The sequence below is a fragment of the Tinamus guttatus genome, unplaced genomic scaffold (genome assembly GCF_059628265.1).
Source record: "Tinamus guttatus ecotype Peru unplaced genomic scaffold, ASM5962826v1 Tinamus_guttatus_pri_ptg000261l, whole genome shotgun sequence".
Classification (NCBI taxonomy): domain Eukaryota; kingdom Metazoa; phylum Chordata; class Aves; order Tinamiformes; family Tinamidae; genus Tinamus; species Tinamus guttatus.
In genome coordinates, this window is record NW_028288795.1 from 1 (window position 1) to 257124 (window position 257124).

Genomic DNA, 257124 nt, shown 5'->3' on the forward strand with positions numbered 1-257124 from the left:
CCCCGCCCCGGGACGGGCCCAAAACGGCGCCGGGGGGGCGGGGAGGGGGGATCGGTGTGTGCAATGTCGGGGGGGGGGGGTCAGTCCGTGCATGGGGGGTTGCAATGGGAAGGGGGGGTCTGTGCATGGGGGGTTGCAATGGGAAGGGGGGGGTCGGTCCGTGCATGGGGGGTTGCAGTGGGAAGGGGGGGTCTGTGCATGGGGGGTTGCAATGGGAAGGGGGGGGTCGGTCCGTGCACTGGGAGTTGCAATGGGAAGGGGGGGGGGTCCGTGCATGGGGGGTTGCAGTGGGAAGGGGGGGTCCGTGCATGGGGGGGTTGCAATGGGAAAGGGGGGGGGGTCCGTGCATGGGGGGTTGCAATGGGAAGGGGGGGTCGGTCCGTGCATTGGGGGTTGCAATGGGAAGGGGGGGGGGTCCGTGCATGGGGGGTTGCAGTGGGAAGGGGGGGTCCGTGCATGGGGGGGTTGCAATGGGAAAGGGGGGGGGGTCCGTGCATGGGAGGTTGCAATGGGAAGGGGGGGGGTCCGTGCATGGGGGGTTGCATTGGGAAGGGGGGGATCTCGGTCCTTGCACGGGGGGTTGCGATGGGAAGGGGGGGGGGGGTCCGTGCATTGGGGGTTGCAGTGGGGAAAGGGGGGGGGGTCCGTGCATGGGGGGTTGCAGTGCGAAGCGGGGGGTCTCGGTCCTTGCACGGGGGGTTGCGATGCGCGTAGGGGGGGGTCGTTCAACGCAACCGTGTCTGCAACGGGGAGTGGGGGGGTTGGTCTGTGCATTGGGGGCTGCAATGGGGGGGTGTCCACGCAGCGGGAACTGCCGTGGAGGATCAGCCCGTGCATTGGGGTTTGCAAAGCGGGAGAGGCGGGATCCGTGTTTCGGGATTGGGATCGGCCGGGGGGGGATCCCGGTCTCTGCAGTAGCGCCCCGGGGCGGGCGGGGGGTCGCTCCGTTCCCCGGCGCTGCGAGGGGCGGCGGCGGGAGGCGGCTGCCCCCTGGCGGACACGCACAGGCGCCGCTCCCCGCGCGCGGCCGGGCACGCGTGGGCGCCGCTTCCCACCCCGCGCGCCGCCCTTTCCTCGCCCGCTTGCGCACACCAGCTTGGCACGCGGCTGCCCGCATTGCCCCAGGCTGCTCCGAGCCTCCCTGCCCGCTCGCACACGCGTCCTTGCCCCTCGCTCCCCACGTGCCGTCCCGCTGGCTCCGTCTGGGTGCTCCGCTCGGGTTTCGCGCTCGGATTTCGCGCTCCAGTTTCACGCTTGGGTTTCATGCTCCGTGTCATTTCCCGGGCCAGGCTTCCTGCTCCCGCGGCCAGGCTGGCCCTGGGCATGTCTGGGCACGAGCAGGCTGCCTGCCTGGCCACACGCTGCCCTGCTGTGGCTGGATGGCATTCAGGCTGCCAGGGCCCTTGGGCCATCCCTGCATCCCAACCCTGCATCCCCTGTCCCCTCAGGGACATGCCAGGGGGGTCCCCACCTCTGTCCTACCTGCCGGGCACGTCCTGGCTGCTGGTGCCCCGGCACAGCAGGTGCCAGGGAGCCCCTAAACCATCTGTATTTCCTGCGGTTGCAGCTGCATGGAGGGTGCCCATGCCGTAGGTGAGCCATGCTCACATCGAGCTCTGCGCTTGCAAATTGCCATCAGGTAAATATTTACACCTGGCCGGCGGCGACGGGGAACCCCCGTCAGCAGCAACTTAATAATATTCCGCAGGGGAGCGGCCGAGCACCGACACAACTCGCGACACCGATGTCCGCGGCGCTTCGCGCTCCTCCCGGCGCGGGGCTCACCCCCGGCCGCCAGGTGGCGCGGGGAAAGAGCGGCCCCGACGCTCTGCCCGAGCAACTCGCTGGTAGCGCGGGCAATGCCCCCTGGGAAGTGTGGTCGCGGCGCCCCCCGCCCCCGGCCGCGCCGCCGCGCTGGGGACTACATTACCCAGGGGGCGCCGCGCGCGGGGGTCCACGTGCGGTTGCCGGTTCGGAGCCGCCTGCGCCGGGTCATGGCCGAGAGCGTCGCGGGACTGCGGGTAGGCGGGGGCGCGCGGGGATGGGGGACCCGACCCGGGACCGGACCGGACCGGACCGGACCTGGAGGATCTGAAGTAGCTTGGAGCGGGAGTACCGGGGTGGGGAAACCAGGACCGGGCCCGGGTGGGAGGGTCCGGGCTAGCCTGGACGGGGGATATCAGGCTGGGAGAACCGGGCTGCGAATGGAGGGTGTGGGTTAGTCTGGACCAGGGGTACCACGACTGAAGCAACCGGGACTGGATGGGATGGGAGAGCCTGGATTGACCTCGCCGGGGGTCCTGGGAAGCTGGAACCGGGCCCGGGCCGGGCAGCCCTGCACTGGGACTGACTGAGGCGGGACAGGAGCAGGACCCTGTTCTGCCCCCACAGCCCCATCGCAGCCTCCCCCAGGATGCTCCGGATCAGGAGTTGGAGCAGAGCCCGGAGTCCCCGACGTCGAGTGTGACCCCCAGTGAGGAGGAGAAGGAGAAGGAGGAAGCCACCCAGGTGAGTGGGCGACATAACAGCCTGTCCCCGCTGCGTCACCGATGCGAAGGGGGGGCTCAGGGCAGCCTGACCCCCGTCCCGTCCCCGCAGTGGGCGGTGGGAGCCGCCTGCCTGGCCGTGTGGTCGGGGGACGGGCTGCTGTACCCGGCCACGGTGCGGGCGCTGGACACCGCTGCCGGCACCTGCCTGCTGCGCTTCGACGGCTATGGCAACGAGGAGGAGCAGGCGCTGGCCGATCTCCTGCCCCCCACACACCTGGGGGCCCAGGGGGTGAGTGACGGCGCCGGGGGGTTTTGCGGTGGTTGGGAGTTTGGGGGGGCTACACTGACACCCACGTGTCCCTGCAAGGTGGAAGACGGTCCCTGTGGGGAGCCCCGGAGGCCAAGACCTGTCCCAGCGTGGGAGCTGCCCCCGGGCAGGAGGAGGAAGAGCAGCAAGGGCGAGCGGGTGCCCCGCTCCTCCCAGGACCCCCACGTGAGTGTCCTGCACCCCCAGCTCACTGTGGGGCCGGGGGCTGCCCCAGGGCCACGGCTGCCAATAGCCCAGGCACCCCCGGCAGGATCCCCGGTGCTGGGACTGTCCCTAACGGGGGCTCTGGGTGGCTGTTGTAGTTGGTGCCACCGCCGTGGCCCCCAGCCCCGCTGTGCATGCTGCAAGAGGAGGAGGACGAGGAGGAAGCCCTGGCCGCCATGCTGATGTCCTGGTACCTCAGCGGCTACCACACTGGCTTCTACATGGTACAGAGGGGCCATGGGGCAGAGGGGGCACCTGGGGTGAAGGAGTGACCCCCACCAGTGACCCCTTGCCTGCTCTGCACCCCCAGGGTGTCCGTGAGGGCCGGGCAGCGGCGGCTGCACTCCCGCCGGGAAGCGGCTACAGGCAGAAGATGTCGGCTCCGCGCAGCTAGGAGGGCAGGTGGGTGCGTGGGGACCCCCATCTGCTCGTGTAGATGGGCAGAGGACGCTGCTCTGACACCCTTGGCAAGGGGAGTCGGGGCCTGGGATGTCCCTGTGCCCCTTTCCTGTCACTCACCACTGTCTCTTTCCCCCTTTTCCAGCTGGATCCGTGTCCCTGTGCCTGGCAGGGGGAAGGCAGCACTCCCGGTCTCACTGTGCAGCTGGAGGGCCCAACTGCGAGTCCCCAGGAAAAGAGGGAGCTGCTGTCCCCCCACTGCGGGCTGGTGCTGCGTCAGTGCCCGGGCTTGGAGGGGCCACGGGCTCCCCTATGCCAGGGCTTTGGAATAAAGCTGGTTTGTGGGATGCCGGCTCTGTGTGCGCCTCTGGGAAGGGACCTGGCCTTGTGCCCGCTCCCGTCCTAGCCCGAATGGGCTTCAATGATCGCGCCGGCCTTGCCAGGGCTGTGTTTGCTCAGGGAAGTGGCTGCCTGGGCTCTGTCCTGCGGTGCTGGAGCCTGAGGCAGTTGCCCTGGCTGTGCGGGGAGGGGATGGCTGCGCTGCTGCGGGACCTGCCCGCCTGGCCACAGGTCCTGGATGCTGCACGGGATGTTCCAAGGGGAGACTGGGGACCTGCGGTGCAGCCTGCGCCCAAAGGCCTGGGGTGGCTGGAGCTGTTACTGAGCTGCACTGCACCGCGCTGCACTGCATGGCCCATCCTGGCCCTACCGTGCTGCACTGCACATTCCAGCCTTGCATTGGGCACCCCCAGCACTGCGCTGCATACCCTAGCAGTGCACTGCCTGCTCCCCATCACGGCAGTGCTCCATCCCCAGCACTGCACGCCTCAGCACTGTGCTGTATTGCACACTGCCAGCCCTGTGCTGCACACTCATAGCATTGCACTGTGTGCCTGCAGCACTGCACACCAGTAGCAGGTCACTGCAGCACTGCATTTAGCACCTGCTAGTTCACGCCCCACACTCCTGATGTTGCATCGTACAGCCCCAAACTGCATTGTACCCCTTTGCACTGCATTATAACCGCCTGCACTGCATCACAGACCCCTGCACTGCATTGCACCGACCCTGCGCTGTATCGCGCCCCTGCACTGCATTGCACTGCTCCACACTGCATTGCACAGCCCCTGCACTGCAGACCCCCCCCTACTGCATTGCACAGCCCTCCCACTGCATTGCATCGCCCCTGCATTGCACAGCCCCTGCACTGCAGACCCCCCCACTGCGTTGCACAGCCCCACCACTGCATTGCGTCGCCCCTGCACTGCAGACCCCCCCCCCCAGTGCATTGCACAGGCCCCGCACTGCATTGCATCGCCCCTGCACTGCAGACCCCCCCCACTGCATTGCACAGCCCCCCCCCCCACTGGAGACCCCCCCCACTGCATTGCGTCGCCCCTGCACTGCAGACCCCCGCACTGCATTGCACAGCCCCCCCACTGCATTGCACAGCCTCTGCACTGCAGACCCCCCCCCACTGCATTGCACAGCCCCCCCCACTGCATTGCATCGCCCCTGCACTGCAGATCCCCCCTGCACTGCATTGCACAGCCCCCCCACTGCATTGCGTCGCCCCCGCACTGCAGACCCCCGCACTGCATTACGGCGGCGCCTGCGGACCCCACCCCAGCGCGGCCCCACCCGGGCGTTTCCCTTTTAAGACCCCCCCCGCGCTGCCCGCTGCTCCCCCCTCCCTCCCGCCACCCGCCGCCGCCGCCCATTGGCCCGCGGTGACGTCAGTGGGCGTGGCCGGCGGCCGTGACGCGGGCGCGGCGGGGCGGGGCCGCCGGCGCGTCGTGGCTGCGGGGGGCCCGAAGATGGCGGCGGCGGCGGCGGCGGCTCGTGGCGGCCCCGCGCCCGCCGGGCCCCGCCGCTTCTCGCTCCTCGCCATCGTGGGCGGCGGCTGCCACCGCGCCGGCCTGCGGGGCTCCGCGCTGCGCGAGCTCGAGCGAGGTGAGAGCCGCGGCGGGGCCGCTCCGCTAACGGCCGCGCCGCCCCGCGGGGCGGGGGTGGGGGGCGGGGGGCGCCGTGCTCCCCGCACGGGGCTGAGCCTCCCCCCGCCGCCGTAACGGGGTCCCGGATCCTCCCCGGATCCCCGGGATCTGCCCTCCTCCCCCCCCCGTCCCGGATCTACGGGGTCTGCCCCCCTGCATTCCCGGGATCCGCCCGCCTGCGTTCCCGGGATCTGCTTGCAGGGAGGCTGGGGGGCTGCACCCCCGGATCGCCGCGGTCTGCCCCCTTTCCTGCTCTGGATCCCCGGGATTGGCCTCATGGGACCCATGGGATTTGTTGCTTGGATACTCAGGATCGGCCTCCCTTTCTTCATTTGGATCCCTGGGATCAGTCCCATGGAGCGTTTGGGATCTGCCCCCTTAAATCCCTGGGATCTGACTGTTTTTGTCTTCTAGATCCCTGGGATTGCCCTGCTGGGACCCCCAGGATCTGCCCTCCTAGATCCCTGGGTCTGCTCTGCAGGTACCCATGGGATCTATTGCCTGGATTCCTGGGGTCTGCCCCCTTTCTTGCTCTGGATCCCCAGGATCAGCCTGCTGGGATTCTTGGGATCTGCTCCTGCAGTATCCCCAGGATCTGTCCCCTCTCCTGCTCTGCATCCCTGGGAGCTGCCCACTGGATTCCTGAGATCTGCCCCCCGCCGGTATCACTCCCTCTCAGTGCACTGGATCCCCATTAGCCCCCGCTGGGAGCCCCGGGCTCTGCCCCCTTCTGCTCTGGATGCCCAGGATCTGCCTCCCTGGGATCTGCACCCTCTCCTGCCTCGGATCCCTGGGATCTGGCTCCTTTCCTGCCTTGCGGCCTCAAGATCGGCCTCCCCTGGATCCGTCCAGAGGGGGCAGATGGGGGCTGTGCGGGAGGCCCCTGTCCCCCAGCTCCCCCTTGGTTCAAGCTGCCGTTTCCCCAGACCTGTGTCCCTGGGGCAGATCCATTCCCTATGGGATCCCTCGGGCTGGGGATCCCGTGAGGACCTGGGGACATCCCGAAGCCCTGGAGGAGGCAGCTGGAAAACGCCCGCCCGGACCCCAGCGCCGGCCTTGCGCAAAGCCCCGCGTCCTGCCGCCTCTTTCGCCATCGCGGGACCGTTAACGGCTCCGCGGGCTGCCGAGGAGGGCGGGCAGCGCCCGGCCCCGCCGCAGCACCGGGATCCCTGCGCGTCCGCATCCGCGCGGGGCTCCGGGGGGCTGGCGAGGGCTTCCCGGAGCGGCCGCTCGGGATGCAGGGAGAGCCGCCCGCGCGCAGCGGGAGCGGAGGGCGCCCGAGGGGTGCGGAGCCGCGTGCCAGCTCCTCGGCACCGCTCCTTCCTGGAATTGCCGCCTTCAAAGCGGTGCCGGAGAGGAGCCGCCGTGGCCCCGGGGCCGGGGTTTTGCTCTGCCGTGCTGGGCCGTGACTCACGCCGAGGTGCTGCCCCCGGCGCCGCTCCGACGAGGAGCCGCCGCGTCGCCGTCCCGGCTGCTCCCGCGGGGCGTCGGGATGGGGACGGGGCATCGGCCTCGCGCCGGGGGTTCTCCCTGCTCCGCTGCAGGGATGGCAGCGCCGTTGGGATCCCGTGTCCGTGTGGTGGGAACGAGGGCCGGGAGCCCCTGGACTGACCCCTGTCCTGGCGAGCGGGTGCCTGGGGGGATCCCTGCACTCCGGCCAGAGCAGCCGGGGCTCCATGAGGAGCAGGATGGGCCGGGATGGGGCCGTATCCGTAGCTACGTGGAGGTGGGAACCGTGCAGAGCTGGGGGCCGCTCGGCAGCGCCGGCTCAGCCGGCTCGGGGACATAATCCAGGGCCACAGCAGGGATTAGGGAGGCCCCCCCCGCCGGCTCCGCGGCTCATCCCGCCCTGTCCCGCAGGCATCCGCTCGTGGGACATCGACCTGGCCGCCTGCAACCTGGACGAGCAGCTCAAGCTCTTCGTGTCCCGCCACTCGGCCACCTTCTCCAGCATCGTGAAGGGTGAGTCCCGCAGCGCGCGGATCACGCGGCTCCCCGCGGGCGCCCGCTCGCGCCGGGGCCGTCGCCGGGTCCCCGCCTGACCCCGCCGCCGTGTTTCAATCCCGGGCGCCGCGGCCGCCCCGGCGGCGCTTGCTTTGCTGCGCAAACATTTGGTCATGGCTGTGAAACAGCTTTTTGTGCTGAGCTGGCTGCGCGTCCTGCCGGCCCCGGGGCAGCTCCCGGCGCGTTCCCGGCGCAGAGGGGCTGGCATGGGGGGATGGAGCCTCCCAGCCGCTTCCCGGGGGCTGCAGCAGCTCCGGGGGTGTCGTGGAGAAGGCAGCTGGTTCCGCAGGCTGGGAACACGCGGAGGGAGCCGGCGGCAGCTGCAGCCCGTGCCCGGGTGGGCGCCATTCCCGCCGGGAACAGGCTCCACTTTGTGCCGAGCAGCTGCCGGGGCTGGTGCGTGGCGGCTCCGGGGGGCCCTTCCCGCGCTCCGCTGCGGAGCGGCACATCCAGGGCTCCGCACACATCGTCTCCGCCGGGATCCGCTGGATTCCGCCAGTGGAATAACCACAGCGGATGCGGTGCCCATGATCCTGGCTCTTGAGCTGGGAAAAGGGGGTTGAAGGAGCTCCCGGCTCCCCCTTCTTTTGAGGAGAGTTTGGTTGGGGGGCACTCAGTGAGATGGGGGTTCTGCAGCAGGAACTGCCGTGCTCTCCTCCTCCTTCCCGTCACCCTGTCACCGTCCGTCGTGGGGAGGTGCTCAGCTGAAGCAGGACCCGTCGGCCGAGCCCTCGGGCCCTGTCCGGGCTGTGGCCAGCCAGGCTGGCGGCTGTGGGATGAGTCCCGTGGTCCCCACGTGCCTGTGGCAAAACCGCTTCCTTCACCCTCCATGGGGCAACGTCCCCAGGCAACCCGGCCCAGCCCGAGACGGGACCTCGGCGTCGCCTCTGGGGACACGATGCTCTTTGGGGTCTGGCTGTGCCCTGCGCTGAGGTTTCCTTGGGAAAAGTAGCCAGGAAGCCCGTGTCCGAGGCCACGCGGCTCCGCAAAACATCTTCCTGCCGCATCCCCTTGTCCTGCCGGTGCCGGGACATGGTGACCCCAGGGCAGGACACAGGTTGGGCAGGTGACACGTTGGCTGTGCAGCCCCGCTCGCAGAGGAGAGCATGGGATGGCCCCGGCCTGGCCAGCCCCGTCTTCCTCCCTTCCCTGCAGCAGGAAGGGCGCAAGGAAACGCGGATCCGCCGGCCCCGCGGCGTTCGGCTCACGGCCAGCGCCGGCCTCGTGGTGTCCCTCTTGCGCTGTGGGAACGGGCAGGCTCTGTCCCCGCTGCTGCGGGGTGTCCCCCGGGGTCCCCGGGTGCTGGGCCGGGCGTCAGCGCTCGCTCCCCGCAGGTCAGCGGACCCTCCACCACCGGGGCGACGTGCTGGAGACCCTGGTGCTGCTCAACCCTTCGGACAAGTCCCTGTGCGACGAGGTGAGCGGCGGGGCCGTGGGACGCGGCCGGGTCCCCTTCCACCCCATCCCGCAGGACAGGGTCCAGGCGGGGACGCCGCGTCCTCACGGCCGTCCCCCTCCCGTCCCCAGCTGCGAAACCTCGTCACGGACGTGTCCCAGCACAAGCTGCTGGTGTTCGCGGGGCCCTGCGTGGAGGAGACGGGCGAGCTGATGCTGCAGACGGGCTGCTTCTCGCTGCGGGACTTCATCCAGATCTTCACGGACAAGGAGGTGCGGGGCCGGGGGGGTCTGCTCCCGTCCGCGGCGTCTCCGCGTGGAGCCTGGCAGAGCCCGGAGGGGCGATGCCCTGCGGGCACCGAGCGCTGGGCAGGGGAAGGGGCTCCCTGTGCTCACTGGGGAGGGAGCACAGAGCTGCCCGAGGGGCTGCCCCGTGTGGGCGAGCAAGGCCTGAACCCTGGCTGTCCCCGTGTCCTCGCAGGTGGGAGAGATGCTGAGCTCCGCTGACCCCTCTGCCAAGGCCCGGCTGACCATCAGCTGCCCTGACTTCGGAGAGTGGAAGGACTCGGCTCTGGACCATCACAACCTCCAGGACTTCATCGAGCTGCGCTACAACCCGGGCCGCATCCTGCCGGAGATGGAGGGGCTGGAGGAGTTCCTGGAGTACCTCTCGGAGTCCCTGGAGCCCCAGTCCCCGTTCGAGCTCCTCGAGCCTCCCACCATGGTCGGCTTCCTCAAGCTCTCCAAGCCCTGCTGCTATATCTTCCCGGGCGGGAGGGGGGACTCGGCCTTCTTTGCGGTCAACGGCTTCAACGTGCTGGTGAACGGCGGCTCCAACCCCAAGTCGTCCTTCTGGAAGCTGGTCCGGCACCTGGACCGCGTCGACTCCATCCTGGTGACCCACGTGGGCACCGACAGCCTGCCCGGCGTCAACAGCCTCCTGCAGAGGAAGCTGGCGGAGCTGGAGGAGGACCCGTCGCAGGGCTCGCAGGGCAACGGCGACTGGGCCAAGAACCTCATCTCCCCGGAGCTGGGCGTCGTGTTCCTCAACGCCTCCGAGAAGCTGAAGGACATCGAGGGCAACTCGCAGGTGCTGAAGAGCTGCGACGAGGCCGCCCTCACCCTGCACTACCTGGACAAGCTGGGCATCCGCCCCAACCCGCTGGCCCGGGATAGCTCCCCCCGCGTGGAGCCCACTGTCCTCTTCCAGAAAATGGGAGTCGGCCGGTTGGACATGTACGTCCTGAACCCCGTGAAGGGCACCAAGGAGCTGGAGTTCCTCATGCAGCACTGGTCGGGCAACAGCTACCCCAGGGAGCAGGACTTGCCCTTGCAGTGTCTCACCTCCATCTGCGCCCTGCTCGTGTGGCACCCCGTGAGCCCCTCCGAGAAGATCATCCGGGTGCTCTTCCCCGGCTGCACCCCGCAGGCCCGCATCCTGGAGGGGCTGGAGAAGGTCAAGCACCTGGAGTTCCTCAAGCACCCCGTGGTCACCAAGAACGACTTGAAGGGGCTGTCTGCACCCCAGCCCGAGAAGCAGCTCAAGCAGAAGAGGGCAGAGAGCAGGGAGAGCCTGAAATCTGCTTCCAAGCTGAGTCTGGTGGACGCCGGGACACCAGCGCCAAAGGAAAAGGCTCTAAAGACAGAGAGGAAGGAGGTGAAGTCGGGGAGCAAGGAGAAACCGAAATCTCTGGGGGAGGCAACTAGAACAGGGTCGGAAGAGGAGAGAGCCAAGGATGCTCGAGCCAAGCTGGACTCCTCGATGGAAAAGCTCAAAGTGGATGCGAAACTGAAGGTGAGTAAAGAGAAAACGTTGCCCAAGAAGGAGCCTCTTCCCCGAAAAGAAGAGAAGAAGCCGGTGAAGAAGGAAGATGGGACTGAGGTGAAGGGTGAAACCAGGAAGGAGGTGAAGACAGTGAAGAAGGAAGTGAAGGCTGATACGCTGCGAAAGGATGTGAAGGACAGCAAGGCCGAGAGCAAAACTGCTGCAAAACCCCCAGCCCGGAAAACGCCCGTCCCAGACACCCGCAAACCCTTGGCCAAAACCGGGAGCATGAAGAAATCCACCCTCAAGAAGGAGCCAGAGAAGCCCAAGGCCAAAGTGCCCAAGGAGCCGGGTGGCAAGAAGGAGCCGGGGGCCTCGGACGGCTCCAAGCCGTCCTCCCCCGAGGACCTGCTGCCGGAGTCCGAGCAGGGCCGGGGGGCCGCGTCGCCCGGGGCGGAGGGGAGGAGGAAGGAGGACTCGACGGATGAAGGCATCACCACGGCGGAGAGCGAGCTGGAGCCGTCCCCGCCGGAGAGCGGGGCGCGCGCGGAGCTGGGCTGCGTGGAGAACGGCCTGGAGGAGCCCGACAGCCCCCAGCGCTTCCGCTACCTCGAGAGCAGCCCCTTGAAGGCCCTGGGGCCCCCGTCGCCCCTGGCCAAGACGCCCAGGAGCGAACGCAGCGTCAACTTCGACCTGACGCCCACCGGGCTGCTCAACCACTGCCCCGAGGGCGGCGAGGACCCTTGCGGCAGCTCCGAGGAGAAGACCCTGGAGATGATGTCCCCGGCCAGCTCGGGGCCCGCCAGCGCCGGCCACACTCCCTTCCACCAGTCGCCGGTGGAGGAGACCGGAGAGGAGCCGGGGGCCAACGCCAACCAGCAGCCCAACTGCTGGGCCGCGGGCAAGGCCGCGCACGACGGCGCCGGCCCCGCGCACGACAAGCAGGCGGGCGGCCTCTCGCTGAGCCCCTTCAAGGACGACGTCCCCGACGTGTCCCCCACCATCACCACGCCGTCGCTGCCGGCCGAGGTGGGCTCCCCGCACTCCACCGAGGTGGACGAGTCGCTCTCCGTCTCCTTCGAGCAGGTGCTGCCCCCCGTGAGTGAGTCCCCCCAGGAGGACGGGGCGAACCGGCCCCGCGGGACCGGCCTGACGCCGGAGCCGGAGCCGGCGGCCGCCAAGGGCGGGTTGTCGCTGCCCCTGCGGCCCTGCCACCACGCGGGGCGGGCGGACGGGGACGGGCCGCCGCGCCAGCCCGGCCGCCGCTCCGACTCGCCGCACGACGTGGACCTGTGCCTGGTGTCGCCCTGCGAGTTCGAGCACCCCAAGTCGGAGCGGTCGCCCTCGGCCAACGTCAGCCCCCGGGACTTGTCGGACAGCGACCTGTCGCAGGAGATGGCGCAGCCGCTCGCGCAGCGCCGCAAGCCGGCGGCCGAGACGCCCCCCACCTCCGTGAGCGAGTCGCTGCCCACCCTGTCCGACTCCGACGTCCCTCCCGCCACCGAGGACTGCCCCTCCATCCTGGCCGACGGGCTGGAGTCGGACGAGGACTCGGAGCAGCCGGGCCGGGGCCTGGCGAGGGCCCGCGACCCGCTGCCCGCCCCCATGAAGGACCCCTGCCCCATCCCTGCCCAGCCTGGCATCTGCATGGTGGACCCCGAGGCGCTGCCGGGCGAGCAGCCGCGCGCGGCCAAGAAGGAGCCACCGGGCAAGGTGAAGAGGACCCCGTCCCGCGTGGGCTCGGCGCCCGCCGCCCCCAGGCCCGACCCCCCCAAGCACTCCAGCCTGGCCCCCAAGGCCCGCGTTGGCGGCAGCTCAGCCCGTGATGCTGGGGACAAGGCCAGGCTGCCTTTCGGGGACAAGAAAGGCCCCTATGGCGGGGCGGCTGGGGACGCCCGCACCGCCGGGACCGCCCGGAGCGCCGGAGCCAGGACGCCGGCCGGAGCCGGCCGGGCGTCTCCAGCAGGTAAGGCCGGGGGTCCCTGTGGGGCGGCAGGGAGGGAAGGGGCTCCGAGGGGGAATGGGGAACAGCGGGAGATGCTCCGGGTCTGCCTCGGTGCCGGAGCTTCCTGGCAGCTCCGCTTTTCCCACACCGGAGCCGCTGCCGGGACGGTGCCGTCCGCGGGTCTGGGGTGGGACCCGCGTGGTTCCCCAGGGCAAAGGGGGCTGCCCGCCTTGGTGCCACCCTGTGTCCCCGTCCCCGCAGGCTCGCGGGCGGCCGCCCCGCCGGGCCCCCCCGTCTACGTGGACCTGGCCTACGTGCCCGGCTCGTGGAGCGCGCGCACGGTGGACGAGGAATTCTTCCGGCGCGTGCGCTCCCTCTGCTACGTGGTGAGCGGCGACGACCACCTCAAGGAGGGCGTCATGAGGAGCATCCTGGACGCCCTGCTCGCCGGCAAGCACCAGTGGGGCACCGACATCCAGGTGAGCGCGCGGGACCCGCGGACGCGGCGCCCGCGGGACCGGCCGCACGGCGCTCCCAGGCTCCGCTCCTCGAGCGGGGCGTCCTCGTGGCCCCTTGTGCCTCAGTTTCCCTGCAAGGTGCTGGGGTGGGGAGGAATTAACGGGAGGAGATGGAGACAGGAGCCCTGAGGCTCCTGCGGGGAGCATTTCCAGCTCTTTCCCATTGGGACAAGGCCTGGAGCTGTGGCCGTAAGCTCTGGGCCCTGGTGCCTGGGAGTCCCCGGGCCTGCTGGGCCGGGGCGCTGAGCCGGTGCCATCGGTGCCTCCGCAGGTGACGCTGATCCCCACCTTCGACTCGCTGGTGATGCACGAGTGGTACCAGGAGACCCACGAGCGGCAGCAGGAGCTGGGCATCACGGTGCTGGGCAGCAACAGCACCGTGGCCATGCAGGACGAGACCTTCCCCGCCTGCAAGGTGGAGTTCTGAGGAGGGCCCGGGCCCCCCGGGCAGCGGGGAGAACGGGTGGCCTTCATCCCCCACCTTCCTCCTCCTCCTCCGCCTGCCCCCACGGCTCGGAGGGGCTGGAGGGGAAGGGGAGGATGCAGGGGGGGGTGCCCCCTCCCTGGGGGCTGGCGTGGGCTCCCGGGGGTCACACGGGGTCCCCGTGGGACCCGCGTTGTCACCGTGTCCCCCCGCAGGGCGGTTAGCCCACGCCGGAGCCAGGCGCCCCTCGCTCCGCACTGCCACAGCCCCGCACGGGCAGGGGGACGGGGTGGCCCTGCCGTGGGGGAAACGGGGTGGCCCTGCCATGGTGGGGGACGGGGTGGCCCTGCTATGGGGGGGGACGGGGTGGCCCTGCCATGGCGGGGGACAGAGCCGCCCCTTCCTGCACCCTGCGCTGCGGAGCCCCTTCCTGGGGTCACCGCGCGAGCCCAGCTCGACTTAACAGGGTAACTTTTAGTCGTTTGCTGTTTTTCCCCCCCACCATCAGCCACTACTGCCCCCCGCCCCGTCGCAGGGGGAGCCGAGCCCCCTTCCCGGGGAGCCGGAGCAGGAATCCCCCCTTGTCCGGCTCCGCCACGGCCACATCCCGCTCGTCCCCGTCCCGCATGGCCGGCACCGCGCACCAGCCACGGCGGGGGGGCTTCGCTGTCACCGTCTGTCTCACTGCCCGCGTGTCCCCAGGGGTGACAGGAGCCCCCCAGGCGCTGCCAAGAGCAGTCGTGTCCCTCCTCCTGGCTCCAAGCCCTTGTCCTTGTGAGGAAGCAGCGGGAGGCTTCACTCTGCACCAAGCTGAGACCTGCCCACTTATTGCACCCATGGGTCCCCTGCGGGGGCTCTTGGCCGGGCTGGGCGCCGGGGCTGCCTCTCCCTTCTCCTCCCTTGGTCCCTGCAGGAGCTGGATGGGGATGTCCCAGATTTGGGGCTTTGGGGAAGTTGGGACCAGCGGGGCTCAGGGCTCGTCCCCTCTGCGCACGGGCCCCTCGGCAAGGACAAACACTAAGCGGTTTCCTAGGGGCTCCTCGCTGGCTCTTTTTGTAGTGATTTTTTTTTAAGAGAAAAAAAAAGCAGAAAACACAAGAAACTGAACAAACCAAAACTGTTCCTGCGGGAGGTTCTTATTTATCTGTGGTTGCCACTGTGAGGCTGCGGCCCCCCAGCCCCGGGGAGCGGCTTGCGGGGCCTTTTTACTTTTGATTGTATCGTCCTATGTGTTCGGGGAGGGGATGGGGAGGGAGTGAATGTTTCACCTTTAGTGCTTTATCTATTTTTCTTAGCTGGGAGCCGTTTTTAATGTCGGCGGGGCCGCGGGGGCCGCGTTCCCCCCGCGGCGCTCGTCCTCGCGCGCTCTCCGGGCCCCGGCACGCGCCCCGTGTTGCACACGCCGTTACGGTTTGGCCGATGTATTTGGAAACAAGCATTAAAGAGATCCAAGCTCACGGCGCCGTCCGCCTGCGCGTGGGGCCGTGGGGTGGGGAACCGGGGCCGGGCCCGGCTGCTGCGGCAGAGGATGGAGCGGTTTCCATGGCAACCGCCTGCATCCCTGCCGGAGCCGCCACGGCTGCGCCGAGGAGGGGAGCGGGGACCCGGCCCCCGGGGAGGGGACGTGACCGGGAGGAGCCGTCGGGGCCCCCCTCGTCCCACCCGCAGCCCTGGCGCTGCCATCGGAGCAGGTGATGGGGACGGTGTCCCCAGGGCTGCCCGGTGCTCCCTGCCTGGCTCCGGGCTGTGTGAGCCAACAGGGAGCATTATCCAAGGGCTGGGAATGCTTCCCCGCCTCGGTTTTGCTGGGGGCTGCTGGGAGTGGGGCTGCAATTGCAAGCGCAGCGCCCAGGTGGGAGGATGCACAGGCTGCACCAAGAGCACCCGGCCTTGGGCACCCCAGGGTGCTGTGGGGCTGCAGGGGCCTCCATCCAGCCCCACAGATGGCAACCCCTGCCCCATGGCATGCCCGCTGCAAGGGGCTGGGGCCTGGGTAGGGCTGTGGAGAGCGGGAAAGGCAGGAGGTGTCTCGCAGTGAGCTCTAACAAAGAGCACTGGCAGCACGGCACGCGCAGGGCTTGGAGCGCGCGCAGGAACGCGCAGCGTGCACAGCTTGGTGCATGCACAGCGCCGCTCAGCGAGCGCACAGCTTGGCACGTGCCTGGCAACACTCTGCGTGCACACAGCTTGCTGCGTGCACAGCAACGCTCAGCGTGCACGGCTTGCTGCACGCACAACACTGCTCAGCACATGCACAGCTTGCTGCGTGCACAGCAACGCTCAGCGCGTGCACGGCTTAGTGCATACACAGCACTGCTCAGCACATGCACAGCTTGGTGCATACACGGCAATGCTCAGCGTACACGGCTTGCTGTATGCACGGCAGCGCTCAGCGTGCACATCTTGGTGCACACACGGCAACACTGTGCACAGCTTGGTGCGTACACAGCAATGCTCAGAGTGCTTACGGCTTGGTGCATACACAGCAATGCTCAGAGTGCACGGCTTGGTGCATGCACGGCAATGCTCAGCACATGCACAGGTTGGTGCCTGTATGGCAATGCTCAGCGCGCTTACAGCTTGGTGCATGCACAGCAGTGCTCAGTGCGCTCATGGCTTGGTGCATACATGGCAACACTCAGCACGTGCACGGCTTGGTGCATGCACAGCACTGCTCAGCACATGCACAGCTTGGTGCATGCATGGCAATGCTCAGCACGTGCACAGCTTGGTGCATGCACAGCATTCTCAGTGCACACAGCTTGGTGCATGGACAGCATGATCAGTGCACATGGCTTGGTGCATGCACAGCAATACTCAGCACGCACAGCTTGGTGCATGCACAGCAATACTCAGTGCACACACCTTGGTGCATGCACAGCAATACTAAGTGCACACGGCTTGGTGCATGCACAGCAATACTCAGTGCACACACCTTGGTGCATGCACAGCGATGCTCCGTGCGCACACGGCGAGGCTCGCTGTGCGCCCAGCTCTGCCCGTGCACATCCAGGCACCCCAACCCCACGTTGGGCCGGTGGCAGCCGCCGCTGGGGACCTGGGTGGCCGGCAGAGCGAGGCCGCGGTGCGGGCCGTGCCGCGCGGTGCAGCCGGAGGCCGGGCATCGCTCACGGCGCTGCCAAGCGGTCGCATCCCGAGGGAGCAGCAGATGCTGGCAGAGCTCGATGGGACAAAAGGGACCCGAGCGAAGCCCGGGGTGCTGCAGCGCCCTGGCCGCGCTGGGGGCTCCCGGGAGCAGCCCCCGTCCCGCGGGTCGCATCCCGCCTGAGCCTCGGCTCCTGCCGCAGCGTCCCCGGTGCCCCCCCCGCTTCCCGTCCCGCAGCTGCGGAGCGGCCGCCCCGGTGTCAGCCGGTGCCGGGACATGAGCTCAGCGCGGGACTCCCCCCTCGCGGGATGAGGTTCATTAGCAATTAGCACCGCGAGCTAATGGCGGGGGGGAAGGAGGGGGAACGGGGGGACTGCAGCAGCCCGGCGGCTTCACGGGCAGGTTGGATGGGGGTTCCCTGCAGCCCCCCGCCCCGTACGAGCCCCGCGCAGCTCCCGGTGCTCCCGGTGGGATACGGGCTGGGAGGGGGTTGCACCTGCTCGTGCCCCCCCGCGCCCGCCTCGTCGCCTCCGCTCCGCCCTATACGGGGGGAAGTCGAGGGCCCAGGCGGCGGCCGCTTTAAATATGCAAATCACCCCCTCCCGCAGGGCAGCATCGCCAGCGGGCGAGCCAATGGGAGGCGGCGGCCCCGCCCACTGCCGGGCGCGGCGGCCAATGGGCGCGCGGGCGCTGCCCCCTCGCGGCGGCGGCGGGGGGGCGTGGGCGGGGCCGCCGCGCTCCCGCGCCGGCTCGCGCGCGCCCGCGGCCCCGGAGCGCGCGCAGCCCGGAGCGCGCGCGGGGCGGCGGCGGCGCCGGGACCCCCAGGTGAGTGCGGCGGGGCCCCCCCCGCCTCCCGCGCTGCCCCCCCCCGCCAGACGCCCCCCCCCCATGCAGGTGCCCCCCTCCTTTCCACGAGCCCCGCGCCGTGTCGGGGGGCAGCGCCCCCAAACTCCCCCCTTCCACCCGTGCAGGGGGCACGCCCCCCCCCCCCCACGCAAAATGCCAACCCGGTGCTGGCGGGGGGGGGGGCAGCCCCCCCGTGTCTCGGGGGTGGGTGCAGCCCCGCAGCCCCCCCCGCGCCGCTGCTGCCATCGCGCTCCTACGGCCCCCGCAGCCGCCCCCCCCCCCCCGCGCAGGTGCCGGGACACGACCCCCCCCCCCCGCAAAGCGCTGCTGCAGCCGCCCCCCCACCCGTGCAGAGCCACGCGTGGGGGGCAGCTCCGCGCAACCCCCTCCGCTGCAACAGCCCCCCCGGCGGCATCGCCTCCACGCGGCGCTACGGGAGCCCCCCCCGCCCGCTGCCCCCGCTGCACGGGGATGCGCAGGGCCCATCCGGGCTGCCGGGACCCACCCGAGCCCCCCGGAGCCTCCCGCTCCTGCCGAGCGCCGGCCTCCCCCGCGGCAAGGGCAGGTGCGGGAGGCCCCGGGGCCGAGTCCCCCCTCGCTGCGGCCGGGGACGGGGCAGCCCCCCCGGCCTCCCCTCCGCGGCCCCGGGTGAGGCGGGAGGCTCCGTCCCGTCCCCGCGCCCGTCTCGCCGCCGCCGTGTCCGTCCCGGCACGTTCGGGAGCGCCGGCCGAGCCGCTGAAGGTCACGTCTTCCCCGTGGGGCCCCCGCGGGACGTGATCCCCCCGCGAGGACGGCCCCGATGCTGCGGGGACATCCCCGCTCCGCCGCCACCTGCTGCCTGTGTCACCCCCGCGCCCTCCCGACCCTGCCCGGGATCCGGCTGTTCGGCCGCTCCCCGTCTTGCTCGGGGACATCGTTGGCCCTCGGTGGCTTTTGCCATCTCAAGGCTTTGGCTGGGACTTTGGCCCCGCACGCTCCGTGCGGTGGGTGCGACGAGTTCGAGGCGCCTCAGCGCCCTCGCGGCTCCACGAGCATCCCGGGATGGTCCGTCCCACGCTGCCGCTCCCGTGGTCAGGATGGGCAGGATGAGTGGGAAGGGGCCACGAGCCCCCTTGGAGCTGCTGCAGGCTGGACTCTGGGGTCTCGCTGCCGCCGCCACCCCTGTGGCTCCCCGGACGCCTGGGCCCGCTCCCCACAGGGCCCCGGAGTGCCTGTGTTAGGGGAAGTGGCGCTGGGGCCCTCGGCTGAGCCCGCCCCGCTCGTGACACAGGTGGCTCCGCCGGGCCCCTGCCCCAGCGCTTCCTGCTCCGCGGCCGAGCTCGGAGCCGGGGGGCAGCCGGAGCTGGGGGGTATCGGGGGGCCAAGGGGGGGTGCGCGGTGACCCCCACCTCTCCCCACAGAGCCTGCGGCGGCAGCCGGCGTGCCGAGGATGCGTGGGGGGACCCGCGGGGCCCCCCAGCAGCACAGGGTGAGTCCGGGGAGCCAGGAGCCCCCCAGCCCCATGCCCTGACCCCCTGCACCCCAACATCCCCCCTCGTGACGGGTAAAAAGAACAACTCCCCCTCACCACCCCCCCGCGATGCCAGAGCTCTCTGGTTTCCTGTTTTGCTCCCGCGGCTCAACAGGCCCCGGGGCGCCCGGCCCCGCGCGGATACCGGAGCCGCCAGCGCTAGAGCTCCTGCCTGTGCCGGGTTCTGCTCCCCGGGACCGGACCCCCATGGTGGGCAGGGAGGAGCCGGACTCCTGGGCCCCGGCGGCCGGGGTGGCGCGGCCGGGAGGAGGGACCGCGCGCGGCTGCCGCTCGTTTATTATTTAGCTGCGTATCTGGTGTCGGGCCAGCCCCGGGGTGCCTGGCACCCGCCGCGCCGGGGCGCGGAGCTGCGTGGCACGGGGACGCCGTGCCGGTGCAGGGCCCGGGCGCTTGGCATGGGTGCGCGGTGCACGGTGCTGGTGCTTGGCACGGGTGCAGAGCACGGGTGCACGGCGCTGGTACGCAGCATGGCACGGGTGCGTGGCGCGTGGTTTCCGTGGACACTGCAGCTCAGCATCTGCGAGCTGAATTCCCGTGAAAATCCATCAAAAACGTGGAGGGCCCTGCTGGGACCGCCCTCCCGCTCCAGCGTCCCGGCTAGTGATGCTCGGTGTCCCCCAGAACTCCTGGGACGTGCTGCTGCCACCAAGGAAATCCCAGAGGATGGAGGAGGGTCTGGGATGCTCTATCCGTGCTGGCCCCCTGGCAGGAGGGCCCAGGCGTCCGGGCGGCCCTGCTGGGCCGGGGGTTGGTACCAGGGCTCTGTCCGCAGGGTGCCGGGAGCTGAGCACAGGGGCAAGCAGCCCCTGCCCCGTGTGGTGCCACCATGTCCTACTTCGCCGAGCACTTCTGGGTAGGTCCTGGGTGTCCGTCCATGGGGGGGTGGCACGTGAGACCCTTTGCAGCACCTGGGACTCGAGCGGGGAGGTTGGGCGCCCACGGGGCCAAAAGGGGAACCGGCCCTGGTCCGCGGTGATCCCCGGGCTGGGAAGTTGCGGCACACGGAGCCATCGGGGCTTCCCGATGCTGCTCCAGGGCAGGACTTGGCTAATGGCACCGGCTCCAGGTCCCCTTGTTCCTACAGGGCCCAGGAGCCGCTTCCTGGGGCTGCCTCAGTTTCCCCAGGGGCAACCGGGCGCCCACGAAGGGGAAGAGCCGCCTCGGCGGTGCCTGAAATAGAGCCCAGGAGCCCGGGCTCTGCCCACCCCTTCCTGCCGTGATCAGGGGTGGGTGGTGGGGCCCAGGCGTCCTGCAGGCCATGCTGGGGGTGGGCGGCTGCACCCACACCCGGTCCCCTCTCCCCCGTCACCGCGTTGTCCCCTCCAGGGCGAGAAGAACCACGGCTTCGACGTGCTCTACCACAACATGAAGCACGGGCAGATCTCCACCAAGGAGCTGGCCGACTTTGTCCGTGAGAGGTACCGGGTGGCACGGGGGGGGGCCCAGGCTGCGTCCCCCCGCGCCGGGGTGGCCGCTCACCTGTCCCCGTGCCATCCCCAGGGCCGCCGTGGAGGAGAACTACGCCAAGGCCATGGTGAAGCTGTCGAAAATGGCCACCAACGGCACCCAGCTGGGGTAAGCGGGGCTGGCGGTGGCCAGCGGGGATGCGCGGGTGCCCGGGGCCGGTGGCAGGAGCCGGGGCCGCCGCAGCGCGGCTCAGGCCCCGCGGCGCCGCCAGGACGTTCGCGCCGCTCTGGGAGGTTTTCCGCATCTCCTCGGACAAGCTGGCCCTGTGCCACCTGGAGCTCATGAAGAAGCTGCACGAGCTCATCAAGGAGATCTCGCGCTACGGCGAGGAGCAGGGCCGCGTGCACAAGAAGGTACCGTGGGGACCGTCCCCCGGGCTGTCCCCGTCCCCCGGCCGCCCGTGCCCACCGCGGTGTCCCTGGCAGTCCAAGGAGGAGGTCGCGGGCACGCTGGAGGCCGTGCAGCTGCTGCACGGGGTCGCCCAGCTGCTGCCCAAGTCCAAGGAGAGCTACCACAGCAAGTGCCAGGAGTACGAGCGGCTGCGCAAGGAGGGCACCAGCCAGAAGGAGATCGACAAGGTGAGACCCCCGCGGGGTCCCCGCCGCGCCGGGGGTGTCCCCGCGCCGGAGGTGGCCCCAGCGCCCGCCCTGCGCCCGCAGGCGGAGCTCAAGTCCAAGAAGGCGGGCGAAGCGCTGCGCCGCACCGTGGACAAGTACAACGCGGCCCGGGCCGACTTCGAGCAGCGGATGCTGGACTCGGCCATGGTGGGTGCCAGGGCCTGGGGGGGGACACACGCGCGCTGAGGTGTCCCCCTGATGTCCCCCGGGCCCACAGCGCTTCCAGGAGGTGGAGGAAGCCCATCTGCGGCACATGAAGGGGCTCATCGGCTCCTACTCGCACTCGGTGGAGGACACGCATGTGCAGATCGGGCAGGTGGGTGCGGGGACGCGGGGGACAGCGAGGGTGTCCCCGCGCTGTCCCCACCACAGCGGCCCCGTCCCCAATGTGCCCTGCAGGTGCACGAGGAGTTCAAGCAGAACGTGGAGAACATTGGCCCCGAGCTGCTGCTGCGCCGCTTTGCCGAGAGCAAGGGCACGGGGCGCGAGCGGCCAGGTGAGCGGGACCGCCAGCCCTGCCGGGCGCTGCCGCGGGCGCTCGGCGTGCTCGGTGCGCTTGGTGCGCTCGGCCTGCTTGGTGCACTCGGTGCGTTTGGTGCATTGGTGTGCTCGGCATGCTCGGTGTGCTCTGTGTGCTTGGTGTGTTCGGCTTGGTGCACTCGGTGTGTTTGGTGTGCTTGTGTGCTCAGTGTACTTGCTGTGTTTGGTGTGCTTGGCACGCTCGGCGCACTCGCTGTGTTTGGTGCATTGGTGTGCTTGGCATGCTCGGTGCACTCTGTGCACTTGGTGTGCTCGGCTCGGTGCACCCAGTGTGTTTGGTGTGCTTGGTGTGCTTGCTGTGTTTAGTGTGCTTGCTGTGTTTAGTGTGCTCAGTGCACTCGATGTGTTTGGTGTGCTTGGCACGCTTGGCACACTTGCTGTGTTTGGTGTGCTTGGTGTGCATGGTGTGTTTGGTGCATTGGTGTGCTCTGCATACTCGGTGCGCTCGGTGCGCTCAGCTCGGCACACTCGCTGTGTTTGGTGTGCTTGGCACGCTCAGTGCACTCAGTGTGTTTGGTGCATTGGTGTGCTTGGCATGCTCGGTGCGCTCTGTGTGCTTGCTGTGCTCGGCTCGGCGCGCTCGGTGCGCTTGGTGCGCTTGGCTTGGCGTTCTCGGCACGCTCGGTCCCGGCGCGCTCGGTGCGCGCAGCAGCGTCCCCGCTGACGCTGCTTGCCGCCGCAGGCGCGCTGGACTTCGACGAGTACCGGCTGGCGCCCGCGCAGGAAGGCAAGTAGGTGCGTGCAGCCGGCACCGCCGCGGCCGCGCGCGCCCCGCGCTCACCCCCGCGCCCCCGCAGGGCCCAAGCGCGGCCGCAGCAAGGCCTTCCGCATCCCCGGGCTGAGCCGCAAGGACCGGGACCGCGAGGCCGGGTAAGACCCCTCCGCCGCGCGCCCCGCGCACCCGCTGCTGCCCCGGGCCCTAACCCTGCCCCTGTCCCCCGCAGGGAGTCCCCGGACACCGACATGGTGAGTAGCACCCGTGGCCAAGTGTCCCCAGTGCCCAAGTGTCCCTGGGAGGGGACGAGCGTCTCCCCGAGCGTCTCCTGCAGGTCTGCCCGGAGGTGGACGAGGACGGGTTCACCGTGCGCCCCGATGTCACCCACAATATCCTTGCCTGGCATGGCAGGGGGAGGGGGGTGCTGGGCGGGGGGGGTGGCTCGGACGCCTGGGCCCCGGACGTGGCCTTGACAGCGGCGCAGGCGAGGCCGGTCCCCGCACCTGCTCCTCCAGCGACTCGGACTACGACGAGGACGAGCCGCGGCGCTTCCGCGTGCACATCAAGCCCGTGGCCGCGCGTGACGCGGGCGGCAGCGCCGAGGCCGCCATGGAGCAGCTCAAGGCCACCGTGGGCAACCTCATCCTGCCGCCCGGCCTGGGGGTGAGGCGCGGGGACGGGACGGGACGGGACGGGCCTCTTCCCCCATGCTGACCCTGTCCTCGCCCCACTTCTCTTGCAGGGCACCGTGAAGCGCCAGTCGTCCCGTAAGTGTCCCCTGGGGTGTCTCCGTCTCCCTCCCCAGCCAGCTGAGCCGGGGGCTCCGGTCCCTGTTCCCTAATGTCACCTGTCCCCCTCCTTCACCCCCAGGCCACGTGGCCGCTCTGGCCCCTGCCCTGCCCGAGACAGATCCGCAGGAGACCCTGGTGGCAGGTGAGGTGGCACCGGGGGGTCCTCTGGGACGTGGGGCAGCGGTGGCTCTGCAGTGTCCCCAATGTCTCCACTCCCTCAAGGTGATGGCGCTGGGAAGGGGTATCCGGAGGCACCAGGGAACAGGTATGGGGTGAAGCGCTGAGCTCCCCACGGGGCTCTGCAGGGCTGGATGTCTGTGCTGGTGTCCAGCTCGGGCAGGAGACATGGGCACTGATGAGTCCCCTCGCTGGCAGCGTCGCCGGGCAGGTGCCACCAGCCGCGGTGCCCAACGCGGTGCCCGCCGCGCTGCCCGCCGCGGCTCTCTTCGGGCCCCCGCTGGAGTCCTTCGAGGCGGAGGATTTCTCGGGTGAGCAGTCGCTCCGGAGGGTCAAAGGATGGCGTCGAGGGACCCAGGTGTCCGGCGCGCTGGCGTCCCCGGCCGCGCTCCCCATCCCCGGTGTCCCTGCAGCCTCCCGCACCTACGCTCTCACGTCGTCCTCGTCGCCCTTCTCGTCCTCGTCGCCGGAGAACGTGGAGGACTCGGGCTTGGACTCTCCGTCGCACCCCGCGCCCGGCCCGTCGCCGGACTCGCGCCCGTGGTCGCCGCAGCCGGGCACCCCGCAGAGCCCCGGGCCGCAGCGCGGCGGCTCGCGGCCCCGCAGCCCCGTGGGCCGCCTGCCCGAGCCGCCCGCCTTCGCCGTGTTCAGCGGCCCCGGCGCCCGCGAGGACGTGGGGACGGCGCCGCGGGGCCGGTCCCGCTGCCCCGCTGTCCCCGCGGCCCGCGGAGCCCCCTCGCCCGACCCCTTCGGGGAGCCCCTGCCGTGGGGCCGGCCCCGCAGCCCCGCCACGGAGCGGCCCCCGCAGCCCCGGCCCTCCTCCAACTCGGCCTCCTCGTCCTCATCCTCGCCGGCCCCCGGGGGCGAGTCCTGCAGCCCCTGGCCCTGGGCGGGCGCCGGGGCCGGGACGCGGCTCTGCGACGGTGGCACCGTGGCGGCGGCCCCCGGTGAGTCCCCCTGCGAGGGGGGGGTTCGCCCTAACTGCCCCCAAGCCGTGCGGAGCTGGGCTGAGACCTGCCCAACTCACTGCAGCAGAGACACTCGTTGAGCGCCGCCGCGGGGCTCCCGTGTGGCTCCGCACGGAGCCACCGCTGTCCCCTCCAGTCACCCCCACTCGTGTCCCCTCTCCCCCAGATGTCCCCCCGGCCCGGGCCAGCGCGGCCCCCCGCGAGGTGCCGCTCGTGGCTCCCCCGCGCCGCTCCCGCACGAAGAGACCCGCGGCCGGCGCGGCCGCCGGCAGCAACTCCGACCTGGTGCGTGGGGCTGGGGTTTGGGGGGGCTGTCGGGTGGGTGCCCCCCGCCCCGGGCACCCCCTGAGCTGCCCTGGCCCCGCAGTCGCGCTCGCTGAGCCCGTCGCCCTCGTGGAGCTGCGGCCCGTCGCACTCGGCGCCCGCCAGCCTGGGCGAGCGCAGCTTCTTCGGCGTCTCGCAGCCGCCGCTCGGTGCGTCCCGCAAACCCGGGGGGTCTGCAGGAGGTTTGGGGGGGTCTCTCTGACCCCTCCATCCCACCCCACACCAGGGCTGTCACGGGGCCCCAGCCCCGTGGTGCTGGGCTCGCAGGACGCGCTGCCCGTGGCCACGGCTTTCACCGAGTACGTCCATGCCTACTTCAAGGGCCGCGATGCCGACAGGTGGGGACGCGATGGGGACACGGCGGGGCCTGGCCGCGCGGTGGCCCCCGGGCCGTGCTGAGCCGTCCCCGTCCCCGCAGCTGCCTGGTGAAGGTCACGGGGGAGCTCACCATGTCCTTCCCCGCCGGCATCGTGCGCGTGTTCGGCGCCAGCGCGGCCCCGCCAGTGCTCAGCTTCCGCCTGCTCAACGCGGGCGCCATCGAGCAGTTCGTGCCCAACGCGGAGCTGCTCTACAGGTGCGGGGGGGACAGAGGGGCCCCGTCCTCGGAGCCGCTGCCTGGCTCCAAAGGGGCCTGGGCATCCCACCGAGGGACCTACTGGGAGCCGGGACGGGCTTGCACGGAGAGGGGGAGCTGGGAATGGGGTGCACGGGAGTGGGTGAAGGTGCTGGGGTTGGGGTGCGTGGGGTGCTCAGGGTACTTGGGAGTGAGTGAAGGTGGTTGTGGAGAGCTGGGGACAGGGTGCGTGGGGTGCACGGGAGCAGGTAGAGGTATTAGTGAGGAGCTGAGATTGGGGTGTATGGAGAGAGCAGGTGAAGATGGGACAGGGAGAAGGTGAAGGTGCTGGGGAGAGGATGCACGGGGTGCTCAGGGTGCACAGGAGTGGTTAAAGGCATCAGGGAGACACTGAGGATGGGATGCACGGGAGTGGGCAAAGGTGCTGGGGATGGGGTGCTCGGGAGGAGGTGAAGGCGCTGGGGACGAGCTGGGCATGGGGTTCACGGGGTGCACAGCAGCGGGTGAAGGGGGCGGTGGTGGCATCTCCACTCTGAGCCCTGTCCTGCAGCGACCCGTCGCAGAGCGACCCCAGCACCAAGGACTTCTGGCTGAACATGGCAGCGCTCACGGGGCAGCTGCAGAGACAGGCGGAGCAGAGCCCAGCGTCCTCCTACTACAACGTGGCGCTGCTCAAGTACCAGGTGGGCCCCGGCGCGGCCGCGGTGACAGCAGCATCGGTGGCGCCGCGTCCCCGCTGAGCCGCCGTCCCCGCAGTTCTCCAAGCTGGGCGCGGGCTCGGCGCCGCTGCAGCTCTGCGTGCGCTGGGACTGCGCGCCGGGCGCCACGCGGGTCACCGTGGAGTACGGCTACAACGCGGGCGCCCTGGCCGTGCCCGTGCCCCTGGCCAACGTGCAGGTGCTGCTGCCCGTGGAGGAGCCCGTCACCAACGTGCGGCTGCAGCCCGCGGCCAGCTGGTGAGCAACGGCGGGGGGACAGGGCTCCCCGGACCCCCAAAACCCCCCTGTACCAGAGAGGGTCCTGGACTGGTGGAAGGCAGGGATGTCCAGGGCATGGGAAATGTGGGGATGGGACAGGGATAGGGCTCTGGGGCTGTCTGGGGTTTTGGATAGAAGTAGAGCCAGGACTGGAGTTGCCCAGGGGTTCAGGTTGGAGCCGGGGGCTTCAGGATTGTCTGGAGACACTGGGACGGAGCTGGGGGTGGATCTGAGGTTGCCTGGGGGTCTGAGGGCACTTGGGGCTTACTGAGAGTCTCAGGATGGATCTGAGGGGACTTGGGCTTACTGGGGTTCTTAGGTTGGAGTTTGAGAGGGGCTGGGGTGCCTGGGGGTCTCAGGAGGGGTCTGGGGTGATTTGGAGGTCTCAGCCCGGCCCCCTGCTCACATCCTGCAGGAACCTGGAGGAGAAGCGGCTGCTGTGGCGGCTGCTGGACATCCCCGGAGCACCGGGCCAGGGAGGTGAGGCTGGGGGGACCAACGGGGAGGCTGCCCCCGCCGCGGGGTCCCGCCGTCCCCTGCAGCCCCGCGCTCGCCCCCAGGCTGCGGCCGCCTCTCGGCCAGCTGGGAGCCCCTGTGCGGGCCCAGCAAGCCGAGCCCGGTGGCGGCCCAGTTCAGCAGCGAGGGCAGCACCGTGTCGGGCGTCGAGGTGGAGCTCGCGGGCGCCGGCTACCGCATGTCGCTGGTCAAGAAGAGGTTCGCCACAGGTAGCGTGGTGGGCAGGGTGCTGCGGCCTGGGGGGCGCCGGGTCCCTTCCCTGGGTGCGCAGGGTCCCTTCCCATAGCCCTGGGGTGCACAAGGTCCCTTTTCAGAGCCCTGATGTGCACAGAGTCCTTTTCCATAGCCCTGGGTGCCCAGGTCCCTTTCCATAGCCCTGGGTGCATGAGATCCCCTTCCTGGGTCCATAGGGTCCCTTCCCATGGTCCTGGGGTGCACAAGGTCCCTTCCCATAGCCCTAGGTGCATGAGATCCCCTTCCTGGGTCCATAGGGTCCCTTTCCATAGTCCTGGGGTGCACAAGGACCCTTCCCTGGGATGCACAAGGTCCGTTCCTGTAGTCCTGGGGTGCACAGGGTCCCTTCCCATAGCCCTGGGTACACAGGGTCCCTTTCCTGGGTGCGCAGGGTCCCTTCCCATAGCCCCGGGTGCAGAAGGACCTTTCCCTGGGTGCACAGGGTCCGTTCCTATAGCCCTGGGGTGCACAAAGTCCCTTTTCAGAGCCCTGATGTGCACAGAGTCTTTTTCCATAGCCCTGGGTGCCCAGGCCCCTTCCCATAGCCCTAGGGTGTACAAGGTCCCTTCCCATAGCCCTGGGTGCACAGGGTCCCTTCCCATAGTCCAAGTGCACAAGGACCCTTCCCTGGGATGCACAAGGTCTGTTCCCGCAGTCCTGGGGTGCACAGGGTCCCTTCCCATAGCCCTGGGTGCACGAGATCCCCTTCCTGGGTGCACAGGGTCCCTTCCCATAGCCCTGGGTACACAGGGTCCATTTCCTGGGTGCACAGGGTCCCTTCCCATAGCCCCGGGTGCAGAAGGACCCTTCCCTGGGTGCACAGGGTCCCTTCCCATAGCCCTGGGGTGCACAAAGTCCAGCCTGGCACCAGGGCCACCCGCGCTGGGCGCCAGCCCCCTCCTCATCCCTTTCTTTTCATATCCACAGGGATTTACCTGGCCGGCTCCTGAGCGCCGCCTGTCCCGGCCTGTGCAGGGCTCCCCCGCGCTCCCTCCGCGGTTTTCGGAAGGCGACGCAGGGGCCGGAGGCTGCTCGGGAAGGGGGTGCTGCCACCCCGGCAATGTGCTGGCCGGGTAGAGGCCGTCCTCCCCATCCTCCTCATCCTCGTGTGCTCACTGTGCCCGTAGCCGTCGTCTCCTGCTGGCTGGAGGATGGTCCCCTCGTCCTCCCTCGTGCTGTGAAGGGCGCAGGAGCTGCTGTTTTATTAAACACTTTATTTTCTAGTAACCCTCCCCGCCGCCGCCTCCTGCCTGTGTCACTCGCGGCCCCGGGAGCGTCAGGGCCAGTGCCACCTCTCCAGGCCCCTCCTTGGCAACGTGGCTCGGCTGGCGGCTCCCATGGGTGCCACGCTTCCCGGTGACACAGGGACACAGAGGGGAGGGGACTGGGACCTGTTGGTGGCCCTGAGCCGCCGTTGATGCTCGTCGGTGACGCCCTCCACCCTCGGTGGCACCTGCCCCGGGGGAGGATCGCGGTGAGCGCGCAGCCGCGGCATTCCCGGCGCAGGGAGAGGCCGGCGTGCCGCGGCGATGGCCCAGCACCGCGCCAAGGTACCGGGGCCCGCGGGACGGGGGGCTGCAGCCCGGGGAGGCTCTGGGCACCCAGGGGGGCGAACGGATCCTGGCGCGACCGGGCAGGCCCTGCCCGTGGGGCGATGGGTGCCCAGCAGGCAGGATGCAACCCGCGGTGCCTCTGTCCTGGTGGTTTTTCCCCGTGGGCTGAAGCTGACACCTCCTAGGATATCTCTGTGCAGGTTTTCGTTGCCTTGGTTGCATCAGGAGCTGCCCTTAATGCAACCTGCGTGGTCCCTGGGGCGCCCATGTCCCTCGTAGCGCAGCTGTGCCGCGGGTGCCCGCGCTTTTTCCTCTTCCATATCCGGGTGCATAGGGCTGGGCTGTGAGTTACGAGACCTCTGTCCCAGTGCAATCAGCACCATCCCGGAGCTTCCCGGGGTTTATAGTTTGCCCGGGGTGTTTCCTGCTTGCACCCATGGGTGCTTGGCCGCGCCTGGGCCTCGGGGTGTTGGAACAAAGAGCCCTGTGGGTTTCTGTGCCACGCGGGAGCGGGAAGTGCTGGAGAAGCCTGGAGCGGCTGCCGGTCCAGGGTGGTGGTGCCAGGAGCCCCGACGTGGCGATGGGCTGCAATGGCCGTGCCGGGGGGCTCCAGGCCATGGGGAGGTGGGAGAAGGGCAGGATGGCCCCGGGTTGGCACCCTGGGTGTTGCCCAGAGGCCACCGTGGCATCTTGTGTTGCAGTCCCAGCCGCGACGGGGCCGTCTCCAGCACCGGGTTTGCAGCAGGGACTCCAGGCCTGGGACCCTCCGTGGCAGCCGCGTCCTTGGGAGCCGCCGCGGGTGCCGGGACCGCAGGGCACCCTGTGGCACGGAGGGAGCCTTCAGCCCCGCGCGCTGAGCCCCGCTCCCCCTCTCTTGCAGAAAGCGTCGCCACGCTGCCCACGGCTCGAGCTCTGCGCCCTGGGCGCCGCGGGGCTGCTGGGGCTCTGCTACCTGCTAGCCGGGGGCAAGCGCTCGGGGCCACCCCCGCTCACCGACCCCGAGCCCAGCCCCAGCGCCGCCCCGGGGCTGCCGGCGCCCCCGGCCGAGCCCCCTGCACCCTGCGCCCCCAACGCCTCCATGCACAACGTGTCCGGCTTCGGCGCGCTGCCCGCGCACGTGCAGGGCTTCCTGCTCTACCGGCACTGCCGGCGCTTCGCGCAGCTGCTCGACGTGCCGGGCAAGTGCGGCGGCCCCGCGCGCTCGGCCGGCGTCTTCCTGCTGCTCGCCATCAAGTCGGCGCCGGGGAACTACGTGCGGCGCGAGGCCATCCGCAAGACGTGGGGCCGGGAGCGCAGCGTGGCGGGCGCCCGCGTGCGCCGCGTCTTCCTCTGCGGCGTGGCCCCCGGCGCCGGCGCCGCCGTGCCCAGGCTCAACCGGCTGCTGCAGCTCGAGCACCGTGAGCACGGGGACATCCTGCAGTGGAACTTCTGGGACACCTTCTTCAACCTGACGCTCAAGCAGGTGCTTTTCCACGGCTGGCTGGCGGCCAGCTGCCCCGGCGCCCGCTTCGTCCTCAACGGCGACGACGACGTCTTCGTCAACACCGACAACGTTGTCCGCTTTGCCCAGAGCGCCCCGGGCAGCCACCTCTTTGTGGGCCAGCTCATTGCCAACGTGGGCCCCATCCGGCACTCGGGCAGCAAGTACTACGTGCCACAGCAGGTGACGGCCTCGGAGCGCTACCCGCCCTACTGCGGTGGCGGTGGCATCCTCATGTCCGGCTTCACCGCTCGCACCATCCACCGCGAGTCGCGGCACCTCGAGCTCTTCCCCATCGACGACGTCTACCTGGGCATGTGCTTGGAGCGAGCCGGGCTGGCGCCGGCGTCGCACGGCGCCATCCGCACGGTGGGCGTCCGGGTGCCTGGCACGGCCGAGCCCTTCGACCCCTGCTACTACCGCGAGCTGCTGCTCGTGCACCGCTTCGCGCCCTACGAGATGGCCCTGATGTGGCAGGCGCTGCAGCAGCCCGGCCTGCGCTGCGGCCGCGCCATGGGCATCTACCCACGCGTGTGAGCGCGCGCCGGCCCCGCGCCCACGGGGTGCCCGATGCCCCTTCCCGACGGCTCCGTCTCTGTCTGGTGGCTGCATGGACACGCTGGGACCAATGGGGGAATAAAGCGTGCGCGTTGTGAGCTGGAGCGTGCGTATTGCGGCCCCGTGCTGTCCTGGGGGCTCCCGTGCACTTGTAAACACTCATGTTTCTGCTCCAGGGCCGCCCCAGAGGGGTTTCCCTCCATGCAGCTCCGCTCCGGCTCCGCGCAGCCTCGGGCCGCCCGGCACGCTGTGCACAGCCCCGCCGGCGCTGCAAGGTCACTGATAGCGCTCGGCGGCGGCCCTGGGACCAGCTGCGGGTGGCTCCGTGCCCTGGGGTGCTCAGGGTCCCCCCTCCCCACGACCGTGCCCCCCGCTGCCCTCCTGCAGCCCAGGGGCTCGTACTGCACCGAAGGGAATCACCTGGGCTCAACAGGAGGGTCGAGCCCTTGTGGCAGCATTTCCCTCCCTGGGGAGCTGCCTGCCCATGAGGTCCTGTCCTTCCTCCTCTCTGTCTTGTTCCGTGGAAAAATTCTACGACAATTTATTAGGAATCGGCCACGTGCAGTGGTGAGGGCAGTGGTATTGGGGGCAAAGGAGACGAAACAGGGGAAGCCCTGGGGGTGTCGCGGTCCAGGGGGCCGCACCGTGGTCCCCAGCTCTTCCTTTGCCCCAGGCCGGGGGGCTGCAGTATGGGGGGAACTGGGGGGGTTATGGGGACAATCCTGGTCCTTAGAGGTGGCTGAGTGGCTAGGCCGGGCCAGGTCAACATCGGTGCAGGATCTGTGTGTCTGTGGCTCCGCACTCCCCTTTCCTCCATCCCGTAGAGCGTGCGGGAGCGTCGCTGCATCCATGCGTCGCTACATCCGCGCGTCCCTGCGGCGCGCCGGGAGGGAGCCGCTCGCGGCGCTACCCGCGCCCCTTGCTGCGCCCGTCGCGCAGCGCCTCGATGCGGGGCGCCAGCTCTCCGAACGTGGGCCTGGCGCCGGGTGCCAGGGCCCAGCAGCTCTGCATGAGCGCGTAGACCTGCGGGCGAGGGCGGTGAGTGCCGGCGGCGCCGCGTGCGCCCGCCCGCGCGCCCGGGCGCCGCTCACCTCCGCGGGGCAGCCCGCCGGCGCCGGCAGCCGCCGGTTCTCCTTGAGCAGCTCCAGCAAGGCGCAGATGATCTGCGCTGCCTTGTTGGTGCCCATCATGCGCAGGAATTCCTGTGGGCACCCGCGATGGCTGTGGGTGCGGGCCGGGGGGTGCCAGCATCCCCCCAGTTAGGGCTGTGTGTCCCCCCCGACTCAGTGGTGATGGACGGATGGAGCCAGGAGCACCAACCCCCGGGGTTGGACCCGGCGCAGGAGAGTGAAGCCTCCTGCACTGGTGCCCATGGGGTCAGTGGGGACCCCGGGGCGGTCTCACCTCGGAGGGGCTCTTGCTCTTGTTGCTGTAGGTGAAGAGCTCGTAGAGGAGGACGCCGAAGCTCCAGATGTCGGACGCCCGGGAGAAGACGTTGTCCGCGAGGGACTCGGGCGCGTACCTGCCGGCGCAGGGTGCTGAGCACCAAGCCCGGCCGAGCCGCGCGGCATCCCCAGCGCCACGCGTGCCCTCACCAGAAGATGGGGCTCTGGCCGGGCTCCTGCACCATGTAATAGTCCTTGCCCTGCGGCAGCAGCTTGGCCAGGCCGAAGTCGCCGATCTTCACGTGGCTCTCGCTCTCCACCAGGATGTTCCTGTTGGCCAGGTCGCGGTGCACGCAGCGCTGCGCCCCCAGGTACTCCATGCCCTGCGCAGGGGCACAGGGCTCACCGTGACCCATAGCCAGGGCCACGCGCTGCCCACACGGATGTTCCCAGTGCATTGGGGCGGCCAGCGCAGCGCGGGTGGCCCGTGTCCCCGCGCGCCCACCTTGCAGATCTGCCAGGCGTAGAGCAGCAGGGTCCGGTGCTCCAGGCGGTGCTGGTTCTTCTGCAGGTAGTCCCGCAGGCACCCGTTGGGCAGGTACTCCATGACGAGCCGCAGGCCGCGGCGCCCTGGGGACAGGCACAGATGTCACCGATGTCCCCGTGCACTGGGGACAGCACTGCAGCTCCAGAACCAGCTGTGCCATGGGAACGGGCTCTCCCTGGAGGATCCCAATGCAAGTGCTGAGCACTGGGGCCGTGCGGCCCCACGGCGCCGCGCTCACCGCGGCTGTAGCAGACACCGCGGTACTTGACGATGAAGTCGTGCTGCAGCGAGTGCAGGATGTGGATCTCCCTCTCGAAGTCCCGCAGCTCCTTGGCCGAGTCCTGCTGCAGCTTCTTCACGGCCACCAGCTCGCCAGTGCTGTCACCCAGCGGGTCGTAGCGGCACAGCTCCACGCTGCCAAAGTTGCCCTGGCCGGGCAGAGACGGGTGGCATTTGGGGACGCAGGCTGCAGGGAGTCCGCTGGCGTGTCCCCATGCACGGGGTGCCTCTGCCACCCACCCCGCAAGGTGCGTTCAGCCCCCGGACACATTGGGGATGCCAGGGAGAACCGCAGGGCTGTGCAGCAGCTTCCAAAGCACCGGGACCCCCGGGACCCCCGCGTGCTCCGAGCCCTCACCTTGCCCAGCAGCGAGATGTACTTGAGGTGCCGCTCCTCGAACAGCGTGGGGTCGTGCTGCATGGCCACGTGCTCGTACCCCCAGAAGCTGTCGCGCGGTGCCGCGTCCCCCGGGGACAGGTCCGAGAGCAGCTCATAATCTGAGGGAAGCGAGGGGTGAGGCGGTGAGGATGGCGCGGAGCCGCATCCCCGCCGCGGCCGCCCCGGGCTCACCGGAGGTGATGAGGCTGTTGAGGTCGCGGATGACGGCGCGGAAGCAGGGCCGGTGCCGCGGCTCGTAGTCCATGCACTGCGCGATGAGCGTGGCCAGCTCGGTCCACTTCGGCGCGGGCAGCTGGTGGCAGCTCTCATAGAAACGCAGCTTCTGCGGGTGCAGGAGGGACCGCTCGAGATGTGCTGTGGGTACCTGGCCCTGAGCATCACCCATGCCCCAAGTGTCACCCATGCCCCAAGCATCACCCCAAGCATCACCCAGCACCTCCTGGGCTGCCAGGTTGAGGCATCAGCTGCGCCATGTCCCCCTGCGCCCAGGCGAGTGTGACAGGACAGGGTGGCAGGTGACACGGGGTGGTGGGTGACACGTGGTGGCTGGTGACACAGGGTGGCTGGTGACGTTACCTCCTGCGGCTCCAGCAGGCTCATGGGCATGTTGCCACCGCTGAAGATCTCCCAGAGGGTGGCCCCGAAGCTCCACTTGTCGGCCGGCAGCGCCAGGCTCTGGGGGTTGCTGACGCACTCGGGGGCCACCCAGGGGATGCGCTGGGCGAGCGCTGCGGAGAGCGGCACGAACCCGTCAGCGCCCGGCCAGGAGCCCCGGGACCCCCTGTGCCACCGTTCCCCGCACTCACTGTCCTTGGCCAGGACGGTGACGCTCACTCCGGGGTCGTTGAGCTTGATGAAGGGTGGGCTCCCACTGGCCGTGTCCCCCTCCCGCGTCAGCAGCACCTTCTTAGCGGAGACGTTGCCGTGCGTGATTTTTTTGTCCTCCTGGTCACGGGAGAGAGATGCTGGGATCAGGGCTGGAGATTCCACAGGACACGGATGCATGGGAGCCGTGGGATGGGTGTACTCAGAATCTGCAGGATGAGACTGCGGGATGCCACCACCGCGGCACTGGTGGTGGCTCACCAGGTAGTTGAGGGCGTGCGCCAGCTGCTTGGCCACCTGCAGCTTCCAGCTCGTGGTCACCTTGCCCTCGCCGTGGTTCTTCTTCAGATAGAGGTCCAGGGGCCCGTACCGGACGTATTCCTGCACCATGATACCTGCGGGCGGCCGGGGCGGTTGGCGTGCGGGGAGCGAGCGGCGGCCTCGCGGCGCCCGGGGACGCTACTCACTGTCCTTGCCCAGGCTGACGCCGTGCAGCAGCACGAGGTGCTTGTGCGAGAGCTGGCTCATGACGCTGGCAGCCTCCAGGAAGGACTGGGAGGCAGGGAGGCTGTGTCAGGGGCTGCAGGGGACCCCGGAGCGGGACACATGGGGACATGGCTGGGGGGGGTCGCCCTCACCTCGGAGCAGTTGTGGTGGCTGCTGTCCATGACCTTGAGCACCACCTCCGTCTGGTAGTACTCGTCCTCCTTCTGCTCCCGCTTGACGCCCTTGTAGATGTGGGTGAAGGAGCCCTGGCCCAGGCTCTCGCCCTGCCACGGCAGCGGGGACGCTGGGGACGGGGTCCCTGCCCGCCGTGCCCGTCCCGCCGGCGCCCTGGTGCCCCCCTACCCGCGCGAGGCTCTCGGGGCTGATCTTGTGGAACGTCATGTGCGGGAGGCCGCGGCGCGGGGCCGGCGGGGAGCCGGGCAGCCGGGGGCAGCCGCTGCGCACGATGAGCAGGTTGGAGCGCTCTGGGGCGGGAGAGCAGCAGCGTGACGTCACACGGCCCGCCATGATGTCACACGGCCGGCCGTGACGTCACACAGGCCACTGTGACGTCGCACAGGCTGCTCTGTGACGTCACACAGGCCACTGTGACATCACACAGGCTGCTCCATGACATCCTGCAGCCTGCTGTGGTGTCGCACAGCACTGTGACGCCACACAGGCTGCTCTGTGACGTCACACAGCCCACTGTGATGTCACACAGGCTGCTCCATGACATCACGCAGCTTGCTGTAGTGTCACACAGCCCACTGTGATGTCACACAGACCAACATGATGTCACACAGGCTGCTCTGTGACGTCACACAGCCCACTGTGACATCACACAGACTGCTCCATGACATCACACAGCGCATTGTGACATCACACAGCCCACTGTGACGTCACACAGGCTGCTCCATGACATCACACAGCCTGCTGTGGTGCCACGCAGCCCACTGTGACATAACACAGGCTGCTCTGTGACATCACACAGCCCATTGTGACATCACACAGGCTGCTCCATGACATCACAAAGCCTGCTTGTGGTGTCACACAGCCCACTGTGATGTCACACAGGCTGTTCGACGGCGTCACCCAGCCCAGCGCGTCGTCACCCGTCCCGCGGCGCCCAGCCCTCCCGTCCGTCCCGGCGGTGCCACCTTTGGGCTGGGGCGGGCAGCGGGCGGCCAGGCGCAGGCGGGCGCCCTCGGCCTGCAGCCCGCAGCGCCCGTAGGTGCCCAGCAGCTCGCGCAGGCTGCAGAAGCGCCGCGGCACCCCCGCCAGCACGAAGCGGCCGTCCTCGTCCCGCCGGATCAGGCAGCGCTTGTAGTCCGGGCCGGAGCGGGTCTGCGGGGCCGAGCGGCGGCTGAGCGCGGGGCTGTCCCCTGCGCGGGGCGCGCGCGGGCGCCGCGCGGCGCTCACCTCGGTGCACACCGTGAGCAGGTAGCTGTCGAAGTCCTGCGGGCTGCGGCGCAGCAGGTAGAGCCCCGCGCGGCTCCCGGCCGCCTTCAGCTTGCTCACGGCAAACTCGGAGCTGCGGGCGGCGGGGACGGCGTCGGCGCCCACGGAGGGTCCCGTGGGCCCGTCCGGTGCCCCCTGCCCAGCAGAGCCCCGGCGCGGAGACGCTGCTGAGGGAATGACCCCAGTATTTGCACGCCGGGTGCCAGCACCCACCTGATGGGCCCGTGGCAGCCGTTCTCCAGGTCCTCCAGGAGCCGAGGAGGGGCCACCTCCTTGCAGAAGTAGTGCTGGGCGTCCGCGGTCAGGCGGTAGTAGCCGTCAACGAGGGCCACGAAGGAGAGGGCTTCCCGCAGCGACGGGAACTCCACCTCCTGCGGCGAGCGCGGGCTGAGCGGGGCCGGCCCCGCCGCCCTGGCCCCCCAGAGCCCCTCCGCGCGCTCACCAGCACCCGGGTGTCCGTCTTGGTGACGGTGACGACGCGGTTCTCGGCGGGGCTGCCGTCCCGGCTCGCCTGCTTGATGCTGATGTCGGCGATGTCGGGGAAGTCGCAGAAGTGCTGGCGGCTCTGGGCAGGGAACGAGGCTGGTGTCCACGTCACCCCCAAACGTCCCCCCGCTCCTCACCGCCGAAGTCCCTCGTGGTCCCCCCGCACCTCGGCCCCGCTGCAGCTCCAGGAGACGCCGCTCCCGCCGGCCACGTGGATGGTGACGGCGGCGGCGGGCGAGCGCGCGGGGAAGCTCTCCTCGGCCCAGCGCGCCTGCAGCCGCTCCAGGTCCAGCAGGTACTTGAGCTTGAGGAAGCGGCCGTCGGGCCGGCAGCCGCCGATCTTGCGCAGGGACTTGCCGAAGCGGCGGCGGATGCGCTTGCGCGTGAGGAAGCTGTGCTGCTGGATCTGGCAGCGCAGCCGCTCGGGCAGGCACGACTTGTAGCTGCGGGGCAGCGGGCGCGTGAGCGGGCGGCGGGGCCGCGGGGGGACCCCCCGTGCTGCCCCCCACGCACCTGATGCAGCTGAAGGTCTCCTGCGGGCTCTGCTGCTTCTCCTTGGCGATGCGCAGCATGTCGAGCAGCGCCAGGCTCAGGCACTCCTCCTGCGTCTGCAGGCTCAGCGCCACCTCCGTGCGCCCACCCACGAAGTCGCTGCGGGACTGGGGACGGGGTGGCTCAGCCCGGACCCCCTTATGGACCCCAGTCCCTGCTTGTTGCACCCTGAGCACGTGCAAACCTCGGTGCATGCATGGGCAAGTGCAACCCTCGGTGCATGCACGGGCAAGTGCAACCCTCGGTGCATATAGGAGCATGTACGACCCTCAGTGCAGGCATGAGCATGTGCAACTCTCGGTGCATGCATGGGCAAGTGCAACCCTCGGTGCATTTAGGCACATCCACAACCCTTGGTGCATGCACAAGGCCATGGCTAACAGGAGTATCCAGGACAGATCCTGCTGATCCCACTGTGGCCCTGGGGCTGCCGATGCCAATATTGACCCGGCCAGGCCCTGTGCCCAGCACGGTGCCCTGGCACCTGAGTCGCATCCTCCCTCTGATTTCCTGCTGGTGCCCAGGTAAGAGCAAAGACGGCACCGTCCCTGGGCCTGGCAGCTCCCAAACCCATGGGCAACTTCAGCTGAGCCACCATCCTGCGGGCATCACAGTCCCGGGGGGCGCAGGGACAGGCAGCAGCACAGGGACCAGCAAGGACAGCGGCACAGGGTGGCATGGCACTGAGGTTAACACGTACAACACACCCGAGAAGCCACAGGAGCCTTTAGCCTGCAGACCTGGGTGCCCCAGGACACCAGCCCCGCAGGGCTCACCTGGGCAAAGAGGTAATCAATGACGGGGTAGTCCAGGACTGCGCTGGCCCGGTCATTCATCAGCTGGAACCGGTGCGACTGTCCCAGCCCGCACCAGTTGGGGAAGAAGAACCTGCCAGGGAGCACAGACAGGGCTCGGCTCTGCCCTGAGGAGCTGCGACGTGCACAGCCCTTATCAGCCATCAGAGAGTCCCCGGGTGGCCGCGCGGCGCTACCTGATGCGATAGACCACGACCTGGCTGCACGAGTCGTCCACGGTGAAGACGTGGTTGGGGGGGAACCAGCACGTGAGATCCTCGGTGGCCAGGGCGAAGAGGGAGTGACAGACGGGCAGCACGCCTGGGGACACAGCGAGGGACGTGCCACCGCAGCGCCGGGGCAGGATGCACGGCCGGGCAACGCGTCCGTCTCCCCCAGCGCCTCCGGTGCCCGGGATGGCACCGGCCATGGGGTCCCCCCATGGACAGGGGGGTCCCTCCGCGGCTGTGCCGACGCTCACCGCAGGCCTTGGCCGCGCGGACGCAGAGCTCCTCGGCCGTGTACTCGCCGAAGGTGAAGGTGAGGACGCCGGCGGAGTCCGGGCCGGCGGGGCCGGCGCGGGGCGCTCGGTGGTACAGGAAGACCTGCAGCGTCCCCGTCTCCGTGGACGAGAGGCTGCACGAGCGCTCCCCGATCAGCGGCGTCTCCTCGCCCAGCGGCGCCATGGCCGGCGCTGCCACGACAGCGACGGTGCTCAGGGCGGCCCCGTCCGTCCATCCCAGAGCTCGCAGGGAGGATCCCGGCTGCGCCGCCGGGAAGGGACCCCCCACTCCGAGCGTAGGGACCTGCCCGGGCTGCGGAGCCACCCCAGAGAGCAGCGCTGGCCCCGGGCGGCAGCGGGGACGGGCGCAGGAGCCGGGGCGCTCGCCTTGCCCGCGCGCCCTTCCCGTGGGCTCTCCCGTGCCGTGGGGTGGGAACCCCACGGAGGATCCTTGGGAGCGGGAGCAGCCGCCTGGGCCGCCCGGTGCTTCCATTACAGAAGGGGCAACCAAGGTACCCGTCCCGCTGCCCCCGGGCGCCGTCCCGCTGCCCCCAGCCCTCGCTATCGCCGCTGTGCCCCCCTGTACCTGCTGTGTCCCCAAGGCCGCGCTGGCACCCACCGCTCCGGCCCCGGCAGTGGCTCCCGGCGGGGCTGGAGCACCCGGGCTGCGTAGGAGGGAGATGGGGAGAGCAAAAAACCCCCCTTGGGCGACTTCCTTCCTGCCTGCGGCATCGTCGAGCGCCGGGGAACTTCCTGGCAAGGGAGGGGGGTGACAGGGCCCCGGGGCGCAGAGGGGCCGCAGAGGGTGATAAGGGACATGGGCCCGCCCGGAGCTGGCACGGCTTCCTTGTGCCACCCCCTCCTTTTGCCTCGGGAAGCGCCAGGGTGGCCCCTGGCCAGCGCATCCCTGTCCCCTGCTCATTCCCTGCGTGGAGGAGGATGCACTCGGGTCCCCCCAGCAGGAATGGGATGGGGATGGGGCTGGGGACAGGGATGGGGCCAGGCCCATCGATGGCGCTGCGTGTGCCCCGGGACAGCGCAGTGCTGCGCATCCAGGCTGGGCATCTCCGCGCGGTGCCCGAGGGATGTGCAGGGCCCAGCCGCACGCTGGTCTCCCCTTCCTGCTGCTCCATGTTGCCAGTTCTTGGAAGCGGTGCCAGACAGGGGGAGCGGGGCCATGCTCCGCTGTGGGCCCCAATGGGCGCTCTCCATCCCTGCAGGTGCCATAGGATGAAGGATGGGTCAGCCCCAGAGCTGCTCTTCCCGTGTGTGCAGGGATCAGAGAAGGAGACTGGGAGCTGAACGGACCTTGGCCACAGCAGCATCAGGCCAGCACTGGAGTCCCTTGGGATGCTGGACACAGTCCCCACAGCACCTGCCATCCCTTCCCAGTGCCCTAAACCAGCTCCGGCACCCAGAGCGGCTCCTGCCCCGCGTCACCGAGCGGCTCCCATCGCCCCAGGGCCCTGGCCACCCCCATCCCGGCCCCACTCCCCTCGGTGCCGGCCCTGCCGCTGCCGCAGGGAATGCGCTCCCTCCGGCACAGCTGGGGCTTGTTTTGCTTCATCCCTTCCCAAAGCCGCGTTTTGCTCGGCCGGTTTTTCCCCCCCGCCAGCCTGCGCCTCCCGCTTGAGCCGGGCGGGATGGGGGCCCCTCTGCGCATGGGGCTGGGCCGGGCCTCGCGCGGCCCCCGCGGCGCGGGGCGGCCGGGGCCGCGTCCGGCCGCGATGCTCCCGACCGCGCACAAGGTCACCTGATAACCGCGCTCGCTCCAGTCTCGCCGCTGCCGAGCGTCCGGCGGCGCCGTCCGTCCGTCCGTCCCTCCATCCGTCCGCGGGATCCGCGGGGTCTGCGCCGCCACGCTGGCTGCGGCGGGGAGCCCGGCGGCGCGCACCTTTGGCCTCGCCGACTATGCCGTCTTCGCGCTCATGCTGCTCGTGTCCACGGGCATCGGGCTCTTCCACGCGCTGTCGCGCGGCGGCCAGAAGACCTCGGAGGATTTCTTCATGGGCGGCCGGCGCATGGCGGCGGTGCCCGTGGGGCTCTCGCTCGCCGCCAGCTTCATGTCGGCCGTGCAGGTGCTGGGGGTGCCGGCCGAGGCGCACCGCTACGGCGCCAAGTTCCTCTGCATGTGCCTGGGCCAGCTGCTCAGCACCCTGCTCACCGCGCTGCTCTTCCTGCCCGTCTTCCACCGCCTGGGGCTCACCAGCACCTACGAGGTGGGTGTCGGGGCCGGGGGGACCCTTCTTCTTCCCCCGCAATTAACAGCAACTTTCTCCTCTGTCCAGTACCTGGAGCGGCGCTTCAGCCGGAGCGTGCGGCTCTGCGGCACCGCGCAGTACGTGGTGGCCACGGTGCGTAGACAGGGTGGCCGCTGTGGATAGGGGGGCTCGATTTGCCCTTGGTCCCCACTCGGGCTCGCTTGCTGGGCAAACAAGCAGCGGGGCGGCTCTTTGCGACGGCTCCCGGGGTGCAGCGTGCGCTCGCACGGGGCGCCACGCGGCCGCCCCAGCCCTGAGCCTCCCGCACCCGCAGATGCTCTACACCGGGATCGTCATCTACGCCCCTGCGCTGATCCTCAACCAGGGTACGGGCGCCCGCGCGCTCCCCACGCGCTCCTGTCCCCACGCGCAGCTCACGCCTCGCGCTCCCCCGCAGTGACCGGCCTGGATATCTGGGCATCGCTGCTGTCCACGGGCGCCGTCTGCACCTTCTACACCACCCTGGTGAGCCGGGACGGGCACCGCGGGCGCGCGCGGGGCCAGCGCCGCGCTCACGCCGCGATGCTCCGCCGCAGGGCGGGATGAAGGCCGTCGTCTGGACCGACGTCTTCCAGGTCTTCGTGATGCTCGCGGGCTTCGTCGCCGTCATCACGCGGGGGGTGCTGCTGGCCGGGGGCCCCGCCAGCGTCCTGGCCGCGGCTGCCAACGGCTCCCGGCTGAACTTGCTCGAGTGAGTGGGGTGGCGAGGGGGGACGTCTCTGCTGGTGGGGACGCTGGGGCTCAGCCCGTGCTCGTGTGCCAGCCTCGACCCCGACCCGCGGAGCCGCTACACGCTCTGGACGTTCGTGCTGGGCGGCACGCTGCTCTGGCTCTCCATGTACGGCGTGAACCAGGCGCAGGTGCAGCGCTACGTGGCCTGCCGCAGCGAGAGGGAGGCCCGCGTGTGAGTGGGGGGGCACCGGGGGGGCCTGACCCCGTGTGGGACCCTGATCCCGGCCCCATGGAGCCTCCCCTGTAAGTGCTGCAGGGACCCTCTGCCCCGTGCATGGCCCCAGCACCCTCTGCATGAACCCAGCTCTCCCTGCACGGATCCTGCACCCTCTGCATGGATTCTGGACCCCCTGCATGAACCCAGCTCTCCCTGCATGGAACCTGCACTCTCCTGCATGGATCCTGTACCCCCTGCATGGAACCTGCAGCCTCTGCATGGATCCTGCATCCCCTGCATGAATCCAGCTCTCCCTGCACGGATCCTGCACCCCCTGCATGGATTCTGTACCCCCTGCATGAACCCAGCTCTCCCTGCATGGATCCTGCACTCTCCTGCATGGATCCTGTACCCCCTGCATGGATCCTGCACCCCCTGCATGGATCCTGCACCCCCTGCATGAATCCAGCTCTCCCTGCATGGAACCTGCATCTGTCCTGCATGGATCCTGCACCCCCTGCATGAATCCAGCTCTCCCTGTACGGATCCTGTGTCCCCTGCATGGAACCTGTAGCCTCTCCATGGATCCTGCACCCCCTGCATGAACCCAGCTCTCCCTGCATGGATCCTGCACCCGCCTCGCATGGATCCTGTGCCCCCTGCATGGAACCTGCAGCCTCTGCATGGATTCTGCACCTTCTCCATGGATCCTGCACCCCCTGCATGAACGCAGCTCTCCCTGCATGGATCCTGCACCCCCCTGCATGGAACCTGCACCCCCCTGCATGGACCCTGCACCGCTGCATGAGATCTGTACCCCCGCACAGCCCCTGCAATCCTGGCATGGACCCAGCCTCCTGCATGGACCCAGCACTCCCGCATGGACCCTGCAGCCACAACGTGTCCCCCTGGCACCCTGCCATGCTGGTCAGGGCCCAGGGAAGGGACAAGATCCCCCGAGGCCCCTGGACTGGGATGTCTCCGTGCCCCGTGCCGGGCTCTGGGCGGGCTGCACCGGGCTGGCTCTCACTGTGCTTGCAGAGCGCTGCTGGTCAATCAAGTGGGGCTCTCCGTCATCGTCTCCAGCGCGGTGGCCTGTGGCCTTGTGATGTTTGCGCTGTACAAGGACTGCGACCCCTTGCTCGCTGGCTACATCTCAGCCCCGGACCAGGTACCACCAGCAGCCTCTAGCTGCCCTCTCGAGCGCCCAATCGAGGGCAGCGGGGCAGGACGGGGAACGGAGAGGCAGGACACCTGGGCCCTCGTCTCAGCCGTGACGCAGGAGGGGCCAAGCTCTGCCGGGGAGCCCTGGGGGCCCCGAGCCAGGGCAGGGACCCTGCTGTCACCCTGATGCAGCCCTCTCCCCGCTCAGTACATGCCCTACCTGGTCCTGGACATCTTCGAGTCGTACCCGGGGGTGCCAGGGCTCTTCCTGGCCTGCGCCTACAGCGGGACCCTCAGGTGAGGGGGGCTCTGGCCACGGGGAAGGGGCGCGCGGTGCCGCCGCGGGGCTGAGCGCGGCCCTGTGCCCTTGTCCCAGCACGGCCTCCACCAGCATCAACGCCATGGCGGCCGTCACCGTGGAGGACCTCATCAAGCCGCGGATGCCTGCGCTGCCGCCGCGGAGGCTGTCCCAGGTCTCCAAGGGCTTGTGTGAGTGGGGACGGGGACGAGCGCGTGCCCAGGCTGCCCTGCCGCGTTGTGCCGCGCTGATGTCACCGTGCCATGCTGATGCCACCGTGCCATGCTGATGTCACCGTGCCGTGACATCCCGTGCCCTGGCGCTGCAGCCACCCTGCCTGAGCTCTCCCGTCTCCTCTGCAGCGCTCATCTACGGCACTGCATGCATCACGGTGGCGGCGCTGGCCTCGCTGCTCGGCGGCGGCGTGCTGCAGGTGAGCCCTGACGCGCTCCGGCCAAGCACGGATCCCGCCACGTGCCACCGCCTGCCCCCTGGAGCGTGCTGGAGCCGCAGGGCTGCCGTGTGGAGATCCAGCTCCGAGGAGCCCTCGGGCGCTGCTGGATGTGTCCCCTGTCCCCATGGGGCAGAGCTCTCCGTGCACCTTCCAGGGCTCCTTCACCGTCATGGGGGCGATAAGCGGCCCGCTGCTGGGAGCCTTCGTCCTGGGCATGTTCGTGCCGGTGTGCAACACGGCTGTGAGTGCGGGACGGGCCGGGGTGGTGCGGCTGGATGCTCCGGAACGAGTGCCGGATCCGGCCGGAGGCTCCGCGGGCACCGCGCGACCCTTTTCCTCCGCCGCAGGGAGCGTTCGCGGGGCTGAGCGCCGGCTTGGCCCTCTCCATGTGGGTGGCCGTGGGGGGCACGGTGCACCCGCCGGGCACCGCCGTCACCGGTGTGCTGCCGGCCTCCGCCGCCCTCTGCCCGCCACGCAACCGCAGCGCCAACGGCACCGTCCTGCTGGACCCGCTGCTGCCGCGGGAGCCCCCGCCGGCCCCGGCACGGTGAGCAGTGCAGGGACGATGCACGTGCATGTACTGCTGCTCCCTTGCTGTCCCCACGCTGCCTGCTCTGCTGCTGGTGACAATGCAGCTGCTGCGTGATGTGGCGGTGCATCCCTGCTCGCATGCGATGCTGCATCTCTGAAATGGTGCGACCATGCTTGGCTGCGATGGCGCATCACTGCAATATTGCAGCCGTGCTTGGTTGCAACGGTGCATACATGTGGCAGTGCATTCATGCATGCCAGTGATAGCAAATCCCTGCTTGATCACACTGGCGCATCCCTGCTTGCAGGTGACGGTGCAGTTCTGCACCTGTGCATCCGTGCTTGGCTGCACCAGTGCAAGCCTGCTCCGCAGCAGTAGCCCCCCCCGCTTTGGTGCCTCTTTGCATCCCTGCATTGTTGCAGCTCTGCTTTGCTGCAGCGATGCCGTCCCACTTTGCTGCACCAATGCATCTGGCATGGGTGCAATGCTGCTTTCTGCGCAGGCCGGCGATCCTAGGGGAATTCTACGCTGTGTCCTACCTGTACTACGGGGCGCTGGGCACGCTGGGCACCGTGGCCGTCGGGGTGCTGGCCAGCTACCTGGCAGGTGAGTCCCGCAGGGACGTCCCCGCTGGGGACGACGCAGCCCATCGGAGCGGGGAGCGGGTGCTGGCAGCCCCTTCCCGCAGCTCCGGCTCTCCGGCAGGCCCCGCGAAGCGGCCGCCTGCGGATGTGCTGTGGTGGGATGTGGCCTTGCGGGCGTCCTCGGCAGCTCCGGCCGAGGGGACACCCAAGGTAGGTGACAGCAGAGCCAGCGGGGTGAGCCCAGGGTCGGCGGCAGCGCTCCCAGCCCAACCGCTCTCCGCAGGGTCCGGAGCTCCCCGATGCTGCCGACCGGCTGCTGCAGGAGACCCACGTGTAGGGTCCTGCGCGTGGACACTGGGATGTGGGGACATGGGGACGCTTCTCCATGGAAACATCCCCCGTTCCCGGCCTCCAGTGGCAATAAAAGCAATGAAATGGGAGCGCTCAGCAGTAGCACATCCAGGCGCATCCGGGACAGGGCTCCCTGAGAGAACTGGAGTGGGAGACGGGATGTGTGTGGGGACATGCGAGAAGGAGCTTGGGAGACCCATAGGAACGGGGTACCATAGGAATGGGGATACCATGGGATACACATGGGAATGGAACATATATGGGCATGGGATACATGGGAGTGGAACACACCTGGGAAGGGGATTCACATGGGCGTGGGACGTGTGCGGATACATGACAGAAGGGAACGGGAAACATCCAGGAATGGGACATGGCTGGGAATGGGACATGGCTGGGAATGGGATGTGTATGGTTCACGTGGGGAAATGAGATGCACGTGCAGACCGGAGCACGCGTGGGAATGAGACAATAAGACACACGTGGGAAAGGGGGGAACAGCGGAACAGCTCCATCCCGCTGCCCATCACCTCACACCGCCATCTTGCCGGCGGCCCGCCCTCCGCCATCTTGGGGCACCGCCATGGGGAGGGGCGGCGGCGCCATCTTTGTGTCGGGCCGGGGCGAGCTGGGCCAGCGGGAGCCATGCGGCTGCCGCCGTGCCCGTCCTGTCCCGGCCCGCTCTGGGTGCGCCGGTGCCTCCGCGCGCCTCGCTGATCCTCCCCACCCCACTGCGCTCCGCTCCGCCGCGGAGCCCGGCGCCGTGACCGCGGCGAGGCGGGTCATGCCCTCAACAAAGATGGCGGCGGCGCCACGCGGGCCGTGAAAAGCCGGCGGCGGGCGCGGCCGCTCCCCTTTCTCGGCGACGGCGCGGAGCGGTGACGTGAAACGAGCGCGACGGCCGGCGCGGCGGGGACCGGGTAGGAGCGGGGCCGGGGCGGCGGCAGGGGAAGGACAAGGGCGGGCGGCAGAGGGAGGGTCACGGGGGGGGGCTGAGCCGCCATGGCGGGAGGACAGGGCGAGCGGGGGAGCGCGGGAGCGGGAGGAGCTGGGGGGATGTCGTGGGGGGGACAAGGAAAGGCCGGGGGACGGGGGGGACAGGGGAAGGTCTGGAGGGTCCAATGGGGGCTCTGGGAGTGGGGGGCGGGGAGCCGGGTGAGGCCTGGGGACAGGGGCGACACTGGGGGGGGGGGGGCAGCGCCAGGGCAGAAGCCCCAGGGGGGACGCGGCCGTTACGGCCCCCCGGGTCCTGCCGCCCGAGCAGGGGCTTCGGCCTCTGCCGCGGAGCCCCAGACCAGCCCGGGCCTCAAAAATCTCGAGATTCGGGTAACAAACCCCGAATAAACCTAAGGAATTCGCCCCGAATAAACCCTTTCTTTTGTTGCTTTTCGTGTCGTGTGTCAAACGCTTATCTGCCGTTCACAGTGACGGCTCCAGAGCCGTCCGCGGTGTCCCCATGGGCCCCTCAGAGCGCCCAGCTGACTTTCTTTGCTGGGCTCCTGTTTCACATGTTTTTTAGATTTCTATTTTTTTTTCCTTTTTTTTTTTTTTTTTCCTGCCTTGATGACATAAGCGGAACTCAAAGCGTCTCCCTGTGGTCGCTTATCCCAGTTAAGCGTGACCCCGTGGGTGTGTGTGCGTTACCGGAGGCCTGGATGGGGGGTTTGCGCTGCGTTACCCTCACTGTGGGTGGCAGTCGCTTCTCCAAACCTGCCCTGGGCCCCGCTGGTCCAAACACGCAGCTTTATTTTATCTCAGCAGCACGGCTCTGTGCAGAATGTTTTGGTTCATGCGCCCGGGGTGCTTTCGACCCAGAACCAGGACCCCAGCCGCTCCATTTGTTGTGTTGCCACAGCGAGGTGGAAGGGATTGTCGCCAATTCCCTTAAAATCCAGGGTGGAGCGAGCAGAGCCCTTCCCGAGCGAGCTGTGACTGCCAGATCTGTTCTTTCCAGGGTTTTGAAACACTTTGGGGCAAAAATGAAAGGGAATTTTCATGCTCTGGGCTTAAGGTCCTGCTTGTCGAGGGGTTGTGGTAAACCCGAGGTCAGGCTCTTAGGCTGTGTGTTTGGTTTCCTCCTCCTCTGCAGAGCACCTTGAGTGATGCCCAAGAAGTTCCAAGGTGAAAACACCAAGTCGGCTGCTGCCCGCGCAAGGAAAGCTGAGGCAAAGGCAGCAGCCGATGCCAAGCGGCAGCAGGAGCTGGAAGATGCCTACTGGAAGGATGAAGACAAACACGTGATGAGGAAGGAGCAAAGGAAGGTGAATTGCTAGACAGGGAGAACGGGAACTTTCTAGCTGAGCTTATGCTAAGCCCTGGAAATTCAAGTCTACTTAGAGTATTGCTTCTGTTCCCCTGTCCCAAAGCTGCAACTGTATCTCAGACCGTTGTCCTGCACTTAGTTTTCCTGCAAAAAAAAAGCTGGAGCTGGTGTCTTCTCTGGGAGCTAAAAGAAGCAGAGTGTGGGAGTAAGTGTAAGCTTTGATGCGTAATTCAAAAATCCTGTCGATCTTAGAGCTGTGTTCCCAAGGGAGACAGAAAAAGCCTTAGTGTCGGAATCACTTAAAATTGAATTAAGTGATCAAAACCGTACCTTATAGGGCTTGATTGTTTGACTTGGCAGGTCTTCATCTTTTTTTTCTTTCTGAGTTTGTCAGTGTCATAAATGGAATTTATGGGGTTACTGTTCTGTGCTGCTCGCTGTGTGTGTAAGCTCTTTGGTGCTTAGTGAACTTTGTTGCTACTTGAGCTCAGCAACCAAGCAGCGGGCAGGAAGCCAGCGTGTCCCTGTGACCTTGATAGCTTTGTGCTCTGCGTGTTTGTTTGAATTCACCCCCCAATACGCGTCTTGACACTTGGAATTCGGAGCCCTGCGTGCTGTTCCCAAACGTGGTCTCGTAACGCTGCCTAATTATTTCCTGGAACAAGGTCTTATTACTGTTCTACTTAAGGTCTTGCCAACGCTGACCTATTTTAATGGTTTTCCAAAACAGCCTCTTGTGAGCGAGGGGCTTTGGAGCTTTGCATGGGCAAAGTGTCTCGTGAGCCGGATTGTTGGCCGCAAACCTTAAGTTCCACAGGAACTTAAGGAAAAATTTCTTCCCAGTGAGGGTGCCAGAGCACTGGAACAGGCTGCCCAGAGAGGTTGTGGAGTCTCCTTCTCTGGAGATCTTCAAACCTGCTTGGACGCAGCCCTGTGCCACGTGCTCTAGGTGACCCTGCGTGTGCAGGGGGTTGGACTAGGTGACCTCGAGAGGTCCCTTCCAACCTTGAGCATTCTGTGATTCTATGATTCTAACCTGGCGGAGCCTCGGGCTGCAGTGGGGAGAAGCCAGCGGTCGGCACCGCTGCTCCGTGCTTCGCTGCTTGTCCCGCAGGGTTTCTGGCTCTTCCCAAAAGCAGGAAGGGCCTGAGAGGAGGGATGGGAGCGGCGCCGGGGACGCGCCGTGCTCGGCAGGGCGGTGCGCGCCCGGCCCCGCTGCGCCCTCCTCGCGGCTCTTGCAGCACGTCGCCGCGCGTTGAGCAACTGCTCCCTGCCCGCCCTGTCCTGACGTCCCCTGGGTGTGCGGGGCGGCTCTCCAGGCCTGGAGCAGCTCCGTGGCGCGCGGGAGCCGTCCCAGCGGGGAAGGGATGCGGGTGTCCTGCCCTCCTCATCCAAGTCAAAGCACTGAGCGGATTCCAAGTCTGGAATACGGAGCTGTTTGGCGGTGGTGCTGGCATGGGGGGAGCCACGTGCTGCAGGGGGGCCCCGTGGTGACAGCGCGGAGGAGGATGTGACAGCAGGAGCAGGAGGGTGTTCTCGGGTGTTCTTGGCCTCGCGGGGTCGGCGCTGGAGCGGCTCTTCCCCGGCTCCCCAGGCGATGGCAGTAACACATTAACTGCTCTGGAAAAGCACCAGCGCCTCCGAATTCCTGCGTGAGGAGGAGGAGGGAGTGAGCAAGCGCTCTGGGGACATTACCCAGCGGGATGTGTGTTGAAAGCAGAACATGCGGGTCCCCTTTAATCCCCTTGCTCCCCGCAGGTGCCCAGCAGCTCCTCGGTGAAATCCATGGGAATGTAACCCGCGATTGCCGCCGCCGCCACCGTTCTGGGCTTCGGTGGCCCCGCGTGTGGCAGTCCGGTCTGGCTGAGCGCCGGTGACACGCGTCGCATGGCGCAACGTGAACGTTTGGGTGTGGGGAAGCTCAAACTGCAGCGCTTTGCTCATGGCATCTTCATCATCATCGCGTGGTGACTGGCCTGTTCCTTGAGCTGGGTTTCCACTTATTGGTTTTTAGTGTCTTTTAACGTCCCCCTGGCAGGGGCTGAGATGGTTTTGGCTAACAGAGGGTGACTTGGTGGCTCTGTGATGCAGAAAGGAGCAGCTGGGCTCGTGTCGCCAGCCTGCAGTATGTGCATCCCTGCTCCAGCACAAGTCAGCTTGTTACCTTCCCGGGAGAGCTGAGGCTGGAAAGAACAAAATGTGCTTTGTTTTGTCGAAATGCTCAGGGTTTTACGCAGATAATGCTTTTCTCTTAACGCCCAGGTATCTCCCGCCATCCTTCCTTCCCGCTCCGCTCTTCCTGTGCAGAGTTGGAGGGTGACGCTCCTGGCTGGGTGTTTGTGTCTGTGCAATCAGCTCAAGTGGCTCCGGTGCTGGAATCGCCACGGTGAGGGTCCCAGCCCGGTCAACGGGCTGGGACGACCCGAGGAGCCTCCACGCGGCACCCAGGCCTGGCTGTGGCCGCAGCCCCGTGCCCAAAACCACCTCGCGCGGGGTGAAACGTCGCTGTTGCGAGGACGCGGGCTCATTCCCCATCTCATTCCCAGACAGGGGACGTCCGGGCCGAGGGCGGAGCGGCCCTTTCACCCATTCCCGCTGCAGCTTCCCGGGCTCCTTGCCGAGTGCCCTGGCTTGGGAGACTCCAGGAAAACGGTTTCTTGCAGCTGCCCGAATCCCCTCGCCCCTTTGCCCAGCCCCGCGGCGCTGGCCGGGCCGTGTTGCTGCCCTGCTCTGGAGGGCTCTGCTCCATGGCAATGGCCAAGAGCAGCCAAAGGGAGCCCACGGGAGCAAGGAGGCTTCCCATGCTCCTGTCTGAAAATTCCAGGCTAAATGCAGGCTAAATTCAGGCTAAATGCAAAGGACTCGGCCCGCAGGACAGCAGCCTGCTTTGTGCTGGAGTTTTGTGTCTTTCTCGTTCCTGCTAAGCCCTGTTTTGGGCTATGGGGTGCCAGGCTCTGCGTGCTGGCAGGGCCCAACCGCAGTGGTGTCACAGGCTGGTGAAGGGCGATATTTTTTTTTTTTTCTCTTTCCTTCTCCTCTGATTCAGTTCGGAATTACTCAGCTGTGAGCACCAGCTCTTACTCAGATGAAATGTTAAGCAGATCAAATGACTCTCCTCTCCTCTTTAGAGGACGTTCCTGTAGTACGGGCTTCCCAGCACTGAGATCCAGTGGCTTGGAGGAGAAACACCAGGAACGGAGTGATGCAGCACCCGATAACACAAGGCCGAGCCCCACAACAAACCTCCCTGGCCCTGCTGTGGCATTGCCCAGGTTTCCTGTGGGCACAAGAAGGGTGTTTGCTCCTCGCCGAGAGCCCCACGGGTGCTTGGACAGGCTCCACATCCCTTGGGGACCTCTCTCCTGCCAACTGCATCACATTCTGCATCGCTCAACCCTCGGGCTCCCTGCCCAGAGGTTGACTGGGGGCTCTGCTGCTTCTGACCACTCGCCCTCGCCTGCTCTCCTTCCCTCTAGCAGGCAGGAGGCTGTTCTGAAAGCCAACAAATTGTTCCGTGCTGGGGCTGTCCTCCGCAAGCTAGAAACGAGCATGTTAAAATACAGCTCCTCATGAACAGGAATGTCACAGAATCATAGAATCATAGAATGCTTAGGGTTGGAAGGGACCTCTAGAGATCATCTAGTCCAACCCCCTGCACACACAGGGTCACCCAGAGCACGTGGCACAGGGCTGCGTCCAAGTGGGTTTGAAGATCTCCAGAGAAGGAGACTCCACAACCTCTCTGGGCAGCCTGTTCCAGTGCTCTGGCACCCTCACTGGGAAGAAATTTTTCCTTAAGTTCCTATGGAATTTTTGATGTTTCAGTCCAGCTAAAGAAATCGCATCCCCTGCTTCTTCTAGTGTAGCGAAGTCGAGTGAGAAAATTCCTTGTTTCCCTTCCAGCTTTCTAATAGCTCAGGTACGTTTCATGTAGAGAACCCCAGGCCTCACTTTCATCGGGACACTTAAGCTGATTGATTGCGCTGGCACAAAGGGTGAGTTTGGTTTGCCCCAACCTGAGAAAAGTTTTCCAAAATGACTGTTTTGGAGTCAGAGAGAGAAATTACGCGTGTGCTGCAAGAGAAATCCATGTGGAGCCGAGACCTCGCGGCCAGGACCTGCACGGAGGCACCTCGTATCCGCAACCTCGGCTCCGACGGGGCTGGAGAGGCTTCCCCAAAGGACACAGTTTGACCTCCGTGTTACAGCAGCCTGTTGGAAAAGCCACCCGGAGCGGCCTTGGGACGCTGACGTTTTCAGGGTTTTGTGCTCAAAACCCTGTTTTTTTGCCCCATGGCTCCGTTTGTGCTTTTGAACACAAGGGCCGGCGCAGAGCAGGCTGGAAAGCGAGGGCTGTGGGGCAAACCCGAGCGTGCAGGTCTTGTGACAAATTAGTAGTGGTGCCGGCTTATTTATTTTCCGTAAATAGAAACTCAATTATAAATGCCAGAGAGTAGCATAGTCCAGTGGCTAGAGAAGGGAGCTGGAGGAGTAACCAGAGGTGCTCTGCAGCATCAGGTGCAGGAAGGCAGCTCTGCACCCTGCTTGCATCTCCGTTTCCTCCCCGCTAAGTGGATATATCCTATCGGGAGATTTTTAGTTGAAAAGAGCTAAAAGCAGCAGAGCAGTATCCTTGAATTTCTGCACTGTCAGATCATCATCCCAGATGGGGCTTTGTAGAGGGAAACAGACTGCTGAGCTGGCTGCCGTGTAGGACAGTTCTCCTGTAATAAGCAGGGGTAAAAGATAAGCTCCTCTAACTATAAATAACATTTCTGGGCTGGCGTGTCCTGCTCTCCTCCCTCATTAGGTCATTAGGACGTGTGTTTCCACCCTCCATCGCTCTCCCGGATTACGCAAACCGCATCCCAGCACCTTGCGACCGTGCTCCTTGTGCCAGCAGTTTCCTCACGTTGCCTCATTCGGGCGGGAAGGGGCCGGTTTCTTTTAGCATTAATCCATGTTCCGGCCACGGCAGCCGTATCCCGCTGTATCCATGGCTGCTCCCGCGCTTGCTCATCCCCCTGTTAACATCCTGCTCGTCGGCGTCCCGGGTTTTATTGCAGGAGCTCTTGCAAATCGCACTGGGACGGGGTTTTTGGGATGGGATGGAGTTGCAGTCCCCACGGCGGGTCTCGGGGTGCAGAGGGGAGTGCGCATGGTGCAATCCAGGCTGGCTGCTTCCCTGCCTTCCTGGAGCTGCCGGGCGTCGGAGCGGGTTTTGGGGGCGTCGGAGCGGGTTTTGGGGGCGTCGGAGCAGGTTTTGGGAGCATTGCAGCAGGTTTTGGGAGCATTGCAGCGGGTTTTGGGAGCATTGCAGCAGGTTTTGGAAGCGGCACTTGGAGCGGGAGGCAGGGAAAGCACCCGGGGCTGCCCTTACCCCCTGTATCCTTGTGGCAGTGAGGGCAGTCCCTGTTAATCTGAGTCCGTTTGTTTACTCTTCACTAAAAGAGGGAGAGGCCCAACAGGAAGGCAGTGGGCAAGGAAAAAGGCTGCGTCTTAAGTAAATGAGTTGGCCCTTTGATGTAATTCACAGTCCAATTACCCTGGCCTTACATCTCAAGGCAGAGCACTAAGCACTTAATGACCAAGAATTTGGAGCCTGCCAATGGTATTAATAAAAACTTCCTCCCTGTAATGGCTTTTATTTTCCCCATCCTTGATGGCAGCTGCTCGGAAGCAGAGGCAGGAGAATCTTCCCCTTCTTAATGTGGACTGAAAGCCAGGCCTAGCCCTTCCCGTGGATGGGAGCCACAGCCCTAGGGCTTGTTCAATTCCACCTTCGTGGGCTTAGATGCTCTGTTTTGATGAGTTCTCCTTGCAAATGGAGCGACTTGCATTTTTTAATTACATCTCAAGCCCTGCCTTATTTAGAGCCTCTGCAGCGGCCGTGCCCTGGCCTCCTTGCTGGCCGCAGCGCTCGCGGTCCTGCCGCCCTTGTTTTGCTGCACGGCTGCTCTCGAGCTGACCCCGTCCTGTCCCAGCCCTGTGGGTTAGTTGTGCCAACCTTGTGAATAATAGAAGAGACCCATAATTAAGTGTGCCCGTGTAACTAACCTAAATATGAGGCGCTCTGTGGCCTGTGACACTGACCTAGACAAAAAGATGCTTATCTGGAGTTCCTGCTTCTATTTGTTATTCTTTTTCTAGAGCTTAGGAACTTTAGGAAAGGAGGGGAAATAAATCTTGAAGCCAAAGTGCTGAAAGCCCCTAAGAGCCTGTTTCCTGGTGGCCTCTGGCCAAGGCATAGAGGACAAAGTGGCTCTCAAACCCCTGTGTTAGATTGAAAGTGCTCCGGGAGGTGCTTCAGTTCAGCAAGACCTGGGAAACGGGTTCAGCTTCTAGACTGGTTTGTCTCAAACAGCTGCTGAACTTTTAACCTGCAGCCACTCACTGGAATCAAAGTGGAAAACTCGCCCTGGTTGTCAGCAGTCCCGGCTGCTCCTTGGACAGCGGGTTGTGTTTCGCAGCGACCTTGCGGGGAGCCAGCGAGGTTGCAGATGGGACAAGGAATGGAGAATTATTTCTGAAGAGCCAGGACAATTTATCATTGCTGAACATCTAGGGAGGAACTGGCCAAACTAACATCCAGGGAGGAACTGGCCAAACTTTCTTTCGTGTAAGACAAGGTCCATGCTCCGTTAGCCATGGGAATGAAGCAGTTGTTTCTCCTCAAGCATCTCTTTCCTGCCCTTGTAGGGGATAGTTTGATCCCTGTGCTGCAGCAGGCTGGAGGTGACTTGGTTCTTCCACCCTTCTAGGAGGAAAGGGAGAAGCGGCGGCTGGAGCAGCTGGAGCGCAAGAAGGAGCTGCAGCGTCTGCTGGAGGAGGAGGACTCCAAGCTGAAGGGGAAGTCACCCAAGCAGGTCACTCCGGGCAAAGTCACCAGGGCCCAGATCGAGGAGACCATCAGGAAAGACCAGCAGCAGAAGGAGAATGCAGACACAGGTTTGGTGCAGCCCTTCCTTTGCGCTGTGCAAGAGGGGCTGGGGAAAGGAAGAGGGGACTGATCCTTCCCGATGTGCAGTCACTGAAAGCCACGTGCTTTGCTGTGTCTGTGTCTAACCCCCCACATCGAAATGAGGAAAAAGAAACCTGCCACCTTTGGGGGGGTTGCAAAACAGGTGCTTTAATTTCCAAAACTGTAGCTAAGTGGGGCTGTAGATTGAGTCTTGCCAATGCTTTCTCCAAAGTGCTTGTCAGCCAGAGGTTAGGCAAAGGCTGCCTTTTCTGAGGGGTTTTCTTTTTTTGTGCAGTGGAAAAGGAGAAGACCCACTTGGAGGTTCCCTTGGAAGAGAACATCAACAGAAGGGTGTTGGAGGAAGGAACAGTGGAGGCCAGGACGATTGAAGATGCCATTGCTGTCCTCAGGTACGTGGCTGTGTCACTTTGGTGCTCCCCTTTGAAGGGCTGGTTTTCCTTGTGAGAAGTTCTGCAGCTGTTCCCCAAAACTGGAATCCTTTCCCAGCTGGCCAAACTTCTGTTTTGCCCTTTGACTGCAAATTTCCATCTCAGCAGCAAGAACAAGACGTCTCTGCTGCCTTCTGCCCTTGAGATAAGCTCTGATCTTCTGTAGTGGGTATTGGAAGTGGTCAGGAAAGTTTTGTGGGGCTTTCTGCTCACAAGCGAGTTGTTCTGCCTTCACTCTGCGGCGCTGACAGGGGATCAGAGCTGGGCGAGGGGCTGGTGCTGCAGGGAGGTGCCTGATGCGTGTCCGTTTTCCGACAGCGTTGCCAATGACCTGGACCGGCACCCGGAGCGCCGGATGAAAGCTGCCTTCACCGCCTTTGAAGAGGTCAATCTGCCCCGCCTGAAGCAAGAGAACCCCAACATGCGCCTGTCCCAGCTCAAACAGCTCCTCAAGAAGGAGTGGATGAAGTCCCCAGAGAACCCCATGAACCAGAGGCACAAGGCTTACAACAGCCACAAGTAGAACTAGAGCCCGTCACCCGCCACAGACAGTGGGCTGGAGCCCCAGGGCTTTGCTCCAGTGAAACGGGAGGCCCACGGAGCCTCCTCTCCTTCCTTCCCTGCCCTCCCTTTCTGTCTTTTCCTTGGATTTAAGCGTGGGGCTGCAGCTCGCCCTGGGACCCTGCAGCCTCCCGCTCTCCTCCCTGCCGTCCTGGCCGCTCCGCCGGCAGCCGGTGCGGTGTGACCTGGATGGACCGACACTACCTTTCCGCTTTCGAACCCGGTTGTTGCGTTACAGAAAAGCTGCTGACCCGCGTGCAGATCTGCAGCATGGGCAGTGCTCACCCAGTGCCCATCCGCGCTGCTGCCCGCCGAGGTAGGACCCCCATCCTGCTGCCTGGCACCCTGCATTTAACCCCCAGCCCCTGCATTCACCCCATCTCCGCCACGGCTGCACCGCGCCGTCGCCTGCAGTTATTTAACAGCACGAGGGAGGCACCTGTTTTCTGTTGCTCGTGGCACGTTTGGCACTGGGATGTTCTGAAGAGATTCCAGGCTCGGATTGGTGCTGACCCTGCGTCTCGCCAGCCTCGTCTTTGAGCTTTGACTGGCAGAGTGTCAGCTGGGGAGGAGGAGCCGCGATGGGAGTAGAAGCCCTCGGTGCAGTGTTGCATGGAAGAGAAATCTCCTGCTGCCCCTGGAAGACGGGAGGCTGGAATAACTCCGCAGCCCGTCCCCTGCAGAGCACGAGGTGCCAGACTTCTCTGCAGCTTCCGTGGTGGCTTCACAACGCGCGTGGCGAGTCCCGAGCTCCACGTGTCACTCACGGGACCGTCAGGTTCCTCGGGAGGCTGCGACCAGCCCTGTGCAAGACCGGTGCAGAAAGAGGAGCTGCTGCTTCTCCCGTCACATCTGCCCCTGCTCGGGCAAGGAGGGGAGCCTGGGGAGGGGGATTGAGCCCCCTCGAGGTGCCCGGTGTCCCCTGCCCTGTCCAGGATGGGGCTGTGCCTGCCTGGGGGCCTCGCCGGGAGCAGGGACACGGTGGCCGCTCGGCTCCGTCCCTTGCGCGTGTCTAGACCCAGGGCTGCCAGGCCAAGCCCCTTTGCTGGGGACGACGAACTCATCACAGCAGTGACGTCGTGAGCTGCCTGCGGCTCCTTCCCGTGGTGCTAAACAGGGTTTACCGGGAGCCGGTACCGGGGCGCCGAGAGCAGAGCCCCGGGAGGGCGGCAGGAGCATCTCCGAAGGCCACAGAGGCGTTTGCACTTTGCAAGAGATGGAAACGGCGAAAACCCCCACTGAAACCGAGCTCCTCCTCCCGCTCTCCGCTCCCGCTCCTGGTTTTCCCGGCTCTCCCAAGCCCTCTTTGTACCCTGCTCACGTCCATGGCAGCAACAGAGGGAAGAAAGCCGGGCCTGCCCCTGCGCGTGTCCCCCCTGCCCCTGCTCGAGCAAGTCCAGCTGGTAAAGGAGGAGGAATGCACACGGTGTCCCCCTTCTTGTGACAAGGTTGTTGTGTTTGAATTCATTTAAAAATAGAAAAAAAAATCTGTTAACCTCTTGAAGGAATAAAGTGTTGGAAAAAGGCTGGAAAAAAATCCCTCTCCTTGGGCATTTGGCTTTGCTCCAAGGGGAGAGCAGCTCCAGCGGGGCCACGCGGGCCGCATCCAGCGGGATGCTGTTCCCGGATGCAAGGGGTGGCGGGGAAGGATGGGGCCCCTTTTCCGGGCTGCTTCCCGGTGGGAATGGGCGCTGGCTCTGCTGGTGCGGCGGAGCCTCGGAGCGGATCCGCTCCGGCGGGAGGCACCGGCTGAAGGTTGGAGCATCCTGTGGGATTCCCCAAGGGCAGGAAGGGGGTAACGGGGATGGGTGCCCACGGGGGGGCCCCGGTGGTACCGGGATCCCCGGGGGTTGGTGGGGGGGGCATCACCCAGTGCGGGAGGGGGTCGAGCAGCGAGGCCTGGGGGGGGCTCCCTCATGGGGAAATGGGGCTAATGGGGGGGCGGGGGAGCCCCCCGGGTGCACGGGGGGGGGTTAATGGGGTCTCCCCCCCGCATGCAGGGAGGTCCCTGCGCAGGGAGGGGGTGGGGGGACCCTGCGGGGGGGGATTCCCCGCCCCTCCCCCCCGCTGCGGGGATTCCCCTCCCCCCGCTCGGCGGGGGGGGGAGGGGCTGGCGCCGCGCGCAGCCCGGGGGGGGGGCGTTGCCGTGGAAACGGGCAGCTCCGTGCGGGGGCGGCGCGCGGGGGCGGGGGAACCCGCGGCGGGGGGGGGAGGAGGGGGGCGGTCACGCGGCGCCGGGATCCACGGGCTTCCCCCGCGCGCAGCCGCGTCCGCGCCAGGAGCCCTGTGTGCCCCCCCGCGGCATTGCACCCACCGCAGTGCAACCCCTGCAACCCCCCCGCTCCGTGCACCCACCGCAATGCAACCCCCCGCGCCCCCCCCGCTCCGTGCATCCACTGCAATGCAACCCCCTGCGCCTCCCCGCTCCGTGCACCCACTGCAATGCAACCGCCTGCACCCCCCCGCTCCGTGCATCCACTGCAATGCAACCCCTGCAACCCCCCCGCTCTGTGCACCCACTGCAATGCAACCCCCTGCACCCCGCCGCTCCGTGCACCCACTGCAATGCAACCCCCCGTGCCCCCCCGCTCCGTGCATCCACTGCAATGCAACCCCCTGCACCCCCCCCCGCTCCATGCACCCACTGCACCGCCCAGGCATTGCACCCCCTGCAATGCAACTCCGTGCACCCACTGCACTGCACCCTTGCACTGCCCGGGCATTGCACCCCCTGCAATGCACCCTCCTGAGCAATGCACCCCCGGCAACCCACTGCAGAATGCACCTCCTGCGATACATCCTCCCGTGCAATGCACCCCCTGCAACGCACTGCATGATGCACCTCCTGCAATGCACCCCCACGCACCTCGCTGTGCAATGCACCTCCTGCAGTGCACCCACTGCGGTGTACCTCCTGCACCTCCCGTGCATGCATCCGCTGCAATGCACCCACACCTGCCTGCAATGCACCCCCTGCACAACACACACCCTGCAATCCTGCACAATGACCCCCTGTAATGCATGCCTCGCATCTCCCTCTGCAATGCAATCCTGTGCAACGTGCTGTTTGCACCATGGAGCCCACCCTGCACCAGGCCCCTCTTCCTTTCTGCACCCCCTGCTTTCTGCTGCACCTCCAGTGCATGAAGGGCTTGCCCACCTCGCTCTGCACCAACTCCCTCCTACAAACAGCACGCAGCCTTGCAAAATGCACGCACCCCTGTGCACGCTGAGCTGCAGCGCACACACCCTCACACAGACCTGTGCCTGCACTCCTGAGCATGCTGCACCGCAGTGCACACGCATGCAAGGCCCTTGTACACGCACACTTTGCACGTGTCCACCTGTGGAGGCTCTGCATGCACCCTCCCACACACACGCATGTGCCTGCCTTGCACATACGTGCAGGGAACTGTGCGTTTACCCCTGCTCGCTAACCCTGTGCACAGGAACACGGCAGTTCATGCACCGCATGCAGCACGCCTGCACACTTGTGCATGCTGCAAACCCTATGCTGCAAACCCTCTCCATGTTCCCTTGCATGTCCCCGCACCACTACATGCCCCGTGCACCTGGGTGCACACCCTGGATTTTTTGCACACTCTTGCTCTCCGTGCACAATTGCACTTGCAGCACACTCCTCCAAGCGCATCCGCAGCCCCTGTGCATGGAGCTGTCCTGCATGCCCACACATGCCTACAGCCCTGCAACTCTCCCCTGCACAGGCAGCCCCCCTGCTCGACGAGGCAGCGTTTGGGGAGGGCTGCGGGTGGGCGTGCAGCTGGCACACACGTCCACCCACGCCACGCTCTGTTCACCCTGCGCTCCCTCCCAACGTGCTCACTGCACCATGCAGCACATGGGCACGCTGCACGCACCCAAAATTCCCAAATCTGCACGTGCATCCCGGGCAGGGGGCTGGGGGCCCTGTGCTGCTCATACACCAGGGCCGAGGCCTCCCCGGCTCCGCACCCACCACCCCTGGGTGCGATGGGCGCTGGGGAGGGAAAAGCAGGCAGGAAAGTTGGAAGAAGCAGAGCGGGAGCAGCGTGCCGGGTTGGTGCTCGCCCCGGCCCCGCAGCTGCGGCAACGATCGCGGGGGAGGCGGTGGCGGCAGCTAAATTTAGCTGCAGACAAAAGCTGCGGTGCCGGGGAGGGGGGACCCAGGGTGGCGACAACAACAGCGGCGAGTGAGCGGAATAGCAACAACCGCTGCAGCCCCCGCGCTCGCCCGCCCTGGGGACCCCAGCGAGGAGCGGGGCCGGCGGGGACCCCTCGCGTGGCGCCCTGTCCCGCGGCGCGGGCCGGGGATGCCCCGGGATGCGGGGGAGTGGCGGGGAAGGGTGGGGGGGAGTGCCGGGCATTCCCGCGCCCCCGCAGCGGATGCGCCGGGAATGACTCTTCCCGACTAAAAATAACATCACCCCCCCCCGTTCCCCCCCCGCCCCTCCCGGCCGCCGCCGCCGCCGCCGCCGCCGCGGGGGCTCAAGGTCACCAGGCGCGGAGCGGCGGCCGGGGGGGCGCGGCGGGGGCGGGGAGCAGGGAAGCCCGCGGCCCCCCCGGCCGCCGCGCCGAGGCTGCCGGAGCCTCCGCCGCCGCCAAGGGCCCCGCCGGCCGCCGCCGTGGCAGGTGAGCGCGCGCGGGGCGGGGGGTCCGGGCGCCCGCGGCCGGTACCGGCAGCCGAGGGGGTGTGGGCAGTTATCGGTGTCCCGGTTCCCGGGGATGTCCCCCCCGCCTCGCCCCGAGCAGCTGAGGCTGCAGTTGCCGCGGGGCTGCCGGGCTGCTCTGCGCTCCCTGGAGCAAGGATCCCCCCCGCCCCGGGCGGCAGCGCGGGCCGGGGGCTGTCGGGCAGCGACACCGAGGTCCCCGCGCCGACCTTCCTCGCGACCTTGGGGGGGCTGGATCGGTGCTGGGGGGCACCCAGGGGTGTCCACGGTTGCGGCTCCGCGGCGGCGGGGCCGGGCGGCCGGTGCAGCCGCTTTGTCCTTCGGCGGAGCCGCCGCCGCTGCTTTGTCTGGGGACGGAGGCGGCGACGGTGGCGGCCGCGGGGACCCCCCTCCCCGGCGGGCAGGGGCTGGCGCGGGGATGCGGGGGATGGTCCCCCCCGCCGCGGGGGAGGCCCGGGTTGCCTCTCGGCTCGGGGAGACCCGGGGATTCCCCTGCGCGGAGGCTCCATCCCGGGAGGCTCCGGTGCCCGCTCTGCACCCTGGGGCTCCGCAGGCGCCTGGATGGGGCTGTGGGGAGGATGCGCTGGGGCAGGGGGGGCAAAGCAGCTCAGCTCCGGTCTCTGCCCGCTGGCTGTGGTGCCCGGAGAGCCATGGGGTGAACATGGTGTTCCCTGGGATGGGGGATTCCCATGGGATGCCAGGTTCCTGCTGGATGCAGGTTCCCGTGGGATGTGGCATTCCCATGGGATGTGGGATTCCCACGGGAGGCAGGTTTAAGCAGGTTGCAGGGTTCCCGTGGGATGCTGGATTCCTGCAGGATGCAGGTTCCCCTGGGATGTGGGATTCCTGTAGGATGCAGGGTTCCTGTGGGATGGGGTTCTAGTTACACGGCACAGCTGGAGCGATCCCATTGTGGCAGGGCTTGGAGGAGCCATCCTGGCTCCAGGAGGGTGCTGAAGCTCCAGGCGGTTCCATGTGCCAGCAACACCACAGCTGAAGGGCACCTGGCTGGGGCTGCGAGGCGCAGGATGCCACCATGAGCAGCAAGGCTGGAGGGTCCCAAGGCCACTGGCAGCGTCCCGTGTCCCCAGGCTCAGCCCATGGCAGTGGCACCCGGCCAGGGCGGCGGTGGCATTTGTGGGACCGGGGGATCCTGCTGGCACGGGCAGCTGCTGTCCGGCCTCTGCCATATGGCCAAGGCTGGCGGTGGGGAGTGCAGCGGGGCCCTGCGGGGACCGGGTCGGGATGTGACGCACTTGTGCACAGGCAGCCCTGAGCCCCGACGGCCGGGCCCCCCGCAGCGCAAACCCATGAGGGGCTGGACCCATGGGCCAGGGGTGCTCGTCCACGAATCCTCCGGCACCCCAGCTCAGATCCCGGCTGCCCCCCATTCCTGCCCCGTGGATCCCAGGCAGGAATTAGCGTGCGGGTGATAAATAAATCACCAGCCGGGAGCTTTTTGGCCGCCCGCCTCTATTTTTAGCTGCACCCTCCTCCTCTGCAGTTGCTCCCAGGCAGCAGCGCTGATCGGGGCAGGGGGGTCCTGCAGCCCCCCGCGCCCGCTGGCCGTCGTGGGGATGGTGCCGGGTATCAGCACAGGGACCCCGCACATCTGTGCCCGTCCTGGCCAGGTTGGGGCCCACGGCCGCGCTGCCTGGTGCAGGGGCAGGATATGATGCAGCCCCAGCGTGTCCCTTCCACCGTCCTGCAGCTCCTCCCTGTCCCCCTGGCTGCATCCCTGGCGCTCCCACACAGCCACCACGTGCAGACCTGTGTCCCCCTGCCCGCAGGGACCCTGGGTGCTGGAGCCCATCGTCATGGCCCCTGTGGCACAGGCTCCGTTACATGATCAGGGTGCTGAATCCCCAGGGTCCTGTGGGGGTTTTTTCTCTACTGGGGGGAGTTGAGACGTTTGCTGAACTGCTGGTAGTGCCATCCTGACGGGCCAGCCCTGCCTGCTCCATCCCACCCCAGACAGGCATTAAAAAGCAATCGGAGCCCATTTTCCTGCAATCGGTTTGGCAGGATGGAGAGGGAATGAGCAGCCCTGGAGAGGCTCCAGCGGTCCTGTGTATACCCGGGCACAGGGATGCAAGTGGGGGGCAGCCACCTCGGCCCCAGGTCCTGCCAGCTCCGTGTGCGCTGAGGCAGGACGGGATGTGTTTGCAGTGTCCGGGTGCCCAGGTTGGCACTGCAGCGTGTGAAGCCAGGCTGAAGGACCCGGGCGCAGTGGGGAAGTGCCTGGGGTTGCAGGGTCCTCGCTGGGGCCGCCCGTGCCGTGGGGTTCTGTGGGGATGTGCGTGTGATGGGCCTGTGACGGCTCCGCAGGGACATCCGTGTGATTGAGGCTGTGCCGGCTGCAGTGGGGCCCTCGGTGCCGCCAGGCCCAGGCTGCTCGGCTCGTGCAACGCGGCTCCTCACCCCAGGGCACCGCGCTGGGCGCAGCGGGGCCTGCGTGGGCAGCTGGGGGGGTTCTATCCAAGATGCCCGTTGGGCTGGGGGGTGGGTTCAGCGCTGGCTGCCAGGGCCAGAGCGCGGCTGCCGGCCTGGGCACTGCCACCCGTGCTGATGTCCCCGCTCCCCTCGGCCCAGGCGTGGAGGGAAGCCCATGGCCCCCAGCGCCCCGGCCTCCCGCGGAGCCCCCGCCGAGCCCCAGCGCTCCTGAGGCCCCCGGCTGCCAGCACCAGCAGGTACCGGAGAGGGGGTGCGTGTGCCGGGGGGGGGTGCACGGGCATGTGCGTGGCGGGGTAAGGGTGCGCATGGGGGAGCGACAGAGTGGGGTGCATCGGGATGCGCTGCGGGGGGTGCAGGTTTGCAATGCGAGAGGATGACGGGGATGTCCGGGGCAGGGATGGAGGGGGCTGAGCAGGGCTCGGATGGAGCCTTGGGGGGGCAGCGGTGTTGGGGGGTGCCTGGGGGGATGGAGGGGATGCAGGGGATGCAAGGAGGGTGCGGAGGGGATGGGGTGCAGGGGACACCTGGGAACCGAGAAGTGGCGGGTGCGACAGAAGCGGGGGGGGGGGGGGGTGTGATGGGGTGGGGGAATGCGGGGGGGGGGGGCGATGGGGGTGCGCCGGGGGGCGTGGCGAGGGGCGGAACCAGTTACGTCACGGGGGCGGGGCCAGGCTCCGCCAATGAGGCGCGCCCGGCCCGCCCCGCCGCGCTCCGTTCCCGCGGCCCCGGGGCTGGAGGCGAGTCCGGTCGCAGCGCGGTCCCGTTGCGGGTCCCGGTCCCGGTCCTGGTGCGGGTCCCCGTGCGCCGCCTCCACTGGCAGCCTGGCAGGTACCGAGGCCCGGGCAGGACCGTCCCCGCCGCCGGTGCCGCTGCGGGCGGGCTGCTGCCGGGGCCGGCCCCGCGCCCCGTCGGGGCTCGGGCGATGCCGCCGTGCGCACCGGGGCCGGGAGTTCAGTTGCCCCCTCCCCGTGGAGCGCGGGACGGGTCCGGGAGCGGCGGCGGGGGGGTCCGTGGGTGCCGGTGCTCGCGGGGAGGCCACGTCTCCCCGTGCCCGCGATGTCCCCGCGCCGCGTCCGGGCCCCGACAGCAGCTCCTGTCGCGCAGGTCGCTGCCGCCGCGGTGCCGCCGAGCCATGCGGCATCACCCGGCGCCCTCGTCCCCGGAGCCATGAGCGCCTGCAAGTCCAACGGCGGCGTGGGGCGGCCCCGGGGCGCCCGCGGCTCCCCGCATGAGCCCGAGGCGCAGCCGCTGCGGCCCCCATGCCCCGCCGGCCTCGAGGTGGTCGTGTCGGGTGCGGAGCAGCCCGCGGGCAGCCACGAGGAGCGGGCACGGGGCACCCGCCGCAACCAGAACATCGGCTACAAGCTGGGCCACCGGCGGGCCCTCTTTGAGAAGCGCAAGCGCCTCAGCGACTATGCCCTCATTTTCGGCATGTTCGGCATCGTGGTCATGGTCACAGAGACGGAGCTGTCCTGGGGCGTCTATACCAAGGTAGGGGCCAGGCCATGCGGGGCTGTGGGCAAGGGGCCACGGGCCTGGGGTCACTGTGCTTCCCCGCAGGAGTCCTCGTACTCGTTTGCACTGAAATGCCTTATCAGCCTCTCCACTGTCATCCTCCTGGGGCTCATCGTCATGTACCACGCCAGGGAGATCCAGGTGAGCCCCAGCCGTGTCCCCTGCAGTGTCCTGGTCACCGGCCCTGCGCGCATGGAGCCTCCATGCCCGGCTCGCTGCAGGATGTCCCCTCAGCCACCGCTCACTGTCCCACCCCCAGCTCTTCATGGTGGATAACGGTGCGGACGACTGGCGCATTGCCATGACCTACGAGCGCATCTTCTTCATCGCCCTGGAGCTGGTGGTCTGCGCCATCCACCCCATCCCAGGCCAGTACCTTTTCACCTGGACGGCCCGCCTGGCCTTCACCTACGCTGCCTCGGTGGCCGATGCCGACGTGGACATCATCCTCTCCATCCCCATGTTCCTGCGGCTCTACCTGATCGGGCGCGTGATGCTGCTGCACAGCAAGCTCTTCACCGACGCCTCGTCGCGCAGCATCGGTGCCCTCAACAAGATCAACTTCAACACGCGCTTCGTCATGAAGACGCTCATGACGATCTGCCCTGGCACCGTGCTGCTCGTGTTCAGCATCTCCTCCTGGATCATCGCTGCCTGGACGGTCCGCGTGTGCGAGAGGTGCCTGCACCGGGGCTCGCGGGGGGGCTGCACGCGACGATGCACCGGGCAAAGCCCCGCGGGGTGAGGCTCACTCCAAAGCGGCCTCTGGCCCTGGCACGTTGTCCTGGAATAGCGGAACCTGCGCTGGGGCAGCGGCCACTGCAGGGTTTTGCAGAGGTGCCACCCGGCCGGAGGGGCGAGCACTGAGGGGTGTTGGGGGGCCTTGGGGACCAGGCGTGGTGCAGAGGGTGCGGGTCTGGGCTCCCCTCGCTGTGCTCGTCCCTCTCGCCGCTGCCCTCGCCCTGGGCTGCTCATTAACTGCTCTTGTTTTCCCTCTCTGACCGCTCTGCTGCTCGCAGGGACAAACTGTGAGTCACCGCAGGAACCGAGAGCCGTGTCCTGCACGGGACGTCCCTCCCACCCCAGGCTTGTGCTCCCGGGAATTTAGGATTAGCTGCAGCTGGCCAGGGGATGTAGGGGGTGTGTGGGGGTCCTGGAAAGGGGCCGCAGCCCATTCCCCTTGGAACCTCAGCCTTGCTTTGTGCCGTGATGGCCCCTTCACCGTGAGGCAGAGGTGACAGGCCAGCCCTGGCTGCAGGCGGTTTTGATGTGACACGGGTACCGGTGCAGGGGACCCATGGCAGCATGTGCTGGGGCACAGGTCCTTCCCCGTGGGCTCTGCCCCGTGCTGCAGCAGTCACCCCCGTCACTGGGGGCCCTGTGCCCGAGGCAGGGGCTCTTAGTGCCCTTCTGTGCTCCCAGCTTCACCTCCGAAGCCACAAACCCCAGCAGAGAGCAGGGACCATCTGAGGTGGCCAGGAAGGAGCTGCTCATCTCGAAAGAGCTTTTGCGCCGGGAGTTTCTCTTGCTCCAGGTTTTTCCTCTCTGATGGGGCAGTCCGGGTGCTTGGGAAGTCCAGGGAGAACTGGGATGAGGAGGGGAGGGCAGAGACGAGGAAGGGCAGGGATGAGGAAGGCTGAGGAGGGTGCAGGCGCTGCAGCCCGTGGTGGCCGCGGGGCTGGTGCTCCCGCTCGGTGCTCTCCAGGGCCAGCTGAGGTTCCAAGCCACGATTGCAGCAGGCAGGAGGACGGCAGGGATGGGGTCTGCGGGGCTGGGCGGAGGGATGCAGCAATCCTAAATTCCTCGCCTCACGCTTAGTCTGACCCGGCTTGTCCGCCTTGGTGCCCTTCCCTTTGCTTTCCTCTCTCACTGTTTTCCACCCTCTATCTTGCTCCCTGCATGCCCCTGATCCCACTGCGCGCTCCGGCCGCCCGGCCCCGTCGCACCGCGGCCCCGGGAGCAGGGAGCGAAGCCGCCGTGTTCGTGGCTCCGGCGCTGGCCACGACATCTCAAAGCACAGCGAGCCGGCGCCGTGCTGCGCGCTGCGGGGACAGAGCGCATCCTCGAGGACCGGGGCGCTCTGGGGGCTGGGAATCACGCTCTGTGCTTTGAGATCCTTGGGAAATGCTTGGAGATCCTCGGGACAAGCTTCAGGAGGGCTGAGGTTTGCTGTGGCACCCCCAGGTCGGGGGGCTCCGTCCCCAATGGGGGCTCAGCTCAAGCTGCAGCAGCTCCCAGTGTCCTGGGATGCCGATGCCCGAGGCGGGTCCGAGAGCTCCGCATTGCCCTTGCCTTGCAAAGCCGGTGGGGGCCGGGGCTGATGGCGCTGCCCGCATCCCTGGCAGGTACCACGACAAGCAGGAGGTGACCAGCAACTTCCTGGGCGCCATGTGGCTCATCTCCATCACCTTCCTCTCCATCGGCTACGGCGACATGGTGCCGCACACGTACTGCGGCAAGGGCGTCTGCCTCCTCACCGGCATCATGGTGAGCACCGGGGCGGCCGTGGCGCGAAGAGCGGGGGGGTCCCGCTGCCTGTTCCTGCCCCGGCACAGGGGAAACGTCCCGTGCGGTTCTCGCCCCGCGCGCAGGGTGCCGGCTGCACGGCCCTTGTTGTTGCCGTCGTTGCCCGCAAGCTGGAGCTCACCAAAGCCGAGAAGCACGTGCACAACTTCATGATGGACACGCAGCTCACCAAGCGGGTGAGCGTCCCCCACGACGAGGGGCCGCGCGTGGGACCCCAGCTGCCCGCAGCCCCTGAGCGGCCGCGTCTGTCCCTGCAGGTGAAAAACGCGGCCGCCAACGTACTCAGGGAAACGTGGCTCATCTACAAACACACCAAGCTGGTGAAGAAGATCGACCATGCCAAAGTTCGGAAACACCAGCGTAAGTTCCTCCAAGCCATCCATCAGTAAGTGCCAAACCTTTACCTGCTTCGTACGCGGCGCCCGCCCGCCACGGCGCAGGGACAGCCCCGCGTGTCGCCCTGCCGCCCCTCACCCTGGCCTCGAGCCCCTGCCTCCCCTTCCGCCGGCTTCAAGGCTGCGCCCGTTGCCCAAGTGCCCCCAACGCGCTGCTCCCTCCCGAGCTCTCCGAACCCCCGGGACTTGGAGCAAGCCCAAGCCATGCGAGTGCCACCAGCTCCCTCCTGTTTTAGCACTTTTTGCATTTGGATAACCACCAAAAAAAATCCAAATTTGGGAGAAGGGGATTTTTTTTTCTCTCATCCTGTCAATGCCAGCTCTGCTGGTGGCACCACATCCCCTGCTCCAGGTCCCTGCGGCAGCCCCCGCTCCAGTGCGGCCTGGGGCATCTCTGGTGTGGGGGAAAGGCCGAGAGGCGCTGGGGGTGGCACAGGGGCGGGCGGCCGGTGGCTCTGTGCGCTCTCTGTGCTGTTATTAAACCTGCTGTTGTGTTTTGTCTCTGTTCCGCCCCGTCCCTGCAGAGCCCAGAAGTAAGTCCCCCTGCGTGCTGGCCGCGCGTGCATGCTCACGGCGGCGGCACCGGGACGCGCGCGGGCCGCTGTGCCGGCCCGTGCTCATCCCGCTCCCCCCTGGGCATTTCCCTCTGCAGGCTGCGGAGCGTGAAGATGGAGCAGCGGAAACTGCACGACCAGGCCAACACGCTGGTGGACCTGGCCAAGGTGAGTTGTGCCCACGGGGCAACTGTTCCCCGTGGCACCGTCCCTGTGCGTTCCCCGGTGGGCCCTACAAGCTCCCGCTCCCGTAGACCCAGAGCATCATGTACGAGCTGGTGTCGGAGCTGCAGGAGCGCAACGAGGACCTGGAGAAGCGACTGCGGGCGCTGGAGAGCAAGATCGAGGCGCTGGGGCTGAGCCTGCGGGCGCTGCCCCAGCTCGTGGGCCAGGCGCTGGGGCAGCCCCCCGTCCGCCGGCCCGCCGCGCGCCGCCGCCGCCGCTCGCCCTCGGACGGCCCCGCCGCCTCCTCGGACAGCGGGTGACGGACACGGGACCCGCTTCACGTCTGGCCATCGTGTGGCTGATTCAGTAGCTTTGTTCTGTAAAGCTCCGTACGCTTCAACGTCCTCGGGTCACTGTGCTGGCACCGGGCCCGCGTCCCCGTGCCAGGCCCGGGGGGTGCCGCAGCCTCCGGGGGGCCAAGATGCTGTGCAGGGCCGGGATAGCGGATCCAGCCCTGGGCTGGGGGGGGGTGGATGATGCATCTTGGTGTCACGATCCAGACGGGACCAGGCAGCGGAGGCAGCCCTGGCTTGAGGGGGCGGATGGGAGGGGTCCCAGCCCGGCACGTGGGGGACATAGAGGGGTCGGGAGAGGCTGGTTTGGGGGCAGGCAGGGGGGCTGGGGGCTCTTCCCCCTGGGAAAGGATGGGGGAGGGGCAGAGGTGGGGGCCGAGGGGAGGAGGAGCGGGAATGCCGGGGCTGGGGGGGGTGGGAGCAGGGCTGAGCCCCCCGGGATCAAGGGTTTGGGGCTCCCTCCCTGACTCTGCCACGAAGTGACCTTGGCAAAGTCACGTCACCTCTCTGTGCCTCAGTTTTTCCCCCATCTGTAAAATGGGGGGGGTGGGTAGGGGTGGGAGGGTGGGAGGGCAGCGACAAGAGCAGGGGCTGAGAGGGGCCTGGCTGCAGCGTGGGCCCGACCCACGGCGGCGGGGCGGGCACAGCGGCTCCGTGGGGGGGGGCCGGGCACGGAGGTGGGGGGACAAGGCGACCATTAAAGGACTCTGAACTGGCGGTGTCGCTCTGTGGTCGTGACCGGGACCGTTCCCCGCGCCGGGGGGATGCGCGTGGGAGCTGCCGCCCGTGTCCTCATAGCGCGGGGCAGCCGCAAACCGGGGAGCTGCGGGGGGGCGCGGAGCAGTTCGCCCCCGCGGGACGCGCCGGGTCCCGGTGCCGCTCGTTTGGTGCCCCCTGCCGTCCCCCGGAGCGCGGGAACGGGGACCCGATGCTGCCCGCCCTCCCGTTAATGTTTAACTGGCCGCCGAGGGCTGATAGCGGCGGGGGTGGCTCCGGTGCCGCGGTCCCGCCCGGCCGAGTGCAGGTACCGACACCGACCCGGGGGGCTCGGTGGGGAGCGGGAGCCCCAGGGCAGCGCCAGGGCCCACGGGCTGGGGAAGGGGCGGCACGGGGGTACCTAGACCACGAGGGGAGCCCCGGCCCTGCAGGGATCGGGACTGGGAAGCGCCTCTGTGCTGAGGGATCCCGGCCTGTGTCCCCCCAGCTCAGCCTGGTGTGTGGGGACATCGGGGGGATACCGGCCAGTGCCCCCCGAGCTAAGCCCAGTGCTGGAGCTGCTTGGGGTTCGCGGGTGCCTCCGGCTCCGCGCTGCCCTCCCAGCCTCCCTTCCCCGAGCATCCCAGGCTGGACGAGCACGGGGGGCAGGACATGGACCCGGAGCGGCCGGTGGCCCCCCACGCTCGCTTGGCCCCCATGAAGTCATGGCCGGGGCTGCTGCAGGTGCTGCGGGGGCTGCAGCTGCTCTTCGGCGGCACCGTTTTCGCCTGCGTCTGCGCCTACGTGCAGCGCGACGCCGCGTGGGTTGCTGGTGAGCTGCCAGCCTGGGGGGGCGGCTCCAGGGCCCCGCTGACGCCCTTCGTGCTCGTGGTGGCCAGCGTGGCCTGGCTGCTCAGTGCCATCCTGCTGGGACTCAGCGCCACCTCCTACTACCGGGGCGTCCTGCTCGAGGCGCCCTGGTGGCCCCCCACCGAGGCGGCCCTCAATGCCCTCCTCTTCCTCCTGTACGTGGCGGCGGCGGGGGCCTACGTGGACGTCGTCACCCTCGGGGGACTCTGCTCCTCGCCGCTGGCTGGCGGCCCCCTCCTCAGCGCTCTGTGTCGCCTGGCCGGGGGGCAGGCAGCCGCTCTCGTCTTCCTCTTCCTCACCGCGCTGCTCTACCTGGCCAGCAGCGTCGTTTGCATCAGGATGTGGCGGCACGAGGCAGGCCAGCAGCACCGGGGCACCCACGTGAGTGCGCCTGGTGCGGGGAACATGGGCCCGGGGTCCGAATGGGGCCATAAGCAGCGGCCAAGGGGATTTGGGGCCACCTGGCCTCGTGCTGCCCCTGATGCGTCTTGCAGGTGGTACTGCCAGTGCCTCCAGGTGCCCGGGCCCGGCACGTTGTCTTTGAGGACGAGACAGGCCCCCTCGGTGGGGAGAATGGGGCATCTGCCCGTGGGGAGAAGCTGGAGGCTCCGCGATGCTCCACGTCCCCAGCACGTGCTGTCCCGGACTATGTGCTGTAAGCAACGGCTGCCTGCGCCGTGCACAGGGAATGCAGGAGAACGAGGGGATGGGGTCCCCTCACCCGCCATCCGGGGTCCCTCAAGGGCCGGTCCCAGCTCCCTGCACTGACTCCTGTGTTGCAGAAAGTACCCGGCGATCCGGAGCGCGTGGCAGAGGGAGCAGTACAAGGGGGTGTTCTGCGACCGGCACGCTGAGTACCGGGAGCTGCGGGGCCAGCTCCGCGCCACGCTGCGCGCGCTCCACGAGCTGGACACGGCGATGAGCCGGCTGCCCTGGCGCGAGCCAAGCCGGGAGGTGAGTCCGGGCTGTGCTCGAGTTAGGTGCAACAAGGGGGCACGGGGTTGCAAGCTCTGCCTATGCTGGCCGGCCCATCCAAGGGCTCCAAGCAGGAACAAGGCCCAGAGCCGCGACTATCCTGCCAGGAAGCCTGTCCCGGCGGGAGCTGCCGCATGGCCTTTGAGTTCCTGCCAGGCGGAAATGTCCCCTGAGGTCCCCCCTGGCCCCGCGCTGAGCAGGGACGCTCGGCCTGGGGGAGGCAGCGCGGGCTGGGAATGGGGTGAGCGGGCAGAGCAGGGAGCGGGGATGCACGGAGACCCCACGCTCTGTGCCCGGATTTTGCTCGAGGGGCTCTGCACACCCAGGATGGGTGCAGCCCACCCCCAGTGAAGCGCCCCAGCCCCTCAGTGCTGCTTCGTGCCTGCAGGAGCAGCACGGGGCGGCCCACGTCTGGCGCGACTACACCAGGGTGAAGAGGGTGAGTAAGGGCAGGGGGACCTGCAGCGGGAGACCCGGCCTCGCTGCCCTCCTCCCTGGAGCCCCCAGAACTCTGGTACCGCTGCCCATGGCCCCTCGCTCCTTCAGGCCCAGAATTTAGCCCTCCTGGAGAAGCAGGAGCGCTGCGACTACCTGCGGAAGAAGCTGCTGCACATCAAGTCCCAGATCCGGGAATACGACCGCGCTGCTGCCGAGGGCTCCGTCTGCTTCTGAACCTGGAGGGGGCTGTCCCCATCGCTGTCACACTCTGGCCTCATCCCCAGGGACTCTCATTTGGCTCAGCTGGTGCTCCCACCCTAGTTTGGGAGCAACCCATGGGTTTGTGCACTGGAGAACAGAGTCTGGGGTGCTAATCTGGGGGTTCCTGCCCCTTGGGGAAGCCCAGGGCGGTTGCCCTCGCACATGTGCTGGCTGCATGGGCCCCATGGCCATGGGGCAGGCACTGCTTGGCCTTGCACCTGCCTCGGGGCTGCAGCTGCAGCTATAGACCAAGCCAAAACTGTTTTAAATAAAACAGGGTGTGTTTTTAGGGGTGGTTAATGTCAATAATGTGGTTAATGTGGGGAATACACCTGTTTCCCTCTCTGTACCTGGTCGCCACTCGGGAAAAGGACTGAAGCTGCGATGGGGACAGATTCGCAGTTTCTTCCCCGGGGTCCCTCCCCTCCCCTATTCCTTGTACTCACAGGAGCCCCTGCACCACTGCTCTGGGGGCAAGAAAGCAGAACCGGGGTCCCTGTGGGCCAGGGGGGACCCTGGGAAGCTTTGGGGACCGCAAAGGTGGCAGGGGGGGACCCCCAAGTCCCCTCTTTTTTAAGACAAGAAACCCAAGTTTAGTCCTCGGGCAGCACCGGGGTGGGGGTGGCAGGGGCAGCCCACGCACCGACCCCCCTTCCCCGCTTGAATTAACTGCGCGGGGCCGGCAGCTGAGAACCCACAAACTCATCGCACGCGAGGGCCGGGCGGCGGCGGCCCCCCCCGGAGGCGGAAGCCGGGGCCGGGCCGGGGCCGGGCTCCGCGCAGCGCCCGGCGCGGCCGTGTCGCTCAGCCCGGCTGCCATTTTAAGGTGAACAAAGCGGCGGAGGCGCCGGCAGGTACGTGGCTCCGGGACCGACTCGGTGAGGGCAGCGCGAGCTCGGGCCACCCCCGCTCCGGGAGCCGTTGCCGACACGGGGGGGACCCTCCGGCACCGGGTTTCCCGCTGCCCTTAGGCGCAGGAGCGGGGGCGCTCCCGGGGTTCCCCAGGAGGTGCGCACCGGCCCCGGTACGCGGACCGGGCGCCTCGCGATCCCCGTCGGCCCCGGGGTCCCCGCTGACTCCGTGTTCCCCACCTGCTTCCCACGGTACCGGGCGCCCTGGGGTCCCCGCGGCTCCAGGCTCCCCGGAGCCGCCCCCGGCCCCGGGAGCGGCAGGTGGAGGCGGCGCCGGGGCCGGGAGCGGGGCCGCCCCGCGCTGCCGCCGGACTTTGCTCCGGAGCGGCGGGAGCGGCGGCTCGGCCGGGCCAGGTGAGCGGCGCTGGGTCGGGCTCCCCGGGGCCCTGCGGGCGGTGCCGCGCTGGGGACGGCGACGTCGGGAGGCGCGAACGGGGGTCTCGGGCCGGCCGGGAGCTCCGGGGGTCCCAGGGTGACACCTGCAACTCAGAACCCGGTGCGGGAATGGGAAGAGCGGCTGGGGAAGGAGTTGGGAGCCAGGGTCGGTTCCCGGTCCCTGTGGCCGCCATCCCTGCGGTGGCCGAGGGCAGCCTGGGCAGTGGGTCGGTGCAGGGCACAGGGAGGTGGCCACAGGCTGTGACCGTAGCGGCTTTGGCTGCGGTTCCCCGGGGTTTTAATTGCTTTGGAGCAGTGGTTTGGCAGCAGCTCTGGAGGGGGTGCTGCGGTTTGGGAAGGCATTTGGGATTTGCTGAGCAAGTCTGGGATCGGATCAGTGCTGGGAAGCAGAGGGATTTCTGCAGCCCCAAAGCAGCAGGGCTTGGCCCTACATCCAGGGAACTGTGAGTCCCCTCTCCCCCTCTCCTAGATCACAGAGCTCGGGTTGCTCTGAGGCCTCGTCCTCCTTAGCCTTTTCTGAAACCCCTTGGAGGTGCCTCTTGGATCAGGCTGGAATCTCCCAGCTTGGGGACCTGTCTCAGCCGCAGCTTAGGGAATAACAATCAACCTCCCCAATGGGGGACCTTGCAGGGCCGGGGGTGCGACACAGCCAGCGGCATCACCCAGCTCTGCTGGGCTCCGGTGCCGTCCCTGGAGCTGCGGGACGGATAGGTTTTCCCATGGGGAGGTTCAGGTTTCCGCCACACTCAGCCCTCACCTGCTCCCTGCTCTTGGTTGGGGCCATTTCTCCTGATTTAGGTCAAAGCCTCTGTGAGAGCAGCTGGGGGCCCTGGGAGGGACAGCGAGCAGGAGGGGGGCTTGGCCTGGGGTCTGTGGCAAGTCCCTGCTTAGGTGGCTGCACCTGGCGCTAGCAGGTGCTATGGGAGCTGCTGGGACGAGTCCCAAATTGCTGCGGTTTTGCCTTTGTTTGGGTGGAAACGGAGCAGGCGGCTTCGTGCCGGCCTGGGAGGAGGAAGAGGAGGAGGAGCAGGGCCAAGGAGGGGAGCGCTGGCACCTGACAGGGCACCCGCCTGCGGCGGGCAGCTCTGCGCTTTCCGTGAGCTGCTTGTCCTGCAGCTTCTCCTGGGCTCTGCAAACCTTCGCAGCAGCCCTCGGTTGGAGCAGAACTCAAAAAACAGCCCCTAATTTGTGTGGCTTTTGTGCAAGTGGTTCCAGCCAGCAGCGTGGCAGCCACTGGGGTGCCGGGAGTGGTTCAGAGCCGCTCTCTGAAGGTACCAGCAAGGAAATACCTCACCCCCTTTCTGCCTGCCTGGCTTTGCTGCGTCTCCCTGCGGTGCTGACACCCCTGGTGCCGCTGCCATCGCAGATGGGCTCGTGGTGCGGGATGTTGTCTAGCAGCATGGGGCTCTGGGTGCCACCATGGGGACCAAAGTCCCCCCTGGGGTTGAGGGAGCTACCACTGGTCCCCACTCTCTGTCCCTCTCTCCCCCAGGCTCCCTGCAGCCACTGGACCCTCCCAGCACCATGTTCAGTAAGAAGCCCTACGACAGCCCCCCTACGGGCTACGGTCCCCCTACGGGCTACGGCCCCGGCACGGGCGACTATGGCTACGGCTACAGCGTGCGCTCACCCCCGCCGGGCTCCTACTACATCGAGGATGTGCCCCAGCACTTCTACAAGTGGAGCTCGCCGCCCGGTGTCATCAGGATCCTGGAGGCCATCATCATCCTGCTCTGCATTGCCATCTTCGCCTGTGTGGCGTCCACACTGGCCTGGGAATACGGCTACGGCACTTATGGCAGTGGCCTGAGTGGCTACTTGGGCGGCACCGGCTACTACGGCAGTGGGCTGAGCTATGGTTATGGCTATGGGAGCTACTACAGCGGTGTCACCAACCCGCGGGCGGCCAACGGCTTCATGATCGCCATGTCCGTGCTCTGCTTCCTGGCCCAGCTGGGCTTCTTCGTGGCCAGCGTGAGCAAGACGAGCGGCTCGCGCTCCCGCCGCTTCTACCTGGTGGTCATTGTGGTCTGTGCCATACTGGCCTTCATCATGCTCATTGCCTCCATCGTCTACATCATGGGTGTGAACCCCCAGGCGCAGATGACGAGCAGCTACTACTACAGCCCCTTGCTGGCCCTGTGCAACCAGGTGTACAGCAGTGGCACCTACCTCAACCAGTACCTGTACCACTACTGCACCGTGGACCCCCAGGAGGTGGGTGCTGGGGGTGTCCGTGTGATGCACAGAGAGTGGGACCAGCACCAGGGCGGGCAGAGGAGCCGGGAGATTCCGGGAGGGATGAGGGAGGGATGAGCAGGTGCCTGGTGGGACCCGGTGCTTTGATCCCTCTGGCTGTAGAAGAGTTTGAATCCTCCTAGGAGAGGATGGGGATGGAGACGGGATGCGCTCAGCTCGGTGCTGCCTTGGGGCTGAATCGTGGGGGTCCCAGTGGCTCTCCCGGAGTGCCCGCTCAGTGGGGAAGGAGCCAGGACCTGCTGCAGAGCGAGGTCCAACAGCGCCGATTTCAGCCGGGATGGTGCGCGGCGCCTGGGTGGAACCGGTGCGGCCGGTTCCCGGCTGGCTGGGCCGGCCGCGCCGCATTCCTGCGCCCGGGAGCAGTGCGAAGGGGAGGCCACGGTCACCGCCTGCTGCCACCGCGCGCCAGGGCCGAGCACTGTCCTTGCCTGTCCCAAATTAGCACTGGAACAGGCTGCCCAGAGAGGTTGTGGAGTCTCCTTCTCTGGAGATCTTCAAACCTGCTTGGACGCAGTCCTGTGCCACGTGCTCTAGGTGACCCTGTGTATGCAGGAGGTTGGACTAGATGATCTCTAGAGGTCCCTTCCAACCCTAAGCATTCTGTGATTCTATGAAATTGTGGTGGGGCCGGGGGGAACTGGCTCTTGGGAACCCAGCCCTGTTGCACGGCTTTTCCCAAGTCCAGGCTGCCGGGAAGACACCAGAGCCCTGTGCTACCAGGCTCTGCGATGCAAGTGCTGTCCCCAAATCCTTATTGTCCCTGAATCTGCAATGAGCTTTGTGCTCCCCGTGGCTTCCCCATGCAGGGAGCCTTGCACTGGTTCTGCTGCCTTGCTTGGGGCTCTGGGACTGGAACCATTCCCACCTTTTCCAGCTCTGGGCTTAAGTGTGGGATATCTGGGTGGCCCGTGGTGCTGCAGGACCCCCATGTCTCAGTCCCTGCTTCTCCTGCAGGCTGTGGCCATCGTCTGTGGCTTCCTCATCGTCATCTTGCTTTGCCTCATCTGCTTCTTCGCCCACAAGACGCGGAGCAAGATCTGGAAGTACGGGAAGCCGAACATCTACTGGGACAAGATCCCGGTGGTGCAGGAGGGCCCCAACGTGGAGGAGTGGGTGAGTGGGAGCGTGGTACGGACCGGGATCCTGAGCATCCCACCGGGAGCCGGAGGGAGCATCCTGGGGCTCTTCCCAGGGCTGGATGGGGCTGAGAGGGTTTGGAGCAGGTCCCAGTGCTGTGTTATTGCCGTCGGGACAAGCCGGTGCGCGGGACCGGCAGGTACCAGGGCTGGGGCTGTGCTTGCTTTTTCCACCCGACACTTGTCCTGGCTGGACCGCGATTGTGCGGGCGTGGGGCTGGCCCGGCCCGGCACAAACTCCCCGAAAGACAAACAGGGTCGGGGCCGCATCAGATGGGCCAGGAGCCAGGGCCAGGCGGCTCCCCGGGCTGCGCCTGCCTCGCGGCACCGTTTGCTGGAGATACCGCTCGGTTTCGGTCTCGTCAATGATTAACGCGGGACGCGACACGGGCACCTGCCGCCCCGGCGCGGGCTTCTCCTGTCAGAATAATTCCCCAGTTGGAATAACAGAGATTTGCCCTAAATATTTGCTGCAAGCCTGGGGCTGGGCCGCGTGTTTGGGGTTCACCCCTGCAGTACGTGCGTGCCCGCGCGTACCCCGCGCTGCAGTGTTTATTTTTCATTTTGCAAAAATACCTTTTGTTCTGCTGTATTTATTTGTGCTAAAACGTCCCTCCCTTGCAAAGCATTTCCCGGCCCCGGCCTGGGCCGCTGTGACCGCGGGGCAGCCGCGACCCCGTGCGCTGCTCCCCCGTGGGTGCCGCCGCGTGCGAATCCGCCCCGGGATGTCACATTCCTGGTTTATGGCATGGAGCGAGATAAGGAAGTGACCTTCGAGAGGGCGTCAGCCACGGCCCGTGGGCCTCTCCCTCCATCCGTGCCTCGCTCGTGGCATCTTCGCTCGTGGGAGGAGGCGACCCCGGCGCTCGCAGCTGCCGTCCCCAAGGCTGTGGCTCTGTCCCGGTCCAGGACCGGCTTCCGGCACAAACAAGCAGGAGGCCAGGAAGGAAGGGGAGGGCGGGAGGCCGGCTCCATGCCTGGCTGCCGGGAGCAGCCCCGGCACGGTGGGGGACAGCGGATGCTCCGAGCGGGTGGCTGGGGGATGAGGATGCTCCACGCAGGGCTGCTGGGTCCTTCATTCTTTCTCTGCGGTGCATCATCCCCCAGCCTTCCTCCTCCTCGTGAACATCCCGTATCCCACAGTCTCCCCAGCTCTTGGAGTCCCCGCTGAGGCGCCCGGTGCTGCTGACCGTGACCCTCGCGCTCTCTCGCAGGTGAAGAACGTGACGGATGGGGCCAGCGTGCAGGACGAGACGGCCACGCTGGCCTATTCGGAGAAGGCGGTGAGCCCCGTCCAGGCACCCCCCTACAGCGCCCCGTCCTACAGCTACGCGCCGCCACCGTCACACAACGGCTACGGCCTCCCCGAGAGCCGCGCTGGCCTCAGGTGAGTCGCGGAGGAGGAGGAGGGTCCCGGCGGGATGAAGGTTGGGATGGCGCCGATGTCACCGCCGTTGTCCCCATGCAGCTCCCCGGGCGCCGTGGACCAGCCCGACCGGGCGCTGAGCACCAGCCCCGTGGCCGAGAAGGGCCGGGAGCAGCCGAGCAGACCCTCCGCTCGCCGCGGCCGCCGCCGCCGCCGCAACCCCGAGCTGGACGAGTCGCAGTACGAGACCGACTACACCACGGCCGTGGAGTCGGGCGACGAGCGCGACCAGGACCGCTGGGCCAGGTGGTGCCGCGGGGCCGGGGGGAAGCCGGGGGGCTCCCGGGGGCAGCTCGGGCTCACGGTGCTCTCTGCCCCGCAGCCTCTACCCGCCCATTGCCTCGGATGGCACCCGCCAGAAGTACAAGCAGGAGTTTGACAGCGACCTGCGGCGTTACAAGCGGCTCTGCGCCGAGATGGACGGTGTCAATGACCGCCTGGCCCAGCTCAGCAAGCAGCTGGACACGCTGGCCGAGGAGAGCTCCCAGTACCAGGTGGGACGCGGCCCCCAGCCCTGCCCAGGCGCTGCCAGCGGCGCGTGGCGTTCCCTGACCCTGCTCTTTTGCAGGACGTGGCCGAGGAGTACAACCGCCTCAAGGACTCCAAGCGGGTGAGCGTGCGGTGCCGGGATGCTCCGGGGTTTGCATCGTGTGCCAAATGGGGCTCTGCTTTTGCGCGGTGATGGGGGCAGCACCCTGGGGTGTGATCTCCTGCCCTGGGCACTATTGCAGCGAGCGCTGCCTGCTGCAAGGGTGCTCACCTGTGCCTGCATGCTTTCCCATTCCCATCCCGGTTGCTCCTGGCCTGGATTGCACCCAGGCCCTCATAGGCCACTTGTGCCTGGGCTCTCCCATCCCTGCTGTCCCATTCGCGCTGTCACGTCCCTGTCCCTGCGCTTACGGGCACCCATCGCTGCCTTGCAGAGCGCTGAGTACCAGGCGAAGAAGGCAGAGAGCAAAGCGCTGCGCAACAAGCTCTTCCACATCAAGCGCATGGTGAGCGACTACGACAAGACACGGGGGTAGCGCCCGCGCCCCCCGCCCCGGGCACCTCCACAGACTCGGGTGCACTTTGCACCTTCTTTTTGTAAGAAGAAAAACACACCCAAAAGCAGCCCCTGTGCTCTTGGTGCCAACCCCTCGGCAGGGCGCGGGGGCTGCGGGGCGCCCTGCTCCCCGTTCTCACTGTGAATATTCACCACGTGCCTTGGCCCTTTGCAAACCCCGTGTCCCCCCTGTCCCGGGCTGCGGCAGGGGATGGGGATCCCTGTGCCAGCTGCACCGGTGCCGGGGGGGAACCGCAGGCGCAGGGATGCGGCGAGACCTGGGGCCGGCACCGAGGCAGGTCCCGTGGCCGCTGTCCCGGGCCGGGATGCGGGAGCTGCGTCGTGGTCCTTTTTGTAAAGAATAAAGTGTATCTATTGATTTTAGCCAGGTGCTGCTGGGCAGGGTGAATCCAGGGGCGCCGACCCTTTGTGGGACCCAGCTCCCGGTGCTGTGGGAAGCATTGGGATTCCTCGGATGTGCCTCTGTGTGCACCGACCTGCCCCTCTGCCTTGGCCTCAGGGCCCTGCTGCATTCCTGGGGCTGGGAGCAGCGGGAGCTGGGAATGCTGCGGGGCCTGGGGCTGCCCTGGACCCCAGGGCCGGGCAGGAGCCGGCAGCGCCCGTGGCAGCTCCTGGAATGCAGGTCCCCTCCCGCCTGCCCCTGAGGGGAGCGGGGCTGGAACCAGGGCAAGGTTTAATCATCAACCTTGGAGCTTTCGCCAAGGGAAGGGGAGCAGGGCTGCCTGCGGGGTCCTGCTGTACACCCGGCTCTGAGGCCCTCCTTGTCCCGGGCTCTCGGGTGCCGGGAGGGTGAGCGGGAGGCAATGGGTGCTCCAGGGCTCCTGCCGTGGGTGCAGGATTGCTCCGAGGATCCTGCACTGTGGCCCTGCATGCAATGGGTGCAGGATTGCCCTGAGGATCCTACACCCCAATCTGTGTGCAATGAGTGCAGGATTGTACCAGGGATGCCGCAGTGCACCCGGGATCTGCATGCAGCGGGTGCAGGGTTGCGCTGGGGCTGCTGCAGCCGGTGCAGGGCTGCTCTGGCTGCAGTGGTGGTTGTGTCCACCAGAGGGATGTGTATCCATGCTCCGGCTCCGTGTGCATCCGTGCTCCATGTGCATCCGCCTGGCCGCAGCTGCGGCCATTTACCATAGGGACCCTGGGATGGTTGTTGCTTTCTGAGGGTCCTTCTCAGGGTTGGCTCATCAGGGCCCTCCCGCTTCACACCAGAGCCCCGGCATTGTAAGAAACATCTTTATTGACTTCAGTTAATTTGTTTAGTATCATTGAACAAGGATTATATTTGCAGTGAATCAATCTAAATGACAAATCCCCGCCTAATCCTGCCTTCGCCTGTTTGCACAGTATCGCCCTGAGAAGCAGCGCCCGGGGCGCTCGGGGGGGCTCTGCTGTCCCCCGGGCCCATCCTTCCCCCCTCCCAGCCCCACTTTGGTCCTTGGAGCCCCCTGGCCCAGGCCGGTGCCCAGGGAGGGCCCTGCTCATGCACCGAGCGAGTGAGCAGCAATCTGGAGCTAGCAAAGCCACAGGCGCCAGGGGCACGGGGAGGGGAAACTGGGGGTAAAACCCCAATATTTGTCCCTGGTGTCACGCAGGGCTGGGTGCTCCCGGCTCCCTGGCACCCGCTCCGGCCTTGGAGATGCTTCAGCAAAAGTGCGGGGCCGGGGCTGGGCGCAGAGCTTCAGTCCTGGGGGCCAGGCTGGGCACAAGGAGGGCTCAACCACCCCCTGCCTGTGCCGGATCCCGCGTTGGATCCGGCGCTCCGAGCCTCATCCCCGCGCCTCCATCCCAACATCCACCCTCGAGATGGAGGCAGCGAGCGAGGGGCTGGCTCCAACACCGGGAATAACCCCTGGGCCTGGTCCAAAGTCCCTCTGCCCTGATCTGAGCCCTGGGGCCCAGGCGTCCGAGGAAACGTTCAGCGTCCGAAGGCAGCACAGCGGGCGGCAGCGCGCGCTCGGCCCTGCCGCGAGCTCGCCGGTGGCACGGGGCTAGTGCAGCCCTACTGCCCCGTGCCGTAGGGCCAGTTGAAGGTGCTCCCGGAGAGCAGCATGTCCCTGATTAGTGTTTCGATGGGCGTCTTGCCCACGAGGCGCATGAAGAAGAGCTGGGAGATGAGGGCGGCGGGCACGGCGCGCAGCGCGGGCAATCGCAGCAGCAGCCGCCCGAAGCGCTGCGGCTGCGACGGGTACTGCGAGCGCACGTACTCGGTGAGGGCCACCTGCGCCTTCTCCTGCAGGCTCTCCACGTGGGCCGGGTCCGAGAGGCCACAGGCGTCTGCAAGGGGACAGGGTGGTCAGAGGGGTACCCAAGGCCGGGCACAGCTGCATCCCCCCAGCTAGGGTCATTAAGGGCTGTCACCTCCGGGCAGCTCCCAACCGGGCTCTGGGAAGCAGCTGCGGCCCTGGGGATCACTCAGATGCTGCAAACGGGAGCAGGAGTCACCTACAAACCCCTCCTGGATGAGCCCTGACTGATCCCCTTCCCCTGCGGGAAGCGGATGCTCCCCCAGTCCCCTCTCCAAGCCCATGGCTTCTGGAGACGGAATGGGCTCAACCACGGTGCTGGCGGCAACCTACCCGGTGTGAAGAGCGCGATGGCTTTGAGGCAGCTGTACTCGGCCGAATCCACCTGCAGCCGGTTGAGCTTCTCCACCTGATCCTGGAAGATGCGGATCTGGTCCATGAAGGAGACGACGCGGTCGGCCGACATGGGCGACGCGTGGAAGCCGGCGGCCGCCAGCAGCGGGGCCATGTGCAGCGGCAGCGCCGACTGCGCCGCGTTGAGCACGAAGAGTTCGCTCCAGCTGAGGCGCAGCAGGGCCACCTGGTCCGAGACGGGCAGCTCCGGGAAGAAGGGGATGTTGCGGGCCCACTCCACCGTGCTGAAGAGCAGGCGCGCGGCCAGCTCGCAGATGTTGTCGATGCCCATGACGCTGCCCTGCTGCGCGTACTGCGAGCCGTAGCGAGCCGCCGGGTAGGGCTCAGCCCGCAGCAGCTGCGAGATGAGCTCGGACACGGGCTGCCCGTTGAAGTACTCGCTGCTGGGCAGGGTGTTGGGGCTGGTGCTGGAGTGGCTGGGGGGGATCCGGCCCCGCTGCACGGCTGTTGAGAGGGGAGAGGGTTGGGGTGAGCTGGGGATGGCATCCTGCATCCCAGTCCTCCCACACACCACATCCCAGCCCTCCTGCATCCCAGTCCCCCCACACACCACATCCCATCCCTCCGGCATCCCGCATCCTGCATCCCAGTCCTCCCACACACCACATCCCAGCCCTCCTGCATCCTGCATCCCAGATTTCCTGCTCAGCGGCTCCGGGAGCAAAAGTTGGCATCTTGGCACGAGCTGCAGGACCCGCTCTGATCCTGCAGCTCTAGGGCCACCCGCACAGCCCATGGCCCGCAGGGCTAGGATGTGGTCGCAGGAGCCCTGTGGCTACGGCCATGCCAGGCCATACTGGCATCGGAGCAGGGCGTTTGCTGGCACCTGCACTGGCTGCCCAAGGTCATTCCGTGGCAACAATCATTTATTTGCAAATAAAATGTCCATCTTGGAACAGTCATTAACCCCAGGGCGCTCCCCCGTCCTAATTGTGTTCACCCAGAGCCGTTTTTCAGCTCCCCCCTCTCCCATTAGCGCCCACTATTTGCTCAGTCCCTGGTAATTAATTTATGGGCTGTTCATGAGCCACTTAAATGAGAGCTATAAATCATGCTAAGTGGCAATAACGCCATGCCGGCTCCTCGGGAAAGGAGGGAATTACTGTCCTGCTTCTTGTATCCTTCCCCTGCTCCTTGCATTAATGGAGCATCCCGGGGTTGCGGCAGAGCCGTGGAGGTGGCCGGTGCCCAGCTCTGCTCCGAAGCAGCCCCTTGTCCACCAGAGCCCTGTTTTCCATCATGGCACCCAAACGCAGCCCTGTCCGCAGCCACCCAGGCAGCGTTTTGGCGTTCAGAGGGTGACGGGGAGCAGAGGGCGAGCGGCAGCGTTGCCAGGCCGGGCGGCGCGGCTGGGCACGGCACGGCACGGCACGGCACGGCACAGCGTGTCCGGGGATCTGCTCGCTCCGGCAGCGCTCCCGGCTGACCTCCTGCACACCCAGGGCCGCGGCTCCAGGTGTGTCCCCTTATCAGCTCCGGGCTCCGGCTTTCCAAACAAACAGCAGCTGCCCTGGCAGCACCAGCGCCCAAGCTTGCAAGGAGGAGCCCACGGCTGCGCTGCGAGCCTGGGCACGGCCGGAGCATCCCCGGGACGCGGCGCAAAGCGAGAGGCAGCGACAGCGTTTCCCGCGCGTCCCGGCGCTGCCGGTACCTTCCTTCCTCATGCCCACGCGGAAGCACTTCTTCAGGCGGCAGTACTGGCATTGGTTGCGGTGGTGCTGGTCGATCTGGCAGTCGCGGTTGGACCTGCAGGAGAGAAGCGGGTGTGAGAGCCGGGCCCCGTCCGTGACCCGGCTTCGGCCTCCCCAGCAGGCGCCTGAGGAATTCCAACTATTTCCTACGGGAGCGCCAGGCTGTCCTGCTGCCCGTGGAGGGAAAGGGCCAAGCAAAGCCCTGTCCGACGGGCTCGTGCGCTTCCAGCTGCTCCGGGAAGGCAGGGCTGAGTGCAGCCCCAGCACAGACACGTGTCACCTCCCAGCACATCCATCGCTGCCCTGCGGAGCTTCACATAGGAACCGGCCTGGTTTCCCCGCTGCTCCATGCATGTTCCAGGTGAGGATGCGCTCCAGAGACCTCACGCACGCTCCAAGGGCCCGCGCACGCTCCGGTGATCCGGGATGCGGGATGCAAGTTCAGCATTTCTTGCAGGCAGGGGTGTCCCCGCGTGGACATTTCTGCACAGATAACCCCAGTGCCTACGAAGTGGCTCTGCAGGGATCACTACCAGGAATGCCCAGCTCCGGACTGGGGAAATCCAGTGAGGAGCAACAAAACAGGACGCTGGGGAGGAAGAGAGCGACGGGCTGGGAGGCTGGGGGTTATCAGTGAAAGAGCAATAAAATGAAGCCCCATAACGGCAACGGCTTCCCCGCAGGCAGGGCCAGGGCCGTGCGGCAGCATCGCCAGGAGCGGCCGCGCTCCTACATAGCTCCGGAGCGGAGCTGCAGCAGCATTCCCGCGAGCCCGAGTTAATTCGCCCGAACATCACCGCTGTGCTTGGGAACTGCGACACGGAGCAGCTCTCGGAGGGGGGACGCGGGAGCTCACGGCAGCGCCGCGTTACGTCTCCATCAGCCTGGCGGATCCGTGCCAAGAAGCGGCCGCGGGGCCTGGGCCGAGGTGCCCGTAACGCCCCGCGTGCCCACAGCTCCTGACCGTGCGCGACTCAGCTCGAGCGGCCTGGGAAAGTGCGGGAACACAAAAGGCATACGGGGAGCTAATTATGTAATTAGAATGGGTAATTATTTAGTGCCAGAGCGGCACTGAACCTGGCTCACTTTTAGTAGGCAAATGAGAGCAGCTCAGCTGGCAGCTGCCACGATGAGGCGGGAGCCTCGATCTTTGGCCCCCTGGCATGTGGAAAGCCGTTTTCCAGCGGTGCCCCAAATTGCTCACAAGCACAAAGAGGGCAAAAAATACCTACAGCTCCTTAAAGAGGTGCCCGAACAGCAGCGTGGCCTGCACAGGGCAAGGCCTTTGGCCACGCAAGAGGGCACGGTGCCACGCTGGGGCTCCCGTCTCCTTCGTTCCTTCTGCAATTTCGAGCTGCTGGTGGCATCCGCATGTCCCGACTGTGGATAAGGCTCCTTGCACGGTGCCCAGGGGCACCTCCACTGCTGCTGCTTGGTGGGGAAACCAAGGGCTGACACGGGACTCCGAGCGCCGGGGGATATTGTGGGAGCAGCCGCAGAGCCCACGGGATTTGGGACCAAGCGCTGGATGCCCCTGCCTGACGCCAGCCCCGAGCTGGCACCGGAGCCACCGCAGCCGGGGGAGGACGGCGAGCGCGAATCTAGGCCGCCCCAATCGGGAGCAGCGCGGCTAGAGCCAGAGGCGGCCGGAGCTCGGCTCCGCTTCCCAGCTGGATCTCCCCACCGGGCGACGAAGGTCAAAGCCGCCGGGCGCCTCTACGGCGCCGCACCAGCTGCTCCCGGCACCGCGGTGGGATTTGGGGTGCTGTGGGATTCAGGGTGCTGCAGTCACCAGGCTGGCTGAGCGGGTGCCCTCAGCGCTCGCTGCCCCCGGCCTGGGAGCGAGTCCCAGTTTCCACCGAAATGTGCCACGATGGGAAGCGGGGGAGCAGCCCAGTGCTGGAGGGGGTGTGGGACCCCGGCCTCCTTGATGGACTTGGGGATTTCACAACAGGCAAACGACGGCCGGTGACACCTCCGGGTATAGTCACCCTCGCCGTCGCACCGGTGCTTTTCCCAGGGCAGCGGGACTGCGGCCCAGCTCGCTCCCAGGCCCGGTGCATGCAGGCCGCAGCCTGGGGGGTGATTAATAGTGGGTCAGAGGAGCCTCCCGGGCCGTGCTTGGTGCCCCTTGTCCCCCCTCAGGGCTAGGGATGCACAGGCAGAGGGGCCACTTCTACAAAGCCTGGATGGATCCGGTGCTGCAGCGGGGCCGCAGGGGGAAATGCACTGGGGCCACCACGGAACTGCACCGGGGCGATGCCGGGGGCCTTGGTGCAGCAGCCCTGGGGCCACCGCCGAGCTGCAGCAGGGCCGGGGCCACCAAGCAACGACGCTGGGGAGCCACAGCAACGCCAACGCACAGTCACGCCGGGGCCACCGTTGGACTTGCACCAGGGCAACCGTGCTGCAAAGCCACACCAAGGCCATCACGCGCTGCACGGAGGCCACCATCAGCGGTCACCACCGCCGGGTGCCACGCCGCCCCGCGCGGGGCCCCATCCCCTACCTGCAGGTGTAGCTGAGGTTCCTGCGGATGCTGCGCTTGAAGAAGCTCTTGCAGCCCTCGCACGTGAAGACGCCGTAGTGCTTCCCGCTCGACTTGTCGCCGCACACGACGCAGTCCACGGGCGCCCCGGCGCGCTCCTCCTCGCCGTGCTCCGCGTCGCTGCCGCCGCCCGCCGGCGACGCCGCCTCCTCGCCGCCGCCGCCGCCGTTGGGCTCGCCCCAGCCGCCGGCCACCATGGCCATGGCTCCCGCTCAGCGCATGGAGCGGCGTCCGCGGCGCGGCCGGCGCCTCCCGCCGCGACTTGAGCAAGTTTTTTTTTTGGCGAGGAGCAGCGGGAGGCGGGGTGCGGGGGGGGGAAATATATTTTTTTTCCTCTTTTTTTTTTTTTCTATTTTTTTTCTCTATTCTCCGCTCTTTGCCCCTTCCGTCGCTAGCGCGGCCGCGGGGGCCGGCCGGGCCCCGCGCGAACTTGGCGGCAGCGGCGCATCCCCCAACCCGCGCGGGCGCGGGGCTCCGGCCGGGCCGCGCCGGCCCCTCCGCTCCGCAGCCCCGCGAGCAGCAGGAAGCGGCGGCGGCGGCGGCGCTGCCCCGGGGCGGGCCGGGCCGCTACGGGCCCCGCCGCGGCTGCATGCAGCCCGCTCCGGCGGGACCCGCTCCGCCGAGCGCCGGGCTCTGCCCGCCTCCCTCCCGCGAAAGAGCAAAGTTCAGCGGCTGCCGCGGTGGCCGCCCTGGATGCTCCTCCCCGTCCTCCTCCCCTTCCGCTCGCCGACCGGCGAGTCCTGCCCTGCTCGCCGTGCCCGCGGCCCCCCCGGTTGCCCCCGCGGCGGGGACATCGTCGCCGGGCCCGCGCGCGACCGGGATGGAGGCGGCGCGGGCCCGGCGAGGGCAGCCCCGCGAGCCGCGGGAACCGGACACGGCGCGGGGACGCCGGGGCTGGACGCGCTCCCGGCGGAGCAGCCGCCGGGCCGGGATAGAGCAAAACGGCGGGTCCTGGGAAAGCGCTGGGGTGAACGGGCCGCCCGGCGCCGGCCGGTGCTCCGTGCCGTTCCCGGGGAGCAGAGCAGCTGCTGGGGCGGCCACCGGGGCTGCCTTTGTGGTCACGGCGCTGTGGGGAACAGTGTTGGTGCCCGCGGGATGCTCCTGGCCTGGTGGGGTGAAGCTGCAGCAGGGCCCGTGGTTCCCGCAGCCCCCGCGTCCCTCCTGCCGGGTCCCCCGGGGCTGCTGCTGGCCGTGGTGCTGCTTTCCCTGGGCATGGGGCAACCAGGCCGTGTACTGGGACCAGCTGATGCCACCGGGACCACAGGGGCTCCGGGCAAACCGGGCAATCCTGCCTGGAAGGGGCCCTGGGACCCCTGCAGGGTCTTTAATTACTGCAGACGGTGCGAGGCCTTGGTGGCAGTGGCTCCTTGTGGGAATCGTGGCCCGTTTCTATGCAGTGTCTTGAGCCGCCACCAGTATTTGCTGTGGCCATGGGAAGTGTCGAGGCCTGTGGGCCTGGGCGCTCGTGTGCAGCCGCCCCGTTAATAATTAACGAAGGGCTCCGAGGCGCAGGAAGGGGGATGACCCCGGAGCCGCGCGGTGCCGGCGCCGTGCGGAGCCTTTCACCTCCAGGCCAAACTCTCTCCCCGGCGCTGGCCCCACAGCCGCGGCCTCTCCCCCGGCGCGGAGTCCGGTGTGGGGCCGGTGCACCCGGTAGGGCCACGCACCCACGGCCACCACGTGCTGGCAGCGGGGACAGCCTTGCGGCACTGCGAGAACGGCGGGGACTTGGCGTTCCCGCTCACCGGGCCCATCCCGCAGTGGCTGCTTGCCCTTTCCCTGCTGTCGGCCGGTGATTTATGGCCCTTTCGCTGCTCCCTCCCACCCCCTGTGCCCCCTGCAAAAAAAAATAATAATCCGGGAACAAAGGAGGAAATCGGATCCGGCCCCTGGCGGCTCGCGGCCCGGCCGCGCGGCCGTGCGTGTGCGGTGGCCGGTTGGCGACGGCGTTTGATCTCTGGAGGAATTCCTGCCTCCTCGCGCTGCTCCGCTGCCCCAGCGGCATGAGGGGCCCCGCAGCCACGGGGATCCCCGTGGGCCCCGCGCTGGGCAGGATGCGGCCCCGCTGCTCCCGCGGCGCCCGGCGCTCCGCAGCCATCCTGCCCTGCGTGCGGTGCTGAGCGCCGTTTCCCAGCGCTCACATTCCTGAGGCCGGAGCTGCTGCTCTCTTCCTGCTCAGCTCCTGCCCGGGCGCCGCAGCGAGGGCTGCTCCCTGCCCTACATTCCCAGGATATCAGATCCTGCGCACCCGGCACCCACCCGGCATCGCCTGGGAACAGGTCAGACGCTCCCTCCCCGGTGGGGGCATGAATCACGCCGTCGCTCCGCCCCAGCGCCAGATGTGCCGCTACCTGCCGCCGGCGCCGTGGATTTTTCCTGCCCGGGCTCCCAGCTTCTCCCCATTGCGCTCGGCCGCTCCCGTCTGGAGCAGCCCCTGGGAGCAGTTTGCAAGCCCACGTTAGCTCTCCCGCCGGCGGCTTGGCCCATGGCCCCGGCTGCAGGAGATGCTGCTCTGTGACTGGGGAAACTGAGGCAGCGAGCAGGCTGGCAAGGCAGCGTCTGCAAATCGGCGGGGAGAGCCCTCCTGGCCTCGCTGCAGGGAGCTGCACCGTGCCGTGCTGCACTGAGCCATGCGATGCTGCAAAGCGTCATGTTGTGTTGCACTGTGCCGTGCTGTGCCATGCCATGCAATACTGCCAAGCACCATGCCGTGTTGCACTGAGCCATGCGATGCTGCAAAGCGTCGTGTTGTGTTGCACTGTGCCGTGCTGCGCCGTGCCGTGCTGCACCGTGCTGTGCTGCGCCGTGCCGTGCTGCACCGTGCCGTGCAATACTGCCAAGCACCATGCCGTGTTGCACTGAGCCATGCGATGCTGCAAAGCGTCATGTTGTGTTGCACTGTGCCGTGCTGCGCCGTGCCGTGCTGCACCGTGCTGTGCTGCGCCGTGCCGTGCTGCACCGTGCCGTGCAATACTGCCAAGCACCATGCCGTGTTGCACTGAGCCATGCGATGCTGCAAAGCGTCGTGTTGTGTTGCACTGTGCCGTGCTGCGCCGTGCTGTGCTGTGCCATGCCATGCAATACTGCCAAGCACCATGCCGTGCTGCACTCTGCCGTGCCGTGCTGCAAAGCATTGTGGTGTGCTGCACTGTGCCGTGTTGCACCGTGCCATGCTGCACCATGCCATGCAAGACTGCCAAGCACCATGCCGTGCTGCAAAGCATTGTGCTGTGCTGCACTGAGCCGTGTTGCACCATGCCATGCTGCACCATGCCATGCAAGACTGCCAAGCACCATGCCGTGCTGCACTCTGCCATGCCGTGCTGCAAAGCACTGTGCCGTGCTGCACTGAGCCGTGCTGCACCGTGCCATGTTGCACCGTGCCGTGCTGCACCGTGCCGTGCCGCGCCATGCCATGCAATACTGCCAAGCACCATGCCGTGCTGCACTCTGCCATGCCGTGCTGCAAAGCACTGTGCTGTGCTGCACCGTGCCGTGCTGCACCGTGCTATATTGCACCATGCCGTGCTGCGCCGTGCCGTGCTGCGCGGGGCCACTGCAGTGACGCCTGGCCCTGCTCCCCAAGCCCATGCAACGCTCTGCCTTTGGCAGAGGCTCAGGGCGCACGGCAGCTGGCACCGCGGCGGGGCCCGTGGGTGATGAGGAGCCCCCAGGCCCCTGCCTGGTGCGGAGAGGGGCCTTGAAAGCGGCCCCATGGCCCCGTCCCTTTCATGCGGCTCCCGCTGGAGCCTGACCCTGTGCACAAAGCGCCCGGGAGCCATTTGAATGTGAAAAGGGGTCTGAGCGCCAGGCCCTGACCTTCAACCCGCGGGTCAGGCCGGCCCTGCCGGGACCCCCCGCCCCGCCGCGCTGTGCCGAGGGGGCCGCTGCGGGCCCGGCGCTGCCGTCCACGTGACCGGCGCTCCCATTTTGTGCCGCCGCTGTTCCCTGGGGCCCTGGGAAGTCGTCCTGCGATCCAGGTCGTGGTGTGAGCAGGGACGTGGGGCTGCCCCCGTTTCCGAGGGCTCTGGGCACAGGGAGGTCTGAGTGCTGAGCTGCATCCCGGCCCCCTCCCTGACTCCCTGCGCTACAGCCCTGCATCCCTGTCCATATCCCTGTCCTGCATCCTGGTCTCCCTGCACCTCATCCCTGCCCCACTTCCCTGCATCCCTGCCCTGAATCCCTGCTCTGCATCCTGCCTTCCTCCCTGCCTCCCAGCCCCGCACCCCTCCATCCACGCCTGCATCCCTGCGCTCTCCACAGCCGCAGCCCGGGATATCGATCCGCTGAGCCTTGAACTCTGCTCTGCATCATCCCCGGGGACACGCCGGCTGCTGAGGCCACCTGCTCCGTGCCCGGGCTCGCCGAGGGCGACGTGGCGATGGCTGCGCTGGCTCCGGAGCGCTGGAGGGAGCCCAGGCCACCCCGGTGTGGGGTCACCGCTCCCCTCCTGCGCATGCATCAGGGCCCCATTGCCACGGCCACTGCTGTCACCTTTGATCCCGTATCGGGGACAACGCGACAGCGTCACTGGCGGCCAGGAGTGGCTTTGTTCCCATCCGGCCGCTCCTCACCGGCACCTCCAGCCGTTCCCCCTCGCTGCCGAGTCCCGGCTCCGCTGTCCCCCATCCCAGCGCTGGGGCCATGTGAGCCTCATCCCAGGGCAAAGCGCTTTATTCCCCCTGCCCCTGCGGATTCCGGGGGCTCTGCTCCTAGATGCAGGTCTCGCTGGTGGTGCCGGTGCCGGTGGTGGCAGCGGTGCCGCGGAGCTGCTCCAGGAGCTGCAGCCGTCGCGCCAGCTCCTGCTCCCGCTGCTCCTGCTGCGCGCCCAGCGCGGCCGCCTGCGCCTGCCGCCGCCGCAGCTGGGCCTCCTGGCGCCGGCGCGCGCCGCGGTACGCCAGGGCCAGCGCGCTGCGGGAGGGGACACTGAGGGCGCGAGGGGACAGGGGTGCGCACGGGGAGCACCTTGGGGGGATAGCTGGGACCCTGGGCATGCAGGAGGGGGTGGCACATCCAGGGGACATGGAGGGATGCACAGGAAGGACCATGCGCTCCAGGACATGCAGGAGGGGGTGGCACATCCAGGGGACATGGAGGGATGCACAGGAGGGACCATGCGCTCCAGGACATGCAGGAGGGGGTGGCACAACCAGGGGACATGCAGGGATGCACAGGAGGGACCATGCGCCCCAGGACATGCAGGAGGGGATGGCACATCCAGGGGACGTGGAAGGATGCACAGGAGGGACCATGCACTCCAGGACATGCAGGAGGGGGTGGCACATCCAGGGGACGTGGAGGGATGCACAGGAGGGACCATGTGCCCCAGGACATGCAGGAGGGGGTGGCACAACCAGGGGACATGGAGGGATGCACAGGAGGGACCATGCGCTCCAGGACATGCAGGAGGGGGTGGCACAACCAGGGGACATGCAGGGATGCACAGGAGGGACCATGCGCTCCAGGACATGCAGGAGGGGGTGGCACAACCAGGGGACATGGAGGGATGCACAGGAGGGACCATGCGCCCCAGGACATGCAGGAGGGGATGGCACATCCAGGGGACATGGAGGGGTGCAGGGATGCACAGGAGGGACCATGCGCTCCAGGACATGCAGGAGGGGATGGCACATCCAGGGGACATGGAGGGGTGCAGGGATGCACAGGAGGGACCATGTGCCCCAGGACATGCAGGAGGGGATGGCACATCCAGGGGACATGGAGGGATGCACAGGAGGGACCATGTGCCCCAGGACATGCAGGAGGGGGTGGCACAACCAGGGGACATGCAGGGATGCACAGGAGGGACCATGCGCTCCAGGACATGCAGGAGGGGATGGCACATCCAGGGGACATGGCTGGGTGGCTCCCTGCCAGCGATGCAGAAGAGGGTGGCACGTCCAGGGCTGCTCCCTGCCAGGGTGTGCAGGAGGGCACTGCATGCACAGTGAGTGCAGCGGGGGTCCGCGTGCCCGGCGCCCACCTGTGCACGTGGCAGAAGTCGCGGGCCAGGGCGCTGCAGTGCACGTGCTGCGTGCGGCTCTCGGCGCTCGCCTGCTCCAGGGCGCGCAGCAGGGCCCGGGTGCGCGCACGCAGCTCCTCGCTCCTGGGAGCGACACACGTGGCACCACGATGGGCAGTGCCCCCCTCCCTGGCGCCACACGGCGCCGTCCCGCGTCCCTCACCGAGCCAGCGCCTCCAGCAGCTCCTGCGCCGTCCCCACCGGCTCTGCGGGAGCTGCTGCTCCCATGCAGCTGCGCTCAGCACCCTGCTGTGTCCAGGCGCATGTGAGCACTGGGGCAGGGCCAGGACGCCCTCCCTGGGCATGAACCTCCTCCCTTCCACGACCCGCTGCCCCACAGCCCCTTCCGTGAGGTCTACCTGGGGCTGGGTGTCTGATTCCACCTCCTCGCTGCTGCTGCTGGTGGCATCCCCATCCTGCTGCCGCTGCAGGTGCAGGAGCAGCAGGCGCAGGGCATCCTCGCGCGGCCCCTGCGCCGCTGCCAGCACCTCCAGCCCCCGCTTCTGCATCTCCTCCAGCTGCAGCTGCGTCTGCAGGTCGGCCATGGCCTCCTGGGGGGGGACATGGCCCTGGGGTGTCACCTCCCAGTCGGGCAGCACTTTGCAGGGGGCCGCGGAGGTGCCCGGGTGTCCGTCCCCAAGCGCCCCGCGCACCTTGAGCACCGCCAGCTCCTGCAGCAGCTCTGCCTTGTCCGGCTCCGGCCGGGGCGCAGGGGCGGCCGGGGGGGCCCGCGCGTCCCGCAGCGCCCGCTCGGCCCGAGCACGGACGTCCTCGCTGTGACGGGCCACGGTGCCCGCGGGCACGGGGGCGGCGCGCAGCGAGGCCTGCACGGCCGCTTGCTCCGCGCGCAGCCGCCGGATGAGCTCGCGCAGAGCCCCCTCGTCTGCGCCAGCATCTGGGGATGCCCTGCGGTCCCGCGAAGCGCCGGCAGCCCCGTGCAGGGCACCGGCGTCCTCCCCACATCCCGCATCCTGCATCCCACAACCCGCAGCCCGCAGCCTGCCGGGATGCGACTCACCGCCGCAGCTTCCCGGGCGCAGCTTGGCGCACGCCAGCGCGAGCAGCGCTCCGTACGCGTCCGCGCAGCGCTCGCTGCAGCGAGACGGGGCTCAGCACCGCTGCGGGAGCCCAGGCAGTCCCGGGCTCCACGGCTGCGTCCCTACCTGCAGTGCAGCGCCAGGCGCAGCGCGGTGCCGTGCGCCTCGTGCTGGCCCAGCACCATGCTGAGCCGCTCCGAGTGGCTCTTGCAGTCGTGCAGCGCCACCGACAGCAGCCGGTTGGCAGCCCGGAGCCGCTCCCAGCGCCTGGCGGAGCCGCAGGGCAGCGTCAGCGCCGTCACTGCTGTCCCCGCGGCCACCCCCACGGCCACTCACCCCTGCAGCTGCTGCAGCCGCTGCTCCGGCTCGGTGGGCAGCGCGGCAGGGGGGTTCCTGCGGGATATCGCGCCGTGGTAGCTCCGCGCGCGCCTCAGCGGGTCGCGGGCAGCGCTGGACGGAGAGCGGGACACGTCGAGCACCGGGGAGCCTCTGCACGGGACCTCGATGCTGCTCAGCGCGTCCTGCAGCTCCTGCGCCTGCGGGGACAGCAGCGCTCAGCAGGGGCAGCTTGGGCCCACGGGCTGAGCAGGGGGCAGCGCTATCAGAACGGCACGGCAGGGCACGGCACGGCACGGCACGGCACGGCGAGGCGTCCCGCGCTCACCCTGCGCTGCAGCCGGTCCCGCTCGTCGCGCAGCGCGGCCAGCGCCGCTCTCGCCCGGCTCAGCTCCTCGTCGCGGCGCCCCAGGGCCGCCCGCAGCGCGGCCCGTCCCGCCGCCGCCGCCGCCGCCTCCTCCTGCAGCCTGGCTGCATCCCCGCTCCCGGCGCCCCGGTGCTCGGCCCCGCACCCGGCCAGCTCCTCCAGGCTCTGGCAGGGAAGCAGAGGGCTCCTGCTGCGGCGGTGCCCCTCACCGCGGCGTTGGGGCGGCCCCGTGCGCTGCCGCTCACCTTGGCCGCCCGTGCCCACTCATGGCCGGGTGCTGGTGGCCACCCGTGCCGGGAGAAGACGGCGCGTTCCAGGGAGCTCACGGCCTGCTGCAGGGCTGCAAAGAGGTCAGGACCACGGGGCGGCCCCTCCTCCCCTTCCTCCTCCTCATCTTCCTCCTCCTCATCGTCCTCCTCCCTGGGGGCAGCAAGGGGGAGATGCAGAGGGGCTGCACGTGCCCCCGTACGTGTGACGTGTCCCCGTCTGCTGGGGCTGTCACCAGCGGTACCTGCCACTCCGGCGCTGCAGCGGCCCGGCCGTGGTGGCCAGCAGCCCGGTGACGTCCTCCTCGCAGGGCAGGGTGTCCCCGTCATCCCCTGATGCCACCTCGGTCCCATCCCCTGTCTCAGGTGCCGGGGGCTGCGGGGAACACGCACTCGTCTGCCCACGGTGCCCAGCACGGGCGTCCGGCCGCGCCGGGGACAAAGCAGCGGGTGCAGCCAGCTGGGGTGCAACTGGGGTGCATTTGGGAGCATTTAGGTGCATTTGGGTGCAGAGCTACAACGTGACGCCCTGCTGCAACGCAGTGTCCTGTTTGTCACAACCCCATATAGGGGCTGGCACAGCTGGGTGACACGTCCCATCCAGCACACGTGGACTGGTGCAGCTGGGTGCAGCCCGTGTCACCACACTGCACACAGGACCCGGTCCCCCGCATCGTGCCGGTCCCCCCAGGGCCTGGCTGCGGCGGCACGGCGGGCGCTGGGCGCTCCGTCCTCCGTCCCCGGCGGGCGGCCGTGCCGGAAGCAGGAGCGGTTTCCTGTTTGCAGCGGGAACAATGAGCGCGAGGACGCGGCCGCCCCGCGCGTCGCTCCCGGCCCCACGCGGCCAGCGGGGCCGGCGGCTGCAGCGCCCGGTCGGGGATGGCCCCTGGATGGGGCTGCGGGACCTGGAGCAGCCCCAGGAGCCAGAGCGGATCCTGGGCAGGCACCGAGGACGTGGCCAGGGGGTGCCCATGGCTGGTGGATGCCCGTGGCTAGGAGAAATGGCCAGGCCTGGGGGACGCTCCAGGCGGGGGATGCGTCATGGCCGGGGGATGCTTGTGGCTGGGGGATGCACCCTGCCCCGCAATGGTCCTCGGTGCATCTCCCCCAGTACCGGGTGCTCCCGGGACAGGGTTTCTCCCGCGGGCTCCCCAGTGCTCCAGCAGTGCCGGTCCCACGGGACGCCCCACTTGCCTTCTCCATCCCAGCCAGTGCCCGGCCCTGGGGGCTGCTTCCTGCAGGGATGGGTGTCCCGATGCCCTGTCCCGGCAGGGACCTTGTGTCCTAGGCTTGCTGTGGGGCTGTGCCGCTTCCAGCCCCCCCCAGCTTTTCCCATTCCTTGTTCCTGCGGAGATTTCCTCTTCCTCCACAAGCCCAGTGCAGCCTCCCGCACTTAACCATTGCGCTGCCCATGTCCCCGTGTCCCCGCTGCCTGCCGGGTGCCCCATGTGTCCCCTCCCTCTTTGCACAACCCACCGCAGCAGCCCCACGGCGTTTTGGGCACCCGGCCGGGCGCTGTGCACCCCGTGCGAGGTTTGCGGGCAGCGCTCGTGTGCGGGGGTGCTCGGGACACGGGTGGGTGCACGAGCATTTGGGTGCCAGTAGGGTGGGCATGGAGGGGATGGAGGGCAGCGTTAGGGTAGGTGGGTATTCAGAGTGCATGGGGGGCAGTGCATGGGCAATTAGGGTGCAGGGGGATGATGCAGGGGTGCTGGAGGGTGGTTCATGGGCAATTAGGGGGCAGAGCGTGGGTGCTGGAAGGTGATATATGCGCAATTAGGATGCAGGGGGTGTTGCAATTACGGTACTGGAAGGTTGTGCATGGGCAGTTAGGGTGTAACCATGGTACATGGGTGCTGGAGGGTGCTGCAAGGATACTGAGGGTGCAGGGGGCTGTGCATGGATGATGCAGGGTGGCACGGGGGTATTTAGGGTGCATGGACAGCACAGGGGCGCAGTGGGTGGTCCATGGACAATGGGGGTGCAGGTCCCACGGGAGTTCGGGATGCAGCGGGTGGCGCGGGGGGTGCCTGGGTGTCGGCGTGGGGGGCGGGGGGCGAATTTCGGGCACCAACGTGGGGGGTGGGTAGCGAGGCCTGCGGGGCCCGCGGAACTACAAGTCCCAGCAGTCTCTGCGCGGCGCCATTTCCGGGCGGCCGCGGGCGGGGCTCGTGCGGGCGAGCGCGGGTGAGCGCGGGGCTGGGGGGGCCCGGGGTGCACGGGGCGGGGGGGGCACCGGGGAGGGGGGTGCACGGGACGGGACGGGGGCACCGGGTAGGGGTGCACGGGGCAGGGGTTGCACGGGGCACAAGGGGTGTACGGGGTAGGGGAGTTTACCGGCTCGGGGAGTGCGTGGGGGGCACCGGGGAGGGTGCACGGGACGGGACGGGACGGGGGCACGGGGCGGGAGGTGCACGGGACAGGGGGGTGCACGGGACAGGGGGGTGCACGGGGTAGGGGAATTTACCGGCTCGGGGGGTGCTGGGGTTGGGGGTTGCACCGAGTGGGGGGTGCACAGGGCGGGAGGGTGACCGGGGGACGGGGAAGGGGGGTGCGTGGGACGGGGGAGCACCGGCTGGCGGGTGCACCGGGCGGGAGGGGGCACCGGGGGGACCCGCGAGCAAGTGGGTGCGGGGGTGGGTGGTGGGAGCGGTGCAAGGGGGTGCGTGGGGCAGGGGGTCACACGGAGCAGGGGGGTTTGGGGCGAGAGGACGCAGCGGAGCAGGGCTCCCGTGCGGCGCAGCGCCGGATCCGCGCGGCGGCAGGATGGACACGTCGGAGCCGGGCAGCGCGGCCGAGGAGGAGGAGGAGAAGGCGGCCGAGCAGCGGCCCCGCACGCGCTCCAACCCCGAGGGCGCCGAGGACCGGGCGCTGAGCGCCCAGGCCAGCGTGGGCAACCGCAGCGAGGGCGAGGGCGAAGCGGCGAGCGCCGATGAGAGCCCCCCGGGCGCCGCGGCCCCTGACGGCCAGGCCTGGCCTGGCTCCGTGCACCCCGCCGAGGTGCAGGTGAAGACGCCGCGCGTCAACTGCCCCGAGAAGGTGGTGAGTGCCAGGCACGGGGACGGGGACGCGGCGGGCGCCTGCCGGCCGCACACTTAGCCTGCGCTTGCTTGCGCAGATCATCTGTCTGGACCTCTCGGAAGAGATGTCCCTGCCCAAGCTGGAGTCCTTCAACGGGTGAGCGGGGCTGCCCCAGAGCCCGCCAGGACTGCGGGTGCCATGGGGACCCCACTGATGACTCCCCCCGGGCAGCTCCAAGACCAACGCGCTCAACATCTCGCAGAAGATGATCGAGATGTTCGTGCGGACCAAGCACAAGATCGACAAGAGCCACGAGTTTGCGCTGCTTGTGGTCAACAACGACGCCACGTGGGTGAGCGGGGCTGGGGGTGGCGGCCGAGCCAGGGGGAGTCCGGTGGCTCCGCGGCCCCTCCGCTCATGCCAGCCCCTCGCAGCTCTCAGGCTTCACCTCGGACCCCCGTGAGGTCTGCAGCTGCCTCTACGACCTGGAGACCGTCGTGTGCAAGTCCTTCAGTATCCTGTGATGGGCGCCATGGCCGGTGCTCCGCGCCGGTTCCGTGGCCTCCTGGGCCTTTTGCCGGGAGATGGCAGCAAATCCCGCGGATGGTGGCTCTGCGCGGATGCTGCCACTGTGCGGGAGCGCGAGGGGCTGCTCCGGCTCCCTGATCCCGCGTTAGCCCTGGGAGCCTCCGGTGGGCTTTGGGCAGGGAGTGTCCCCGTGGCACAGGATGGGGTCTGTGTGCAGTGACCGTCCTTAGCTGCAGCTCCAGACCTGGAGGGGCTCTTCAACCTCATGTAAGTACAGCCGCTCGCCCTTGCTGCCCTGCGACCCTCTAGCCCAAGCGGCTCTTGGGTGGCTTCTCAGTCCAAGCCCAGCTCTGCCCCTGTTTCCCACATAACTGGTTAAGTCCTGGGGAGATGGGGACGGTCCTGGTTCTGTGGTGCAAGCCGGCCGGGTTCCCGTCCCCTCTGAGCTCCTGCTCCGGTGCAGCCAGCAGAAGATCGAGCTGCCAGTGACGGAGAACGTGCAGACCATCCCGCCGCCCTACGTGGTGCGAACCATCCTGGTGTTCAGCCGCCCTGCCTGCCCGCCCCAGTTCTCTGCCACCGAGCACATGAAGGTGGGTGCTGCGGTGCTGGGACGGGGATGAGCGCCCAGCGGGTCCTGCTCCGGTGACGCTCCCGGAGCCGGGCTGCGTCACAGCTCCGCTCACCCCTGCAGAAGATGCTCCAGTGCCCCTACTTCTTTTTCGACGTTGTTTACATCCATAACGGGGCTGAGGACAAGGAGGAGGAGACGAGCTGGAAGGTAAGCGCTGAGTGCCAGGTGCCTCCATGGCTGAGCCTGCCTCGATGTCACCCGTGTCCCCCCTGCTCCTCCCAGGAGATGTACGCCTTCTTCAGCAGCCTGGACACCAAGGGCACCAACTACAAGTACGAGGTGTCACTGACGGGGCCGGCTGTGGAGCTGCACAACTGCATGGCCAAGCTGCTGGCGCACCCGTTGCAGCGGCCGTTCCAGAGCCACGCGGCCTACAGCCTGCTCGAGGAGGACACGGTGGCCGAGAGCGAGGCCACCGTGTGAGCGCCACGGACGTGGGCACAGCGGCTCTTGGGGTGGCCATCCGGGGTGGCCTTCTGTGCCACTACCCACACAAAGTGCCTGGTGTGGAGGACACAGGGGCTGACAGTAAAGGATGGAGGTGGCACCAGGGTTCTGGCTGGTCACTGTCATTGGGGCAGGGTGGGCTCTGGGGAAGAGGGAAGGGGGTTAGTGGGGTCAGCTCGGGCGCTCTGCGATGGGTGCCCCATTATAGGGTGCTGGAAGTTGATAGGTGCCCCAGGACAGGGCACTGGGTGTCCCAGTCCAGAGCAGCAGGAGGGTCTGGGTGCCCCAGTCCAGGGTGCTGGGAGGCACTGGGTGCCCCAGCCGGGGCACTGGGTGGTCCAGTCCAAGGCGTTAGCAGGTGCTGGGTGCCCCAGCCCAGGGTGCTGGGAGGTGCCAGTGCGCAGGGCACTGGGTGCCCCAGTACAAGGCACAGGGAGGTGCTGGGTTCCCAAGTACGGGACACGAGGAGATGCTGATGCAGGGAACTTGGGTCCCTGTTCCAGGGCGCTTGGGGGTCCTGGTTGCCCGAGACGCGGGATAAGCAGGGAGCGGGAACAGGAGCCAGCAGGTCAGTGCGGGCCTACAGGATTTCATGCGGCCCCCGGGGCCTCCATGCACACAGGGCTGGGGGGGCCCTACGGACCTTTGTGCAGCTCCCCAGCACGTCATGAAAGGCTGCACGAAAAGCCCCTCGGGACCCCCGGGAAAGGGCGCACAGAGGTCCCGTAAGGCCATGTGAAAGCCCGTAGGGCCCCCTCGTCCCAGTGCACACAGTAGAACGGGGCAGCTGCACGAAGGCCCATGGGGACCCCAGGCCCAGTGCACATGGAGGCCCTGGGAGGCTGCAGAAAATGCAGAAGGGCCTCCCTGCATACAGCGGTGCTTGGAGGCCGCACTAAAGCCCCTAGGGACCCCTGGACGAGTGTGCACGGAGCATGAGGGAGGCCACACAAAAGCCCATAGGGCCCCTCGGCTCTGTGCGCACCGTAAGCGCTAAATCCCTGTGAAGGGATTACAAATCCTCCAGGGTGTCAATAATCCCTGCGCTGTAACCCAGGAATGTTCATGGCCACGAGGGGCACAGGGAGATGGGACCCCCGCGCCAGCGCGACCTGCGGGGGTGACAGGACGGCGGGTCCCCTCGGTCCCGGCGCCGGGATGGGCCGGGCGGAACCGGGAGCGGCGCTGAGGGGCGGTACCGGGCGGGGCCGGAACACACAAAGGGAGCCGGGACCAGACGGGGAGGAGCAGCCGTAGGGGCCGGATCCGGGTGTTCGCGGGGCCGCGGTTCTGCCGGGAGAGCCGGGAGCCGCGGGACCGGCACGGGCGGACGCGCCGGGCGGAGCCGGAGCCGGAGCCGCGGGAGCCGCGTGGGCGCCGGGGCCGCTGCCCGGGCGGAGGCCCCGGGCCCCTTCCTGGGAGCAGCCGGTGCCCCCGGGTCCCGCGGGGTGGCCCGAGCCCCGCGCGGGGACGGCGAGTGCCGGGGCGGGCGGCGGAGCTGGGACCGGACCGGGCCTGGCCGGGGGCGTCGGGCCCGGCCGGGCAGCGCTCGCGGCTCCGGGCGGCGGCACCGAGCGCGGTCCCGGCCCGTGTGCGCTGGGGATGGGGCAGGAAGGGGGTCGGGGCGGGTCGTGCTTGGGACCTGGGTCGGGGCCCTCCGCTAGCCCCGGCCCGGCCCGGCCGCCGCCTCTTACCTGGGGGCCCTTGTGCGCACTGGGCCGGGGGGGCCCTACGTGCGCCCTGGGCCAGGAGGGTCCTATGGGCCTTTATACGGAGCCCTGGACCCTTCCATGCGCAGAGGACTAAGGACACCCTATGAGGCCTCGTGCTGCTCCTTGGGGCCTCTGTGCACACAAGATCAGGGGGCTCTACATGACTTTTTTCAGCCCCCTGAGGCTTTCAAGCACACAAGGCCCAGCGGGCCCTAAGGGTCTTCGTGCAGCCCCCCAGGGCCTCCCTGCATGGGGCTGAAGTTGCCCTAGGGCCTCAAGTTGCCCTAGGGCCTCTGTGGGCCTCCATGCACATGGGGCCGGGGGGCCCTATGGGCCTCCCTGCGGTTCCATGTGGGGCTCCATAGTGGCCAGGCAGGTCCTACAGGCAACGTGTGGGGGGCTGTACCGGGTCGGCAGGCCCTATGGGGAATACATACAGATGATGCAAACTTATTAAACTTCATTAATACACCAGTTATGCCAAGGTGCTCTTTAAAGAGGGGTTAGTTAATTCAGGCAGTATCTGCAGTAACAGGGAATGAAAAGGTCCCTTTAAGCCACTGTGCTTGCCAAGCCAGAACGTTATTAAGAGCCATGTGCCTTCTGCAAGCCAAAACCAGGAGAAGGCGCTTCTGGAGTGGCTAAAATTGGCTCAGCAAGTGGGTTTTAACAGAGGAGATCTCTGCAGAGGGAAGGAATGATGACTGTGGGAACTAAGGAATTCCTTAGATCCACAGGAACAGAGGGAGTGGAAATAGCAAAGAACTCCCAAAAAAAAAAAAAAAAAAAAAAAAAAAGTAGAAGCAGAAACCATTAGTTCAGAGGACCCTCACAGTACAACACAGCTAACGGTGAGTCTGTCATGCAAAATAATAAATAAATCACTGCCTGGGACTAGAAATGCCAAGGAGATAAAAGTATCCAAAGCCTTACAGTAACGTGGAGTTTTAGAGAAATGAGATGGGCAGCTGAAGCTCTGTGGGGTGACCAGCTGCAGTGAGAAGAGAGCCTTTAGGGGAAGGGGGAGACCGGAGCGAAGTCCTGAGGAGGAGGAAGGGGAATGTAAAGAAACTGAACACGCCGAGAAGGAAAAGTCTGCCCCGAAGGGAGGGAGGGTAGTGCAGAAGCTGCCGCCTTTCAGCAGGGCAATTATCACGAGAGGGAACAGAAGAGGGAGCGCGGGCAGCCCGGCCCCGCGCGGCGCCTCAGCAGCGCTCGCCCCGCCGCCATTTTCTCCACGCGAGGACGGCGCGGGAGCCGCCATGCCAGCGGCGCCCGGCAGCGGCGAGGCGGAGCCTCCGGGGGCGGGAGACGGCAGCGACAGCGGCGGGGGCTGCCGGTTCCCGCTGCCGCGCGGGCTCCGCCGCCATTTTAGCGACCGCAGCGAGGGGCGGGCGGAGGCGGCAACGGGCGCGCCCGGTACCGGCACCAAATGCCCGTTCGCCGCTTGTCGCCACATGGGTGTCCCCGGGCCGGCGCGGGGCCCTGGCCGAGCGGCGGCTCCTCACGGGCCTCTGCCTCTGTCATGAGGGCTCCCCTGCCTGGAAATGTGCGTCCGGATGGACCTAGAAATCTGGTATATACCTGTGTATGTATATATACGTGTGTGTATATATAAATATATATACACACATATATATGTATATGTAGGGCCTATTGTATAATAATCAGTGTAATATACCCCAAATAACCCCTCTTGCAGACAAGGAAAAGATGCAACAGATGTATAAGGTGTTATTGACGCATCGAAAAAATGTAGAGATATAAAGATAAGGAAGCTACTTAAAAGAGCAGGGTGTAAAGACCCATGAAGAAGTCTATCTGAAACAGCCCGCACCACTTCCCGAGTGGGGAAGTCCTGAAATGAGTCGCTAAAGGGCTACGGTTGAACTCGATGAACTTGAAAGCCTTTTCCAAACATCATAATTCCTTGCAAGCCCCTTTCTGTAGCTAATGTGACTTTTGGTTGAAGCAAGCAGAGCTGCATGTGAATCCTGCCTACAAAGTGCCATTACCCTCCTTGTTAAACTTCATCTTAAAACCGAGGAGTCATTTTGTCCCGGCTACGTCTCTTAGATGGCTCCGCAACAATCTTTTCCCCCCTATAACCCGCAGCTTCCAGCTGACACTTATTTCTAGCTGTTATAACTATTTTTTCTTGCAGTCACTGCTTTGGTGTTGTTCCAAGAACCGCATCGACAGGTGTCTTCCAGCATCGCCAAACATAACTTTGTTGGTGCTGAACTTTTCTTCATGTTTCAGTGTAAATCAACAACTAGCCGGAGTGTACATGTGAAGATGCAGCTGATGGTACATTCGTCATCGTTTCAATTCATTGCATTGCATTACATGAACTAAAACATGGCAACGGGGGATGAATATACTTCAGCAAAAGGAGATCAGTCCTTTAAAATAAATTACATGTGGGTTAGCAGGATAATTCCCTGCTTGTCATCACAATTTTACATAAACAGTGTTGATGATGCTAAATGAAATAATTATACTGAAAATGTGCAGTTATGAACAACAGTAGCAAAGCTCAGTGCAGTAGTTTCCCGCCTGTGGCCTCAATTTTGGAAATTTGTGGCCTATCTTGTGCCCCAAGAACAGAGTTGCTTTATTAAAAACTGAATAACACAAGAAAAACACAGGATACGCAGTAACGGAAAGCTGCCATTGGTGTGTGAGTGACAAATAGTGATATTGTGGCTGGCACACATAGCAGCACGAGCCAGTAACAGATGCACAAACATCTTTTAATATTTTATGGGGCCTTGAAGGTTATTTCCAGACCTGTCAGGCTTGGGATTTATATGTGAGGATTCCCCATCTGGCCCTGAAAGATATGGAAAAGACGAAAGAGAGAGTAATAACACTTAGCAGCACTTCTTCAATGAACTCTTGGTTTAATGATGCTTTCCATTACCTTCTCTTTGATACCTCTCCCTCCAGACCGCTACAGACATTGCCTTGTTCTTGGTCATACCGTATGGAAGATTGGAATCCCACAGATAACCGCCCAGTATAACGGAACCACATGATAGGGTTTCCAAAATGTATTTCTGGAAAGAAAACCAGGTAACATCAGTGCAGCAATCTTGGGGATTTACTATGCAAGGCTTTTGCCAGAGGCAAAACTGGAATGTCTTCCAAGTCAAGGGCGGTAAAGCAAAGATATTTACTATTTCAAGTATGTGCATTGCATGGGTTGCAGGGCAATTATTACGAGATAGAGAGTATTTCCATGTGCACGTAATGCAATGGTAAGGTGCACGTACCCCTATAGGGCTTTGCCACTATATCTCAAGTCAGGCTGGATCTTACTACTCTTCTAGACCACCAACAGGTCCATTAGTTTGATTTTAGCCTCATGTTACTCAACTAAGTAAAACTCAAGTTAATGAGTTGTCTTTGATAAGGAAAGTAGCATTGCACATTTTGGTGCAGGAATGCTTGGTTACTTTTTGGATTTTTCAGCAAAAGTTGAGTAGCAAAGTTAGACCTAGTCTTGCAAATTCACACGTGGGGCAGGTACAAAGCATATTGTGGGCATTACTGCACAATACTATATTAATGACAAAAAAGGAGCCTTCTTTCCTGCAGCATAGTGTAATTGCACATGAGGCCCCTGCGTGGGCAGCTCAGGCGGAGGGATCAAAACCTGCCAGTAAATGGCTTGCCCAAACGGCACCAACTCCGGGCGGAGGGACAAGAAGTGCCAAACCGGGCGCTGAAGGACGCCCTAGAAGCGCCGGGACGAGCGGGTCCCGATGGGGCCGCCCCGGACGCGGCTCCGGTTCCGCTCCGGTTCCGCTCCTCACGCGAGGCCCCGTGCGCGCGCGCGCACTCCCCCCCCCCCCCCCCGCGCGTGCGCGTCCCTCCGCTCCGTCCCGCGCTTGACGGACGTGGCGCGCAGCCAATGGGCGCGCGGGCACGTGCGCGCGGGGGCCAATGGGGCTCGGCGGGCGGGGCGCGGGCGTGCGCAGCGGCGCTGCGAGCGGCTTGTTGTGCGCGCTGCGGAGCCGTTAGCGTCGCGCTGCACGGGCCCTGCCGAGCCGCCCGCAGGTGAGGCCCGCCGGCCGCGGGGCGGCGCGGGGCCGCCGCGGAACCTCCCGCGGGGACGGCGGGCGCGGCAGCGGCGCGGGCGGGCCGCGTTGCGGGGCCGAGGCCTGCGCCTCTAGGCCCCGGCCTGCGGGGGGAGGGGGGAGCCGGGGCCTGCGGAGGAGGGGCCAGGCGCAGGGGGAGCGCGCGGGATGCGGCCTGCGGGGCCTGCGAGCGCGGAGCAGGCCCAGGCGGTGCCGGAGGAGCCCCCGGCCGCCGGGCCCGCCTTGCCGGCCCCGCGTGGGGGATGCGGATGTGCGGCCCGAGCCCGCCTCTCACCTTGGACCTTCTCTCCATTTTTTTTTTTTCTCACGCTCCTTGTTCTTTATATTTTATTCTATGCGCCTCTGCAGCGGGTCTTTTGAATCTCCCACCTTCCGTGAGACTGGTGCGTCTTTATTGACTGGCACTATCTGAGGGTGGGCTTCCTAATGCGAGCGGCGCCTGTTCGTACCTGCGCTAATTCAGGCCTGCAGCGTTAGGTAATGCTCCGTTAGCTGCCTTTGCTTGGGAGAAATCATGGCTGAAATAGTAGTCTGGTATTGCTAGTCCTGGCGGGAGGTTTTCCGAAGCAGGGCGCTTGCTCTTTAGGTAGTGATTGGAAGTGGCAAGAATGTGCTAGGGGAGCATTGGGTGGGAGGATGTGGGCTGTAAGGAATGTGTGTGGCCTGGAGAAAGGACCACTCGGGGGAGGGATAGTTCGTAGCGGAGCTTGCGGACGATCTGCAGTGTCGGGGAGCGGAGCAGTGTTGTCTGTGCAGCCGCGGCCTAGATCCGACGGTTGCTGAGAGGGGAGACGTTCCCTTTGACCAAGGGCCTCATGCCTGGATCCCGTGAGCCACACATTTCCAATGTGTTGACAATAAAAATGGGAATAAATAAGGATAAAGATTAATTTATGAATATCTCTTATTAGTACTTTACATTGTTGCTGGTTGCTGACATAACTGAGCACTTCTCTTGTTCTCTGTATTTCTTTTCTTTTTGTGTTTTCCTCTTTCGTTTTATGCCCAAACGTGGGTTTGCTTGATCGTGTTGTGCAACTCTTGCCCCCTTTGCACTCTGCTGACCCCCAATTCACACCTTTGAACCACACGTTTGAACCACATCTCAATTTACGTAAACAGACTTTTCACAGACCAGTGTGTCTCCCTTTAAAAGTAGGGTGACATCTAAATGTTCTGTCAAGCCTTATGATTTTCATGAACTGTTAGACTTCTACTAAATCCTGAGGGTGTCTGTGTCATGTCGTAGTACAGCCTGGCTCCCTGCACCTTCAAAATCCATACAGCAGCCTGCCTTACTCTGTGGCCTTCATAGATTTGCCTTTGAAACAGTATAACCATTTCTGTGATGCTGCAAACGAGCATGTGGCTTCACAATTAAAAATGTTCAGCAGTTCTGGCTCCTCTTGTCCTTGCAGTTCCTGCCCACTTGTCTTAGGCTGCTGCTGTGGCTAAGCTCCTTGTAGAATTGTGCATTTAGGGGCTTAGTTCTCTGACCCTGATGTGGGTGGTTCTGCAACACCAGGTGAATGTGATTATGCAGCTTTCCCACGTGCAGTGCCTTATGCAGTGCCAGACTTGTGGGAACGATAGTAAGAAGAGTCTAAGTGGAACTACCAATATTGTGTAAATGCCCTCCTCGATTTAATCACTTCTGCTGAATGTGGCTCATTCTAGTTGTTGACTTTCACTTACTGTGAAATGCGACCTGTGCTCCTAATTCGAGCACTCCATTCTTGCTGTTTCTTGCATATTCTGTCCCTTGCCTACTGAAAAATAATCTTCTCTTGACCTGCCGGTGGCATGTTGTTTTTCTTTTAAAATCGGTTTCTTTAAAGCCTTACATCAGCCTGATTTGTTCCTGAAGAGTTTGTCTTTAGTGTTTGTTGCTTGTTTGTTACGAGACGTTTGTGAAGTGATTACAAGAAGATGTTGTTAGATGTTGCTCTGAGTGCATGTCTTGTGGATTGGCTACTTGTGAAGATGGCAGAGTATTTTCTAATTAAAGAAAATTTAAGCTTGCTGCTCTTGCAAAGTTAAAGATATTTGGAAATGCGAAAAAAGGATATCCCAACTATCTCTAAGCACTATAGAAAAAGCATGGAAATGTGTTCTAGGAAATCAGGCCCATTCTAGTTTAAGCCCTTGGAAGCAGTGACGTGGTCCCAGAATAAGAGAGGTGTTAAATTTTGCCTTCTGCTTAAAAACTAGTTAGGGCATTCCTCCCATTTGAACTGCAGTCCTGTGATCAAGGCACTTGCAAGCTTCAAACTGCTGGCCTAAATGCTGCATTTGATTATACAACCTTATTATATGTAGGTGATGGCTGCAAAAATAGATTTTAAGCTTCTTTTGGTTTTTGTTTCTCCTTTTTGAGGGGGAGTAGGGTAGAAAGCTATGCTGAGAAAACAGAGGGTTCCCTTGTATATGTGTGTGCACATGCATTTTTTTTTTGCTTTATTTATATTGCTAATAGCAGTGGCAGAATGACTATAAATTATAATTTCCGTCTTGCTTGAGCACTTCTTTGACCTCCTTTTAGGGCAGCAGGAGCAAGTTTTGATCCCTCCTGAAGCCTTCAGACATGGGTTTCCAGCTATTTCTGTTGTGCTGGTGCTACCAGTTTGATGCTGTCTCCTGCTTCCATTGCTTTTCTTGCTTTCCTGTTTCATCCAAGTGGAAGTACCAGCTGCCCATCCAAGGATGGGTTGAATGGTAATGGGGAGGTGTCAGAATTTGTCAGGAAATCATAGTTCTTGTGCTGCCTTCTTATCTTCCACCTGTGCACCAGATATCCTGTGCACAGGGAAGCAGTTTTTCCCCAAATACTTTCTTTGCAGCACAGATCTTGGCCTCCAGATGTTTTGGAGGCAAAAGAGAGAGGCAGCTCTGCCTTGGGCATCTGCATGGATAGTTTTGGCTCTTCCCTTGATGTAGCAGTATCTTTTTTGTTCCATTTCAGGTATTATCTCCAAGAAATACTGCTCAGCAGCTTCAAAACATGAGTGGTAGACAACTGTCCAAGACAGCCAGATTTGTTGTTTGCTTCCGAGTCACTCGTGACTTGTGGGCAGGTATGTCAACAAATATCAGCCCTGCTTTGAAGAAACAAGAGGAGATCTCTTTGTAGGGGCCTGAAGTTCTCCTTGGAGTACCTCAGCAAGGTCCTTGAGGTCAGACAGGGTATTTAAAAATAAACTCTTGAAACTTAAGTATGAGTTGGTCAAGGCAGCTCATCAGAACTCACTTCTTGCGCTGGAGGATACCTTTCCACTCAGCAGTGTTAATTCTAACAGGCAACTTCATCAGTTTAGGGACTTTGCTAGATGCTCTCTTGAGTGCTGTAGGTCCTAAGTGATGCTAACCTCGTTGCAAAGACAAGCTGAGGCATTGGTCAGTAATATTTGTGTCTTTCAGCTGTGTTTTGGGAACCCCGCTGTGTTCCTTTTGGTCTGTTCCTGGTTTCCTGGTCATACTCTTGACTCTTGGCCAAGCGTCCAACGTTGGTGAAGTGTGTGGACTTCTGACATTGTGGCCAAGAACTATGTTCAAGGTGGCTCTGACCTTCTTGCGTTTGCAGAGTCAATGTTGCTTGTGCACTTGCAGTGCTGCACAGCCTTCCTCCAAGGCCAGGTTATCTACATTATGGTATATGTCTATGTAGTTGTCTAACTATATGGTATGAATGAGACTAGGCCAGTTGCTCGAGAGATTAAGAACTGGATTCTAATGAAGCTGATAACTACTGGCATGAAGGAACACTGACTTTTGAGAGAATTTCTGCTCCTCTTAGGCTATGCTGTAGGTGAAGTGCTTGTATTTTCATCTGTAATCTGATCAGGTGTCTGCGTTTTAGTTCATGTCGTGCCACAATTGGTCTAGTGCTTTTGGAGACCTGTGGAGAAGGTGCTTGGTCTTAAAGGAAGGCAGTTTTCTTTCTTGAGGATGCTACTACTTCAGGTTATCACCTCAGGTTCTTTAAGGAAGAAAATCTCTCACAATGGGCCTGGAACAAGGTAGTTTTGGGACGGCTATGAAGTGCTTATGTAACCTCTTTACAAGTAAGCTTTCTAAATGGAACCGTTAAACCTCTCCTTTCCAATTTAACTGAAAGAGGCGTGACTGATTGCATTCAACAAAGTTCCAGATGGAAACTAGTTTCAAGGCCCGATTCTGAGCTCTGACCCATTACAATCATTTGAGTATTCCTTCTTTGACAGATTAAGAAAGAACAGGAGATTCCCTATAATTCATTCTCTTAACATTTTATTGGGATCAGAATTAAAAAATTGAGATATCTAATGTCATTTTGCTTATTTTGGCCATCCTGACAATTTGATACTCCTTTTATTTATTTATTTTTCTGTTGGGAAATTTCTTTTAGTATGTAAGTGATAGAACAGTCCCTAAGGAAATACTATTCTCACTGGCACAAGGGCTGCTAGCCACCAGCAGAGGAAGTGGTGTCCCACTAACTTCCATGATGGCCAGAAAACTGTATCTGTGTTACCTTCTGCAAGGGTCTGGTGAAAGGTGAGGAAGGCAGGAGCATCTTCTCTTACTGTTCCTTTCCCTCTTCTCTACTACCCCTTTATCATTCCTGTGCTTTGTTACCGCTATCCCGCAAAAATGTTTGCTGGACCTTTGCGCCAGGGGTTCCCGTAATTTTTTCCTAATGTCTTAGGAAAAGTAGATGGAAGGTTTTCTTTGTGGTTTTAACTGCTTCTGAACCAACAGGCCCTCCTGCCTTAGGCACTCCTTGTTTATCCCAGGGAAATACAGATGGTAAGTATTGCAGGCGTCTGAGACAAGAAGCAGTGGTAAAATGATTGAAAGTGGATAGTGACTTGCCAAACTTCTGTTAATTTTATTTAATGCCAGATGCAGGTCTGGTAGCTTGCCATTATAGTTTGCTGAGGGATTTCTGTGCTCTATATCTGTGTTTGATGCCTCCCCTTTCAGGCAATTCTTGTGGATACCTTGTACTCAGAAGATAAGGAAAATAGATTTGGAAGTCTTTTGCTTTTGGAAGAAATTAATACATGCAGTAACTTTAAACTTGGCAGGAAGAATCTTAGCATCAGCAGGGATTTGTGTTGAATCTTAGGCAAACTTGGTTGAGCGTAAAAGAAATTTGAGACTTCGTTATGCCGAGTTAGGAAAAAAATGCTCCTCCTTTGCTTATTAACTATTCTAACTGTACTGTGCACTTTTCGGGCTCATCAGCCTATTGGTTTATTGCATGTACAGGGCTTGAGTTTTGCCCAGAACAAAGGCAAGCAAATTGCTTTCCATTAAAACATTTAGGTGCACTTAAGTTGTGTGGCTTTATACCTCAGGTATGTTGAACCAAAAAGGCTCAGCTGTTTGAGTGTCACTTAACAGAGGAGAGGAGGAGGGGACTTTTCTTTCTTTCTTTTCTTTTTTTCTTTCTTTTCTTTTTGGTTTTGTGCTCAGGCAGCTCTGACAGAGCTGGAAGGGAACCTGTATTTATTGGTGCAAGTTCGCAATATCACTTGAGTTAAGTTGACAGGTAGGAATTACCAAGACAGGGTATTACCAGGATGCTCGTGATTTTTGCAGTTTCTTCTCTTGCTCTGCTCTCCTCTGGCTTTAACTCTGAGGCCTTCCTTGCTACAAGGTAAGCAGATGAAAACTGCTGACCTGACAAAAATGCTTCCCTCCCAGGGTAGGTTTTCCTCTGCTTTTGTGGTTCAAATTGGGCATCCTGTGGGCAGAAGGACACAGGAGATGACACTCATCTCATGTTGACACTTGGAACAAAGAAATAGGGTGGGTAGAATGTAGGGAAACATACATGAATACTGATATTGTGGATATTGAAGCTGTTTGATTTTTTTTATAGATTAAAAATAATTTTTGTGACTTGAGTAATGCTCTGAGGAAAATATTACCGAAAGTTTAAAAAGTATGGAGTTGAATCCCTTTATGTATAATTTCATCTGAACTGTTCTGAATCATTACATTTGGGTTTTTGTTGCACTAAAAGGGACTCTTATGAGTATAGTCTGTATGGCTAGACCGTAAGTAAGCCTAAAAAACAGCAACTGAAGCCTTCTCTGCAGCTGACCGTTTTGGTTTTATAAACGGAGCTGAGACTGACTTGATTAAGCTGCTTGCATTCTTGCAGTTTATTAGATTGGAGGGGAAATTTATTTAGGTTATGTCTGAATTTTTTGTTGCAAGAGTGATTTACTTGTAGAGGTGGGATTGGGGCCTCAAAGTCCTGTCAAGTCTGCAGTCAAAACTGCATTCTTGTTCCAAGACAAAAATAAGAGTCTTCATAATGTGGATGTCGAAAAGACCAAATATTGAAGTATGTGTTAAATGACCATCAATAGGAAGCAGCTGTGCTGTGAGTTACACCCTAAGAGGAGGAATTCTGACCTGAGCACAAGGAGGCCATCAATTCACTTCAGCTTTTTTAGCAGCTTTTCTGTTGATTCTGTGCATTTAACATCTGTTCTCAATGTAGCTTGGTTTGATGAACCTTGTTTTGGAGCAGGAGATGTTTAACCCTCTCTTAAGTGAGAGAAGGAAGTGCTCCGAAAAGCTTGAGAGGCAGAGTCTGGGACAACACATTCCATTAGATTCCTAATAATGGTGGTTTCTATTAAGAAGATGCCAGTCTGGGCTTCCTGAATCTGCGAGACTTTGTTTTCCTTCTCCCTCAGGAATAAGGTTTAGTGATCCTGCTTTTCAATATTTCTAAGCAATTTTAAAGGCACCTGAACATCCTTAACATTCTGGCACACTATGAAGAAAGAGAACCTTGGGTCTGTCTGTAATGACTGAGGCGAAGCCATAAATATCCTGGGGATATGAAACTTCAGGATTCAGTCGCTGCTGATGCTTAATGGGAAGACTCTCTCCATGTGAAGAGCTTTCTGGATGTGCTTTTTTCCTTTTAAATGGTGCTAAAATAAAAGCTGCGAGAAATACTCTGTGAGCACCAATGTTAATATTCACTGCAGCTTCATCCATTTCATCTCTACAATTAAGTAGTCACTCAGAGACTACCCTTTAACAACAGTGCCTTTAGATGCAGAGTGAGTAATGTGGAAAAGGAGAAAACATTTGAAAAATAAATGGCCTGCAGCTGAGGTTCTGAACTGGGTTAAACAGATCTGGCTGCTGTTCTCCTTTCTGCTTTTTAAGAGTTATGAGCACAGGGAGGATTGGAATTAAGGTTGAAATGGCAATTTCAGTTCTGGCATTTGTCAGAAATTGGAAATCTGATTTTTAACTCTGCTCTTGTGAATATTTTGGTGCTTAGAGGAATGCATACAAACTCTGTCTTGATTCTTCCTATTTATGTTGAAAACTTGAGAGCTCTTTAACGGTACGTGATTTTGGAAAATACCATGCTCGTTAGCTTGAAAGAGTGAATTGTTCTGGGATTTGCACAAACAATGTTTTGTTTTACAAGTGGAAAAATACATACAGTTGAAATGCTTGTCCTCTGTTTTCAACAATAAACATTCAAACTTATTTCAGGTGGAGAAATTTTGGCTTACTGAAACAAAGATCTAGAACTTACTTGGGATTTTTCTCTTTGCAGATATAATATAAAATGTCTAATGGTTATGAAGATCACATGGCTGAAGATTGCAGGGATGATATTGGTAGAACAAATTTAATTGTGAACTACCTCCCTCAGAACATGACGCAAGATGAATTACGGAGTCTATTTAGCAGTATTGGCGAAGTCGAATCTGCAAAACTTATTCGGGACAAAGTTGCAGGTATAATCTAGTATATAACAACGTTTTTCCTGGTAGTAGACTGCTCAGCTAAACACTCGATTGTATACAATTTAATGCAAAATTATTCAATGTTTGTGTAAGTGTAATCCAATTACTGGTGACAATGCATGCAACTATAGTAATGCTAAGACTGGAAATTGAGTACCGTGAAGATAGGATGCATAGGGTTGTATTCATGACTGTTTTTGTCTGTGCTTGAGAAGTGTGTTAAGTAAATTCCTAAATTTGAACATTTGTATGCATATTTAAGCTAGTCTGAATTTGATCTGACTTATTCTTCCACCAGCTTTTTTTCAATTACTTAAACTCTGAATATTCAAAAAAAAATATTTTGATCAGTAAAATGAATGTGAGGCACATGTCTGAGATTGAAGAACCTACGAGTTAAATTCCTGGAGCGATAAGGCCTACAACAAACAGGGCTGTTAATAGCAGCATTAGAAATGAAGAATGAAGTCTTATGGTTTGTGAAACTTAATGTTGCCATGAAAACAAGGGCTGCTAGTGCAGCAGGTTTCATGACCTAAGTGTAAGATTTATTTGTACTGTAAAGCAGCGTTCTAGGCTAATGCAATGTTTGGCTTCTCCTAGGGGAAAAAATAGTCTTGCTGCAGTTCTGCTTTCCTCATGGCATCGATTTGCTTGATCCCACGGAGAGCTCTGACAGCCTAGCAGGAAACTAGAACAGCAAAAAAAATCTGTTTAGCTCCCTGACCTAGGTTTTGGGGGTTGTCAGGAAGGTGTCATGGTAGCACGTAGAGACAGTAGGACTGAGTGGCCTGGGCAGGAGGGCTGTAACCTCTCCTTTAGTTGGAGGCAAGTTTTTTAGAGCGGTTTAATTCTCAGACCTGCAGCCTTGGAACCACTGTGATGTTTTGGTAAATAAAAGTAGCCTGTCTTTAGAGTTGCCCTTTTTGACTGTATTTGTACAGATAAAGAATGCTATTTGGTAATTCTTTTCTATGCAACAATGACTTTTTTTTTAATTGCTTCTCTATTAGTGGGAAATGTAGAGCAGAGAATGTCTTCTGCCTGGATTAGAAATTTTAACTACTTACTGAACTGACCTCGCCTCTGTGGAGAGTGATCTCATAGCTTTCAAAATAGCTCTTGGATCGAAATTCTTCCTGGTGCAAAATATTTCACTTACAATAAAGATATTTACACAGGTTTTGTTTTGAGTACAGCAAGACTACTGAACAATTTTATTTCATGGTTGTCCTCATAAAATTCAGAGGAGGTATTTGAAAATGTTAGCTTCTGTATCCTTTACTATGGTGTTTTTAACAGTGGGATTTGGCACACACATCTCTCATAAAAGTTGCTATTTGCATAACATGGATTTGTCTCAGGTGGGCAGCCTATAGCCTTTTCCTCCCGTGCCAGTCCTGGGTTGCTGCATTTCCACACTGGCAGAGCTCCTCTTTGGGAATTTGATGCAGAACTGCTTGGATTTTTATTGGTGTCGGCATGTTTATGCATCCCCAGCTATACAGTAGCTCCACTGTCCTAAAGCAAGTTTCACACAATTCATGTCTGAGCACTTCCTATCTTTTCTTCCCCTTTGAAATTAAGTGCCCACTTAGAATTTTGCCTTTTCAGCAGATCCGTCTTTGGGATTTCTATGTGGTGCTCTGTGACACATTCGTGCACGTTTAAGCTCTTAGGTTATCATTCACGGCACGTTTTGCACGTGCACGCACACAAAAAAACCTTTCCTCAAGACACCCCATTCTCCCCAAGTGTCACTCAGGGGAGACTTATTCCATCTTTGTGTTATTTACTTGTTTGCCTATCTCTTCTCTATTTTTTTTCTCTCTTTTTTTAGTCTCAATACATTGCATCAGTTAGTTTAGAATTTCTTTTCTGAACTGGAAAACAACTACTAAAATATCTGTGTATCAAGGTACTCTAACATAACAGTAGCTTGTGAGTAGACAGTTTAGGTTTTATTCAAGGGATAGCATGGGGAAGGTCTGATTTAGCTGCTTTTAGAAGGGCAACTAGTCTATTATAGAGAAGAAAATAAGCACTAACTCTGTTCTCATACCAGCCTCTTCAGTGAAACCGGAGTTGTCAGTCAGTAGCAGGAGAGAAATAAAAAATGATTTACTGACTGAAGCAGTATGTCTAAGGAAACAGAGAAGGGAAGCAAGGGGACGGGGAGAAAACCAAGTGATGCCCAGAAAGAAAATGAGAGCCCTCTTTCATGAAAAGGCTTTTTATCGTGGAAACAAAACTAGATTCTTTCTGTCGAGGGAGTATAATAGTTTGTTTAAAACTACATTTCATGATCATTTTGTTAATTATTTACCCAGATAAAAGTCTACTTGTTTTTTTTTTTTCTCTTGAGTAGATTTGCATTTATATGTAAGCAAACTTTTTTTCCAAGCTTGTATTTCCTACTTAATTGCTATTCACTGAAAACTGCAGAATTAACAGTATTGCTTTTTTTTTGTCCTCTATAGGTTTTTTGATCTAACATCATGATAAAACAACTGATGTGTCTCCAACTTACTGCTTTTAGATAAGCATTTGATGTTATTCATAATATTTCATAATATCTAATCAGCACTTTGTGGAATTTGGACCAGAAAATTATTTATATTGTGTGCACACACAGCGTGTGGTTTCTCATTGATTTCTTTTTAATTGCACTTTCTATTTTGTTAGTTGATGTGATCTATAGACCTTAAAGGTGAAGCTGCAGAAACTCATGTCTTAAGATCTTATGATTAATGCATTTCTCTTTGCTAAATTCCGCTCGGCCACGAGTAAAGGTCTGTGCACTGCTAGTAGAGATGTTTATAACCGCCCAGCTCTAAGGACGCTGTTTGCTCCTCATACAGGACACGAATGGGAGTTGGCTCCATGAAGAGCTCCAGCAGACTGCAAAAATTAAATGAGACTGTTTATGCAGGGAGGGTGTTAGGAAAGATACAGTGACAGTGTTTGGATTTAGATGAGTTATTGACCTATTATGTTTTCACAACGTGGCAGATAATTCCCTAGCGCCTGTGTTTCTGCTGTTGCAGTTGTTCTGCAGTTGATCCGTGCCATGTATGCTATTAATAATACCAATTTGAGGAATATAGGTTAGTTGGAGCTTCCTTCTATCCTTGGTTGCATTTAATCTAGCAGGTCTCGACTCCCTCAGACTGGTGATTTTGTTTGTTTATTTATTCAGTGGAGGGAGTTATCTTCAGCATCTGATACAATTATTTCCTTTAGATTATCTGATACTTGATGCTAGGAAGTCAGCGTTGACTTTTTCAGGGTATTTAATTTTCTAAAATACAGGTAGCTATACAGGAGAGAATCCTTTTCTGAATATTTTAGTCATGTCTTCTAATGTCCTGAAGCCTAATAATGGAGCTTAATAACTACTTAACAATAGTGTCTTGTTCAAGTCAAACAGTATGTTCTCCTATACAAACATACAGTTTTCTTCTGAATATCCCATGGATCTGACTGCGAGACAAGAAGAAAGTCTGAAAAAAAGGAGCAGCTTTTATTGGGTGGGACTTGCTTTACTGCAGGCAGACAGTCTGAAAAGATTTGGGATATTTTTAGGTCTACAGAGATGAGAGCCTGTAATTATTAGGAAGTTGCCACCTGAAATGATCTTAGTATGCAGAGTTATAATTGATACTAGCGTATGGGGAGGGTGGAGATGGGAGCAGAACAAATAAATGTGTAGCCTTTGCCTTGCATGACTTAGCTATTACAAAAATAATTTTAGATTAATAATAACACAAATCTAAGGGTAAACTTGGAAGATGTATATCAATAGCTGAATATGGCTGCTGAGAAGCAGAGCTTTGCATAGGGTCTCGTTGTATACACTGAAGATGATTCTCCTCTCCTTAATTTCATCCTATATTTCAGACTCGTTACTCATTAGTCAGATGTCTGTATGAGGACTGAAGGCTTTTTTCCCCTCTGGCTCCAAGGAGTGAAATGATGGAATAACCACATAGAAGTGGTTAGCCAGTGGTTCACTGGCCAATGTTGTGTTTTTTTTTTTTTTTTTCTGCTCTTAATGTCTTTTGCCTGTTACATATCATTTTATTTTGAAGGTGATAAATTTTTTTTTGTTTGGATTAATTTAAAAAATGTCCTTCCTTGTAGGACACAGCTTAGGCTATGGCTTTGTAAACTATGTGACTGCAAAAGATGCTGAAAGAGCAATAAACACACTGAATGGTCTCAGACTCCAGTCAAAAACCATCAAGGTAGGATATACAGATTCTTCCATCTTCTCTGAAAATGGCATTATAATAAACCTGTAATGTATTTTGCATGCTAATTCATTCTGGTGGAAAGCTTTTTGCTGTTCACCTAGGAGAAAAGCGAAATGTGAAAGACAGTGAAATGAACCATTAAGGTGCTCAGGGTTTGTAACAGTTTTGTATTCAGTTTTTAGAGTGGTAGGTGAGATTATTCCATATTGTTGACCAGCTTTGGAACTCTTGTTAGTAATATGCATGCACTGTCTTTCCATGATTTAAAGCACAGAAATTGTCAAGGATCCAAGAAGCACATACCAGGGAGTACTGTGTGTCCTGAAGATCACATAATTAAATGTGATCACAAGTTAAGATAGAAAATTGCACTCTGGCTTGTAAATTCTCTTTAATGGACTTTTAAATATTTAAAATATACAAGCTGGTGCAACTTGTGGTCACTAATGGGCCTGGTATCGAATTCAGGACTTCAGACAGGTGGTTTTCGTCATATTTCTTTGATGGTAAGTTTGTTGGAAACACTGGTATTGTCTATTGCTGTCTCTTTATAGTGATACCCCTGTCTAACTATCTGCTAAGCCCAGAATGAATGAAATTATATAGATATGTTTACCAGAACAGGAAATGAGAATTTTCTGTGTCATTTACCCCTTCCCATCTCCTGAACACTAATAGGAGAATTACCTGTATTATTAGCAGGAGGTGAATGTGAGTCTTTTGTGACCAAATACATTATTTTTTAATAGGTTTCCTATGCTCGTCCGAGTTCTGAAGTTATCAAAGATGCTAACTTATACATTAGTGGACTGCCAAGGTCAATGACACAGAAAGATGTTGAAGATATGTTCTCCCGTTTTGGGCGCATCATCAACTCGCGTGTGCTTGTGGATCAAACTACAGGTAAGTGCATAGAAACATGCACGTGCTATAGTACAGACTTGGTTTTATTTCGCAGCCTGGTAATGTCCTAAATTAATTAAAGGCTTCTGCAAACTAATTATGACATCTGATATTAACCACTGAAATATTAATGCAATATTTTTGTTTTTAAGAGCCTCCTTAATCTGAAGTTTGTCAGGATAGTGACTAAGTGCTTGCCTCTGTAAAATCAGTTTATCGTTTGGAGGACTTAAGTTACCTTTACTATGAACAAATACAACCGTTACAGTCACACAATGTCTTGATTTTTTTGTTTTGTTTTGAATATTGGAAGAGTCTCGCAATGCTTTTTGGTTACTGCTAACCAAAAGAATGAAATTTGTACTCTGCAAGTGTATTTTTTTTTTTTTTTTTTAAACTGTGAGATGGTGGGAGAAGGGAAAAGTTCCTTAGTTAAGGACTCGGCTCAGGAGGGACCAAAGTTAATGATTTCATTTGTTATGTTCATTCTGACTCAGTGTTGCAATGCGTTTTCAGAGATTTAATTTCTTATCTCAAATGTAACTGAATACTATGGCTCATTCTGCAACCTGAGATGTTCTCCACATTCCCAAAGCCCGCAAGTCATGTATGGATTTGGAAAGGACTTTTATAAATACTTTTCCATGGTTAGCATGTGTTATATTAGAACAGATGATCATCCAGTTCTAAACATTTCACGCTACTCATACACAGTAGCATATACATTTATGTGTAGCATGCAGACAGCTGCCTTCATGCTTTTTACCCTGATGTAGAGCAGGCCATCAGCAACTCTTAGTGGGATTTATCTGACCTAAATATAAGGCCCACAACATTAAGGTTCTATCTCAGAGCTAGTCCCCTAGTGCAGGTATCTACTTGAGTGTTTTGGTTTGGTCGGATGGATTGGACTGTAAATGTCACTGCATGTAAAAGGAATCTGAGGTAACTAGACTGAATCTACATAGCAACATCTCACAGAGCCTAAAGCTGAGCGAAGCAGATCCTATCCTTTGCTTTCTGGAGGACGAGGAATTAATTTTGCCTGACTTAAGTATCCGTATTGCTCTAATCTGTTCCCTACTATGGTCAGAATCAAGAAAAAGTCCTAGAGCACAGTGAGGAGTTGCTAAAATACATGTCCAAAATACTTAACTAAAATAAGTGTCCACAGTAGTCTGTCTTTGGCTGTTAGTGGCATCTGGACAGCCAGCATCTGTCCCTATGACAGAGCTGTCAAACGAGATGGCAGAAGTCATGCAGTTAAAGTCTCTTCAGGAATAATTTAGTCTTCATTGAGTGCCCTGACACACAATGCGGTCTAATTCAGCATCAGCTGAGGAAAGGATGGCTGGGAAAATACAACTTGCTTTTGGTTAAACTTCATTATGTATTGTTTGATGAACATAACTTTGCTTACATTTGCAATCGTGCAAATATAGCTGAGCTTCCCTTCAAGTGTGTCTCTAGGCCTTTGCTCTACAATTTCAGATTATGACGGGACAAATTTTCGTTTGTACTTTTGGACATACCTTCTTGACAGGTTTTGGGTTTTTTTGAGAACTAGTCTGCAAAACAGACATGTTCTTCAATAGTCATATTTTAATGGAATTCTAGGGTAGGTCAAGTGAGAAGCAATACGTGTGTGAGGTGGAGAATTCACAGTACTCTGAGCTTCCTCCCTAGCAAAAAGTGGCTTAATTACACATAAAATTAGAGTGGATTGGGCTACCTGTGTACTAGGTAAAGAATCCACCTCAGCCCTGCTGTTTTTTTTCTTTAAAAATGATGTGTTTTGGGAAACGGACCGTTTCTGAATCCACATTCTTGACAACATGCGATAAGACAAATTGTCATTTGTGGAAGTTGCCCTAATGCCCCAAAAGAAAAATATATTTGCTCTAAGCAGTTTTAGAGGGCAGGATGCAAGTGGTATTCCCTTTTGGGATCTGGAAATAAAAACAAGATACATACTTTTTTTTCAGGTTTGTTTCAATACAGTTATCAAGGGAAGAGATAATGTCTAATGAGTACTTAAGGAATTAAAAGTAAGGTACAAGACAGCCAGAAATAATGGGCAATGAGCTGAAATTGGTATCTCTATTGCACAAGGTTAAATTATGTTGTGAGAATTACCCTTCATGTCTTAATCTATGAACCAATGTGCCATCTGAATCCATTTTACATTTGGAAAATTAATGCCAATTTTTTTAAAGATGTTTTGAGGCATAAAATAATCAAATCCAAGGGATTTTTTTTTTAACTGAGTAAAATTTGACAGAATTTTGAGGTTTTGTTTATAATGGCTTTTTTATTAATGCTCATGTTAATCATTGATGGTTTTCCTGGAATTCTGCTGCATTGGATTTTTTTTTATTTAACTACATTATAATAAGTGTGTTAGTTGCTGTGGTTGTAGCTGAAATCAATGTATTAATTTGACTTTCGTTTCTTAATTTTGTGCTTTATCCTCTAGCTACAGAAGAACCATTAGTAAATGTAGAGAACTTGAAAGCTGTGACCATAGATGTATTTAACTTTTGGAGGTCTTTTGCTTTCAAAATTACTTTGATTTTCATCCTGAACTTCATTTTTTATTTATTTATTTTTTTTATTGGTTTGGTTGAAAGGTTTGTCCAGAGGGGTCGCATTTATCCGGTTTGACAAAAGGTCAGAAGCAGAAGAGGCAATTACAAATTTCAATGGTCACAAACCCCCAGGTTCCTCCGAACCCATTACAGTGAAGTTTGCAGCCAATCCTAACCAGAACAAAAATGTGGCACTGTTATCGCAGCTGTGTCATTCACCAGCTAGACGATTTGGAGGGCCAGTTCATCACCAGGCGCAAAGATTCAGGTAGGTTAGGAAGAATAATCCGTTTAAGGCTGTCCTGCTATTCCCATGTCCGTGTGGGAAACTGTACTGTTGTAGCTGTTGTAGTAATATCTTCGTTGCAGCATGTGTGAATGAATACATAGTGCACTGTATGTGCTACAGTGTTATGTAAATAAATTGTTGAATTAAAGACAATTAAAGCAAAAATTTATTTGTAAAATTTATATTGAAGTTATCACCTAAAGGTACGCTACAGTCTCTATTTCTACAACTCAGTATGTTGTGAGATGACAGGAGCAGATTCCAGATGGGTATTCATAGATGCCTGTCTCAACAGATCCCCATTCTGTAGTCCATATATATAACTGAATGCAGATACTATTTGGCAACTTTAATTAAAATTCTGACCTATTGGTTCCAGCAGGCGGGTGTCCTAGTAAATTAGGAAAGCCGTATGTCTGATTAAGAGTTTTTATGGGATTTCTGTCTTCATCTTCAATTGTACAATGCTATTTTCTGGACTCCTCTAAGTTCAGTAAGTTTATGGGTAACTACATGTTTTTTTGCCTCCAGAGCTGTGAAATACATTGTGTGTCTTGCCTTTGAGAGTGGCTTTAGTTGCTCAGGGATGTTGAAGCTGGTTGAACGGTGCCTCTGAATGGTGCAGTGTGTTTAGTGTCCTGCAAATAGCAATTAGCTTTGCTAGGAGAGGTACCTAAGAGCTTCTGAGGGTAGTGAGACCTGCTTGAGAATTGACACTTATTTTGTGCTCCTCCTGAAGCACTTGGTGAGCTCAGCATAACCTGCCTAAACACCTAAGGTGGATGTTCAATCTCTTCAGTGCCACTGTTTTAGTATTGCTATGACTACACCATACTGCTTTGCTTTAGCATTTTAACAACAGATAGGTGTAACATCTCTTCATTTGTTTTACAGTAAGCATAAGGGGAAAAAAAAAAAAAAGACTTTAGAAGTGATGAGACACTGGAACATGTTGCCAGGAGAGGTTATGGAGTCTCCATCCTTGGACATAACCCGGCTGGACACATTTCTGAGCAAGCTGATGTAGCTGAATGTGCCCTGAGCAGGGGGCAGGGTTAGGTGGTCTCCTCTGCTCCCTGCCATCCTCAGCTGCTCGGTGTCTCCTGCTTTTCCAGCTGTGTTTAATGCAGCTCCTCAAACAAGATCTTGTTTCCTTGAAGCACTCGCCCAAATCTCTGTGCCCAATCTAAGGCATGGTAAGAAATGATCAGTTAGGGGAACTACTAAAATTTCATACCTTAATCACTTTATTGTCAGCTAGAGGCTTTTTCAATGTGTCCCAGTCCTAATAAATTATTGAGACTCGTGTCTCTCTTTTTAATTCCTAATGTAGCTGGATGTTGTCATTATCATTAAAATGGGCTTCCTAATTTTTAGCAGAATTAGGATTCATTATAATAAGCAGTACAAATAGTGTTCACATCCACACTTAAGATACCAAATAACTTTAATTCTGACCTCTAATGATTGCTCAGTTAAAGTGGAAATATGATTAATATTTCTAGACAGAATAAGCTACATTTTAGTGACATATTGGTTCATAGTTCTTCCCTTGTACCTCCGAGAGCAGGGTTAAGGTTATTTGTGTGCTTCTGGTGCATTTTTGTGGACATGAGTTTTCATAAGTAAGAATAGTAGAACTTATGTCTTTTTTGTGCGCTGTTCTCTTTTGTTTAGTAATGACGCCTGCTCAGAGTGTCTGATTCAGTGCTCATTTGCCAACACTTTCTGGCCAACTTCTCTTAAGAAGAGCAGAGTTGGGTGGGTGGTTTTGTTTTGGGTTTGTTTTTTTGCTAGTGGAGAAGGAGCTGAAGATTTTGGGGGTACTAGAGACTGATAGAGGTAGCAGCATTCAGGGTTACACCATGCTGTGGTGATTGTATTATGGAGATAGGGCTGGGCTGTAGCAATTGACCTGAAGATAAAATCAGGCCATCCCGCTTGGTGTCTGGTCAGGTTTGCAGTGATTTTAACCCATTTCAGGCCTTCTGCACACACTCCTGCATGCACACACACATGTATGCATGTTAGTTAGCATTTACATTGTGGTAAAGCTCGGGAACCTTGGCTTGGACCAGGTGTTATTTGTTCTGCATAGTGAACAAACCATAACGAAAGGATAAGCTGCTTCCAGAGAGCTCCCAGTCTGCTCAAATCACAGCTGTGGTCAGTGCTACGCTTAAACTGGCATTTTGATTGCTGTCCATTTAGCTCCATCATCTCCCTATAAGTCCAGGATTAAGCTTTTAGCATCTCTAATTTGTAACTACTAATTTCCCACAGTTATGACTCAAACCCTTTGTTCAATATTCCTTCAATCCTCTCCTGTTCCCATGTTATTTATGGGTTATGCTTCACATGGAGACTAACTCCTGCTGTCCTGTCCCACTGAAACGTGGAGCTGACCTGCTCATTCTCAGATGTGGCCTGAAAACTTCCCTGACCACTGAGAGCCAGCCAGTATTTACGTGTAAAAAGGTAGAGTCAGGTTAATTGACCAGTGTCAGGTTAATTGAACTCCTTTTCTTTGTGGAGTCATTTGAAAAGAAAAAAGATGCCAAGCTCATGCGAAATGGCAACATAGACTAATAGCGTTAGTGCTTATTAGCATTGCATAAGCTGTGGGATTGCTCCCACCTGTGATGCTTTATATAGTATGGAGATTTCTGAGGGGGGAAAAAAAAAAACTTGCAGGTCTTCCAAAGACCTAAATTGTTTTAGGAATGTTGCTTCTGAAATGATGTGCTCTGCTGTGTTAAAATAATCCCCGAATCTATTAAATGAAGCAATAATAGTCTGTCTGTAATGGGTAGTGCAAAAGGCGTTCATATAAATGAAAAGTTTAAAATAATTGACTGTATTGTCACCATCACAAGATGCTGGAGCTTTCAGACTAGTGTGACTTCGAAGAACCACCCACAAATAACATCATCTACAGATGCTTAGTGAGGATTGAAAAAGCAGGGGAGAGGGAAGTGGTAAAATATAATCACGCCAAAAATGAGGGCACCAGCAATGAGTGTGATGAGGCTGAGATTATCCCAATCACAATATTTATGGCATGTTTTCTTTTTCCTTCCTTCTCTCTGAAGGATCTTGTGTACGTGTAGATTTTAGTGCTGTTGGCCCAAGTCAAAAACAAATCTTTTAACCATCCTATATAAGCGCAGCTTTACAAAGGCCATCCTATATTTGCCTATTCAGAATAAATAACAATCTCTTGCTGGCAGGCAGGGGGGTCCTGTGCAGGCTGCTGCTCCAAGCTACCTGGGAGACCTTCTGTCCCTCCACGTGGGAAGCTGGCAGCACCGGATAAGCATAGAGGATACGGATCAGATCCGCATAGGAGGTTGCTGTGCTTGTCCTATGGGTGTTCTTGCTCATGCTGAGCACGTGTGCTAGAGGAATTGCATAAGGCAGCTATGGGGAACTCGGTGTATATGTGTCTTAATGTTGTTGAGCTTATTTTTCTATAGCAGTTCCTGTTTGCTTCTGTATATTTCACCTTTTTTCAAAATATTTTTTTCTAGCCTTTCTAGCAGGGTCTTTGTGCTGTGGTTTTTTGTCAGTCTTTTTCCCTGTTGGTTTGTGCAGAATATTAGTCAGTGTCGTGGTATAATTCTAAGCATGTTTAATCTGAGGAGCTCTGACATAGATGGGTAAGAGACAGAACAGGTGGCATGTTTTTTTATTATTTTTTTTTTAGAGAGGGCAAGCTGTTTGGAAATTTCTGTTTCCAGAGAACACAGTATTTGCTTTAAAACATTTGGGCTTCCATAGGATTTCTAAATGTGTTGCCCTTTGCTTTCAATCTCTCCAAGGGTAGAAGTCAGCCCTTGATAGCTGGGCTGGTGGGTAGAGCCTGAGGCTTTAATGCGAGCAGGTTCAGCACCACACTGACTGCTGGAACCAACCTCCTGCAATGCCGAGCTTAGCGACTGCTGCCCGTGTGTGCGAGCAGGAGCCAGGACTGGTGATCTGTTGAGATGAGCTGCAACAAACGGGTCTTATTAGATCGTTACTCAGAGAGGAGGAAATCAAAAAGCTGGCGTCTGTCAGAAAACAGCGAGCCCAAGAACGTCCCATCTAAATGCAAAATGAATAATAAATAAGACATCGCGTAATCATCAGATCACATGGGTCAGTGCGTTTCATTGCCATTCCGATACTCTCCACCGCTTTATCAGCTTTGCTTTAGGAAAGGCTTCCCGAACTTGGGATGCCCGGGGCTGCCCGGCAGCAGCAGCGGGTCCGGCAGTGTGAGCTCAGGCGCCCGCGCTCGCCCCAGTGCCACGGAGGGGCCGGTGCCTGCGCCACCAGCTGCCCCTGCCCCAGGTCCAGGAGGGTTTCTCAGCTCCGGGATCCAGGGAATTGAGCTCTCCTGGAGCCCCGGAGAGCCGGGCATGGGGGGCACGAGGGCCGCGGGGGTCTCTGCTGTGAGTGCATTTACCCGAGTGCCCTCCGCGTGCGCGGGCCCTGCCGCAGCCCCGCTCCTTCCCTCCCGCTCCTTCCCTCTCCGCACCCAGAGCAGCTCCCGGCTTCAGGCAGGGCAGGAAAAAGGCTCAGTGGGAAGAGGTTGATGCTAACGCAGTGCTCACTGCCTGGACATCCATTCCCTGTTTGCTCCAGGTCAGCAGAGAATCAGGAACTGCCATCGCCGTTTCTTGGCACAGAGCAGCACATGTCCCGCTTTTAAGTGGTTTCCATATCCCCAGTGGTACACCACAGTTTGGGAACCCCTGGTATAGTGTAATTATATTTCTACAATCATGCAACCTCCCTTTTTTTTTTTTTAAATAATACATAAGCGCAGAGGATCAAATCGAATTTATTTTAGCTTTCCCATTTCCTGATCTCTAAGTGCTCAGCTTGTGCCACCATAAATATTGCATTAAAATATTCTAAAGCGTTGAATTTCCGGAACAGAGCCCAGAAATAAAAGAGTAAAAAGGAACTAGAAATGTAGGTTACTGAGGGGGAAACAAAACAAATAATACAAAGCCATACATAAAAAGAACTTTGGGATTTGTTATTCAGAAATATTCCTGGGGTGTTGCTGGCAGCTGACTGGGAAGAATGAGTAGGTGATTTAAAAATAAATTAAAAAAAAGCCTAGTTCAGTAAAGTCAGATCCTTTATCCTAATATAAAGCTGGTCTAAGAAGGATAAAAAGAACACTGCATGTCTTATAATTTAAAGACTTACTTAAATGCATTTTGCAATTTTTATATTTGAAGGTTACTGTGGTTAGAATATCCACATAAGGGGTATTTTAGGTCAAATAAGCCAAAATTTAAAGTTTGTAGGTAGAGGTATGGGAAATCCCAGCCCTGGAGTTTTTACTGAGGAAGTGCTAGTGTTTGTGGAGCTCCCTAATAACGGGAGGGTACCGGGGGTGTTCACCTGCACCCGCTGCCCTACGGTAGAGAAAGGGGTCCCACCCCCCAAAAAAGGGGAAAAAAAAGGGGGAAAAAAAAAGGGAAAAAACAAACAAAAGAACTTTGGCTTGAGGCCTCAGTGCAGGTTGAGGAGGATATTGGATGGGAACCCCTGGGAGCAGCAAGTGGGAGGTGCTGGAGGTTGGACCAGCTCAGGGCTCTGCTGCCTGTTCCTCTGCACTCGAGCGGCTCCGTGTTGGGGCCAGGGAGCTCTTAGCAGCGTAGCCCAATCTCACACATCGGGCCGGGTCCCGTGTCGTGGTGGTTACATAATGTTGCCTTGCAAATGTTCTGTTGCCTGCCTATTTCTAATTAAAGTTCCCTATTGATAAATAAAAGTACTTGGAATATTTAACCTTTTTCTTTTCCTGGCAGCTGTCAATTTGATTGTCAATTTGAATGGGGAAACGTTTCTTTCTGGCGGTTTTGATGTCCATGTAGAAAATATTCATTCTCAGTTGCTTCCCATTCAAGTGATTTTGTTTAACTGAATTGAACTTTTACATGAAATATTGTGCTTTTTATTTGCTAGGTTCTCTCCTATGGGTGTAGATCACATGAGTGGGCTTTCTGGTGTAAATGTTCCAGGAAACGCATCTTCTGGCTGGTGTATCTTCATCTACAACCTTGGTCAAGATGCTGATGAGGGAATCCTCTGGCAGATGTTTGGCCCCTTTGGTGCGGTTACCAATGTGAAAGTTATTCGAGATTTCAACACCAACAAGTGCAAAGGTTTTGGTTTTGTGACCATGACAAACTATGAAGAAGCTGCAATGGCCATAGCAAGTCTTAATGGCTACCGCCTGGGGGACAAAATCTTACAGGTTTCCTTCAAAACCAACAAGTCCCACAAATAACTTGCTCGTGCTTTTTGTATGGAATAGATAATTGAGTGACAGAAGTTGAAACATTTTTGTTAGTGTAAAACTCATTTTGCGCCAATTTTCACAAGTGTTTGTCTTAGTCTAAATGAGAAGTGAAAAAGGTTTTATATTCTGGGATGCAACTGACATGTTCAAATGTTTGAAATCCCACAATGTTAGACCAATTTTAAGTTCCTTTAAGTTATTTCATTTAAAACATATTAAAAATCCCCTGAAATCTTACGTAGATTGCATTAACTAGACCCTCTGGATGGTGGTAAAATTGAAGCATGCTTTCACTTATGAGACTAACATTTGTTCCATTGAATGTTGTCTGCAAAAACTGGAATTTTTTTAAAAAACTTATCAGGCTGAATCCATTAGTTTTCTTGTTTTTTTTTTTTTTTAATGTTGTTGTTTTTGCTCCATGTTCCCTTGATCTTCTCCTCTCCCCCAGACTCAGTAGTATGGAAGAAAAGTTGAGAAATACTAATGTTTTGGTTGACAGTAAAATGCTTTATCAATTAATATTCATTGCTACATATAGTTGAGGATTAGGCTTTATAAAGTCAAGGTCTTGTAAGTAGTAGCATGCCAGCATAACTTTTAACACCATTGATGAGGTAAGTTGCACACTGAACAGTGGCCAAGTTGTCAAATTCAAAGGTTTTAGAAATAAGACTTTTAAAGCCCACTTTGTAATAGGGATGGACCAAAGAGTTTCAAAGAAACTCCGGGAAGATTTCAGAGTCAAAATGAAACTCCAAAAAAGTGTGAATATATGTTGCTACTTTATCAAACTGAATCTCTTCTGTCCAAATATGTAATGCATGGTGCACTACTTACTGGCACATTATAATGCAGCAAGATACTTACTCATTCTCAAAGATCATTATAGTTTGAATTCCTTTGGTAGTTCTATTTTGTAAAGAAAAAAAACAGTTATAAACATTTGAGCATTGTATTTCTCGCATCCCTTCTAATGAGTGCTAGATTTTTCTATTTTAATAGGATTTTGTTTTGACGACTAGCTTATTGAACACTCAGCAGAAAAGTACTTACTTCTTGCAAGTTAGATATTAACAAAAAAAAAACTTTGATTTGTAGATTTAAAGATTAATCCCCCAAGTTTTCTGCAGACTGCCTTGAAACTTTGAGTTGTTCTGTTTCTGTTAATTTTCTTTTGCTTTTTTGTGTTTTTTGTTTGTTTTTACTTTTGCATTTAAGAACATTAAATTTGATTTTGTTTTGCTCAAATTTTGTTTTGTTTTTTATTTTCTGTTATTTTTTTGCTAAGTATTGCACAAAGTGTCCAGCTTTCCATGAGTGTTGTTTTAAAGAACCATAGGTCCTCTTTAAGAGTTCTAAGTTACTGCTTTGACAGATGAATAGAAGAAAAAGGTTTGTGAAACAAGGGGTCTACCACAAATCTGTCGCACAGAAACCAAGTGCCACAGACCGATTCAACCCTACAAGTATCCCTAGGTAGGAGGCCTGGAAAGGATTACGTGGAGGTGAAGGCTGTGCAAGGATGCCCTGCTTGACCGGAGCCTTGGCCTGGCCAACTTTGATGTCTCTAATTCATGCCCAGTCTCCAGAAGTCAGAGCACATGCACGAACGGGGTCGGTAACTGCAGTGTTTCATTTTCGAGTGAACCTCTGCTAGTCCCAAAGAGCCAGGGAGCCCCTAAGTCTCAATTTCCTATTTCCAGAGGCTTTTCCGCACGGAGCGTTTGCATCCCCTTCATCCCGAGGTGACCTTGTGTCACCATCGTTTCGCCTCTTTCTACAATAGAGGAGAATTCCTATGTCCTGTCCCATTGCTGCTTCCTTAAACTCAACGCTTGACCATTCCACTGGAATAAACTTGCAGAAAATTTCCATTTCCCATAACTGTGTCTCTTGCCTTGTATCACAAGAGCAGCATTTATCTGCCCCTGAAATCAAGAAAAAATCAGGTACATTTTAATGGTACCTTTGTTACTAAACAATAGTTTACCCATCCTGCTAAGAAAGACCAAAAGGTTGAGGGTGGAAAGTGAGCTCTAATCAGAAATTCCATCAGTGCTTTCTCTGCTTGAAAGACATGAATCATCTCTATGTCCTTAGCAAGCCATGCCACTTTGAAGCTCTACCTTCAACTTAGGTCTTTCCAAAGTTATTTTGGCCTCTCTAAGCCCCCTGAGGACTGAGAAAAGCAGAATAATTCACTGATTTCATCCTTTTAATTTCACAGTGAAATACATTCCTTCCAGGTGCTACTTCTATCTTAGTCTTTGCTTATACCCTCGAGCTTTTTCTCATACAAAAGGCCTCTTTCAAACCATTTGGTTCTTGCTTTTTTCCTTAGACATAGGAATGCTCGAAAGTCTTGACAGCTCCATGAGGACATGGACCAGATTTTAAAGGACTCGATTTGATGGTCTGTTCTGGAGATGCTCTACAGAGAGCAGCTCTTGCAAAAATGTTTTAGGGTCCTTTTGAATAATTTGGCAGTGTGGCAGGACAGGAGTTTGGGGTGAAAATGCATAGCTGTGGCCAAGCTATGGTTTGAGCTGCCAAAGAAAATTATGGTGTCTCAGAGGACTGTGCTTTTACCCCCTGTCTGAGTGTCTGAAGGGGTTGATCTTCATGGACCTGCAATATGAGGACACCAGTTCCTTGTGTGCTCCCTGATCAGGCTGAGTATGGTGGTAAAATGAGTTTTTGTGTATCTGAAAGGGGATTTTTTTTTTCATTTTCCTTCTTATGGTCAAGATCACCTGAACACAAAAGGCCCGTTGAGATCCGAAGGGGAGCATCGGTGATGCTCCCATCCCGCTCCAGCCGGGAGGTCTCTTTTCCTGGGCACCAGTTCATTTTGTGTTCCAAATTCCGTCCTTCCCACACTGCTCGTAGCCGAAAGAGCTCAATTTCAGTGTGCGTGCTGATCACTTCTGCCAAAACTTGCCTTTGCTCTCCAAACTCTTATATTTGCTACACTTGAGTGCTGATTTTTCCCTCTGCTGGAAGCGAGCCTGGATTGTAAAGTTCTCCCAGCTCTGTCACCTTTGAGCCTTGGCATTTGCAGCAGGATCAAGGCTTGTACATCTGAACCTGTCAGGACTTTGGTACAAGCACAATTATCTCTTTGGAGACCTCTGGAAACTTTACCAGCTGTTGAATGACTGGTATTGTTTTAATTATCGCTTTGTTACCTTTAATTTTAGAGTCCCTTTCTTCTACCTTGTCCCATATCCACTTCTAAAGTTCTACTCTGTGTCTCTTTTTCCAGCTATACTTGCTGTACTCCAAGAAGGCTCTTACCAGAGTGTGGCTGTTAAACCTGGGTTTTATGGTACTGCTTCCAAGTGCCCCATGAGCCGTTTTCCCGTTTTCATGTTTTTTTTGCAAAGCTGTGGAGTTTCACTCTAAAATGAGACAATGTGCAGTTAAGAGCAAAAGTGGCCTAACCATGGTTGAAGACCCCTCCTCCAAACTTCTGTGCAGGTGCTCTGGGCTTTATTTCTATTGTACAAAATTAAAAGGGAGTTTTATATGGTAAAAAATCGAGTGTTGTCAAAATGCAAATTCCTCGAAGGCTTTATTCAGAATTGGTCTTTTCCAGTCGCAGCTTTTTCCTATGAACGGAGCTGACCCCTGTTCAGAAAGCTCTCCACAAACCTCCTCACCATTTAAGCCTCCTGTTACCCACCTGCACATAGGGACATTTCACAAAGACTAGAGAAACTAGAGAAAAATCCTCCTCTTGCTTTATGCTTTATCCGAGCTGACAAACGCAATTCCCTCACTCGAGGAGCCAGCAACATGGGAAAAGCCGACTCAAAGCAGCCTAGTGTTTTTAGTTCTCTTAATTCTCATTTAGATGGTGCCTCCACACTAAAGCGTTGAATTTATTTTGTTCTTCGAGCTACTTTGCCATGAAATTTGATGGACTTAGAGCCGGGGCTCTCCCCTCGTGCGCGGAGGGAGAGGCCCGGAGCTCCCGCAGTTGTTCTGTGTCCTGCTGTGGTTGTGACAACCCATCGCTGCGGCTCTAGGGTTGGGACCATGAAGGGTTTGAGCCACCTTTTAGGGTGGAAGGAGACGGCAGAGAAGGCTCCGTGCTGAGCAGTGTCCCCATAGCAATGTACGTCCGCACGTTCCTTTCCTTCCCTTTGGTTGGTCACGTTTTTTCAGTACATCCGTATCATGATAGCATGAAAACCACTGAAAACTCAGAGGTATCCAAGTCACAAAATAAAAATATATATATAGAAATTTGTCACTGCAGCAAATAGCAGTCGGTCCGTTTATGGTCGTTTATGTCATTGCAGATGACCAAAGAATTTCAGTGTCTTTTGCTCCGAAAAACTCGGAGAGACCATCTATATTTCTAGGGGTATTGAACATTGCAGTAATGTTGTTTATACAAAGCACTTAAAAAAAAATGAAATAAATTGGCATAGCCGCATCTATAGAAAGCACATGCAGCAGTTTAAAATGACTAAAAAATTGGAAAGGTTGTTCAATATTAATGTTAAGCTTTGCAAATGAAGAGTCCTGAGGTCTTTCAACAATTATCGTAATTTTGTGTTGGTTAATGTTCTGGAGAAGGACAGTATTTCAGATATTTCGGGAGAGATTTTTTTTCAGTATTCTAAACTGGAATAACTAGAAGTTACTTTTTGGATAGTTTATAGTCACATACGTGCTTAAAAAAAGAGAAACTTTTGAGAATATCCCCAAATATACTTTTCTAACAAAAATAAACAGGTCTAACACTAAAATCAGCTGTTTATTGAAATTAGCTCTTCTCATATTCACCTGCAAAATGCTAGGATTTGTGGGAACTTTTTTTATTATTATTATTTTTAAACATAGAGCTTGTTGTGAAGCTGCTGGTGGTGATCTCATGGTTTAATCACAAAAGTCCAGTCCGGAGCTGTTTGTCCTCCTGCTACCTCTATGATCAGGTTACCTTGCTTTGACTTCCAGCCTGGGGAAGGGTGTTCTTTGCAACACTGTCCATGAAGCACCTTATTGTAACATTTCTACTTTTAGGCTCCTAAGAATAGCTTTAGAGCAAAGGGACCAAATTCACCGTTAGTGTAAGTAAACTCAGCTCCCTTTTAGCACCCTTGTCGGAGCTGCATTTATATATATATATATATATATTCCCCCTCTAGAAATGAATTCGTCACCCTAAATACTTTAATTTCTGTATTTGGGAGCAGAAGCATCTTCTTCTGTGCAAGTTCCTCCAACATAGCTCTGCACTTGTCAATGTTGGATTCTCCACACCATAGCACTGATGTATAAATACATTGATCAAAAGCCTAGGCTTTATTTGATATGCTTATTACACCCTCCTGGATTTCTGCTTCATAATAATAACAAAAAAAGTGGATTTCATAAAGAAGGGACACTGTTGCCTCGCTCTTGCAAGTAAGAGTTGGTAGCATGGAATACACATCTCCATGGCACATCCAGCGCAGAACTCCAAATTGCCGTTCATTTCGTGTATACTCTTAGTTTAATCAGGTACAGCTTAATTTTTCTGTATGCTTTTTTTGTAGTAATCCTAAGTAGTAGAGCTAAACAAACCCGTAGGCGTTGCTTTCTCTTTCTGCATGATTTAAAGAAAAAAACAAAGTTAAAGCCTTTATAATTGCTAAAGCAAAATAAAACACCCAGTGCAGTGAGTGGCTTTGACTTTAAAACCTGTTATTGTTTTCATCAGTCTTGCTGCAGTTATTTGTTATATATCACACTTGGTAAAAGACTGACAAAGTTTTAACTAGAGATATTTTTCTGTTGAGTGGAATTTTCAGCACTATATTCTTTTGTTGATAATGATGGAAATTCAGTAAAAATAGAATTTGCCACCAGAAACCTTGAAAACTTTGCTACTGTGTTCACATTTTAGAACCTTTATTCTCATAGTAATTACTGTTCGTTACTTTTAAACATTTTAAATGACTTTTCAGTGATACAGCTGAACTTTTTCACTTGGTCATTGAGAAGAAAATTACTTGAGATATTTGCAACATAAGTTGGGATAAACCTTTATTTGACCAGTAGCTTTGAATAATACTGTACTTTTAGTCTTTTTATTGATTTCATTTCCCTTAACTTATGTAATCTTTTGTTTATAAATTAATCTGTTTGTGGGACGGAAGGTTTTATCAATTGTTTTCCATACTGTACAGTATATGGTTAAACGTTTTGTATATTTAGTGTGTTTTTAAGTTATTGATTTGTTTTATATCAAATAATTTATTTTTCAGGTACCATTTTCATTTAAACTTTGTTTTTACATGGGTTTATTTTAAATAAAGTATGACACTGCTTTCCAAATGTCTAAAATGAAGTTGAATCCCATTGTGTTATTTTGAGAGTACTTATGTAAATTAGCTTATTTTAGAAATAATTGCAAAAAAAAAAATGTACCAAGTCCGTATTTTGGTTGTATTGCAATTCAAATGCTTGGAAATTCTCTGCAATGATTTTTAAGCAAATTGAAAAATCGGATTTGATATTGAAGCAGTTCAAAGATTTGATGAATGAAGCAGCAGCTTTGTAGAATCCTGTGGATGAAATTATGAGCATTGTTTTCTATGTTATTGTCAAATTAAATGAAACAAAGTTGAGATACTTTACACTAGTTTGAATACTTAAAGAAAATATATGGATAGTGCAAAGGATTTTTGTTATTTTTGCTACATGCTCATTACTGTTTTTGTTAAGTACTTGTTTGAAGTATATTCATAGTGTTTCTAAATGATTCATGATGGGAGTTGATGTAATTCAAAATAGAATCAGGCTTTTACTTAAATATTCATATTTTCTTTTTTCCTACAGGACTTGGATTATTATTGTGCAATTTGGGATTTGACTTTTTTTCAGAAGAATCTGGACTGTATTCATGAATAGGCTAATCAAGTTTACCCCACTAAAGATTATAATATTTGTAACGTTATTAGAAAGATGGAATTAAAATAAGGCACTTTTTTCAGGAAAAGTTTTTTTTTTCTCTCTCTCCCATCTCATGATAATATTTATTCCAATTTAAGAAAGAAAACAAAACAAATACGTGTACACTTCTCATAAAGCTGTTTAGAAACTTTTGAAGAGAGTTGCTGAAAACAAGGAATCCTGCACAGACACAGCAGGTTATTTGGGTGCCTCCGTTCCCAGTTCAGCTCTGATGAGTTGAGTCAAGACAGACCCCGTGTTTTGACTCAGAAAAGGTTGTATAAGTGACTTGTTAGAGAAATGCTTGTGAAATTACATCCTTTTAGTCAAAAGAAAGCCATTTGGATCCTTCTAAACTATTGCTGTCTGTATACAGGTCGCATTGAGGTGTCGCAGCAAAACTCCCTTGTTATTTCCCCAACACATTTTACTATATTTTGCTGAAATGGCCTCCTCTTGTGTTCTTTAGCCACAAAAATCATCCTTCTGGCTCTGAGCTGTGATAATTATCCTGCCTTTGGGGATCTTAGCTCTGATTTTTTGCTGAACTCCTAGTGATTTTAGCTGAGAAAAGGAATGGGGGGAGAATATAGAGTGAATCATGTGTGATAACATTGGATACCCGGCAAAGCCAAGCCAGATCAGGTATGTTGATACTGTGGAAAGCCAGTTTTCCAAATAAGTTATTTTTCATCTTAGGAAAATTGCTCAGTACAGCACTATTCACAGAATTGGAGCTGAACTGAAGAGCAGATATTGGCATTTCCTCTTCCTACCACTATAAAAACACCTGGAGTGAGCAGAGCCGCTATAACCACAAGTGTTTAATGAGCAGCGTAGAGCTCGAGATCTCTCATGGTTTCTTTTCTTGGGTGCACCTGGACCACATTCTTCCTCCCATAGGATGTTAGTCCTGTGCTTTATTCCTTTTCCCATAGGTTTATTCAGACTTCGTATTTTTCTGCTCTTTTGATACAAAAAAATCACAGAGATGAGACAGCCAGAAAGCTTAATAGCAAAATATGCCCAAGTGAAGCATGTCCCCCCTCTTAGAAAGGGCAGGTTTGTTCAAAAGAAAAAGAAGTTTAGGCACATTAAGCCCTGAATGGATATTCTGGTTTTGCAGGACTCCGCAGGGACTTTGTCCTTAGACTCTTTTACAAAACACTTGCTCTAATGGGGGTTCTGTGGGAGGTTCCTACTATTAATTTGTACATACTTAATTTTCAGAATATTCTCAAATAAAGAAGTTAAACTCTATTCAAATCCAACTCTCAGGTACTTCAGGAAACAAACTGGAAAAAAAAGAAGTGCTTTTTTGTGATTTTGTTTTTATTTTCTCTGTACCCGGGTGTAAAATGTGATGTTTCCTTCTTGTAAAGAGAAACACAGCTGCCTTCCCCCATGTCTTGCTTTGATTCCCAGTCTTTTAATTATATTTATAAACTCCATACACATCCTTGAACAATATTAACGTGTGGAAGTGTCCTCCTAGGTCCTATTCATGGTGCTTCCAGCTCAGCATTCTGTCTCTATCCGTGGCCTTGGGAAAAGCTATTTAAGGAAAGCAGATGAGTCTGGACACCTTCCCATCTCCATTCCTCCGGTGCCTCCCCAGCATGCACAGCCTTGGATGTCACATGGGACCTGCCTATCCCCGTATTATTCCCCCTCCTTTTACTTTTTTAATTATTATTATCTATTTTTGAGGCTACCTTTTGTGGCTTTAACTTGCCTTCTGCTTTCATCGCTTGCAGCTAGCAGGAGGCTGAAGGAAAAAGCAGAGGTTACGTTTTACACATTCATCATGAAAAAGTGAATGAAGAACAGTTTGTTTCTCTCTTTGCTCTTGACATACTGTTTTTCTTCTGTATTTAAAAGCAGTGAATTTAGCACAGTGGGAATCTGAATCTATCTTGTCAAAACATAGTTCTACTAACATCTCATTAGCAGATAATTTTCTTTGTAATAAAACTGATGTAAATTTGACACATTTCAAATACAGGGGTTTTTGTTTGTTTGGATAGCACATATGGTATATAATGGTGTGAATGCAAAACTCCTCGGAGCTGCGTTTTCCTCTGCAGACGCATAGCTGGAATGGTGATTAAAGAGGGAGCCCTCAACTTAAGCTAGGACTTACAGACTTCACTCACTGCGTTTAATAAAAATGCCTCTGAGGCTTACTCAATTCTTTGACTAGCTATCAGTGGACTTTAAAAATATATTTTAATGATATTCTGTTTGAATGTGTTGGAACAGATTCTGTCCCAAGTCCAGCCTGTGCATGCAGCAAAGAAAGATCATAAAGGAGAGCAAAGCAGAAATTTTTTGGCATAGGAGCACTCTTGATTTGGTATAAACAGTGCTGAGCTGCTTCATTTTCCTAGACTTCTGTAGGCTCCAGCTCAGGTCTCGCGGAAGGAGCGTGCACTCACCCTTAGGCTTAGCCTACCTGGTAAGTAAGCCTGGATACGGCTGCGCTTTTCTGGAGTCACATTGCAAATGGTTTTGGTCTCTTGTCAAGCCAGACTTGCAAAATCTGGCCAAAAAATCCTTTTTTTTTTTTTTTTTTTTTTTGTGAGGCTCTATAGCCTTCTTCACCTACTTGTGCCAATTCATTCTTTGCATCTTTCAAGAGACACGCTATACACATACACTTTTATATATGTATTTATTAAAATGTGTTTAGACTCTGTGTATGTATATACTAAATTATGTGTACTGAATAGCATGTGTATATATTATATATGCACATACCTTATTCATGTACAAATGCAGTACAGAAGTATTTTGTACAAAGGTTGTCTTTAAACATCCAAAATTTACTTTGTAATATAACGCTCTTTTTTATTTTTGACTGTAATACAGTAATGCAATGTGCGAAATATAGAAGATTTTAAAAAATCTATCTCCAGTTAGATAAAAATCTCGCTCTCAAATTTCTTCCAAACGTTTCTTGAAATAGTTTCTGGAAACTGCCCATTCTTTACATTTCCATGGCTTAGTATTTCAGCACCAGTCCTGCAATGCACAACATTGCTGCTTTGCAGGGAGCATCTCTAATTCGCTTCTCCCTATGAGGCAAAATCTTTGAGAATCAGCAATTTAAAAAGCTACTTTTATTTCCTTTTTGGGTCTTTTTTAACCCTTTCTGGTTTTCCCATACTTCATAGGCCTTAATGTTTCAATCCTTTCTTACTGCAGGAATGGAGGAAGACAACTGAGCTCCAAGACTGGCTGTGACTAATGAGATGGCCGTGGTTGACCTCGTATTCCATGGCCCACGTCCCGATTGCCTGGGCGCACCGTCCACCCCCTCCCTCCCTACCCCAGCACTGGATCCAGAGCAGAATTCCTGGCTTCTTGTGCCTGATAAAATGTTGAGGCTTGGCCCGAGTGTCCTAAGTGCTTCCTTCCTGCACGAGGCCAGGTGAAGGTTTACAGCGAGGTGCCGCTGTGCTGCGGCCTCGATGTCTTTGTGTCTTCTGTCGCTCGGGTGCCCTCCGATCGGCGTGCTTTGGTGCTCGAGCACTTCTCTGGAGCACTGCTGGGCCCCACAGGACAAGAGGGATGTGGAGCTGCTGGAGAGAGGCCAGCGCAGGGCTACGAGGATGATCAGGGGCCTGGAACATCTGCCCTGTGAGGAGAGGCTGAGGGAGCTGGGCCTGTTCAGCTGGAGAAGAGAAGGCTGAGAGGGACCTGAGCAGTGTCTAGAAGTACCTCAAGGGAGGGAGTGAGGAGGATGGGGCGGCCTCTTTTCAGTGGTGGCCACCGACAGAACTAGAGGTAATGGCCACAAACTGAAGCGCCAAAAGTTCCACAGGAACTTAAGGAAAAATTTCTTGACAGTGAGGGTGCCAGAGCACTGGAACAGGCTGCCCAGAGAGGTTGTGGAGTCTCCTTCTCTGGAGATCTTCAAACCCGCTTGGACGCAGCCCTGTGCCACGTGCTCTAGGTGACCCTGCGTGTGCAGGGGTTGGACTAGATGACCTCTAGAGGTCCCTTCCAACCCTAAGCATTCTATGATTCTATGATTTGATGATTCTCAGGGTGCTGCAGGAGATGCTCTGTCTTGCTGGAGTGCTGCTTCGAGGCTCTCTGCTTTCTTCCCACTCAGCTGTGCTGCCAGCGGCCTTGAGGAAGGAATGTTTGACCCGAATCCCGCCTCTCTGTGTCACAAACACTGACCAGGGCAGGATAACGCTGTTATCCGCGGCAGCGGGATCGTGTTGCCTCGTCCCTGTGCTATGCGCATTCTCATTTGGGGTGAGGCAATAACCAAGCTAAGGCCATATCCAACAAGGATGAAAAAGGGGAAAAGGCAGACATTTTCCTTGGATTTGTTGAACTAAGGGAGCCTGATGTAGGGATACAGCTGCAAAAAATAACTTGGGGATGCCGGGGTGCTCAGTGCAACCAGCAGAACTTGTGTCTGCGCAGGGGCATTCGCAGCTCTGTGTCAGGTCCTGGAGTCTAGATCAAGTGGGAAATCTGACCCATTGGATCCCTTTGCTCAGTGGGGAGGCTCCGTGTCATCCGAGGTGACGGTGCCACTACCAGCGTCCCAGGCTTCAGCTCCTTGTACCAGCCCTCAACTGTCACAGTCTTTGTGTAGGTATAACTGTTGGGATAGGGGCATAAAGAACAGATCAGTTAATCCATTTTTAAAACCCCTGTGACAACAAGTTCTTTTAACGCAGTTCTGTTCTTGCATGTATTTGCCATTTAGTCCCATAGATACTTATTCCAGTGCTGTTGAAGGGGAGGTTCAAAGATGGGCTCAAACAGCTGAGCCTGGGGCTGCTGAGGGTGCCCTCCAAACACACACACATATTTCGAGTGCTTTGTGTCAGCTGAGTGCCTTGATTAAACCCAAGGAACTATTAAGAGAAACCAGCTGCACCCGAAGGCTCTTCATACAGATGTGCAGGACAGTTGGGTTGCTTCTGAGTTGGAAGCACCAGGACTATCCCAAGTCCTTATTCCTGGAAAAGCAAAAGGCTGCATTGAAAAAAAATGAGACAAAAACCCCAAAACATAATGAGATTTAAGAAAAGGGAGAGCCAGTGCTCTATTCTTGATCTTTGCCCTGCACGTGGCTTTAAAACTGTGTTTCTGGGTGAGCAAGGTGCTTACCCTTGAAAAAACATTCTGAAGTCTTCAAATTCTGTATGAGGGATATAAAGATACCACTGAAGTGGTTCAAGCACAGCTTGGGTTCATCACAGGTAGTGTTATTAATTTGATGGGTTTCCTTGACAAAAAGAAATTACTTGGAGAAATTCAGCGTTGTAGTTCCATTTGCCCTAGACTTTTGCAAAGTGCTTGATATGATATGGCATAAAGCATTAAACAAACCTGAGTAATTATTATAAATACAGGAAATTTAGGGTGGGACTGGCTTTAAAAGAGGCAGCAGAGAACGTTGAGTGGGAGATAGGCAGCTGGGAGGATGCTATTACTTTCTTAGCTTTCTGTGAAGTATTTTTACCATTTGTTTATGTTGAAATATCACTTGCTGTGAAATTTTGTGACATCAGCTGAGAAGATTACATTTATAGGGGAAAAAACCTCTCTTAGTTGGCTCAAGGGTATCTCCTTTTGGAGGAAGCTGGGGGGAATTTAAGCTACATCCAGATGTTTTGCACAGTGGCGTAGGGGAAAGGAGATGAGATCACTTGTGTAAAAGGCCTTTGTGGAGAAGATTGTGTTTGGAAGCCTGTATTTTAAGGCTATAATTGGAGTTGAAACGTAGGGACAGCTCCTTAGCTGAGAAAGTCATCACACTTGCAGTATCATTGAGAGCATCAATGACTATCATTAAGAGAAACATTTCAACCAACTGTCCTTCTATTTTTGTGCAATGGCTAGAAAATCCAATTGTGTCCAAATTTAATTTTGAACTATAGACCCAAAATATACGTGGGATTTTAGTTTTTAGGTGGCGTCCCACTATAAAAAAGCAATGGCTTTAAAAAAGCTACGTATTAAAGAAAATAAAGTATCCCAGAATGCAGTCCAGACAGCAGACCATAAGGTGTCAGTTTTTTGTCTCATCTCCACTACTACTTAATCTTGTGCAGTTCAGATTTTCTGTTAGCTGATTTTTCTGCCCTTAAAAAGGGCTATGCTTGAAAAACGAGTGGCATAAAACCTTCAAATCCCGCTGCTGCAGGCAGGGCACCAAGTTCCAGCTGTATCCGGAGTTTACAACAAGCAGTTGGCTCCGTTTTCCCCCTTTTGAACAACCAAGCAGCAGAGTCTTGCTGTCCGTATGCTCTTTGGAGCATCCTGGTCTTCAAAGGATAGGATTTTTCTGTTTTTTTTTTTTATTCGTTTGTTTTGTATGTGTGCACAGGCCAAGTAATGCTTTCCTCTTGCAGAGCATCCATAGATGACATTCAGAACGTCAGTGTTTTAGCACCAAGATCCCTTTTCCCAGGAATGAGGCGGCTGCCACCTACACCTGGCAGATGTTGTAGTGAATTCCTGTCTGTTCAGCCAAGGTTTCTTCAATCATCTCAATCACGTTGTCTTTGGGCTGCAGAAGTGAGATCTCCACAGAAGGAAACTTGTCTGCGTTGCTTGCTGGGTCTTGCTATAAAAAGAAAAAAAGCAATTTTAATTTCTTTAGTGAGCCTATGCTTTGCTTCTGTTTATAATCTTAATATCTTCTCTATTGCATTCTCCCAGACAAGCTGCACCTACTTTTGCAGGTTTGGGGGCAAAGTCTTTCTCACAGACGTGTGCTATGATGCCAGCAGCCAGTGCATCACCAAGGACATTGGTCATGGTTCGAAATCGGTCCCTAGAAGAAAGAGCCATGAGATGGAGGCAGCCGGGATCCTTGGGAGCTTTGGAACCTTTGTCCCCAGCGTCCCCGTCACCGTTTTAGCTAACAACAGGCCAAGTACAGCCCTGTGCGAGCGCAGGCAGATGGTTGAGTGTCTGAACCCGGTATTAAGCAATGCACGCTCATCTTTTTAGTGCCTTTTGGGGAAGTCTTGCTCCTTTAAGAAAAGGAACAGGAAATCAAAATCCATAAGCACTAATAGCCGTCACTTAGCGCTTAGCAGTGTGTATGGTAGATACTTACAGAGCCCAGTCTACAGCGACGATGAGCGTGATGTCCTCGGTCGGCAGCCCCACAGACGTGAGCACGATGACCATCGTCACGAGCCCCGACTGGGGGATCCCGGCGGCACCGATGCTGGCTGCGGTCGCTGTGATGCTGCAGGGATAGGAATTATTGTCACCACATTGTCACCGAGTTGTTCGGGGGGTTGTTTGCATGACAAGAGAGAAGCTTGTGAATAAAGTCCATTAGGTTGATCTAATATCCAGTAATTGGGTGACCTGGGGTGTTTTGCTGAGCTGGAAGGGTTTCTCCGCTCGTGCAAGCACTGCTCGGGGGCAGAGCAAAAGCCAGAATTATGGTATAAAAAACCTCCTATTACACTGCTGCTTCCCTATTCTTCAGCTTTCCAGCAAGGATAACTTGGAATATGCTGCCAAAAGATCTCTGCTAACTGGGAAATTTGTGCGATGCCGTAAAAATGTCTATTCACGTGAACAGGGAAAAGCAGTACAGATGCAGAAAAAAATATATAATTACCTTATGGTTATAATTTGTCCCAAATCCAAATCATATTCGTTAACCTGAGCAATAAAAATAGCAGCGACGGCTTCGTAGAGCGCAGTGCCGTCCATGTTGATGGTCGCGCCGACGGGGAGGACGAATCGTGCCACTCGTCTGTCTATGCCGTTGTTTTCCAGAAGACACTTCAGAGTGATGGGCAAGGTTGCTGAGCTGCGGGACAAGACATGGTGAGTCTTTCCCTTGGGTATCTTTTGTGTGGAGCAGCTCTAAGCCGTGTTAGGAGACATCAACCTAACGGTACGGAAATGCGGGTTCCCTTGGGATCGAATGCGGCAGCGATGTTGTGCAAGTTGCTATAGCAAAGGAAGGAAGGAGGTTTCCTCACCTGATGCTACCTGGGAACACATGTAATTATTCAAGCGATGCCTCGTTGGGAGCTCGGTGCAACGAAACTGCTTGTGTCCATCGTATTTATAAGAGAAATGCCCAGGATGCCACGTTGGCATTCAAGGAAATGGCTATATGGAGAAGTTCATGTGCCGGTTACAGCTGCTGGTCGCACATCCCTGTTCCCCAAGGGATGTTCCAATCCAGCAACCTCCTGACCATTGGCACAGGCAGAATTTGCCCGTGTTGGGAATGCTGGTGTTCCAGCCAGACTCCTGCATTTCTGCTTTGTCTCCTGCATGGTACCAGCAGGTCGTAGTAGCTGCCCCAGGTCTGGTTCCCCACTGACCTTCTTCCTTCTTTCTTTCTAGCAAGAAGATACATGGGAGCGAACACAGAATTCAGGAGAAGAAAACAGAAGGGCCAAGACGGAAGGGAAGAAGAGAGCTCAGAAAAGAAGTTGATGGGATTATGAGCACTTGGGCTGTAAACTCTTTGACGGAGGAACCCTCTCCCCGTATTACTGCATGCACTGAGGGAATCAGCAGCTCATGGTCCCTGAGTGGGGCCTGTCCACAGACCCAGGACCACAGCGAGGTGATGGGTTTTCCCACTCGTTTTTTCCCCACGAGCAGCTCTCCAGCTCGCGCAGCCGGCTCCAAGGCCACAGCTGTCCCAGGGACAGCCCGTTGGAGCAGGGAAGCCGCCTGCCACCGCGGTGGTGGCCCTGTGCTGGCCTCTGCGCTTGGCTGGGAGGCCCGGGAGCTCCGTGCTTTGTAGAGCAGCCCTTTGGAAAAGGTGGTTCCTGGGGAAACGGCAGCGAGCTGTTTTTTCAGCAAGCTGTCTTTTCAGTGATGGCCACCAACAGAACTAGAGGTAATGGCCACAAACTGAAGCACCAAAAGTTCCACAGGAACTTAAGGAAGAATTTCTTCCCAGTGAGGGTGCCAGAGCACTGGAACAGGCTGCCCAGAGAGGTTGTGGAGTCTCCTTCTCTGGAGATCTTCAAACCCGCTTGGACGCAGCCCTGTGCCACGTGCTCTAGGTGACCCTGCGTGTGCAGGGGGTTGGACTAGATGATCTCTAGAGGTCCCTTCCAACCTTCAGCATTCTGTGATTCTATGATTCTAAGCTGGGCCTGCTCTTCCATAAGAGCAGAGAAGAACGAGGTCTCCAAGGCTGACAGGGAGCTGATAGGGTTCGATGGCAGAGGAGAAGACGAGTCTGGTTTTGTGAGAGGCAGAGGGAGGGCAGAAGATGAGCCGCGTGGTCCCTCTTTGGGGGCAATCCGAAGAGCAGCGGGCTCGTCGGATAAATCCGACTGGAAAACTGCGAAAGTGCCGGTTTGCCCTGATACTTGGGTGTCTCTGGTGTCTCTGCAAGGCCGAGGATGGAGCCGGAGCCCCAGGTCTGGGACCAGATCGCACGGTGACCCTGACAGGAGGAGACACAGGCTGGGAAAACTGCTTTGCCCGGGGTTGGGTAGAGGGAAAGCGTCGCTTCCCGAGGCCAGGAGTCCTGTTCCCTAAGGAAAACTGTTCTAACTTGTCGCAAAGAGTGATAGTTTCTACAGTAAAGTTTCCTCGTTGTTTAAAGAAATGTCTGTCAGTAAAACTGTATACGGGGGGGGGGAAACACATTATCAAATATTATCAAAATGTTTATGGTTAGAAAAAAAAAAGGTAAAACTGCATTGGGAGAGCTTGGGATGCACTGAGCTAAACCGGATATTCTCAGATGTATCAGTATATTTAATAAATAGAGACCACTTTATATTCTTACCTGGAAGATGTAGCTAAGGCAATCAGCAAGGCTTGCAGTATCCCCCGAATGAAAGCAAAGGGATTTTTCTTGGTGATGAGGGTGAAAAGCAAAGGTAGGAGAATAAGTCCATGGAAGGCCAGGCCGGACACGACGGTAATGGCATACAGGCCCAGCTTCTTTCCTGTGACAGATGGATCTTCCATATCCAAGATCTTCCCAGCTATGAGAAACACGATGCCAAAAGGAAAGTACCTGCAAGAAAAAGTCATTTGTGAGGATGCTAAAATCATTTAATCACTTGATGCAGTGTGATGCAATTACTCTAAAATAAATCCAAAATAGATGCTCTAAAGATGCACGCCTTAAAACTCCCCCCAGTCAAAATACACTCTTTTAAAAGAACACACAAATCGCAAAGTCAAGTCCTCAAAGGTTAGGAATTCTGGCATGAGTTTGAATTTGCCAAGGCTTCTTTTTAATGGCAGTGCTGTTAATTAGCGGGTAGGGTTGCGTTTACCAGACTGCCATGGACACGATCTTCATGACGGCTTCGTTGAGGCACTGGCACACGTTCACCAGCGGAGCTCCCCGCTCGCCCATTTTTCCCAAGAGAAGCCCTGCAAACAAACGCATGGATTCGTGTTAGGAAATAGTAGGAAATTACAGGGCTAAGCCTTGCAAACTCCAGCTTGATACAATTTTTGTAAGGCATTTGTGGAAATACCTTATGAATTACAGCAGTGTGAAGGCAGCAGCCAGCCCAGCTGCTGCAGTGCTCTACAAACACAGAGGGGAAGGACGGGCCCTTGTCTGGGCTCAAGATTTTGGTGCATCAAAGCTGGTGCCAGGACAACATTGCAGGTTTGTGAGTTGTGTTAACCCCAGTGAAGACAACCAGCAAAGAATAAGAACAGAAAGAGGAATCCAGTGAAATCTGGGAGAGCTCCAAATGCTGTGGCCATCTCTGCTCCACATCGGGGTTTTTCTCCCAAACCCTTTGGACGGGTGACCGGTAAAGTGGCTGCTGCTGAATGTGGACACAGTCGCTCGTAGGAGCGGCCAAGGTGTCTTTTTGCTGTGCTTTGTTAATGCCAGACTAACCTGCTCCGCCGCACGTGGATGTTCTCCGAACACTCCTGCTGCTCCGGCGGTCCCACCCGCCCAGAACCTCCCTGATCCCTTTGGAGCAGACGCAGCAGCGAGTTCCCCGGGGTGGCCTGGGCCACCTCGGGGGGTTTCCTGCTAAGTCAGGGAGCCCTGAGCTCCACGGCGGCACCGTCGAGGTGGTGATCGCGGCAGAGCAGAGCAGCTTCCCACGTGTCCTGCACCCGGGAGGCTCCTGCGGTCCCTGCGCGGAGGCAGCGGGCGATGCTCGTCGTGGGGACCCGGACAACCCGTCTGGCTGCTCTGCCCTTGGCTTCGCTTGGTCTCCTCATCACAGCCTCTAAACCCGCCCGCCTCCCCTGTGCCCCATGGCAAGCCCACGTGTCCCATGGGTTTTCTCCCTTGCTCTTCAAACTCCACTACCTGCTGAATCCTCTGATTAGCTTTTTTGGCCTCACACACTAAGTTCAAGATCCTTGCCCTCACCCCCTAATCACATAATCCCAACTCCGCTGTAATCTGATTTCCTCCTACTCTTTTCTCTCCTCTGTTCCCCTCGGACTCACTCAGCTCTGCACTCGCTGTATTTGAAGCATCAAAAGCTCCACAGGAACTTAAGGAAAATTTTTTTAACAGTGAGGGTGCCAGAGCACTGGAACAGGCTGCCCAGAGAGGTTGTGGAGTCTCCTTCTCTGGAGATCTTCAAACCCGCTTGGACGCAGCCCTGTGCCACGTGCTCTAGGTGACCCTGCGTGTGCAGGGGTTGGACTAGATGATCTCTAGAGGTCCCTTCCAACCTTGAGCATTCTGTGATTCTATGATTCTATGATTCTATTTTTACCCTGTGCTCTGGGTCACCTCCAAGTTCTTGCCTGCAGTAATTCTGTCCTTTAGCCTCTTTCAGCCCGGTACCTTTCACTTGATCTCTCCACCCGATCTCTTCTTCCTTCCCTAAATTGCTGCCCAGCACCTTGTCCAAGCTGTCTGGTGCAGGGAGCTTTTCTTCTGCATTAAGAACTGATGCAAATGTCTGAGGATTTATAACATTTTAAACTCTCAGGAAACAGGCCCAGGCTATGAAGGCTCATAGGGAACATCTGGAGAGGAAACCACCTTCTCCGTGCATGAAGATCCACAGCAACCACCATTAAATATCCCTGCAAGTTTGGACATGGAGCAGCATGAAGAGTCTCTACTTAGCAAGTACCTATCGTTGCTGAGAAGATAACGATCCCCAAGACGTTCATTTCGTTGCTGGTCCCGGGCAAGGTTCTGTAGGTCATTTCGGGAGACGGCGTAATCTCCAGGAACACAGGCCGATGGATCTCTGGGTTTGCATCATCGGGTGCAAAGTAAATAAAATTGATGGATTTCCCAGGAATCTTTGGAAGCCCTGGAGCCTTCACCACTGGCACGAGGACCGTTCGGTACTGGAACAAGAAGAAATACGTGAAGTGGATGTCCTGCTGGCAACAGGCTCCGTCAGTGTCAAAGCTCCCACGAGGTATCCGATGGCCGTGGAGGTTCAACACTTGCTTTTCAGGGATAAACCAGCGGCTTTCCCAGATGGAGGCGGACAGGGACCTGTGCCTCGGTGTCCCCCTGTGATGCTACGTGGCCAACAACCCTCCACCTGCCTGTCCTTGGTGTCCGCCAGCCCTGGGAGCAGCCGGACAGCAGGGCTGGAATGGGGACAGAAAGGGGCTCGTGTGTGGGGCACAGCCTGGTCCAGAGCCAAGACCCATCCCAGCATCTCCTGAGCTCATGGAGCCCTGGAGCTCGTGACTCACCTGCTGAAATGAAGCTTCGATGAGGTTAGAAGGAAACATGTTCCTGTAAGAGAGTAATTGTGCAGAGTTAAAGCACCTGGGAAGCTCCTGGGCTGGCTGAGGGGCCAGGAGGACCCTGGCGGTGCCGCTCGATGTCCTCGGTGCAAGGCAGGGCCATGCAAGGCAATGTTATTGTCAATATGTGCATTGAATTCCCCAAAAGGCAGAGGCTGGGAAGGACGTCTGGCATCTCCAGCCAGCTGCAGAGCTAGTGCAGGTTGCTCAAAGCCTTGTCTGGAATCCAAACATGTCCAGAAACGGAGATCCCCCCTACCCCAGGGCTGCCCCACGGTTACCAGTTAACATCAATTCATTTCTAGTGCTTTATTCCAGGCCAACTCCACTCATTTTCACCTCACAAAGCTCAAGGAACCCTCGGGATTCAGGGAAGCTCCTCACTCCATGCAGCCAACATTTCCCACATTTCCCTTGAGATATCAATAGCCCCGGGGAACAGGCTGCCTCGTGAGCAGATCTTGGCTGTGAAACTCAACCAGCCTTTAGCATCCAGGCTCCTCCCTGAGTTCTGCAAGGTACCTGATTAGATCCAGGAGAGCATCGGCAGAGCTCAGCACCACTTTCCCCACGGAATATTCCTCCTTCTGGGCCGCGGCGCCAGGGTGGATGCTGACCACGAGGATGATCCCGACGGTCACAGCCATGAAGGTCGTCCAGAGGTAGTAGGTGATTGTGATCACTCCCATCTTCCCACAAGCCTTGGAGTCCATGGTGGCCAACCCAGACATGAGGCTGGAAAGGAAAACATCGTGGTTGGCATCTGCTCCCGGGATGCACCTGATGGACCAGATCTCCAACGCGCAACCAGTTTCCAAGCTCCTTTTGCTGATGCTCACAGGTGTTCCCAAGCTCTGGAGCGTTTGTGTGCCTGAGTGGCAGCTCCGTGTGGGACCTGCCTGGCTGCCCCTGCACTCCTGGACAGGCAGGGATGCGTGGGGATGTCTGCATGTCCCTTCACACAAGGTCCGGTCATTTTCCTTCTTTTCCGAGGGATAACAAGTAAATACTTTTATCATACTCTGATAGCCAATAACTAATACTCTTCTTGTTCTGGGTGACGTTATCTGTTTAAACCTCTGACGCGCCAAAGCTCCAACCACGCGTCTCTATTGCCCCAACTTCCCCATGGTGAGAGTGAGCCGCTGGTTTGGACTTCGTGTACTTGTAAGCTCCCCTAAGAACCAGCCCGTAAGCTACTTTTAAACAAAACTGGGCTAAAAATAGAGAGGGAATTACAGGCCATGAGCCCGTAGTGACAGCAGGATGGCTGCGTGCTGGCGGGGCCAGCGCTCACAGCAAACGGGAGCTTTGGGTGGCCGCAGTGTGGGGCCATAGAGGTGGTGGGACCACTGTGATGGTGGTGGGACCATGGTGGTGGGACTCCTATGGAGGTGATGGGACTGTGGTGGTGATGGGACCATGGTGGTGATGGGACCGTGGTGGTGATGGGACCATGGTGGTGGGACTCCTATGATGGTGATGGGACCATGGTGGTGATGGGACCGTGGTGGTGATGGGACTGTGGTAGTGGGACTCCTACGGAGGTGATGGGACCGTGGTGGTGATGGGACCGTGGTAGTGGGACTCCTATGGTGGTGATGGGACCATGGTGGTGATGGCACCGTGGTGGTGATGGGTGGGACCACAGTGGTGGGCCCTTGGGAAGCAGAAGAGCACGTCTTACCTTGAGGTGATGAGGGGCAGGATCAGCATCTTCAGCATCCTCATGAGGAGCTCTCCTGGGAAGGAAAAATACTGCCTCTCCTGTGCACAAAACAGCAGTTGCATCAGGCAGCAGCTGCAAATGACCCTGCTCTGGGGCTGAGGGCTCAAAGGTGACAAATCGGCCTTTCTCGGAACACACTCCGGTCCCGACGATGTCAAACCCGAGGCTTGGCCAGGGCCTGGGGAATGTCCCAGCCTGGACTGTCCCATCCCAGTGCAGCCGGAGGAGACGCTGGAAGAGGTGTTTGGACAGGGGTTGGGAAGCAGTTGAGGTCGGGAGCTCGGTGCATGCAAGGAACAGGCTGCAGGGCCTGGTTGGGGACATGGGGCAGGTGACGGCAGGAGCCCCAGGGTGCTCCCAGCTCGGTCGCCTGGTCCAGGAGCAGCGCAGGAGGCTGCCCCAGCTCACGTGGGCACAGGCACCAGCAGCCACGGAGGTCACATCCCGCTTCGCTTAAATAACAGAATCGTCTCTCCTCCGCACACTGATGCCCCAAACTCTTAATTGAAGTGACAAGACCTTGCTAAATCCTCCCGGTTAAACCGGGATGTTCCAGCGCTCGCCAAGCTCGCGATGCAACAGGGAGCGCGGCGAGGAGCATCCTGCCTCCCACGGCCACAGCCAACTGCTTGGGGCCATTAAAGCCATCTGGATTTCGTGCTGTGACATAGAGCAGGGCAACGCTCCCGGGAAGCGTTTTTGGCAGACCATTCCTTTTTCTCCAGTGAATTAGTCTCCAAGGGCCTGGGAGACCTGCAGTCTGTCAAACTCTCAGCCCCATCTGTATTTTCTGCTTCTTTTCTAGGGGTTTTTGTTGTGTGCGTTGCTTTATCCCGTGCCCAGCGCTTGGACAGCTCATGCTGGGGACGCTGCTCAGCCCGGGGGCAGTTTGCTGTGACCCCCCCCTTTCCCATCGCTGTCCCTCCCTAGAGGCTCTTCCAGCCCCCGGGATCCAGCGGGCACCATTCCCTCTTCGCCCACGGGTCGGCAGCAGGACGTGCTCCGGATTTCCCGGGAACACCCGTCCCCTCGCTCCCCACCCGTCCCCAGCCGCGTCCCCCTCACCAGCTCCGTCAGCTCCAGGTTCCGCAGCAGGAATCCCAGGAGGCACCCGGCGAGGACCGAGAGCATCGAGAGGGTCAAGAGGCCATTTTTGCGCCAGAAGGCCCGCGCGCCGGCGCAGGCGGCGAGGAGCCGCGCGGACAGCGAGCTCAGCAGGGCCGTCCTGAGGCGCTCCCACATGGTCCCGCTCAGCCGCGCGCGCCGGGCCCCGCGGTGCCGGTGCCGGTTCCGCCGGGCCGGCTCATCGCTGCGGGCGGCAGCTCCACGGGAGCTGCCCGGTGCGAGGGACCGCGCTGGAGCCCGGCACCTGGCGCCTAATCCCCGCGTTGTTGCTATTTGGGGACCTTTCTCCCTAATGGGCAGTGACGTCCTCGACTGTTTAATCTGGGCTTGGCTCTCTAGTGAGCTCCGTGAAAAGCTCCGGAGCCTTCGGGTTAACCCTCCTGCATCCCCAGCACCGCAGGCAGGAATCGGAGCCCAGAGATCCCGTTTCTTTGGGATTCCTCATCTGAGAGGCTCTGGATCCTGTCTCTGCCACTGGAGAGTTTATGTTCCCAGCAGTTTTAAAGCCCCCCTGTAATCTCCCGGTCAGCATAAGGGCTGAGCTTGGCCCTTCTAAGGAGACTTTGCAAAAGGAAAACTGCCTTTCGAAAGTGTCTTTCCTTCTAACCGCTTTCTTTTATTTATATCTTCTTGGTTATCACATTTCTAGTGCTGGCACTGAAACCCCATTGTGGTGATATCTGCCCTTTTCCAGCACAAGAAGCATTTTGAAACCAGAAAAAAAATAGTTCAAAAAATCCCCAGTTATTCCCGTGAAACCCTCTCACATCACTGCCATGTTTTACACGAAATAAAGCCACAGAGAAGACAGCTGGATTTAAATATCACTTTTAACCCTCTGGCTGCTCCCTGTGTTCGGGGGAGAAGATCCTTGAGGAATGATGAGTATTCGGCGCCTTGGCAAGGACACGGTCACGTTGGGGCTGTTGGAAAGGCAGCAGACGGCACTCAGGGCTTTCCATGTTTAGCCCTCACAGAAGTCTCTTGTGTTGCAGATGTCTCATGATTTTTGCTTTAGTATGGATTGTTCAACCTGCAACACAGAAATAGTTTAATATCTAGTTCATTAATACAATAGTTTGTTGTTACCATTCAAATACATCTATCTCCATCTTCAGAGCTGTTTGCATCCAAGGGAGGGAGCTCCCATCCCAGGAGTCAGCGGCTGCTCTGGGAAGGGCATCCCTGGGTCTCGGTGTGATCAGGGACATCCTGAAGGACATTGACGGGTCCCTATGGGCTGGGGAGCAAGTGGAGGGACCAGATGAGAAGGGAAATGGTCTGGGGAAGCCCTAGTTGTTGGGAAGGGAGGAAGTGAGAGCCTTTGGGGAACCAAGAGACAGAAAGGGATGTCCCAGAGAAAAGGGGAAACTGAGGAAATCACAGAAAACACAGAGAGGGGACCTGGGGATGTGGCAAGGGGGCAGGAAGAGGGCCTGGTGCTGCCTCCTGGCACAGGGTGCTTGCCTGGGGAAGGGGCCATGGCCTGTGTGATCCCCGCCTGCTCCGAGTAGGAAATACAGTGCCCGTTGGACCTGGGAAGGCCCCGGATGAGCTCGGAGCAGCTCTGCTGCCTTCCCTGTGCGGAGGGAGCAGCGCTCCGACCCCAGACAGGCCGCTCCAGCCTCCCAGTGAGGAGCTAAGGCAGCAACGCGCCGCTGAACCTACCATAGATCTCAACGTCGTCGTAGATGTCAGTGTCCCTGCGAGGAGAAAGAACAGGGCGTCACGCGGAGCCTGGACACCCTTGGGAATGCTGCCACCCCCTCCCGCCACCCAGGCAGGGGTCAGCTCATCTCCTACGGCTCCGTCGTGTCTTGGCCCTGTTGCTCATTGCTGTTTTTTATTGCTCCTCCTGTCCCCCCCACATCTGCTCAATGGGGAGGAACGGGCTGGGGAAGGGGATACTCACAGGCGCAGCATCACGGCCCGGGGCACGTAGCCATCTGGAAAAGAGCAAGGAAAAGGGTGTCAGGAAGCGCCAGAAGAAAGGGCACGAGGGGGATAAACAGTGAGTCCTAAGAGCAAGGCGATGTCCCCTCCTGTCCATCAGTGCCATCAAGAAAGACGTTTCTAACAGCAGCTGTTTGCTGGTAAAAGCTGAATGGTGCTGCCCAGCCTCGCCACAGCCCCAACCCCCCTGCACGTACATCTCCTCTGGCTGTTGCGGCACAGGATCTGCTCCTCGTTTGTAAACTGGATGACATCCAGAATTTCTCCTCGTCGGAGCGGGAGGTTCTTCCCTCCACCCCTCTTCTCCGTCGCTGCAGGGTCAACCATCATTTGTGTGAGGACGCGGATGTCTCCGTCGAACTGGAACATAGACAACGTTGCTACTACTCTGGTGACAACTTGGGCAGCTCCCATCACTCTCCCTGCTTGCAAAAAGCAGATTCCTCTTATGCAGAAGGTCCCGTGGGACCAGATTTATTTAGGGATGCTTCAGTGAGGAATGGGGCAAGTTTCCCCTCCCACTGGCAGGCTGCAGGGAAGAGGAGAGGCTGCTGTTGAGCTGGGAGCCCCGAAAACCCCATAGCACCAGGATGTTCAGGGCTTCTGGACATCATTGCAGGGAGCAGAATCCAGTAAGGAACCAGGAATTCCCTGTCTCCCTTTGCTGGTGCTCAGGGAAAGACCCAAGGGCTATTGTGGCCTCTTGGCAACCGAGGCACAGACCTTGTGTGCCGTGGACCCACCACTGGCCTTGCAATGGGGAATTTCACACCTGAAGTTGAAGGTGAGGGTGAGCTTAAAGGGATAAGAAACCATTCCTGCTCACCTTGAATTTCTTCTGAAACTCCCTGTCTGCCTTCTCTTCCTTCTTGCATTCTTTAAGGGTCATCATCTTCGTCCTCCGAAAGATCTGGGCGTCTCTGTGGAGTCGTTGAGAGTCACAGGGAAGTCCAGGTAACCCCAGCTCTCCCCTCCTTCCTCTCCCCTTCTTCCCAGGCTGTTGTCCTGTCCTGTTGTGCTTCTTTTGCACTGGGTCTCTCCCAGCACCCAAAGGTGCTCCCCCCTAGCGTGCTATGCTCTTGGTTCAGGTTTAATCCTGCCTATCCTGGGATGTTTCACAACTTTATAGCACCACAGGGTAAGTCCAGAAGGGACCACCGAACCTCCGACTTCGCCACAGCACAGCAAACTGGCAGTGAGTCCTGATTTCCTGGCAAATTTGGGCCCATAAACTCAACAAAAACCTCCGTTACCTCAGTGCCGTTGGCATCATGGCAATCCTGTTAGAGGCCAGACTGGCATCTCCACCTGCAAAATCAAATGCAGGGAGAGGAGCTGATGTGAGAACACGCCGGGAGCAGCTGGTTTGCAGCATCCTGGAGCCATCAGGGCTTGGGGCATTTGATTCCCAGCCCCTTCCGTACGTACCTCCTCCAGAGCGGGAATATGCCGGGGGCTGGGACACGGGGGGAAGCGGAAACCCTTGGTTTCTCCCAAGCAGTCCAACAGGCTCCACGTCGTCATATATCTCCTCTTCTTCCCTGGAGGATGGGAAGCTGCCATTAGGAAGCTGGACAGCAAGGAGCAGACCCAGAGTATGGGGCAGACCCAGATTATGGGGCAGTGCGGGAGGGCAGCTCCTCGCAAGGCTCCTCAATGGGACACAGTGCCCCAGGGTGATGGGGAGCGTCACCAGGATGTGACAGCCAAGGCCAGCGTGACAAATGTCATGCACCAACCCATGGGCATGATCCTGCCAGCCCGGTGCTCCGCCAAAGCTCGTCTGGAGAGCGGAGGATCACGGGTCTGGGCCCCAATTCTTGGCTCTATCTTGCCTGCTTGCGCAAATTTAAAGCACAGCCACATGGAATAAGAGCAGTCTGCACTGGTTGAGCTCGCTGGCTCAAGCTGGGCACTAAAAGGAAGCAGGAAAACCCAAGACAGCCCGGAGGGAGCACCTGAAATAAAAGTGCCAACTTGATACCTACCCCGTGAGCCCTGGAGCGCTCTGTGGTGGGAGCCGTGCTGCAGCTGATGCAGTTTTACCTGGTTTCGGGTAACCTACGGTAAAAAGAGAAACGGGAAGGAGCCACAAGAGATTATTTCAAGTCTTCTCCTCTGCTCTACAATTTGTTCTGAAATTCAGAGCCTCCCTGGGTTAGATTTTGCGCAGAGTGAGGCAGGTGATTAAACTACAGATCTGAATCCTGGGGGGATTTTCCTTCCATTTCTGTGCTCTGGAACATGGCTCATTGGGGAGCTCAGTGAGGAGCTTTAACAGCCACATCCCCGGGCACTTAATGCTCTTTTCTCCCTGGACCAGTGAGGAAGTGGGAGGGAAAGAGGCTCAGAGAGATAATTAGAATGTGGTGAACACCCCAAATCCAGAGCTGTGCCAGAATCAGTGCCATTCCAGGGCATTTTTGTGTATTTAGGGGTGCTACTGTTTTTCTTCCCCTGAACAAGCCAGCCTTGCTTTCTCTGCAGGGAGAGCAGCACCATTCTGCCTCGCACAGTCCCACGTGGTTCAATATGGGATGCTGAGATCCTACAGGAAGGGGAGTTGGTGAACTCAGCTCATGTCCTGCTTGGAGATGGACCCTACGGCTATGGCGAGGTCGGGAGGATCTCCCATTTGCCCTCGTTCCTCCCAGTTAAACAAACCCAGGTGTGTTTCCTGCTATGTGTATAAAAGCCCCTTGGCCATTATCACCCCTGAAACCTCCTCTCCTATTACTGTCTACCAGGAGACCCTAACGGGGCAGTTCTTCCTCCCCAGCTTTGCCTTTTCGGGGGGATTGGGGGTTCCTGGCCGTACCTGGCTTAGTGTTCCTCCCGGCTCCTGTGGCAGGATGGCCATTCCCAGGCCGGGCAGCTGCACGGAACCTCTCCAGCTCCACGCGAGGAGGGCGCCTGGGCTTGGCCGGCCTCGCTCCCAGCGCCTTGATGTCCGGCAGAGGCTTCCTCGGAGGCCCAGCGGGACGTGTGGCCTCGTGGATGCCTCCCGCGGCGTTCCGGGAAGCGGGAACGGCCGCTCCTTTGGCTGGAACCGTTGGAGCAACCTTGTCTTTGACCGGTGGCCATTTCTGCAGGGCCGGGCTTCTCTGGGGAGGATCCGAGGTGGCTCCAATGTCCTTGTCCAACGACTCCTTTCTTCCTGGCTTTGCAGTGGCTGGGTGGAAACCGGCCTCTTGAGCAATCCCCTTCTTCAGTTGTGTCACCCACGCTGGTTTCTCGCCCAAGGGAGGAGCAGGGAAGGCCTGGCCCTCGTTCTGGCCTTTACTGCGAGACGAAGGGGCTTTGGTGACATCCGCCCTCCTGCTCCAGGCGGGCTCGGGGGGTGACTCGGCGCTGGGAGCTGGGACCTGTCCCAGCTCCGCAGCACGAGGCGCCGCGGAGCGACTCTCCAGCCAGCTCCCTGCTTCCCGAGCGCCCTTCCTGTTCCCCTGGAATTTTGCTCGTAGGTGCCTCACGAGGGCCTCTTTCCCTTCCAGATGTGTCTGTGACTGTTGAGAAAAGCTCCGGTTAAAAGGCCACAAAGCAAAACGAACCCAAGCCCAAACCATTTGCCCTCGGAGACTGCATCATTTCAGCATGTCCTGATGCTGAAGCTCCTCCATGAAAAGAGGTCTTTGCTCATAAGGGTCCTGGAATGTGTCTGAGAAAATATCCCCCTGGGAAGGCTGCACAGGAGCAGGTCCCACCACCATGAGGGCATTCAGGAGGAATTTCATGGAGCCTTTTTTGTGATCCTCCCTCTGTTTGCTATGCGGGACCTTCAAAAGGGTGGAACAGGGCACAGGACTATGTCACTCTGGTAACAAAGCTGATGAGGACAGAAATTGAGACTTAGATATTGTACAAGGCTCAGACAGGAGCAACCCACCTTGTTCTGATCCTGGTTCCCATGAAGTCCATGGTAAGCCCAGGGCACTGGAGAGGTGGTTGTGCTTCCCATTGACTTTCCATCTCATGTATCTGGTCCTTGATCAGGGAGAAGGACCACCAGCAGTCCCATGTCACAGCTTATTTGACCGGTAAGAACAGCATGGTGCTGTTAGACGCACGGTTTGCAAGGGGAATGATTTCTGGCCAAAGAAATCATGTGTGTCACGGGGTTTGTTCCCGAAAGAGAGGAGCGCGGCCGCTCGCTCGCATCCTCTTTTGAAAGCACTGTGCCGGGCAGCCCCAAGCACCACTTCCCTCCTTAATACAGAAGCAACCGCACATCCGTGTGGGGATGTCCTGCTTTGTGACTGTCATCACCAGAAGAGGTGGCCCTGGCTCCTTGGGCACTGCAGGTTGAGGGATCTGGGTGGAAGGGACAGCCCAGAGCGGTCAGCACCCGTCATCAACATCACGGGAGGGCAACCTGGGCCCGCACCGCTGAGCTGCACCGAGCCGAGTCTATACAAGCAAGGGCAGATCTGCCCTACTTTTTGGGGTGTTTTTTGGGGTTTTTTTTTTTTGGCCAGTGCATTTCCTGTGCTGCTCGTGTGCACAGAGCTCACACAACAAACTAGGACACATCAATCTCTCAGACACGCTGCCCCCGAGCTTCCTGAGTGCCCTAAAAGCACCTTTCGGAAGTCTCCAAAGAAAGGCTGCCAGGAGGAGCATGGATCTGAGGAGAGGAATGCCAAGTTCAAGGTATGGCAGAGGCCTCAGGTGTGATGTGCTTGGATTTCTGCAAGCTTCTCAGGTGGACCAAACAGTTGTGGAGAGATCATTTTCCTTCTCACCAATCTCTCCACCACTCTATCATGCCAGGACCACCAGACCCTGTTGTATTGGAGCTAGATGGTCTGAAAGTTTGCTCTGCCATTGCTAGATCCTGAAGTTCTCCTCCCTCTGCGATTTCAATTTGAGTTTGTGGTTATGTTTTTTTTTTTTTTTCACCTAAATAAGTGCAATATTGTCTTGCATGCCTGGGGGAGGTATGTGGTAGCCACCTCAATTTTCCCCAGTAAAAGGCCATGAGCTGAGTACTCTAAACATAGTCCGTGTTAGAGCAGAGAGAGAATTTATTATTTCCTGTCTACCAGCCAGCGGAGCTTTCACACAAACCAGCAAGTAAAGCAACTTTTTCAATATTCCAGAACATGCATTTGGCTTCTAAATGATTCAAATGTCTGTAAACCATTCCCTGAGCAAAGGTTATCTATGTGATACGGCACTGCTTTTGCTGTATTCTGATAAATTCTAGCTTTTTCAAAAGCTTTTGCATGGATAGGTGGTCTTCTGGATTCAGTGGTACAATGTAATCGTCTCTTCCTTCTCTTTATATCTCTTTATATCCATTCACTTGCGCAATTCAGTGTCACCAGCACTTGCACTGAGACCAGTAATTTTCCAGAGATTTTGCAAGTTCTGACCAGGGCCACTGTGCACAAGGACTTTGCCTTTTGCCATCCATGTGCTGGCCCAGCCTGGCTGCATTTCAGAACAAGGCAAAGTCACAATTTTATAGTTTCCGTCTAACATTCAGTAACTTCTTCACATCAGCTGGGGCTTCAATAAGCAGCAGTGGGACAAAAGAGCTGCTGTGTGAAGAGGGAAGCTGGAGAGGTGCAGGGATCTAGCACCTTGTAATGACATAGCCAAATAAATCCTCCAGTTTTCCAAGTGTTACAGCGGGAGAAACCGCTCAAATCCCTGCGCCCAGAGCCCAGACACGACACAGCCCAAGAGCAAGTGGCCCAGCTACAGATACTACTCACCATTTTCCATCAGTGGACACTTTCTACATGCTCTTCTCTGTCCAGTTTCTACATGTCCTTCCCTGTCCACTGGAGTGTCTCTCGGCTGCAGCAGAATCCCCCTCCTCTGAAGCAAGAGGCTCTTTCCAAATGGTTGGCAAGAAGCTGAGTGTAACGTCAGGAAGTAGCTGAAGTCTCATGATGTAAAGCAAGGAGAGGAGGAGCAGCGGCAGCTTTCTTGCCTTGCTATCATCAATGCTAGGCTCTGACGCTGCCGAGAAGTTTGAGGTCCATCAAGCCCTGCTGTCCATAAAATGGCCTGGCAGGTAGCTGGGAAAGAGCTTTGGATTTGGGAAGTGATTCTGAGATGAGGTGGCTGGGTTCTTGCAAAGAGCAAGGCAGATTACGTCCTCATTTCAGCACAGCCACCATGGATGGGCTTCACATCGGGGCTCCAAAACGCCAAGGGACCTGCAGAGAATGGAGGACATCCATGGTCTGCTCCTTGGTGGCCTCTTTCTGCCATCCCCATCCCACTCTTTCTGAGTACAAGGCCAAAGACAAGGCCAATACAGCCAAATAACGACATGAGCTCAGCTCTGCGTGCAGGAACCTGCATCTCGGAGGAGGGTTATGAAAAAGTCTCCAGATTTCAGACCTAGGAGAGCTGGCGTTGATGGAATGAGCCTTGCAGTGTGGTGCTGAATTAGGCCACCAATGTGTCGAAATGTCCTGTTTTCATCATTTATTGCCTCAGAGACAGGAAAGGTCTAAGAGGTTGAGTCAGCTCTGGGGCAAAATATGGCTCTGCGGTGTGGAATTTCCTGCCCAGCCCCTGCTTCCAGAGCTCTGGATGGTCCATGGCCACCATCTGCTCTGTCCCTGCCACGAGGATGAATGTCCTCTTCGGGAAGACGCTGTTGAAAGGATCATTGTGAAGATCCTGCGGTGAGCAGAGACCTGGGGGACGGCTTTGGTGGGACTCCACAAGCCTTGGCAAAACGGTCCAAGCGGAGATCCCGAGGAGGGCAGCGGCTGCTGGAGAGTTTTGGGGAGAACGCGGAAAGCGGCAGCGCCGGGAGGTCCCGCACCAGCAGCACCGCCAGGACCCCGAGGAGTCCCCGAAGAGCCGCAGCCACCACACGCTGCGAAGACGGGTCTCCATCGCGGGGCTCCCACCACAGCCTGCCCTAACGCGTGGCCACGCTCGGGGTCTGGCCGGGCTCTGTGGCACTGGGGGGTGACACATGGCCATGCTCGGGGTCTGGTCGGGCTCTGTGGCACTTTGGGGTGACGCGTGGCCACGCTTGGGGTCTGTGGTATGGGGGGTGACACATGGCCATGCTTGGGGTCTGGCCGGGCTCTGTGGCACTGGGGGGTGACACATGGCCACGCTCGGGGTCCGGCCGGGCTCTGTGGCACTTCAGGGTGACATGTGGCCACGCTCGGGGGCTGTGGTACGGGGGGTGACACATGGCCACGCTCGGGGTCCAGGCCGGGCTGTGTGGCACTGGGGGGTGACGCGTGGCCACGCTCAGGGTCTGTGACACTGGGGGGTGACACATGGCCACGCTCGGGGGCTGGCCGGGCTCTGCGGTGCTGGGGGGTGACGCGTGGCCATGCTTGGGGTCCAGGCCGGGCTGTGTGGCACTGGGGGGTGACAGGGAGGCACAAGGACAGGTTGGTGGTGCCTGAGGGTGACGGGAAGACTCCTGGATCTGCTGCGGGGGGCGGGAGGGACACACAGCAGGACACGGGGCCGTGCTAGGGGTGACAGGGAGGTTGGTGGTGCTTGAGGGTGACGGGGAGACTCATGGCCGTGCTGAGGTGGGGGGGACACAGCAGGACACAGGGCCGTGCTAGGGGTGACAGGGAGGCTCCCGCCGGTACCGGGGGTGACAGGGAGGCTCCCGCCGGTACCGGGACCATGGGCGCACGGAGCGGCCCGCGGCTCCCGCCGCCGGCTCCGCCCGGCGCCGCCGCTGCGCAGGCGCGGCCGCCACGGCGCGGGATGGCGGCGGCCGCGGGAGCCGTCCCGGCAGCGGCAGCAGTAGCCGGAGCAGCGGCGGAGCCGGCGGCGGCGGCGCCGGGGGAGGAAGCGGCGGGCCCGGGCCCGCTGCGGCTGGCGCGGCTGCCGCTGGCGCGGGTGAAGGCGCTGGTGAAGGCGGACCCGGACGTGAGCCTGGCCAGCCACGAGGCCGTCTACGTCCTGGCGCGGGCCGCGGTGAGGGCCTGCCCGGGGCCGCTCCGGTGGGGAACCCCGAGCGAGGCCCCCGGGTCCCCCCGGTTTTCCTGGGATGCGGGAGCGGGACATGTGGGCGGCAGAGGGGACCGGGAGCGGAGGTGTCTGGAAGCGGCATCCAAAGGAGGAGCCCCGGGGGAAGAGGAGAGGGAGCGAAGCCGGTGGGAACCGACGGGATGATCCCGCTGCAGGCGAGCGCCGGCACCGCCAGTGCTGAGAGCGTCTCCTTGGCACCTGTGCTCGGAATATTGTTACTTGCATTTCTCATTTTGTTGCTGTCAGGCCTCTTTTTGGGGGGAAGAAGCCGTGTTCGAGCGGCAGAGCTATTTGGGGATCCTCCTGCCCCTTTGCCAGGCTCTGTCTTGAGTATGTGCGTTGGTGCCAGGTTTCTGAGGTGTTTTGTGGTGCTTTCCGTGTTTGGAGGACGCTGACCCGTTCGCTTGGGTTTTTCTTCTGGTATTTTCTGAGGATTTGAGGGGTTTGTGCTCCATGCTTCCCATGGCCTGTTCTGGCATTCCCTGAAATGGACGGAGCTGCCGCGGGAAGCCCTGGTAGATCATGGTCCTTGCTGAGGTCTCCTGGGATGGGAGATTTGAGCCACTCTCCTTTTGTGTTTCCTCTGGGTTGCATGGAAACTTTCCAAGGACTGCAACCACTTCGTTCTTGTTCAGCCCAAATTCAGAAATGCTGCTGACAGAAACCTGGAGAAGCGAAAGAAGGGCTGGCTGGGCTTGGAAACTCAAGCATCATGCCAATTATCCCCATGCAAAAGCATCCCTGTGCAAAGTCTTCTCTCTCCATTTCAGGATCCTCCTGCAGCAGCTTTCATATTTGCTCCTAGGTGGCTTCTTCCTCCAGCCAGGATGCCGCTGGGTGGCATGCGAGGACAGTGGCAGTTGCTTGATCCGCTTTATCCAACGAGCACAGGACGGGTTGTATCCTCATTCAAAAGTGCCCTGAACAGATGATGAGCAGCTGGTCTCCAGACACGTTCAGAGGAACCAGCTCTAATTGCCTAATTAACTCAGCCCGCTCTTCTCCCTTGTCCAGCAAGAACCGCATGACAATCCTTGCTGTTTTCAGAGCTAGGGGTTGGAAGGGGAAAGCTTAAATTCTGGTTTCTCCCTAAAATCTTGTAAGACCTTGCTTTTTAGCTCTTTGCCTGCAGAATGTTCTCTGCTTTCCCTCACGTTCTGTGTGTGAAATTGTCTTGTTTTTGCTTTGCAGGAGTTATTTGTGGAGACCATAGCTAAAGATGCTTACGTATACGCTCAGCAAGGAAAGAGGAAAACTCTACAGAGAAAAGACCTGGGTACGAGACCAGATTGTGTCTTGGCAGAGTGTTGTTACAAAGAAGGATCTGTCCCCCTGTGGTGAAGTACTCATAGGTGCTTCTCCTTTTTCCAAAGATGAGAGAGAGAATGTTCTCTTGTATCAAATATTATGCCAATAATTTCACATGCTACCTTCAGAACAAATAAACCTCTTTTAATTTGGTCACTATAGTGTAGTTTAAATTCAAGTACTGATATTTGTAGCAGATGCAAATACAAATGCAGGTTTATCTGTGTTAATTGTTGTCACTCTGCTTTGCAGATAATGCTATTGAAGCGATTGATGAATTTGCCTTTTTGGAAGGTGAGTTTCTGTTTGATTTAATTTGGTTTCAATATTTTGTGTAATCATCTCCCTCTTGGGAGAGGAAGAGCTTAATCATTTGTAGAATAGTGTTTTACACTTCTTTAATAGTTAATGGGTTATCTGGTCCTGTTGCTCTGCTCTCTGAGAGGTGGAACACATAAAAATGAAATGAAAGTCAAAATGTGCAATACTTTCCAGTTAGATTTGTTCTTTTTAATGATTTTTTAAAACTTTTATGAGTTACTGCATATTTATTTGGCAGCTTGTAAATGAGTTGTGGTTGTTCATGCACCTGGATTTCTGTTATCCATCTGATTTCCAAATCTACCTTTTGCATTTTTAGGTACTTTGGACTGAGCTGCTCAGAGAAGGAGGCCTCTGGAGAAACAGACAGCAGAGACAGACACAGCACGAGTGTCTGAATATAATTCCTAGGACTGAGACACTGAAATGGCAACCATAATGTTTTGTATAAAGTTTAAGTTGTTGTAAGTTCATTATTTAAAATACATATATATTTTTTCATGAATATTTTGTATGTCACTTAACTGTGCCCAGTAATCGTGGTGAAAAGAGCTCCCCAGCTCTCATCATGTAACGCAGCAGCTCCTCGGAGTGGCTCTCCCTGCCTCTCTCCAGGGATGCTGCAGCAGCCCAGAGCCCTCTGCAGGGAGCAGACTGCCCCAGATGTCCAAACACGTTCTTTTTTTCTTTTTGTTTTTTTACCAAATGTGTTTTTCTTTGTGTGTTTCTTAGCCAAACGCAATTAAATGTTTTTGTTGGGTAGCTGTGCTGCTTTCTCCTCTGTGTTGCGCGGATGGAGGGGATGCTGTTCCTGGATGCTAGAAAGGAAGATGCATCCTCTTGGCTCCAGGGTTCAGCAGCGCTGGAGGAAGGTAAAAACGGAGCCTTGGGCCTCTCCTTGGGGTTGTCCCCAGTGGGGGATGTGTTGTCATTACTGATGTGGCTCTCCACGTTGCAGCCTGTTATCAAAGAGACAATTTTGGTCTAAATACTGACGTGGGGGGACAAAGGAGAGTTTTCTCCTCATTAAAAAGCCCATTGAAAGCGATGCGTTAAGCAAATGTAGCGTATTGAGTAGGGAATTATATAGGGAATATATTGAGTAGGGAATATAAGCGAGGCTGAAGAATGCCCCCTCATTTCAAATGAGGGGACTTAAAAGCGACTACACGTTACTACAAACTCGATGAGCTCGAAAGCGCTGGGAAGAACCAAGACCCCCAGTGGAGCCACCCCGGGCTGGAGGCCCAAGAGGTCACTCTGGTGAAAGCCCTTGTGGTTTGCTGCAAGCCCGAGCCACGCAGACGCGTTGCAGGTGAGATGCCCTCGCCGCCGAGCTGGCCTGGGTGTTTGTGCGGATCCCAGACCGGGAGCAGCTCTGGAATGACGTGAACCCATCTGTATCTGAGCCCTTCACCCTCTCGCCTGCTGAGGGAGGCCCTGCTGCAAGTATCCGGCGCTCCCAGTGTTGGAATTGCTCAGGATGCAGGATGCAGGGCTCGCTAGCCGTGGCGTTTGGCTCTTGCACGGCTCTGTCCTTCCCGGTAAGCTCCTTTTTTCCCCTTTTTCTCATCATCTCGTGGCTCTGCACCCGTGCAAGGCTGTTTGCAAGCCCTGTTCATCTGCAGAGGTTCCTGCAGTGGGGAGATCGCGTGTGCTCCACAAACGATGCAGGGTTTGATGCTGAGGAGGTCACTGGGCGTTAATCTCGGTGGGAGTTTATAGCCCACGGGCCGCTTTGGGCCATAGCTGAAGCTTGAGTTTCTGGAACAGCTTTATTTTCCATCCTGGCTTGCATCGCCAGTAGAAGAGACCAGGGGGCTGATGTCACAGGGAAAAACAGAGCTAAACACAGCTTTTTCTTAGCCTAATTAATCAGACTGGATATTTAGCCTAACTGGCAGTTCTTAGAGGTCAAATGGGTGATGTCCTTTAGAAACTACTCCCAATCCCCTTCTGTTTGCTCAAGACAGCAGGTGTTTGGAGCAAGACAGGAGGTGTCTGTGCACAGAGCTCAGTGTCTCCTCCCAGCTGAAGCAGGAAAGTGACAGCCACTAGAGAGGGACAGAGTCCTGCCATTGTCATGGCAAGCAGGAAAGCAGCAGTGGGGGCTGCTTAGATGGGTGGCCTGGCTTGACCTAGATTCTTTTCTATTTTTTTCCCCAGAAGAAGGAGAATCAGTGGAGATGTTTCCCTCCCAGCTGTGTGGCTGGAAGGTGCGGATTGATGGCTGTGATCTGCAGAATGGTTGATGGAAGATGGCTCATTTGGTGGGAAATGCCAGCTTGCTCCCAGCTTTGCCTGGGGGAAACTGGGAGCTTTGGGAAAGTGGGGGTGGTTTGGGCACAGCCCAGCTCCATCTCTTTGTAACAGCTCCCTTGGGAAGCATTTCCTCCCCCATCATGCGTCTCCTTGTGAGATTATCCCAGCGCTGGCACGGGATTGCGCTCCCACAGGATGGAACATTCCTTGTGGCAATACAGGGAGCTGCTGTTGCAGTGGGGTGAAAGGATCGTGTGGAAGTGAGATGGGAAAACCCAGCTTGCATTGCAGGGTATTTGCAGGGGTTTATTGCAGCCCGTTTCAGTGCAGGATGGGTGCGTGTTTGCTCCCCATCACGAGTCGTAAAGGAGCGTGGATGGAGTCTGGCTGTCAGCAGGAGATGGGCTGACATGCAGCTATTTACTTCCCTAGGATTAAGAGGAATTTAAGACACCAAAGTCTCAAAGAGGACCTGAAGCTCTTGGAGGAGCTTCGCGCAAATCGCAGCTTTACCCAAATTTCATGCTAGGCATCATATGTACAGAAAGCTCCTTGCTTTGGTGACCAGCAGAGCGATGCACGCTGTGCTCTGCTTCCCCTGCTGCAGCCTCTCCTCTAAATCCCTGCTCTCCATTTCCAGCCTAGTCCATTAGGACAGCACAGAAATAACCCAATGAGGAAAACGAATCCTCTTCTGCGCATCCGTTTGGGACTTGCATCGGGCAGCAGAGCCAGGGCAAGGAAGGCGCTGGGGACCCACACGGGATGCGGGTGCCTGAACCGTGTCCACTCCACGTTGGACCCACGGGCGAGAGGCTGCGGCCGTGAGCTCTTATACATGGGCCCAAATTAAATTGCCTTCTCATTTCCTTTCAGATGGACTTTCCTACCTGCCCACAAAGTTCAGCACTGCTCTGGTCAGAAACCCGAGTGACAGAGAGGTGGTTCAGACGCTGGAGAACTGCGAGAGGAAGGGAAAATGCTACTGTGTTTCCTAAGTGGAATATTACTACAAAATTGTCTGCAGGACACAGAGAGGAATGACTCAAGGTTGGTGTCCTGCAGCTCAGCCTGCCCTCCCGGATGGCTGCATCCGCACCCTGGATCCAAGCGGTCCAGCAGATGCTCTGGCACAAGCGGCTTCACCTCAGGAGAGCCAAGTGCACCCTGGCCACAAACTATTGCTGCAAAAATCACGTGTGTAAATTATTATACTGGAGAATATGTATTTCACCGCCCCAAATTTGTTTACACGCTAGTGCCATGAAGTAACAAACTGTTAAGTTTTTTGCAGTGAGAACTTATTTTCAAAACAATTAAGGAAACAGATATTTATTTAAAATATGCCCTATGCTCCAATAGTAACATTTCATTTTGGCAGGGACAACTCCCTGCTTCAGGACGGGTTTTGTGCATGGGTAACTACATCTTGGAAAGCCCAGGGGGCTGCATGGGGGGCAAAATTCTTCTCCCTCCACACTTGCCCCTGTTACTCCAAGAGCCGCCTTGGGCTGTGTATTGGGGCCAGGGCTGCAGGTGGAGGGCGGCCGGCCCGGGTGCTGCAGGGGATTTTCATGCCTTTGTTTTGCAAATCTTTGCAGGAAATTGATGTGGGAAGGTGCTTGGGCAGCTGCTCCCGGGGGAGCCCTGCTTGCTTAGGTAAGCACAGCTGCCGGGATCGCCCCCCCGCCGGCCACGCGGGCTCTCGGATGCAGCCGGAGTCTCGTCCCAGCACGTCTCATTCCGGGATGTGTCCGCACGCAGTCAGGTCTGAGGGGCCTCTGGGAGCCTTCAAGCCTCTGTTTGTAGCATCTTTGTGGTTGTGGGGCAGGACTGGGAGGGGGAACACGGAATGATGCTCGGAGCAGCACCCGGCACTTGCCTGCTTGGGAATTTTTGGGAGCGCAGGGCCCGGCAGCGGTGCTGGGAGCAGCATCTCCATCACACCAAGGGGTAGAGCCCTCGGGGTCGCTGCAGGCTCGCTCAGTGCGTGCAGCTGGGAATGCTTTCGGAGCTGGGAATGCAGTAAATGGCAAGAAGGAGCAAATCCAACTGCAGGGAAATAAAGCAGCCCTGTTCTGCCTAGGCTGAGAGGGAGGAAGTGGTTTACAGAGCAGGGAGCAAGGCATAAAAACTCCCCTTTGGAATGTCCCCCGGCAGAGAGCTGCCTCTCTGCTTCCCCTCCCTTGCCCAGGGTGTCTGTCCTTTCTCCAGGTGGTGACAGGCAGTGTCCGGGTGTAGCGTCTGGGGGTACCAACAACCAGGGCAGGGGCTTTTTGATCCACGTTCATCCCCTGAAGCAGGCAGGGCCCCAGGGTGTCCAGAGAACCCGCATGAGCTCCTGGCACAGCCCGGAGAGCCCTGCCAGACTGTCTGTACTATATGTAAATGAGAGAGGGCTATTTTATGAATTAAAGGTAACTGAAACAGGGGGCATATAAATCAGCTGCCCGCAGAATATTTGGCAGCTTCTAAAATAAACAGCAGGGGCAATTTGCAGCTCCTTGGGGCTCTCTGATACCCAGGTCTGTGCGGGCATCCTGCAATGAGCCTGAGTCTGGCACGGCCCCTGGGCTGCTCCCATTTACAGAAGGGGAAAATGGGAGAAAAGAAGGGAAGGGGCAGCACGCTGCAGGCAGAGCTGGGGACAGAGGTGTCCCCTCTGCACGGCATCTGGCCCTGGGGTGACCAGCATTATCCAGTGGGATGTGCAGCGCTGGCTGGCACCGGGAACGTGCCCAGGGAAAGGATGCAAAGGCTTTGAACAGTTTCCTCTTCCGATTAATACCAGCCTGTGCCACATGCCTGCAATCACCTCCTTGTGTATTCGGGGTAATTAACAGCCCTTTCACCCTCCAAACATCAGGTTGGAATAAATTAAAGCTGCCAACGGGTGCTGCAGCCTGCAGTTTGTCTCCTAATCTCATTAGCCTGGAAGCGACTGGGCCTTGCAGCCGCAGGGATCCTGGCCGGCTTGGGATGGAGGGAGACGGCGCCTGCTTCCCGGTGCCTTCCCGATCCGCTGGGGAGGGCCGGTGTCTGAGGGCCTCAATCCCAGAGATTTCCCTATTCCCAGGTCAATTTAAGAGCTAACTGGCTTTTCGAATCCCGCTCCTTTTATCCGCTGTGCCAGCAGGAATATTTCTGCTAAGTTGTAGGGCATTGAAGCAAGTGCCAGGTGTGAAGAGGCCACGCGTACGGCAGCAACCCAGCTCCTCCGCTTGGGAAAGGGCGGCGAGGAAGCGGCTTTATCCCGACAGCCTGAGTCCACAGGATTCTCACTTCATTAGTATCCATCACTCAGAGGTTATCAGCAACTGCCCTTTAATCTTTAGGAAGCCACTTGCGTGGGTTTAATGATTTATTTTTAAGCTTCATTTCAGTTCTGCTCGCAGGCGTTTCCAGGGCAAGAGCTGCTGCCGCCCCGTCCTTCCTCTCCCTCTTTGCTGGCAGCTGCTGAATTCCTGGGCACAAACGTCCTCCTGTTTGCCCCATTAGCAGCGTCATTAAAACCCAGTTAGTCTCCCAGGGAGAGCAAACACGGCCTGGCCGCCCCGGTGCCCGTGGGCAGCCTGGCGCGCGGAGCCTTCCTCCCAGGCCCTTGTGTACTGGGGCTAATTGGCGCAGGGCACTGGGTAGCCCAGCTTGGCACCTTGTTAGCAGGGCAATCAGCTCTCTTTACCTTCCTGATGGCTCCGGTGCGTATTTGCCTGCGCTACCCTCTTGGGGCCGAGTTATAAATGCGGGGCGGGGGGAGCCGGCGGGACTCGAGCTGGGACCATGCTGGCCACCGCGCTGCTCCTGCTGGCGCTGGCCAGGCCGGCGAGCGCCGCCCCGGACGGCGCCAGCCGCAGGGCCGAGGCGCTCAAGAGGCTCCTGGAGGTCTTCGGCATCGAGGACCCGCCGGCGCCGCCGGCCCACGTCAAGCAGCCGCCCCAGTACATGGTGGATCTGTTCAACACCGTGGCCAACGCGGACGGCGTCACCAAGAACCCCGGCGTCCTGGCGGGCAACACGGTCCGCAGCTTCTTGGATAAAAGTAAGAGGGGACCGGGGGCTCCGTGTCCCTCTCGGCCCGGACGCGGGATGCAGCATGGGGTGAGCGACTGGTGGAGATCGCGCTCGGGCTCTGCTAACCCATCCCTCTCCTCAGCCCACAGCGAGAAGATGCATTTCCTCTTCGTGCTGTCCAGCGTAGCCAAGAACGAGAAGATCCTGACGGCCGAGCTGCATCTCTTCCGCCTCTGGCCCCGGGCCAGCGACGGGCCCAAGCGGCACCACTTCTGCCAGGTGAGCAGGGGGACGAGGACGCGGGGACGCGCCGGTGCCCGGGGACAGGCCCTGCCTGCAGGAGCACAACCCGACCCGGCTTCGCGGTCACGGCCCTTTGCCTCCGTCCGCAGGTGAGCGTCTACCAGGTCCTGGACAAGACGAGGCCGGAGGCTCCGGAGGGGCGGAAGCTGCTGGCGAGCCGGCTCCTGGCGCTGCAGGGCTCGGGCTGGGAGGTCTTTGCCATCACACAAGCTGTGAGTGCCCTAACCCCAGCCTGGGGGGTGCGGTGGCGGGGGGACACGCAGCACGGTGACCTGGATGCCGGCTCCGCTGTCCCAAGGGGTGGTGGCTCTGCTGGGAACCCTCGTCACCTGCCACGGGTACCTTGGTGACGCCCGTTCCCTTCCCCAGGTCCGCGACTGGACGGAGGACGAAAGCAGCAACCAAGGGCTGCTGGTCTCGGTGCAGAGCCTGGCCGGGGGCCCGCCGGACCCCCCTGGCGTGCGGTTCGCCTCCGGCCGGGACCACCACGAGAGCAAGAAGCCCATGCTGGTGCTCTTCACGGACGACGGGCGCCGCGGAGCTTCCCTGCCCACCGGCGCCTTCCCAGGTGTGTCCCGGGGGCTCCCAGTGCCCGCAGAGAGGGGGACAGGGCAGAGCCACCATCACCTCTGCTGTGGCGGCTGCTGGGTCCTGGCGCTTGTGGTTATTGCGGGTGTGACTGGGTCGGAGGAGACGGTGATGGGCGCTGTGCTGGCAGCTCCGACTGCATCCACAGAGAGCCCAGAATGTCCGTGGAAAACCTTCCCCCCCCACTTCTCCCCATGCATTGAGATGCAATTGTTTAAACCTTTGGGTTGAGATTCTCCTGAGAAATGGGAACAGGGAATTAGTGAGACCCGTAGCTGCTCAGGAAAATTTGTGCAGTCCCTAACTTACCGTTTCCTCATTTTGGGTAGATCTCCAGCCCCAGGCTCCCATTCTCCCTGCTAAGATGACGGCGCCCAAAGGGAGCGGGCCGCGGAGCGCGCGCTCGCTGGACCGCCTCCAGCCCTGCCAGCGGCATCCCCTGTCCGTGGACTTCGAGGAGATCGGCTGGTCCGGCTGGATCATCTCTCCGCGCGGCTACAACGCGTATCACTGCAAGGGCGCCTGCCCCTTCCCGCTGGGAGAGAACATGCGGCCCACGAACCACGCCACGGTGCAGTCCATCATCAACGCGCTCAAGCTGAGCGAGGGCGTGAGCAGCCCCTGCTGCGTCCCGGACAAGCTCTACTCCATCAACCTGCTCTACTTCGACGACGACGAGAACGTGGTGCTCAAGCAGTACGACGACATGGTGGCCGGGAGCTGCGGCTGCCACTGACGCGGGAGGAAGGAGCATCCCGCTGCCCGCGTCCCTCCGGCAGCCCCGGGAGGCTGCACGGAGATTTGGCCTCAATGCAAAACCGCCCTGCGAGAGCCTCCGTCCTGCAAAACCGGTACCAAAGAGGCTGGGGGGAGCAACGCGGGGACCTGGTCGGTTGTCCCCAGCGTGGCCACGGTGGCTTCATCCCCAACAGGGCCTGGGAAAGCTCGGGCTGAGCTCAGATTAGACTGACCCAAGCAAGAGATTTGGGAGAGGAGCTGGCTCCGTTTCAGGGTGCGAAGGGCGCGCAGGTTTCCTTGCCCACGCAAAGGCTTCCTGCAGGCTGTATATACTTGTATATGTATATAGCGAGAGCACTAATATATGACAGAAACCGCCTGTACAGTGTCCTGTGAATGTCTGTACGTTGCTGCACTTTTTTTGTGGCTTGTAAAATGAATTTGGAGAATTAAATCTACAGTTCTCAAGGGAGGGGTTCTTTTTTGACCACTGCGCAATGGGGCAGACGGGTACGAGGTTGGGTGTCCGGAGGTGACGGAGCTCTGGGATGTGAGTGCCGGAGGTGACGGAGCTCTGGGATGTGAGTGACGGAGGTGACGGAGCTCTGGGATGTGAGCGATGGAGCTCTGGAATGTGAGCGATGGAGGTGACAGAGCTCCGGGATGTGAGTGACGGAGGTGACGGAGCTCTGGGATGTGAGCGCTGGAGGTGACGGAGCTCTGGGATGTGAGTGCTGGAGATGACAGAGCTCTGGGATGTGAGCGATGGAGCTCTGGAATGTGAGCGATGGAGGTGACGGAGCTCCGGGATGTGAGTGACGGAGGTGACGGAGTTCTGGGATGTGAGCGATGGAGGTGACGGAGTTCTGGGATGTGAGCGATGGAGGTGACGGAGTTCTGGGATGTGAGCGATGAAGGTGACGGAGTTCTGGGATGTGAGCGATGAAGGTGATGGAGCTCTGGGATGTGAGCGATGGAGCTCTGGGATGTGAGCGATGGAGCTCTGGGATGTGAGCGATGGAGGTGACGGAGCTCTGGGATGTGAGCGATGGAGGTGACGGAGCTCTGGGATGTGAGCGCTGGAGGTGACGGAGCTCTGGGATGTGAGCGATGGAGGTGACGGAGTTCTGGGATGTGAGCGATGGAGGTGACGGAGCTCTGGGATGTGAGCGCTGGAGGTGACGGAGCTCTGGGATGTGAGCGATGGAGGTGACAGAGTTCTGGGATGTGAGTGACGGAGGTGACAGAGCTCTGGGATGTGAGTGACGGAGGTGACGGAGCTCTGGGATGAGTGCCTGGGGGTCCCGGGTGAGGTGAAGGGTCCCAGCTCGCACCCCCCGGCACAGCCCCTTGCCCCGTGCCCGCTGCCACTCCGTACTCCGGGATGCGGCGGTGTCTGAGCCGCGGGGCCGAGCAGGCGGCTGATCCGCTCCAAGCCTCTTTCCAACAGCTTTAAAATAGCAGCCGCTTATCAGCGACCACGAGCTGACACGGGGCTGACACCGGGGCCCCCGGAATCAGCACCAGTCCCTGCAGTCGGGTCCTGCCTGGCGTCCCTTCCCCACGGATCCCACCGATGGGCACAGCTCCCTGTGCACGGGCACCTCCCGCTGCCATTGCTTGCTGTCCCCATGTCCCAAAGCCGTCCTAGGGGACAGGACCCAAAACAGCAACTGCAGGAAGGGAGGGCCAGGACAGAGGGTCACCAAGGGGGACAAGCCGGCCTGGGGGGTTGTCCCCAGGGTCAGCGGTGGGAGCGAGGGTCGGCTCCGCAGCACAACGAGAGCTGCCGCAGGACTCGCTGCTTCAGGCGGATCCTCCTGGAGAGCTTGAGCGAGAGGCTTGTCTCGTTCTCGTGGGCCTTCAGCTTGGCATAGTAATCGGAAAACTTGTTGTAGAGGATGGAGATGGGCATTCCGTTCAGGATGATGCCGAAGGAGATGCAGCCGAACGCCACAATCCTGCCAACCACCGTCTCGGGCACGATGTCTCCGTAGCCCACGGTGGAGAGGCTGACCTGGGAGAGGACGGAGATACCCTCATGGATAGGATCAGCCATTCAGGAATTCTGATCCCTGCTCCTCTAAACACCGGGTTTTGCTAAGAGACACTTCCTCAGGGGGAGGCTAATGAGAAGCAGGCAGCTGGTGGTGGCGGAGGGCGATTAGAATAGCAGAAATGACTGAGAGGATCATTTTGTTCACGAATCAAAAGCCCCTCGGTAACCCCTGCCTCTCAGGTGCTTTAGTTGTTGGTCAGCTCAGAGCTAATCCCAGGTTTATTATAGCACTTGGCTCAGCAGAGCTGCTGGCTCTGGTGGTGCTAGCGGACGAGGGACATCCCAGGGCTCTGGCAGCCCCAGGGTTCCTGTCCTCACCAGCAGCCTGCTCGGCTCTGGGGTCTCCTTCCAGGCCTAGGTTGGAGCAAAGTGTCCCCGTATTTGCCCGGTTCAGTCCAAGCATCCATCCCTAGGGAATGTGCACCGTGCCGTGGCCACCAGGTGATCAGGCGCCATGGGTGTCCCCAGCATCCTGCCCCCACGCCTGGTTTAGAGCATCTGACCTCACTCCCACTCTCCGATTTCCTCCCTTCAAGCAGGTTCTGGGCTTCCCGCTGAACCGGAGCCAGAGGGAAAACTGGGCCCGTTTCTACCTCCCGGCCTCCCTGGCAGGTCCCCGCTCCTTACCGCTGCCCACCACCACGCGTAGGGGATGCTGGTGAAGTTGGTGCCCGGGACGTCGTGCTCCGCGGAGTGCATGAGAGCGGAGAAGGTGAAGATGCCCATGGCGATGAAGAGGAAGAGGCAGCAAACCTGCTGGTAACACTGGCGCATGGTGAAGCCGAAGGCCCGGAGGCCGGTGGAGTGACGCGCCAGCTTGAGGATGCGGAAAATCCTCATGAGCTTGATGAGCTTGAGGACTTTCCCCAGCTTGCCCACGTTCTCCATCTTGTGCAGTTCCTCGTGGTAAAGCGTGTCCGCTTCATCCAGGTTCTCAAAGAGAATCTGGATATAGAAAGGCAGGATGGCCACTAAGTCTACAGCGTTAAATGCTGCCCGCAAAAACTTCTGGAAGTTGGAGGAGGAGATGAGCCGCATGAGATACTCGGAAGTGAAGAAAATGGCACAGACCATCTCTACCTGTTCCATCCACTTCTTCCCAATCTTGTGCTTCATCTCCTCTACTGTGCTCAAAGTCATGCCCACGATGGAGATGAGCACGAAGAAGCTTGACATGACGGCAATGATCTTGGCTGGGATGGAGGAATAAGGATTTTCAATGAGGTCCCAGATTTTCTTCCGGAAATTCCCCAGGCATTTCCCTTCAAAGTGCTCTGCCGCGTCCAAGGGCTCCAGTTCCGCCTCCAGCTCCTTCTGTATTTTCAGGTACTCACTGAGCTCATCTTGCTTTTCCTCCAGGAGGATCCGGCAGCAGCGCTGGGAGTATTTCAGATGGAGACCCCAGTACTCGATTTCCTCCACAAAGTGACTGGGACAAACCTCGTCCCTTATCCACAGGACCCCGCTGCGGTAGAAGTGGAAGACGTAGTGGAAAATGGAAGGATCTCGGTCGAAGAAGTACTCGTTCCTCTGCACCGAGTAGTCATCGCAGAGCTTCAGCTTCTTCATCGGGTCTGTGTAGACGGCAAGCTTCCCGATCCTGGTGATGGGATAGCGGGCAGCTACCTTGCAAGCAATCTGGAATGATTTTCCTCCAACGTTTATGTTGAGGAAATACTTGTTCCTTAGGACGGGGGTTCCGCTCTGCTGCTGGTCGCAGTCCGCCACGTTGTGCATGGAGCTCCACGGCTTCACGAGGCTGTCCTGCGCGAACGGGATGTGGAGCTCCTCTTCCTCGGGGCTGCGGAGGAGGCCCCGGGGAGCCCCGATCTTCAGATTGGGGGACAGGCTTGCGCGCCGCCTCCCCGGCTGCCTCATGGTGCCGGCCCCGCCGCAGCAGCGACTTCTCTCACAGCAATTTTGGCTTCACAGGTCCCTTGTCCCCAGCCATGTGTGACAAGGGCAAGTGCTTGCATCTCCCACGAGCAGTGAAGAGTCACTGCTAAGGGACACTGCCCGTGTCCCGGTGCCACGTGGCACCTGCCGGCTTCCCAAAGCTGATTGCTGATCGGATTGGGCTTTGCATTGTAGGAGTTGGAAGAAGCTAAGTGTCCGCTCCTTAAGACAATAATGGGATTGAAGCCCTAACACTTTATATAAGGGGCTATTTCCAGCTCTGTGCTTCTCTTTTTCCTCATTCTGTTCTTCGCTGTTTGCATTTGTCACATACTACCCTATTTCCAAACAAGGCATCCCCTATAGCAAGCTGAAGGAGAGCATGGGCCTGTTTAACCCCTGAAGGCCTCTTTTGCCAAGGACATGCAGAGCTTGTATCTGCTTTAACCTTAACGTTTAACCTTTATTTCTGTGAAATGAATTAAGTAAATGCACAGGCCCAGAGCACAAGATTGATACCACGCTGAAAAGCGACGCAATCCCCACTCTAATGGAAGTGCCTGAGCCTGAGGGTTTAGGACAACAAAAATGCTTCTGGCTGGGCCCCATGGGCTGGACGGAGGGAAGTTACTGTCACAAACAAACACTGTCACAGACTGTCACAAACGCGGCTGCAAGTTTTGGCCATGGTTGCAGTGGCAGAGGTTCCTGCTCCCAAATCCAGGTCCCAGCCATGTGCACGAAGGAAAGGACTCAGCCTAACAGAGTCCCAGGCTCAACTCAGCTCAAGCTAAGAGGATGATCTGGGACAGCTCGTGACAGCTGAGCTCTGCCACGCACCCGGCAGCGCCGGGCAGCCCCATCCCACTGGGATTTCTGGGATTTGCTGCCCCACTCTTTCCTGGTGCTCTCAGACTGGTGACCAGCACTTCCCCCTCATAGTTCTTGCCCTTAAGGCACCAAATTCAGCAGCACTTGTCCATCTTTTGTGCATTTAGTGAACACTTGTGCAACACCAGCACCCAAGAGGCACTAGTGAAAGCAAGTAACCTCTGTAATTCAAATAAAACAAACAAAATGGGGGTATCGCGGCTTTAAGTATATTTATTAGTCACGTATGAGCAAAACCAGGATAAATTCAATACCTTTAGCGTCACGGCAGCTATCCCCAGTGGGGGTTTCCACATTAAGGTGCCACTTCTTAATGAGCTGTGCATCCAGCACCATTCAGTTCTCACAAATACGGCTGGTCTTTTGAAATCTCCCACTTCTTGAGTGGTGGCCCTGGTGTCACTGGCTTTTTTTCTGCTGTTGTCACCGCAGACCCTGAACTGGGAAAGAGGAAGAAAAAGAGACTCAAGTAGCTTTTAAGAGCAGTCAATAAAGAACTCTCCAATTTCATCAGAATGGGTTTTATTAGTGTGGGGAAGCTTAGGTAAGTCAACAGTCGAGCAATTTTTGTATTTATTCAAGAGGAAATACAGAATGGAAGTGTCAGGTCAGTGTTTTACTCCATGATCTGCGGAATACGACGTTAGTTTCTGGAAGAGCTGTGTGTTTTTAAGGCAGTTCAGCCCTGCTCAGGGCGCAGCAGCGGACGAGGCCAGACCTACCTGGCAGGCTGTGCCCCAGCAGGAAGGGTTTTCTGTGCCGAAACGATGATGACGGGGGGAAAAGCCTCCCTGCGCCCGTCACGGGTGCAGTAGTAGTTGTCTGCCAGTCTGTGGCTGGGACCCAACGGGAGCCGAGGCGGCGGCTGGGATCTGGATAGCAAAAGTTTCACAATTTCAGCGTGTTGTGGTAAATAAGGGCCCGTGTCGACGAGGGTCTGGAGGGGAGCATCGCTGCGCACTGCCCTGCCTGCAGCTGTAGAGGTTTTAAGGACAGTTGAAGGTGCCTGAGACAAATGCAACCCTGTTACAAGCACAGGCAGGGGCAGAGCAGCCCCCTTTGCCCGGGGCTCTGTGACAAGTGTCCCCTCGAGCCCAGGAGGTCACAGCCGCTCTCCAGAGAGCAGAAACATGAAACCCTGAAGGAAAAGGGGGTAGGAAACGGCGCGGGAGCAGCAGGTAGGGAGCAGCGCTGAGCTCCGGCCTCACGGCCAGGCCAGGGAGCAGCCGCCACCACCTTTTACCTCTTGGAGATCTCGGTGTAGCGCAGCGCCAGCTTGGCCTGGAGGTCGCGCTGCAAGGCAAGGCGAGAGCGGCTCAGCGCGGGGTTGCCCTCCCCTCCCCGGGGAGGGCGGCAGATCCCGGGGCCGCCTTGGCCCCTGGGGCCGCCCTTACCCCCGCTAGGAAGTTGCGCAGCCGCTGGATGAGGCGAGTGGCCGTCGCCATCTTGGCTTCTCCCCCAAGGGCGCGCGCCGGCCGGGGGCGGAGGAGGGGGGGGGGGGCGCAAATCTCGCGAGAGCCGCGGGGCTATAAAAGGGCGCGCGGGGGTGCGCGGCCCTCCCTTCGCTCCGCGCGCCGCCATGGACACCAGCCGCGTGCAGCCCATCAAGCTGGCCAGGGTGAGGCGGCCGCCGCGCCGGGGGCTGCCGGGGGGACCCGCGGCCGCCTCGCCGCGCTCACACGTGTCTTGTGCCCGCAGGTGACCAAGGTGCTGGGCCGGACCGGCTCGCAGGGGCAGTGCACGCAGGTGAGCGGGGCCGGGCCCGGGGTGTCGCCGCGCGCTGACGCGGTGTCGCCGCGCGCTGACGCGCTGTCTCCTCCCCAGGTGCGCGTGGAGTTCATGGACGACACGAGCCGCTCCATCATCCGCAACGTGAAGGGGCCCGTGCGCGAGGGCGACGTCCTGACGCTGCTCGAGTCGGAGCGCGAGGCCCGGCGGCTGCGCTAGGCTGGCGCCGAGGGAGCCCCAGGTAGCCCCAAACGCCCCTTCTCGCTTCTGCCATTTTCAGGCACTGCAGTTGGCAGCTCCCTCATCAAAACAGTCTCTGCTGTTGCCTTTCCAGGTGGTGGAAACCTTCCTGCATTCCCTCAGAGCCGCTCGCGGACACCTGCGCTGCCAGACATGGGTCACTGAAGATGAGGATGGCGCTTTGAGTTAATACAATAAAGTGTTTTCTTTTTTTTTCCCCCCCTTTCCTGTCCTGTTTTGTCTAGGTGTCACTGGGTGCGTGAATAGCCTAGCTTGTCTCGGTGCTTATGCAGTTGCCTCTAATAATTGCTTTCAGCAGAAGGACAGAAGCCCAATCTGCTTATTACAGGGTTTGTATTTAACCTTTCTGGATAAAATGCCCTTACCTTGGTGTTACTGTGGTTTTGCATTTTTATATTCATCTGTCTTTCACAGCAAACATAACTAGCTTTATCTTGAGTACACTGACCTTAGTAATGATCTTCCTGATAGATGCTTTCCTCTCTATAACCACTGAAGTGGCACTGTTAAATGTCATGGACCTTCTTGGGATTTCACTCTTTCTCAAGCCAAGCTTTGGCTGCTTCTGTTTTTCTGTGGTCAGCAAACTACTCTGTGTCTTGCTATAAATAAAACAACTCGTAGCCTCTCCTGGCGGTCACCCCTAAATAGGGAGTGTTTTCAGCCCTTGGAGGAGCTCGTAAATCCCTGTTCTTTATTATTGACCTTCCTTTCTGATCCAACAGCGGCTGGAAATGTTTGTTGTTTCAGGCTGTTTTGAAGGTAAAGATGAGACTGAAAACTGCCGGGCACAGAGAGGAGCTGCCTCTGTATTTGTCACTGTGGCAGAACTTGTGTTTCTGCCAGTTGGATGGTGCTGGTTTGTGATCCGGTGGGACTGAGCTAGGTCCGGGGCTCTTCATCCTGCACTCTTGGCCTGGTCTCTATTGACAGAGTGTTCCTCCTCCCTGAACAGGTTTTATTTAACTAAGACATTTTACCAGTGGCCGGAGTGACTGAAATATCTTAAAAGTTGCGAATGGTGCCTCTGGAAGAGGGGCTCAAATCGCCAAACTTAGGTGGTGCTCTGGGTGACCCTGCGTGTGCAGGGGGTTGGGCTAGGTGATCCCTGGAGGTCCCGTCCAGCCTAAAGAATTCTATGATAGCGATAATTGTTTTTCTTTAAGAGCATTTATGTTTCCTCCCTTTTTGATGGCATTTGTGCTGTGCAGTCTTAGATGGATTTTGTTGTCTGGAGGCAGCCCTTGTCTAGCGAGTGGTGCTGTCCCTTGACCCATTTTTGTTTCCTTTCTTTTCCCCCTTTGAGGGGGAATCTGTGTTCTTAGGGTTCCTCTGAAGCAGGGAATTATCTGCAGGTGTAGAGAGCACCAGGCCAGTGATTGATCCAAGCAGCTGAGTCAGTGTGTGCCAGGTGAGGACCTGGCAACATCCCTGCTCCCACTCGGACCATTGCAGTGGCACCTGCTCGCAGCAAAAGCCATGCCCAGGCTGTCCCGTTGCCCCAGCATGAGCGAGACGGGAGGCTCCTGCCCACCGCTGTGTTGTAACAGTTGGAAACTTTGCTTTAAATTTTATTTGGATCATAAAAATAAACATCAGTATTAAAATAATCAGTAAACGGGTGAAACCAAAGCAGTGAATATGGATTACCTACAGAGCAGTATACTAGGGAGCCGCTGTGAGCATCCTACACTAATTTCAGCGCAAAGCTGGAACTGGCCCATGGCAAGAACAGGGTGTTGCTCAGAAGGAGTTTGTTGAGGAGCATTTTCCAGCGGTGGCAGAGAGGAAGAGGAGCCAAGGAGCAGAAATAGGGGCTGGGAGCAGAAAAAATAGCTGGAAATCCATGTTCCTTTGCAAAGGGTTGAGAGCAGAGCTGGCTTCACATGCAAAAGCCTTTCCTTGGGCAGTCCTAGTCCTCACCCCGTGTTCCCACCCGCCTTGCTGCACACACATGCTCCTACCTACGCGTCCCTTTTCACTAGGCTTGGTCTGAACTCTCATAGCTCTTTCCCACCTTTATCCCAGAGCTGTCGTCAGCCCCTCTCCTCCCCTTTGAGCAGGACAGGGGACAAAAGGGGACTTGCTGGCTCTCGTCTTCACAGTAGTTAAGAGTTTAGAATAAGCAGTGTTGACAGGGCAACCTCTCTGCCTCCGAGCAGGTCCCTGCTCCCAGTGTTTGGGCTCCCCCCCCAGCAGCCAGGTTTGCTCCTGATGAGCAAAGCAAGACACCGATTTGATGCTGAGCTGTGTTTTTCACTTAGCAATATATATTTTGTGTGTGTGAACATGTTAGGGAAAATTCAGATGTCAGCTGGGGAAGGAAATGTCAGAGAAAAAGGCAGTATTTGAGGTTGGGAATGCTTGCAGCGTGTTCTAAGGCAGCGTTAGTCAGCGCTCGTGTTCCTTCTGCGGTCAATATGCTGGGCTTTGCCTTCCAGCACTGGGCAGCAGGTCCAGGAGCCAGCCAGGTTCCTTGCAAGCTGAAAATCCAGTGTGATCTTGCACTTTTCTTCCTTAGCAAAAATGCTTAGGTTGGCTTTTTCCTCCTGGCTTTAGCTGGGAGGTTCCAGGTTCCACCTCCCATTGTAAAACCGCTGAAACTTGTAAGTTTTCAATCTCTTTTGAGGGAAGAAAAGACCAAAGCGTGTTGTGGTCAGCCCGTGGTCCTGGTCCTTTCCTGGCTGCTGTGCCGGTGCCATCCCCCTTGCAGTCCTGCTGCCACCTTTGCTCTCTCTGTCTTTGGGAGTTCTAGTGGCTTTCAGAGGGCTCCGAGCTGGCACAGGGATTGTGACTGGATGATGGGGGACCAGGAGGGGACAGGGCTGGCTTCAGCTCGCTGCCTGTCCTCCCCCAAGCTCACTTGTCATTTGTCCTCTGTCGCTTTGCAGAAGGAGGTGGCCGAGTCCGGGCTGCTCCCTGCAAATTGAGTGAGCCCAAGGGGTGACGCCTGCTCTGACAGGAGAATAAAAACGTCTGCAGCCTCGGAGTGATGCAGCACGCAGGAGTGGGACATAAATTACAGCCCAGCGCTGGTGACAGCCCTCTGGGCACACAGCTGGATCTGCAGGTTGCTCTAATTGGGTTTCTTGGGGCTCCCAGGGCTCTTGGTGCTTGTCGGCGATGTCCCCTGCTGCAGAGAGAGGAGACGGTCACTCGGCATCCCTAGTGCTCCGTGGGCCAGGGCAGGGAAGCGGGGGCTCCGCGGTACTCACGGGGGGCTGCGTCTTGGCGCTGTTGAGGTGGGCGTACAAGAGCACGGCGATGTTGCTGTGCCCGGCCTCGAGCGCGATGGCCACGGCGTTGTTCCCGTCCTGGAAAGGGCAGAGGAGCGTGAAGGAGCGCGGGGCCCGAGCGGGACTAGCGTCCTCGAGCGGGACTTACGCTGTCCACGACGGAGACGTCGCAGGCGGGTTGAGCCAGGAGCAGCCTCACGGTCTCGACGCGGCCGTGCTCGCAGGCGCACATGAGCGCCGTGGAGCCCTCCTCGTCCTGCAGGTTCACGTCGGCCCCGCACGCGAGCAGGGCTGCCACCATCTCCTGCCGCCCGTGGCTCACGGCCAGCATGAGCGCCGTCTGGCCAGCCTGCAACGCGAGGGACGCTGCCAGGCTGCTCCTATTTGCTGTGGCAGTGCCAGACCCTCTTGTCCCACTGCCCTAGGGAGCTCTGCTGCTGTCCCCACATTCCCAAAGAAGCCATGAGCATCCTGCTTGGACACCAAGCGTGGGTGCAACCAGAGAGCCCTGATGTGATGCCCTCCCCATGTCCTGGCCCTTCCAGGTTTGCAAGCCACAGTCCTGCCTTCATTGTGGAGGCAGGAGGTGACCCTGTCACCGGGAGCTGCTGGGGACAGGGAGTCAAGTCACGGTATGAGTGAACGGAGCCCCTGGCCTGCACCAACCTGGCTCGCCTTGGCGTTGACGTTGCCCATGCTGAAGAGCCTCCTGACCACGTTCATGTCCTCCTCCTGCTCAACGGCCGCGAGCGCTGCCAGCATGAGGGCCGTGTAGCCGGCTTTGTTCTGGTGGTCCACGTTGCAGACCCCTGCAAAGGATGGGCAAAGTGGGTGACTTGGGACATCAGTGATGCCTTGTGCCCTCCTCCTGCACCCCAGTCACATCCCCTGATCCCACCCAGGCATCTTGAGGGCTAATTCCCATAGGAAAGCAGGGTTGTCCAAGCTCTGCTGTGGCTTCTCGTGGGGATGCGGAGCTGCAAGGAGACCTGGAGCAACGCGAGGTCCCTGGGGAGAGGAGTAAACAGCGGAGTCGGGGCCACCCACCAGTGTCCAGGAGCAGCCGCACGATGTGGAAGTTGGAGTGGGAGACGCTGTAGTGCAGAGCCGTGTTGCCGTTGCCATCTGCCAGGTTGACCATGTTGGCCAGGAGGGCTGGCGAGATCTCGGCGAAGGCCAGGAGGTGGTTGGCGACGGTGTCGGGGACGGACGACTTCTGGCTGGACACACGGAACCACTCCTGGAGCACCAGGCTGCTGCTGGCGAGCTGCACACAGTGAGCAGGGCTGAGATGGCTCCCGGGCACGTGGCCATGTCCCTCTAGCAGCCACATTACTCTGAGTGACCCTGCCACCTCCTCCAGCCCCAGTGTCCAAGCAGGAAGAGAGGACCTCAAAACACAGCCCCTTGCTGGGATGCCCCTAGAGGACATCCCTAGTTGAGTCCATGTGGCTTTTGGGCTACTGGGGGGCTGTTCAGACCATAGAACTGCTTCTCTGGCAGAAGGTTGTGCGCTTCAAGCTCTGGCTGGAGGCCACCAGACTTGGACCTCAAGCTGGAGCAGAGAACAGGGCCATGGTCTGGAGGCGGAGCGCACTTGGTCAAACTTTTCTGGAGGAGCTCTGGGGAGACCAAGCCCCAGCTGTGCCCATCAGCCGGGAGCATCAGCCTGTTTCCTCAGGGAGCTTCCAGGACCCAGGAGACTAATGGGTCAAGCTGTCCCCCCCCCGGCACCCCAACTCACCACCTCTTTGCTCTTGGTGGCGCCAGGGTGGCCCAGGTGGCTCTTGACGATGAGACAGGCCTCCCGCATCCTGGGGCTCAGCTCGAACCTGGGGACGTGGACAAGGGGGACAACCCTAGTCTGGGGCCCGTGCGCATCCGCGTGGGGCTGCAGGGTCTCCTCACCCCACCGAAACAGCCCTGGCAAGGAGCACCCTGTGTCCCCCCCATCCCGGCTGCTTTTCCATCTCTGCAAACACATCCTGGGCTCAAACACTTCCCACCGGAGCAGAAGCTGCTCCGTGTTCCTGCCCAGAGGGGCTGGGAGGAGCTGCTCTCCTGTCCCTGCTCGGGCAAGAGAGGGCCTGGCTGAAGAACTGAGCCTTATATGGCCCTGCTCGGAGGAGATTTGCCCATTTTTAGGTCGATTTTTTTCCGCCTTTTGTTGGAAAATGCCACGGAATTTATTTTTCAATCCAAATTATCTCCCCCAACAAAAAGGCAGCTGTTGCCTCAGCTCTGTGTTCTCCTTAGGAGCTCTAAAGCACAAGGATTTTTCTTTTCTTTTTTCCTTTTCTTTCTTTCTGACAAACAGTTTCTGCGGGAGGCCGATGTGTTTTTCCCAGCGTTCCCACCAAAACATGGTGGAATCTCTCCGCAGGGAGCCCAAACCTGCAGCCAGAGCCCTCCCCACGGCAGCCCCATCCTGCACTTACTTCTCCTTCACCTCAATGGGCTCCGTCCCGGCCGCGCCGTCGTCCCCAGCCATGGTCCCCGTGTCCGGGCCGCCCGGCTCGCTCTCGCCTCCCTCATCCGAGGTGTCCGTGTCTGCCCGCACGTCGCTGTCGGAGCTGTCGGCCGAAGCCTTCTCGGAGGAGCTGTCTCCTACCTCTTCCTCCTCCTCCTCCTCCTCGCTGGACGTGCTCTCGTACCTGTGTGCGGGAGGAGAGGGGCAGTGCGGGGAGGCCACGGGCGGCCGCCCGCCCCGCTTTGCTCTACGGCACCTACTCGCCGTTGAGCACCCCCACGAACTGCAGGCTCTTCTTGCTGCCTTCGGCCTCGCTCCTGCTCATGCCGTCCCGCTTCTTCATGATGGACTTCAGGGCGCCTGGAGGGACATGGAGGTGCCGGTGGGGCGAGCTCGGCCACCGGCGCTGAGGCCCGGTGCTCCTCGTGACGGGCAGCGCCGCCGTCGCGTTACCCTCCCCGATGCCAACTCACCGGCCACCGCGCTGGGTGCTGCTCTGCCATCCACCACGGGGTCCTCATGTCCCAGCTCTGCTGTGACCAGGCAGGCGTCCTCCTTCCTTGGGGACCTCTCTTCTCCCCCGAGGTCGGCCTGGGCGCCCTTCTCCTCCCACGACACCGGCATGTCGGGCCCCACGGCCGCGTCCTTCCCTTCGGGGCGGCAGCCGACGCCGACGGAGGCGGTGGATGGCGAACAACTCACGGAGCGCTCGAGCGTCTCCGGGCGCTCGCCGGCCGCCTTGCTCTGCGTGGCCACCGCCGCCTGCACCGTGGCGTCGGCCACGTGCGGCTTGGCCGTCACCTCCTTGTTGACGAGGCCGCGCGGCCGCCGGGCGCACACCTCCACGCGCAGCTCCTCCAGCTCCCGCGTGGCCTCGCGCAGGTGGCCCTCCATGAGGGCGATCACCTCCTTCTGGTGGCCCACCGTGTCCTGCAGCAGCGCCAGCTCCTGCTCCGCCTCGCTGCGCAGCCCCAGCGCTGACTCCAGCACCCACACGGCCGCGTCCCTGTGCTCCGGCTCGGCGCCATCCGCCCGCGGCGGGCGGCAGGAGGAGGCGCCAGCGTTCCCGGCGCGCTCCTCGGAGCCGCAGGGCCTCTGGGCGGGCCTGGCGGGCTGCGCGGAGCGGCCGCCTTTGCCGTTCCTCTCCGACGCGCAGAGCTTCTCCGTGAGCTTCCGCAGCTCCGCGATTTTGCTCGCCCGCCCCTTCGGCGGCTCCGCGTCGGCCTCCGAGCGGGGCTCCTTGGCGGGCGCCGCCGCGAGCTGCTCCAGCAGCGCCGCCTTCTCCCGCGTGAGCTCGCGGATGCGCGTCTCGAGCGCGGGGATGCTCTTCACCTGCTCCTCCAGCTCGCGGAGCTGCCGCAGCGCCGTCGCCATCTGCTCCCGCACGTGCTGCAGCTGCGCGGCCCCCGGCGCCGCGGCCGGCGTGCTGCGTCCCGAGGCGCTGGGGCTCATCCTGGCGGAGCCGGACGCCGAGGCGGCAGCCTGCGCGTCACCGGTGCCACCCGAGGGGACCCCCGCGGCCGCTCCAGGCGGGATGAAGGTCCCGCTCTCCAGCAAACGGCCCTGCTCCTCCTCCAGCCTCCTGCTCGTCTCCAGCAAGGTCTTCTCCACGCGGGGGTTTCTCAGTGCGCCCTTGCGGACGGGCGGCGGGAGCAGCCGCAGCGCCGGCAGCGGAGACGCGGGCTGGGAGGCCTGTTTGCCCGGAGGCTCCGAGGCCGCGCGGCCCTGGGGCGACAGCAGCCCCGTGGGCCTCCCCTCCTCGCTGGCCGTGGACGTGAGGGACTCGGTGGACGTCCAGCCGCTCGCGTGGCTGCTGGGGCTGCGCAGGGCGCCGGGCGCCTGCCGGGCCCCCTTGGCCCTCCGGGGCAGGGGCACCTTCTTGAGCGTTTGGCCGCTCTCGATGTCATCGACGTATTTTAGAAAATCCAGGTCCAAGAGGAAGCCGTAGGGCGTTTCTACCGAGTACGAGCTCTTCTCGCCATCGTCTTGGTCCCTGTACAAGAACGGGCCGCCGAGATCTGCAAGACAAGCACGGAGAAGCTGGGACTAACCGGGATGGGACAGTTTTCCAACTGGGTTGAGCTGGGATCTGCATCCCGTGGTGCAGCCGCGTGGTGACACAAGGGGTGGCTTGTTCCTGCCACCACGGCAGCTTCGCATCCAGCTCGAAGGCGGAGGTTTCACCTCGGTGCCATCTGGTGCTTCAAAGCACCTGCTCTACGGTGAGGAGGTTGGTCATGGGGTGAGGATGTGCGGGCAAACCCCAGTATTCAGCCCGTCGCGCTGTGGCCCTTCACTGTCCCCTGCCCAGTGACAGCCCCACCGTGTCCCCCGCGAGCCACCGCCTTTACCTGGGAGGTTCTGGTTCAGGTGTGCGGGCTGGGCCATCTTCTCTCCAGGGCCGCCACCAGCCGGGGCACCATCAACCTGAAACGAGAGGGGGTCCCGGTTCTGCAAAAGCCCCTAAATGGGACCGGTACCAACTGGCGAGCCCCATTGGAGCCCAAATCACGAGCACGGGGAGCGTCGCCGCGAGCTCCCCTCTCCCCGGCCATCAGCCAAGCCCTGGCTGCCTCGCCGCCTCCATCCCAAGCCTTCGGATCCGTGGCAGCTCCCGAGAGCCTCCCGTGCACCCGCTGCCGGGACGGGAGGGCTGGAGCGGCGCGGCCGGCTCTGCTTCCCGCGCGGGTTCTCCCGGAGCCGCCTGCGGAGCTGGGGATTGTTTGTACATTTAAGGAATGTTTCGCGGCCTGGCGGGGGCCGGCGCGGCCGCGCGGGCTCCGAGGAGGCGCCGGCAGCTCCGGGCGCGCCGAGCCGTGAGTCAGAGCCGGGGGAACGGGCGGCGAGGAGGGGGCAGCCGCTGCGGGCGCCACCTGAGCCTTTGGGGACACGATTGTGCCCGGAGAAGTTTGTGCTGGAAAAGAGAAGGGGAGCTCCGGCAAAGCCACGTCAGCGGAGGCGGGTCCCGGCGAGCTCCGTCCTCGCTCCATCAGCCACCCCGGGGGACACGGAGAGGGACCCGGCTCACTGCCGGGTGGCCTCACAGGCGGGCAGGGGGCCCAGGGATGAGGTGGCTCCATCCCCTTCCAGGTACAGCCTGAGTTTTTTGCTCTTGGGCAGCCCAGGGCAGCTCATCTCAGCCCCAGCAACACCCCGCGTGGCCGGGAGGCCTCCCGAGCGCCGGATCTGGCCCCGCTCCAGCTCGTCTCGTCCAAACTGCTGCGAATCTCTGCGCCGCGGCTCTCCCCCTGCTGCCTTCATCCCTGCGTTCCCCCAGCTCCGCAGAGACAACCGGCTCCCGGCAGGGAGCATCCCGCTCCCGTCCCGACGCCCTTGGGGCATCCCGAATTCCCAAGGAGGCTGCTGGGTCACACAGGGCCTGGCCTATCCCCTCCACTTGGCACTTGGCAGCTCCTGGTTTTCCGCAGCGAGGGCCCTCCCGGCACGGCCGCTGCATCCTCCCCATCACCTCTAAAATTAGCTCCCGCGGCCGCAGCGCTTCCATAGTAGGTGCCGAGCAGGGGGAATCTCTTCTGGTTGATAAGACCCACCGGGGAGAGGAAGAAATGCAAAGAAATGCTCAAAATAGAGCGAGGAAGCAGCAAGCTCGGAGGCAGCTGGGCTCGCTCCGGGCTGTGCTGCGTGTCCCAGGCTGCCGAGGATTTCCAGGGTGCCACGAAGGGAGCGCTGAGCCGGGAAAAGGGCTGTAAACCCGAGTGGATCTGCAGGAGCAGAGCTGGGATGGGAGCGCCGCGGCCGCGCGCCAAAGCGTGAGCTCAGCGCGCGGCGCCGGCAGATGTTCGGCTCAGACCTGCCGCAACATCTGTCTGCATCTGGGGCCGCAGCAGCGACGCTCCCCGCTCCATTCGGAGCGCAGGATCAACCCTGCGCATTTCCTTGGGGATAGCCACATCCCCTGCCTGCAGCATCCAAGCGGGTCCGGTTTTCCATCCCAGGGAAACCCTCAGTCCTGCGTTCTCCTTGTGGGAATTCCCGCTCTGGTGACAATCCGCTTCCTCGTATTTTCACACCACCCGTTTCAGGCTCGCTGGCACTGCCTGGGTACCTTGGAAGGTATTCGATCCCTCAAACCCATCCGAATGGCGATGTCCACTCGCTCTTCCGAGAGCTCCGGCAGAGCCCGCGGGCAGTGCAGCGCTTGGCTCCCGGTATTCCGGGCACCGTCAGGAAGAGGCTGACGGATGAAGCGCGTTGGCTGCAGGTCAGGGCCCAGCAGGGACAGGAAAGCTCAGGAGCCTCAATGCCCCCCCTGGAAAAGCCTCTCCAGGACAGTTTTAAGGGAAGCTGCTGGAGAAGGGAGCTGCTCGAGGGGAACCAGCCGCCCGGAAAGGCTCCTCTGCCGCCTCCTCCAACCCGTCCGGTTCTGGGAAAGGGCTGACTTCCTTCTCCGCACATCGCAGCGTTCCTTCCTCCAGGTAATTAAACAGCGCCTGGGCCAGGATAAACTTCCCGTGGGGCTTCGCACACGCTGTAAATCAAATGGGAGGAAGAGGGATGGCAGCAAAGCAGGGCCACGCGGCTCCGGCGCTCATCAGGACGAGCGGGGCCGCTTCCTCCGAGGAAACAGCTCCCTTCCGCCGCAGGACCGGGAATTGTCCTGCCTGGGGCTAGGCCAGGAAAAACCACCAGGCTCCATCCCCGGCTTCCCGCGGAGATGGTGCCTTCAAACAAGCCAGGATTGTTGCTCCATCTGCGCTGTCCCTCCTGCCTTGCCCAACTCCTTGCACAAGCCCTGGCTGCTGCTCCTGAGCCCTGTGCGGGGCTGTGCCCAGCGGGAGCCTCCGAGGACGCTGCTCTCCGCTCTGGTGACCCGGGGACATGGTGCTCCCTGGCCAGCCACGTGCCCAGCTCCCAAGCCAGCAAAGAGCCTCGCTCTCTTGCCCTGCACCGTTCAGCCCTGCAGGTTTTTGGCTGAGGAGCAGCCTCGGCTTTTGCTCAGCTATGAACCAGGCAAAACTGCTCCTGCCACCAGCAAGATGCAAAACGCCAGTGGCGCCAAAGCAGCGCGGAGCCCCGTTCCCACGGCGCTCCCAGCACGAGTCACGCTCCCGATCCATGCACAATGTCCGGAAACGGCCGCCCGTCAGCGCTCGGGAATGCACAAGGAGCGACGTGGCTGGGAGCAGGGTGAGCAGAGGGGGTCCCAGGGCAGAAACCCTCTAGGCTGGGGCTGTTCCTGGCAGCTATGGGGAGATGGGGTGCAAGCTCCGAGCTCCGACTCCATCCGCAGCGTGGATCCCTGGTGTGAATCCCTGATTGTGCTGCCCAATCTGCAGGGCCTGGCCAGGCCAGGCGTTGGGGGCCACCAGGGCAAGCAGGACTCAAAGCGCCCCAGGGCAAGCAGCAAGAGGGCACGGGGCTGGGAAGGGTGTTATTGCTACAGAAATGAGTGAATCCAGCACTCGCAAAGCCCTTTCCTTCCTCCTTCCCCGGTTCCCTCAATGGGTCCCAGGTCACTACCAGCCTCCTTTGATCTCCGGGGCCTCCCTCGCCTGGATGTCCCCAAGCTGCGACGTCCCCTGCGAGGCCGCGCCGGCGAGAGGGTTAAGCAGCTGCACCTGTGTCCCCACCGCGGCCACTGCCTGCACAAAGCCACCCTTGTCCTCGGCAGGGCCCGTGCCGGCGACGCCGCTTCAAAGGGAAGAACCGCGCGCCCGCTCGGCTTGGATGCAGCTGGGATAGCCCGTGATGGAAGGAGCCGAGCGGCTGCAGGGGCTGCCATTGCCCCACGCTGTCTCCACGCTGTCCCCCGCGGACGAGGGGACGAGGCCGTGCAGGGACCTCCTGGCGGCTCCGCGAGCCCAACTGCTTTGGTTTGTGCCCTCAGCCAGCGCTCGCGGTGGGTGAAGCCAGGACAATCTCAGCTTCCTTCTGCGAAGCGGGATTTCCCTCCCGCCGGCTGCTTCTGCGGATGCAAATAACCAAAGCTTTGGGCCCAAACTGGAGCCACCCAGCTCAAGGACACTTAAAAATAAAGCAAGTGCATTGAGAGCCATGAGGAGCAGCTGGCCGGGAAGCTGCTGCCCATACGTGTCCCACCACGCTGGAGTCACGAGTTCGTGGTGCCCACACGGAGCAGGGAGCAGCTGGGGCTGCGAGGCTGGAGCTCCATCCAGGAGAACCCAAAGGCACCAGCCGGTCCCTCCTAAGGACCCGGAGCTCTGCAGGGTGGACCGGATGCCGCAAGCCTGTGGGTTTTGGGAAGCTCCCGACCTGCATTCCTCCAGCAAGGGATTAAATAGAAACCCAGATGGGAAGGGCAGGGGACAGGGGGCTCTCCCATGCCCCAGGGCACGAGGCCAAGCCCAGGTCCTGCTGCCCAACAGCTCCACATGGGAGCTCCGCAGCTGCTCCCGGCTCCGGCGTGGCCTCTCCCAGGAATGCGCCTCGGTCCAGCCAAAGGTGCTCGAACACTGCGGAGCGACCGCAGGGCTGGACGCGCTGCCGGCGCTCACGCAGCATCCACCGGAGCCAGAACACTGAGGTCACGGGGAAGAGCGTCCAGAGCAGCCTGGCCAGTGCAACTTGATTTATCTCTGGAAGGCGTTTCCGAGCGTTTCCCTCGGAGCTGCGCCGGGCGATAAGCCCTGAGCCCCAGGCTGAGGCTGTTCCAAAGCTAAAGGGAAACCACTGAGCGAGCAGGCAGCTTCCTCTGCAGCCAGCGGCCAAACCCTGCCGGGATTTGGGCTCCTTGCATGATCCCCATGCGGGACCAGCCGCCTCTGCCCTGTCCCATTGCGGTGGTGCTTTGGGATGTCCCCAATGCCCCGTGTGACAACCTGGGCCCCCCGTCACACCGGCTGGGCAGGGGTGCTCGGCTCCAGCGCCGCCGGCCGGGTGTGCCTGCACTGACGCAGCCGGCAGGAAGGGGAAAAGATCCCATGTTCCCAACAGCCTAATGCGAGGGCTGCGCTGTTATTTATGGAGCCGCTGCTGTCATCGCCCAGCAGGACGGGTGGGTGGGAAGCGGCGGGTGCTGCTGGGGCTCTTGCAGCCTGCAGAGCTCGTGTCACCCGGATAACGAGGGACACACAGAGGGTCCGCTCGCTGCTCTGGAGATCACACCGGCCACTCGCCCTGTGCCCTCCCCGGCACCCGCGAATCCCTGCGGGGCTGGTGACACCCCGTGCATGGGATTTGCAACAAGCGCCAGCAGCCAGAGATGTCCCCTGGGGCCAGGAGCGAGCCGGGAGGGAGCGTCCCACGACAGGCTGTGGGGCTCGACGGGGCCGAGCAGGGTCAGGGTGCACAGGGTGCTCGTGCGCAGTGTGACCCCCGAGCGAGCTCCCCCCGCGCACCCATGGGTGCTGCCCGCTGCAGCCCCCCGAGCCCCGCAGCACCCCGGGGTGCCCCGCAGCATTCCGCAAGCCCCAGCCCGTCGGGGGAGCTTTGCTGCCCACCCCCGCGGCTCCCGGTATCACGCCGGGGCCGTGACGGGAGCCCCGTTCCCTTTCGTCCCGTCCTCACGCCGGAATGAGGCCGGGGATGACCCGCTCCGGTCCCGGCTCCGGAGGAGCGGGAGCGGCGGGGCGGGTTCCGTGCCGCGGTCCCGTCCCGTCCCGTCCCGTCCCGTCCCGTCCCGTTCCGTTCCGTTCCATCCCGTCCCTTCCCGTCTCACCTCGGCGCTCCCGGTGTCCCGGCTCCAGCCGCTGCCCCGGGCCCCGCGCTGCTCCGCGGCGCCGGGCAGCGCTGCCCGCCGCAGCCCCGGGCCGAGGGCGGGCGGCGGGGCCGGGCCAGGGCCGGGCCGGGCCGGGCCGGGCAGGGCAGCGCCCCCCGGGCCCGATTCGGAGCCGCCCCCGGCCGGCACCGCCCCCGGCCGCTCGCTCCGGCTTCGGGGGGGCCCCTCGCACCCTTGTGCCGGTGCCGCAAAGAAGGGGGATGTCCCCTCTGGTCCCCCCCTGCTACCCCTGCTACGGTCACCGAGGGCATGGGGTGTCCCCCGGCACCCCCAGCTGCGGGGAGGGAATGTCCCTTGGAAAGGGGACCCCCGAATGGGGGGGTGTTCCCTGCCATGACCACCTGAGGTCAGGGGGCTCCTCTGCCCTGCTCATCTTGGGGACGGGAGTGTCCTTTGTCCCAGCGTCCCCAGGAGGGGCAGCCCCCTACCCCAGTCACACCAGGTGTGACGTGTCCCTTGGCCTGCTGTCCCTTGGGGTGCCACCCTCCAGGTGCCACTGTCCCCAGGTGCAAGCAGAGGTGGCTCCTTCAGCACTGAATCTCTCAGTAACGATTTTGTTTCTTTTCCTTTTAGCTTCAGAGGGATCAATCCCCGTATTCCCTATGGGGCAGCGGGTCCCTCCGCCGGGCCCTGCTCTGCAGCCGCTGCTCATGGTGGGAGCACAAGCAACACAACGGGCTTCCCGGCAGCTCCATCCATAGGATTGGCATCCGGACACTCGCACCTCCATAGCCCTGACGGATTGACCTTCACGTAAAGCCCCGTGAGCCATTTACACGTTCAGCCTCTGAGACATCCTGTGCTAATGAACTGCATGATTTCATCCCTCGTTCTTTACCCAAAGCAAGTCTAGAAGAGCTCAGCTCTTGTTGATTCAGTGACTGCTTGGCAGAGAAAGCTATTGCTGATTTGTTTTATTGTATTTTTTCTTTTTGGGGCTGAATGTCGCATTTTCATGGCGCTTTTGCTCTAAGCCTGCCTGGTTCAGGTGGCTCTGCAGTGCGGTGGGGAAATACCAGACTTCCTCTGCCCGGGGCCCCCGCTGCGCCGGGCGAGGACCATCCCACACCAGGATGTCCTTGTTTCCTGCCGGCAAGTTCAGGAGGTGGCAGGAAGCCACTTTCCTCTCTTGGTCTCTCTGTTTAGATCCTTCTTCCCCAGCACGTTGCAGCAGGACAGAGCGGAGAGCCCCAGAATAGCACGGCAGGAGCCTCCCTTGATCACCCCATGTCCCCTGCCACCTGCACCCGTGCCAGGGTCACCCCCCTATATCACCCACCGCCCCTTCGTGATATCAGGTGGATCATGGCTGCAGTTTGGCCCAAATCCCTGTCACTTTGGTGACATTCGCAGCCTTGCCACCACTGTGCGCAGGTCTCCACCCCATCGGTCCCCATCCCCAGGCCTACAGCGAGTGTCTCTGCTCCTGGGGACGCAGGTGGGACCAGCTGCAGGGTGTCCTTGTCCCTCTGTCCCCTCCCGCGGGTCCCCTCTGATGTAGCTGCTGCAGGTGGCACTTCCCGGGCAGGCGGCACGTTGGGAAGGAGCTTTTATCTCGTTCCATGCACTGGGCTCGGCACCTGGGGGCCGTGGGACCAGGGGGGCCGGGCGGCTCTTTCTGTGGCTGCGCTTCCAGCCCGGCCTTATCAGGGCGGCTGCGGGATTTGCACGGCCCAGGATTTACATTGGCTGGATTCCAGCGCCGATGGACCCGCTCCGTCTGCCGGCAGCTTCCGCGGCCCTAAACGCTCCCCAACGGTCCTCAGGATCTTCCCAGACCTGGGAATTCCCCGTCTGGGTGCTCGGTGCAGCCGTTGGGTTCACCCAGTTCAGGCTGCTTGTGAGGGAGCCGTAGCCAGAGCAAGGATGACTGCGGAATGCGCCAGCTCCAGAACTTTGCTGGAGCTCCGCAGCCTTCAGCGCCCAGCCAAGTCCTTAAGGAAAAGGGAACAAGAGCCATAAGACACAGGATGTCCCTTCCTGGTGATTCTTGGCCACTGCCACCATCTCAATGTGCCCATTGACAGCGGGAGCGTCACCGCCCGCCGCTCGCTCCGTCGCCCTCTCATCCCGGTTCCGCCTCCCCTCCGGAGCCGAGCCGAGGTTCGGAGCCTGCGGCGTCCGATTCGCCTTGACATTTCGGACAAAGACGGGAAAGGCCGTGCGTGTCCCGGCACACAGAGGCCCCTTCTCCACGCGGCGCCCCGGAGCGGGCAGCGCCCCGGCCGCTGGGGACCTGGGTCAGGGAGCGGCAGCGGGAGCTTCCCGACGGGAACAGCTCTCCCATTGAATCCCGGCAGAAGGCCTCTCTGTGCGGCGCCTGGCAAGGGCACGGCTGTTCCCGGTGCACAATCGCTCCATTCAGGCCGTGCGGGGCCCACGGTTTGGAGTTTCCCTGCGGTGGCAGCAGGGCCCCGCATCCCCGCTCCCGGAGGGGCAGGCTGGTCCCATGGGATGAGGACAGGGCGGGAGGCAGGGGGGGGACACCCATGGCAGTGGCAGCAGCCGGGAGCTGCCAGGCAGAGCACCCATGGGTGGCACCCTGAGCTCTGGGGCGACTCTGCCAGCCCAAATCTGTAAACCAGGATGGGTTGGATGTTAATCCGGCTGCAGGAGGAACGGGAAGGCCGGATCCAGGAGAGGGGGGGAGGAAGAGCCCCACAGAGGACAGTGGGTCGGGATCCAGGGGTGTCCCCCGAGGAGACGGAGCCCCCACAGCCCCTGGAAACCCCCGGATTCCCCGGAGCCCCCCGGAGCCCCCGGCCGCGGCGCGAGGAGCCGCCCCAGGGACGCGGCTCCGTTCCCGGGAACAGCGGCCGCCGCGGCCGGGAGAGGGCGGTGGCGGCCCGGGAAGCGCCGGGAGCGGCGAGGAGGGAGCGGGACGAGCGCTGGGATGGGCGAGAGGGGTGGAACGGGCGCTGGGATGGATGAGCAGGGTGGGTGCCAAGGACGGGGACTGCGGGGCAGAGCAGGATGGTGCCAGGATGGGAGTTGGGGATGGATGAGCAGGGTGGGTGCTGGGATGGGAGTTGGGGCTGGATGAGCAGGGTGGGTGCCAGGATGGGAGTTGGGGATGGATGAGCAGGATGGGTGCTGGGATGGGAGTTGGGGATGGATGAGCAGGATGGTGCCAGGATGGGAGTTGGGGATGGATGAGCAGGGTGGGTGCCAGGATGGGAGTTGGGGATGGATGAGCAGGATGGTGCCAGGATGGGAGTTGGGGATGGATGAGCAGGGTGGGTGCTGGGATGGGAGTTGGGGATGGATGAGCAGGATGGGTGCCGGGATGGGAGTTGGGGATGGATGAGCAGGGTGGGTGCTGGGATGGGAGTTGGGGATGGATGAGCAGGATGGGTGCCGGGATGGGAGTTGGGGATGGATGAGCAGGATGGGTGCCGGGATGGGAGTTGGGGATGGATGAGCAGGATGGTGCCAGGATGGGAGTTGGGGATGGATGAGCAGGGTGGGTGCCGGGATGGGAGTTGGGGATGGATGAGCAGGGTGGGTGCCGGGATGGGAGTTGGGGATGGGTGCTGGGATGGGTGCTGGCGTGGAGGATCAAGGTGGGTGCCACGGTGGGTGCTGGGGCACTTGAGCAGGGTGGTTGCTGGCTATGGGTGCCCACATTTCCCACATAACGTTTGCAGGTGTTGCTTGAGTGGGAGGACGAGTTTTCCACACCAGGTTTCACCAGGGAATCCTTGGAGATGATCAGCCCTGGGAGCCCCTTGGATGAGGCCCAGCGCTGGAGGGGAGGGCTGGGGACAGGGACACGCACCAGGCCTCGGGGAAAGAAAACCCTGCGTGCTCGAGCGCAGGCACAGGGGCCACCTGCCATCAATCATTTAACACCATTAATTTTTAATGTGCAAAAAGAAAAAAATCTCGGGAAGCGAAGGGCCCAGCTCGGAGCAGTGCTGATGATTAATTCAGAGCATGACGCAGGAGCAAGGCGAGCGATGGGCACTGGTGGGTCCCCCAACCTGGGATGCCCCAGAGCAAGCACAGATGAGAGGGACCCACCACGGAGCCAGGAGAGAGGCTGGGATGGAGCAGGGAAGCTCGGAATGGAGCTGGTGTCAGGGAGAGCAGTGACAATAAACAGAGCAGCTGGGGGTAACGAGCAATGAAATGAGCAGAGGGAGCAGGGACCCATCCAGCCACAGGGACATGCAGGATGGCAGACGGTCCTGCCAGGTCCCATCAAGTTTCGGGATGCTTCCAATTCCTGACGGAGCCTCCCCAGGCTCAACAGGGAGACTTGATTGGATCTGGGCTAAAGGGACTGTCCTGTCCAAGTGGTGGCCCTGAGGAAGCCTGCAGAGCAGCTGAGGGGATCTTCATGTCCCCAGATTGCAGGGGCAGCTCCACAGGACGTGCGCTGATGGAAGGGCTCCGCTCCGGGAAGGGGGCTGTAAATAATTGAGGGAAACAGCGAGGTGGAAGTGAATGTGTGGAGGGTTTGGGGCTCCCCGGCAGGACGTGGAGATGAAAGGAGTGGCCTTGCTACAATATTCATAAAGCTCTAAGGCAGAAGTGCCTGGAAGACAGCGCATTGCGTGAGCCGCTCTCCTCCGGAGACCCTGCGCGGCTGCGGAAGGATGTGCTGCGATCCCGGGATCCGGGTCATTGCAGCCCCTGGGATCCGGCTCATTGCAGACCCTGGGATCTGCGTCATTGCAGCCCCCGGGATCCGGGTCATTGCAGCCCCTGGGATCCAGGTCATTGCAGCCCTCGGGATCTGGATCATTGCAGCCCCCGGGATCCAGGTCATTGCAGCCCCCGGGATCCAGGTCATTGCAGCCCCTGGGATCTGGATAATTGCAGCCCCTGGGATCCGGCTCATTGCAGCCCTTGGGATCTGGATCATTGCAGCCCCCGGGATCCAGGTCATTGCAGCCCCTGGGATCTGGATCATTGCAGCCCCCGGGATCCAGGTCATTGCAGCCCCTGGGATCCGGTTCATTGCAGCCCCTGGGATCTGGATAATTGCAGCCCTCGGGATCCGGCTCATTGCAGCCCCTGGGATCTGGATCATTGCAGCCCCCGGGATCCAGCTCATTGCAGCCCCTGGAATTCGGGTGATTGTAGCCCCCTTGATCCAGATTATTGCCACCCCAGGTAGCACACAGAGATCGTGAGGGCATTTCTGGGCAGATCTAGCTTCTTTTTAACATTCTCCACTTTGGACTTTCCATTAGTGGAATGCAAAAAATGGGCACTTTCCACCTCCAGCATGTCCCCAGGTGCTTGTAGCCAGTGCTAGTCTCGTGCTGGGTAGGAAAAGTGCCCGGCTCCCGAATATCCCAGGGAAGCTCTGCCAAACCTCCCACTGGTCAACCCAGCCTGGGAAGATCCCTTGGCAAGTCCCTACACAGGAAGCAGGTTCCGTGCCTCTGGAATTGCTCCTAGCACCCCCGCTGACCCCTGCAGTTTGCAAACCATGAGCAGCTGGGATCTCCAGCCCCCTTTTCCCCCCATATGCTCCCCATTTTGGGGTGGAATGCCCAGCAGAACCAGGGGCAGCTGAAGCATCGTGTGGAAAGAGAACCCTCTGCACCTTTGTCCCTCCTGCGGGCAGAGGAGGAGGAGGGCTCTGAACCGCAGACCTTCATCCCGTCCGATGGGACGTCTGGCCCGTGTCGCTGTGCCCGCCGGCCTGCCTGTCCCTCCTCTTCCTCCTCCTGCCCGCGCTCGTTCGCTGCAGCAGCCGCCGTCTCACCAGGCCCCTGGTACCCGTCGCGGTGCAGAAGTCCCATCCCGTTGCTCGGCCTTTGCTTCGGTTACAAAACCCGCAGGAAAGGGGCTTCGTGCAACCTTCACCCTCGCGTGCAAGCCTGGCCTTGGGGACTGCTCACTGCAGGAGCAGCTTTGCAATATGATTTTTTTTTTTAAATTTTATTTATTTATTATTTTTGTCTCCCCAGGTTGCCTTGCTCTGTCGCCATGGTTACTAACGGGGTCAGGCTGCTAACGAGGTTTTTGTTACCCTCCTCCCACGGTGAGAGGGCTCCGGGCAGGGGCTGCACAGCTGGGGCTGCCACCACCTCTCCCATCTGTCCCTGAGCCCCCAGGGGCCTGGAGCTACCTGGGGACAGTGGCAGGGCCACCTAGGGGACGAGGACACGCTGGGTTTGCAGCACCACGAGCGGATTCCTGGAGCAAGGGGGCTGCTCAGCTCTGGATGGGGGTCCCTGCAGGGAGGGAAGCTGGGGGTCGGGCTGCGAAAGCTGCTTAAAGGATTGGTTTTCTTAATCCCCATTAGAAATTAATGGCCAAATCCCTGGAGTGGTGGCAAATCCCTCTGCTGAACTTCGTTTTTCTTAAAACCAAACAGAAAAGAACAAAAGCGGCGAGCAGGCTGGGCTGGAGCTGGTGCCCAGAGCTGCCCAGCGGTGGGATCAGTCTCAGTTTCCCCTTGGACATCGACACCTACTCAAGCAGGTTGAGTATTTGGAGGCTTTTGGAGGGGAGAGAAGCATCTGGGCAGGCGGTGTGGCCAGGGGAGCAGATGGCATCACCAAGAGCTTGATTTGGTCCTTGTGGATGGATGAGGTGGGGGAACGAGGGCCACGCTGGATCCACGGCATCTCCCGAGCATCACCCAGGGCCTCCCGGACCAAAATCCCAGCTACTATCCCGCTGCTGCCGCTCGGGATCCACCTTTGCATCCTCCTGGCGCCTTGTCCCAGGTTTGTGAACCAGGGACCTCCGCTAACCCCCTTGGACCAGGGACAAATCTCACCCCTGTAGCATTTCTTTTGGGGATTTTTGAAGTCTTTTGCAAAAGAAGGTTTTAAAGTACCAGCTCCGGAGGCTCAGAGCGGCACGGCCCAAAACCACGGTAAATGTTTCCAATTCCCACGTAAAAGGGAAAGAAACCGAATGGTTTTGCTTTCTGGCAGATTTAGGCAAGGTTTCCTCACCACCCTAAGAGCCTCCCCTCACGTACAGACCAGGAGGAATTTCTAAACAGGAAATCATCTGGATTTGGCAAATTTAACAAATGCCAAAGGGGTTTTCAGACCTGAGGCTCCTGGGACACATGGGCCCCGACTTCAGAGCGAGCTGGGTGGCACCAGAGCACGTCCCTTTCGCCCTGCACTGGGTCCTTCCCGCAGCCCATCCCCGCGTCTTGGCAGCTCCGAGTGTTGCTCCAATTTCCGTGCACAGCTGCTAATTGCAATGAGCAGCAGCCGAGCAGGGGGAGTGAAACTCAGGTTAATTAATCCAGGCAGGAGCAAACAGGACGATGGTCTCCTTGAAGCCAACCCTGCACAGACTGAATCCCCAGTGACAACCGGCCTCGGTCACCCTGGGTATCGGTCCTGAGCCCCCAGGGTCCCTGCGGTCCTGCTGTCCCCAAAGCTCTGGTGACCTGGGACGTGGCCATGCAGGGAGTGGGGCCCGTTGCCTCTTTTCCCTGCCAAATCCGGCTCCGAAGGGCCACGCTCATGAAATATAAACGCTTGACCCGCTTAGCGTGGGCATCGCTGAGAGCGGCGGCGAAGGCACCGCGCGTGTTGCGCCTGCGATGAATTAAACATGGGTTTCAAAACAGGAGCTGCATCCGCAGCGCCGCAGGCAGCTGCAGCTTCCCAGATTTGGGGCAGGAAAGGAGGGAAGAGGGAGCAGAAGGCACCAGAGAGGGGGTAGATGTGGATAGAAACAGCTTCCTGGAGCTGTTCCTGGATGAAAAGTGACAAGCGGGAAGCCCGAGGGTGGCAGGATATGGGTGCAGATTCTAGAGTGGTGCCGCATAGGCAGCACGGCCTGACCCATAAATGGCAGGTTTTGCCTTAAAAACAAGCGTGTTGCAAGGAAAAGCTTTCAGCACTGGGAATGACAGGCAGCCCCGGCCAACGGAGCCACTCCCAGGGGAAGGAATAACCTTTTCTTGCGAGTTAATGGCTTGGAATAGCAGAGCACAGGGTCGGGAAGGCAGGAAAGGCCCCTGAGGGAGCCGGGCTGGGTGGGAGGCACGAGTTTCTAGCGCTGCTGGAAAACAAACCACCCGCCTTGTTGTTGTGTTGCTTTTTTTCCCCATTTCTTTCCCAAATTAGTCCCAAGGTCCTGCGGGCAGATAAAGGCAAGTCGACTCCCTCCGCGGTGTTTACGGCTCTGCTGGAACACGCTGCTCCGGCGAACGCCGCACCAAGGCTCCGCTTCCCAGCGCCGCTTAACTCTCACCTACATCTGCCGCCCCCGGGCAAACAGCGGAGCCGGGATCGTCTCCGGAGAGCTCCGGCTGCGTGTCCGGGCACGGCCGCGGCCGACCGGCATCTGTTGGAGCCGTCCCCGGGCTGTTTGCAGCTGCGGTGTCGGCACTGGTGTCTAAAATAACCGCGGGGAGCAGGGAGGGATTGCCCCGGTCTGGCCCTCAAAGCGGCTCCAGGTCTGGGCTAATCTGGGCCCTGGCCCCTGTTTTTTCCCGTAGGAGCATCTCTGGAATTGCATCCCTGGCCCCGCGTGCAGGGCTGGTCCCGCCGGAGCGGTGGCGATGGGAAGCGTGGGGGGAACACAAGTTCCTGCCATGGAACGGAATTCCCTTCTAGAATGGGAAGGAGCGTTGGTGGCCGAGGGACGTGGCCGGGATCAGCACCGGAGTGTGGAATGTGGCAGTTCAGGGTCACCGGCAGCTGTGGGGAGAAGGTCCAGCCGCTGAGTCCAGTGGGATATGGGCACCGGGGACCATTTCCTCTATTCCAGGCCTTAGAGACAGATGCTCCCACGCAAACCCTAGCGGTGCCAGGCGCTCTGCCCTGCCAGCGAGACGTGACTCAAACACAAATATCTGCCCATTGCCGGGACACGGGGGTTCGTCACCTCCGCGGGTCCGGCTGAGTCACCCGCCTGGCGCTGCCGCCTCCGGATCCGCCGTGGCCGGTCGGGTCTCCGCCCGGGAACAGGTTTCTACAGACAGGGAGGTGGGTGCTGGTGCCCGCGTCCGGCTTGGGATGCCCTGACAAGTCGGAGTAGCCCCAAGGGCATCCGTGCTCTGCTGCCCGTGCACCTGGGAGCTGCTTTTGCCTCGGCTCGGTGCAAGGAAAAGGCTGCCGGGATGTCCTGCCTGTGGCTCAGCGCTGCCTTGGGGACATCCGTGCTGCATGGGTGACAACGGGCACAGGCACAACCGGCAACTGGACCCGGGCAGTTCTGCTCCCACAGTGAGCCAGGCCACCAAGAGCTTCCCCGTGATGCCGGCTGGGCTCCCGCTGGAGCCGGGCGTTGCAACCGGGCTCCTTTTGGAGGCATGAGGAGAGGACGTCATGTTCCTCCAAAATCACGAGGAATAAGCTCATCCCGGAGTGGGTCAGGGACACCCTGAGCAGCACCAGGCCTTGAGCGAGAGGTAGGGTGAGGACAGGGAAGGGAATGGGAGATACGGGCAGGAAATAACAACCGTGAGTCAGCGGAGAGCCGCGCCGGCAAGGGCAGCGGGGGAGAACAGAGGAGATAACTTGCCCAGGATGGAGGAGCCTCAACATGATGTCCTAGGGGCTTGGGCCGTGCCTGGCGGCATCACCCATGGGTGCAGGAGCACCCTGTGTCCTGCTGCTCTGCAGGGCCCATGGCCTTGGCGCGGATTTAGTGGCATCCAAGCGCTTCCATAGCCCCCAAATCCACGCGCAGACGGCACGAGCGGTGGTGCCGCCAGCCGGCTTTTATCCCGGTGTGGATTAAGCTCCCCACGCTCTAATGGCAATTCTTTTGGCAACCGTTCAGCAGGCCTTAATCCATCTGATCTCCCCTCCAAAGGGATGAGTTCGGCGCGTCTCCGAGCGCTCCACGGGGAGCAGGAGCCGCGGGAGCTCCTGGGGATGCCCTACATAGAGCACAGAGCGCGCGGAGCCGCATTCCCACCGGGAAAGCAATTTGGAGGCTGGTCCCGTCAGCCAGGATGCTGGCATTTCCCACTGCACACCGGCACCTTCTCCTGCTCAGCATGGAGATGTTGGATGCTGCATTAGGGAGTACTTGGAAGCTAAATACTGGAGATCTCTGTTTCCTTCCCAAATGGAAGAGATTTCCTTCCAGCCATCCAAGCACAGATCCGTGTCTCCTTCTCCCTGGGGAGCAGGAGGAGACCAGCACTGCGGGGACAAGGTGGCCCTGCAGTGACACATCCAGCACCGATGGAGCCTTCCCAATCCTTCCAGCGCATCCAGCACCAGCGATGTCCCCGCTCCAGGAAATGTCCTCGCGTGGTTAATCGCGTGTCTCCGTCAGCTCCGCGCGATGCGTTTGGTCGTTGGCAGGGGGATGTTGTCACAGTGACACAAATGGAGGGTGGCACTTGTCCCCAGGAGCCGTCTGGAGCGCAGGGCCCCTGTCTGGGCCGGGGGCCCGGGGCGGGCGCCAGGTGACCTCATCCTTGCAGACACTGGCATCAAGGACACGGCGTAGCTCAGCCAGGGGAAGCAGAAAAATCTCCGCTGCAGTCACTGAGAGGCAGAAAAACCAGGTTCCAGCCCAAATTTCTGTCCCAAACTTCCAGCTATCACTGTCTTTTAGACAATTGCCCATCACAGGGGTATCTTGCCTTCTCGCAGCCCCTTCCCCGTGGTCCCTGATGATGGTGACATCTCCCTGGGATGCTGCAGAACCTGAAATGTCCTGTTTTTCCCAGTCTATACCCTGCTGGCGGTGGGTGCTGGGGGCTTAATGTCTTTTGGGGTACTTTGTTCCTCTCTTGACAGATGGCCGAGCCGGGGGACCGCGCTGCAGCAGGTGCCTGTATCCCCATCCCATCCCGCCTTGGGAAAAGGCTGGGAAAGGGCAACGGGGAAGAAGCTCAGGGCGATGGTGGTGGCACAAGCCCTGTGGCAGCAGGTGCCATCGCCGCAGCCATCGCTGCAGCGCCCCAAGGACGACGTCCTGATGAAGGATCCTTTGCTCCCGGCTCCGGCGTCGCTCCCGGCTCCGGCCTCGCTCCGGGCTCCCGGCCTCGCTCCGGCCGCCCGCGCTGTCCCCGGCTGTTTGCTCTGTGTCGCGCTGAGCTGGCTCCTGCCCCTCGCCCGGCCACTCATGAGTCAGCGTCTGCCGCAGGCCACCGAGGCCACCGAGGGCTCTCCGGGTGCCACCCGGCGCAGCCTCCGCGAAGGCCCCGGCCTCCCTCTTCCTCGCTCCGCATCCCGGGCGCTGCGGCAGCTCCCTGTGTCGGACAGGGACCCCGGTCCCTCCCATCCTCGTCTTCCCGATGACTCCCGGACGCTCCAGCTGTGAAATGTGAATGGCTCTTTCTGCCAGCGGAGCCTTTCCCGAGTCCCCGAAGCTCCTGTTCCCTCTGGAATAGGAAAATTTACTGTGGCACTCACAGCAACAGGTTAACTTGTCCTGCCTTTCCAGGTGCAAGAGCTCCCAAAATCGGAGACTTTGGCTCAAAAAGTCCAAGGATCAGCGTTGCCTTTGGGGAAATCCAAGAGGAAAAAAAAGCTTAAAAGCAGCAGTCCCGAAGGGAAACATTTTGACTTTTCACTATGAGCTTCAATTTGGATCCCAGCAAGGATAAACTGAAAAGTAGAGGTTGAAGCTGCCCATTTTTTTAGGTAGAAAGTCACGTATTGCAGGCCCCGTGTGTTGCTTCCTTCGGTAAACTTACACTTTAGCTCTAACCCGGGTTCACCTGGCCCAGGCTCCAGACGCGGGGTCTATTCCTGGCCCCGGGAGCCCTGCGCCAGCAGAAATCCCCGCTCGTCGTTGCATCACCGCGAGGGCCTGAACGCGGGTGCATGCCGTGGCCCGAGCAACAGCAGCTAAAATTGGTCGCAAGTTTGATCTGAACGCGGGCCAAGATTAATCTTTAATTGCTTCTAATTTCATCCTGCCCGGCCTGCAGAAAGGTCGCGGCAGCAGGTGCAGGGCTGAGCCCCACGTGCCCGGCGCTCCGGCCGGCGCTCCGGCCTCATGGCCTGCAGGGAATCCAAGGATTTCTGCTGGCAGCCTTCAGGCAGGGCTGGCCGTGACCCTTCCAAGGGCTTGGAATTGTTGGTGCCTAGAAAGATTCATGGGGGCTTTAGGGAATGACGTTGGCTTGGCTCCGTGAGGTTCTGCTTGTGCCGGGATGTGTGGTCCAGGGGGCTTGCACAGGATCCTGTGGGAGCACATGGAATCGGTCCCATGGGCAGGGATGCTCTATCACAGCTCCTGCATCCCCCTCCATGGCCACGTTGGGGCTTTTGTGTCCAAAGGAGGGTCTTGGCTCCCTCTGGAACCCTTTTCCAGCCTCATGCGGAAGAGATTTAGTATCTTATTTGAGCCCCTGGGCACTAAGTCAGGCCCACAGCTCCCAACCTGGATGCAATTGTCCAACTGTTGTTGTTGTTGTTGTTCTGCAAGCAAAACCTCCCTCATGGTGCAAGGATTTGCCTTAAAAACCAAAGCAGCCACACTCCTTCCCATGCCAGCCCTGCAGAATCCCGGCTTCCCATCCGCATCCCCATGTTGGGATCCTGTCAGGGACTGGGAGCCCATGGGCCACAAGATGCTCCAGACACGGGGACACATGAGGAAGCCGGGAGACTCTGCTGGCACCCACGGCAGAGCTGGGATGAGGAGGCCACTTTCCCGGGATATTTCATGGCTGCTGCTGGGAGAGAGTGAAAATCATCCAGTTCTGGCTCTGAGCCCCTGGAACCATCCTCAAAATCCCCCCAAACACGCCACGCTTATGCTGACCAAGCAAATATTTATTCAGTTGACAAAGGTCACTTCTTCCCTTTTTGACAGCTATTTTTGTACCACCTACTAAAGTCCAAGGACGGCAGAGCTGCAGAGGCGGTGAGACACGCTGAGGACGAGGCTCCATCCCTCACACCAGCTCAGGACATCGCAGGGACTGGAGAGAGAGGAAACTTAGCTAAGAAACTATCCCAGGGCAGGAATGTTGGGGACAGGGTCCCTCCAACCTGCAGTTTTCCTTTGGTCCAACAAGCTCCTGGCCATCAGGTAGTGCAGCCCTTGCCTGATGGAGATATCCAGAGTCCTGAGATATCCCAGCTCCAGTAAGGAGAGGACAAAACTGCCTGGATGGGCTGGATTCCCTCTGCCCAAAGCCCCGAGGCTGCTGCAGTGGCCCCAGAGCAGCCTCCCAAGCAGGTATTGCGTGGAGAGCAGCTCTGAGCATCTCCGTGACATCCAGCATCACCTTGAAAGTCAAAGTGGTGCCACCAGCATCACCGGTTCCCTGGATTCACTGACACTTAACATAACGATTTGTGGCACTGCAGAGATATTTAATGTTGATTTTCTGAGCAGCTCAGAAAGCTGGAAGATGCTTTTGACCTACAGATCTGCAAACCCCAAATGCTCTCTGTGGTCTCGTGCTCCTTTGTGCTGCCTCTGCAGGTGCTTTGGGTTACCCAAATCCCGAAATAAAGGACGGGGTCCCGGGCAGTGCAACAACCCTCCCTGCAGCTTTGCTCCAAGATTTGCTCTGAAGAGGTGGGAGAAAATAAACCCTGGGCGAGCAGAGCCTGATGTCGGTTTCCCTGCAATTCCCAGTCCGTGAATCCAGTGGACACGGATGAGCTCCGTGTTTCCTAGGCTTGAGTCATTGCTGAGTTACGGGAATGGGTCCGTCTTGCAAGGCTGCATTCCTGACGGCCGCTCCTGGCTCCGGGCCGGCTCCTGGGCAGCTCCCTGTGTGCTCACTTGGCCGCTGCTGCCGCCCATGACAGCACACATTCCTCGGCCAAGGAAACAGAATGTTTTTTTCCTGTAAGTACCATAAATACAGCTTTTTTGATATTGCAATAGCCCCTTCTTTGGGTATTTCACCTGACGTTCAGCTTGGGATCTGGTTGTGCTCCAGGCTGCCTGGGGAGCCACCCAGGAGGAAAACCAAGTGTGTGACCTTGCCATGATCCATGATGCAGGAAACCCACCCCAGAACATGGTGGTAGTTTATTGCAGCAAAATTTCTTCTGTTCTTGTTTTTTTTATTATTAATTTTCATCAGAAATCCTCTCCCTCTTACTGGGGACTGGGTGACGGACACACAGAGGGTGGTAAGACCTTTTCCCCCTTTGGAAAACACGATTTCTTCCAAAATGAAATATTACCTGGCCAAGGGCATTGATCTGGGTGGTTCCTGAGATGTTTCTCAGTTGGAAGTGAAGCACTGTGGGTTTAAAGCATCATTTCAAAATGCAAATGGCAGTTTTCAGTTTGATCTGCTGAATCCGGCGTGTCCCATGCAGTTGCAGCTATTTTGAATCCTGAGTCACTTTGATGGGAAATGCCCCATTTTGATTTTTTTTTAAGACTTCCTAGTTTCCTTTTTATCTGGGCTTTGATTTGTGCAATGAGGAAGCAATTTCCCAGCACCCTGAGAGTCCTGGGGAGTTTCTTGGAATCTGGCTGCTTTTCCACGGATATTTGTTTACCCTTCGTGTGACCAGGAGTATCACTAGGTGCCAAATTCATGCAGCAACAAGGGGCACATGCTCAGGGCCTGACAGGTGAGCTGGTTCAAAGAGAGCATCTTATCTGAAATCTCAGACCCAGACTTTGACCTGCTCCAGATTTGTTACCGTTGCAGAGCAAAGTCCCACAGATTGAAAAACTCATCTATCCTGGGGAAAGAAAAAATTATAATCCCACCACATTTGTTTTTCTAACCTGAGGTTGCTCTACGCCAGCCATACCCGAGCTGAACTGCCTTGTTGCCATATGCTCCTTCCCTTGGCGCTGCAAGAGAACATAAGGGAAAGCTGAAATTTCCAACCTGGAAATGTTCTTCTGGTGGGAGATATTTATAGGATGGCTCTGTGCAAAGGCATGGAGGGATGAAGGTTGCTGTGACACCGGTTTATCCCACTGCTTCTACAGGAGGGCCATGGTGACATCTAAGGACATGAAGGTCCCTCCAAGATGTATTGTCCCTGCACTGGTCCAGGCAGCAGGACTCAGCTGGCACCTGCATATGCCAAGTGTCCCCAGCTCCCCAAAACACCCTGAGTGTTGGGACCTGGACTCCGGGATGTCCCCAAGCCTCGTGTCCCCACGCCTGGTGCCTCCTGCTTGTGAAACCAAGCCCTGTGCCAGAGAGGAGGGCTGGGGAGAGCCCCGATCCGCCTGGCAGGCAGGGAAATGCTCAGTTTGCAGCTAAGGAACCGGAGAAACCGCTGAGATCACTGTCCAGGCTGGGGAAAGAGCCCAGGGCTGTAGATGGGGCCAATCCCCACCTCCCACCTCCCTGTCTCTGCAGATCTGCAGCCCTCCTGTAGCCTCCCGGGCTCTCAGACTTCAATGCTGTTTCACCAGCAAGGCTGCTGGGAAACTATCTGCTGGAAAATCTTCTGCTTTGGGGCTTTTAATCCTTTTTTAGGCTTTCAATGGGGAAAAAAAAAAAAGGAAGAAGAAAATATATTTTTTTTCATCATTTAACACCCACATGTCCTGTGGGGGTGGGAGGTCTAAGTGCGAAAATGCAGGAAATTTTTAGATAAAGCTTAAAACTCATTTATTTACCTGCTTAGAAGTTGTCCACAGGCAGAAAGTTTGTTCTCAGCTGCTCAGGATGGAGTGCGGAAGAGATGGGGACCTGCACTCTGAAGGAGGAACAACTTCACGAGTGAAATGTGTGATGGAAGGGCCACCTCTGATGTCCTGGGGCGGATAGGAACCTTTCTGGGCAGCAGAAGTGACCCTGAGGGTTACACCACAGCCCAGCCAAAAAAAAAGAGGAGCTTTGTGGCATGTCAGTAGAAGCTGCTCAGGAGGGTTTTTGGCAGCAGGATGATGGGGTCAAGGACACCAGCCGTGCCCACTGATAACTGGCAAGTGGGGCCAGAACCGCCCCGGTCCCTTGGCCCAGAGGAGGGTTCGAGGGACAGGGAGGGACCATTGGCATCACGGACTGTGTGAAAAGGTAAAGGAAACCAAAGGGCTTTCAGAAAACATCTAGGGAAATCTCATGCACCATGACACCCACTGAAGACTCTTCCAAAGCCCCTGTACCTGTTGCTGGGCAAATGTTACTAGTAGATGGGAAGGCACCGTGGTCACTTTGAGAAACAAGAAGCCCAGCCATGCCTGGCTTTGATTAAAAAGCTCTTTTTCCTGAGGAGGCTTATGGAAACGATGGCTTCACCGGGCTTCTCCCAAGCCTCTTTTTCCAGCCAGGCCAAAATAAGCTTGTTTCCAGCTTCCTCAAAAGAGGTAGACCCTACAGAAAAGGGTTTTCTTGCTCTGCAGTTATCCCGATGAGTCCTTCATGTCATCAGATGACCCGATAGAAAAGACACCAGGGTCCTGGACAGGACGACCATGCTCACCTGGACCAGTTTCACCAAGTACAACTGTTCCCTTCCAAAGACCAGCAAAATAAAAGGTCTCGTGCAGCGTAGAGCTCCGTCCTTTACGTGCAGCCTGGAGAGCAAACCAAGGGCAAGATGCTCTGATGTGGAACGTCCCTCTCGGGAGACCTGGAGCTCTCTGCATGAGTGAGCTGCGAGCGCGGCCGGCAAGAGCCGGTAATTCGAAACGCATGTTGTTTAAACTGGAAGACGACTGTAAAAATAAGGGTCTGATTTCTCCGTCTGCCAAGCCTCCCACGTTAACCAAAGACCTCTGATTTCCTGTCTTCTGGTGAGTGTGACCTTCTACACAGTAACCTTAGAGCTCCCCGAGGAGCCCTGGAGATGGCAGGAAGAATAAAGGGTAGCCCAGACTTGCATAACTTCCATTCAGCCCGCCAGGAAAACAAGGGGGATGGTGGAATGGGAGTGGAGTGTCAATGGCCTTTTATTCTGGCTCTTAACGTGACTATGTAAATTGGGCCTCCTTGCTCCTGACTAATGGTCCATGAGAACCTCCCGCGCGCAGCAGGACCCTACGTTGGAAACGGGTGAACGCAGCCGAGGCTGTAACCTCCACCCTGTCCCCTGGAGCCTGTAGGTGATGTTATGGGCTGGGCTTCTGTCTTCTGGCAGTTGTCACCCAGCAGACACGGGTCTTACTTGGCTGGGGATCTACGTGAGGTTCCTTTGGCTGCTGGCAGGGAAGGCTGGAAGAAGGAAGATAGAAATGGAACCCATGGGATATCATCGTACTCATGATGCATTTGGGCCTTGCTGGAGACGGAAGGAATTTTCCATGGGTCATTCATGACTCATTCTGCTTAGAAGTAAATCTGCACCAAGAAGAACCACCTTCAGGAGGAGGAGCCCTTCTGAAGTGGCCAAGGTGAATGGTGAGGTCTCTGGCTGTGGCTTTGCACATCTGGGTTCTGATCCAAGAGCTCAGCAGACTTCCAAGTGTCACTGGGTTAAACCCCGTTCAGCTGGCCATGGCACAGGTCCATCCAGGCCTGGGGCTGGTCCCTCACTCTGCCACACAGCCCCTCTCCGGAACAGGACATGGAGTTTTGTTTGGGAGTTCACACTCGGGAAGAGCGAGTGCTGCCCATATCCATCTCTTTCCCGCACCAGAAGCACATAGCCAGCATCGCCGTGTCCCGTGGACGTGTGACACATAAATCACCGCCACGGCTGGCTTTGATGGAGGTGCCGCGCTCCGGCCGGGCCTCCTGCCAGCGCGTGTCCGGGTGAGACGCGCCTGCCGCGCTCAGCCGGGAGCGACTCGGAGATTCCCGTTGGATGCGCCCCAGCCTCCAGTGGATCAAGCACAGCCGCTTCTCGGGATGACCTAAATTTCTCTCTGCGACGGCGCTGGGCTGATTCACTCCTGCCCTATTCCCCTTTGCTGGAGTCGCCCTCGGGTTTGCCGTTGCTAACAATAAAGTGACGGGCGGCGGGCTGAGCCTTCCCACGAAGCGGCAGCTCTCGCCTTCCTCCGGCTGACGTGAGCGCGGGGCTCGGCAGCTGCAGGAATTTCCTCGGGATCAGCTGGCCCTGAACTTTCGCCCAGTGACCTGCTGGCTCCGCGTGGGAAGGAGGGTGATGGAGAAAGGCTGAGAACAAAGACGCTCATCGCAGCCCGCCGCGGCTCACCGGGCGCTGCGAAACGTTTACGTGCCGTGAGAAGGGCACCCGGGAGAGCCATGCGGGAGAAATCTGGGGGGTGAAGGACCTCATAGCAAAGAAAACTCCTCGCTCTGCTCTCAGATGCCATGCAGGGGGTGGGGACCCTTCGTGGGGACCCTTCTGACCCCAGAATCCTTGTGGGAGCCTGCTGGGACAAGGTCTTTGTGGGGACCACCCTGGAGTCTGCACCCTTGTCCCTGCTGGGACAGGGTCTTTGTGGATCCCTTCTGGGGTCAGAATCCTTGTGGGGATCCTGCTGGGACAGGGTCCTTGTGGGGACCCGTCTGGGCTCAACATTCGTGTGGGTCCCTTTTGGGGACAGTAGTGCTGGCAGCTGCACCTTGCCCATATCTGGGTACTTTCCCGCTGTCACGCTCTCTTGCAGCTCCTTGTCTCAACAAGGACAGGGGACAGGGGACAGATCCCCAGACTGCGCACGGCCCCCCTGGCAGAGCGGGACAAGGAGCAGCTCTCGCCTTCCCCAGCTCCCAAACCAGCCTGGCAGGCAGGGACACGCAGGGATCTGCACTGAAGGCCACTGTGCAGGACACCCCTGGGCTCCCGCGCAACACGCAGAAATGCACCGCGAGACGAAACCGCTTTGGACAGTCCATTTTCAGCTCTATTTAAAGCTAAGCACAGCTGAGCGCCAACAACACCTTTCCATTAATCCGTGGTCATTCCCCACTCGGGGTAGCTCAGGGCCTTGGGGAGGTTTGCAGTTTTGTCTGTTAAAAATTCATATGACTCCGAGCAAATTGGACATGTCTCCATAGGCAAATCCATCCACAGGAAAATGCATAAATCATGCGGCTTCCGAACAGGCCCCTGCATCTTACATGAGCTCAGCAGGGCCGAGGCAGAAAATAACCAGTGGGAACATGTTGGCAGCGGTACCCGGTGTAACCCTGTTGTTTTCCAGGCCGCTTAGCGGGGCAGACTGATGTTGGGTAACTCCAGGGCAGGAGGCTGGTATACCATGGGATTCATTTCTCCTGATGTCGCTATCCTGGAGGAATAGTCGATGTTTGAAATCACATTTCCCTGTTTGTCCCAGTGACTCAAGCACTCAGCCGGGTTCGGATGGCTCCTGAGATGCTGTTATGAACCCAGCGTGTGGCCGCTCCAACCTCCTGCTCTCCTGGCACAGCTCCTGCCAGCTGCCGTTCTTTTGGGATGCCAAAAAATTGCAGCAAGAGGAGGAAAAGATAGAAGAATTTCTGCAATTTCTGCAGGGAAAACCCTCTCTGGGAGTTTGCAGCAGGGCCTGGTGCCATTGGCTGCCCCAGAAATGCTGCCTAGGGATGACCCCCAGCAGCAGCCCTCAGGATGCGCTCAAGGCTTTTCCATCCTTTTCTCTTTCTCTCATTTGGAAGGAAGGAAAAAAAAAAGTTTTGGTTGTGGAATAAAAGTGAAGGAAAGGCCACAGCAGGGGATGGGGGAAAAGAGGGCTCTGAAGGTGCCGGTTGGAAGGGCAGGGTATTCCCCAAATTCTTCTTTCCCCATCTCCTCTCTCCCTAATTTCTCCCAAGCTCCTTCCGCAAGAAGCAGCTTGTGAGCGCGGCCGGGGCCGGGCCCAGGGCCAGCAGAGCGGGAAACTGCTGGGATTTGTTCCTACAGGAACCTCATAGAGCATCGTGCATAATCACAACTGCAACGAGAGGTGCTCCACTCGCTCCAATGAGAGGTTTATCCCCACAAAGGAACAAAAAATGGGAAATCCCAAATATTAACCACCTGCTCCACTGCAGGAAAACCAGCGTGGCTGATGGCCATGGTGTGTAAATGTGTTGTGTGTGTAAACGTGTGTCAGGCCGGATGCCACCCGCGTGGCCGGGCTTACACATCAGCGGTGTAAAGCTGCAGCAAAGCAGCGCATCCCAAAACCATCCTGGGCAAAGCTCCGTTGCGACTTCCCCGTCAGCCAGATGTGCCGACCGGGAAGAGCACGGGTGGAAAACAGGGATGTAGCCCCAGAGGATGGGGCTCCCGCCGCAGGATGCGCTTTGGGAAGAAGGGGCTGCTGGAAAGAGCGGCGCGAGCACCGAGGGGGAGACGCTGGGCAGGGAGGGAGTGGGAAGCTCCATCTGCTCTTATCCGAGCAGAGCCGCCTGTGTGTGAATTCCTTCATGGGGAGAGGAAGCAGAAAGTGCAAAGCTCTTTAAGCCGGAGTAAGGAAAAAAAAAAAAAAAAGAAAAAGCAAGATGAGAAGGAAGCGCTGGTATGGAGGCAGCCATTCGCAGATGAAGAAGGTGCATTTTTTTGCACAGGGATGGTGGTTTAACCCTTTGATGGGGAAGGATTTTGCACTCGGGAAGGAGGGCAGCCCTAGAGGAGCAATTGCCCCCTATCCTGGGCTTGCAGCAGGGCAGAGGTGGGAATGACCATGCGCTGGCCGTGTTAGCCCATGCACTGGCCATGCTAGCCATGCACTGGCCATGTGACACCTTCCCTTCCAACGCAGGGGACCAGGGGGAAACCCCTCAGAGCTCCCTGCTCCTCCCGGTGTGCCCAGGGGAGCTCCAGGCTCTGCCGGACACTGGGGCAGAGCTGCGTGCCCTGCATCCACCCCGGGGCCAGCGGCACCCGGCAGGTCCCCGCGCCCCGGGGAGAGGGGACACCCACCCCAGTAGCCATCCTGGACCGAGGGCACCCGCGGGACACGGTGATGGAGCAGCCCCCACGCGGGGGGAGCAGCCGCGGGCGGCGGCGGGGCCGAACAAAGCGGCGGGGCCGGGCGGTTCGGGGCGGGGGGCGGCCCGGGGGGGCGGGCCGGGTCCCTCCCCGCCGCGCGCCTATAAAAGGGGCGGCGCGGCGGCCGGGCCCGCACTGGGCTCGCGGGCCACCATGCAGCTGGCCGGGGCCACGCTGGTGCTGTGCGCTGCCGCCGCCGCGGGCATGGCCGCGCCGCCACCGCTGCCACCGGCGGGGACAGCGGCCGGGGGGCCGGCGCGCGGCAAGGAGCGGCGGGCGCCGTTCGCCTCGTGGGACGAGGTGAACGTGCTCGCCCACGGGCTCCTGCAGCTCGGCCACGGCCTGAAGGAGCACGTGGACCGCACCAAGGGGCAGCTGCGGGAGCTGGGCGGCCGCCTGGGCGCCCATAACGCCTCGTTGGGGCGGCTGGTGCGGCAGGCGCGGGAGGCGCAGGAGCGCGGGGAGCTGCTCCGCGCCAGCGTGCGGGAGCTGGAGGGGCGCGGGCGGCAGCTCGCCGAGCTCGCCGAGGCGCTGCGGCAGCGCCTGGACGAGGTGGCCGCCGACAAGGCCACCATCCGCGGCCGCCTGGAGCTGCTGGAGGGCCGCGTGCGGCAGGTCCTGCAGGCGCGACCCGCCGGCAACCAGAGCGACAAGGACCTGGGAGCGCTGCAGGTGAGCGAGCGACCGCCGGGCGGAGCCGGGGGACACGAATCGAGGGGACCGACCTGCCCTGGGCACCCGACTGTCCTTGGGGCGCCGAGCAGCCCCCAGGCATCGGGAGCGGCTCTGCTGCGGGTGCCCGACCTGCCCATGGGCACCGGGAGCCGCTGGAAGGGAGCGGAACAGTCGGGATCCCCTGGCGTGTCCAGAGCATCCCCAAGGTACCTGGAGCATCCCCAGGCCACCTAGAACACCTGCCAGGGTCCAGGAGCATCCCCAGACGTGCGGGGCTGTGTGCGGTGCAGTTGGCTGCGCCCGCAGGGTTCCCCTCTCTCTCTCCCTCCCTGCAGTCCCTGATGGACGCGCAGAACTTGCGCATCGAGGAGCTCTTGCAGAAGATGAAGCAGCAGCAGTACAAGCTGGACAAGCAGAATCTGCAGATCAAAAGCTTGCAGAGCAAGGTGAGATGCTGCCTGGCTCTGCAGCTTGGTGACCGGGGGCTTGGGAGACAGCAGCTCTGTCCTGCACCCTGTGCAGGGCTTCAGGGATCTGGTTTCTGGTAGCCCAGCTGGCCCACGGGCTCTGGGAGAAGTAGCTGTTGTGCTGTTGGCCCCAGGGGCTCTACAAGATGCTTGGCCTCGGGGTCTGGTGCAGAGCCCTTGCTGCGGGGTTGATGCAAGAGCAGCAAAAGGCCAAAGCTTGGAGCTGCGTGGGGCTTTGGGCAGTGAAATGTGAGGAATTACCGTGGGTGCAATGTGAGCCTCTCAGGGCTGTTGCCTTATGGTTTATCTGCAGAATAAACCCAAATGTAAACACAAACATTTTCATGGGTGTAAAAAATCATGGTGGTTCCTGGATTTGCCAGTCTCAGATACCCAATTTCACAAGCTTTCAGGGCAATTTCAGCCTTAGATTTGCCCTGATCCCTGTAGCATCACCCTGTTCCTGGGGGAGTGGCTGATGCTTTGGTTTTTTAGCTCAGCAGCTGAGCTAAACCTGTTCTGACTTGTTGTCCTTCTGACTGCAGGTCAATCTGCTGATCCCTCTGCACCTGAAAGACAACAAAACTCAGTCTCCAAAGTGGAAAATCAACTTGAAGAAAAGCCTCAGCCACAGCAACCAAAGCCAGAATGCCAGCGCGGAGACTGCACTGCCCCAGAGTGAGTATCTGCGTGTGCTGCTTTTCCTTGCTGTGTCAAACCAGCAGCGATTCCAGCAGCTGCGAAACAAAAGATTTAGTTGTCCTGATCCAGGAGGTGAGGTTTGCTTGCAGGAATAGGGCTTGGGAGCCCGGCCAGAAGTGGGGAGAGCTGGAGCATGGGCAGGATCAAGCTTCTGGATCCGTATTAGCCCGGTGGGAGTTTGAGTATTTAAGAGGGATTATTTTTTTTCCGCCTGACACTAAGAATGCAGGCAAGAAATTCTGCTCAAAGGTGTTTGTCAAAGAGGACCTGGGCCTGGCAGGTGTGCAGGGGCTGAATGGTGAAAGGAGAGGAGAATTGCTGCTCTCTGGATAGGTCTTGTTCACTGCTCTTGCTTTTGTGAGGCACAAATTGCTCCTCCGTCTGTGTCCTGGAGGAGGGGAAGGGTGTGCAGAGAGCTGCATCCTCCGGCATCCATCTCCCTTGGTGCATGTCTGGGTCCTGTGCCTGTGGATACAAGTATTCCTGCTCTTCCTTTTCCTTGGAAAAGGATGCTTAGCTGCCGCAGGCACCTGCAGAGTGAAGGCATGGAGAGTTGTCCTAGGAGCAGGAAAGTGGATGTTTGTATCTGCAGCCCCCGGCGCTGACTGCAGCATCCTCCTTGCAGGAGCATCTCCATCCCATTTGCCAACAGCACCAGGGGGGAGTGGAGCAGCCTGGAGCGAGTGGCTCTGTGACTGTCCCCAGCTGTGCTACCCCCTGCGGCCTCTCTCCCAGACAGGAACTTGCATTCCTGCAGGGCTCATTCCCGCAGGGTTCACCGGCCCGGAGCAGCTGCTGTCATGTTATGTCAGCTAAATCACAGGGCTCCGGTGGCCAGGGAAGCGTCTGTGCAGCTGTCTGGGGATGTCCAGTTCAAGCCAAACAAACGGATGAGGGCGAGGATGTGTGGGGAAATCCTGCCCAGGGCTTAACTCGGGTATAGCTACAGGGAAACACATGCCCATTTATTTGTATGTGTTGCCCTGAGCTGTCATTGGGGTTTCTGAAAGCAGGATTGGTGGGACAGAGCCAGTGCAGATAAGTGGAACATCGTGCTCCCCAATCCTCCTGGTGCTCAGCATGCTTGGGCTGTGTGGAGGCTTCTTTAGGCAGCGTCTAGCAAGCTGCAGAAGTGTCTCAAAACTGCTTCTCCCCACTGTTTCCCTTGTGACTTGTCCTCGCAGGATCCCTGCTGCTCTGATATCAGATCTGGGCTGAGCTGAAAGTTCCCTGCTTGGCCAATGGGGTAGGATCTTGGCTATTTGGTGTCAACCCAAGCTGTGCTGGCTTATAGGGTGCTCAGTGTATGGCTCCCTGTATGGCTGCTTGCTGTGTCCAACTGTGCTTTACAAATTCTTGGTATCTTCTCATGCCATCAGGTCCTTTGCCCATCAGATGGGTCTGCATGGGACACCATGCACTTGCCAGCATGGTTGCCCATGCTGGGCCATGCTGGCTCCTTAGTATCAGTGCTTGGCTGAGGTGCGTTATAGATATCCCCAAATGAAAGCAAATTGGCTTCTCCTTTTTACCAAGTTCCTGGAAAGCCTTAAAGCACGAGGTAGCTGTCAGACCAGCCCCGTGCCCTCGGCCTGGGTGGCTCGTGGCCACATTCAGAGCTGGCAAGAGCAGGGCAGGCTCGTGGCTGCGGACCACGATGCTGGCCTGGCCCCGGGGAGCTGCAGCGAGCTCCACCAGCAGCCTTTTCAGAAAGACCCTTTTATTCGCATCCAGGGAACACGCGTTTTCAGGCTGGGGCTGGCACTGGGCCAAGCATGTGAAAGTTGAAGGCTCGGAGCAGCCTGGAGAGCGAAAGGTTTAATCACTTGCAGAAAGAGGATCATGTCTTTAGGCAGAGCCTGGGCCGTCTGGCAGGAGGCCGAGTAGGGGAAAGGCAAACGCTGCTCGCCCGGGGCGCTCCGAAATAACTGGGCTGGCGAGGGAGAGGAGGACAGTCCTGAGGGGAGGAAGTAAGGTGCAGCCAGGACTGCTCTGGGTTTATCTCGGGTTGGTGACCTTTGCGTCATGCCTGGAGATGCTGTTGGGTAGACAGGGTGCCATGCCCGGGGCGGCTCCAGCAAGCCTTGTTGATTCCCAGCTTTTGGCTAAATAAAGAGGGAGGGGATGGAAAACCTCCCCAGTGAGTCCTCGCTGTTTGGCTGGTGCCATATGGATGTGCAATGCAGGCAGGAGCAATGAGCGTGTTCCTCAAACAAAAAGGTCAAGCGGAGGCTGTTGGAGCAGCTGCATCCCACTCGGCTGCTTGGAAGGCCCCGCTCCACCAGGAAAACACAGATAAGAGCACCAGGGTTGGCCCAAGCCCAGAAAATCCTGAAAAAAAGCAAGGAATGGGGCTGAATCCTGCATGCTGAGGCCATATAGTTACCCATGCATGAGCAGGGGTACCCAGGCACCATCCCAACCACCTGGTGAGATAAAGTGGGAGCAGAGGGGAGGCTCCAGGAGCTCCTAGATGTCTGTACCTTGCTTTGGGAGCTGAGGTTTCCTCTAGCCATCACTGAGGTGTTTTTCCTTCCTGCCTGTGCTTGCCTAGGCAGTGAGGATGGTGCTGGTGACGAACTCGCTCTCCATGGCGGCTTTGTGCCTCTTGCACCGCCATGCAGGGTGCAAAATGACTCCTTGGTGCCTGCTGCCCTGCACTGAGGGTCCTGGAGCCCATGGGCAAGCAAAGGGGGAGCTCTGAGAGCCACCGCGTCCCCCGGTGCAGGCCGGCTCTGTGCGGCCATGCTGGTGGGCGCAAGTGGCGGCGGCGGCTGCAGCCAAATGGAGGAAAGTTCATGCCGGGGGGGGCCAGGGAGGCCCCGGCCGGCGGCTCTGGAGGGCCAGGAGGGAAGTGGGTGAAAGGGGACGTTGTTATCCCCTCTCCTCCTCCCCCACGGCCAGCCTGTCCCCACGTGGTGGCGGGGCCTGTCACCTCCCCGTCGGGACACCCTGGCCTTCCTCAGGCATGAGGAGATGGCGGGCGGTGGGTGCTGCTTGCCCCCATCTTGTCACCACAGGAGCCCCCTCCCTTGGTCTCCTCCTTCCAATGGAGACCGGGATGGTGGTGGCTGCTCTGCGGGGCACGCTGAGCCGGGTGACCTGGTCCCCTGTGCCTCCCCCCGACACGGTGACTTCAATTTCATCTCCAGCCCCAGCCCTGTCGGGCAGCTGCGAGGAGCCGAAATCCTTCCCGGGCCTCAGGCGAGGAGCAGCCCTGCTGGGGACACAGAGGGAACAGGCCCAGCCTTGTCCGGGTCTAGGGGCACCTGTCCCCTGCGGACAAAGAGCCGCTTGATGGCGGCCCTGGCAGGCTAAAGTCCCTGCTGGCTGCCATGCGTTTTGTAACCGGCCTCTCCAAGCCCTCCCGGGTGGACTTTTAACAGCGCTGTGGAAACAGCTTCGCTGGCAGCACGGGGCAAAGTCCCGGGTGGGAAGAAAGGAGAGGTGGGAGCTCGGCCCCAGGGAAGGGGGCAGGAGCCGTCGGCATCAGCTCGTTCCCAGGTCATGAGCTGCGGATCCTCTGGGATCTGCTGGCTCGGTGTGGTTCCAGCCATGGGGTCAGCTGGCACGTGGGGAGGCCTCGAGGGATGTCCGCCTTGGGCTGGGAGCTGGAGTCGCATGCTGAGCTCCTGTTCGGCATTCCCAACTTTGGAACTTCCTTGTGGTTTCTTTCTGCTCCCGGAGCCTGCTCTGATGTCTGTGTTGGGACAGGGGAGGCTTCTTTCCTTGCGCTGTGCTGCCGGAGCATGGGGCATTCTTGGTGCTCTCCCATCCTGGGTCACCAAATCCTGGTCTAGTGCCCAGCCTTGGACTGGAACCTAAGGAGCTGTATTTGGTGAACTGGAAGATGCTGAGGAAATAGCATTTTAACCGCACTGATGTGATGTACCCAATGCAATGGCCAAGGCACAGATCTGGGAGCAGAAGGACTGGGACTGTGCTTGGAGAAAACACTTGAGGAAGTGAGACTTGGGGCACTCAACTCACCTGCCTCCGCTTTCTTTCTGCAGAGCTTCCAGAAAACTGCCAGCAGCTCCTCCTGGAAGGGCAGCAAAGCAGCGGCATCTTCCAGATCCAGCCCACTGGGTCTCAGCCCTTCAAAGTCTACTGCGACATGACAGCAGGTAAAGTGGGGAGAGGTTGTGTGTCCACACAGATTTTGCACAGTGGTCTTGCAAACAGTAGCCCTGAAATGACCAAATTCTTTCCTTCCACAGAAGGTGGCTGGACAGTGATCCAGAGGCGTAAAGATGGCTCTGTGGACTTTGACCAACTTTGGGATGCCTATAGGAATGGCTTTGGAGACCTTCATGGTAGGTGGCTGAGGGCATCCCTTGTCTTATCATGGGATAAGTGCTATCTTAACATAGCACAAGATGTTCCCCCTTGCTGGCCCCTGGAGATCTCTACCCACACTGTTGGGATGAGGAGGAGGAAGACACAAACCAAGTGTCCTTGACAGGTCCTAGTCCTGACTATCCTGGAGCAGCCTGCTGCCCCATCTGCTTTACACAACACGGCTGTGTACCTGCAACCAACGCAAACTGTCTTGTTTTCCAGGTGACTTCTGGCTGGGCCTGGAGAAGATCCATCACCTTGTCCAAGAGGGAAGATACAATCTGTTGATTGAGCTGGAAGACTGGGAGGGGAATTCCCAGGCCGTTCAGTTTGTTTTCAGCCTCGGTGGCGAGAGCACAGCCTATACACTCAACCTGCTGGGACCTCTCTCTGGAGAACTGGAAAATGCCATTGGGGACTTCAGGCAGCTGCCCTTCTCCACTCGAGATCGTGACCATGATCTCAAAGCTGACACAAACTGTGCCAAACACCTGTCAGGTCAGTAACATCTCCTCCTTCCTGAGCAGGGGACAAGTGCTTCCCCTTGGTGCTGTTGGTGACACTAGGGCAGAGCCTGCAGCAAAAGGCCTGGGGCTCTGAGTGGGCTGGGGTAGGGGCTCTGCTACATTTGACCACTTTGGGGTTGAGCTCAGCTTATTTCCTGCTTCCCTGGAAAACCTGTGGGAAGAATTGTTGGGAGGAGCTGTGCAGGGAACTGGAAAGGAGCTGAAACCAGGGGAAGTTTGTGGTTCAGGTCCTGGCCCAAGCATGTGTCTGCATAACAGCTCTGCTGGCTGCCACCTTGCTTGGAAACCTTCCAAGAAAAGTGGAGGCCAGCCCAAAGAACTGGATTGGGGCTGCTGAAGGGATTAGTTAGTGTTTGCGTGCAAGCAAAAGAGCAGCAGGAGCATGCGGACAGGGCTCAGTCTAGGCCTGAACTTGTACAAAGCCTGTCAAAGGTTTCTAGTACATGGAACTTTCCAAATGTGTACAGGGTCTTAGCTCCACAAAGCACCGGAGCTTGGGGAAAATGTGCACAGCAGCTACTTTAAACCTGGCTTTCTTCTCTGTCTGAAAATGCTGTGGATTAAACCTGCTGCTTCATTGCCTTGGTAGGTGGCTGGTGGTTCAGCACTTGTGGCCATGCCAACCTCAACGGGAAGTACTTCCGCTCCATTCCCCGCCAGCGGCATGAGCGCAAACAAGGCATCTTCTGGAAGACATGGAAAGGGAGGTACTACCCTCTGAAGTCGACCACCATGAAAATCCAACCCACAGAGCTGGAAGCAGAACCCTAAAGCTGCCGTTTCAGACTTGACCTTCTCTGTGGAGCGCAGATATGAGCTCCATCACTTGGTGTTTACAGAAAACAACCCCACGCTTCCCGGGAATCCACAGGGGACCGTTTCTCTTGCTCGTAGCCCTTTAGTGGGCAGTGACTGTGGCCAGGCACGATGCAGTGATCGGCTTCTCACTGTAAGTAGAACAGATTGGTGTTGCTGAGCCTCATGGATGAGAGCTCCCAACCCAGAAGAGGACCTGCTGGCAGGGAGAACCATCTCCAGAGCATGTAGAAGTGATCTGCAAACCTGCCTTGTGCCACGGCAGTGAGTTAAAGGCATCTGGTGCTTTCTGTGCCGTCTGAACACTTCCATGCTGGTTTTGCTCAGCTTAGCTGAGTGCTGAGTCCAGGGGAGAGGGAGGCCTAGGGAAGTGTTTTGTTGCCCTGGATGGAACAGTTGGGTACAGCTGGGCTTTGGTGTCACCTCTCACTGTGGTTCCCGAATGAAGCTGCATGCACTCTCCTCTGAATGTCCCCAGGTCCTCCTTCCTCCTGCCACCACTGTGTGGGAAGGAGGATCTCACTTCCATTTTGCATTTCCTTCCTAGCCTGCACTCCAGTGATTTTACACCCAGTGAGAATGAGCTTTGGGAAAGACATTTTGGGGACCTGAGGCTCGCTTGGCTTCCCTGCCCTCTTAGGCTTCGTGTATTTCTGGCTGTGCTGGAACTTGCCAGGAGCAGGGAAAACTCCTCCTGCTCCAGGAAATGGATGGTTAATATCCCAGAGCTGAATACACAGGGGCTGGAGGAGACCCTGGAGAGCCTCTTGTTGCAGTCTGACTCTTGAGCTCTGCCTGGAGCCCTTCACTGCTGCTGACCATGGCCAGAGTGAGCTCTAGGACAGCACAGGGACAGAACAGCGTTGTCCCCGGGCAAGACCAGCCTTGTATTTCAGCCTGATAGAGCTGGCTGCAGCCACGTGTCCCCTTAAAGCCTGGAGCTCTTCAACTCCATCCTTTGCAGAGCAGGTAGCACCATCCCTGTAGTGTGACCTGAAATGAATCCCTTATAAAGGGCCATGGTACAGTGAGAGGTCTCTGCAAGAGGACCACAGATGTGTCATGTACATATCCCAAAATACAGTGTAGCTTTTACCTTTGGAGGGGGTGTAAGAGGCTCTCTGGGGAGATGTGGGCAAAACAGATCCCTGGAAACCTTTACAGGCCGAGCTTCCATCTTGGGGATTCCCAAGCATCCTGCCCTATTGAAGTCATATTGACTACTGTGCTAGAGCTCCTAGCTGCTAAATATTGTAAATAGTCATTTGTAGGACGTTGGATCTTTTTGAATTTCCTGTTTTAATTTGTTTCTATGTATTTAAATGCAGTGTTAATAACAATGTGGTGTAATTTATAAATGTTGGCTCTGGAAAAAAAAAAACTTGTAGTTTGTGTATTTTAAACTTTTTTTTTTGTACTGAAATATATTTCTGAAGATGCCTTTTAATAAAAACAAGCCTGTAAATGTCCTGGCTGGATTATTTACCTGACAGTTTACCAGGGAAATTGCATAGGGGCGATGCAAGGACTTCAGAAACTTTGCTTGGATCTGGGCACAATATTTCCTTCTGTGCTGATTTTTTTTTTTTTAGGTGTAACTTTAGGGATCTGAATTAATTTGGCACCTCTGGAAAGAGCCATTGGGAGACACCCCCACCCAACAGCTCCCTGCAAGTGCTGTGGTGCAGTGGAGCCTGTTACAAAACACTGGTTTGGATAAGGCTGTGCGCTACCCAAATGCACAAGTTCTTGCTTAGCCCAAGAAGCAGAGCTGCTGCTTCTCCCATCTCCTGTTCTTGGTTTATTTGGCTGTATAGTTCTCAAAAACTCCTAAACGATGATGCCGCAAGACACTTCCAGCTCCCAAGGGTGTGTGTTGAGTCTGGGAGCCCTTCCAGGATACAAACAGATTCACCAGGTTCTGTAGCTGGTCCACGTGCAGAAGAAACAAGTCCTTCCCCTCCCAAAACACTGCTTGGATCCTCTAGCTCATTTGTTTTTAGCAAATATTTGAAATAGAGCTCGGTGCTCCCTCCAGTGACAGAAAAAGCAGCAGCACCCAATGCTGCAGAAAACACCCGTGCAAATAACAACCCTCCAGTTATGAAATGCTGCTGCTGCAAATAGGCTCCTGCACAGGCCGGGACACGTTACGGAATCCTGGGGCCCCGCAGCAATTCCTAACATTATGTTCCTGCTGCAGCTGCAAAAAGGCTTTCAGGATTCGCTCAGCCTGAGCAAGACACACTTGGAGCTCTTAGCAAAGCTGCTCCGTGCCCTTGGGAATAGAGGCCTGCTGCTAGTTCCCGTTGCCTATCCGGCTTCTCCAAGGGCTGCTTTGCACCATCCCTGCTTCCCATGGGTTTTCTGCCTGTCACAGCAGTGCAGGATAAATTATATTTGCCTTTAATCTGCCCCCCTGAGCTGCAATGGGTTTCCAAGAGGAATGGCCTGTGCATGTGGCTGTCGTGTATCCCTCTTTAAAGCGTAGAGAAGTTTCCAAGCACTAGAGGAAGGGGATCATCTTGATCCGAGACAAATAATCTGATAATCTGGTTCGTTTTGCTTTTCCTGCTAAACCAACCTCCCCCACTGCAATGTTCCTGCAGATCCAGCAAAGCATCCACTGCTGGCTCTTTGCCCGTTCACCCGCATTCCTTAGCACTTGCATAGGGGGAAGCAGGACCCCTAGGAATTAATACCCCAAAGAGCAGGGTGCTCAGGTGCCAGCTGAAGATCCCCCTGGGAAAAGCGGGACAGCGGAGCCGCTGCGAGTGCAGAAACAAACACATCCTTCCACCGTTACGTTATCACGTATGCAGCTCAGGAAATTGCCTTCAGCCCCGCCAGGAGAGAGGAAAAAAAAAAAAAAAAAGAGGAAAATGTTTTCCTAGGACAAGTTGTGCCACTGCGCAGGACTGTTGTTTTTGCCCGGTACGTGTGGAAGTGCTGGAGGCTGCAGAAGGACCCGGCTATGCTCAGCCCCGTCCCCAACACCGCGAAAAGGGCAAAGCCCTTTTTGGGTCGGGAGTCGAGGGTCGAGAGGGAGGTTTTGGGTCGAGAAAACCCTGAAAACGCGAAGGCTGGAAAACTGAAGGCGGGAGGAGGGGGCCGCTGCGCATGCCTAGCCCCGCCCCCTCCCGCCTCAGGCCACGCCTCTTCCCACGCAGACCCCGCCCCTCCGCACAAACCCCGCCCCATTCGCGCTGACCCCGCCCGTACCCGCCCCGTACTCGCCCCGCCCCGCCGGGTCCCGGCCTCGGGCAGCCAAACACCGCCCTTCCCCACTGCCCTCACGCGATTGGACGCTGGCGCCCGCCAGTCAGAGGCGCGCCCGTCGTCTATTGGTCAGTCTTGCCTCCTGGGGCCTCTGGCGGGCGCTGATAGGCGGCGGCGGGCGCAGCACCGCCCCTCTCCCCGGCTGGCAGGGCAGCGGCTCGGTGCCTGGCAGCGAGAGGATCGGCGCCGCCGCCGCCATCGCCATGGGCACCCGCGACGACGAGTACGACTATCTCTTCAAAGGTACCGCCGCGCCCGGGCCGCTCCCGCCGCCGTCCCGCGCCGCCGCCAGGGCCCGGCCCGGCCTCACCAGGCCGCGCTGCCCCCCGCGGCCCGGCCCGCTTGAGGTGATGGGGGGGCGCCGCCATTGTGCGCGGGCGGCCTCGCGGCCTCATCTCTGAGGGGGCGGCGGGGCCCAGGCGGGCCCCGGTGCTCCAGGGGCGGGGGGCGGGCAGTGGGCAGGGCCGGCGGGGCCGCTCCGCCGCTCTCGGGGCCTCCCCGCCACTTTCGGTGCGCGGAACGGGCCCGTTTCCTCCGTGGGAGCCGCGTTCCCGTCCCGAGGGCAGCACTGGCCTCTGGGCGCGGGGGTGTTTGGCAGAACCTGCCCTGGGCTCGGGTGAGGGGCAGGGCAAAGCTAGAGCTTGCTCAGGAGTTGGTGACTGGTGGTTAATAGTGTAAAAATGTATAGATATATACATATATACATACAAAAAGCACCAAGCTTGCTGTGGTAAGAGCTAATTTTGCCTTACCTGGAGTTTGGGTAGTCCACCTGGCCTGGTGCTTGTGGAGCTCCTGGTCGCCCAAGAGCAGCGTGTCGGAGCTGTGTGACAGCGCAGGCCCCGGGGCCACCAGCCTGGTGTCCCCTTGGCTCCCTTCCCCTGGGATGGATGACATGGCTCAGGTGCGCGTGTTGCCCCAGAAGGCTGACGTTCCCTGTGCTCCAGAACGTGCCAGGGTTGACCTGTTCCTCGGAGCGCTCCAGGCCCTGGACTTCGGCCTGTAGGGAGAAGGCAGGTAGCTTTCGAACCAAACTTGTTGCCCAACTTACCTTAATATCTTTGATTATTATTTCCCATAATCATTCGGGGTGCCTCTGCCTGTTTGGGGTATCCTATTTTTCAGTCTTCCAGACAGGGGACAAAAAAAACACCCAAAGCATAAAACTTATCTGTCTATCTTTATTTCTTCTCTACCTCTGAAGAATAGGGTCCAGCCAGAGCTGTCTGGATCTGCAGCTAGTTTCCTTCTGAAGTAATTCCACCATCTATTTCCCAAGCAGCATCATTACCTGGGAGCTTGAACATCCCCAAATTTGTTTCTTTCTTTTTCTTTCTGCAAATATTTAGGTGGGCAAAGCCACACTCATCTTTACTTACACTGCTTTGAGATGCAATTTTGATTTTATCGAGAGGGAAAGTTGACTTTAACCTGGTTGGGCAGGGATCATGCTGTTGTGTGGATGCTGCAAAGGAACTTGGCATGCTTTCTCTTACTTTATTTAATGGGAAAAGAGCAGGGGACTGTCCTTTTTCTGTGTGCCCTTTGGGTAGGGATGATCGTATGAAAACAAAACAGGAAAAAAAGCCTGTCTTATCTGGTCATCTTTCCTTCCTTCCGGCCTTTTGGGGACCAGACAAGGAATAATGAATATAAGCAGGATCAAGTGGGATCATGTCTGTGTTGTAATAAGAAAAATGAATAGGACTAAGTCCTTTTCCTTTCCCTTCCTCCCCCTTCAATAATGGAATTAAATATCAAGGGGAATTAACATAATGAAAAAGGTAATGGCAGAGGGGTTGGAGTGGCTGCAGCCCCCTCTTAGCGATAGAAATATTTGGCTTTTGAACTCTTTTCTGCAGAGGTAGAAATAATGATAGAGGAGGGCTGCATTCCAGGGAGGATTATTTTCATTTTCTTATATCTGAAGTTGACTTTAAGTTTTGACTGTTTCCCTTTCCCACCCTTTCCCAAGAGAAGTGTTGTTGGGCTCTGATTTTCTTTTAGATTTGCAGCTTGTTAAAGAAATTTGCCTAATTGCATTGTAATGTTTAGTACGTCTGTGATGGCAACCAGTATGGCTTTAGACCCTCAGCTTTTAGCTTTTTATGTAGTGGGAGATCTGCAATTGCTTCTGTGGCTTTTTTTCTTTAGCAGTGATGATTCTATCAACCTCATGAATGTTTTCTTTTAAAAAGTCAAAGAGCCTGATTTATTGTTAGCTTCTTTCATGAGAAATAATGTTTTTAAAAACCTCTTTGGGGTGAAAATGACTGAGGCTTTTGTAGCAACAGTTTATGCTTGTAGCTGGCTCACTGTGCTTGCCATTCACGCCAAAGAATGACTCTTGGTGTCATCCCTCGTGTTGTGTTTGTAGGAATGACCGTTTTAGTGGGGCTGTTTGAAAAATGTGTATATTATTGGCTTATCGGGTCTAGCAAGCCGCGGGCCAAAACTAATTTAAGGTTCAGTGGTATTCTGGGGATGTGAGTGTGGTTATAGTCAAGCTGTTCTCATGAATTGGCTCCTCTTTATCTTTATTACCAATTTCCCTGTCTTATGGATGAGCCCCTATAGTAAGAACTGCTTATTTTATTGACCAAAACAAACTTATTTGTTAACAAAATGCCAGTCCTTAGGAGAAGAAGCTGGATTCTCTATGCCATGCTGCACGGGAGAGTTAAATTGTGAGCACTGTAGCTGCATTTTGGAAATGTCACCCAAGCAAATCCAATAGTTTAGGGATCTGCCTCTTCCCAAATTAGTTTTGCAGTTCGTAAGGTTAAAAAGTAGTAACTTTTAACTGTATTTTGAATGGGTTGTATCTGGAACTGAATGTATGACCTTTTAATATTTTTAAATTATTGGCGGTGTTGTACCTATTAAAATGTGATCTCCACGTTAATTTGCTTCTTAAGAAGATTAACTATTACAGATTTTTATTTTAAAAATTAAATTCGAGAATGTGCAGTTGTACTGCCTCATGAAAAGGGAGGGAAAAGGCACAGAAAAGGCTCTTCCCTTTACCTTTATGGACATTAGACTGCTCTAGCTAGAATTTGAGCCTAACAAAGGAGGTGGCTAATAAATGCAAACATATGTTATATTATTCATCAATATCTGGCAGCCCTAAGTGATTAGCGTTTATAATGATCTTCACTGATGTGGTCTTTGCAGAAAAGTCTCAGTCCTACTGATTCTTTAAAAATTTCATTGCTTTAATAAACCATGTATTGAAAATTGTGCAATAAACTTGATCCTATAATTGTTCTTTACACAACAGTTTATTGCTCTTGATTTTAATTTTTTCTTTTACTTTGTATCAGGATGCCAAAATGTGAAGCAGGTTGTCTGGTTAGTGGGATCTGCTCTGCTCAGATGTAGGTCTGGGTCTCACTAAGTGCCACGCTGGTGACTTGATGTTAATCAAGTGACATCTTTAATGGCTTTCTGTGGAAGGGACAGGTAATGTGGGGAATGGTAAGCAGCAAACTGGCGTAGAGGAGACATCAAAGCCAAGAAAGATGTAAGGAGCAGCGATTCGGGGTGTAAACCAGACTCGGAGACATCTGATGACGCTTTGTGCTCATAAATCTGGCTCAAATAATTTCCAAGTTAAAAGCAGGACACCTTTGAATCGTCAGTGTGGGCATAAAGGACATTTAAGGAGTGTTATTTCGGCTCTTCATGTTCTTATGCTTGATTTGCAGTTTTCTTTTTAACGCTGTTGGTAATTCTGCAGGTAAACAGCCAGCCCAGTCTAGTTGCCTATTTCCAAATTTAAGAGCTCTCCAAGATTTAATCACTTTGGTCCAACATATTATTGCTACCCGCATGCTGGATTCCTATAGAAAATAAAGTCCCTGGGCCCCTAGTCTTTGTATATTCTTCTGTCCTGAGAGGAAATACTTCTTTAATGCTCCAGATTGAGAAGTGAAGAGGCACTTGGAGATTATAGCGTAGGATAAACCTATATTTTTTTTGTTACTTAATTTGAATCTGGTTGCCTTTGTGCATTCATTAACTTCTCTAAAACTCTTCCTTAGAAGCAGCATTGCATTTGTAGCCTTGCAGCAGAAGCAGGTAAGGAAGGTAGTGCCAGATCCCTGAATTTTCTTCCGGCAGCACGTGGAGTTAGTGACCGAGGAGTCGCTTGCACTGTTTATGCATGAAAATAATAACTTTAAAATGCCAAAGGTTAAAGACTGTATGATCTGAAGAGAGGCCTGTTTTCTTGAGTCACAGCTTCATTAGCAGGTGACTCCCTTTGGAAAGAGCTGAAAGCTTGTCTAAGAAATACTCTTACCTTGTTTTAGTGAGGGGCAGGGGCTGGTTGTATGGTGCAGCCTTCTGCTGTCTGTACAAAATGTGCGACCCTTGGTCCATTGCTGGTCCACGCCATGGAATTAGTGATGATAGGCATGAAATATTCCCCCTCCAGAGGAAAGGGGGTGGAAGAACCCAACATTTTAGCATTGCAACCATTTATAAAATCTCGTTTTTTTCCCTCCATATCTGTTCTTATGCCCTAAAACATTGTTTAGGCTGTTTGCCAGCGAAGCCGGAACACTGTGAGGAGCCAGTCTAAGCTCTCCCGGGTGGGGAGTTGTGGCACTTTGCCACGTGCCCTGGCTCCTGCCTCCCTTGTATTTCGGCTGTTTCAGCTGTGCTAGCACAATTGTTGGTCTATCTGTGCTGTCAGCCGCAGGAAATGCCGGTGGGTCAGTTTGGGGAGGCTGCTGAAATGCTTGGCACAGCTCCGGAGCTGGAAATGTGGGAACAGGCTGGGGAGGGACGGGAGCTGCAGCTGCCAAAGCCGTGTTGTGAACCAGGGCCCGAGCATAAAACGGCCTCGATAACACGAGATGACTGGCATGATCTGCAGCCCTGGGAGAGCTAATTCTGAAAGGGTGTAATCAGGAGAGCGTTCTCTAATTCTCTTCGGAGAGAAGAGGATGCCATTTGCTGTGTGCCCATCCCTGCTTTCATATAGGAAAAGCAGGGCGTGTTGGAGAGAAATCAGCAAATGAGTATTTTGAACAGAAATGGAAAATATTCCCAAGATTAAAGAAACATCTCTACAAATGCCTTTTTCCTTCTGCTTAAGCTGGAATCTGTTAGCTCGAATACCTGCAGTTGTGGATTACATGGTATTCCCCGAGACAAAAGGAATTTGGCTTAATTGCTCCTAGGCTTGTTCCCATTTAATTATTGCTTGCTGTGCTCAGTGATGTCAGGATTTAAGGAAACGTGTGTAGTTTCTTTACCAACGCAGTAAAGAACCAAGTCGGGCAAGTCTCGTCCTCGGAGTCGTTGCCGGGAAGGGGAGCGGATGGGGGCAGCGGCGCGCGGGCGGCTTCGGCGCGGCCGTCCCTCCGCTTCCACCGTCCTCCTCGGCAAAGCTGGGTCTGGAGCTGAAGGTCTGTTCTGCACTCGGGTTTTTCTCTGTTAACATGGCAACGCCTGGTGTGGAGGCAGATTTTTTAACTCATCCTTTGCTCCTTGTTGCACCTACTAGAGCTCTTTTTGCTGTGTGAAAAAAATTCTTGTTGTTGTTTCATATCTTGGTTGTGGAGTCAGGCAGCCTCCTGTGCTGCCCTGGCCTTCGTGTGAGCAAGCTTATTAAATTGCCCAGATAAACCATGCGGTGTGACCCCAGTGGGAATGCAGGTTGCTTCTAGTGGGGTTCTGTGCAGAAAGGGGACAGGTTCGCAGTGTGTGCGGGCTCCTGTTGCACAGGTAGGTTGCCTGTTGGCAAGTTCTTGGAGGCTCCGTGACATGTTGAGTACTCAGGGAGACACACAGCTCCCTTTAGTTACTGCTGGTGGCCTGTAGCTATTCCTCATTTCCATCCTTGGGGAACTGAGCAGTAACTAAAGGTTTGGGGGCTATTTGGGGGGAAGCGCATGTATGTGTAGTAAAATCTGAGGTGTTGTCAGCATGATTTCCTCTTATTTATCTGCCTGTGCAGCTGCTCTGGGTGCTCCCTGCAAGCAAACAGAGGAGCCAGGAAGCAGCAGTGCTCCATACAAATTCTCAGGTGAAGAATTAATTTTGAAAATAACATGTCTTCTTTCAGTTGTGCTGATTGGAGACTCTGGCGTTGGCAAGAGTAATCTTCTGTCACGCTTCACACGCAATGAGTTCAATCTGGAAAGCAAGAGCACCATTGGGGTGGAGTTTGCCACCAGGAGCATCCAGGTGGATGGGAAGACGATAAAAGCGCAGATCTGGGATACCGCAGGACAGGAGCGATACCGGGCCATTACCTCAGCGTGAGTACTGTGGGGCTTGTTTTATTTCTCAGACTAATAGGAGAACTTTAGTGAAGATCCTATAGGTAAATTCACAGGTAGAAAATCGCTGAAACTTAATTGGGATGCATGACAAAATTGCTAGGGGAGACTTCAGTCTCCCCACTTCAGTTGGTCTATATCATAACAGAGCAAATAATTTTGTGCTACTTGACTGGTACAATGAAAAAAGTTTGAGTTACTCATAGTGCTGGAAACTACAGCTGAGAACACACTATACATCTAGTAAAAGGGAAGGCAACTGTGAAAATGCTGAATCTGCAGCACTGGACATGTCCCTGCTTAGGACAATGGTGTTGGGAAGCTTTCAAGTACAGCAGCTTGTTAAGCCAGGTAGTGTTTTAAGATGTGACCTCTGATTGTATCTATTTCTTTTTAGCAGAGTCACAGCTTCCATGTTCTTCAGCATTTTGTTGAATAAAATTGTATTCTCTGGAGATACCATGAGAAAAACCCCACCAGTTTGGTACTTTGGTTTTTTAAGGAATTGTTTGGAGGAGGGGAGGGGGAAAAAAAAGGGCAGTATTTGCATCAGCACAACTTCCTTTCCAGAGGGCCAGAGGGTGCTGTTTTTAACTTCTTTTAGTAGTAAACAGTGTAGAAGAACCAGATATGGAGTCTGGCATAACTCTAGGACACAGCTCTCCGTAAGAAACGTACCTCCTGTTTTCAGGTATTACCGTGGGGCTGTGGGGGCCCTCCTCGTCTATGACATTGCCAAGCACCTCACCTACGAGAACGTGGAGCGTTGGCTAAAGGAGCTCAGAGACCACGCAGACAACAACATTGTCATCATGCTGGTGGGCAATAAGAGTGACCTTCGCCATCTGAGAGCTGTCCCCACTGACGAGGCCCGGGCTTTTGCAGGTTTGTAGAGAGCTGGGGCTTTCTGAACTTGCTCCGATCACATCCAGGGCTGAGCTTTCACCTTAAGTTTTATCTTGGCCCTTAATAAAAGTATTTAACATTCTTTTTTTAATGGAGAATATCTTGGCTTATGAAATAGTATTTTTTTAAAATCTATTTGTAGTACATGTTTTTGAAACACTGTCCTTGAGCTGCCTGATAGCTGGAGCGTAAACACTTCCTCTAGCTGCGCTGGAAGCAGTAAGCAACATTTAGAGGAGAAAGTGTTCTTGGAAAAAATAAATTCAAAGGGATTCTGATGTGCACTGTAAGTTTTGAAAATAACTATTTCACTTCAAATGAACTGAACTTCTGATTGTGGACAGGATTTCAAATTCCCGTTGCTTCTGAGTTTATTCAATCCAATCTCAGTATAGAACATTGCAACATAAAGTGTTTCCTTTGTCAAGGCCAGGTTCTACTGAGATCAGACACTAGATGATTTTGCTTAAAAATAAGGTGAAAACCTAGAAGTAAAAGCTATTAAAGTTCTTAACTAAACCATTTGTTATTTATTACAGAAAAAAATAACTTATCTTTTATTGAAACTTCTGCTCTGGATTCAACAAATGTAGAAGAAGCCTTTAAGAACATCCTTACAGGTATGGTTTGTTATGAAGTGATGCACTGAGGTACTAAACCTCCTTCTTGGACACTTTAAGGCATTTAAACTGCTCGGGAAAGGAATGTTGGGAGTGCTGGCTTGTCTGAAAGCCTGCTAGTCTTACCTTTGTCTTCCCCTTCTCTGTCTGTCCTCTTACCCCAGTGCCCCAGCACACAACCCACCTCTGTGCCCCCAAATCTGAAGACATTGTAGTTTTCAGATACTGCTTAAATTCAAGCTATTGTAGTAACACTATGCAAAGTAGTTCTGTATCTCCACAAAATCTAGGCAGCCAAGGCTTACTCATAGGAGGAAGTTAAATGTTCCAGTGTGTTTTCTTGCACTGAAGCAGAGTGGAGTGCAATTCTTTTTGTCCAGGCTATTGAACTCTCACTCCGAGTTGATTGCAAGGGCTGTGCTTGATTACGCACCAACACATAGCTGAAGGCAGGCTGCCCACTGGGAGTGTCCCTGAACAGAGCCAGGAATTGTTTGGGAAAGTGATAATGGTCACAAGGTAAAACCAGGCCAGGGAGAGTGATTGCCACGCTGCCGAGAATGTTCCCTGGGCCTGTTGAGCTGATGTGGAGGCGGCTCAGTGTGTGCTGTAAACTTACAGCTTCAGGCTCGATGCTGATGTGTGGGATATGCTGTTTGGCTCACCTAGTAGGTCTGCTGCTTCGTAGATTTAGGTGTAATCTGTGCAATACTGTTCTACTGCTTGTTCCTGGTCTCTTCCCTACCAGGACTTGGGTTGTCCATCCTGGAACTGACTGTTGCCTGCACATATTTCCTTGCCCTTGGAGCAGGGGTTCACCCTACTGCAGATAAGGCTTAGGATTCACCAGGAAAGCTTTGGGGTTTTTTTAATGTAGCTACAGCAGCAGGGAGATGAGCAGACTACAGGCAGTAAAAGTGGGAGTCCTGCAGTCATGGCAAATGAGGTGCTTAAGATAAGCGCTGCTGATCTCTCTGTAGTCGTTTCAGTTGGGGTGGGTAACTTTTCCAGTGGTTTGGTCCAGTCTTTCTCCAATTTTAGTTACATTTGAGTTTGCAGGAGGTGCTGGAGTGTATCAGCACTGCATGCTCAAGTACTCTGTGTTCCATGGGACGTGTGTATTGTTTTGGCACCAGTGTGAGGTGACTCTCTGCATTTGAGCAGCTCTGTGGCTGAGCTAATCCTTAGCGCTGGAACGCCCAAAATGTGCTCGACGGAAACCCGCACAGACTTGTGGAACTGCTGCTCAATCAGTGCTAGCGAACCCCAAAACACCAGAGTAATCTCTGTTTAGAGGCTCTGCGTGCTACTCTGCTGTGTCCTGCCATGGTCATGTTATCAGATTTTTAGTCTTTGATAAAAGAAATTGGCTGTTGCTGCTTTGAGGCTGTGGCTGTGTAAATGTGACCATAATATTTACCGCAGACTTCCAGGGAGGTACTTGCCCATTTCCTGTCTCACAATGGAAGGAAGTTGGAACATGGGCTTATACTTGCTGAAATAAATGATTTAAAAGTATTTCAACTTGAGTTATTTCTGCTAACTATGCAACTGAAATGGTTTATTTCTGAAAGCTTCCAACCTAGCAATCTTTCTTCAGCAGTTACTGCTGTGAATCTCTGGGCTTTCAGCTTTTAAGTTAATACAGGTCAAATAAATTAATCCTTTCAGAAAAGGTGTTGGACTAATATAGAGCTTTATGGAATTACATAGGGTTTTTTTACTGCCATCAGTGGGAATAGTGATTTGTTGGAGAGGAATAAGCCTTTCTGTGATTTGGTAGTAATAGTTTTCCAGGAGCTAAAATGCGAAACGGATACTGATGGAAAACCACTGCTGTGTGACGATTTTTGGGAAGCATCCTGTTGATTGGCGTTCCTAGAAATAACACTCTTTTATTCAAAATATGATGATTTCCTCTTTTAGAAATACAGCGTTTTTGCTTCTTTCTTGTTACAAAACCTTTTAAGGATATGTATGGTTATAGCATAGTTGACTAAAACATTATAGGAAGAGCGGTTGTGAAAGACAATGAAGAATCTTGTAATAACTTTTCCAGGAAAGAGGGAGAATATCCATTTCAGAGCTGGTAAGCTGGCCAGCTGTTACGCTCTGCAGCTGGTCACACCAGATTCTCTTTAACAGCTCTCCAGTTACATGAAATCTCTTCCATCCTGGGTTTTACTCTTCTCTGACACCTTGCGTGGAGATTTGTATGTTCTTTGTTGGAGAAAATGCCCGTCTGTGCTCTAACGAGTCCGTTCTCCTTTCAGAAATCTACCGCATTGTTTCGCAGAAGCAGATTGCGGATCGATCTGCACACGATGAGTCTCCTGGCAACAACGTCGTTGACATCAGCGTCCCACCAACCACCGATGGACAGAAATCCAACAAACTCCAGTGCTGTCAGAACCTGTGACCTTCTGTAGATGACTTTTGTGCCCCTCACTTCGTCTGTGCTTCATTTAGAAACTTGTGTGCACTTCTTTATCTCCTGTGATTCAGTGACTCCCTCTTCCCTCCTTTCCCCCCATCCCCAAACCCCTCCTTTCATCTTAGAGCTTTAATTTTAGGGCTAACATTCCCCTGTCTCTGAAATCCCCTTGAATGTGATGACTTTTGGGCTTGAAATCTAGGCACTGATCTGATAGACATGTTTGTGTTGGAACATCTGCTGCTGGATATTATCCCATGAAGTACTCTCCTCAAATGTGTTATTTTTTTTCTTTTTTTTTCTGGGAGAGAAACCATGGGGACTTGATTATAACAGTTGAAGAAAAAACATTAGGTCACAATTTTTTTTCCTCTCCTAGTCACATTTTCTCTCATGTTTCTAAGCATGGGGGAGAAATCAAAAAGAAAATAGCTGTCCTACCAAATGCTCTGTTCTCTGTCCTGATAAGTCTCACAGTGAGGTTTTTAGTGGTTGCACACACATAAAGCTGTTGAAAATAACATTACTTATTACGTAATTATCCTTAATACAGTTAGTCTGGCTGTGTAGTTTACTGTTTCCTGCTTGGGAAATATTTCTCTATTCTTGTTTTATTTGGGAACAATGAAGTATGTCTGCATTGCTTTCTCTGCCACTGCAATCGCCTGCGCTGCTTGTGCAGGCTCTGCGGAGTGGCTTAATATTTATTCACTGCTTTTGTTAATCGGTTAACGTTATTGTACAGTAAGTGCCAGCATTTTGATTTCAAAAACCTTCTGCAACCTGTACAAGTAGGCTCATTTTGTACTGTAGATCAGTGTCTGAAAGCAGGATCTTCTCTAGGTCCAGAGGTTTTTTGCATGCTTTTTCTCTAGCGCTCTCCTCCCCCTGTTTGAGTGAAGCAATATTTTCATGTCATGTATATACCTGCACTTGTAAGGGTTCTGGTTGTTGTAGGGAAACAAAATACTTTATACATTTTGTAAAACTTCTGACGAACCATAGCATCTTGTACTTTCTTTTCATCATCTTTCCCTATTGATCTTGTGCATAATCTTGACCTCTACTAAAATGCATATTAAGATTTCACTTCCTGCTAACCTGCTGCTTCCCTCTTACTGTTTTACTGAGTTGCAGACTGTACATTGCAAATGATTGTACTTCACCTGATGTAACAGATTTGTCATCAGTAGGGCTAACTGCTATAATACTTTGTTTTGCTGAATGGGAAGAATGTTGCCACAACTTTGTGTAGTCACTCGCTTGCTAGTTTGTGAAAATCCTCTTTGACTGCTTTTTGTCACTCACTCTTTACACCCTTGCACCTCTCCAGTAAACACTGAACGTTGCGATGAGGCAAATACTGGGTGAAACTCTCTTAAGGAAGAGCTGGAGACCATCTGCTGCTCTCTGAAGGCTAGTGGAGCAATTTGCAGTGGATTTTTGCTCTGTATTTTTCCAAATTCTGAGACTGTGCCTCACTCGATTAATCCTACCTGCATGTTAGTGAGTTGAATTTCTTTTCTGATACAAAGCAAACATGAAGCTGTAAATTGTGCTCGAAGAGGAAATCTGACATTCCAGTCTCAACTGTTTTGTGTCTGGTTATGTAATAAAATTAAGGGCGGTTAACTCTGATGGCTTTTCTTTTACAAGCTTTCCAGACCAATGCCTTTAACTTCATCCTGTATCCCCCTTGAGGGCTCTAGTTCAAAGCTAAGGGTACACACAGTGCTTAGCACTTCCATTATTCAACCTTGTTTGGAGGGTAGGCTCAAGGTAAAGGGGTGCATGTTTGCAGCCCAACACCCTTGAATGACAGTCTGAATTCCTCTTTGGGCATCACTGGGTGTTCTCCTGAGGGAGTCATCAGCTTGGAAGCACTCTGAGCACCTGATACTTAAATTAAGGGCATCCTGTCAAGAGAAGGTGCAGCCAGTGGGACCTGGGTGGTCCTAGCCCAGGGTGTGATGTGTGCTCAGTGCTCTAGAAGGGTGGCATGTGAGCACAGCAACAGGGAGGGTGGAAATGCTGAGTTACTGAAAACATTTCCTTCAAGAACAAGTAGTCACTAAAGGAGTTAGATTCCCTTTTGTTTTGAACAAAACCTTTTCTGGAGAAATGACTTGGGATAGTGTGAGGAAGAATTGTGCAGTTACGTCTTCTTGATCCAAAGTGATTAGATGCGTTTACTCTGCAAAGATCCTGTTCTTAACATGAACTTTGTGCTGCCACCTTCTCTGCTAGTGGCTAGGATTGATCTGATGTGGTATAAGAAGCTGAAGTAGTCTAGTCAGTGCAGAAATTTTCTTTAGGCTTTGGACTTTGTGGGAAGGTCCAAACTTGGCTCAGAGTTGAGGAGTTTGAGAACTGGCAGGGAAGGTCTCCTGGCTTCTTCTGAGAGCTGTTTGTCTTGCCATGGACTGGCCTGCTTAGGATGCAGGGAGCTCTAGCTCCAACCAGAACCACTGTTGCTGGTGGCTCCTGAAATTGTGCAGGGAAGGCTTGGAGGAATCCTGTAGGCTGTCTAAAATTCAGAGAAGTTCTGATAGGCACCACTCTTCACCATGCTGTCCTGATGTGGAGGCACCTGAGTTAAATGTAACTTCACCTGGACTGCTTGAGGTTGTAATTTAGATAACTCTAAATCATCTCAAAATGTGTTGGGAATATTAAAAAAGGGGTCCTGCCGCTTGCCAGTGTGGAATAAGGGGCTTGAGCTCAAAATGATGACTAGGAAGCTGCTTGTGGAAGAAAAACATGTGCTATACTTACTTCACTTATATACTTCACTGTTCTTAGGGTAATTTTCCTAACTTTGGAAAAATAACACTAAAAACTGTTGCTTGCTATCCTGTGTCAGTAGCATAATAAATCTTAGTTGAAGATCTCTGCTGTTATTTAAATTAGATCCATCAATGGAGTAGACAGGTGTATTTTCTGCTATTTGACCTGTTAATTATGGGGAGAAGAGGGGCCAGAATTAACACACAAAAGCGAATTGCTGCTGAGCACACAAACAGATAATCTGGTTAAATAAACTCACTGGGGAGCCTGCCTCAATTTCACTTGTTTTCCAGTTGAATGAGGTGCTTTCAAACTGCTTCTGTGCCTAGGTGAGCTAAGGAAGAAGTCAGGAATCACTCCAGAGCTCGCTCTTGCCACACAGGGCAAGAAAACTTGGATTGTAGGAAAGTTATAAAGCGCTGTGATTGTGTAAGTTTAAAACTGCAACGAGTGTCTGCTGAGGCTGCTCCATACTTTATCGAAATGACTTGCGTGCCTGAGCACCGTCGGAATTTGGTAGGAGAAGGAGTTATTTTCCCTTCGCACCATGGCTGCTCCTCAGTGCTTTGGCCGGTTTAGAAGCAGCAGAACAACTGCTGCATCTCGAGATCCCCAGCTTGGCTGCTAAATCACTTCTAATGACCCCACAGGAGGTGGAAATGCTGTGACTTGTGCTGAGAGCTCTCTGCACTGGACACAGCAGGGTGCTTAGGATTAGTAGTCTGTGCCTTTTCTTTAAGCAGGTCACTCACCAAAAGCAATTTGATGGACTTGGAGAGCTGTACAGTGGGTATTTTGACTTCAGTGCTTTGTTTTTTGCATGCTGGACGGTTCCAACAGTTGTGGCCATGATGCCTTTGTTGGGCGTTTGGCTGATTCTTACCTGTGCTTGGTGCTGAGTTTCCATTCCAAGCACAAAGGTGGAGTTTGCTTAGAGCTTCTGTGTAGAAGAAAATATTAATGATTAGAGCACTTAGGGAGGCTATTTTCCTTCATAAAATGTTAAGAAAAAGAAAGCAGTATTAAAGGTAGGGGCCTGAATTTGTTGAATAAGGAAAAACAGGTAATTAAGAGGTGAAAACTGACTATCCTTTAAGATACAATGTTCTCTTGACTTTTAGACTCTGAGTATGGTGATACTGCAGATAATTCCATTTGAATGGTGATTATTAGAATGTTTCCATGAAAAAAAATAGTATCTCCAGGGCTGCACTGTTGCAGATATTAACAGTGATTCTTATTAAAATGGTCAGATAATGTGCAGTAGTGTTGTCTGTCAGGCTTTGTAGGCTATAAACAGCACCGGACCTTTATGCAACCCAGAAGTTCCATTCATTTACTCTTATTCCTGGTTCCTGTTAAGTGCAATTCACTTTGTAAATATTTACATCACTTGATTTTTGTGCATGGTTATTATGTATTGTGGATATAAAGATTGCCAAATCATACTGTGTGTGCAACGTTCTGTTTCAAACCCGATGGTAGAATAAGGTGGGAAGGTAACACAAGCTCTTCCCATTGCCTCAGTGCGATTTTGTTATATTTCTGTGTGTGTATATATGTATATATATGTATTTTTTTTCCTGCCCTTCACGATGCAAACGCTCTCCATCCAGGTGGTCTTTGGAAGCCCCCCTGCTCTGTAGCCCCTGGTTTGGCAATGGAAGCGCGTGGCCCTGGGTCTGCTCCCAGGAATGAGCACATTCCCGCAGGGATAGAAGCTGGGATGCTGCTCCAGGTCTCCTATGGAGGCCTGGAGCAACGTGGCCTCATTCCAAGTCCTTCCAGAGCCCCTGCTTAGAGCAAGGTTGCTCTGAAGGCAACCGAAGGTTGTGCACGAAGGGGCAGGGATGAGTTTCAAAGACTGTGGATGATTCCCGGAGCTGGGGAAAGATCCCAAGCACCGGGAATCCCCTTGGCCGCAGGGACCTCTCTCCCAGGGCCGGCTCCCTCCTTGCCTTCAGCCCCGACGGCCTCTCCGCCTCCCCCGCTCGGAGGGGAGGCCGCGCGATCCGGCGGAGCTGCCCGCGGGGAAGCCCCGCGCCCGAGGCGGCGGCGGCGGCGGCGGCGGCTCCGGGTCGCCCCTCGTTACCTCAGGACGGAGCCCGCGAGCGCCCTGAGGGGGCGCTGACGCGCGCCGGGGGGCGGGGCTCCCCCTTCACCGTGCTCCTATTGGCCGGGGGCCGTTGCCAGCGCGGCCGCGTGGCGACGCCGCGTCTCTTATTGGTCCGCCGGGCGCTGACGTCAGCGCGTCTCGGTGCGGCGCCCGGTGACGGGGGCGGCGCCCGGCGGGCGCAGGAGCCGCGCGCGATGGGGCGGCGCGCGCCGCGCTGAGGCCCGCGGGCGCCGGGACCGCAGGTACCGCGGGGGGCGGCAGCGGGCGGGGGGTCCGGCCCGCACGGCGGCTCCGCGGGGAGGCGGCTCCGGCGCGGCCTCGCTCGGGGGGAGGCGGCCGGGCACGGCTGCCGCTGCCCCTCGGCCCCGTTCGCAGCCTGCGCCGGAGCGGCCCCCAACTTGGGGCGGAACCGGTAAAAAAAAAAAAAAAAAAAAAAAACTCTCCGCTGCCCCGAAGCGCTTCAAGCGCCAGCGGCGGAGGCCGAGGCGGCTGCTTCGTGCGGGAAGGGCGGTCGTGGTGACGGCGCCGCTTCTCCAGACATGCCTTGGCCGTGTTTTATACCCGCAGGGGGAAAATGACATTAAACCCCGCAAAGAAACCCGCAGCGGGGCTTTCACCAAGGCTCCCGCTCATCCCTGCGCTCCCCGGGGTGGGAACCCGCGGAGAGCGGCGGCGCTGGCTGCCCTTGCGGGGAGCCCGGCTTGTTTTGTCACTCAGTGTCTGGGTGCAAGTTGTGCAAGGCTCGTTTTATTTTTTTTAACGAAAAAAAAAAAGGAAGGCGGGATGGCTTTGAAGTCGGGGCTGACGATGACTTGCTGGAAACGCGTTTCTGGAGCAGAACTGGCACTGTCGAGCGCGTTTGGGCTCAGCACCTCGATCCCACTGTGGTCCCGCTCCTCTCCCGCGTCCTCCCTTCCCTCTGTCCAAGGGTCTCTGTGCATCCAACGTCCTTCCCTGGCTTTGCTCCCCAAATCCTTTCCCCTTGCTGTAGTTTCAGCGCTTCCTTCACCTCCTGAACCTTTTTCCAGCTCCTTGCCAAACAGCCCTCGGACGCGGCGCTGCTGCAGCTCCCAGGGCTCTGGCCGGGCCTCCTTATCCCCCTTGCTCTTGGGAACCTACAGCCCTATGCGCGCAGCAAGCAATGCTTTTAACAGCTGGATATTAGCCTTGCCTTTTTGGGGCCTAAGCATTTAAGGATTATGGAAGCAGCTGCAATGGAAAAGATTTGGAGGGGCTGTCAAAGCCCCCTGGTTTTCCAGGTGTATTTGAAGCTGTGACTTGGGACTAGGAAATCCCGTCGTCCTGTGCTCTGTAACAGCCAATTCACAAGCTTGAGTTGGAGGCACAAGGCCCAACCCCTCGCAGGTCCATACGGACCGGGGAGTGTCCCGGGCCGCCTGCCTCAAGGAAGTCCTGGCTTTGCCAGGTGCGGAGCGGGTGGCCCAGGAAGCTGCCCACGTGCCCAAGGTCCCTGCCGCGAGCGCCAAATCCCTGCCGTAAAAGGGAGATGAGAACAGGCCCGGCGCACGGTTAGCTAATCACGCTGCGGCAGGCCTTAAGGAAACAAGTGAAAGCCAACCAGCGGCAGAGCTAATTAATGGTTCCTTGTCTACAGTCTTGATTCCCATTTCTTTCCCAGGCTTCTGGATTCCCTGTTTTTCCCAGCAGAATTGCGCGGAGGCGGCGGGCTGAGGTCACCCCGTGTTGGACACCAAGGAGAGGGCGCAGACGAGCAGTGTTGCGAGTTAGGAACTGCCAACAGCTTCTCTTGGAGGGTCATTTCTTGCCTTAATTGATGCTGGAAAAGGGGATTTCCTACCCCAGGTTGTTCATGCTGGTCCCGGTCAAAGCACGTGCAGGACAGGATGTTTCCCTGAGACGTTATTAAAGACTCGGCAAAGCAGCAAGTACAAAAACAGCCTAAACTGCTCCCAGCTCAGGCTGGGAAATGAAGAAGTTGAGGTTCCAGGTGGCCTCTGAGGCCCTGTTAATCATGAGGGGCTGTTGCAAGTCCTCAGTACTTGGCTTTGCAGCAGTTCTGCAGGCTGAGCTACAAAATATCATGTAACGTGAGGGTGTTTTTTTCATTATTCTTTAAAGCATCTTGGCTTTTCGCGCTAAAGGCGGGGCCTTAGAAGATGAAGGGAGAAATAGGGCGTCCCACACTGTACCCTGCCAGATGAGTTTATTTTTCCCCTGCTTGACTTTGACTCAGCTTTGGATGTTTGGAGATTTCAGAGTTTCCATTTTCTAAGCCATTTGCTTTTTTTTTTGCTCCAGAGTAAAGTTCATTACTGTTGTCCTTTCAGCCTCCCCAAACACACCAGTTTTGTTTACTGGGTTTAGGTTAACACTTCTGCATGATCTTGGTGCAAACTCTTACCACAAGAGAGAAATGATCTCCGTTTGCCTATGTTTGCCCTCTTGAAAACACACTAACCACTTCTGGGTCTCCTTGTATGAGGCAGGTAAATTGTGGGTTACTTCTACGGCGGCGAACTGAGCACAGAACCAAGCCAATGCTAGGTTTGGTGTGTGAAATCCAGGTAAAACGGATCTCCTGTAGGTTAAAACTCTGCCCTAAGCTACGAACTTCCTATCCACCGGCAAAGAGAGCAGGGGCCTCAGCTCTACCCATGTCTTGGGGCTCTCGGTCCCTGTCACTTGTGCAAAATTTGCTCCGTCCCCCAGCAGAACAAGCAACGTTGCAATTGGCGCTGACTCCGCTTTCAATCAAGATATGCATCCGCAAGCTTGCTTTGCTTTCAGATCTTAAGTAGCAATTGTAAGTAAACTTCTCGACTCTCCAATTCCTGATCTAATACGAGATGATGACATGTGGTTAACCTCAGGGTCAAGCATAGCTTAGCTATTAAATGTGCTGTAACTCCTCTTGCGATTGTAATCAGTTAAAGTGAAGTCGTGGTGACAGACTGAAAAAATGTTCTATTGCCTCCCTCAGAATTAGGGTATTTTGTAGAGCACAGAGGTTCTTGGCCGCTTTGGGTGAGAGTGGATGGAAGAGCAGAAGGATACGGCAGTGCCTTAGCTGGAAAACTGAGTGTGGAATGAGTACCAGGAAATAGTCAGTTAGCAAAATACAGACAGAAGTTAATTTGGGATCAGATCTCCCCATTTCAAGACAATTAGCTGCCTGGTTTTGAGTGGTGGTTGCCTGCTGGTCGCTCAGAGCAGCTGGAGCAATCTCGGAGCATTCGGAGCAGGGCCGCAAGCAGAGCATAATTATTTGTATAACGCCGTAAATGGCACTTTATAAACCAAAAACAAGAGCACTGAACGAGTGCAAGTCCTTCCTGGCTCAGCATTGCCCATCTGCAATAATGTTTTGCCTCCGTCTGAGTAATCCCCTCTGCGGGAGCGACCCATCCCGTGTCGTGTGGCCTCTTCTGTGTTGATCTGGTGCCTGCGCTTTTGCCACAGGGAAGCTGGGGTTTTCTCCTGGATTTCCCAAAGCTGGAAAACTAATTTGCTGTGAAACTGCCTTGCAGTTTCAGTGGACAGGGAGCCGCTGAGTCTTGGCACTGCTGCAGCTCCTGCCTCTCTGCCAACAGCGACGGGTCAAACACAGAGGGAGTTGGCACAAAATCAGTATGATTCAGTTTATGTAGAGAGCCGTGTTGCTGTTCACCTGGAAAAAAAACTGGTGTCTTCTAAAAACTCATCGAGGAAGCAGGTGTTTGCCATGTCCCAGCTTCTTGCAGTAGTTTCCTCTTAAAACTTGTTAACAAACCGGCTGAATGTCTGATTTTTGGTCGGAGATACCCTCTGCAAAGGATTGTCTCCTAATGTTGCAATTCATTTGTCCAGATGTCAGTAATTAAATTGCAACTTTCCTTTCATATGGTCTCGTGGCAGATAAAAAGTCTCAGAAGATGTGAGATTGCTGTTCGTTTTGGCACTCCAGCTGTAAGGCACGACCTGATCTTTTCCAAGTACAACTTGCAACAATAAAATCATCCTTTAGGCTCCTCAGTTTCCTTGTATTGAGTTTTCTTTTCCCGGTGTGTAAGCTTGAACTTTTTGCCGCTTTTTGAATATGAAGCAATAGAACGTGTTAGGCAACGTGCTCTGAAAGTTCAGTTTTGTTGGGAAATAAGGAGGTGAGTGATGTGAGATGGGGTAATGGGAGCCCTCCTGCCGTAGAGGGGAGCCCAGCCCCACGAGCTTGCTTGAAAATTAGGGTTTCTTCTTTGCCCTTCTCAAAAAAAAAAAAAAAATCACATTCTTTGGAATATTTTCTTCACCCATGTTTGGAAAAGAAACTCGCTTAGGATCAAACCATAGCTTAAATAGTTAAGGCTTTAGACTGTGTTTGGATGGGTCTGAAAAGTGCAGGCCCGTTGCAGAGACTGGAAGTTTGATCGCTCGTCCACAGCAAAACGCAGGTTTTTGTTGCTTTTTTTTTGTTGTTTGAGGCCTTCTGCATCACATCATGCAGCGGGGCCGGCAACCTCACAGTCACGGGTAATATAGAAATGGGACAAAACCAGAAGTCCCCAAAGATTGTTCCCTGTGAGCTTCTCCTCTCCTACCTGGACTCGTCTCTTGGGGTGTTTTTGTTGGGATTCTCCTGGTGGGAGCCCCGGGAAGCCGTCCGCGTCGCGGCGCTCCTGCCCCGGCGCTGCCCGAGGCTCAGGTTAATGCTGAGGTTTTCACAGCAGCTCCTCGAGCTGGGGCTGTCGACCAAATGTTGTGGGACAAGAACGGAAAGCGAGGAGCGGCCTGGGGAGCGAAATGCTTCCGAAAATGCTCTGGGAGCTGCCCTGCAACATCACGTTTAGTGTAAGTGCCGGAGCTGCAGTGTAAAATGCCGTTAAGTGTCGCGTTTGCCACCAGTGGGGCCTCGTGCAGCCCGGCTGGCAGATCCACAGGGAAACGACCTTGCAGATCTGTCTGCTCTGAAGGCTCTGGAGCTCTCCTTGGCTTCTGGATCGTGTTGGGCAGCTCTGCTGCTTGCTTTTGAGCTACAAACCAGCCAGACACAGCCCTGATGGAGTTTGAGGCTGCTTCTCGGGTGTTTTGGGGTTGGTTTTTGCTTCTTTTTCCATTAAGCCACTTTGGCAGCCTTTGAATAGGGGAGGCAGCAGTTTCTACCCATCCCATGCGGGTGGTGACAGTATCTGGTGCTTGGTGGGTGGCTGGAGGGGCTCTCCGGGCTGTGGGCCCCCTTAGGTGTTTTATGGGCAGAGATGGGTGCCCAAAGGCACCCATGGAAACCCATGGATCAGGTATGGGAGACAGCGCGTGGGAGGAGGCACCCGGAGATGCAGCAAAGGAAGCAATTCCTCATGTTCTCTCCCTCAAGAAATTTGCTTTCAGCTGTCTTAGAGCCACAGGAGTTGGGAGATGCCTTTTTTGTGTTGGAAGGGAGAGCGTGGAGGTTGGAAAATGCCTTTTAGCAACTTCAATTCACTCTCGACTCACGCTTGCAGGACCCTGTGAGTAGGAAACAGCATCTGCAGGCCCAAGGTTGCAAAAAGTGGTTTACAGAGGCAAGCGGAAGAGCCTTGCTCCTGGTGGTAGACAGCAATTGGATCTTTGGCCCTCTTCACACAAAATTCCACGGATTACTAGCTAAATTGAAAAAAAAATGGGGCTTGCATGTGGGTGAGTGAGTTTTGCTGGCCATAGAACTGGTTATGGCTTAATGTTAGTGCAGCGAGGTGCCAAAACGAGGTTACAGCACTGATTTATTTGCTCTCGTCTAACTGCAGCAGCACAGGACACATCAGTAATAAGCCTCAGATCTCAGAGATCTTTTTTTCCTCTTTTTCCTCCTATTTATGGGAACAAGAAATACATCCCCAAGGAACAGGCTGAGAAATAGCAGCTGCCCAGCGTGATCCCGGCTCCGGGTTTGCGGGATTCCTGCTGTACCGTTGAGTTTGGAGCTGCCGCTGGTGGTGAGGGCAGCGCGTGGTGATGAGCCGGGAAGGGGCCCTGCTTGGCCGCGCGCCGCCGTCCCCGCCGCTCCGGCTGTGAAATTGGAAGCGGATCCTGCTGCAGATGTTATCTTTGGATTGCAGCAACTTCCCTGCTTGCTGCAGCCACGAAAATCTCCCCGCTCTTCCTCCCTATTTACTGCACGACGCAGCTCAGCCGCACGTTAAAGCCGTGAGCTCAGGTGCACCCTGCGATGGACCCCGGTGAGGAAATTCTTGTGCACGGAGCGGGATTGTCGGGACAAGGACGCGGCGCTGCCGGTGTCCGCGGAGCCTCCTGGAGAGGCTCCCAGGATGCAGGGACAGAGGGCAGTTTGCTTCCAAGACACAAACAGACCTTTTTTTTTTTTTTTTCCCCTTATGGACTTAAAAACCAAACAACATTTTGGCTGAACAAATGGAACGGCGCTTTTTATTAAAAGCATTTCTCTGCCCTCGTCTGGGTCGGGAAGAGGCTTTGCAAATCGAAAATCTTAACTTGCAAAAGAGTGGACTTAAGTCAGTCCAGTTGCATTTATCATCTTACCTTTGCTCCTTGGCATCGTACTATTTTCTATTTTCTATTTTCTATTTTTCTTTTTTTTTTTTTTTTGGAAGGGAAGTATTAGGAAAAGGGGTGCTATGTTCACCCTGACATTGCAGGAAAGGTTCCTGTTCATCTTGGCGCCCTGCCCTGCTGTCCAGCTGCAGAGGCAGCTTCTCAAAAGCAGCTTTAATAAAAGGAGAAAATTAACCGGGAACTTTGTAAGAGCCTTAAATGCAACTTTTTGCAATAAAACCTCAAATGCAGCTGCGTCGTGGTGGCCACTGAACGCGGCCGGGTGCCTTCGCATCTCCCCCACGGCGTTTACAGGTCTTCTACCATCATGTTCTCAGTCTGGATCTGTATTTATTTTCCCTTTTTTCTGTAGTCCAGCCAGGAACAAGCCCTTATTTCCTTCAGCTCTTTTCGTTTGCTCTCGGCTTAGCTGAACCCGCCGAAAGCGCCGCTCCGCGGGAGCGTTTCCCTCCTGTCACGGCGCCGGCGAAACAAAAGCGTTTCCTGCGCCGAGGGTTTGTTTGCGTGGATACCCCCTGCGCTCCCACAGCTCCCCGGGCCCGACAAAGTCTCTTTTCCTGGCATAGGGGTGTGTTTTGGAGGTGGTTACGGCCTCGGTGAAGCCCTCAGAAGGTCTCCGAGGGGTTGGTGTCTGCGGGTGGGATGCGGCACGTGGAGGCGTTTCCATGCGTTGGGGGTGTTTCCTTAAGGAGCTGAAAAACGGGAACGTTACAGGGCAGGGGGACCCCGGATGGGCTCTGAAGAGCTTGGAAGTCCCTGAAGGCAGCTGGAACAAGGGGCCTCGCTGAGCCGAGCTGCTTGAGGATGGCCAAGGGCCGTGCTCGGATGAAACCTGGTGGCTCCAAGGACACGAAGGAGGGTTTCCAGCACGGCTGCAGCCAGGTGGAACGGGCATAGAGGGCTTTCCTGCGCCCGCAATTCCAGGTGGAAAGGCTTCCTCGAGGGAGGGGGCTGCCGGGAGCTCTCGACAGGAAAGGCGAATTTGCGATTCCAACGCGAACTTATGCAAGTGGGACACTCGGAGTCTTAATTTGAGGTTATGGCAGCTTCATAAAACGTATTAAAAGGCAGAAAAGGCCAGTTAAAGCAGTGATTCAGGGCACACGTCCCATTGCAAAGGCGCCGAGGCCGATCCGGAGTGTCCCCCCTTCATCCATTCTTCCAACCCTAAGCATTCTATGATTTTATGATCCCGGTGCCTCTCGCCGCAGGTCTCCGCGGCGCCGGTCCCCGGAGCTGCCATGACGACAGGCGACTGCTGCCACCTCCCCGGCTCCTTGTGCGACTGCCCGGGAAGCGCCACCCTCTCCAAGGCGGTGGAGGACTCGGAGCTCGGGCGCCCGCAGTACGTCACGCAGGTCACCGCCAAGGACGGCCGCCTCCTCTCCACGGTCATCAAGGCGCTGGGCGCGCAGAGGTAAGGGCTCCTGCTCACTCTGCTTTTCATTTTTCCCCCTTTTTTGTGGCTTTTAAGCATAGCAGGGGACATCAAGGTTTCATCTTAAGCCTCCCATGAGGCTGATATTGAGGGTGATTCCTCAGTAGCCAAGCGATGGCCTGGCCTGCACTGCCTGCTCATGCTGGGCAGATGGATTTGCCTGATCCCCATGGATGTGGATGTGCAGCAGAGGTGCCTGGCTGTTCACAGAGATGATTTAAGGGCAGGAGATGAGGAAATCCCCTGTACCAAGGTGGTCCTAGAATAAAAACTCAGTGCACATTTGCAGCCCCAGGAAGAGGATCCTTCCCGGCGTGACTTCGTGTTCCTTGTGCAATGTCCGGCCTCTTGGTCGCGCTCAGATATTGAGACCAGTCCAAATTTGGCTTCGACTCCCACCTCAGCTGCTGATTTTCTTTTCTCAGCAAAGTAGGCCGAGCGCTGATGAGGTGCGAAAGCCGCGAGCGTAAACGTGGGGGAGGAAAGCAGGAAGGTTACGTGCGAACGGAGGCAAAAGCAATTGCTGTGTCTAGCAAATCTGGAGCAGGGAGATAAAAATACGAGCGGAGGTCGCCTTGCTCTGAACAACACCCGGGCTGGGAGGGGAGCTGCGCGTGCCCGTAAAACCAGGCGAGGTGGGAAAATCCGCTGCGGAAATGGCCTGGGATTCCAGGACAAAAGACAGGATTCCTCGTGCGCGGGCGCTTGGTGGAGATTGGTTTTGGAAATGCATGAAGTAAGAGAAGCTGGGATCCAGATAGGAAGGTAGAAGGACCGATGCTTTAATATGAACTGCTGCAGCAGGTCCAAATCTTACAAATGAGGTCCCTGCAGGAGCAGTGCAGCTGGACTGGAAGTGGAATTGGTGATATTGGCTCCACAGGGGGTGGGAAAAGTGATTTGGAGGCTGTATCGGGTAGGGGGTGCGGTCAGATCCCCTTGCCCAGCCCTGGTTAGGAGGGAAGGGGAAACAGTCTGACACAAACTTTTTTTTCTCCGTGTGTCAGCAAATTTTTTCCTTCTGGATTGTTTCTTGGTAGCCAAGGTTATATTAATGCGCTGGAAATCTGAAACTCCTCAAACAGGAAGAGAGCGGATAAAATATCTCACAGATGCATTTCTTAGGAACCAGCAGCTGCAAGAGAGCACTCGGGGCTTGCAGGGTTTGGGGCTCTCTCTGTCCCCGGGGCTGTGATTTCGTCTCCCTAACATGACCCTGAGCTTTACTGCAAAAAAAAAGGTTGCGGGACCATTAGGGATTCAGACTGGAAGGGCCCTTTGGAGATGGTCTGGTCGGGCACCTTTAAAAATAAGGCGAATTCCAGAGTTGGATGAGGTTGCTCAGAACCAGCAGCTCCAAGGACAGAGATGCCCCCAGCTCCGCAGGACCCTGTTGTGGTGCTTGTCCCGGAGCTCGGGTGCTCCTGCTGCTGCTCCTTCCCGGCCCAGTGTTTTTCCCCAGGATGCTCCCTGCCGGCGGAATGTTCTGGATTCTGCTCCGTTGGGTCTCTCTCTTGCCTGGCTGTGCAAACTAACGAGGGGAATGTTGCTCATTTTGCAGATCCGGCCTGAGCTGTGTTGCAATCCCACAAATTTCTTTTGCAAACTGTTTTTTTTTTTTTTGCCCTTTTGGAAGTGCCAGCCACAGCTGAGCAGGAGCTGCGAGATGACAACTGTGTGCACCACGGTGGCAGCTGATACAGCCCCCTTGGGTTTCCAACGGGCACAGAGTAGGGTCATCAATGATAAACATTTTTCTCCCCTGCCTCCCAGCCCCACGTCTGGGAAACTACGGATAGAAGAGGAAGGAAGGTCCTTGCACAGAAGAAATGTCTGGCAGGATGACAGAAAAGAAGTGAGGGATGGTTTTCATAGTTCAGGGCGGATTTAGGAAAGAAACAGAAAACTCTGCCAGCTGTTTTTCTGCACAAAAATGGGTAGGTGAGCTGCTAAATGTGACTTTGCTTGAGATTCATGTCCCAGCAGGCTGCTCTGAGCACCTAACGTGCCTCCCCAGCTGCTCTTGGGGCCTCTCTGGGGCTTGGTGGCCTCGACCCCCATCCTCTGGCTGTAGCTGCATCATTCTCCTGCTCTGACCAGGATTTCCTTCTCTTTGGCTCTCCAGCGACGGTCCCATCTGCCGAATCTGCCACGAAGGTGGAAATGGAGAGGGGCTGCTCTCCCCGTGTGACTGCACAGGAACCCTGGGCACCGTGCACAAGAGCTGCCTGGAAAAGTGGTTGTCCTCCTCCAACACAAGTTACTGTGAGCTCTGCCACACGGAGTTTGTTGTCGAGAGAAGACCGAGGCCTTTGACAGAGGTACTGCTCTCTTTCTGCTTCACTTTGATTTCTGCTATTTAACACAGAAATGACTGATTTGCCCTCCTGTTCTTGTGGTTTCCACTGTCCCCCCCCTCGCAGTACCTGAACACTCACAAGGAAAGGGTCATGGAGCAAGGCCAGAGCGATGAAATTGGAAAAACGCAATGGCAACAAAAGGGCAAAAACCCTTTGTGAACCCCCTGTTTACTAATTCCAGGAAGGGCCAACTTTGCATGCCTACGGACACACTTTAATGCTGGAGCACCCAAAGACAGAGGGTACCACACAACCTTCTGAAATGCAAAGCTCTTGGAAATACAATCCTTATTTTCCTGTTAGCTTTAATCTTATCTCGGTGTCACATTAGTGTAGCTCTCGTGCACGTGACTTCCTTGCCGTGTTTTGCTCTGCAAAGTGAGGTGCTGCGAGCCCTGATGATGCTCAGGGGGACCTGATGGGAGTTTGTAACATTGGGTCCAGCTCCTTCCATCCTCCCCTCAGATTTCTGCCCAGGTTCATAAAAACACCATTAAGCACATTTGTACTTTGTGATCTTTCAGGGAATTCAGGTGGATATCCCCAAAGGGGAACAAGTAAACCATCAGGAAGCAGAATCTGTCTAAATAAGCTTGAGGTGTGTTGGCAAGTGAGTAGGGGATGGTGACGCAGCTGGGCTTTCTGACTGTGCTACAGAACCACATAGGTGGGTGATGCTCACAGTGTTTAGTTTCAAAATTGGTCTTTTTTTGTGTTGCTTCTTGGGTTTCAAACTGGTGCCAAGCAGTGCTGCTGCACCGTGGCCCACGGGTCTGCAGGAGGAGGTTGCTGAAATGATTCTTGATTAACTCATTAGCTGCCAGCGAGGGCTCAGAGGGGTTAATTCTGGTGCGTAACTAACGGCTCAGGCCCTCTGTACATTCCAGATTACACCAGGTTAAATTGAGTTGCAACTGCAATGGAAAGCTGCTTTCCCCAGCTCTGTTCCCACTCCCATCGACTCCCGAGGCTGCTTCCTTTCCCATCCCAGCTTGCTCAGGAAACGGTACCAGCCTCCTCCTCCTCCTCCTTCCTGCACTCCCAGCTCTCCTTCCTGCCCCGTTATCTCCTCTGGGTTCCCAGAGAGTCCTGGAGGCAGAAGAACCCTCCAACTGGAGCAGCACTGGATCATCAGCTTGGAAAACTGGTCTTCACTTTAAAGGATTGTTTAATTTAGAAACAATTATCATGGGCTGTACAGCACCAGATAGGAGATGGCCTCAGCCTTCAGTGCTGAGCTGAATCATGTAGTTAGAACTGCAGTTTGTAAAACAGCTTTTACGTCAGTGATTAGTACGGCCCGAGTCTTATCGCTTTTCTCCAGCTGCTAAGACAGATAGAAAATGTCACTTTGACCAAAACCTTTCAAATAGATGTTCCAGAGGTTGAAAACTACCGCTTTAAAGCACTTGGGGAGAGTCATATCTTAGCTTTGAGAACACACTGCGGAAAGGCCCCGTTGACACCGAGCTCGGTAGGACTTGCACAGGCCAACATTTTGAGTGCCGATTTTGGACCTTTTAGCTTAAGAACTAGTAAAGTTTTCAGCCCCAGAGACCAAGAGCTGGAAGAGCGTTTCATCATAGCTTGCAGATGCTGTAGCACCTCGTAACGGGAAGTAGCTTAGGAAACAGGACACTTGAGCAGAAACTGAAGGGCTGATGTGTCTTGGAGCGGTTTCTCCTGTCACCCTGAGGTCTGAGCTCCCAGCAGCTGAGAGAAGCGGTTGACAGCAAAGCCACGGCTCCTCTGTGCACCTTGGTGTCCGTATTCCAAGGTGGATGAGGAAGCAGCCCAGGACAATCAGCTTGTAACTCCTGCCGAAATGAGGGAAGAACCCTCCGAGCTGGAGCTCGTCGTGACCAACAGCGATCCAGGCTCAGAGCAGGGCGCGTTGAGAGGCCGTGGGCTGGGTGATGGTCAAGGCCTTTGGGCTGTGAATTACCTTCTGGGTTGGTGCCGAGTCCATGAGCCCCACCAAGGAGGTTATTTTCCTCAGTCCAGTGTCTCTCCTTGGGCTTTTTATTCACTAAGAGGCCAATTTATGGACCCGGGTGGCTTTCAGAAGTGGGTTTCGTCGGTGGAGGCTCTGCCCTTGGTGCAGAGCCCTTCTGAAGTTGCTGATAACCTCTTTGTCAGCTCGCCTGCATTCCCCCTTAACGCCCTCGCTCTGCAGCTGCTTTAATCTCATCCGCCCCAGATTGGGCTGCGACTCTTCCCCAAATGCTTTTTACAGCGTTTCAGCCCCTGCTCGTACAACCACTTCTGGGAACAGGATTAGGGAAGGAGACGCTGCACAGTCACAGAAAAATGACATGATTTCCTACACTCTCTTATCTTCAAAACTTGACACGAGGGGAGGCAGGGGCTGCCAGGAAACTTTTGGGGAAGTGATGTGTGTGGGAACCCGCTGCGGAGTCGCCGTGACGCAAGCGATGGCCGAGCAGATGTCCCCAACCCGGTGAGCAGCATCGGGGCCTGATTTGACACAGGAGCATTGGGACAACGGCCCCGCTGGGCTATGTGCCACTCTCCCTACGCATGGAGCAGCTCTTAGAGGCAGCAACTTCGTTCAGCACTGGTTGAAGTTACCATTTCTTTTTCACAGAGTTGGGTATTACTTTCCTTAAGCGGGTATTTATTTGTGTTGTGGTCGGCTCAGTTTAAAAATAGCCTTAGTGTGTGCTGCCAACGTGCCGGATGTCGGAAGCGGGAGCAGGGAATCCCGGGAGCTCGGAGCTGGCCCTGGCAGGGGCTGTGGGGATGGTGTCTCCGGCCGGGCAACCTCCTGGAGTTATTTTTTAACTAGGAAGCTGCCAAAGGCTTTTGTTAATGGGTCGCGAGCGTGTCCCCAGCAAGGAAGGGGACAGTGCCTGGGAATCAGCATGGAGCCGCGGCGCTGGCCACGAGGGCAACGGGCTCCGGCTTGCCCAAAGTCACCAGGATCGGCCTAAGGCCAAGTGGCTTTAGCTCCAACCTTTTTTTTTTTTTTTCCCTCCTTTGTGCTCTACCAGGCGTTTTTCGTTGAAGATGCTTCTTTTTCCCTGGCTACTCATGCTCTTGATTCACCTAAATGGGGTATTTTGTGGAGGCCGGTGGGTTTTTATTAGCTCGAGCAAACGTTGCCTCAGGACGCAGCGGGAGGTGGGACCTGGCCCTCCTGCCCTTCCTCTCACCCTTGTCTTCCTCATGGACCCTTTTGCTCCGCTTTCCCTGCGCTCTTTGGCTTAACTCCCAGTCCCACTCTCTTCTCCATCTCCCCCATGCTCCACTTTCCCCTTCCAGCTATAAAGGACCAGGCGGCCTCAAGAGGGGAGCGACCTGCTCCAAGGCGTTCTCCAGCATCCTGAGGATGTGACAGCCAGGCCTGTATCCCTTTGGATCGCCCTCCATTCCAGCCCCGGAGCACTTGTATTTGGACACGGCGTGGAAGATAACTGAGTTGTGCTTTTGTTGCTTCCCAAAAAGAACCGTTTAATCCAGTGGACTGCTTTGGGATTGTTTGCAAGGTTTATTTTTGTGTGCATTATGGTTCCCTTCTCACGGCGACGCTGCAAATCGGCAAAGCAAATCAAGGGCTTCAGAGGGAAACCCGTTTGCTCCCTGCCTTTCCGTGCTCGGCTCCCGTCCTGGTGGAGGCCAGGGCGGTTTCAAAGGTCCCGAGGCATGCAAAGAGGAGAAGATGCAGCAAAATATCCAGCTGCCCTCAGTCCCTAAGGTTCCTGTTCATACAGAGGTTCAAAAACTGACCTGGACTGGCCTCGTGTGCAGGGACAGGATGCTCTGCCCTTGCCGTGGCGGGGTAACGCTCCAGCCTCCATGGGGATGCTGTTTGTGGGAGCAGCGTTCGCGGCGCTTCCGAGGCGCTGCCCTCGCTTCCCTCGGCCTCGTGCCCTTATCTTCCCCACGCAGCTCGTCGCCCTCTAATCTTGTCCGCAAAGCCCCGCAGAGGGGGGACTTGCAGCTCAAACGCCACTTGTGGCCACTCCAAAATTTCCCTGTGCCCCGCTGACCAGGGTGGCTTCACAAACGCTTTTTATTTGCTATTTTGTATCACGGGACCTCTCCCGGGCCCGGAGCTCTGCTCTTCAGCTCACAGATGCCTTGTCCACACTCTTGTGTTTCTCAAGTGCCTTAGGTTCCCGTGGAGCCTCCCAGCCGGATTTTGGTGATAGTTTCTGTGAGTTAAGTGAATCCAGCAGCCCCACTCGCTGGCACAGCCCAGACTAACGCCCTGTCTCCTTTCCTCCCTGCAGTGGCTCAAGGACCCTGGGCCCCGCAATGAGAAGAGGACGCTGTTCTGCGACATGGTGTGTTTCCTCTTCATCACTCCCCTGGCCGCCATCTCGGGCTGGCTGTGTCTCCGGGGAGCCCAGGATCACTTGCAGTTCAACAGCCGCCTGGAGGCCATTGGACTCATAGCACTAACTATAGCACTTTTTACAATCTACGTCCTTTGGACGCTGGTGAGTGCACACGGGAGCGTCGCTGCCCGGGGCCCTGTTTGCTTCAAGGAGGAGGTCGGGGTAGTGGCTGGAGCTTGTTTTGGTGCTGCCCACCACTTTGCTGACCCCCTTCCTGAGCAACACTCAGCCTCTTTGCTTCCACATCCGTTTAATTATCATTAGATAATTAATTGCATACCCTTCGGTGCAGGGGGAGCAGCCGGTGCTCTGTGCCGCCGCCTGGGGAGCTGCCCAGGGCAAGCTTCATTTCTGGGGCAAGTGGAGCTCAAATGGGAAGCGCTTCCATCCTCCCAGGCCTGCTCCAGAGCCCCGTTATTCCGAGTGGTGTTCATATGTGGCTGCCACATCCGCAGGCCGGGCACAGGGGCCAGGGTGACACGCTGCTGCTGCTGCTTTCATAGAGCAGGAGCTTTCCTGGGCTCCACGTTATTAGCTGCCCCTTAGCACTGGCTCTGGTCACTGCAGCAACACGACGAGAGGCTTTTGCTTCTCTTCTGTAGGTAAATAACGTTATTTTCACAGTTGTATTGGGAAAAGACAGGAGTGGGAATAGGCTGCATTCCCCCACGCGTGGCCCGGCTCCGGTGCTGGTAGCAGATAGGAGCATCCTCCCTCTACGAGCACTTTGCTTGTCGGGTTTTCCAGCTGAGCGACACGAGATGATTCCCGAACTTCTACAAAACCAGGAATTTTGGTGTTGATGAGTGGCTGGCTAGATTAAGTATTCAATTTTCTTCCTTGCAATTTTGAGGGAAAGGAAAAAACAAAAAAGATGCAAGGAAAATAGTGCATTTTTTTCCGCTTCTATTCCTCAAAATTTTCCAGAAACAGGGAATCAGCGCGTTGGTGGTATAGTGGTTAGCATAGCTGCCTTCCAAGCAGTTGACCCGGGTTCGATTCCCGGCCAACGCAGCAAGCAGTTTTTTGGCCTTGATGCTCTCGAAGGTCTTTTCCAGCCATAATGATCCTGATTTCAAAGTAAAGGAAGCGGTAGGAGAAAACCCGGGGATGTTGGGGATAGCGCAGGGGGGCTGAGCGAGGAGGGGAGGCAGTGGGGCGAGCTCGGAGCTGCCTCTTGCAGGGCCGGCTCTTCCCCGGCCTCCTCTGCTCTCTCCCCCTGGCGGCCTCCGTGCGGAAACGGCTGCCTCTGGAGAAGGAGTCTTGTCGGAAGCGGTTCGGAAAGATGGAGCCGAGCGCTGCTGCTGCGGACCAAGGAGAGAAGGTCTCTGCATCGGATCCCCCGGGATCTGTCGAGGCTGGAGGAGTTGGGGTGCATTTGGCCGCTTCTCGGCTGGTCTCTCTGAGCGCCCTGGTTTTGCCCAGCCTTGGTGCTGGCTTCACTCTGTCCCCGGGATGAAGGAGCCACTTGTGGTTCTTCCCTTCCCCCTCTCTGTGGCTTTTCTCCCAGCCCCAGTGTGTCCCTCTGTGCTGGTGCTGCCCAGGAAGCCCCTTTGGGTGTCTCGGTCCCGTGTGAGCAGGAGATGGATTTCCCTTCCCAGGCTGTCGCGTGGAGCACCCGGAACGGTCCGGGCTTAGCGCTGCCTCCGTCGCCTCGGGGCGCTGGTGGAAGAGCCGGGAAGCGTGGCCGGAGCGGACGGGTTCCCGACGGCCCTTCCAGGAGGGAGGTAACCAGAGCGCTGCCTTGTTGCCCCCCAGGTTTCGTTCCGCTACCACTGCCAGCTGTACTCGGAGTGGCGCAGGACCAACCAGAAAGTCCGCCTGATGATCCCGGCCTCGCGGAGCCCTCACCCCGTGCCCCACTCCTTGCTCTCGGCCAAGCTCATGAAGAAGAGCGCGGATGAAACCACCGTCTGAGCCAGCCCGCGGCCACCGCCGGCTGCGGCCGGAGCCGGGACAGCCCTTCGGGACAGGCGACAGGAAAGAGGTTCAGGTCTCCGTGCGGGTGCCGGAGACACCAGGAAACAATCCTGCCACCCAGGGGGACTTGGTGGTCGGCACGTGCTTGATGCCCCAGCAAATGGATGAGAGAAATCTGTCGCGTGGAACGGCCCGAAAGAGGCAGACGGCGAATGTGCCTGTGTGCAGGGACACTTTAACTGAATACCATATGTGGAAAATCTCTCCCTCTATATATGTATATCTATATATAATATTATTTTTTAATGGCCATGCATATTGTGTTTCAGTCCTTTTGTGTTGATGTTCTAAGCTTCAGTATAGAAGCTGGCAGCCTGATCTCATTCAGAGGTTAAATCTATGCCTTTTTCTTCACGTGAGCGTTTAAAGAACATTTTTCACTGACTGTTCTTGAAAGCCCCCTTCTCCTTTGCACTAAATGGGTTTTGATAATATTGCAGCAGCCTTTTCCGTTGCTCTTTGCTCTCTCTTGTGGTGTTTCTTTCCTTTCTAGGAAGTTGTGTGTTTTTAATAATTATTATAATCCCAGAAGGAGTAAAATGACATAATACTGAATGGAGACATTTTGTATTGTAAAATACTGTAATTTTGAGAATTTCAAAAGAAGTCTCGAACGAGAAAACCTTTTCCTGTGCAGATGTGATCTCACAAACCACTTTCTTCCCAGATCCCGCCCGTCCCCAGGACGCAGACGCGCTGCCCGAACGTCCCCCTAGCACAGGCAGACGGAGGACGCGGGAGCGGGAGGCGCTGGCTCCTCTTAGCTAAACTCACCGTTGCCTTTTGCTGTTAAAGCGCTTGGAAAGGACCTTTTCTGACCCCAAGAGGTGAGCGTTGGAGTTTGCTTCTGTATTGCACTGTCTCGAGGCTGGACCTCTCCTTACTCCCTTACCAGGGCGGGTTGTGCTCTGCAGCCCCGGCTGCCTCTGCGTTTTCCTTGCGCATCCCTTGGCCGGAGCTAGAGGAGCTGCTGCGGTTCCGTTCGCCCCTGAAATCGCTGCAGCGGGACCAGGGTCCTGTCCCCCGGCAGGTCGCTCCGTCCCCAGGACCTGTGTCCGCTTCCCCCCTTTATCTCCCATTCCAGGATTATTTTCTGCAATAGCCCAGCACTTTTTGGAGAAGCTGCTGCCTGCCCAGCCTTGGCCTGGCAGACGCCGGTCCCGTTTGCTGTCTGCTCTGGGCACATGGGTCAGATCACGGGGTTGACACCAGGGACTGGCATTTTCTGCTCCCCTCTGTCTCCCAGGCCCCGAAACGGGCTGGTCTCTTCCCCGTCTCCCCCTGCCTCTGGATTCCTTCCTTTCCTCCCCTTCTCTGGGCTCCGCGGTGCCGCTCTGTGCCCAGTGCTTGGTCCCCCCGACCCAGCCCTTCCCCAGCAGCACTCAGGACACCCGGATATTCCCAGCGCAGCAAAAACCTCGGGGGCTGGTTTAACTTTCCCAGTCTGGGCTGCCTCCTGGGAGCCTGGTCTGCTGCCGCATCTGGCAGGTGTCCGAGGATTTGCATTCCCACACTGCGTTCCCATGGCAATGAGGTAACGGAGCCGGTTTCGGCCAGAAAACCCCACGTCAATCCCAAATATGCAACTGTGAAAGCCAGAAGTCGCTGGCTGGGGCAGACGGGGCCTGGCCTTGTGCTGCTGCAGGGCTGCGTCCTCACGTTGCTTCCCTGTCTTGGTCATGGTTGCCAATAATCGGAGCTGGGAGCGACTCCTGGAGCCTTCTCCTCCTTCCCGGGAGCCGCTCGGCTCTGGGGGATGCGGGAAAGCGCTCGCGCTGCCCCACCACGTTCCAGTGTCACGAGGAAACGGGCCGTGCAATTATGTAAATAAAAGTGAGACGAGCTTCGGGCTGCCGCGTCGTTACTGGAGGAGAGGGGAGGGCCCCGCGGGCTGGGTGACACTGACTCCCTGCAAGGATCCCCTGGAAGGGCAGAAACGGCCCTGCAGGCTGCACGGTCTGAGCTTTGGTGGCCGAGAACGCTGGGGTGGGGACAAGGAGGTGACCCTCCCTCCGCACAGCACCGGGAAAGGAGAAGGCACCGTTTGCCTGGGGGCTCCGAGCAGCCCCGGCGCTGAACCAGCCTCTGAGCAGCTGCCTTGAGACACTCCTGCTTCTCCCTTCCCACCCCATCCAAAAATTCTTTCAATTACAAAATGTTTTTTTTTTCTAAAAAAAAAAAAAAAAAAAAGTAAAAAGGCATTTCAGAGGCAATTATGCTTTATTTTTCTGGGCTTGTGCTTGTGGGACATAAAATCCAGGGTGTTTGGTGATTTTGCTGGGGAAGACAAAGCCAACGTTACTCCCAGCAGAGGTGGCACTGGGCAGGTGTTCCCCAGCAGCTCGTTTGGGTGCCCTCGAACCTTCTGCTCGACTGGATGGAGCATGATGGTCTCTGCTTCTAGGGCAGTCCCATCTTTTGGCTTTTTTAAAATTTAATTTTATTATTCTAGTGCCGTCTTGATTTGGTTCGAGTTTGTTTTTCTGTTTTATGCACAGAGTCCGTGCAAGGTAATACTGGTTCTCTGCAACAATAAAATATGTTTCCAAAAATAATATTCACATGGCCAGTGAAATAACAGCAGAAATCTCAAGGGACTGCAAGAACAGCCACCTTGGCACCCCAGAAAACTCTATTACTCTTAACAGGCATCTAATAAATAACTGGGGGATGGCAGGGGGAAGAGCAACTCACTGTTTCCTGATTCTCCAGTGCAAAGTGAGGATGTAGGTCAGAGCCAACAGGAAGGCCGTGACTGCCACCACCAGGGCTATAATGTAGCTCTTGTGGGTGCTGCGACGGGCACCGTCCCCTCTGTCCACACCTGGAGGCAGTGACACAATTCCACACGTTGGACGGGGAGAGCCCGCGCTCCCGAGGATCTGGCAGCACCTCCCGTGCTCCCTGCACAAGCTGGGGAGTTGCCCTGGGAATTCTGTAGTTGGAGTCTAGGCAAACTCCACCAGCCATAGGAAAATGTTTGTTCTCTTTCAACTGAACAAGGACATTTCAGCTGCAGAAAAAAATCAGCTGAAAGGCATAAATTGAGTTTCCAAGTAGCTGCGGAAGAGTTACAGCTTCCTAAGTCATTAATTACCAAGCGAAAACGCTGCTGCTGTTGCACACACATCCTGAAGGGCAGTTATACAAAAAAAGGAACAAAACTACACTTACCTTCACCAGTTTTGTCCACTGGGATTATGACGACGGGGCCGTTCCTTTCTGGTTTTGGGAAGTTTGTCTCTGATCAGAGAAAGGTAAAGTCTCAATCGCAGGTGGAGCTTTAGCTCCTTCTCTGGAGATCTTCCAAACCCACCTGGATGCCACCCTGTGCCACGTGCTCTGGGTGTCCCTGCTGGAGCAGGGGGTTGGACTAGATGATCTCTAGAGGGCCCTTCCAACCTCAACCATTCTGTGGTTCTGTGTGTGATTCAGAGCTCTGTCGTTCCTAGCCGGGATCCGTTTGCCGCAGGGAACTGGGCATGGATAGGGAGGAGAGCTTTGCAAAGAGAGAAACGAGCTCGTCATTCACCTTCCTCGGTTTTGTACATGGGACCGACGATGAGGCCGTCCATGTAGAGCGGCTTCGACAGATCTGCCAGCACCGTCACTGAGCGGAGAAAGGAGAAAGGACAAAGGTCTGGACGGGTCTCAGCCACAGAGGATCGAGGAGGACGGAGCCTGTGCCCAGCCGGGTCCTCGACCTCCTCAGGACCCGAGCTCCCTACGGATTCACCGTGTGGTGCTCCAGGCTGCATCCCACATTTTGCTCTCTTGCTAATCTACGGAACTGTAAAATTGCACTTTCTTTCCAGGCAATAAACGCAGACTACTTACCCGGGGGATCTTGCTGGGGCTTTAAAATCACATCCTGCTGGGAACCTCCCTTGGCTTCATCACCCGGCGTGTCTGTAGGCAAACACGGACGAGAGCAGCTGCCTTTAGCTGTTTCGCTTCCCTGCTCGCCTGAGGAATTGTAAAAATTCTCATTCCTTCCAGGGACCGACAACCCACCCGAGGGATCCCGCCAGGGCTCAAATGTCTGACCCCTCTCTGAAGGTGGGTGATCATCGCCTGCAAGCAACAGGAGGCAGAGCCAAATGACAACACTTTCCGTGTCCTGCTGTCAAGGAAATCTAAGGAATTCAAAAAAAAAAAAATCCTCAATCTTTGCAGGGAATAACTACTACGTACCCAGGGGATGATGCTGCTGCTCAAATCCAGGACTCCTCTGCAAAGAGGGGTGTGCTCTGCCCACAGGGACACCTGTAACATGCAGCAGAACGGTTTCCAGCACGGATTTCGCTCTCCTGCTAATGCAGAGTTGTAAAAATGCTGCCCATCCTGCTCCTCCTCCGGGGGCTGTGAGAAAACTGGGCTCTCGAAAACTGGATGCTTCTTTGAGGAGGGGTTCGCTCTGCTACCAGGACGTTTGAAGGCAAATGTACTCGGGAACACTTGCTGTTACATATTTCACTTGCTCTTGCTAATTTAAGGAATTGTAAAAATTCTTATTCCTTCCGGCACTAAATCCATGCTCTTTTTGGGTGGGAAGGTGGGGAAGCATTCCCTGCAAGCACATCTGGAGGCAGAAACAAATGGCAATTTCCACTCCATGTATTGCTATCCAGGAAATCCAAGGAACTGTGAGAAGCAGCTCATTATTTGCAAGAAATAAATACTACTTACTTGGAGGATGCTGCTGATGCTCAGAAATCGGATCCCTCTTCAGAGATGGATACGCTCTGCCTACAGGGACATTGGAGGCAAGGACAAATGACACCAGCTTCCCCTGCCTATTTTGCTCCTCTTTGAGCTGATGGGGAAGCGGAGGGATCTGTTCACTACTCACCCAGGGAATTCGGCTGCTCCTCCAAGACCGGTCGCCCGTCCAGAGATGGGAACCCCTCAGCTACCCGGCCAGCTGCAGGCAGATGGACACACAACCCGCTTACCTGGCGCATTCTGCTTCCGTGCAAATCCCAAGGAATTCCCGGACAGCAAGTGCATCATTCACCAACAGAACTAGAGGTAATGGCCACAAACTGAAGCACCGAAAGTTCCACAGGAACTTAAGGAAAAATTTTTTAACAGTGAGGGTGCCAGAGCACTGGAACAGGCTGCCCAGAGAGGTTGTGGAGTCTCCTTCTCTGGAGATCTTCAAACCCGCTTGGACGCAGCCCTGTGCCACGTGCTCTAGGTGACCCTGCGTGTGCAGGGGGCTGGACTAGACGATCTCTAGAGGTCCCTTCCAACCTTTAGCATTCTATGACTCTATGATTCCGAGGGGAATTTGCTCCCCCTCGCTCTCCACATCCGCCTGCTGTCCCTGGAAAACCCCCTGCGGTGCTTGGGGCTCCCCACCCAGGGCCACCCAGCCCGTGCGGGGCCTGGCGGTGGCAGAGCCCCCTCCTCGCTCCGCTGCTCGTCCTACCCGGGCCCAGCGCTCCCGGCCAGGCAGCCCTGGTGTCCCGGGTGCCCGGCGCCACCGGCAGCAACGGGAGGAGGAGGAGGAGGAAGAGGCCGGCGGGCGCTGAGCCCCCCCATGCTCTCCCCATGCCACGGCTGCCACGTGTCCCCCGGGCCACCGCGGGGCCCTCCGTGACCTCACGGCTCCCCTGTGACCTCAGGGCTGCCCTGTCACCGCTGCCCCGGCACCTGCCACCTCCCCAACGTGCCCTGCGCCCCCCTGGCAGAGACGGTTCCAACGACAGCAACAACCGCTTGGAGAGAAAAATTAAAAATTAACATTATTTTCAAGTCCTTCTGTTTGATTTAGCAGTTGTTCATTAAGGGAGTTCTTATTTTTGAACGCTGTGTTTCTCTGTTTAATAGGCGATTTCTTCCAGTCGAGACAGCCAAGCAGCAAGAAAAACGATCGGATTGAACCTCAAAACAAATGGAAATTGGGGAAAGCAGCTTTAAGCAGGAGAGTTGGAAGGAGAGTTTAGCATGTGGAGAGTTGGATCACTCGAAGGAAGAAAGTCCCAAGAGATTCCAGCAGAACTGGGTTCTGATACCACCAGGAGCTGGGAATCGAAGCTCAGAGACCACCTGCTGTTTCCAGGTCACCATTTGGGTTTCACATGAGCAATTTGTGGTCCTTCCAGATCAGCAGCCTGGTCT

At 58.0% G+C, this 257124-nt stretch overlaps 25 protein-coding genes, 1 long non-coding RNA gene and 1 other non-coding gene across 28 annotated transcripts; 18 read left to right on the plus strand and 9 right to left on the minus strand.

The window, feature by feature from the left end:
* Window positions 1-1994: 1994 nt before the first annotated feature.
* Window positions 1995-7371, plus strand: LOC148594269 (survival motor neuron protein-like). Its single transcript, XM_088527062.1, has 7 exons — window positions 1995-2021; window positions 2413-2508; window positions 2599-2778; window positions 2857-2982; window positions 3120-3245; window positions 3332-3423; window positions 7275-7371. The coding sequence occupies exons 1-6, from the start codon at window positions 1995-1997 to the stop codon at window positions 3413-3415; spliced, it is 639 nt and encodes a 212-aa protein (XP_088383188.1). The 3' UTR covers window positions 3416-3423; window positions 7275-7371.
* On the plus strand, window positions 7283-13488 carry MAP1S (microtubule associated protein 1S). Its single transcript, XM_088527061.1, has 6 exons — window positions 7283-7376; window positions 8753-8835; window positions 8946-9086; window positions 9295-12544; window positions 12785-13002; window positions 13313-13488. The coding sequence occupies exons 3-6, from the start codon at window positions 9027-9029 to the stop codon at window positions 13466-13468; spliced, it is 3684 nt and encodes a 1227-aa protein (XP_088383187.1). The 5' UTR covers window positions 7283-7376; window positions 8753-8835; window positions 8946-9026; the 3' UTR covers window positions 13469-13488.
* Window positions 13489-19748: 6260 nt separating this feature from the next.
* Window positions 19749-27804, plus strand: FCHO1 (FCH and mu domain containing endocytic adaptor 1). Its single transcript, XM_088527067.1, has 27 exons — window positions 19749-19801; window positions 20275-20366; window positions 20449-20523; window positions 20627-20768; window positions 20841-20993; window positions 21075-21179; window positions 21250-21348; window positions 21432-21528; window positions 22255-22299; window positions 22370-22442; window positions 22517-22538; window positions 22622-22684; window positions 22777-22950; window positions 23030-23054; window positions 23158-23220; window positions 23301-23343; window positions 23454-23566; window positions 23669-24195; window positions 24341-24508; window positions 24591-24696; window positions 24774-24885; window positions 24966-25121; window positions 25672-25804; window positions 25878-26077; window positions 26514-26578; window positions 26659-26823; window positions 27776-27804. The coding sequence occupies exons 1-27, from the start codon at window positions 19775-19777 to the stop codon at window positions 27796-27798; spliced, it is 3066 nt and encodes a 1021-aa protein (XP_088383193.1). The 5' UTR covers window positions 19749-19774; the 3' UTR covers window positions 27799-27804.
* Window positions 27805-28377: 573 nt separating this feature from the next.
* On the plus strand, window positions 28378-30418 carry B3GNT3 (UDP-GlcNAc:betaGal beta-1,3-N-acetylglucosaminyltransferase 3). Its single transcript, XM_088527155.1, has 2 exons — window positions 28378-28398; window positions 29282-30418. Exons 1-2 carry the CDS (start codon window positions 28378-28380, stop codon window positions 30416-30418), a joined length of 1158 nt encoding a protein of 385 aa, XP_088383281.1.
* Window positions 30419-31345: 927 nt separating this feature from the next.
* JAK3 (Janus kinase 3) lies at window positions 31346-38346 on the minus strand. The gene is made up of 23 exons (XM_088527064.1): window positions 38136-38346; window positions 37852-37975; window positions 37637-37748; window positions 36822-36967; window positions 36475-36751; window positions 36265-36387; window positions 36036-36193; window positions 35784-35895; window positions 35522-35708; window positions 34725-34846; window positions 34514-34645; window positions 34343-34427; window positions 34137-34270; window positions 33857-33995; window positions 33627-33778; window positions 33222-33372; window positions 33009-33148; window positions 32610-32799; window positions 32330-32454; window positions 32035-32207; window positions 31844-31961; window positions 31531-31641; window positions 31346-31462 (listed from the first exon to the last, which is right to left on the minus strand). Exons 1-23 carry the CDS (start codon window positions 38338-38340, stop codon window positions 31346-31348), a joined length of 3333 nt encoding a protein of 1110 aa, XP_088383190.1. The 5' UTR covers window positions 38341-38346.
* A 1660-nt stretch (window positions 38347-40006) lies between these two features.
* SLC5A5 (solute carrier family 5 member 5) lies at window positions 40007-44675 on the plus strand. The gene is made up of 14 exons (XM_088527156.1): window positions 40007-40375; window positions 40445-40510; window positions 40692-40743; window positions 40815-40882; window positions 40954-41108; window positions 41181-41321; window positions 42348-42477; window positions 42679-42767; window positions 42847-42959; window positions 43131-43201; window positions 43377-43463; window positions 43570-43769; window positions 44257-44548; window positions 44622-44675. The coding sequence occupies exons 1-14, from the start codon at window positions 40085-40087 to the stop codon at window positions 44673-44675; spliced, it is 1809 nt and encodes a 602-aa protein (XP_088383282.1). The 5' UTR covers window positions 40007-40084.
* An 846-nt stretch (window positions 44676-45521) lies between these two features.
* CCDC124 (coiled-coil domain containing 124) lies at window positions 45522-54997 on the plus strand. The gene is made up of 5 exons (XM_088527175.1): window positions 45522-45606; window positions 46776-46947; window positions 53711-53897; window positions 54206-54320; window positions 54678-54997. Exons 2-5 carry the CDS (start codon window positions 46789-46791, stop codon window positions 54880-54882), a joined length of 666 nt encoding a protein of 221 aa, XP_088383301.1. The 5' UTR covers window positions 45522-45606; window positions 46776-46788; the 3' UTR covers window positions 54883-54997.
* An 8100-nt stretch (window positions 54998-63097) lies between these two features.
* On the plus strand, window positions 63098-67516 carry KCNN1 (potassium calcium-activated channel subfamily N member 1). Its single transcript, XM_088527157.1, has 8 exons — window positions 63098-63532; window positions 63602-63697; window positions 63816-64234; window positions 65902-66043; window positions 66148-66258; window positions 66340-66467; window positions 67130-67199; window positions 67286-67516. Exons 1-8 carry the CDS (start codon window positions 63098-63100, stop codon window positions 67514-67516), a joined length of 1632 nt encoding a protein of 543 aa, XP_088383283.1.
* A 1401-nt stretch (window positions 67517-68917) lies between these two features.
* OCEL1 (occludin/ELL domain containing 1) lies at window positions 68918-70762 on the plus strand. The gene is made up of 5 exons (XM_088527158.1): window positions 68918-69509; window positions 69623-69770; window positions 69898-70069; window positions 70479-70529; window positions 70637-70762. Exons 1-5 carry the CDS (start codon window positions 68918-68920, stop codon window positions 70760-70762), a joined length of 1089 nt encoding a protein of 362 aa, XP_088383284.1.
* An 816-nt stretch (window positions 70763-71578) lies between these two features.
* On the plus strand, window positions 71579-78052 carry OCLN (occludin). The gene is made up of 8 exons (XM_088527176.1): window positions 71579-71643; window positions 73589-74313; window positions 75310-75468; window positions 76706-76878; window positions 76960-77163; window positions 77240-77411; window positions 77486-77527; window positions 77841-78052. The coding sequence occupies exons 2-8, from the start codon at window positions 73621-73623 to the stop codon at window positions 77940-77942; spliced, it is 1545 nt and encodes a 514-aa protein (XP_088383302.1). The 5' UTR covers window positions 71579-71643; window positions 73589-73620; the 3' UTR covers window positions 77943-78052.
* Window positions 78053-79836: 1784 nt separating this feature from the next.
* NR2F6 (nuclear receptor subfamily 2 group F member 6) lies at window positions 79837-85106 on the minus strand. Its single transcript, XM_088527065.1, has 4 exons — window positions 84844-85106; window positions 82295-82389; window positions 80563-81087; window positions 79837-80260 (listed from the first exon to the last, which is right to left on the minus strand). Exons 1-4 carry the CDS (start codon window positions 85083-85085, stop codon window positions 79986-79988), a joined length of 1137 nt encoding a protein of 378 aa, XP_088383191.1. The 5' UTR covers window positions 85086-85106; the 3' UTR covers window positions 79837-79985.
* A 4488-nt stretch (window positions 85107-89594) lies between these two features.
* On the minus strand, window positions 89595-94113 carry USHBP1 (USH1 protein network component harmonin binding protein 1). Its single transcript, XM_088527159.1, has 11 exons — window positions 94105-94113; window positions 93163-93286; window positions 92890-93038; window positions 92606-92809; window positions 92278-92477; window positions 92068-92208; window positions 91558-91996; window positions 91288-91455; window positions 91068-91150; window positions 90866-90988; window positions 89595-89793 (listed from the first exon to the last, which is right to left on the minus strand). Exons 1-11 carry the CDS (start codon window positions 94111-94113, stop codon window positions 89595-89597), a joined length of 1839 nt encoding a protein of 612 aa, XP_088383285.1.
* Window positions 94114-95648: 1535 nt separating this feature from the next.
* On the plus strand, window positions 95649-97535 carry BABAM1 (BRISC and BRCA1 A complex member 1). The gene is made up of 8 exons (XM_088527066.1): window positions 95649-95952; window positions 96029-96087; window positions 96163-96283; window positions 96366-96444; window positions 96702-96726; window positions 96923-97052; window positions 97154-97240; window positions 97316-97535. Exons 1-8 carry the CDS (start codon window positions 95677-95679, stop codon window positions 97514-97516), a joined length of 978 nt encoding a protein of 325 aa, XP_088383192.1. The 5' UTR covers window positions 95649-95676; the 3' UTR covers window positions 97517-97535.
* A 5668-nt stretch (window positions 97536-103203) lies between these two features.
* On the plus strand, window positions 103204-126727 carry ELAVL1 (ELAV like RNA binding protein 1). 2 transcript variants are annotated; one of them, XM_088527069.1, is made up of 7 exons: window positions 103240-103317; window positions 106321-106531; window positions 110941-111124; window positions 115277-115380; window positions 116139-116292; window positions 118923-119148; window positions 125140-126727. In XM_088527069.1, exons 3-7 carry the CDS (start codon window positions 110953-110955, stop codon window positions 125462-125464), a joined length of 981 nt encoding a protein of 326 aa, XP_088383195.1. In that variant the 5' UTR covers window positions 103240-103317; window positions 106321-106531; window positions 110941-110952; the 3' UTR covers window positions 125465-126727. The 2 variants fall into 2 exon arrangements, with proteins under 2 accessions (XP_088383194.1, XP_088383195.1); XM_088527068.1 differs by lacking the exon at window positions 106321-106531 and having other exon boundaries at window positions 103204-103317.
* A 12163-nt stretch (window positions 126728-138890) lies between these two features.
* LOC104567917 (excitatory amino acid transporter 5) lies at window positions 138891-148100 on the minus strand. Its single transcript, XM_088527070.1, has 11 exons — window positions 147924-148100; window positions 146817-146896; window positions 145652-145864; window positions 145076-145118; window positions 144493-144715; window positions 142699-142798; window positions 142200-142433; window positions 140046-140240; window positions 139527-139661; window positions 139139-139238; window positions 138891-139028 (listed from the first exon to the last, which is right to left on the minus strand). Exons 1-11 carry the CDS (start codon window positions 148098-148100, stop codon window positions 138891-138893), a joined length of 1638 nt encoding a protein of 545 aa, XP_088383196.1.
* A 1522-nt stretch (window positions 148101-149622) lies between these two features.
* On the minus strand, window positions 149623-153670 carry PRAM1 (PML-RARA regulated adaptor molecule 1). The gene is made up of 9 exons (XM_088527160.1): window positions 153641-153670; window positions 152755-153442; window positions 151925-151997; window positions 151365-151477; window positions 151190-151244; window positions 150763-150856; window positions 150134-150296; window positions 149896-149929; window positions 149623-149686 (listed from the first exon to the last, which is right to left on the minus strand). Exons 1-9 carry the CDS (start codon window positions 153668-153670, stop codon window positions 149623-149625), a joined length of 1314 nt encoding a protein of 437 aa, XP_088383286.1.
* Window positions 153671-157646: 3976 nt separating this feature from the next.
* Window positions 157647-160040, plus strand: POLE4 (DNA polymerase epsilon 4, accessory subunit). Its single transcript, XM_088527177.1, has 4 exons — window positions 157647-157859; window positions 159105-159189; window positions 159474-159515; window positions 159862-160040. Exons 1-4 carry the CDS (start codon window positions 157647-157649, stop codon window positions 159873-159875), a joined length of 354 nt encoding a protein of 117 aa, XP_088383303.1. The 3' UTR covers window positions 159876-160040.
* A 5514-nt stretch (window positions 160041-165554) lies between these two features.
* LOC104569118 (bone morphogenetic protein 2-A) lies at window positions 165555-167555 on the plus strand. The gene is made up of 5 exons (XM_088527178.1): window positions 165555-165843; window positions 165958-166094; window positions 166208-166330; window positions 166488-166686; window positions 167036-167555. The coding sequence occupies exons 1-5, from the start codon at window positions 165585-165587 to the stop codon at window positions 167440-167442; spliced, it is 1125 nt and encodes a 374-aa protein (XP_088383304.1). The 5' UTR covers window positions 165555-165584; the 3' UTR covers window positions 167443-167555.
* Window positions 167556-169188: 1633 nt separating this feature from the next.
* LOC104569115 (potassium voltage-gated channel subfamily V member 2-like) lies at window positions 169189-171381 on the minus strand. Its single transcript, XM_010216072.2, has 2 exons — window positions 170131-171381; window positions 169189-169461 (listed from the first exon to the last, which is right to left on the minus strand). The coding sequence occupies exons 1-2, from the start codon at window positions 171379-171381 to the stop codon at window positions 169189-169191; spliced, it is 1524 nt and encodes a 507-aa protein (XP_010214374.2).
* Window positions 171382-172606: 1225 nt separating this feature from the next.
* Window positions 172607-173759, minus strand: NDUFA7 (NADH:ubiquinone oxidoreductase subunit A7). The gene is made up of 4 exons (XM_010216074.2): window positions 173685-173759; window positions 173534-173583; window positions 173013-173162; window positions 172607-172730 (listed from the first exon to the last, which is right to left on the minus strand). The coding sequence occupies exons 1-4, from the start codon at window positions 173733-173735 to the stop codon at window positions 172634-172636; spliced, it is 348 nt and encodes a 115-aa protein (XP_010214376.2). The 5' UTR covers window positions 173736-173759; the 3' UTR covers window positions 172607-172633.
* A 100-nt stretch (window positions 173760-173859) lies between these two features.
* Window positions 173860-174269, plus strand: RPS28 (ribosomal protein S28). Its single transcript, XM_088527179.1, has 3 exons — window positions 173860-173908; window positions 173989-174036; window positions 174115-174269. The coding sequence occupies exons 1-3, from the start codon at window positions 173870-173872 to the stop codon at window positions 174235-174237; spliced, it is 210 nt and encodes a 69-aa protein (XP_088383305.1). The 5' UTR covers window positions 173860-173869; the 3' UTR covers window positions 174238-174269.
* Window positions 174270-177340: 3071 nt separating this feature from the next.
* On the minus strand, window positions 177341-182667 carry KANK3 (KN motif and ankyrin repeat domains 3). The gene is made up of 10 exons (XM_088527071.1): window positions 182337-182667; window positions 180459-182003; window positions 180246-180345; window positions 179954-180169; window positions 179260-179347; window positions 178563-178782; window positions 178182-178324; window positions 177664-177864; window positions 177495-177593; window positions 177341-177412 (listed from the first exon to the last, which is right to left on the minus strand). Exons 1-10 carry the CDS (start codon window positions 182371-182373, stop codon window positions 177356-177358), a joined length of 2706 nt encoding a protein of 901 aa, XP_088383197.1. The 5' UTR covers window positions 182374-182667; the 3' UTR covers window positions 177341-177355.
* Window positions 182668-208521: 25854 nt separating this feature from the next.
* On the plus strand, window positions 208522-216249 carry ANGPTL4 (angiopoietin like 4). Its single transcript, XM_088527072.1, has 7 exons — window positions 208522-209040; window positions 209379-209489; window positions 210056-210188; window positions 214226-214339; window positions 214433-214528; window positions 214776-215051; window positions 215670-216249. The coding sequence occupies exons 1-7, from the start codon at window positions 208522-208524 to the stop codon at window positions 215849-215851; spliced, it is 1431 nt and encodes a 476-aa protein (XP_088383198.1). The 3' UTR covers window positions 215852-216249.
* A 3061-nt stretch (window positions 216250-219310) lies between these two features.
* On the plus strand, window positions 219311-231049 carry RAB11B (RAB11B, member RAS oncogene family). Its single transcript, XM_088527073.1, has 5 exons — window positions 219311-219418; window positions 225255-225450; window positions 226163-226356; window positions 226917-226997; window positions 229271-231049. Exons 1-5 carry the CDS (start codon window positions 219379-219381, stop codon window positions 229414-229416), a joined length of 657 nt encoding a protein of 218 aa, XP_088383199.1. The 5' UTR covers window positions 219311-219378; the 3' UTR covers window positions 229417-231049.
* An 11032-nt stretch (window positions 231050-242081) lies between these two features.
* MARCHF2 (membrane associated ring-CH-type finger 2) lies at window positions 242082-251622 on the plus strand. Its single transcript, XM_088527075.1, has 4 exons — window positions 242082-242273; window positions 244420-244615; window positions 248911-249120; window positions 250777-251622. The coding sequence occupies exons 1-4, from the start codon at window positions 242098-242100 to the stop codon at window positions 250933-250935; spliced, it is 741 nt and encodes a 246-aa protein (XP_088383201.1). The 5' UTR covers window positions 242082-242097; the 3' UTR covers window positions 250936-251622.
* Window positions 249961-250032, plus strand: TRNAG-UCC (transfer RNA glycine (anticodon UCC)). The gene has a single exon. It is a non-coding gene; the product is annotated as a tRNA-Gly (tRNA).
* Window positions 251623-253431: 1809 nt separating the features above from the next.
* On the minus strand, window positions 253432-253803 carry LOC148594276 (uncharacterized). Its single transcript, XR_015913517.1, has 2 exons — window positions 253693-253803; window positions 253432-253522 (listed from the first exon to the last, which is right to left on the minus strand). It is a non-coding gene; the product is annotated as an uncharacterized LOC148594276 (long non-coding RNA).
* Between the last annotated feature and the right edge of the window lie 3321 nt (window positions 253804-257124).

Coding starts and splice junctions, on each gene's coding strand:
- LOC148594269 (XM_088527062.1), top strand. CDS start 1,995: ATGGCCGAGAGCGTCGCGGGACTGCGG. Junction 2,022..2,412: donor AGAGCGTCGCGGGACTGCGG/GTAGGCGGGGGC, acceptor AGCCTCCCCCAG/GATGCTCCGGATCAGGAGTT. Junction 2,509..2,598: donor AGAAGGAGGAAGCCACCCAG/GTGAGTGGGCGA, acceptor CCGTCCCCGCAG/TGGGCGGTGGGAGCCGCCTG.
- MAP1S (XM_088527061.1), top strand. CDS start 9,027: ATGCTGCAGACGGGCTGCTTCTCGCTGCGGGACTTCATCCAGATCTTC. Junction 12,545..12,784: donor CGGCCGGGCGTCTCCAGCAG/GTAAGGCCGGGG, acceptor CCGTCCCCGCAG/GCTCGCGGGCGGCCGCCCCG. Junction 13,003..13,312: donor AGTGGGGCACCGACATCCAG/GTGAGCGCGCGG, acceptor GTGCCTCCGCAG/GTGACGCTGATCCCCACCTT.
- FCHO1 (XM_088527067.1), top strand. CDS start 19,775: ATGTCCTACTTCGCCGAGCACTTCTGG. Junction 20,769..20,840: donor AGGGCCGCGTGCACAAGAAG/GTACCGTGGGGA, acceptor TGTCCCTGGCAG/TCCAAGGAGGAGGTCGCGGG. Junction 21,529..22,254: donor CACGGGGCGCGAGCGGCCAG/GTGAGCGGGACC, acceptor TTGCCGCCGCAG/GCGCGCTGGACTTCGACGAG.
- B3GNT3 (XM_088527155.1), top strand. CDS start 28,378: ATGGCCCAGCACCGCGCCAAG. Junction 28,399..29,281: donor TGGCCCAGCACCGCGCCAAG/GTACCGGGGCCC, acceptor CCTCTCTTGCAG/AAAGCGTCGCCACGCTGCCC.
- JAK3 (XM_088527064.1), bottom strand. CDS start 38,340: ATGGCGCCGCTGGGCGAGGAGACGCCGCTGATCGGGGAGCGCTCGTGC. Junction 37,749..37,851: donor GTCGTGGTCTATCGCATCAG/GTAGCGCCGCGC, acceptor GCTCCCTGGCAG/GTTCTTCTTCCCCAACTGGT. Junction 35,709..35,783: donor TGCTCACGGTGTGCACCGAG/GTGAGCGCCGCG, acceptor TCGGCCCCGCAG/ACCCGCTCCGGCCCGGACTA.
- SLC5A5 (XM_088527156.1), top strand. CDS start 40,085: ATGCTGCTCGTGTCCACGGGCATCGGGCTCTTCCACGCGCTGTCGCGC. Junction 40,376..40,444: donor GGCTCACCAGCACCTACGAG/GTGGGTGTCGGG, acceptor TCCTCTGTCCAG/TACCTGGAGCGGCGCTTCAG. Junction 40,511..40,691: donor CGCAGTACGTGGTGGCCACG/GTGCGTAGACAG, acceptor CCGCACCCGCAG/ATGCTCTACACCGGGATCGT.
- CCDC124 (XM_088527175.1), top strand. CDS start 46,789: ATGCCCAAGAAGTTCCAAGGTGAAAACACCAAGTCGGCTGCTGCCCGC. Junction 46,948..53,710: donor TGAGGAAGGAGCAAAGGAAG/GTGAATTGCTAG, acceptor CCACCCTTCTAG/GAGGAAAGGGAGAAGCGGCG. Junction 53,898..54,205: donor GAAGGAGAATGCAGACACAG/GTTTGGTGCAGC, acceptor TTTTTTGTGCAG/TGGAAAAGGAGAAGACCCAC.
- KCNN1 (XM_088527157.1), top strand. CDS start 63,098: ATGTCCCCGCGCCGCGTCCGGGCCCCGACAGCAGCTCCTGTCGCGCAG. Junction 64,235..65,901: donor ACGGTCCGCGTGTGCGAGAG/GTGCCTGCACCG, acceptor CATCCCTGGCAG/GTACCACGACAAGCAGGAGG. Junction 66,259..66,339: donor ACACGCAGCTCACCAAGCGG/GTGAGCGTCCCC, acceptor CTGTCCCTGCAG/GTGAAAAACGCGGCCGCCAA.
- OCEL1 (XM_088527158.1), top strand. CDS start 68,918: ATGGACCCGGAGCGGCCGGTGGCCCCCCACGCTCGCTTGGCCCCCATG. Junction 69,510..69,622: donor CACCCACGTGAGTGCGCCTG/GTGCGGGGAACA, acceptor TGGTACTGCCAG/TGCCTCCAGGTGCCCGGGCC. Junction 69,771..69,897: donor GCTGTCCCGGACTATGTGCT/GTAAGCAACGGC, acceptor CCTGTGTTGCAG/AAAGTACCCGGCGATCCGGA.
- OCLN (XM_088527176.1), top strand. CDS start 73,621: ATGTTCAGTAAGAAGCCCTACGACAGCCCCCCTACGGGCTACGGTCCC. Junction 76,879..76,959: donor GAGAGCCGCGCTGGCCTCAG/GTGAGTCGCGGA, acceptor GTCCCCATGCAG/CTCCCCGGGCGCCGTGGACC. Junction 77,528..77,840: donor GCCTCAAGGACTCCAAGCGG/GTGAGCGTGCGG, acceptor GCTGCCTTGCAG/AGCGCTGAGTACCAGGCGAA.
- NR2F6 (XM_088527065.1), bottom strand. CDS start 85,085: ATGGCCATGGTGGCCGGCGGCTGGGGCGAGCCCAACGGCGGCGGCGGC. Junction 82,390..84,843: donor AACCTCAGCTACACCTGCAG/GTAGGGGATGGG, acceptor TCTCTCCTGCAG/GTCCAACCGCGACTGCCAGA. Junction 80,261..80,562: donor CATCGCGCTCTTCACACCGG/GTAGGTTGCCGC, acceptor GTCCCCTTGCAG/ACGCCTGTGGCCTCTCGGAC.
- USHBP1 (XM_088527159.1), bottom strand. Junction 92,478..92,605: donor GGGACCGGCTGCAGCGCAGG/GTGAGCGCGGGA, acceptor CTGTCCCCGCAG/GCGCAGGAGCTGCAGGACGC. Junction 92,209..92,277: donor CGGCTGCAGCAGCTGCAGGG/GTGAGTGGCCGT, acceptor CGGCTCCGCCAG/GCGCTGGGAGCGGCTCCGGG.
- BABAM1 (XM_088527066.1), top strand. CDS start 95,677: ATGGACACGTCGGAGCCGGGCAGCGCGGCCGAGGAGGAGGAGGAGAAG. Junction 96,284..96,365: donor TCAACAACGACGCCACGTGG/GTGAGCGGGGCT, acceptor AGCCCCTCGCAG/CTCTCAGGCTTCACCTCGGA. Junction 97,053..97,153: donor CTGCCACCGAGCACATGAAG/GTGGGTGCTGCG, acceptor TCACCCCTGCAG/AAGATGCTCCAGTGCCCCTA.
- ELAVL1 (XM_088527068.1), top strand. CDS start 110,953: ATGTCTAATGGTTATGAAGATCACATGGCTGAAGATTGCAGGGATGAT. Junction 111,125..115,276: donor TATTCGGGACAAAGTTGCAG/GTATAATCTAGT, acceptor CCTTCCTTGTAG/GACACAGCTTAGGCTATGGC. Junction 116,293..118,922: donor GCTTGTGGATCAAACTACAG/GTAAGTGCATAG, acceptor TTTGGTTGAAAG/GTTTGTCCAGAGGGGTCGCA.
- LOC104567917 (XM_088527070.1), bottom strand. CDS start 148,100: ATGTGGGAGCGCCTCAGGACGGCCCTGCTGAGCTCGCTGTCCGCGCGG. Junction 145,865..146,816: donor CTGCCCCTCATCACCTCAAG/GTAAGACGTGCT, acceptor TTTCCTTTCCAG/CCTCATGTCTGGGTTGGCCA. Junction 139,029..139,138: donor TTGCCCCCAAACCTGCAAAA/GTAGGTGCAGCT, acceptor TTCTTTTTATAG/CAAGACCCAGCAAGCAACGC.
- PRAM1 (XM_088527160.1), bottom strand. CDS start 153,670: ATGAAATTCCTCCTGAATGCCCTCATGGTG. Junction 151,245..151,364: donor ATATTCCCGCTCTGGAGGAG/GTACGTACGGAA, acceptor TTGATTTTGCAG/GTGGAGATGCCAGTCTGGCC. Junction 149,930..150,133: donor CCGCAACAGCCAGAGGAGAT/GTACGTGCAGGG, acceptor GCTCTTTTCCAG/ATGGCTACGTGCCCCGGGCC.
- POLE4 (XM_088527177.1), top strand. CDS start 157,647: ATGGCGGCGGCCGCGGGAGCCGTCCCGGCAGCGGCAGCAGTAGCCGGA. Junction 157,860..159,104: donor ACGTCCTGGCGCGGGCCGCG/GTGAGGGCCTGC, acceptor TTTGCTTTGCAG/GAGTTATTTGTGGAGACCAT. Junction 159,190..159,473: donor TCTACAGAGAAAAGACCTGG/GTACGAGACCAG, acceptor TCTGCTTTGCAG/ATAATGCTATTGAAGCGATT.
- LOC104569118 (XM_088527178.1), top strand. CDS start 165,585: ATGCTGGCCACCGCGCTGCTCCTGCTGGCGCTGGCCAGGCCGGCGAGC. Junction 165,844..165,957: donor CCGCAGCTTCTTGGATAAAA/GTAAGAGGGGAC, acceptor CCCTCTCCTCAG/CCCACAGCGAGAAGATGCAT. Junction 166,095..166,207: donor AGCGGCACCACTTCTGCCAG/GTGAGCAGGGGG, acceptor CTCCGTCCGCAG/GTGAGCGTCTACCAGGTCCT.
- LOC104569115 (XM_010216072.2), bottom strand. CDS start 171,381: ATGAGGCAGCCGGGGAGGCGGCGCGCAAGCCTGTCCCCCAATCTGAAG. Junction 169,462..170,130: donor ACGCGTGGTGGTGGGCAGCG/GTAAGGAGCGGG, acceptor GTCCTCTCCCAG/GTCAGCCTCTCCACCGTGGG.
- NDUFA7 (XM_010216074.2), bottom strand. CDS start 173,735: ATGGCGACGGCCACTCGCCTCATCCAGCGGCTGCGCAACTTCCTAGCG. Junction 173,584..173,684: donor TGCGCAACTTCCTAGCGGGG/GTAAGGGCGGCC, acceptor CTTGCCTTGCAG/CGCGACCTCCAGGCCAAGCT. Junction 172,731..173,012: donor GCTGGGGCACAGCCTGCCAG/GTAGGTCTGGCC, acceptor CCTCTTTCCCAG/TTCAGGGTCTGCGGTGACAA.
- RPS28 (XM_088527179.1), top strand. CDS start 173,870: ATGGACACCAGCCGCGTGCAGCCCATCAAGCTGGCCAGG. Junction 173,909..173,988: donor AGCCCATCAAGCTGGCCAGG/GTGAGGCGGCCG, acceptor TTGTGCCCGCAG/GTGACCAAGGTGCTGGGCCG. Junction 174,037..174,114: donor CGCAGGGGCAGTGCACGCAG/GTGAGCGGGGCC, acceptor TCTCCTCCCCAG/GTGCGCGTGGAGTTCATGGA.
- KANK3 (XM_088527071.1), bottom strand. CDS start 182,373: ATGGCCCAGCCCGCACACCTGAACCAGAACCTCCCAG. Junction 179,348..179,953: donor CCCATTGAGGTGAAGGAGAA/GTAAGTGCAGGA, acceptor CCACGTCCCCAG/GTTCGAGCTGAGCCCCAGGA. Junction 177,865..178,181: donor TCAACGCCAAGGCGAGCCAG/GTTGGTGCAGGC, acceptor CTCGCGTTGCAG/GCTGGCCAGACGGCGCTCAT.
- ANGPTL4 (XM_088527072.1), top strand. CDS start 208,522: ATGCAGCTGGCCGGGGCCACGCTGGTGCTGTGCGCTGCCGCCGCCGCG. Junction 210,189..214,225: donor GGAGACTGCACTGCCCCAGA/GTGAGTATCTGC, acceptor TTCTTTCTGCAG/AGCTTCCAGAAAACTGCCAG. Junction 214,340..214,432: donor CTACTGCGACATGACAGCAG/GTAAAGTGGGGA, acceptor TTCCTTCCACAG/AAGGTGGCTGGACAGTGATC.
- RAB11B (XM_088527073.1), top strand. CDS start 219,379: ATGGGCACCCGCGACGACGAGTACGACTATCTCTTCAAAG. Junction 219,419..225,254: donor GTACGACTATCTCTTCAAAG/GTACCGCCGCGC, acceptor GTCTTCTTTCAG/TTGTGCTGATTGGAGACTCT. Junction 226,998..229,270: donor CTTTAAGAACATCCTTACAG/GTATGGTTTGTT, acceptor TTCTCCTTTCAG/AAATCTACCGCATTGTTTCG.
- MARCHF2 (XM_088527075.1), top strand. CDS start 242,098: ATGACGACAGGCGACTGCTGCCACCTCCCCGGCTCCTTGTGCGACTGC. Junction 242,274..244,419: donor AAGGCGCTGGGCGCGCAGAG/GTAAGGGCTCCT, acceptor TTGGCTCTCCAG/CGACGGTCCCATCTGCCGAA. Junction 249,121..250,776: donor TCTACGTCCTTTGGACGCTG/GTGAGTGCACAC, acceptor GTTGCCCCCCAG/GTTTCGTTCCGCTACCACTG.